Consider the following 285,956-nt stretch of genomic DNA (forward strand, 5'->3'; position numbering starts at 1 on the left):
TTGTATAGCATGATAGATAAATATCTGTCTGTATTTCTCAGCATTGAGGACACCAATTATTCCTGACCAAATCTCCAACTGCATTTGCAGAAATGTTGCCTTAAATTTGCAAGGAACCTCCACTATGCTTCACTGTTGCCTGCAGACACTCATTTTCTCTATCGCTCATTGACAGACGTAGTCTTCTTGATTCTCAAGAGCTGGGTTATGTTGTCTCCGCAGGAGTAGGACTAGGCAGAAAGACAAAACGTTCTGGCTCCACCTTAGGGGCAGTCCCTGAGGGTATATCCTCCCTCTCTCTGCTACAGGGAATCAGTTTTTTTCTGTCTAGTCAGGAGTAAGGACCTAAGTTCCTTGCTGGGATCTTTTTGGTCCTGGCAAGATTTTTTCTTTAGAAAAAATATTTTTTAGGTAGTTTTTCTCCAGTGTTTTTTTCCTGTGAGATCTTCAAGCAAGAACGCCGGACTGGGCGACACTAGTGGTCACCCCGGTTTCTGCCTACGAGCGCGTGCAGACCAGAGCTCCGCGCTGGGTCGGCCGCGACGGAGTCCCAGTGGAGGGACTGACCTTGCGAGTTAAAAGTCTCGCTTGGACGCCAGGAACCAGAGAGTCGAGGCGTCCGGAGTGGTCCACAACCCCCCACCCCGGTGGAGAGGGTATTGTGAAGAGAGGGTGCCTGTCGGTTCGGTATGGTGAGTAAACGTTCCCTTTTTTCTTTCCTCGTTATGAGGCAGTATGAATTATGGGCCCCTCCATACATGGTCAGTATTTATCTGACACTAAAAGTCCCCCTTGTAAATACAGTATGTGTTTGTGGGAAGTGGACTTGGTTTGAGAGCTAACACTCTACCCAGCAGACTGTAGCATTACAGCAGACATAGGAGGTATAATCCTACCTTATTTGTAGTGTATCTCCTGTAGATCAATAAATCGCCACTCAGCAGAGATGCAGGTGGATGTGCTGGGAAAAACGATTTCGGCGGTCCGCCGCCATTTTGCCGTAGACCAGGTGCATGTATGTCCTCAGGTCACGCCGGCCGCCATGTTTTTGGAGTCTAATGTCTCCTGTATGGGGGCGGCCATGTTTCATGAGCCCAGCTACCTCGTGGAGAGCTGGGAACGCCGGAAGGCGTACGCAGGGGGCGGAGCCACGTCCTTCTACCCGGGAAAAAGCAACAGCTCCTTCCAGTCTGTAAAAGACAGACGCTGACTGCAGTTGGTGGGAAACTTCACTGCATCGGTTGGTGAGCCTTGGGGGTCCCTCTCTCTCTCTGTGGGGATCGAGAAGCAGGTACTCTGAGGGGCGCTATTGCGCTAGGGGGAGACACATAAAAAAAAAAAAAAAAGTTTTTTTTGTGTTTTCTGGCAAAGGTGTCCTGAATTAACATGGACCCTGCCACTCATGTATCTCCTCCGGATCCCCTCGAGGGGTCTGCAGGATCCTCCAGCACCCCACTGACGATTGAATCATTGTCAGCTATTATGGAAACTTTTGTGTCCCGGGTGGAAGTGGCTTGTCAGGGACAGGGCGCAAGAAAGCGACCCCCGCCTAACCCCTTATTATCTGAAACCTCGGATTCAGACTCTGAGCCTATTTCTGCAGTTGCAGGTACTTCATCTGGGATTGGTGTCTCGTGTACTGTCTCTTCAGACAGTGAGGAGGATGTTTCGGCATCAGCCATAGCCAAAGAGGAAGCGTTGGTAAACGCACTCATTGTATCTGTTCAAGAAACCTTAAGATTACAGGGTATTCCGTCAGAAATAGCTGAAACTGAAATCCCTTTTGGGACTAAAAAACGCATCAAAGTGGCGAAGGTTTTTCCATTGCCCAAATGTTTTGGCAATCCAATCAAAGAAAAATGGAGTCTGCCAAAACGCACTTCTACTATTTCTAAACGCATTAACAGGCGTTATCCGTTTGAGGAAACCCTCATTAAGAAATGGACAGAACCACCTGTGGTGGATTCACCAATTGCTAGATTGAATAAAGCCACGGTTATTCCTCTAGAAGACGCTCCGTCTTTTAAAGATCCAGTGGATCGCAAGATAGAAGCTATGTCTCGCACCATGTTTACCTTGATTGGATCAGCTTTCAGACCAATAATTGCTATTGGTCTGGTTTCGCAGGCTGTAACTGAATGGACCAAGTGGTTACGCCGGGACTTAGAAGAGGTCCCTCAGGCGGTATCAGATTTGTTGGAACAAATGATACAGGGGTTACAGTTTGTGTGTGATGCGGCGTTAGACGCCACTCCATTATTGGCGCGAGCATCTGTCTCAGCGGTGGTTCTCAGGCGTACACTGTGGCTAAAAGGTTGGTTAGCCGACCAAGGTTCCAAAAAAGCATTGGCTAATATCCCCTTTTTAGGAGAGCGTCTATTTGGAGCCAACTTAGATGAGATCATTAAGGATCTCACGGGTGGGAAGAGCACCTTTTTACCGCAAAATGTTAAAGGTAAAGGAACTCGTCAAAAACGAGGGCCTTCTTTTTCTGCTCACAAGAGGTTTTTTCGTCCCGCGGGTGAAAAAATCAAGTCCTCCAAAGCTCCTTCAGGAGGCTTCAGGGGACGTTGGTCGGGCAAGCAAAAGCCCGCCCCCTCCAGACCTGAAGATAAATCGTCCAAAGCCTGAAGGTGCGCCCCCACCCATAACTGGGGTGGGGGGACGTCTTCGCCGGTTCCCGGATCCATGGCTTTCCAGAATCCCGGACAAGTGGGTTTGCGAAGTCATAAGGTCAGGGTACAAGATCGAGTTTCGATCTCTCCCACCGGCGCGATTCTTCCCTTCCAATATTCGACTATCCCCGGATCGTTTAGAAGATCTGCGGTGAGCAGTCACGGATTTACTACAACAAGGAGTGGTAGTCCACGTTCCTTGGACAGAACGTTTTCAGGGGTTTTATTCAAACCTATTTACAATACCCAGGAAAGAGGGCAAAGTGCGTCCAAATCTGGACTTAAGGGCACTCAATTCTTTTGTCAACATAAGAAAATTCAGAATGGAGTCCATTCGCACAGTAGCAGCCTTCCTGCATACAGGGGATGTCCTAGCGTCCATAGACATCAAGGACGCATATCTTCACATTCCCATTTTCGCAGGACATCAGCGGTTTCTACGCTTTTCCGTAGAAGAGAACCACTATCAGTTTGTGGCGTTACCTTTCGGTCTCGCCACGGCTCCTCGGGTCTTCACGAAGGTGTTGGCCCCAATGTTGGCACTACTGCGCCAAAGAGGCATATCGATTCTTGGTTACCTAGACGATCTTCTGCTTCATGCAGAGTCTCCTCAGACCTTGCTACAAAACATAGAAATTACTATGATTTCTTTACAGGAATTCGGGTGGCTGGTGAACCAGCAAAAGTCATTTCTGGTTCCCACCCAGAGGCTCGAATATCTGGGTCTAATTCTAGACACAGTCAGGACAAGAGTTTTTCTTCCGGTAGGGAAACTCCGGAAGATTCAATTAGCAGTCCAGTTGTTACTATCCAACAGCTGGTCTTCTCTTCGAACTTGCATGAGGGTTCTGGGGTTGATGGTGGCTTCCTTCGAAGCAGTCCCATTTGCCCAGTCCCATACCCGAATTCTTCAGCAAGAGATTCTTCTCAGATGGAATCGGAATCCGGAATCCCTGGACAATCAGATCCGATTGAGCAAACAGACCAGAGAGTCTCTGGTCTGGTGGCTTCGGTCTCCGATGCTCAGCCAGGGGAAGTCATTTCTGCCAATATATTGGACGATAGTGACCACGGATGCCAGTCTATCCGGATGGGGAAGAATTCTCGGTCAGTTATCTGTCCAGGGACTTTGGTCCCTGGAAGAATCCAGGTGGCCGATAAATGTATTGGAACTGAAAGCGATCAGACTTTGTCTGATTCACTGGACCGAGCAGCTCCAGGGCAGCCCGGTTCGGATCCAGTCGGACAATGCCACGGCCGTGGCTTATGTCAATCACCAGGGGGGCACCAAGAGTGTCCGAGCGGCCAAAGTAGTGGCTTGCATTCTTCGCTGGGCGGAACGATTTGTTCCAGCTATCTCTGCGGTGTTCATTCCGGGGGTGGAGAATTGGCATTCAGATTATCTCAGCCGTCAGACTCTGGATCAGGGGGAATGGTCCCTCCATCCAGAAGTTTTCCACCAGTTGTGCCTACGGTGGGGCACCCCGGATGTGGATCTGTTGGCATCACGATTCAACAGGAAAGTACAGAGATTCGTGGCTCGCTCCCGCGATCCTCTAGCAGAGACCGCAGACGCACTGATCGCCCCGTGGGGGCAATACCAGCTAATGTATGCCTTCCCTCCTCTCGGGTTACTGCCAAGACTTCTTCGCAGGATAGAGGAGGAAGGAATTCCAGTAATTCTGGTAGCTCCGGACTGGCCTCGTCGAGCTTGGTACGCCGACGTGGTCAGACTGGTGGCGGACGTCCCGTGGAGACTTCCTCTCAGGGAGGACCTACTGTCTCAGGGACCGATCTTCCATCCTGCTTTACGATCGCTGGCTTTAACGGCCTGGCTATTGAGACCCAGGTGCTGAAGGACAAAGGTTTGTCAGCTTCAGTTATTCCTACTCTAGTTGAAGCAAGGAAAGCGACTTCCAGAAAGATTTATCATCGCACATGGAAGTCCTACATTGCATGGTGTGAACCTCTGGGGTTCCGTCCACGGTCTTATTCGGTTAGTCGAATATTAGCTTTTCTGCAACAAGGGGTTGAGCAGAAACTGGCCTTGAGTACTATCAAGGGTCAGGTCTCAGCATTAGCTATCTTCTTTCAGAAGCCTTTGGCTACTCATTCCTTGGTGCGGAATTTCATCCAGGGGGTGCGACATCTGGCTCCGCCAGTGCGCGCGCCGTTACCACCCTGGGATCTTAATTTAGTATTGTCGGTTCTTCAGAAACCTCCCTTTGAAGATATTAGGGAGATTCCTCTACCTACGTTGTCCCAGAAGGTGGCCTTCTTGGTGGCTATTACTTCTGCACGCAGGGTGTCAGAACTGGCCGCATTATCTTGTCGTTCCCCATATCTGGTGGTTCATAGAGATAAGGTGGTTCTTCGTCCGAATCCATCCTTCCTACCAAAAGTGGTTTCAGAATTTCATCTGAATGAAGAAATTGTATTACCTTCCCTATGTCCTAAGCCCAGTCATCCTCGGGAGTTTGCTTTACACTCCTTGGATGTGGTCCGGGCGATCAGGGTATACTTAAAAACGACAGACTCGTTTCGCAAGACGGATTCACTTTTTGTGATCCCAGATGGACCCAAAAAGGGGTTGCCTGCATCTGCCGCGACCATTTCCAAATGGATCAGACAGACGGTGGTACAGGCTTATTCTATTAAGGGTCGGGAGCCCCCGTTCCCTGTTAAGGCGCACTCCACTCGGGCGCTTAGTGCGTCATGGGCCTTTCGCCATCAGGCGTCAGTGGTCCAGGTGTGCAAGGCGGCTACCTGGTCGTCGGTGCATACCTTTACAAAACATTATAAAGTTGATGTAATGGCATCATCTGATGCCGTGTTTGGCCGCAAGGTTTTGCAGGCCGCCATTTGAGGAGACCAGTGGTCTGCCTCGAGGGTTTTTTTCCGTTGGAAATTTTTCTTTGAGTCTCATTCTTTGTTTATAATGAGCCTTTAAAACTTCTAGTTTGGCACCGGTTGGGCCTTCTAGATTGGATTTTGATTTTTGTCAATCCCACCCCTCATTTGTGGCACTGCTTCTGGATGTCCCAGCTCTTGAGAATCAAGAAGACTACGTCTGTCAATGAGCGATAGAGAAAAACAGATTTTTGTAAGATCTTACCGTAAAATCCTTTTCTCTTAAGCTCATTGACAGACGTAGTACCCGCCCCTCTATCATTGAGTTGGGTTGGGTTAAATTCTCTGTTACTGCTTTAGAACAGAACTGATTCCCTGTAGCAGAGAGAGGGAGGATATACCCTCAGGGACTGCCCCTAAGGTGGAGCCAGAACGTTTTGTCTTTCTGCCTAGTCCTACTCCTGCGGAGACAACATAACCCAGCTCTTGAGAATCAAGAAGACTACGTCTGTCAATGAGCTTAAGAGAAAAGGATTTTACGGTAAGATCTTACAAAAATCCATTTATTGTACCGCTCCCCCAACCCTTCAGTGAACAAACTGCCTCCTGCTACAGCCAAATATTACACATTTTGACTCCTTAGTCCAGAGCACCTGCTGCCATTTTCCTCTGTTATCGTGCATAGGCCATGGAAGCAAGGCTAAGCAAAACTTTGCATGAAAAAAAAAAAAAAAAAAACGTTCTTTCAGAAAAATGACATCAGGTGCTCCGGACCAATGGGTCAATATTTGAAGTATTTGGCTGTAGCAAGAGGCAGTTTGTTCGCAAAGGGCTGGAGAGGGTTACAGGCAACATTAAATCATGGTGGAGATTCCTTGGAAGTGTGAGGCTGCATTTCTGCAAATGGAGTTTGAAATTTGGTCAGGATCAATGGTGTCCTCAATGCTGAGAAGTACGTGCAGATAATTATACTTCATGTCATATCATCAGGGATGGAGCAGGACAAGCATGTACCCAATACTGTTAAGAACTATCTTCGGTGTAAAGAAGAACAAGCAGTCCTGGAAGTGATGGTTTGGCCACCACAGAGACCTGATCTCAGCATCAACAAATCTGTCTGGGATTACATGAAGAGACAGAAGGATTTGACAGTCTACATCCCCAGAAGATCTGTGGTTATTTCTCCAAGATGTTTGGAACAACTACCTGTCGAGTTTCTTCAAAAGCTGTGTGCAAGTGTACCTAAAAGAATTGCTGTTTTGAAAGTAAAGGGTGGACACACCAAATATTGCTTTGATTTGGATTTCTCTTCTGTTCATTTACTTTCTATTTTGTTCATTGTTAAAAATAAACTATTAACACTTCTATTTCTAAAAGTATTATTTTCACACCCGCCTAAGACTTTTGCACAGGCTCTGCATAAGACCATAACCTCTTTCTTTGGTATAAGATACTACCTCATTTAACACGTTGATGGTGTTTGTATAGTTTTACAGTATTTTTAAGCAGATTCCTTTTAGGGTTTTGTATGAAAAAGAGAGAAGCTGTAAATAAAAGGCTGGCTGGTGAATTTGCTCTGTTTCCTTCATTTGCTTCTTTTTTAAATGGCAAAGCTTCTGCAACGTCTTTAGGAGCTTCTTACAATCCTTTAAAAACAACAGTTCTGTTTGTCCTGCAACGAGGCTCTCATTCATGTCTCTTTCATGTTTCTGCAATAGTATGGGAAGCATATGTAATCGCAAAGAAAATCTGGTTGCTAGAGGCAGCAAAAAAAAGAGTTCATCCTCAAGAAATTTTTGATCACGAGTCTCACATTTAGGTGGTATAAAATTGACACCACTTTGTGCTTACAAGTTTGTTTATACAGTATTTTTATATCTCCACTAGAAAAAACCCGGTACCCCCAGTGAGGACAACTTGAGCTCACGGAGTGCAGACGCTAGAGAAAACTGGAAACATGGCCAAGATGATAGTGTCCTTTACAGAAAACATCTCTTGCCACCCCGCCAGCAAAGCAGGGAAGAGGCATCTTTTAAAGACTGTGACAGACGCAGGTCAGAATTCCCCACATTTGTTGTTACTGGTGTTGGCAACCCTGAAACACAAGGACGCCCTACTTCTCTCTTTTGCCATCGGAAGGTAGAAAAAGGATACGTTGTTGGTATCCCTTATGATGAGCTTCCACAGAAGAGCCAGACTGGACAGGTGCAATGGGAAAAGGAGACCCAACTGCAAGATGTACAAAACAGGAACCCACCTTAATAATGCCTACATATGTCAGTGCTGTCTGCTTGCTTCCAACTCGAGGTTCAGGCATTCCAAAAGCTAGCAGAACAGCAAAACTGAAAACTTAATCGATTAAAATCAATTTAACTACTGAATCACTAAATGTCCTGCAATTTCATGCATCTCTGCCAACCATATCATGCAGGATTCTACATCTTTTCCTTTATTTAAGTTTTTTTTTTTTTTCTCATTTATGTATTTTAACATATCTAGGAAGAATTTTTAAAACAATGTACCTAAACTTGGCCAACAGGTGGTGGTTGTGAACATGGATGCAACTATCATTTAAAGTTTTCAGTCAAAGTCTGCTGTGTTTTTTTTTGCAAGCTAACCATTCTATGGTTATATTCAGTATTTGTTGAGCATTTGATGTGTTTTAAAGGCTTTTCCACTTAATTCAAATGAAACCTTTCAGACCCTAAATGTGCTAATGCAGACGGGTCAAGTTCACCCATAATCCTTGTGTAAGTGATAACTGGACCCTCAGTGCCACCATTGTTTTACAATACTAAGACAAACCCAGTATACTGACTAATGGTCCCGCTGCTATACCTGTTCTAAAAGATGTATAAGTGTTGGTCAAACATGCAGGGAGACCTCTTTGTGCATGGCACTTTCCCAAATTCAGGTAAAGCCGAGAAAACTTTGAGCTTCATTTTTATTTCCATGGTATTTATTCTATTGAAATGTGATTATGCTTTGATGCTCTCTGGAGCATTTTTTCTACAACCGTTTAACAACACTCTAACCCAAGTTTTGATTACCTATTGGACAATGTCAAAATTCTGAATATTTTTTTTATCTCATAAGCAGATTGTTTTTCATGTGATAATTAAAAGTCATTTACATAGAAACAGCTGCCCCTACAATCAAGGGCATTACCAAAGATTGTTATAGCCACAAAGTGTGCTGAAATGTTAATTTCCTAATATATTTCTCTGTGAAGACTTGCATTACAAGACATGAAAATTAACAATTATAGTTGACCTTACCGCCCGCTTTTTTTTTTTTTGTTAGAAAAATGTTGTTGTAGGCTTAGGGCTATGTGGTCTTTCCACAAATCTGAGCACGCCTGCATTTGGATTTATGAACCGGTACCAAGAATGAAAAAGTCAAAAATATCATTTTTTTTTCCGTTGTCCTAAATAATGCATTTATAATGTGGATTACTTCACATTTATTTGGAAGAATCTCTGTTTTGTATAATATTTTCAGTTCATGCCTTCATTTATTGGTGGCCGCCCCATATTGTGTTGCCATCTAAAAGTAGATGTACTATACTGTATGTATGGCATACTGTTAAAATACACCCGAAACTGTATGACGTTTAATTTGCTAAAGCATTGTGTATCATAAACAAATTGTTTTTTATCCTTTGTTGCAAATAAGAGCTGCTTTACCTCCTGCAGCCTCTTTGTAACCACTTTGTGTCTGTGCATGCATTCCAGTGATGGCTGCATGACATTTCCCCAGGTAGATTTTTGTTGGGGGCAACCTTGAATTATACCTGTGCAATTTAGTGAGTGTTGGCACAGGTGCTTTTAGCCTAAATTGGGGGAGAGATTGTTACACAGTGACAACACAGGAGAACAATTCGACAAGGGTAAAGCTTTTTCAGCATAAGGACCATACTATCGGAATCACCAGGTACTATTTTAATGAAAGCTGCAGATTTAAATATTTGGAAAATTATTTTTGAGGCTTTTTTGACTTGTTAAAGTTTATATGAGTGATTGGGTTTACATATAAGGTATTCAGTAGCCAGCTTTTAATTTGCCCAATTTATTTATATAGAAACTATCCACAAACCGATTTACAGTGCCTTTTTTCTATTTCTAATATTCACTAAAGTGGAATATATAATTCATTATGGCTGTTGCTAATCCCTATCTCCCTTGGTATATGGACAGTTTTTACGTTTTTTCAGCAGCTTGATGGCCAGAATAGCCTACTTCACAATGATTCTACTTGCCGGAATGTTACCTGGCATGAATTATTGGATCGAATTAGCGTTTGGTACATCATTGGATGGCCTTTTAGTGCAATATTGGCGCTTTTCCACTGCATGGAACCGTACCGGTTCGGCACGCTTTTGTGCTTTTCCACTGCTGGTACCGCATGGTATAGGATCGGAACGGTTCGGTACAGTACGGTATAGGTTTGCTTTTCCACTGCATGGAACCGAACGGTACGGTACGGCTCTGAAAAAAACAGTACCTACTCGATTGTGGTTCCAACAGGTACCAAACTGGTACCATATCCCACAATCCTTTGCATGCAGTCACTACTAGCCACTGATTGGTCAGAGAATCCCACCCACCCCGTTGTTATCCCACCCACTTAACTTTAGTACTACTTTAGTGGAAAAGCAAACCTATACCGTACCATACCGAACCGTTCCGACACTATACTATGCGGTACCAGCAGTGGAAAAGCAAACCGGGCCAAGCAGGGCCGAGTAGAGCCGAGCCGGTACTTGCAGTGGAAAAGTGCCATAAGTTACCACAACAGACAGACCAGACATGGAGGAAGTTATATCACAACAAAATCAATCATATTTTACTCTGTTTCTTAAAACTATGCAACATTAGATATTTATTTTATCAAATAACATTGTAGCATAAATGGTACGCTAAACACTTGAAACATTGTTAGTTATATCACAGTAGCCATTACTTTTTTTTTTTTTTCTGGATATAAATGGTACGGAAATTCTTTAATGTGCTTTAAAATGATTTGGAAAATATTTTATGGGACAGCTGTATATATTCAAAAAAATAACTACCTATAAATAGGTATTTGTAGCTTATATTCTGTAACGCTTGCAATGCCAGTCCACTGTGATATTATAAAGATTTACATATGCAGAAGATGTTTGGGAGATGAAAGCATGTATTTATTTGCATATCAGAGTCTGCTCCAGGCTGGAGTGTTTTCACACTAGGTATATCGGCATTCTGCATCTCAAAGGGAGGAAAAGTGGTGTGGGGAAACAGTAGGATGTTGGATAATTGTTAGGGAGATACTGAGTGTTGCAATTTTTAGTAGTATTTTTTTTTTTTTTTAACTTTTAATGAGGGAAAATCATATGCTCCAGTTTTGTTTGTTGTCTAAGTAGAAGCATTCTATGCTTTAAACCTATTTCTTTTCATATGGGACATTTGCACATCTTTCAATATTTAAAACCATTTTTGATCTGACCTAACCCTGCCCTCCGTGGCTTTAATTGTGCAAAACCACACCCACTCGGGGAGAACAATAGGATTGGTCTGCAAAACAAGGGACAGTTGGGAGTTCTATGACTGGCACATCGCTGTCACTATAGAAAAACCTACTATTGAATCCTTGATGACACTGTTACAATTTTATTAACTTATTTTTTGCAATGAAAAGTGAAATGTATTGAAAAAACCTGTGATGGTCTAGTTTTATAGATAAGAATGATCATTTTTGTTTAATGTGTTTGTAGCCTGAATATAATTTAAATGGCAAATATTTGATGATGGGTGCCACAAAATGTGGGAGTAGGCCGACTATTTTATAATCATTTGCACAGTAACTCACCGTTATGGTTGTATATACAATTCAGCCAAATTACATACACAACCACTTTGCTATTTTGGAGGCACCATGGTATGGAGGAATGTAAAATAGAAAGTGTTGAATATATCTGTATTTGTGGTGCAGGCTGATCAACAGGAAAGTGTCTGTGTTACCTAGGCAACCAGTCTGAGCCAGAAAAATGAAAGATGGAAGCTTATTGATTATTCTGGGCAACATGCTGAATTCTGTTTTGGAAGTTGTCCCCTTCGTTGTACAGAGTTAGTAACTTATTGTTGCCAAAAATCTCTTGTTTTATCTTGGGTAGTTTCAGTTCCAGATCCATTTCTTATTTTTTGTTATGTTTGTACAGCACACAAAATGTTACTCTTAATTATTGTAGTAAGACACTGTGGATCTGCTTTAGGCAGAATTATTTTGAAAGTACAAACAAAAAAAATGAGAACTGCCAAATTTATTCGGTACTATTTGCATAATACGTCTGGTCATGGCAAAGGTGACCAGAAGTCTCTTGTTAGGATAATTCTGTATCTTGTTTCCCTGTACATCTTGGTGTACACAGTAAAAACTTTTTCATTGTCTTTTTTTTTTTTTATAATTTGTTCTATAAGCAGATCGTATGAGATAAACCAATAAGTATCTTGATTACTTAGAAAAAATGGTAAACCCTGTATTAAAGCAGTTTTCTTACCTGCAAGGCAAAGACATAATGTACTGGCGTGCATCACATACTAGCACATCATGTGAAACTTACCTAAAATTGAAACCTTCCAGTGATGTGATTTCATCACTGGAGACCGCTTCCATCTTCACCTGTTTTGCTTCCAGGTTCGGGGCTTGGAGCCGCCAGTCACGGCACAGGGCTCTGGCTGTTCCTTCAGAGCGCATGCGCCAGTGATGTCACTGGCTACATGTACAGTAAATATCTCCTAAACGGTGCATGTTTAGGAGATATTTACCTATAGGTAGGCCTTATTATAGCCTTACCTATAGGTAAAATTTAAAGATGGAAGTTTACTAATCTAATATCAAATGAGGCCATCATCCACTTACAACCTCTTAACCGGACTTTAACCAGAACTTCATTGCATCTGAGCATCACAAACCAAAAAAACGCTACTTGATTCATTTTTAATTTTCAAAACAAACTCGCCCATCCATTTATGTAGCAATGCTTTATTGTGCTGAGAACTCACTTTGAAAAACACCCCTTATTATTTCTTGCCGTGGCCATTTTGTGTAAGGGCAGATGCTTTATGAAGCATTTAATTCCTGGAATCCATCGGGTCTTAACTCAGACATGCATGCAGTAGAGTGTGCTTAGCTGAGAAAACCCCTTCCTCCCTCCTGGAGACTCTTAGGATGTATGACATAATTTGCCTAGGCCTGCCTTCTGCTCTATATGAGGTAAAAATAAGCAAAAAGGGAATATAATATAACAAACTAGCTGGGCTTATTGTAAAGCAGCCTTCCTTAACTGTGTTAACACAGAGGACCTCCTAAAATAACGTTCCAGTCTCAGGGAATCCATGCCAATAACACTTTATCTGCAACTCACGGTACATTACAGGCAGTCCCCGGATTACAAACATCCTACTTACAAACGACTCCTACTTACAAATGGAGGGAGACAACAGGAAGTGAGAGGAAATCTCTCCTAGGAAGGGAAATTCACTCCTGCAAGAGTTCTCATGGGAAAAGGTGTCTCCACTGAAGCTTTATCATCCATCCTTGTTTCCACAACAACCCGAAATTTTCAAAATCCAATCGTCATAGGGACTGAAAGTAAGCTAAAATCTTCTGAACAGGCGCACAGACAGCAAAACAAATGTTACAGGGGTGTTAACCCTTCCCTATGCTATCCAAAAAACATAAAAAATATTATTTTGGCTGGAGCTACACTTACAAAATTTACCTGTTCCGACTTACAAAACAAATTCAATTTAAGAACTAACCTACAGACCCTATCTTGTTTGTAATCCGGGGGACGGCCTGTACTGTAATAGTCAATAGGAAGAATTCCCCTCTACAGATAGAAAATTCATTGCTTGACACTTACAGGGGTTGGGCAAAAGTATGGAAACACTGCTAAGGGTACGTGTTGCTTATTGCTCAAAGAACCCCTAGCAACACCTAGAAGAACCCTAGGGTTCCACAGAACCTTGTTTACAAAAGGCTACTGTAGAGGTTGGGGGTTCTCTGTTCAGTTGAAGAGATTCTTCCTCTGCCACATACAATAAGTGCTAACTTGTGTATTTTTGTATTAGTATAATATCTCTTTTTCTGATGCTGCCTATACAAAATTTCCACCAGTTTACCATGATGCTGCAGAAATGTATACATTGTGCATAAATTCCTGACTGGTGCTCCAAATTGGACACTCAGAACTTCAACACATCAGCAGCCTCATTTGTTTGCTTTCAGAAATGGTAAATATTCTTTCAACAGGATAGGTATATTGTCTGATTAGAACTGGGTATAGATGAAAAACCTAGCATTTTTGTGTGGAAAAAATCTCTCTGTCCTTAATCACATTACATCATTAGTGGAATCTGGAGCGGTGTTCTCTCTAACATGGGTGCAGGGTGGAAACTGGCTTAGTTTGTGTCCTCGTACCCTTTTCTTCATGAAAAAGGAAACATTCAGTATCTGCTTGCACAGATATTTTCAAGCGACTTCAAAAATCATGAGTGTTCATAACTGCCTTCTTTAGAAACTCTATTCAGCTTCAAAGATACTGGTCACTGAAAAAGAAGTTTGAATTTGGAGTAACATTTAAAACCATCAGACTGTGTGTGTATGGTCCATGAGAGAGCATTTGCATCTGTGCAGTGTGTTAATGCACATTGCCTTTTGGCAGCCTATTCATATGAATGGGCTGTCTAATGCTCCAACACACAGAAAAGGTGTGTGCACCATATTTAGCAAGGTAACACACCACAACATATGGTGGTGCACTACAACACAGTTACATTGGCGTTCAGTTCAGCACGAATGGCGCCACAAAACACTATCACACATTATATAAATATATAAAACACCCTGTCACAATTAATTTCACCCCTGGTGTTTGTGTTAGGGCTGGTTCACATTGCCACAGCTTGTTATGCAACCTTGTTGCCCCATTAACAGCAATGGAACCGTTCTAATTGGCACCACTCAAGTCGCTCCAACTTACAAAAAAGGTTCCTGCACAACTTTGGGGTGACTTTGTCATGACTTACATTGACTTCTGTTAAAGAAGCTGTTGATTTGTAGGCCACGCCGGTGTGAACCAACATTAACTCTAGTAGCTAATTAAGTTGTGTGTAGCCTTTTAGTGTTAATGGATGCCAAAATTATTTTCACAACCATCTTTAAAAAAAACAATACTATTTGTGTGTAGGAGTTTCAGAAATTATATGTGATAAGCCTCTGTTGTAATAGAGATTGTTATATAGCACTTGTCCTAGCCAGATTGCCAGATAATGAAAAAAAAAGTATGTTTACTTTTTTGAAGAAAATCCAAGTGGTGACTTGCTGCTATTTTTACTTTTAAATGGGGGTTGATTTACCAAAAAAGTAGATCTTCCCTCAGCTCAGTGAAGCTGTATTCACATCAGTAACCCTATCACGCAAAGGGAAGACCTGGTTTTCAGTTTTTCTGTACACAGTTGGCTCTTCAGAGTAAACTATGCACTTCTTTAGTAAATCACCGCCAATGACTTCTGTGCCATGAGCCATAGTCTGATTTATATTCCATCCTCTACTGCACTGTATGTTTGGAAAGTACTTGCAATCACTAAAAAGACCGAAGCCCATGTGTAAGCTTAGGTATGCCTTATCTATACCCCCAACCATGTGATTGCAGGCAATCAACTGTGTAAACAAACAATGCACCTCCAGTGAAATCATTGATTCATCATTGCTTTTAGAATACTTTCACACTACTCTGGTGCTGTTTCCCATAGCACATTATACTTGCTGTTTTTGTGCGGGCTACCCACACGTTCCTATATAATTCTATTTGATTGGGTGTCTTGGTGCATTTTCTGAAAGCACACCAAAAATGTCCAATCTAATAGAAATCTACAAGAAAGCATCGGTAGTCCGCACGAAAACTGCAAGCGCGCTGCACCGGAGCAATGTGAAGGCCCCCTTAGTCTTGCTGTGCAGAGATCCTCCTATGGCTATACTTCAAGTATAATGAAGACTGTTCAGTGTAACAAAGTAATGCTTATGCTGTTCCAGACCTGTATTGACAGCTGTTAGAACACAAAGAGGTAAGTAGTTATTTTTGCGACTTTGTTTAGAGCTCCTGGTTATGTTAAAAGAGAAAATGTGAAAATTCATGTATGAGACTGACTACAGTGTTTTCAGCAAATAATATATTACAGAGTAGTTATTTTTTTTTAGCAAAATTATTTTCTTACAATAAATATTGGTGATTGTTCTCTCTCATTTCTGCTTTTTTCAACTCATTGCCACAATTGTGAGATACAGTATACCCATTAACTGAATGTATGAAGGAGGAGTGTTGGGGTATTGGGTACATTCTCTTTGGCGTTCCTGGTGTTGTTTTCTTGCAGGACACTGAGAGTTCTAGTGGTCACCACACACCTGTTTAAAGTGGCGTGAGCTCTTATTAGTAAGATAGTTCCTTACAGCATTCAAAAATGAGAACTGCAAAAATGGCTGCCCTGTATATATTAAAATCCACAAACTGCACAGAGAAATGGTTGAAATATGGCCAGATTATTACAAAACTCTTCATTGCTTTGGTCACATTCACACATACATCTAAATTTCCTAAGACAGTAGATTCAATCATATTAATTGCTCATAAACCCCCAAGAGAGATTCACTGCTCTCTGGTATCTATATTTCTGGTAGAAGCATAGCGTTCTCCTCCATCTTCTCCTCTGTCTCTAATGTCATCTTCACATAGGAATATCCTGTATCCAGCACTCTAAAACCTGGAGGTATAGGAGGCTGGTGACTTACAGCTTGGTCCTGATTGGTTACTGCCAAAGTATGGAAATATGAACTATGACATATTGCTTGCTGGTTCACTGTCCAAATTTATCGCCAAACTAGGGGCGCGGCCAGGTGGTACTCCATGCAGCCCTGCTGCACTGCGCCATTTCCTATTTATTGCAAATTATAGTTGTAATATGTCTAAAAAATGGTAAAGCCTATGTATATCTATGCTAGATACAAGGCTCCAATGAAGTACTTATGTGATGTTATGTACAGTATGATGCAAAGGGTTGACTATTGTTAGCCATTACAGCCAGTTTTAACTTTCATCTGTTTACTGTGGTCAGGACAATGAAACCTGTTTTCTAATTTGATGACATAGGTTGTCTTCACATTTCTCACTGCACACACAATCGATGACATTGTTAATGTGCATAACCTTCTTATGTGGAGTCAGTTTTCTATTCTAAGATTACAGAATGATGCATTATAAACAACACAGTACTCTCTTCAAACAAAATAAGTAAAAGTAAAAAAAAATTGCTGTATTAAAAAAAAAAAATGTGTTTTTGTACCGTGTTGTCATTTTATGGTGGCTACATAAATATTCGCTATTGTGTTAAAGCATGGTATGCAGGTGATGCAAACCTTGCATTATCTTTATTCTACATTTATCAATATCAATAGGTCAATTATCAATTAGTCTACATTTATCAATAGGCTGAGTTCACAATGCATGAACTTGTGAGTTGTGTTTACACCATGCCTTGAGTGATAAGATGCAGTACACTCAATATGCAGCATGCAGTAGTTTAGTGGAAAAGGTCCCAACTGAAAACAATGGGGGTCATTTATCACCACAGTCATGTTAAAAGTGGTTGTAAAGGCTGAAGGATTTTTCTCTTCATCCATTCTATGCATGAAGGTGAAAGACCTTCAGAGTGCAGCACCCCTAATAATTACCTAAACCAGATCTCGATCTAGTGATGTACAAGAAAGCGGAGGCTCTCCCGGTTCTCTCCATCCTCATTGGCTGAAATGCAGCAGCAGGAGCCATTGGCTCCTGTTTCTGTCAATCACAGTTAATGAGGTGAGGATCGAGGCTGAGCCATGCTCCCTGTGTCTTATGGACAAAGAGAGTCGGCTTGGGAGCGAGCATGCATTCGGGAAGTGGGAGGGGCTCAGAGTACTGGGTGGGGACCCAAAGAAGAGGAGAGGAGCAGGTAAGAATTACAGGTTTGTTTTTTTCCTTTAAAAATGCTTTATTTCAACCACTAACCCATTACAATTCACCATTCTGGCTCAAAGCGCACCAAATTGAATCTACTGTTATTTGATTACATAAATCACTCCAGAAAGAAACTGTTGTAAATTACTATCGCACATTTTTAACAAGTACAATGACTGACCACTCCATCAGGCATTCCATCTTTTTGTTGCTCAAACACATCGAAAATTACATAGTGACCTATTTAAAGCAGACTTGCCTGCAGTTAACTGGTCTGGTATTTCTGGAGACATTTTTTACCACCAGGGAACGGGACAGGAGTAGCTTTTTAAGAGAGCGTTGGACATATCAAGGAGATAAAATGTATGACAAGGAGAGACTCAGTCATGGGAAAAGTTTTAGGAGGCTGTAGGAAAGAGCCAGGAGAGAAGATTTTATCAGAGGGGAACACCCAGCTGGGAATTTCCGATTTGTAGGAGTGAAGCAAGAGCACTTCTTAACATTGCAATAATTGTGTATAATTTTATATACAAAGCTCTGTCACAGGTTTAAAGATAGTAGGTAAATTTTGTGCCTTGTGGACATTTATACACAGCGGGTCGCAAGTAATAAACTGTTGTAGCAGTGTCTGAACCTTGACGCAGATGTGGTAAAAGTCAGTTGAATTCCAGCTGTTGGGGAACTACACATCCCATGAGGCATTGTAAAACTCTGACATTCACAGACATGACTAGGCATGCAGGGAATTGTCGTTTCTGAACAACTGGAGGGCCATAGTTTGGAGACCCCTGTCTTAAAGGATAGGTTAATCTTTAGTAACTTGCTACATGTTATGCAGCAATCCTCCCCCTCACCCCTCTTACAGTGGGAGGGGGTTCTTTTCCCGACATCTGCTGTCACGTTTTGAAATAGGTGGAGCTGTGCACGTCTCTGCCCGCACAGCCATGTTGTTCACAGAAAACTGTAAACTACAACTCCCAACCTCCACTGCTGCAGATGGACATCAATGAACTGTGAGTGTGCAGATCAGAATGCTCCTAGTTCATTCACACTGCTTACAGATGAGGTGCTATCTGCCCGTACAGAGGCATGGGCAGAGAGCTCTAGGCAGTGTGTAGGACCCTTACCCTGAACTCTATTTTTCTGAAAAAAGATGTGCATTTATTTATTAATTTATTTTTAGGAAGTTTGAACTTGGCCTTAAAATTGTGTTGGGACTTTGACAAAAATATAAAATTGAAAGTTTGATTGGTCTATCAAATTGCCATGTGTATGACCAGCATAAGTCCAAATAGACATCTACTTGGGCTTAATAGAAGACTATCAAGTGTCTCGTTCATATTTAACCCTAACATGCAGTGACGTCAGACCTAAGGGCCCTTTCACACTGATGAGCTTTTGATGCCTTTCCAGTGACTTTCAATGAAAGGTGCTTTTAAAAAACTGCACCAAAGATGCCACATGTGGGACTTCTTAAAGTGCAGTACACCTGCAGTGTGAAGAGTTCCATAGGAATTAAAGGGATAACATTTTTCTTCCATTTTTTAAACCCCAAAAGCACATTAAAAACTGATCAGTGTGAAAGGGCCTTAAAATGTCTTAATAATATAGCAGGTAGCTCACTGTCATTAAAATAAAGTGGTTGTACATTTCAAATACATTTGGAAAGATGTCAGGAACTCAGAATACATCATTTTTGTCCTCTGTAAATGAGTTTTCATAGCATTAACACTTGCCAAACACAAATATCTTTTGTGAATCTAACAGAAATATTTTTGGATGTTGGATCACCATATTATTATTATTTTGTGGGCTCTTGATTCTCATGTTCAGTATATATAACGATCTCAGAGCAGAATTTTTATTTTTCTTTTGGAGCATTTATTGGCAGACCTATATTTTTGTAGAACACCATCCAGTAAAAATGTTCGAATGAAGAGGTGTGCTTTGTTGTACATAGTGGACACACATTTGGAGATCAAGATTCTTGGTTATCAAATGTTTCTATTTGATATCACAAGATGTTCCAGGATTGTTGTCAGATTTGACTGTTAGATGCCAAAGTTTAATATTCTAATCATAGAGGCTGCAAAACAAGAACACCTTTAGTCCGGGTTCACACTGGGGCAACTTGTCAGGCGACTTAGCCGCCTGACAAGTTGCGCTCCATTCAGTGAAATGGAACCGTTCTAATTGGAGCAACTCAAGTCGCTCCGACTTAGAAAAAGATTCCTGCACTACTTTGGGGGCGACTTGCATTGACTTCTATTAGAGAAGTGTATGCAAGCCACGCTGAAGTCACGCTGCACGGATCGGCTTCGGAGTCGGGTGACTTTGAAGCCGCCCTAGTGTGAATCCAGGCTTAGGGCCCATTTACACTTATTACTAAACAATTGTAACAATGTGCCCTAAAACGTATGCATTTATATATGTTGCCACAACACATGGTAACACATCTGCTCTGTGTGGTGCTTTTGTGGTGACCTTATTTGTGAATTATGCCCAATGCATTGTACAGTAGAACAAAACTCACAGCACACAAAATGCATACATTTGTTGTGGTGTGCTGCTTTGTTTAAAAGGGGTAGTGCACATTTTTTTATCCGTTGTGGTGCATTTCAGCCTATTCAGTATAAATAGCCACCTTACCGCAATGCTCAGTTCAGTTCAGCTATAGGGTTGTATAGTTACCACTTACATAATATGGCCATAAATGCATATCATTGTTAATCACAAGATTAAATGTACAAAAATATGCAGGTCCTTAAAAATATAACACAGGTATGGTGTGAAAACTTCTCATGCTATTTAAAAATCTTCCCCGCAGAGAAATTATACAACCAATTTGACCAACTGTCTGCTGGAATAATTTCACTCATTCTAACGACACCTACCTTTTCATTTTCCAGCATAGGAGAGTATTGGGTTCTGTCGTGATAACTCTTGCAATTAAACATATCATAGTATAGCCAAAAAGTGCATATGCATTATTAAGTAATATCATTTTACAAAGAAGAAATATATGTATTTTGTCTTTTTTTGAGCCCTAATGATTTCAACAATACCACAAGAAATCTATTTAGGATGTCTTTTTTTTTTTTTTTACTAAATCCAATTGGCAGACACTGTGAGTTAGTTAAAGAATGGAGATTAGACTCATTTATCAAATGACATAAAACCTAAATACAGCAATTTACAAAATCTAAAAAACTAGCCCTCTTGCAGTATAAACAGGTGCCATTCAGTTGCTGGTCTTACCATTAACTGCTCTTGTCTGCTGCAGCCTTGCAGAGATCCTATGGTAATATCAACTTTTCACAAAATTCAGTACTTGCACACTATTAGCCTAACCCATTTGACAGAGCTCAGATCTGTTGATTGGTTATATAGGCACTCAGTGGGCACCTGAAGGGTCAGTGCCAATAAACACTTTCGTGAAAATTGCTTTGTATTGAACAATACTTTGTGCTTTAATGTTCATTCTGTCAAGGCAGCATGAATGGTATTATGAATGGGATGCCAATGTACCACAATAGAACAAAAACGCATTATAGGTTTTTTTGTTTCTTGCAGCACACCACAACACACTGTTAATTGTGTGTTGCCCTCTACTGTACAGTGCTTTAGGGTGGCATTCACAATGAATGGCAGTGCACCACATTGCACATAGTGCAGGTACGTTATTGTGCATTGTGGGAATGCTTGCTACTGCATGTGTTTTACCATGTGTTGCCACAAATGGACCCAGGGGCAGTAGCAGTAATCAAAGCACCAGAGTGTGCTGTACACCCATAAAGGAGAGGGAATAGGTTTGCTTTTAAGCAGAACTCCACTCAAACTCAAGCCCCCCCCCCCCCCCCTTTGACATTTGGCAATCTTTTTTTTTTTTTTTTTTTTTTTCGGGGAGTAGGTACCTGTTTTTGACAGGTACCCACCCCCATTTGTGCTTGGATCACCTAGACAATCCGAGCGGAAGTGCTTCTCCCCTCCTCCCTCTCCGCAGTCTTCTGGGACATGTCACAGGTCCCAGAAGACTGCGGTACCATTCACAATGCACAGCGCAGTGGGCCACAAGCCAGGTGTCTACAGTTAGGATCCGCCCCCTCATTGCTGGATCTTGGGACAGGTAGGCGTCTGTTTTTTAAAAGTCAGCAGCTACAGTTTTTGTACCTGCTGACTTTTGAGTTTCACAAAAACAACTGGAGCTCATCTTTAAGTACTCTGAAGCATTGTTCTAAGATGTAATATTTAAAGAAGACAAGAATCATAACGATTAAGAGGCCTCTTTAGCGTGTCTAACTTCTATCACAGCTCGATGGATTAAAACCATTGTCAGGTTTCTCAGGATAATGGACTTGTAGGGAATTAAGGGAACGTTTGCTTATTTTCTTTGTGTGTGTAGTTGAAGCTATGGAAAAATAGACTATATAGATATTTATGAACAAAGACTAGAAGAAAGATTATATGCAAAAATAACTAAAAGATTTATGTAAAGTAATACATACAGACTGGTAATATGTAGGTAACGGGATATCTCATTGATCCTTTGTAGCTATGTCAAGTTGGCTCTGCCCCAGAGAAAAAGGGATCAAGTGCTTGTTTCTCTAACTTGTTTGGTCAGTGAAAGATGTCACTTTAAATGCACATAACCTGGAAAGTTACTGTATTTATCGAAACTGCACTGTAATAAAGACATAATAATGCTGTAAATTCTCAGAGATGTTGTAAAATCTACCCACACTGTGTTGTATTAATAAAATAAAAATCTACTATAAAACCCTTTGATGTGGTAATTTTATTCATTACAAATGTGCAGATTATTCTTTGATTTTATCAGAATAAATTTGACCTACCTGTACACATACCCATTTCAGACTGAAATGAAAATCTAACCCAAAATATACTTGAGTCTCCGGTTTTTTGTTACCCCAGTTTAAAATTCACCCCATGCTTAGTCCCACTATGCCAGATAAAGTATAGCAGGAAACAAATAAAAGTAAATTATTTTGCACCATCTATATTAAAATAACAATGAATAAAGCAGGTACAGCTCTCGTACAAGTGTACAAAAACACCTACCAATGAGGTATAGTAACAAGAATCAAGTACAGCACACTGTCCCCTATTTATAAAAATGAATAGTGATTCTGAACACACATTGTTTAATTTACATTATCTCTTTTCTTTATGTATATGGATGATGGCACTGTATTTATTTTAATGGAAAAAAAATCATCTATATACAGCTGTCATATGACCTACCTCTTTTCCAAACTATCTGCAGGAAAACATCTGCCGGAGGAGCTTCTAGTCCTTTGTTGACGGTCACATGTTTAAAAAAAAAAAAAAAAAACAGCCTTCAGAATACAAAGGAAAAATACATAATATCAAATGTTATAAATTGTCATACAAATATGTATTTGAACTCAAACCTCTACCATTTGCAAAAACATGGTATGGGCTATCTAGGGGAGGTTCTGACAATTACAGCCTGTTTTAAGCCTGTTTTGTGCTTAGAAATACTTCTATTATCCCACATATATATATCCAGATATACATTATCTCACAAAAGTGAGTACACCCCTCACATTTTTTAAAATATTTTTATATATCTTTTAATGTGACAATACTAAAGAAATGAAACTTTGCTACAATGTAAAGTAGTGAGTGTACAGCTTGTATAACAGTGTACATTTGCTGTCCCTTCAAAATAACTCAACAAAAGTGAGTACTAATATATATATATATATATATATATATATATATATATATATATTGGGGATCAACCGATTATCGGAAATGCCGATATATTTGGGGCCAATATGCACTTTCCCCGATATATCGGGATCGTCCCCTGAGGTTACCGATATTTCGGGAAAGTGCTTGTACCGGAGTGATACCTGCAGCTAGAGGCATGACCCCGATACCGGCATCCACAGCTGAGAAGCTGCTCAGCTGTCATTACAAGGAGCAAGAGGGGACGCCCCCCCTCCCGCCGCCTTCCACGGCTCGCCCCCCCCCCACCCGTCCCACCGGGAGGCCCGGGCATCCTACCTGCATGGCCGCCAAAGAGAAGACCCGATCAAAGCCGCATTCTGCTCTGATCGGGTCTCCATGTAAAAAAAACGGACGTGATGTCATGACAGGTACTCTGCGGCAAATTTTAAAAAAATGTGAGCTTTTAAAACAGCCAAACATGGCGTTTTGAATGCTTTTAAGAGCAGAGGAGGGGTTTGGGGTCTTTTAGACCCCCAGATCCCTCTAGCAGAGTACCTGTGAAAAATAAAAAAAAAAACATTTCTTTAAATGTCCGAAAATATCGCCCGAAACTGATATCCAATGACCAAAATATCGGTATCGGTACTAAAAAAACGATATCAGTCAGTCACTATTATTATTTCACTGCAAGTATTGTTTATGTGGACAGTTAGCAGCTATTCAACTGACTATTAGTGTTTATATTCATACACCTAAGATATACTCATGCTATTTAAATGTGTATCACAGAAACACCATTGAGGGATAAAAAGTAAATATTGTGTAGTTCTATATTTCCATATTTCCATTTGCCCTTAATCCCACATTTTTCACTGGGGGCATTTCTTTGGATAATCAGCATTGCTGTTTACCACCAATAATCCTGTATTCTGAGCTCATTAAAGCACGGTTTTATTTTTCAGTCCTAGGTGTCAAGCATTTGAAATTCCACTTCCTGTTTTTTTTCACTGGATCAAGTTATTAATAAGTTATAAAAGTGTGTTTGCTCACTTTCCCTGAAATATGAAGTTATTAATTAAGACATTGAAATGCCATCATTCATAATTGATTTAGAAATATGATGTTATGTTTAGAAAAGTGTAAGGGTATTTGTGGGTATTAAGAGACCATGGTTCTAGTTGGTAATGGTCTAGCCTTTGCTAGACTTTTTAAACAGATGTGGCTGTGATTGCAGTGTCCCCATAATCAGAGTGATGACGAGGCATTAAATAAGCAAGATTATTTACAAGCATGAAGGGAATCAGAGGCTAATTTGATGTGGCAGGTCTTAGCAAATGTGAAATGAAGCCATGCCGGGAGTTGTAAAGTCAGTTCTACAGAGAGCCTTGTTATACTTGGGAAGATCTGGTGGCAATTTCACGTCAGTCAGAGAAAGGAAGAAAATCTCAACAGCAAGACATCAAATTCCCAGCGGCTGATATGGAGCAAGCAACAAACTATTCAATGTGTATGTGTACTGAGGTCTGTAACACACAGCTTTGCAATGCTTGCCTGGCCTTTGTGAATGGTTAAAAGTGGGATACCATCCATTATTTATGAACACACTAGAGAATCTATTGGTAATTTAAGTTGACTCTGGGTAGATCAGATTTCCATATTAAATCTATGTTCATATAATATTTATCTTTCTTTGCTAGTAAAATATGCCCACTTCTTAAGTCATGCATGTAACAAAGGGAATAAACCCAGGATCGGACAAGGCTATTGTTTTACTGAGTGAGCCACCATGGCCATTACTTATCATGCCCAGAAAATTTGGCTTTGTACTTCAGTGACCCAGTGAAGACTAACGGAAAGATATTTTCAGTTAAAACAAAACCATTTTACAGGTTACATCACCAAGACCCTGCCTGAGCATTTCAAGTAAATTCATATTTTGATCCATAGGGAAATCAACAAAATACTTGGGGGAGGAGCTAAGACCTGATAATTGCAGGACATTGGTTCTTCTGAGCAAGACACCATCAGAAAATGTTAGGTTTTGATGAAGGTTTTTAGCACTATTAATTTGATTCATAGTAAATGTGCCAAAGCTTGTATCATTTGACATGCTACATACTGGTTAACATAGTATCAATCATAGTATTATTGATGGCTTAGATAATATAAGTTTCCCCTGAAGTTTAGGGTTATTGTTAGGGGTTAGGTTAAACCTAGGGGTTAGAGGGTATCTCTAGGCAAAACCTTTTTTTTTTTTGGATGGTGTGAGGAAGGGTTAGAATTTCTTTCCAGTTTTTCATGCTTTTCCCACTGGGAATATTCATCCCTCTATTAGTACTGTTGTCCATTGTTCCTGAGAAAGAAATTGAAGGGAATTTCAAAATATTATATTTGTCCCCAGAGGGAAAGGGTAAATCTTCCAAAGGGGACACATGTTTCGGGACTAAAAAGAGAATTCTTCTTTCTTTGGGAGATTTCCTCTAAATTACTGTGTTGTCTCCGTGACAGGAAATAAAGGAAAATGTAACCAAATCTACAGAGACCGCAAAAAGTAAACTAAAAATGGACTTTAACCCTTCTCTACCCTATCCTAAACTGAAAAAAAAAAGTTTGAGTTATACATAGAGTTTAGAGGTTATTTTAACATGGATTTGCTCTTGACCAGAGTTCTTATATGGTGCCACATCCCTTTGTAATACAAATATTGGGAAATTCCCCTAGATTGGGACTTTTTAGGCACAAAAAATTGAATATGTAGAAAAATATAATTTTATTAAACAAGTATACAAAATAGTGAGATTAAAAAATATGGCAAGCAACAATCAATAACATAGTATTCAATCATATATTACAGAAACCAAATCCCAACGCGTTTCGAAGATTAGACTCTTCTTCCTCAGGAGTGGTTCTGAATAATGCTCTGTCAACACAGAAAAATAGTCACAGATTCGTACATTCAATGATATATGCATATAAAAATTAAATCATTTGGACAAAAGGCATCTTTTCAAAAGTATAAATGCTGGAGCACTTACAAGGTTGACTATGTATAGAATTCATGGCGCTTGCAGAGAACTTTTAAAATCAACAAGTTAGCCCCGGTCTACTTGGCAGTGTCCCACTTGTCATAAAGATAGAAATCGTCCGCCAAATGATGAAAATAAGTAAAAATAATAACGGACAGGACCAATTGCGTGTCTCCCAATGTGGGCAACCGAAGTCCAATGCTGGTGGACGCCAAAGCTGCACAATGGCCACAAAGATACTGGAGAGAAATGCAAGATGTGTAAGATAGAATGTTTCAACAGGCTGTGTTGGGACAATAAATTACATTGTATTTATCTTAATAGTTAAAATTCAACATTATATTGCCTCATTTAGAGGAGCAAGTTAAATGTAATTTATAAGATATAGCAATCTTCTAGAGAACTCATTTAGCTTTTAGATTTGACAGGCTATAAAAATGTGTGGGGGTAATAGGCATACTTTAACACTGTTGCCTAGTATATATAGAGAGATCCCCTTAGATAAAATAACACAGCCAGTTTGGAAACAGTCTTACCTTTACAGATGCAACGTTTTGGTAACCGACACCCTCATGGCTTCCGACAAGCAAAAAGTGTGCTGTGGAACGCCATGGGTCAGTTTAAATATTACCTTTGATTGAAGTAATTAGAAATATGGGCCATCAGCTGGCGTCCACTTTGGGCTTCCTGGATCGTAGGGGCCGGGTCCGCCCTCAACTTACTGCGCATGTCGAATGGCATGACGCAATGGGGGCGGAGCCGGCATCTGCGTTCCACCCGCACGGAAGGAAGTCCGGAAGCGTGAAACTCAGGCGGATCCCATTGGTCAATGCAACTCCCTACAGGCGGAAGTGTTGCATGAATGGAACAAATTAACCAATAGAGCACGCCGATGGGACACGGCGTCTCTCACCGTGCCGGGATGGCCACATTGGGGACACTAAGGACAAAGAGCATCCGATAAAAATTAAAAATATAAGGTTTTGTATAGAAAGTCATATAATAGAAGGGCAAAATAAAGACTGTCATCTCCATTTTCACTATAAATTTTTTGTATTTGATGCATCTTATTATGACATTACCAAGGACCGCGGCGTGCTTGTTGATCTGACAAATATATACAGAAACAAACATGGCATAGTACATACAAAGAAACATGACAATGACGAATACAAAAAATTATAGATATTACACTGATATTAGCATCACAACAAAAGGCCAATCATCCCAGTGCCAGATATAGTGAAAAACGTACAGACTGTATCAATTCCACTATTATATCTATGGAGATGACAAACAGACAGGGTAAACTAAGTTTAGAGGTTATTTTAAGGTTCAATCAGTAAGCACTTAATACTTTTTGGAGTGGTCGTTTGTTTTTCAGGCGTTATAAGGTCTAACACATGGGTTAAAAGCTTTTCGTGTTATAAATTTTGTGTTCTGGCTCCCAACTCCCCATGCCTAAACAACCAAAACATTTTTTAGAAGCTTTAACCACTTTATCACCGGAGGATTTTGCTGTCTTAAGTCTGGGCCACTTTTTGCAATTCGGCACTGTGCGACTTTAACTGACAATTGCGCAGTCGTGCGATGCTGTACCCAAACAAAATTTACGTCCTTTTTTTCCCACAAATAGAGCTTTCTTTTGGTGGTATTTGATCACCTGTGCGATTTTTAATTTTTGCGCTATAAACAAAAAAAGAGCGTAAATTTTGAAAAAATAACAATATTTTTCACATTTTTTTATATGAAATTTTTTACATTTTTGGCCAATTTGTTTTCTGCTACCTATGTTTGGTAAAAAAAAAAATGCAATAAGCGTATTTTGATTGGTTTACGCAAAAGTTATTGCGTTTACTAACTAAGGGAAAGATTTCTGTCATTTTTGGTGTTTTTTTTTTTAACGAGTAATGGCAATCTGCTTTTTTTTTTTTTACGGGACTGCGACATTGTGGCGGACAGATCGGACCCTTGACTGACATTTTTGACACTTTTGGGGGTACCAGTGACATTACTACAGTAATCAGTGCTATAAATATGCACTGTTACTGTAAAAATGACACTGGCAGGGAAGGGGTTAATTTTTATTGGTGATCAAGGGGTTAATGTATGCCTGGTGCTTAGACGTGTGTGGGGGGAGGGGACTATGTGACACAAGCACAGATCGCAGGTTCAGCTATGCTGAACCCTGCAATCTGACCCTGCCTGTCACTTAGGAGATCCGCCCGCTTGTGTTTACACAAGCAGGCGGATCTCCACACTCGATTCCCCGACGATCGGGGAAGAGCAGCGGCGATCGCCGCCGCTCCTCCCCTGGCCCGACTCCCGCTGTGACTGAATACAGCGGGAGCGAGCCTCTACGTCGCCAGACGTTATCAAGCCACTTTGCCGCAGTAGAGCTCTAGTGAGCAGCGGCAAAGTGGTTAAAGTAGAACTTTGGATCGAGTAAGGGAGGGTAAAACAGGAAGCAGAACTACACTGCACCTAAGCAAAACAAACCAAAAACACTATTTAAGTCATTTTTAATATTCAAAGCAAACTCACCCATCCATCCATGCTTTATTGTGCTGAGAAATCCCTTTGAAAAACACCCCTTAGCATCTCTGGCCGTGGCCATCTTGAGTAAGGGCAGACGATTTATGTAGCATTTACGCCCTGAAATCCATTTGCCCTTAGCTCATGCATGCAGGCGGGAGGGTGTGCTTGGCTGAGAAAACCCCCTCCTCCCCTCCCTAAGGGAACTGGGATGTATGATGTAATTTGCCTAGGGCTAGAAATCAGAAAGTAACTGAAGAAAACATTTTTAACACCAGTAAATATGATATGCTTCCGTATCTATTTACTAATGCTAACAGTATAAGGATTAAAAATAATCAATGTTGATTGAGAGAGTGAAGCTCCAATTTAAGGGAATCCATTGGGGCCCCAGGTCACCAGAGCTACTGTCCCTATTGGAAAATGTACCCTCTATTTTTTTTCTGCGGACAATCCAAAATTTGGGATTTCTTTCACTTTCAATGGTAAAGTGGTTCTAAAGCGTAAACCTTTTTTACCTTATAAATTATTTTGGGGCACTGGTGCGCTGCTACAGTGAGCTAGCTAGTGAAAAAACTTTCTTGCTAGAAGTGCATGTGAACTGCTGCTACCACTAAATCAAGCTCTCTGAATCTTTCTTGAAAAAAATACAACTATAAAACAGTGAAGTGGTGCGCTGTTCTAGTGAGTAAATATATATTGCAATATGCTCATATCAATAATGTGAAAAAAATATATATAAAACTTTCACCAAATGTGCATTCAGATATCAAAAATAGCTATTCAATAAGAAAAGTGGTTGCACAATCTTAAATAAACATACATAAAGTAAAATGCCAATAAGAAAAGTGAAAAAATGAGAAGCAAACAACCTTCTCCCGAATCAGAATAATTAATATAAAAGTCCATAAAACAACAGTGCATATGTGCTCCACAAAAACACTTAAAGACTTTTTCTTCAGTGACAAATAGTGATTCCTATTATGTGATCCAGCCACTTAGTATCCACCTCTAGGTGCAATGCGCGCTCACCTGAAACCAAATAGGTATCTCACCAATGTAATCAAAGCGCTCCTAACAGAAATCCAACTATCTTCCCTTTAGATCCTCTTCTATCCAGAGTAATTAGACTCCATGGGCACATTCAAATAAAACAAGATGGGTTCATCGTGCAGTACGTTTATTAAAAAATGTATTTGATAAAACAGCTTAATCCAATGCATTCACATTTACAGGGGCTTGTATTCCGCCTTAAAAGTATTCCAAACAAGAGACATAGACAGGTAATAGAAAGGCTCCAGCTCAGTGGTGGGATTCAAAAATTTTAGTAACCAGTTCCGACTTTCAAACATGGTGTAATTTTTTTTATCTAATGTCAGTTAGGGGTCCGATCTGTCCGCCGCAATGTTGCAGTCTCGCTAAAAATCGCAGATCGCCGCCAATACTAGTAATAAATAATCAAAAATTACATAAATCGTTCCAGTAGTTTGTAGATGCGATAACTTTTGCACAAACCAATCAAAATACGCTTACTGCGATTTTTTTTTTACCAAAAATATGTAGCAGAAAACAAATTGGCTTAAAACGATGAAAACAATTGATTTGTGTGAGTTTCACCACCTCAGGGGTCTCATCATCCCCGCCGGGCAGCAGTAGGGCCCCCGGGACTCCCTGTAGGGAAAGAGTTCCTGGTGGGAGATAGCCACAGAGAAACCTTAAGGGGAGAAGGGGTTCCTGTCCCCAGGAAAGAAGGGGTCCCTGTCCCCCAGGGGAGAAGGGGTCCCTGTCCCCCAGGAGAGAAGGGGTCCCTGTCCCCCAGGAGAGAAGGGGTCCCTGTCCCCAAGGGGAGAAGGGGTCCCTGTCCCCAGAAAAGGAGTCCCTGTCCCCAGAAAAGGAGTCCCTGTCCACATGGGAGAAGGGGTCCCTGTTCCCAGGGGAGAAGGGGTACCTGTCCCCAGAAAAGGAGTCCCTGTCCCCAGGGGAGAAGGGGTCCCTGTCTCCAGAAAAGGAGTCCCTGTCCCCAGAAAATAAGGGGTCCCTGTCCCCAAGGGGAGAAGGGGTCCCTGTCCCCAGGGGAGAAGGGGTCCCTGTTCCCAGGGGAGATAGAGTGGGGTGGGGGATGGGATGGAGTGTGGGGAATATGGGGTCATCTCACTCACCATTCCCAAGCTGCAGCGCACTCATCCTCAGTCACCTGGGCTCACTCCAGCAGCAGCATGGATGGCTGATCAGCATAGCTCAGACTCCGACCTATCTATGACAGGAGGGAGGAGGGGGGCTGGCCTTGCAGACAAGTCTGCTGTGTCATCCGGCTCTCCTAGGGCTTCTGTTGTGTTTTCCTCATACACAGCACCTGTGTGTATGTATCATTTGCACGGCAGCCGACTCGGGGGTGGGGGCGGGACTCTGGCTGGGGAGGAGACGTTGCTGAGCGCGCTGAATTGGAGAAGCCAGCTGAGCACAGGGGCGGGGAATTTCAAATTGCCGCTTGGATCTCCGGCTTGCACACTGGTTCTGCAAACTTGTTAAATATTAGTAACAGGTTCCACAGAACCGGTGCGAACCGGCTGAATCCCACCACTGCTCCAGCTCACCCACTCCCTAGCACGGGTCGTGGTGACACCGGATCTGATGTTGCAGGCTCCTCCTAACTGGTGGACGACTGGTGACGTAACGTGTAGGAGGAGCCTGATTGTAAATGTGATTGCATTGGATTACTAATTACTTATTTACAAAATTTACTGACAGAAACTCACCTCACCCCCCCCCCCTTTACTAACCCGAGCCCTCATTTATTCCAGCCCTGGGCATGTCAGCAAGCTCTTCTCTCTCCTCACTTCCGGGTCTCTCTGGCTTTGATGGGGCACCAGGAGCCATTGGCTCCCGACACTGTCAATCAAAGCCAGTGATGAGGGAGTTGGGGGCGGGGCCAAGTCTCATTGTCTGTGTCAATGGACTCAGGAGCGATCACAAATGGAAGCTGCTTCCCATGGGGGCACTGGACAGAGAGGAGGGGCCAGGAGTGCCAGCGGGGGACCAGAGAAAAGAGATTCACTGCTGCTCTGTGCAATTCTACTGCACAGAGCAGGTAAGTATAGACATGTTTGTTATTTAAAGAAAAATAACTACCTTTACAATTGCTTTAATAATAAACAGTACAAATCGAGCAGATGAATCTCCCTAAGGCTGCATTCACATGTCAGCGTTTGGATCGCGGGCAGAACCGCCGCGGTTCCGCCCACGATCCGGAGATTATTGCAAATCGCGGGACGCCTAGCGTTGCCCGTTGATTTGCAATAGCCTCCCAAACGCCGAGCGATGTTGCCGCGATTTCCGCCTGCCGAATCGCGGCAACATCGCGCAAACAAAATCGTGGGACGCAATACGCTCCAAAGAAGCTCTTGTACTGTGAATGCAGCCTAATGGGGGGGGGGGGGCACAGACAACAATAATCAAGCTAGTATGGCCTAGTGGCATATATGTGCTCCCCAATATGACAAATTGGCCAGAAACGAAATGCTATAAAATTTAAAGTTTCCACCTTCTCTGGGAAAAAAAATACTGGCATTGTAAAATGCTTCCTATTAATAAAATGTTTTTATTAAACAGGCTGGTAAATTTCCAACCACATACCAACCCTTTGTAGGATTTGTTACTTAGAAACCTGGTTATTAAGGCACATCATCTGTATCCACTCCCCAGTCAATAAAAGTGAAATCACACAAATTAAGATGAGGGACATGAATGCTGAAAAGGGCACTGCTACTGAAGTTTCCTAAAGCAGTATTTAACCCAGAAGCAAAAATGTAATATTGCAGCTTACAAATAATTAGATGTGGTGGCTGTATTTGTTTCCTTTTTTTAGGCTCTATTCCCCCTTTTCACCTAGTGATTTGGCCACTACACACTTCCTGTATTAGAGAGCCCCCGAAATAGGGAACCCCCAAACATAATTGTATTATAGGCATACCAGTAAGAACAGCATCTCAATAAACCATGGGCGAGGGCGGACCTAGAACCCGGACAGATTGGGAAGGTGAAAAGAGGAGTACCTGTCCCCCCCAATGGGAACACACTGTGAACAGGTAGTCCCCAGCGTCGCTTACTGGAGAAAGCGGGCTGCCACTGCCCGCCCCCTCACTCCGGGGTCCAGGCCGCCAGCGTGTGATGAGCCCATTAGAAAGCAAATTCAATGTAAAAGAAAAGCTCCCCTGAAAGGAAGGCAACGAGCTATCAACTAAATCTGTTATTTTGAAAAGCCAATATAAAGGAAAAATAGGGGTCAAAAAAGCACTCGTGTGGTTTATCCAATCATTTTCTGCATATTAGATCTTTGTGGTCAATGTAACCAGGATGTAGCAGTGACATGTCCTTTGCCTACATACTGTGTGCTCAAAGGTGTCCCTCTTTATCATTTCAGAAATTCGGGAGATATGAGAGAGCTATGGACTATTGATTAAATTCTTTCTCCTTAAATTCCTTAACTGTATGAGAAGCAACCGTTAATCATTGGTGTGGCTAACTCAGCCACTTATATACAGTGGGTACGGAAAGTATTCAGACCCCCTTAAATTTTTCACTCTTTGTTATATTGCAGCCATTTGCTAAAATCATTTAAGTTCATTCTTCTTCCTCATGAATGTACACATAGCACCCCATACTGACAGAAAAACACAGAATTGTTGACATTGTTGCAGATTTATTAAAAAAGAAAAACTGAAATATCACATGGTCCTAAGTATTCAGACCCTTTGCTCAGTATTTAGTAGAAGCCCCCTTTTGTTCTAATACAGCCAGGAGTCTTTTTGGGAAAGATGCAACAAGTCTTTCACACCTGGATTTGGGGATCCTCTGCCATTCCTCCTTGCAGATCCTCTCCAGTTCTGTCAGGTTGGATGGTAAACGTTGGTGGACAGCCATTTTTAGGTCTCTCCAGAGATGCTCAATTGGGTTTAAGTCAGGGCTCTGGCTGGGCCATTCAAGAACAGTCACGGAGTTGTTGTGAAGCCACTCCTTCGTTATTTTAGCTGTGTGCATAGGGTCATTGTCTTGTTGGAAGAGAAACCTTCGGCCCAGTCTGAGGTCCAGAGCACTCTGGAGAAAGTTTTTGTGCAGGATATCCCTGTACTTGGCCGCATTCATCTTTCCCTCGATTGCAACCAGTCGTCCTGTCCCTGCAGCTGAAAAACACCCCCACAGGATGATGCTGCCACCACCATGCTTCACTGTTGGGACTGTATTGGACAGGTAATGAGCAGTGCCTGGTTTTCTCCACACATACCACTTAGAATTAAGGCCAAAAAGTTCTATTTTGGTCTCACCAGACCAGAGAATCTTATTTCTCACCATCTTGGAGTCCTTCAGGTGTTTTTTAGCAAACTCCATGCAGGCTTTCATGTGTCTTACACTGAGGAGAGGCTTCCGTCGGGCCACTCTGCCATAAAGCCCCGACTGGTGGAGGGCTGCAGTGATGGTTGACTTTCTACAACTTTCTCCCATCTCCTGACTGCATCTCTGGAGCTCAGCCACAGTGATCTTTGGGTTCTTCTTTACCTCTCTCACCAAGGCTCTTCTCCCCCGATAGCTCAGTTTGGCCGGACGGCCAGCTCTAGGAAGGTTTCTGGTCATCCCAAACGTCTTCCATTTGAGGATTATGGAGGCCACTGTGCTCTTAGGAACCTTAAGTGCAGCAGAAATCTTTTTGTAACCTTGGCCAGATCTGTGCCTTGCCACAATTCTGTCTCTGAGCTCTTCAGGCAGTTCCTTTGACCTCATGATTCTCATTTGCTCTGACATGCATTGTGATCTGGAAGGTCTTATATAGACAGGTGTGTGGCTTTCCTAATCAAGTCCAATCAGTATAATCAAACCCAGCTGGATTTAAATGAAGGTGTAGAACCATCTCAAGGATGATCAGAAGAAATGGAAAGCACCTGAGTTAAATATATGAGTGTCACAGCAAAGGGTCTGAATACTTAGGACCGTGTGATATTTCAGTTTTTCTTTTTTAATAAATCTGCAACAATGTCAACAATTCTGTGTTTTTCTGTCAGTATGGGGTGCTATGTGTACATTCATGAGGAAGAAGAATGAACTTAAATTATTTTAGCAAATGGCTGCAATATAACAAAGAGTGAAAAATTTAAGGGGGTCTGAATACTTTCCGTACCCACTGTAACTGATAGATTTGTTATCTGAACATATCACCATTCCATCCAGGAAATATCTCATTAACGATGAATAATCAGAGTCTGGTAGGACCTAGACATCCAGGCATGACTCCAGCAATTCTTCCTTCATTTCCAGCACTGAAAGAGTTAGCTCTGGTTTAGAACTTTACAGCATCAGCGCCCATCCCATGAGCAGCTTACTAACGAATTTGGCATTTTCCACTAATTAGCAGCTTGCAATTCTGCCATTTGTCTTTCATGTGGTCTCTGGCCGTATGCTTTTCATGTCTCGCAGTAAAATGTCAATGCTTCTGTAATTGCTCTTGTTCCCTCTCCTCTAGTTATAGAAGTCCCTTCTTTTTGCCCATTGAATGCTGAACAAGTTGGAGACACGGGGCTGGCTGCAAATTTAAGAGGCCCATTATGAGATTTTTTTTTTTTTAATTACACACATATTTCAGTTACTTGTTTACAATGTTTTCATTTTTTCCAGGTATAAGGTAAAAACCTATATGTACAGTAGACATGCAAAGTGTAGAGATATTTGAATTCATATCTGAGCAAAGTTATACTTCTAAAGTATATAGTGAAGTGTGTTGCTTCCCGATCTTGTTTGTGACTAAATGCAAGTGACATTTTCTCTGCTCCATATTGTAGACAGAGAGCCAGAGGGGACACCACAGCTATGTTTGACCCTTAAAGATTTCCTGGCAGATTTCGAAATGCTGAATGGCATGTGTATTTCAGGTTTTTACATGCTTTTGTGTGGTTTGGATAGTCATAGGTGTAAACAGGGAAAGTGTGATACAGACAGCAGTTACAGGTCAACCTAAGTGCTATTACAATTCCAACAATGTGCCGAGGAAGCACAAAAGCACACAGAAAAATGGTTCTGCGGTTTCCTGTCTTTGAAATACATGCACAAAAACAGTGATCCTGTATTTGTGGGGAATCTATACTGCATTTTAGTACAGATTTTTAATGTTCTAGTGTGCCCAAACAAGGAACACTGCCAGCCAGAGCCGTAACTATATGAGAATTGGCCCCATAGCTAAACCATAAAGGAGACCCAGTCTATAACTAATTCTGGACTGGAAGTTTCCCCCCCTTAATGACCAGACCATTTTTTGCGATTCGGCACTGCGTTACTTTAACGGACAATTGCGCGATCGTGCAAAGCTGTACCCAAATAAAATTGATGTTTTTTTTTTCCCCACAAATAGAGCTTTCTTTTGGTGGTATTTGATCACCTGTGCAATTTTATTTTTTGCGCTATAAACAAAAAAATAGCGACTATTCTGAAAAAAAAAACAATATTTCAATATTTTTCACTTTCTGCTATAAAACATTGCCCCCAAAAAATGAAAAAATCTAATTTTTTCATCATTTTAGGCAAATTTGTATTCTGCTACATATTTTTGATAAAACAAAATCCCAATAAGAGTATTTTGATTGGTTAGCGCAAAAGTTATCGTGTCTACAAACTAGTGGAAAGATTTATGTCATTTTTATTTATTTATTTATTTTTTTACTAGTAATGGCGGCGATCTGCGATTTTTAGCATGACTGCGACATTGCAGCGGCCAGATCGGACCCCTAACTGACATTTTTGACACTTTTGGGGGGACCAATGACATTACTACAGTAGTCAGTGCTAACAATATGCACTGTTACTGTACTAATGACACTAACAGTGAAGGAATTAACCCAGGGGCGATGAAAGGGTTAAATGTGAGCCTAGGGAGTGTTTTCTAACTGTGGGGGGGGAGTGGGCTTGTGATATCATTACAGCGACCTGTGTTCCTAAATAGGAGAAAGATGGTCTGGTGTGTTTACAACAGCAGACCGCCATTCTTTCTTTACGGGGAGCAATCGCAGCCACTGGCCCTGTGGATTGGCTTCCCTGCTGGCACGTGCCCCCAGGATCACTCCCCTACCGGTACGGCATCTCGAGGGAACCTGCCGACCTGCTGCCGTATAACTTCAGCAGCTGGTCGGCAAGAGGTTAAAGTGATTGTAAAGTCTCGTTTTTTTTTTTTTTTAAATAACAAACATGTTATGCTTACCTGCTCTATGCAGTGGTTTTGCACAGAGCAGCCCAGATCCTCCTCTTCCCGGGTCCCACTTTGGCTCTCCTGGCCCCTCCCCCCTGTTGAGTGCCCCCACAGCAAGCAGCCTGCTATGGGGGCACCTGAGCCGAGTCACAACTCCCTGTGCCTTTACAATTCCTTTAATTTCCAAATCAAATTCCATTCCTCTAGGGATAAAGCAATACATGCCCATTCACATTTTAGCGCTGTAAGAGACCCTATTCAAAAATGTATTGCAATGTAATACAATGCAACCAAGATCAGCCATGTTTTTTTAATGCAGTGCATCACAACATATTGCAAATATGTTTTGGTTCACTGTAGTATGGCTGCATTGTGTTAGGCGCCATTTGAAATTAATGGCACCATAACACAATGCATATCATCATGGCACAATGCATATCATTATGGCCCATTTCTGTGGGTTTTACTGCATGTTACTGTAACACATAGATCAGAATAAGTCCCAATTGTTTTGCATTTGCACAAACTTTTATATACATTCATTGTATCCAGATATATTTGCCAAATGCTATTGCTTTTGTAAAAATCACTTAGAAGTCAGACAGTTTTTTTAGATGAACTACTATGGCTATAAGTACATCCTTGCTGCAACTCATTTGAAATGACTTCATTTAATAGATAAAAAACATTGCTTTCATGCACCATATTGTCAAAAGTATTGGGACACCTGCCTCTACACACACATAAACTTTAATGGCATCCCAATCTTGGTCCGGAGGGTTCAATATTGTGTTGGCCCACCCTGCAGCTATAACAGCTTCAACTCTTCTGGGAAGGTTGTCCACATGGTTTAGGAATGGGAATGTTTGACCATTCTTCCAGAAGAGCATTTGTGAGGTCAGGCACTGATGTTCGATAGAAGGCCTGGCTTGCAGTCTCCACTCTAATTCATCCCAAAGGTGTTCTATAGGGTTAAAGTCAGGACTCTGTGCAGGCCGGTCAAGTTCCTCCAATGTTCCCACAAAGTTTGGAGTATGAAATTGTCCAAAATGCCTTGGTATGCTGATGCCTTAAGAGTTCCCTTGACTGAAACTAAGTGGCCAAGCCTAAACCCTGAAAAACAATCCCACACCATAATCCCCCTCCACCAATAGATTTGGACCAGTGCACAAAGCAAGGTTCATAAATACATTGATGAGCAAACTTGGGGTGGAAAAACTTGACTTGCCTGACCTCCACCAGATAGAACAGCTTTGAGATGATTTAGAGTGGAGACTGCAAGCTAGGCCTTCATGTCCAACATCAGTGCCAGACCTCACAAATGCTCTTCTGGAAGAATGGTCAAACATTCCCATAGACACACTCCTAAACCTTGTTGACAGCCTTCGCAGAAGAGTTGAAGCTGTTATAGCTGCAAAGAGTGGGCCAACTCAATATTGAAACCTATGGACTAGGGCTGGGATGCACATGAAGTTCATGTATGTGTAAAGGCAGGCGTCCCAAAACTTTAACAATATAGTGTATTGAGTTGTGCATGATAAAGAATTTATACCATTCTGATGTCACCTATACGTGAAATTGATTTTAGTGAAAACTTTTAACCAAAGCAGAAACTTTACATCTTATCCATTGAGATTCTTGGGTGTAATTTGCTTGAAAAATCTACTGTGTTTTTATTCTTCAATTAGAACATCCATTCTCAACCAGGGTTCTGTAGAACCCTAGGGTTCCTCTAGAGGTTGCTAGGGGTATCTTGAGCTCTGGCTGATTGACCTTAAATTTGATGGTGACTATGTAGTTCCAAGGTCTGTACCAATTGTCAGAGCCAGCTACATGAACACAACAATCTTTTTAGTTGTCTATAAAGATGGCATTCTGACCACCACTGTTAAGGGGGACATGGTTCCTCTGGGGTAAAAAGGTTGAGAGAGATTGACTTAAGCCTCGTAGACACGATCAGATTATCGGACGATCTTTCATCCGTTTTTTTGTTGCATGCTAGTCTCATGTCGAAAGTGAAGAGTTTACTTTCATACGAAAATTCCCGTACAACAGAATTCTGCTTCAGAAGTGATGTCTTGTGTTGAATTGTTTTGTATGTGTTCTTTCATTTCTGAGCATGCCTAGTCTTGCTCTTACGATGTTTTTGGGACGAAAACTGTACAAATTAAACGAAAATAGGACGTTGTGTTGACATACGATAAAAATTTTATAGCCTGCACATCCAGTTTTTGTCGTCTGAAAATTCGAAATCGGCTGTCGAAAGCACTATACTAACAATCCGAAAATCGGCAAATCGTTCATCGGACGAAAATTTACTTCCGATTTTCGTATCGTGTGTACGTCCCTTAACAATGTGTTTTAAGTTTAGTCATGGTGGTTTCATCTGGTGTTCCTTGTAAATCTATTTAGCCTGCTACACATTTGCTCAAGTGTCAAATACTTTACATCCCCACTGTGAACTATAGTGCCTTTTGCTAGTCCCTTTATCCCCACCATGTCCAGTAGTGATGTTGGAACCACAGAATACAGATAAGCACACTAGAGCAAACAAACCAGAGACAGAGGGAAATCATAATGCAGACCAGGTGGCAAAGAATGCCATATTACAGCCCTGGACACTTGCAGGGTGTGTGCAACTCACAGATTCCATCTCTAGTTCTGGCCCAGTAGAGCTGAGATTATTAATTAAACTCCAGGAGCAAGTACCCCAAAATGAGAAGAACAACTGGTCCACAGCTGGAGCAGCTCTAGATTAAACAGGACTATAAAAAATGGCGAGTTTTTATGTCTTTAAGTCACTTTAGAAACATAGAAACATAGAATGTGTTGGCAGATAAGAACCATTTGGCCCATCTAGTCTGCCCAATATATCTGAATCCTATGAATAGTCCCTGGCCCTATCTTATATGAAGGATAGCCTTATGCCTATCCCATGCATGCTTAAACTCCTTCACTGTATTTGCAGCTACCACTTCTGCAGGAAGGTTATTCCATGCATCCACTACTCTCTCAGTAAAGTAATACTTCCTCATATTACTTTTAAACCTTTGCCCCTCTAATTTAAAACTGTGTCCTCTTGTGGTAGTTTTTCTTCTTTTAAATATGCTCTCCTCCTTTACTGAGTTGATTCCCTTTATGTATTTAAAAGTTTCTATCATATCCCCTCTGTCTCTTCTTTCTTCCAAGCTATACATGTTAAGGTCCTTTATCCTTTCCTGGTACGTTTTTTCCTGCAATCCATGTACTAGTTTAGTAGCTCTTCTCTGAACTCTCTCTAGAGTATCTATATCCTTCTGGAGATATGGCCTCCAGTACTGCGCACAATACTCCAAGTGAGGTCTCATCAGTGTTCTGTACAGCGGCATAAGCACTTCTCTCTTTCTACTGCTTATACCTCTCCCTATACATCCAAGCATCCTGCTGGCATTTCGTGCTGCTCTATTACATTGTCTTCCCACCTTTAAGTCTTCTGAAATAATTACTCCTAAATCCCTTTCCTCAGATACTGAGGTCAGGACTGTGTCAAATATTCTATATTCTGCCCTTGGGTTTTTACGCCCCAGGTGCATTATCTTGCACTTATCCACATTAGATTTCAGTTGACAGAGTTCTGACCATTCTTCTAGTTTTCCTAAATCCTTTTCCATTTGGCGTTTCCCTCCAGGAACATCAACCCTGTTACATATCTTTGTGTCATCAGCAAAAAGACAAACCTTACCATCGAGGCCTTTTGCAATATCACTTATGAAGATATTAAACAAAATTGGTCCCAGGACAGATCCCTGAGGTACCCCACTGGTAACATGACCTTGTTCTGAATGTTCTCCATTGACTACAACCCTCTGTTGTCTGTCACTCAGCCACTGCCTAATCCACTCAACAATATGGGAGTCCATGCTCAATGACTGCAGTTTATTGATAAGTCTTCTATGTGGGACAGTGTCGAAAAGCCTTACTAAAATCTAGATATGCAATGTCTACTGCACCTCCACCGTCTATTATTTTAGTCACCCAGTCAAAAAAATCTATAAGATTTGTTTGACATGATCTCCCTGAAGTAAACCCATGTTGTTTTTCATCTTGCAATCCATGGGATTTAAGATGTTCCACAATCCTATCCTTTAATAGGGTTTCCATTAATTTGCCTACTATTGATGTCAGACTCACTGGTCTATAGTTGCTCGATTCCTCCCTACTACCTTTCTTGTGAATGGGCACGACATTTGCCAATTTCCAATCTTCCGGGACGACTCCTGTTACTAATGATTGGTTAAATAGATCTGTTAATGGTTTTGCCAGCTCACCACTAAGCTCTTTTAATAATCTTGGGTGTATCCCATCAGGACCCTGTGACTTATTTGTCTTCACTTTAGACAGCAATCTTAGAACGTCTTCCGCTGTAAAGACACATGCATCAAATGATTCATTAGTCATCCTTTCAAGTGGAGGTCCTTCTCCTTCTTTTTCTTCTGTAAAAACTGAACAGAAGTATTCATTAAGGCAGTCGGCTAGCCCTTTATTCTCTTCTACATACCTTCCGTCCTTTGTTTTTAATTTAGTTATTCCTTGTTTTAATTTCCTTTTTTCATTTATATATCTGAAGAATGTCTTATCCCCCTTTTTCATAGACTGACCTAGTTTTTCTTCTGTCTGCGCTTTAGAAGTTCTTATAACTTGCTTGGCCTCTTTCTGCCTAATCTTGTAGATTTCCTTATCTTCATTGCTCTGGGTTTTTTTATAATTACAAAATGCTAGCTTTTTATTTTTAATGATTTGGGCCACTTCTGCTGAGTACCACAGTGGTCTCTTCCTTTTTTTGCTTTTACTGACAAGTCTAATGCAATTTTCTGTTGCCTTCAATAATGCACCTTTTAAGTAGTCCCATTTCTCCTGGACTCCATGTAATCCGTTCCAGTCTGATAAGGACTCATTTATGACTAATTTCATTTTTGAAAAGTCTGTTTTTCTAAAATCTAAAACTTTTGTTTTTGTGTGTTGTGACTCTTTCACAGTTCTTATATTAAACCACACTGACTGGTGATCACTAGATCCCAAGGTTTCGCCTACAATGACATCATATACCGAATCCCCATTTGTGAATACCAAATCCAAAATGGCCTCCCTCCGGGTTGGCTCCTCAACCACTTGTTGCAGAGACAACCCCAGTAGGGAATTTAGAATATCTGTACTCCTGGTAGAACTTGCTATTTTGGTTTTCCAGTTTATATCTGGAAGATTGAAATCTCCCATAATGATAACTTCTCCTTTCATTGTCATTTTAGCTATTTCTTCAACTAGTAGATCATCTAGTTCTTTAACTTGACCAGGTGGTCTATATATCACACCTACACGAGTTACTGCATGATTAGCAAACTGCAACGTAACCCAAACTGACTCTATGTTGGCCTCACCAACTTGTATTAGGTTATATTTAATGCTATCTTTCACATACAGGGCCACTCTTTCCTCCTTATTGTTCTCTCTTTTTACATTAATAAAAATATTTTCACCTCTAAGTCACTTTCCTCCCATTATGGCCAACTTGACACATGGACTGTGTAATTAAATAAAAGCAGTTAAGGCTGCCTTAGTAAATGAACATTGGATGTCACCAGTGTTCATCACATTTGTTTTAAAATATGCCTCTTCTTGTTTTACCTGTTACCAATGGTGTTATCAAAAGCGGAATATCACTTTCAGAGATTACAAATTGATATATCCAGATGCTAAAGTCAGAATTTTTTGAGTATGCACTTGTCTAAATGGCTAGGAGCTTGGCCAGTGGCAATTTTTTCAACACGACACAGCTACAGTTTATCTATGCAGCACATAATGTAGCAGATCTCTCTCAGCACAGTTTCCCCTGTAGCAGCCACGTGGCTCTCCTCCCTTGATCCCTGCAGCAGTGAGTCTTATATGCTGGCTTTCTGTTGCCCAGGTACAGCACTCAGTCCAGGCATCCCTAAGCCATGTCCTCAGGCTTCAGGTGGTCAAGAGCCACTGCTCTCAGCCCTGTCTCTGGACTGATGGGGCACACTGCACACACTCTCACTCCAGAGCCTTTTTTACCTGGGCTCACTGCAGCAAGCAGGAAAATAATTTGCTGGCCAGGCAGCAGCCAATGGCAAATCCTTCTAGCCCCATTACCAGGTACGGGTGTCCTCTTTAGCTGCAATGGCAGCCAATCAAAGTCCTCAGTTCATCCTATTTTCCCTGTGCTGTCCATCCCATGTAGGAGGGAGGAACGAGCTATGCTGCAAGGGAGCAATGTTCTGCCAATTGACCTAAAGATGTATTTAACAGCTAAGAAATAGATGATTGGAAATTTACACAACCAATTTTTGTTCAAGCAAAAATAAATTCCCCAAGAAATTCCCTTAATATGCAAGGATTTCCTCTCACTTCCTGTTTCGCTATGGGACAGGAAGTTAAGGTAAATCTCCCCAATGGGACAAAGATGGCAAAAAAAGAACCATACATGGATTTTAACCCTTTCTTGCTCTATCCAATATGAAAAAAAAAAAAAGTTTTGCTTATGGTTCTACTTTCATTGCAGGCAAGAGTAAGAGGTACTTTATATACTGCAAAAATGTTTGTTTATGCATCAGACTGAAAGTTATCTTTCAAAAATCCTGTAGCAACAAGTAAGACATACCCACATGCTAGCTGTCTCACATCAGTGAGGTCTTCATTCTCATTCAAAATCATTAAGGAGTATGGTTTCTTTAGAAATGGATAATGTTCTTTATAACGAAATTCAACCCTAAGTTGAACAAAATCAACTTTAGCCAACTTCACTACAGCTTGCAAAGCTTATGTTTTAATGTCTTTGATCTGACTAAGCTTTCTAAATATATATAAACATTAGTTCAAATCCCAGAATTACCAATCCAGAAAGGAGAGACTGACCACCAAATACATTTTACCATTCGTACTGTGCCCTAGAATATAGTTTTTGGTTGAGTTTTTTAGTCATTCAATTTTGATATTCTGAGAGTTTTTATTCCAGGGCGGTTGTTGATTGATAAATGACTTTGTAGACGGATTAGAAAGGGGTTTATTCTCTTAAAGGGTAACTCCACTTTCATGGGAAATAAAATAGCAAAAAAAAAAAAAAAACATATAGTATATTCAAATGTGACTCGAGTCATATTGTAATTGAAGGGTATTAAAAATTACCTTTCCTTTTTAATCTGAAGCTCTGTACTTTCCTGTAACATGCAATGCAATATGGCTACCTGGAGGTGATCTGTACACAGTATGTGTACAGAATGCCCCCCAGAAACATAATTTCCTGCTTGTGTGATTGGCTCATTGATTTTCCCAGGTTTGTTGGATGTGTGTGGGCGAGAATTCAGCTATAAATATGTGTCAGTGTGTTGTATCATCCTTGTTTCGAATATATAGCAAAAAAAGTAGGTGGTAGGATGTGTTGTGTGTTTTTATATATTTTATTAGTAAAAATAAAGTTTTGTCTTTTTTTTACATTGTTGTAGCTTAATGAATTTCCCAGGAGTCTACTCTAAGATACAAGTCAGAAATTAGGTATTTCCTGCAACAAAAATATCATTTTTTGTGAGATACTCCCAATAGGAAATTGTGTCTAAAGGGATACAGGCCCTAATTTCCTCATTAGGAAGTGCAGCAGCTAAATGATAATTATGAAACCACTCCCATTAGATTCACTTACCATATGGACAAACACACAGAGATTTCTTCAGAATAACAAAAGGTAGGAATTGTTAAAATCCTTGTAACAGATCACCCAGAGGGGAATGTTTTTTTCTCAACAAATGTGGAGTTACTCTTTAACAATACTCATGGTGATTTTGTGGCCCTTTTCTGAGGTAAATGGCTTTCATTACAGCAGTTCTGCTTGCATTTGTGATAAATGATTCCACCAGTGTAGTTTGGTTTGAAAATGAATCAACATGTTCCAATATCTACCCTGTTTCTGCATACAGATTTCCATTTGCAAATGCCTGATGTTGTTTAGATTCCTCTTGTTCCCTGACAAATGCATTTATTTATGTACTTTTTCAGATTTGCAAGCAGAAATGAACAGACTTTGCCTGTTAGTACTTAAAGCCAAACCAGTGGAGCAAACAATTCCTGGGTTTTTGCACAAAATAAAAAGTATTTTCCTAGAGTAGTGCAACCAGTAGGCACAAGGCAAAGCCTTGAAGTTAGACTTTATACCCTTGGAAAGGTCACACCTTAGTATTCTCTGATGGTAGCTTGATAGAGTGTTTTCATAAAATAAATTTTTGTACACAGGTGAGGTCTAAGTTGGGTACCTTGGACTAGGAAGAAATACTCGCATACGGTGTTTATGGCACTAATGTAATTTATATAACTCTTGGACATGGACAGTTGGTGTGCAGAAAAAAATAAACTGACCTTCAATACTGATATCAACAGTCCAGAGAGTATACAGACTCTTAGCAAATACAGTATATGTTATAAGAGGATGGCTTCCGTTATCATGGGTAGTGTCCTCTCTGGGCATAGACAAAGAATGTTGCTGTAGTCTGCAACGGCTTCATGTCTCCGCACTGCTTGTATAGTGAAGAAGAAGCCTTCCATAAGTTATCCCTCCTTGCCAGGAACCTGACCCTGAGCTAATAACTGACAAAATGACATGGGACCCCTTATGTATAAGGTTCTCTCACACAAGTTGGTCGCCTAAGGTCACCAGGGGTTGTAGCTTACAATCAGACAGCTGCTCTCTCTGGGACACTGACAGTCCATGGGGGGGGGGGCAATTTCCCCTAAGAAACTCCACCCCACCTGTAAAAATGGCACAACTCCACCTACTGGATGGAAGAAAACCTACACCTGCCTACAAGTAGTTGTACTAGACATCTGGTGCCACAAATGCCTAAAACCGGCCATACATGGATCGCAATTTGTTCAGTTCAGCAGAAACTGGACACATTTTTATCCATGTATGGGCCAGCTGGTTGGCTCAGTAAACAGTCGAGGGGTGTTTGTTTGTTACTTTATTGCTTGTAGAACTTGGGAGGGGATAAGGGAGTGATACAGGGTACTCCAAAATGGAACAGATTGCTAATGGTGGACACTTCTATCTTTCACTTCAATTCCCAAGGAAATGATCATTAGCTAGGACATATATATATATATATGTGCACAGCTAAGGACCATGCACCAAAAATGTAGCACAGATCATGGTAGACAGATTTACTTCATGTTTCACAGCCCGAGACCAAGAAAACTCTAGCTCAAAAGAGGAGGGTTTACTCAAGGGGTCCTAAAGGTACGACCTCAGTGGAGACGTCCAGTATCGAGCCCGGGAGTGCTCCCGGGCAAGCAGCCCCTGGAGCTTACAGATCAATTACCACATAGGAAAAAAGACCCTCTCCTCTGGACTCCAGCCTATTTAACAAAAACACATCTGCCATCTGGACACACCTCCCCATGGATTGGATAGGCCCTTCTAAATATTCAGGCTGGGTATTTGCATCCTTCTGCCCTAATCTCCAAAAGCTTCTCCCAGAGTCGGGGTGGGGGGGTTAATCAAACTCCCAGCCTGTAGAGTCCTGAGCAGACCAAACGAAACAATTAGAGCGCCTATGGCTACAGCAGAAGCCCAATACTAAATTTACATCACAGCTCAAGTAGGAGGGCGTTACACTAAACACAATTTGGTAGGAAATTACAAGACGACCCAACTGCACTATTCTTTCAAAGCAATGACTGCTCCCCAAATAAATTTTACAATTTATTCACAATAAAATTTGTTCTGTTTTAGTCAGTAAATTTTTGAGATTTTTTAGATTTTATTTTCACCAACTAAAGAAAATTCTTCAGATTACCCTGAGAAAAATCACATGACCAGTGACGCAACATGTCAGGGGGAGCCGGTGATGCCACTTCTGAGTGTCTCCGAGACCTGAAAGTTGCAGTGGAGAGGATTGCTGATGAATTTAAAACATTTTTAATGCTTTATCCAAGATATATCGCAATGTGAGTGCATTAAATATTTTTAATATATTTTCGCATACAAACGTATTGCACTATGAGTGGATATTTTTTATGTTTGAGCCATCCTCATGAAGTGAAGCAAGCTTTTTAAGAGAAACACATGTTTGAAGTCGATATAAAGAGCCAGATGGTGGATTAAAAAAGCCATTAATACTATCTGCGTTTACTGACCTTTATGGTCAGTGCTTAAGGTGAGTGAGCATTGCACCTAGAGGAGATTAAAGCACGTTTTGGATATTTACATTATTCATACGTATTTGAAGTGTGGACTTATTGGTATTTTATTATGGACACTTACTAATTTGAGAGCACTTTTGTTCACTGGATGAATTTTGAATCACAGATTTTTAATGTTTATCTATTATTAATTTTATGATTTATTGAGGTTGGATTTATTTATCACGTCTAATTATTTTATTTTGGTGCACATTATTGTGTATGTTTATTGGAACAGAGCACCATTTTTTTAGAATTTCATTTGTTTTAAATTGATTAAGTATACTTGGGGGTCCCAAGCATGCACACAAATATTTCCTTTTTAATTTAGCAGCACATGAGTATCATTATAATATCTAAATTAGAGCTTTCAAAGGAAAGGGGCCATCCAATTATTTCAGGGCCCATTGGAGGATACCTTCTGTGTGCTCCAGCGGTCCAGGTAAAATTAAACTAGTCCTTTACTTGACATTGTCACCCTTTTCTGGCATGTGAACAATATTGATTACAATCAGCTGTTCTATTGCCCAGTGCACTGACATGGTCCACTGTAGTCACAACACTAAAACTGTAACATTCATCTACCACTGGAGTGTAGGTAGGTGCCTGCTTTAATGAGTTTTGTTTCTGTATTATAGTTTTGTGACTTCTGGTTAGCACTGTAACGGGTTAAGGTTATATGTTAATTTCTTCCCCTGTTTCTGTGTCACTTCCCTTTTTGAGGGCATAAATAAAGAGTAGGAACAGCCTCCTGCCCGCTGTCTGGAAAGGGAAGGGTTGAGCGCACATGTCTGCATTATGTGATCACTTGCTTGGAGAGCTACAGCGGGACTCGTTCAAGGGTTCCACCAGCATAGACTTATGTCCTAAAAGGACTTTGCATATATTAAGGTATGGGGAGCACCATGAAAGGGGGCAGAGAGCAGACTGTAACAGTGTAGCAATTGTTCTATACCACAGGAAAGGATTTATGTTATCTAAAGATGTTATGCTGTTTATTTTGAAAATGTCTTAACGTATGAAGGGCCGGGTTACCAGATGAGCAATTATTTGCTCTATTCTGGCCTCGGCTTTATTCATGTGGCTCCCAGTTCAGGTGTCCCTGACATGCATTGGTTCCTTCCCTCTCTTTCTTTTAACCATCTACCAATGCTGCTTGTGGTGTCAAGGCATCTTTTTTGAGGGCTAGTCTTATGTAGGTATTTGGTGGAGATTACTTCTCCATCTTATTCATATACAGGCTTGTTCCATCTGCCGATTTCAACAAGATGGCACACTGGTTTTCAGTGCTGCTTATCCCTGCATTTCAGGCCACATTTCATAGCTGGAACTATTTTGCAGGAGTAACATGGAGATTGTCACATGCGTTTGATGTAGGAGCGCAGGAGCGCATGTGATGTCCCTCCAGAGACATCACAGGCTGGAGGGGTATATAAGGATGGAGTAAGGCCTTTATAGGTTGAAACGTGTTAGTGTTGGCTCTGTTTGGAATATGTGTACTCCTTGGACGATATAAAGAGACCTTTTATTCATCCTCACATGATTGCCGACATCCATGCCTACATGGAAACAGGCAGAGTGGAAACAGAGAGTTCTTGCCGGCCCTGAATGCATGATTGGGTTGCAGTGCCAATATCTTGCATGTGTGTTTGTATATAAGGATGTTTGTATATAAAGATGTGTATCCGGTGGCCATTTTCGTTGGAGCACATGGACCTGAAGCATTGCATCATGTGATTTTCTTAACATGTTCTATGTAAGCTACCTGAATCCATTACTGGCAGCATATTTGAAACCTTTTTCTATGACTTTTATGGATATTCATTTATTCATTTCTTTTCTTTATTTTGTCGGCTTACAAATATGAGAATCCTCTGCAATCTACTTTGAACTTTTGTGGGGTTTGAAGTAACCATTCTTTTGAGAGAAGGTTCCAACTTTGCCTCATTGGATATAGGACAATGCTCTATCAATCATTTGAAGAATCATCTATGGGGTATGTATTTACAGTCATTAGTGGTAAAAAAAAAGTTTATGAGGAACTATCCCAGTTATTTCTCATTGAGATATAATTTGCTTTTCATTTTAATACCTTTCAGTATCTTTTAGTCTTCTTTGTCCCTCACGCTCCTCCTGTGGCTTACCAAATACTCCCCCGGACCTGAGTAGGAGCATGTGGGATGAGCTCATTCAACGTACCTATGCAGGTCTTCAATCCAATTTCATATATTTTTCAGTGGTGAATTGCCTTACTGGATAAATGACTGTACAGAAATTCTATTGTCATACGTTATTTCTAATATGATTGTTTGCATTTTTTTTCTATCAGAATTTTTATGAAAAAAAGAATATACATATTTTATCATTTAAAATTTTGGACTATGGAAGTTTTCTTACCAAGCCAGAGACATGGTCCTATTACATTTAACCAGCACAAGGAGAAGAAACTGCCAGGGATCTGCAAACACCTTGCTTACAGAATAAATTCTCTGAGCAGTGGAGTCACTGGTATGCACACACACCTGAAATGTAGGAGGATCTTTTATTACCTTGAGACTGGGCTGACTAACCAACAAACCTTCGACAAAAGAAAGAAGTATATGGGACTTTAAAGGAGCTCTCTCACCCTCAGGAAAAAATTTTTTTTTATACACAGCTTTACATAAAACACATGATGTTTTTTTTTTTTTTTACAAATTATTCATTAAAAACAGGGATTATACCCATAAAAGTAAGTAAATGGACGATATCTACAATGCTCACTACAGGGAACCCCAAAACCTCCTCTTTTCGGGTCCCCCGACCAGTGCTCCTGGCCCCTGCCCTCTGTCCAGTGCCTCCATTGGAAGCCACTTCCCAAGGGGGGCACTGATGCGTGCTCACACCCAAGCCCCGCTGCTGCATCCATTGAGACAGACAGCGGGACTCGGCCCCTGTCTATTGTTCTTTTGGCACTGGCTTTGATTGACAGCACTGGGAGCCAATGGCTCCCGGCGCCCTAGCAAAGCCAGTGAAACTCGGAAGTGAGGGGAGAGAAGAGCTGCAGATGTGCACGGCACTGGATCGAATGAGGGCTCAGGAAAGTAAAAGGGGGGTAAGGGGGAATGCTGACACCTAAAACATTTTTTTCCTTAGTGCGATGAATTCATTAAGGTAAAAATGTTTATGCTTTACAACTACTTTAATCAAACTGTTAGCGGTGTTTGTAAGTCACTTATTGTAATAATTACTAGTTTATTTTGATAATCTGCAGTCTATACTCACACCAGTCTTATTGTGTTATTTCAATATTTCTGCTTGGCAAAATGAACTCAAAATATTTTATTATATCAGTTAAATTATTTTTATAAATTATTTTTACCAAGAAACAAAAATATAGAGAGCGCCCAGAACAGTTCAGCTGCTGGCATGAAAGGTGACTGTACAAAACCTTGTAAGCAAATCCAACCAATAAAAGTGCAGTGCTTCATTAAAATACAAATATGATATCCCAAATAAATATTAAATACAAGATTGGATAGTAAGTAATAGTCCAAACGATGACATGTTGAAACCAATTTGGAATGAAAAGTGTCAACTGTGTATGGAAAACGACCTCCAGTGTTTTGACTCTAGTGTACTATGCACTCACCAGAAATATAAAAAGCCAAAAGCAAAAACAACATCCAACAAACTCCACCAGATATTACATACAAAATCCAGTGCAAGTGAGCCTCCACCCAAGTATGCACTCATCAGAAGTAAAATATATGAGGGCTTCAATGTAATCGCTTTAGCAGGTATTCCTCCCTGCTTCCTCTTGTTAACAGTATGGAGTCCTCATCAGAAGAACCAATGAACTTCATGTAAAAAGCTCACTATCAGGAGCCCAGAGAGTGCTCATATAGTGTAGTATTTTATTGTCAACGTATTAACAGTAGTTTTTACATAAAAATGCTGCAGCGAAATAAAGCTACAGACTTATCATGGCGGCCACCGCTCCGAGGACGTGGCGGCGTGATGTCAGCACGTAGGCTTCTTTGGATGCCTTTCGTGCACATGCGCTTTCTTAAGGGATATGCCTCCAGCTGATGTCAACATGTCTCCTCCCTAAATAAGCAGCTCCGCCAGAAGAAATTGAAAATCAGTAAAACAAAAGTACCCATGCTGCTATTTTTAAAAAAGGGCCAAGCTTCTGGAAGTTCAATGTCGCCATTTTTTAGAAGACCAAGCTTCCTATTATCAAAAACCAAAGAAAAAACAGCGGAAATTCCAGTTTCACCATTTTAATGGAGACTGGAAGGCATAATGTTATCAAACAAATTGTAAAAAACATAATCAGAGGGAGAATGTAACAACATACGATTATTTTATGTATTATGACAATATTAAATAAAGGTGTGCTTTGCATTTCACCCTCCGTTCCCAGATTAGTCCTGTCTCTTCTCCTCCCCACTTCATGTCCTGCCACAATGATTCTAATATCTCTTTGTGCTCATTTGACATATTGTCAGTTCTTCTTTGAGCTGGGAGTAAAAGTTTCCACAAGCAATGAAGAGACTTTTGCTATATGTGGGTTGAATTGTTTTATGCAACCAGTATTCTGCTTAACTGTAGCTGAACAATTCCCTCCCACTTGTCAGCTATCCCCTCTCCATGATCTTAGGGCTCCCTGCTTCAATCAGGAGGTTGAGTGCAAAAACTGTGCTCAGAGATCTGTGCATGCGTATATTGCAGCATATGGCCCACAGCATAGGGTTGTGGTTGTGCATAAATTTATGCATAGTTGTGCACTTGCCAAGGAGCTTGCTCAAGCTTTCGAATAAACATGTTCATCCAGCATTAGCTCTGGCGCCAAGAGCCCTAATTAAACTGGCCTTTAAACTCCCCATTGATGCCCCTGACAGGCCATAAATTCTTTCCGCCGGGCCTTATGGATCAACAATTTAATCAATGGCTCCCACAATCCAATATGCTGCTCCACCAGGTCATTGAGGACCAAAACCTAAAACCCCTCCAAGCTTTTACAAAATCTTCTCAGCCTACTTTCATGGACCATTGGAGATATTTCCAACTCTCCAAATTCTGGAGAGGATCCCTGTGTTCATCACTGACAGAACAGTGGTCTGCCATGTTTACATCAGCAGACTGCTGTTCTGTCTCCATGGGGAGCAATCGTTAGTGCCCGGCGGCAGTGGTGTATTAGGCTTTGTGCTGCCCTAGGCCTGACTAAACTCGTGAACCCCCTAATTTAAATATGACCCACCCCTTTCTGTCAAAGCCACACCCATTCCTATTTAAGACTACCCTTGTCGTCTGCAAACCACACCCCTTCCTCTTAGGGTTTCACCAACGCAGCGGCTGGTGTGAATGGACTCTAAGTTGTGTTGAGAGGCTTTTGCTTGCTTCAAGTAGATTTTCCATACCTATGCAAGTGTATTGGAAGGCAAAATCTGCATTAAGCAAAGGCAAATGCAGGTCAGAAGGAGGTCAAGTGCAGCTGTCAATGAATTCTGAATGATCACTGAAACATCTCAAACTGATGTCAGAACAAATGCCAGGGCTAAGCAATAACAAAAGCACTTCCAGTGGTGGAAGTGCTCATATTCACCTGCTAAAATACCCCTAAATGAAATAACATTGGGCCAGCAGATAGAAATGGGCTAAATACATTTTGTGTGTAGCACCCTCCTAGGTAGGTGCTAGTGAGAGAGTATAGTTTTTGGCTCCGTCTGCCTATCAGAGGAGCAGCAGGAAAATCTATATTGCTTTCTGCCTATCAGAGAGCAGAACCTGTGAGTTAGGTCTGCTCAGTGTGTTCAGTGTGTGATTCATTGGGTCTAGGGAGTGTTTCACACTGGTCCAATAGGGAGGCATATTGGAGAGTGGAGGAAATCTGACCAATGGGTACACAGGCTTTGATACAGCCCCAGTGATTGGCACAGACTGCTTGTCTCGGTGCATTGTAGGATGTGGTATAAAAGCCAGGAGCATATGTGCTGCAAGGTCTTTGGTTGGTAAACAGAGTCCCGGAGGGAGGGTGGTGGCTGCCTCCTCCTCTGTAGCAGTGGCACGCAGTCACAGGGGGTCGGCCTGGGGACCAGAAGGAAGGAGCTGAACCCAGAGGTCCATGAGAACTGACTGAAGGGGTAGGGACACCGGAGACCCTTGAAAAACAGTATCGTGAGTACAGGGGATCGTGTCTAGGGGCCTGACCTGAGGGGGGGCCACCCTTGTGTAGGATAGTCAGAGGATGGGTGTCAGCAGGTAGAGTGAAAGGGGGTAATAGGTGTGTATCCCGAAGATGATTCATCCTAACAAGTCCTCTACAGAGAGACTTAATACTAAATTCATCAAAGTGGCAAGGTGAATCAGCAGCCTGGCTGCATCTTCAGACAGGAGTCCTCATCTACTGTGAATAGTTCAAGTTGGAGTATCCCACTCTTCCCTTTCGGCCATCCCTAATTTAAATAAAACCAAAAAACAACTTCATCCCCTAGACTGTTAATTGAGCCAGAGAGTAAAGAGTTAAATTGTGCTTGCTGCAGTTGCTAACAGTAACCCAGGGGGATCCCAAGGTGAACAATTCAGCAGTCCTCAAGTGGGCAGTGCTACACGTGGATTATTGGACATGCAATGCTGATCTGACAACTCAGGTACCGCTCTTGGCTGTCAGTGCCACTTATCCTGTGAGGAACACTGGAGATGGGGACCTGCCCAACTACAGTTCCATTTGAAGGTGGTCATGTGACATTCACAAACCTGTTTAATAGTCAAAGCATTAGGACTCAATCAGGCCAAAAATTACCCCAAAATATGTCAACACACAGACTGAAAGATCTTTTACCTGTGTATGTTTAATTACAATACATTTTGCTAAATAAAACAGGATTTACTGGCATTAAGATGTTTCTATAGAGAAAAACCTAAGACAAATCAAAAACCATGAGCAAAAAAGTATATGTTCCAGCTTTACTTCTCATCCAGAAGACTATAAAAGCCCGGTATGCCGCAGAGGAGGATAGGCAAAGCATTAGGCTGCTAAGACCTGCTGCCAGTGCCACACCTACTAGTATTGGCGGCTGCCAGTTGTATTAAGTCAGGCCAGTCATCGGCCGCTGGCCAGCATTATCAAACTGGCAGCAGTGCGGCCGATTTATGGGAGCACCAGACCAATTTGCCTCCTAGGCCCTTCCACTTGGCCCATTCTGGCCCATAAGGCTGGCGTTACACTAAAAGTGTAGCACAAGCAGTGGGGACTCTTTTTGTGCAGGAGCCGGGAGGAGGCTGTTTTTTTCACGCAGGGGGTGGCTTTTTGTCACTTTTTTTTTTTTTAAAAGTGCCACCCCAGGCCTGGGCCTTGTTGGCCTTGGGCAAGAAAAAGCGTTGCTCAGCAGACATCACGTTCACTGGACCCGCTGTTTGGCTCCCCCTTTAGCTAATTGGCACGTATGCGCCCCTCCTATCTGTTACACGAAGCGACATACAGGTACGTCATTTCCCATCCCAGAGCCGACCATCCGCAGTTAAACTACGACGGCTGGTTGGCAAGTGGTTAAAAATCATGGAATCACTGTGCTTGATTGGCCTGCAAACTCGCCTGATCTAAACCCATAGAGAATCTGTGGGGCATTGTTAAGAGGAAGAGAGACACCAGACCCAACAATGGAGACGAGCTGAAGGCCACTATAAAAAGCAACCTGGACTTTAATAACATCTCAGCAGTGACACAGGCTGTTCTCCTCCATACCACGCCGCATTGATGCAGTAATTCATGCAAAAGGAGCCTGACCAAGTATTGAGTGCATACTATACTGTACATGGACTTATTTTTCAGTAAGCCAAGATTTCATGGTCTTATGTAATATTCAAATTTTTTGAGATACTGAATTTTGGGTTTTTACTAGCTGTAAGCCATTATCATCAAAATAAAAAAAAAAAGAAATAGTTAAAATATATAACTCTGTGTGTTATGCATTTGTATAAAATATATAAGTTACACTTTAAAAATTGAATTACTGAAATAAATTAACATTTTGAGGATTTTCAAATTTTATGAGATGCACCTGTATATGATGGCCTGTAATCACAGGTATCTTTCTAAACCAATCCATTCACATTGTGCATACAAGTCAGCTTTGTTTTTGTATTTATGAAACAGACAAGGAACATATATATGCAGTTTAATTTTTTTAATTCACTAATTTATCTACAGAATTATGTATCTTTGCCTATAGTAAAAAACACATACAACATATTGGCACATAATAGGTACAAAGAATATAGGAAAGTAGATGCTTTGCAAATATCAAAGTGTATTTATAGCCTTTTTTATTTTACCTTTTGGGTGGAATGAAGAAGTAGACCTGTTCATGTTTCACTGCCATTGGAAGCTCTGTTGGAGAGATTCCTTCACTTCCTGTCTGGTAAAAAAAACTTGTTCCCAGGACAGGAAGTGAAGGCAAATCTCTTTAACAGCAACACAGACAAAAGTAAAAATACCTTTTTACATTAGGTAAGAGAATGCTAAAACCTCTGTCAGCTTTTTTTTATTGTCTGTTTTCCTACTGCAGATATTCCATCACTTTCTTTATAGTAAAATGTTTTCCCCAGAACAGAAAGTGGAAAATCTCCCTAACCTTTCCCAATACTGTACATAAATGAACAAAAAAAAGGTTTTGGCTTTAGATACACTTTAATGTCTGAAATAGGTAGTTACTGTTGTGAAATGATACACTATATTGTCAAAAGTATTGGGACACCTGCCTTTACATGCACATGAACTTTAATGGCATCCCAGTCTTAGTCTGCAGGGTTCAATATTGAGTTGGCCAACCCTTTGCAGCTATAACAGCTTCAACTCGTCTGGGAAGGCTGTCCGCATGGTTTAGGAGTGTGTCCATGGGAATATTTGACCATTCTTCCGGAAATGCATTTGTGAGGTCAGGCTGAGAAGGCCTGGCTCGCAGTCTGCGCTCCCATTCATCCCAAAGGTTTTCTTTCAGGTTGAGGTCAGGCAAGTCAAATTCCTCCACCCCAAACTCGCTCATCCATGTCTTTATGGACCTTGCTTTGTGCACTGGTGTGCAGTCATGTTGGAACAGGAAGGGGCCATCACCAAACTGTTCCCACAAAGTTAGAAGCATGATATTGTCCAAAATGTCTTGGTTGCTGTCACCCTAAGTGTTCCCTTCAGCCCAATACCTGAAAAACAACCCCACACTATAATCCCCCTTCACTAAATGATTTGGACCAGTGCACAAATCAAGGTCTATAAAGACACAAATGCACTTCTGCAAGAATGGTCAAACATTCCCAAAGAAATACTCATAAACCTTGTGGACAGCCTTCCCAGAAGAGTTATAGCTGCAAAGGGTGGGCCAAATCAATATTTAACCCTATGGACTAAGACTGGGATGCCATTAAAGTTCATGTACATGTAAAGGAAGGTGTCCCAATTATTTTGACAATATAGTGTATAAAAAAAAGCACAGATTAGCATTTAATCTAGAAACTTCCAAATCATTGGTTCAGTCTTTGGTGCATGATTATAATACATGTTATTGGCAATTAATGAAGTAAAAAAAAAAAAAAAAAAGTTATTTTGGCCATAAATGATTGGACCTCGAAGAAGGGGTACACCCTAAAAGCTTGCCCTGAAAATTTGGATGTTAGTGCAAATAAAAAAAAGTATTACAGACAGTACTCTGTTGTTTTTGTTGCAAATGCACTAATACACCTACATTCACCTCAGGTACTGTGGACCTATATGTTTTTGTAATTCTTGAATACTAAGTTACATAATACTTATTATCTCGAATAATCAAACCTGTCATAAGAGAATCACAACGGCTTCTATTGTTGACAACTCCTTATAAAATTGTGAGTTGTCTGGCTTTCATTCTAAACCTTTGGTATTAATAGTTATTCATGTCTTAAATCTCTCCACTTCCAAACTTTCAAATGTTCTCCTTCTGTTGTGGACATGGCAGTTGCTGGTCCCGAAGCCCGTTAACACTCTGTCTAAGCACTATATAGGGAACAAAGGGTCGCACGTTGTTAGTACATCTTGGAAACCTTCACCTGAAGGAATGCCCCTTCAATGCATTACACCCTTCTTCATAGAAAACGACTAAGTCCGGAAAACCTAGTACACATGGGTCAAATGTTGGGCAACATCAGCCAGTTTCTACTGAAGCTGTGTGTTCTGTGTGTCAGTCAGCTGGCTTCTGTCGAAGGCCTGCCGTTTGGCTCCCGATCAACACTCTCAGCCAATGGTTGGGAGCACTGACCGGGACATCTGTCAGAACATAATAACAAAGCAGGGAAGATCGCTGTACTAATATTTAGTACAGTGGCTTCTCCTGAGCTGTCAGGTTTTTTTCATTCAGCCTTGCTGGGGTGAGTGAAAAAAAAACTAGTAGTGTGTACTAGGCTTAAAAAAAATTTGTCAGCTCCGTTAGAGCCGCTGTACTAAAAATCTGAAGTTAGTAGAACGACCTCTCCCGCTGAGCTATTGTGTTTTTACAGGAAGACCGCCCCAGAACACTCTATTCAGCTCTCTCAGCCATTGTCTGAGAGTGCTGTTTAGGAGCCGGTCGGCTGCTAGTTTTCCAGCATGCACGTCCAACAGAAGCCGGCCAAACACGGGCCGAATTTCGGACGTTTTTTTTATTGAACTGGCTGATGTTGCCCTGCATTCGACCTGTGTGTGTGGGGCTTAAGGGTGAAATGTGTTAAAGGGCAGCCCTTCAAGTGGAGGAATGCAAGACATTCTGTTTGTGCCATAAAGATTGCTGAATGAAGTCATCCCGGGATTCAATATTTTAAATCACTGACCTGAAACAAGTAGTCGGATATGGACTTCCTCTGATTTTAAACTGCACACTTGTCAGGTCTGTGATTTAGGGGTGAACATAACAGCCAGGCATGTAGCCATTTTGGAAGGAGAGATGGCATCTCCCATATTTCTCTCTTGACAGGTTTTAAACACATTTCTAGGCAGGCTATAGTTACACTCTTGATTGTGTGGCTTATTATAGTCAGGTAATGTAACAGGCCAACCTAAGATTGGAAGGAATTCATAGAATATAACACACTTTTTGGAATTTCTTACAAAAAAACTTCTGCAAAATGTTATTTCAGATTTCTTTCCATGTACCTATACCAGTGTTGGGTGTAACTAGTTACAAAGTAACTAATTACAGTAACTAAATTACTTTTTTTGGTAACTAAGTAAAGTAACTAGTTACAATACTAATATTGGTAACTACACTACTTTACTAGGCTATAAGAAGTAACTACACTACTTTACTAGGCTATAGGAACGCGCTTTCCTGCGTTACCCAAGCCGTGCGATACAATCGTTATTTCGAAGAATAGAGAGGGATGAAGTTTATGACTTTTTGTTGCACTTTATGTTTTATTCTGTTTTTTCAGGTTTTGTTCTCATGTTTCCCAATGCCTGTGTTTATACAATAAACTCTATGCAGAAAGAGTGTCATGTATCTTCTTCTACACGGTCAATTAAGAAAGAGGAAAGTAAAGTAATAAGTAGTGAAGTTACTTTTCAAATGCAGTAACTAGTAAAGTAATCTCATTACAATTTACAGAAGTAACTAGTAACTAGTAACTAGTTACATTTTTTGAGTAACTACCCCAACACTGACCTATACATATAAACAGTTTACATATAACTATCATATATAGAAATTGTCTGATTTTGTAGAAAAGGCACCATTAGTCGTGTATAGGTAAAGGTGAAATTATAATCAGGCAAGCTTATATTTTAGATGCAGTTTGTGTAAAACTAGCCAGCTTTAAATTACATTTTACTGGCTGTAAGCATTCTTCAGCTGCTTTTTTTTGCCTAGGCCCACTTTTTTTGCCTGGGCCCTCTGTATGGTTGCAACGCTGTCACCATGTTGTAAGAGGCACAAGTTATCGCAGGGCAATATTACTGTTCCTAGAGCTGGCCTTGTAATGATCCCCTTAGTTACCAGTGATCAGTGGCAGAACTTGGCTAGGTATGGTTTTGTTTATGTGTAATTCCTAATAGGCACCTGGGAGGTTAGCAGAATGGAGGGTTCCTTGTCACATTTGTGCTTCTTTTAATAAGGAATTACATGTTAAAGATATACTTTTTTTTATTTATTGCTTTAACACATTAAATTGTGCTAATAAATCCATGTTAGCCTGCCCAACTGCCCACTTTCAACAGCCAATAATTGTATATAAAGCAGGACAGGGTTAGAAAATCTGTCAGGTTTGGATTGTCATCTATGCCCCTAGTGGAGAGATTTCCCCTCAGCTCCTGACAGGACACTTCAATGAGGACACAGACTACTGATAATCTTTGTTTAACTGCCCACGCCCTTCAGGCCTGGAGATAACTACACCCCCCTTTTTTTGTATGGGGTTCACAGTTGAAGGAAAATCTCCCCAGAGGGTTCACACAGAAAAAAAACAACATGACATATATGTGCAAGTACAATACAAGTATAGAAAAAAATTGCTTTAGTACTGTTAAATTCTTTGTTTGGAGTCTATTAAAAAACACAGTTATGGATACTAAAGGACCAAGGGTTATACTGCCACCCACAAGGGAAATGGACACAGAAACTGAAGGCCAGTCTTCTAGAAGCTCAAACCCCCCACACCTCACACCTTTTCAGTTGTAAAAAGCAGTCCAAAGAGGAAAGATAGCATATGAAGGATATAAAAAGGGTGTGCCTTTAATAGACACTGGGTAAAGGATTTTAGAGGGAGTACAATTCTATTTTCTCTATCGTGTTAAGGGACATCCCTTTATGAATAATGAACAAACAAGGGATGGTCAAAAGCAATTTAAACAGATGGAAAGGCTCACCAAAACAATACAGGTGAACCAGCTCAACAAGAAAAAAACTCATAACAAGTGAAAAACAATGGAATTATACAGATGCTTGCAGAATGTTTTAGGATGAAACTAGCACCTGAAGAGTCAGATGCACCGACTTTATAAATTATGAAAAGTCAGAGAAAAATTCATTATTTTAGTGAAGCGGGCTCTAAGACCGGGAGATCCAGACAATAGAAAGATATTTTCTTGGGCTGAACCAGTGCTAGACACAGATTTGGTAGGACTATATCTTCAGTAAGGTGAAAAGCAGAGTCACTTTAGGTAAAAGGTGTCCTTGGTGTCAAAACAACCTTGCATTTGCGTAAAATGAAATGAGCCCAATAGGACAATTCTGATAACTTGGAGACTCTTCTAGGAGAAGTGATGACCACAAGAAAGGCTACTGGTGTCAAGAAAATGTCCAAAATCAGTTCAAATGGGTATCTTTGTAACTTCAACAATACTAGGTTTAGATTTCACAGTTACAGTGAGTGCCGAAGGTATGGATTAGTAGCAAGTAAACAATGATATGGAACAGACAGGCCAGACACCTGTCCCTTGATGGTGCTAAGGGCTAAAGGTTGTTCTACCCCTAACTTAATTAAAAAGGGTTTACCCATCAAAAAGAAACCTCCAAAAAACAGCAAAAATAAACCTTCCACATACGATGATAAATCTTGCAGAAAGTAGATTTATGAGCTTTAAGCATGGTCAGGATAACAGAACCTGCAGTGACTTTGTCTCTCAGAAACTGGATTCCAACAGACAAGTCATTAAGGCCAGCAACCGAGAAGCAGTGTAGACGATCATTCCTCAGGACAACAGGTGTGGCCTATCTGATAAAGGCCACAGAATGTTGTCTAACGGATTAACAAGGTTGGTGTGCCATAATCTGCAAGACCAATGCAGAGTTATAAGAATGACTGGAATAACCTCATAATTAATCCTTTGAAGTAGATGAGGTAATAGCTTCAGCAGGAAATAGCTTTAGCTACTACATCATCCCCCACATCGGATGTTGGATTCCTTGTTTAGGAGACAAATCTGTCTAGCTTTTGGTTGAACTGAGATGCTAGTCAATCCACATCCAGCTTTCCCAAAAGCAGACAAATGCCTTTTTACTGTTGCTCTATTGAATAGCACTTAAACCAGATCACTCTGCAAATCAAAAACCGAAGAAAGGGATGCCCAAGACAAAACATGGTTAGGATCCAGCAGTGCACATAAAATTTGATGCAAAAGTCATTTGGTCAACATAGTCAATAAAGTAAGAAAATAACACCAGTAGGCAATGGATCTTTTACTTAGTGATTTAGTCCAGTCAGCTAATGCCTGGGAGGTTAGGAGGGGTTAAAGAGCCGCTCCCACTAAGAAGTAAATGGTCACAGCCTTGTAAAGGTGAGGCGACTCAGGAGGAGTAGTCCATTTTGTGACATAATTCTCAGTAAAAGGATCGAGCATCTGGAAACAAGTAAGGTCAAGGAATTGAACTGTGGGTATAGGATTGTGTATATGGAGGTTTTCTACATTTTTTTTTCTATTGGTTGAACTAGATGGACTTGTGTCTTTTTTCAACCTGTAAATATGTAATTGTTTGGGTGTTTCCAGTCTCTGTAGATCAATCCTAAAATAGGGAATAAAGAGGAAACAACTTGGTAGAACATTTAGGTCTATGAGAACCAGGGCCAGATACAGTGGTAGGTAAAGTAATGGTGGAATCCTCTCATTTTAAAGTTGAATAAATAGTCTCAATTAGAAAATAAACCTTTTTCCTTCTGTTTTTCATGATTGAAATTCAGCTAGGGAGGCCTCCTCCTCCAGGGAAGGGAGAGAATCAGCATCCAACAAAGAGCCCTAAGGGATCTCCAACAGTCTCAAAAAAGTTAGGGAACTCTGTCTCAAAATCCCTAGCGAACAGTAGTCCTCTTCTTTACAGTCTTTGGCTCTGAAAAAGAGGGATTGACCCTCGAAACATGTAAGCCTTTGGATGCTACGAAGGCTTCCCACACCACTCGCTGAGCACTGTGGATCTTGAGGTGGTCTCGTTTGCACCCCTTTGCTTGCTATGCGTTTGTAAAGGGAATACGTTTTATCTTTCAAAATAAAAATGGTTATGTTGATAATGCATTAGGCCGGTGCATGCTTTCTTTTGTTGTTGTTTCCAGTACCAGCAAGATGTACTAGTTGAGACAAAAAAACTTGCATGACAAAGAAAAAACACAATCTTGCTATGCCAATCTCTGCCTTGCGCACATTAAAATGAAGGTCAGGAGCAGAGGAATCGTTTCTTTGATTTTGTGTTGGACCAAACACAAAAAGGCTGGACATTTAAGAAAGTAGCTACCAATCCCCCACAATTGGGAGTGGCAAAATGGACAATTGCAAAGAGTGCAGGGAAGCAGCCTTCTATGTTGTCTCAGAGACTTCCTCAGTAATACCACAGAAATAGAAGAGCATGGAAAGGAAGCAGATGTTGTACGCATATGCAGTAACAGTAACTCTATTATCGGGCCCAGCCACAGGACAAAAGGCAGGAAAGTTAAAATCTCAGTTCCAGCCAAAACACGGCCCAGCTATCTAGTAAAGATAATCCCCCCCAAATGTCTAAGCAAATCCCAGCCAGTTTAGGCAGTACATAAATAACCCAGTGTCCCATTAGCTACATCCATTGGTACAATCATGGGAAAAATCCCCAACACAGTAACAGTAAAATTGCAGTCGCAAAATTGAGTTTTCAGAGACCTGGTAAGGCCACAGCTCTTGTTCTGACACTCAGCAAAGAGTGCCCAGATAACTGGCCAGAGCTAAATAGTGGAGTTCGCACCAACTGGAATCGAGACGGGATATCACTGTCGACTGATGGACTGTTACAAAGGGAACACTAGTACACAGAGTGAATCCACCAGCAGCTGTTGATAGTAGAAAATCTCCCAATGCAAGCAAAAATAATAGCAGAGAGGAAGGAGGTATCAATTCTTCTGTAGACACTAAGAGTAACTGGGCAGGTGTGAGGTGAGAAAGGTTAAAGCCTCTAAGAGTTTGGCTTTTAGTTTCTATCGTGTAGTGTCAGTTTTTCCTATATGCAACAGTATAACTCTTGGTTGCTTGAAAAGCTGTGTTCCTCAATGGAGGATAGAGAGGGAAAAAAATATAAATGAAGCACAGTGTTTAATTGCCATTCTGTCTGCAGCTATATCTTTCAAAACAACTTGGTTTACATTACACACTAGCCACACAGGTTACTGTATAGTTGTATTTTTATGCAATATATGGCCACCTTTGGATGTCTTCTGTGCCCACTTTTGTCCTAAAAAGCACCAGTTTGGCCACATTAGCTATCCTGTTTAGGCAATGGAGGAATGTTATGAGAAGAAGGCAGATTCACACAGTCTCAATGCTGAGTTATGTTGGGGAATGCAATATTTTATATATTCTCTGATCATATTTTTAAAAGTGGTTTCTTGCTGCTGCTATTTAAACATTTCATTATCTAACCACCAGATCAGGAGACTATTACCTAATGTTTATGGGAATCTCAAGCCTTTCAGCGCTGCCTATATCTAGGTATACCTATTTTAAACACAAAGAGGCTTAATATTTGCCCATAAAAGAATGGCAAGTATAGACAGTGATGTGTACCTGCCACTTTGTAATTGTTTTATTGCATTGCTTTCCAGGTAGATTTCACATCTTATCTGCGTTGTCCTTCTGTGAAAGGCTTGTATATGAAAGAATTGTTCCTGCTTTTTATGAGTACATTTCAGCTGACATCTCAGGCGTCAGGCCACAATGTCAAGCAAAAATGAATGATCTCTGTTATTGTTGCCACAGATTTGTTACCTCAAATATGCTATTAATAAGTAAGTAAAACTCAAAATAAACCATAGATACTTGAGAATGGATGGATTTGAAGACATAATCCAATCACCCTGCCACCTGTGTCTGTTTGGCATCCCTATGCAAAGGGGAGTTTCAGTTCATTACAGAAAAGCAATAGAGATTGCACATGGTTTTCATTCTATCTGATCTGATTTCCCCAGTTAGCTAATGGGAAAGTGAAGGAATCTCACACAACAGTCATTTAGGTCTATGCTTGAATCAATATTCCTTTGTTTTATATCTGATTTAGGAGTGCAATATTTGGTGGTAGGATGATGTCCACCATAGTAGAAAGTCTCAGTAATATCATTTTATGGAGTATTCTCCTGTTGGGCTGGTGGTCCTTCTAGAGCTGCACTGAGGATGCTGGTCATTATCAGATGAGTCTCTCCAGGGGCGGTGGTTGAACAATGTTCCACATCTCTACTCTTGATCCTTCTTTCTCCTGTCTGCTGGGGCTGTAGGTTCCTTGGTTTGATCTCAAGCTAGCCACAGCAATGAATATGCAAAGACCAGCACACACAGCGAAAAAGAGTGCCAGAACCACAGATGCCACAACAGTAAAAACTCCTGGAGGCATGAAATCTGACAACTGGAGGAGAAACACAAACAGTTAAAAGTAAAATCACCTTTTATTCTTGATGCTGAACATTTAGATTCCTGCCTAAGCCAAGTTATGATGGGGTCTTTTAAAAGTGTACTGTGTTCAAGCTGTGGTAGTAGTAAATGAGCTTTAAAGCATGGCTCCTAACTGTCCCTGATTTCTTGAGATTGTCCCTGACTTGGAACAAAGTCTCTCCATTATTTTGATCTGATCTATATAGTTGCATTGAAAATGCAGTTTTTTATCTTTTAAAAAGTGTTTCCCAGTGTTAAACCTTTCATCAAATATCTAAATTGTTGTATTTGTACATTTTGAAAGCCAATATAAAGGAATAGTAGTGGTAAAAAAAAAGAAGAACTGGTGGGTTTAACTAATCATTTTTTTGTATAATTCTCCTTTAAGGAGGCAAGGTCGGGGGGTGCCCTATGCCTACATACTTTTGCTAATAGGTGTCCCTTGTTCCCATCTCAAAAAGTTGGGAGGTATGTTTAAAGTGTATATAAACCCTAACAAAAATATTCTTATTTCCTCAATTTTGGTGTGTCAAAGGAAATTTGAAATCACAGCATTTTTTTTTTAACATCAGCATTGCAGTAACAATACAAACAATATTTATATTTTGCACACCAATGTAAGCTTACTTTAAAAGTCTCCTTTCATGTTGTGAGTTTTGCCTGCCTGTCAGTCAACTCAACTCGCTTCACAACTTCCTGGATTCCCTGCATGCTTTGCAGCTTCCCTTCTGCTGTTTACTCTCAATTTCTAAGAAAAAGAGAGCAGCGCTGTCCAGATATTGGTGCTATTGGAGTGCTTTAGTGAAATCCTCTTGTCAAATCTGTCATCAGCCAACCAAGCAGAGCTAGAGATCAATGTTGCCAAGATAAATGGGCAAATATTGTGCAGGATCCAGATGTTCAAAGATGGTAGAGACATAACATTTACAGCATGAGGTGGGGGAGCGATACCCCATCCAATTGATTGCTACCCCTAACTGTGGTCAGGCACCCATTGATGGATGCAAGTCTCCCAACATCTACAACTACCATCTTTGAACATCTGGATCCTGCAGAATTTTTGCCCATTTATCTTGGCAACATTGATCTCTAGCTCTTCTTGGCTGGCTGATGACAGATTTGACAAGAGGATTTCACTAAAGCACTCCAAGAATACCAATATCTGGACAGCGCTGCTATCTTTTTCTTGGTAACTTTCAGGATTGTTTACAGCATTCTATTTGCATCAGCACCAATTTGGTCTGGGACTTTTTACAGTACAGCTACCACAATGATAGCGCTGGAACTTTTGTTACAATTTCTCAATTTCTAAGGACTACATATCCCATGGTACAGTGCTGCCTGCAAGCAGTGATTCCTGTACTGACTCCGCCTCCTAAAACTCCTCCTCCCAGCACCTCTCTAGTTCAGAAGGCAGACTCTGTGAATTCTGTGACACAGCAATGCCTACTCACATGGCATAGTAAATAATTGTCACAGGATTCAAGGAATTCAATGTGTGAGATTCTTCACAAAGTAAGTTTACAAACTTCAAGATCATTCAGATTAGTTTGAGTAGACCTAGATAGAGTTAAATTCAATGTAAAAATAAATATATGATTTTGTATTTTGACCATAGATGCACTTAACTACATCAATAAATAGTTTCTTAAATCAGTTTGACAAATGCAAAACTGCTTTTTATTTTACAAATTGTCCTGTGTGCACTTTATGTGTGCTCTCAGTGAACCCGATTAGCCCTCCCATTTCTTAAACCCGTTTATGCCCTCCTCATCTTCCTATTCTTATTTTGGGACTTTTTTGTCGGGGAGGGGGGGAGGGGGGTGGGGGCACCTGGTGTTGACAGGTACCGTCTCCCACTTTTGGCCAGATGGCCTAGGCGATGCCACTAGAAGTTCTCCCCCCACCACCCTCCAACCTTCTGGGACACATCATAGGTCCCAGGAGCCTGCGAGACCATTTACAAAGTGCAGCAGGGCTCATACATGTGCAGTGGTAAGCCAGCTGTGAAGCCATGAGGAGTCACAGCTGGCTTCCCACACTAAACCTGCTGACACCAGGACCCCAAGACCGACAAAGAACCGGTGAATCCCTACACATTCACTATTTAACCACTTTAAGACCGGAAGATTTTGCTGCTCAATGACCAGGCCACTTTTTTCAACTTGGCACTGTGCGAATTTAACTGACAATTGCGCTGTCATGCAATGCTGTACCCAAACAAAATTTACGTCCTTTTTTTCCCCACAAACAGAGCTTTCTTTTGCTGGTATTTGATCACCTCTGTGCTTTTTATTTTTTGCGATATGAATAAGAAAATAGCAAACATTTTGCGAAAAATTGACATTTTCTACTTTGACTGTTAAAAAATATCCAATGTATTAAATTTTTGTCATATATTTAGGCCAAAATGTATTTAGCTACATGTCTTTGACAAAAAAATTCTCAATGAGTGTATTTTTATCCACTTTAGGACCGGAAGATTTTACCCCGTTCCTGACCAAGCCATATTTTGCGATTCGGCACTGCGTTACTTTAACGGACAATTGCACAGTTGTGCGACGCTGTACCCAAATGAAATTTATGTCATTTTTTTCCCCCCGTAAATAGAGCTTTATTTTGGTTGTATTTGATCACCTGTGCATTTTTTTATTTTTGCGCTATAAACAAAAAAAATTTTGAGAAAAAAAAACAATATTTTTCCCATTCTGCTATATAACATTCCCAAAAAAAAAATTTAAAAATCAAAATTTTTTAACATTTTAGGCCAATTTTTTTTCTGCTACATATTTGCAATAAGTGCATTTTGATTGGTTTGCGCAAAAGTTATCGCGTTTACTAACTACGGGAAAGATTTGTAATTTTTATTGTTTATTTTTTTTTTTACTAGTAATGGCATCGATCTGCAATTTTTTGCGGGACTGCGACATTGCGGCGGACAGATCAGACCCCTAACTGACATTTTTGACACTTTTGGGGGGACCAGTGACATTACTACAGTAATCAGGGCTAAAAATATGCACTGTTACTGTAATAATGACACTGGCAGGGAAGGGGTTAACACTGTTGGTGATCAAGGGGTTAAATGTATGCCTCATGCTTACTGAGGTGTGTGGGGGGAGGGGGGTTTTGTGACACACACAGAGATCGCAGGTTCAGCTATGCTGAATTCTGTGATCTCCTCCTGTCTGTCACAGAGAAGATCCGCCTGCTTTGTTTACACAAGTGGGCGGATCTTCTCACACTTTCCCCGATGATCGGGGAAGGGAGGCGGCGATCGCTGCCTCTCCTCCTCCGGCCCGACTCCCGCTGTGTCTAAACAGATAACTAGGAGTCCAGCGAAGTAGGTGTACGTCGCTGGACCCAGGGGAGCCGACCTGCCGCAGTAATATTACTGTGAGCGGTCGGCAAGTGGTTAAAGTAGTTGTAAACCTCAGACATGAGCTATGAACAAAGCATATCCCTCTATAATGTGTACTATAGTGTGTCTCAATTAAGAGCACTAAGTGTAATTTCTGTCTGATGCTTCAGTCCTCTGCTACAAACAAAAAAATTCCCAGCACACTTACCAGCTAGCGTGCAAAAAATACAAATTGGCCCTGTCTAAAAATTTATGTTAAAAACAAAGGGTTTTGTTTGCACACATTTTCAAATATATGCGTAAGCCGCAGTGCCTGTGTTTTACAGGCTGGCTGGTAAGTGTGCTGGAAAGTCTTTTGTTTGTTTGTGATGTGCATGGCCCTTCTATGTGCACCTTGCTGCAAAGGCCAGTTATAGTTTGGGGTAGTTGCCACTTTTGTATTTGTTCCTCTGCTATCAGCATGAATCATTTCTTACAAGTTTTACTGACACCAAAAGAAAAATGGTGACAGAGGAGGGACCTCCAGTTGATTGAGAAACAAACAGAGGGCGCACCAGTCTAGTGCATGAACTCAATTGGCTCTGAAGAAGAGGCGATACCTTGAAATGCGTCAGCCAGTCTTACTGTGGGACGATACATCTAGAACGTGTTACCATGTATGTATAGCTGCCTATGATTTGATATGTTGTTTTAAAGCACATGCTTGTGAGTATCTTCCTTTTATCCAATAAAGTAACTCATTGAGTATAATGCACTAGGCCGGTGCATCCTCTGTTTGTTTCTCAATTTCATTGCATTCAGACACCCCCAGTCTTGTTAGGGCAGCAAGGTGGCATTTACCCGGGTCTGTCAGTACAAGAGCCTGTTGTGGAAATTTTGATAGACATTTTATTTAGTTTAAATAGTCATAATGTCTCCCAGTGTCAAGTTTTACTGATAATCGCTATTTACAGTGATTGTCGCTTTAACTGTCATTGTAGGAAAGACTTGCTGGTGAAAATCTTCCAATGGATGAGATGGCACAATACTTGTAGCAAAGAGAGTCCATCGCATAGGTCTATGTCTGCGGTTCAGGGCCCTGCGCTGCTGAGATATGTCTGTGATATGGAAAACTCATATTTTACCAAGATTAATAGATGGCTCCTTATAGTCGCATTCAAACGGTGTGACTGGGGGGGGGGGGGGGGCTGCTGCTATTATCTTATGCAGATAAAACCTCATCAACTGGAACAAATAGAATGGTCACTATCAAAATGGTTTATATATATGATTCATGTTTGATGAAGACCCACCAACAAGTAATGGAGTACATGTTTATGGATTGACATGAATGAACAATGAAAAGCCATGTGCTTTCTGGCAGTTGAGCCTTTTGTTTATTCGTGTCCATCTATGGGCATGTACTCCACAGCTTCTATTGTGCTTTTTGAATGTATACGTATCTGTGATTGGTGGCCATGACGCCACTCCCTGTAACTCCCTTTCTGTAAATAAAACAAGCCTGCCCTGAGAGAGACAGAACACAGAAGAAGGCACACATACACACACACACATACACACACACACACACACACACACACACACTCACACACACACACAAGCTCACACAGCAGCTAAAAGACACATAAACTCTCACACACAAACACTTGCTCTTACACACACACACACACACATACATATCCAATGGAGAGATACCTGGCAGATGGCATCAAAATGACCCAGCGCGTCTGTTCCTTTCTTTATCGCCGAATGCTTGGTAAATCCTTATGCAAAAGAGCAGTGCATTTGTACTTTTCAGTACAAGCCCTATTTAATTTCCACGACAAGCCTAGAATGTGTGAAAGATTGTTGTGTTGTGTGAAAAGATGGTGTGTCTCTTCCCTCCAATCGACTCTCAGAGCTCTCCTCACTGTGCCCTGCAGAGTGTGCATTAACTTCAGCTCTTTGTCTCCTTTATCTGACAGCCCTGGCAAGTTTTATAAATTCTGGACTTTGAATGGATGAGATTAGAAGACTGCAGATAAACAGGTACACATTGTGTAGGAGGATTTGGTTCATCTCTGTGTATCACCTAAGGCCAGTCACTTCACTGGGTATATGTAAGGGTTTACAACTGCTTTAATGTCACTGTAATCTTTTTTTCCATGAAATTATTTCTTACTGTGTATTTCATTCGTCTGATAACATTTCTGGTGACTCCAGAACTTCTCCCTTTCCCCTAATCCTGTTTGGAAAGAGCAGTGCACATTAGTTATGGTCATGTACACTGCTCTAGCACATTACAAGTCCTATAGTCCATAGTCCATAGTCCCTAGCCCCTAGCCTATCTCAAGAATGACTTGAAGTCAGATCCAAACAACCAAAAAAGTAATCTGGATGAGACTTGGAGCAACTTAGGGTACTTTTTTGAGTTAAGAATACATACTTCAATAGACACAATTCAGTCTACAATAATGCTATGTGTTACCAACAACAGGACGTAAAAGATAAGGGTATTTTCACTGGATCAAAAGGTTTTTCTCTGAACTTGCAGGGTCTTTAAAGTAAAATTAAACCTACCCACTTAACTGTTTCCCAAGACAGTTTCATTCAAGGCATGTTTTGAGTTACTGGTGTGCTGTTATTAGTTCTTAACTGAACTGTCAAGTCATCAGATGACTGGTGTCAGAGATGGACATGTATGCAGTACTAGGGCAAATGCAGATCAGAGGCCAGGATGGTAGCTTCTTTGGCTGTAAAGCATAGGAGGGTTTAGTTTCACTTAAAGGCCAAATTTAAACTTGCAAATTGAGACTTTAGCGATGTGGGATACCCAGCAATTGTTCCCGGCACTTAGCTATGGACAGCATCCCCATTGAGAGACTGACAGCTAATCGCAGCCACTCGCATGTGATCGCTCAATTTTGAATGTCCATAGCTTGCCCACTGGTCATTTAGTCTCAGGCTACAAACATTTTCATTGAAAAGAGCAGGTTGAATGGGAAGGAAGAGCATAGTTAACCCACCAGTGCTTATCTTTACTACGTTCCTAAAAACACTGATCAGCCAAAGCAGCTGTCTGCAGTTCACATGCACACATCGACTTTCTAAAAGTTGATTCTTGCACAGGGCTAAGTGTGCCCCCCTGTTTCCCCCATTCCCACCCCCATATTTGAAATGAGGGTTTCTTCTACTTTGATCCTTAGCTGGCAATTGGGGAGCAGGGCACTGCTGTAGGTGACTCTAGATTCTGTGTGTTGTTCACAAAGCACTTTGACCCTTGGGGAAGTGGGACAGGAGCTTAAAAGTAGTATCCCAGTGTGCCTCGTACTTAGGCAATAATGTGCTTTTCTCTAGGCTCAAGTAGCAGATTGGTAAGGCAGAGTAGTGCAGGGAAGATAAACACAGGCACCTTATAGTGCTCACTGTGTCATACAGTATGCTTTTTCTTTCAAGGTTCTTTCGGCTTTTCTTTAGTATATCTAAAACCAAAATGTGTTTTTTACATTTTGCATAGAGCAAAAAAGATTGAAATCTCTAATAGGAGTTATAACAATTCCATTCTATATCAAAAACTATTTAAAAATATTTTTTACTTGAAATCTGGATTGTTATTATTATAAAGCATCAACTTTGTTACATCTTCCATTGTAGTTTTAATAGACTCCCTACATACGGTACAGTATTCAGGCACTGTATCATTGACTTTCACTTCTGTAATGTTGCCATCAGTTGTTATCTTGTATTCTAACACTAGAGGTCAGAAATGAGCAGTTTATATTTTCCACTATGCAAGAAAGTGAGAATATAAAAGTAGAATAATGTACATCTTTAAAGTGTAGGCATTTTTTTATGGTAAATCCATGCATGCCAAGTAGTGTGTAAGCACAACACTAACAAGCTTTTATTACCTGTCACAGAGATCACAGTACTAACCCGAACAATGCCTTCATCTGCTTTCCTTATTGGAAGAATGCAGACTCACCTTTGTTCAGCTACTCTTCAGGATCAGGACCAGCGTAGACTGAGATGTTATCTCAGAAACTATCATTTGAATCCTGGTCCCCATGCATTTCCTGGCAGTGTTTAGAAACATCTTACACAAACCAGCCTCTTGCTGAATACTATGATTCTCAGTCTGGTCACTTGGGTACAGGAGAATAGAGACATGCTTCCTCCTGCCTGCAGCAGACTGACATACTCCTAACCTGGGCAAAGTCATCTGGTTGATGATTAGGTACCACTTTCTAATGTGTATAAATGGCACCAATTTTTTTTTTTTTTTTTGGCATGGAGTAGGAAAGAGTAAAAACCTCAAAGTTTATTCTGTAAGTGTCTTGTTTAGGAGATTTCCCTTCACTTTCTGTCCCAGAGATGCAACAAGAAGTGAAAGATAATCTCTACAAATTCAGGAAAATGATTTCCCTAAAAAACTGTCACCAGAACACATGTCTCCTTTTCAAAGACATACTGCCACCACTTGTTCTGGTGACTAACACCATTTTTGGGTTCCCATTACTTATGTCAATGATCACTAGGACAAATACAAACGGTGAAACAAGCTTGCAGGGACAAGAACAGCAATAAAAACTTGCCAAGGACTCTGTTCCTACCCCAGAATTGAAAATGTTTTGGCTATGTTTAACCCTTTAATATAAATATACACTGTTGCTGTATATAGTAATGTGTCAGAAGTTAATTCTTGCAGACTGAAAGGTCCGCTCCTTTTGTAATTACTTTTAATTTATTTGAACCTAAATTTCTTATTTGCATATGCATGATATCCATTATGTAGGTTAGTCTGTAAATTAAAAACAAATGGCTCCATGCAGCACCCTAAGGTTAGCCAGGGAACCTAGTTGACCAAACTCCTACTGCTGTTAGCAGTTAAAGTGTATGTAAAATCTAACAATAAATGCTTTTTATTTTTTGCCTTTTTGTTTGTTAAATATTATATATTGAAAGAATTCTTTTTTTTTTTTTTAGAACTGTTCGATAAAAAGAAAAAAGTCTATAATCCTGCAAGAAATTCAGTGAGTTCATAATTCAATGTATAACACAGTGTCTGTGCTACATACGAGCTCTAACAAGGGTTCCATTTATTTCATCATAGAAGTTCAATAATCATCATTTAATGCATTTCAAAGCTATAACATTTCTCCTTCATCAGGAGGAATGGTAAAGCCTTCAAGTGCTGGTTTGAGTGATGGACTCTTACACAACCAGCTGTTGAAAAATACTTTTGATAGAGCAAAGCAGCAAGTCCTCTCCTAAATTTGAATCAACTTTCATTAACCCATAGAAGTCCAATTCCCTAGTCAAGCCAACACTTGAAGCTCCCAAGAAGGTGGGACAAAATACTAGTAGATAGCTTGTTATCTTTGTATTTCCATTATGACATAAATACTCTTGGATTCTTAAACCTTTAAAGGGGCACTCTTGTTTTCACTACACAAATGTAAGCATGGCATATACTTCATAAGAATTATGTGTCCAATTCTCTTTACTGTCTAAAAGGTACATCTGACTGTTTCTATGGGTTGTTGCTTTCTGCATTTTATCACTGCTATTTGCAATGTACTGCCTTTAAACATATACCCTATTTGTAAGGACTGAGAAAGCCAGGACCTTGCATTCACTATATCTGGTCTCCCACAGTACACAGAACATGGAAATGCAATTATATTAGTAAATATAAACTGCTAAATACATTTTCTAAACAGCAGTATATAGCAGTCTTGTTACTTCCATCAGTGTCTGGCTGAGCACTGGTTAAAGCTTGCAAGAGGAGTTTTTATTCTCCACCGACTGTCCTTTGAGGCTGCATGACCCTTGACCCTCTGTCTGGACAGTGCTGATTGGCCCTGTGCTGATCACATGCACCCTCCCAAAAAAACCCCCCAAAAACTCTATAGCAATACACACCAAACTGAGCATGTGCAGAGTGCTTCCAGGGCTCTGTTCTGTCAGCAGATGGATTGGGGACAGTAAAAGAAGGGGGAGGGGGCTTAGAGAAGACAATATCAAACAGCCTTTTTATACAATGTGAAGGATTAATCCCCTAGAGTCTACAGTGAGTATAACAAGCATGCTTTCTGCATATACAGATGATTTACTGTTACTGTTTAGTGGGTTTAGTAACACTTTAACAACAATACTGGTAGTGAGGATGAGGACAATGATGATGATGACAGTGGTAAAGGCGAATAGAGAAAACACCAGTTATTATGATGATGATGGTAATATTAGAAAGAACAAGGACCAACAAACATTCAAGATGAAAATGTATACATTTTAATGAAGACAGAAATACATAAAACACAAATACAATACAAGATAATACAAGTACAAAATGAAAAGAGATTAGTATGAACAGCAGTGTACTACAGTAATAATGGAAACTTTACATGGTAGTCTGTTTGAGTTATTAAAAATCAGGGTTTTGGGTTGGATTCCCTGCCCCGCAGCTGCATGTATACAAAGGGACAAAGGGGCGAGGATGCTCATGACATTTATGACCTAATTTGGCCAAATGAGAGATAATCTCTCCAATGAGAGCTTAAATCCCCTCCTGGTCTGTTACCAACACAGGTGTCCCCATTGGAAGATTTCTCCTCTTCTCCTGTTCTAGTGACGGCTGTTACATTTTGAAATTCCCATCCCATTCTGTCCCAATAACAATAGTCACCAAGACAGATACAGCTGCAAAATCTCCCAAGTGCAGACCAGATGACAGCAGTTCCAACCCTTCCCCATTCTATCCAAAAACAAAATAAAAAGGTTTTAGCTGTAGCTGTGTGCTGTGATGTCAGATAGCATGTCACCCACAGTTTCCTCCGCCTACCCCTATACCACTACTCTTTCCTGTAATGATGTGACAGGATGAACCACAGTGTGCAACAGTGAACAAACCGACACATCCAGAAGTGTCAGATAGCAAAGGCTGCCACCTGCTGGAGATTTAAGAATTCCTCCACTTCTTTTATAAGATTATTCTCCTGTAACACTAGCGACGGGGCCACTGCAATAATATGCTTGAAAAGTTCCTAAAGTTCTTCTGGTCACAGAGAAGAATGCTGTGATCTGTTTATCTACATGGTCCACTGCACTGCATCAAGACTATTGTTATGTATTACAGTCTGCATTTAGCATTCAGGTAAATGCAAGCTATAGACACAAGGATATGTGTATCTAACATTGTATTTAACCTATTATGGCACAGAACAGAAAGTTACATCTGCAGCGATGCATCAATACCGCTCATGTACAAGGGATGTCATAGAGCAAGTATTCATAGAATTTGTATGCGACCTTCTGCAATGTATTTACGCACCTAGGTACAGGTAATGCAGATACAATTAAATATCCCAAGAAAGCTATTGCACATAAATGATTCTGTACCTATCTCTGATGTATATAAACATATGTACAGGATGCCTTTTTTTGTTCTCCCTAAAAGTGGATTGTTGCAATCCTTAGTTCACATTTACAAAAAAAAACTGCCTCTACAGGTAAGGGATGTTTGTAGACTAAAACAAACTGTGCAGCTCTGACTAAAGATGAATAATTCCCTTGCTATAGGTGTAGGCCATTTACATACCTGATGCCGTAGCTCTGAGCTCAGTGCTTGAATGCTCACTCCTGTGATGGTGGAGGTGAGCTGTGATGACTAGGCCTCACTTAGTAAAGTCCTGAGAGTATTCCAGTCAAGCTTCATAAGGTATGTAAATGGCCTACACCTATAGCGAAGGCATTATTCAACTTTAGTCAGAGCTGCACAGTTTGTTTTTATCTACAGATGCCCCTTATCTGCATAGGTAGTTTTATGGTAAAGGTGAACTATCCCTTTAAGTGAAACCTAGAGGTAGCCATTGCTGTCTTCTCCATCTGAAAATGCTGGTTCTAGTTCATGCAGACCTAGTATGCCAAGTTCTTTTAGAGTCTCTGAATTAGAACAAGCAGGCAGATTAGGAGTTCTGATTTCAGTCTCACTTATTTGTGGCTTTCTGGTTCCAGGTCAGTGGCTTAGAATGTGTTGAAGCCAGAAATTTAGCATTATATCCAGGAAACTGGTATATTTTCAGCAATATCAGCCTCTGGGTTTCTTTTAGCACAGGTTTAATGGCATGTCTAGATGGCTTTATTACACTGTGCACTTATAATGGGAGGTCAGTATAATAATCTGCTGGTACTAGGCACATTGGTTGCTGCCTGCAGCAAAGCAGACAGTACACATATGGGTTATGTCCAACGTATGGGGAGCAGTAGCTCATAAACCCTCTGTACTACTTATTCTGAAAGCATTCCAATAGAAACGTACCTGTTGACTGAATGAGTTTTTTTTTATTTAAAGCAGAAGTAAACCCAACGATTTAACAGCTTAAAAAAACAGTTACATTCCCGGCATGTTACGGGAATGCTAACTGTCACATTAGTTGTGCTCCCACCATCCAATATCTGGTGTCATAATTCATCACATGTGCAACATCATGGCAGTTGAAGATTAAACAGAGACCAAGATGGCAGCTTCCTTGGCTGAAAACGAAAGGAGGGTTTACTTCCACTCAAAGCGGTGTTCCAGCCTCCCCCTGCAAAAAACTTAAAGTCAGCAGCTACACAAACTGTAGCTGCTGACTTTAAATATTAAGTCACTTACCTGTTCTGGAGTCCAGCGATGCCGGCACCGCAGCCAATGTTTCCATCAGCTGTTGGGTGCTGCCGCCGCCATTGCCGGTGAGGGAATCCGGCAGTGAAGCCTTACGGCTTCACGGGCAGGTCCCCAATGCGCATGCGCGGAGTGCGCTGCGCATTCGGATTGGCTCGGCAGCGGGGGAAGGAGGAGGGGGCCAAACTTCCGAGGGACAGCGCCGCGGCGCCATCTCCCGGAAGTGGGGAAGGGTACCTGTCAAAAACAGGTACCCATTCCCCCCTGAAAGGTACCGGAGGGGGGCAGAAAGCAAATGAGTGGAAGTTCCACTTTTGGGTGGAACTCCGCTTTAAGGCTTCTTTCACACATGCAGACCATTCATTTCATCAGTTAAGTTACGTCAAATTGGATTAAATATTCATCTGTTTTTCATCAGTGCTCATCAGTTTTTCATCAGTTTTTCATCGTTTTTTTTACATCTACTACCAATGCAAAAATGGATGAAAAATGGACAATTTGCCAGTTTACATCCGTTTTTCGTCTGATCCATTTTTTTTTTAACGGAAGAAAAAAAAAAGCTTTGCTCAGTTTAAAAAAATGGATGATGATGGATGAGGATATAAACTGATGTAAATGGAAGATTACCCATTTCATCTGTCGATGAATGCATGAAAAATGGACAAAACGGACAGCATGTGTGAAAGGGGCCTTAAACAAAACATTAACTGCTCATGCCACCCATAGCAACCAAACTGCCAGAGGAACCAAAAGCATTCTGTCTGATATTTTTCCTGAGAATACTAGAAAAAAGATGGCTGCTTAGTGCAACAAAGATGTCCCATTATAGACAAAATAAAATAAAAACAAAAGACCACGCTCACAACACCCCTAAAATGAAGGGGCTAAAGCAGCTAGCCTAGTGTTTGGGTATCACAAACAAACAAAATGTGCTAATAAAGGCAGCGCTACACACAAACAGTCCCATTGCCTGGTTGTTTAGAATGGGAAAGGGCTTGTGTAGGTCCTGGCTAGGGACGGGCTATTAATCATCTTCATCATACTCCTGATCCCCCCACTCTACTGCTGGCTCATCATCCATATGCAGTACCAGGTAAGAAAGCAGTTGGAAAAGGTTTTGCCACAGTAGCATGGACACGTAGAATGACAGGTCGCTTACATCGATCTCGCAGAGTTTCCCAGCATAATTCAAGTCACAGATGCAGTGGAATTCATTGGGCAGGTTCTGACACATTCCTCCATTGAGACAAGGATTCGACGCACATTCATCATAGTCAACCTCACACCTGTAAATCCACAAGAAACAGTCAAAAAAGGTTCTGTTTGGGACAAATCTGATTTTAACTCGTGAATTCTACAAAAGTCAATAATCGGCACTTATTTACTGCTGCTTAATGCAACCCATTGACGTGAATGGGGCCATGCTGCCACCACTTGTCATGCATGCGGCTGCAGCTTTTTTTCTGCACAATTTACAAGGTTACAACAGGAGGTGAGGAGGCAACCTATCACCTTCTCACCACCTGTCAAACACCACTGCTAACCATTTATCAGAGGAGTGGCAAGGGCTGCTGGGCGTAGCCTTACTGTTGGAGAGTTCTCCTTACTTCCTGTCTGGTTATCATAACAGGAAGAGAAGGAAATCTCTCTTGCTGACCTATTTCATTCAAAACTAGAAAACGCCATTTTTTTTTTTACGTACTGTATGCTGGATTTCTACTCTGTGCACTTGCAGTGAAAGAGTGGTTGCCGTTCTTATGGGGTAAATAAATTGATCTTTTAAACTTTTTTTGGGCTGTCTGTGTCTAGATGTGGAGATTTCCCCTCCTAACAGGAAGTAAATAATTTTTCAAATTAAACTTTTTATTAAAGTGTTACTAAATCCACAACAGTAAAATCAGTCTGTATATGCAGTAAAGCATGCTTGTTATACTCAATGTAGAACCTAAGGAGTTAATCCTTTGCATTGTGTATAAAGGCTGTTTTATCATGTCTCGCTGATCCTCCTCTTCTTTCACTGTCTCCAACAAATTACCTGAAATTTATAGAGCCAGGGGACAGGCTGCACATGCTCAGTTTGGTGTGTATTGCTAGAAAGTTTATTTTTTCTTGGGAGAGTGCATGTGATCAGCACAGGGCCAATCAGCACTGTCCAGACAGAGGATCAGGGGAGAATGAAAACTCCTGCTACAAGCCTTTACTAGGAAATGATACAAGTCACAAGGCTGCTATATACTGCTGATGAGAAAAGGTATTTATCAGTTTATATTTACTAAAATAATTGCATTTCTATGGTCTGTGTACCATGGGAGACCAGATATAGTGAATGCAGGTTCTGGGTTTAGTAACACTTTAAGGGTGTAAACATACAGATTAATAAAAACAAGTGTGATAGGCCAATAGGACAATATTAAAAAACGTTAATACAGTATCCCGTGACAATGGATACAAGTATCAACAAATATGACAAAATATCACTCAAGCGTGTATTATATAACAAATATAGAATCTCAATAACACATATAAAAAGGTATATTAATTATCATTTCTTACTACATATTAATGCATGAATACTGTGTACCAATAAAAAAAAAAGAGAGAGATAAATAAGTAAATAAAAAAAATAAAATAAAATGGGATATATTGGATATATATATGAAATTATAATGGAAAAGGAAAAAATAATATGTGCAGGAGGGTGATTGGAAAAAGCAAATGAAGTACAACCTATATTTGAATATTGAAAAAAGAGACATAACATTGAAAAGAGAGAGGAAAAAGAAAAAAGAAAAAAAATGAGAAGGTTGGTGGAGTAAGAGAAGAAGTATTGTTAGGAACGTGTGTAAAGCAGGGAAAGAACTAAAAAGTAAAAAAGGACAACATTTTAGATAAAGTTGAAAATTCCTTCCATGCGTTTCATTGTTAGTAAAAAGAAGCAAAATTATCTTTGGCCATGGCAATTAATTCCTCCATTCTCATGAGATGGTTCAGTTCAGTGGCAATTCTTACTGGAAAGTTCCCCCATTGAATGTTTTAATCTCACCTCCTTTTTCATGGACAACTGTAAATTTTTGGATTGCCTAAGACTTTTAGTGCCAGTGACAATGGTCAGCCGGATTAGTGGAAAGGGTGAATCTCCCCAGCGAGGACATCAATTTCAGTTGTGTTAGGCAGAAGTCATGCAATAATATGTAAGGCTAGGTTCACACTAGGGCGGTTTCCTTGTGGCCGCAGGGCCGCACGGGCACAGCAGCTGCTCCCAATTTGACATCTGGGTGGGGGCAAGTGCATGTCCCCAAATTCATACAGTCTGCATTCAGGGCCATGCACCCACACAAATGTCAAAATTGAAGCAATGGCTGTGTCTGTTCAGCCGCACCGTCCCAATTGACATCGATGGGACTGCCTGCATAAGGAACATCTGAGCATCCCTGTGCAAGTAAATACAGCTGTCCATGGGCGTACGCTTTAGTAGGCCCTGTGTGGACAAGGCCTTACACCTCACACAAGCACAGAGGGGTTTCAACATAGTAATTTCTTTGGAACACAGAAAATACAAAAATCAGACAAAAAATTACTTCATATTTGCAGATTATATTGTTGGGACATTATGTGGACACACAGAAAATCCCACAGCGTAAAAGGAGGTACAAAATAAATGTATGCAGCAGCTCACCCAAAGGCTCTGATCCTTCAAAGAGCAGCCACAAATATATAAAAAAAAATTAGAATGCGCTTGTATTAATTAAAAAAAAAAAAATGTTAGCATCATTCAACTAAAGTATAAAAATAATAACTGCCAAAATGCCATAAAACATGCTAAAAAAAATGATATGCGCCGTTAACATAGACTATTGCAACCGAGGCTGCAAGTGGAGTCAGCAGGATGGGGGAAGGAATGGGCTTAGTATCCGCTAGAATTCTGGCCGTTGAGGCTCCAATGGATAACCATGCTAGCAGCAGGCAACAAGAAGAGTCTCCCCTACCCAGGTAAGAGAAGATACAGAAATAGTCTATCCAACAAATTGCATCATGGGTGTATGGAACTTTCCCAGGACCAAATATAACTCAAAAACTGAAAATATATATTTGAAAAAATCAGTTTATTACAAATAAATAATAAACTGTTTTTATATTTATTTTATGTTTGTCAGGGTTATTTGGGGAGGTTAAATTTAATAAGAAGAAAATGAAATGTTATATTTTGTTCTGTATAGAATTATGAAGCAATGACATCCATTTTTGTCAGGTTACTAAAAGGTTAAATATCCTTTAACAGAAAAGTGCCTGTTCAGGAAATTCTTAAACAGGTTTAACCCAGACATGCTGTGTTGACCTAAGGTAATAAATAAATAGTCTGTTGACTTTCTTTAGACAAAGACTAGCTGACAATATAGCAAGGTAATCTTGTTTGTGTGGGATCATAAAACAAGTCAGTATTTTCTATGCTTAAACCCATTTAAAAATAGGATTTACAGATACGTTATATCTTATATGTAAAGGAATATTAACAATGAAATATATATATATAACTAGCATACATAGATATGTAGAAAATTGTTATATATTATAATTGTTTCATATTTTGCTAAATTCTAACTTTACTGATTTTGATGACTCATCACTGCATGTTTAGTAAGGCTTCAGTAAATAAGCTCTTGTAAGTTGTAGAAAGCATCATAAAATTTTGTTTGACCTTGCTAGAGTCTAGGAGCGCTGAATTGTAAGCTCTTTGTCAATATAAGGTGCAAAGTTTATTTGAAGATAAATAATGCTGCTATATTGCTATGTACTGAACCTAAAGAGCAATGCAATACTGCCATCACTGGTCACTGAATGCTACTACGGTAATTGAAGTCTTGGGTTAAAAAGTAAAATCCAATATATTTTAAATAAGATATATTAAATATTAAGATGGTGTTACAAGATTAATTCTTTATTCAGATACCTGGTGGATATTAAATGGACATGTAATAGATGAGAGCATGGATACTTTTTATGTTATTTTATGATACTCTTAAATATGGAGCTATCATCATTTAATTTTAATATTCTGGTTGACCAAGAGGTGTCACCCTATGACATCACCAGTTAATGAATAAGATGTTCCAACCAATGGGGATCATGTTACTCCCTCTGGGTTTAACTTATGGTAATTGTTCTATACCATATAAAAAGGCAATCCCAGATGAGAGAGACACACATGACACTTGCCCAATATACATCACACATACAACATACACACTACTACAGCTATGCATAGACTCATCTACACAGACTCCATTTTGATCCATCATGTATCTGAACCTTTGAGGGACACCAAACAAAACTCCTCCCTAATTGGCCACCATCTTGGAAATGCAGCCATCTTAAAGACTCTGGTAACTACCATTCTAAGCTAGCAGCCATATTAAATATGGTAAATATGCCTTGCTAATTATTTGATTATTATTCAATATTGTTTATGTACTGCCTTTAAATGTTTTACATTGCATATTTAACAGTAACGAGAGTACAATCCCAGCCGTATAAACCATATGTATATTTTTCTCTAAAGAGATGATTTTTGTTTTTATAACATTTTTATTAAATATCAGATTTAGCGCATACTGGCGTATTAGTCTCACGTTTTGCATAGACTATTCTCGCTTCATCTGCAGTGGAGTGACAATTGTGGTCTGATTATATAGAACATTTAAATATGGTTTCTACTATACCTGGAGAAAACATAATCTTGCTTTATTTTCACTTTCATTATTGAGCTACCAATCACATTGCATTTATTGTTTGAAGTTCATATTTTTGTGAAGTTATCTTTTTGTGTCATCTCAAGTTTGATCAGTTATCGTGATAACATGTCTCGTGAATAAATATTCTTATATATATTCCATACTGTAGACTGTTTTCACTAAGATTGGTATATGCTTTTAAAAAGAAATTAATCAATAAAAAGAATTTGCTACATATTGATTTATGGACATATGTGAAGATTCTCCTTCCTCATAGATCTTTGCTTATTATTAACCATAAATAGACACTGTTATATTCAGAGCAGTATAAACATTCTGACATAATGGAGGCACAGCGAGATATTATTAATTTATTATTAATTAATTCTGACATGTTTTTTAAATATATTTGACCCATAATACAATTTGTTGGATCCCCTACACATGTAACATCACCTCTGGCTGTAAACCTGAAGCATTTCAATTCAGACCACTGATCTTTTATAAGGAAAGCGGTGGTTATGAGCATAACTCCTTTTAAGCACCTAACCCTGGCTCGCCAAAATCCACTGAATAGACAAGCAAAGGAGTATTGTTGGATGAATAAAATCATATGTGTTAAGGATATAAAACCATATGCATTGTTTAATAAACCTCCTAAATACTAAAAAAATGATTTATTTAACTGTAAGCTAAAAAAATAAAAAATGATAATCACAAACATGCTAAAATTGCATAAAAGCTACAAGATAACAGCCAGAGTTCTCCTGCTCACTCAAGCAAAGAGCTTTATGTCAATATTCAGTCCCACTGGAGGTTTGGTGTTCAACTCAAAGATCTTTTCTGTATGGCACAGATCATTGTAATTAGTACATTTTATGGCATTTTGGCAATTTGCTTTATTTGAATGCTACTGTCATTTTTATTGCTTGGAATTATTGCATTCATGGCCTAACTTCGTTTTGATTTCTTTGAACAAATTTTTGGTTAAGTGTTAAGATAATGTTTTGATTTGTTCATGTGTTTTATCTGTTTACTTTTTATATCTTATGTATTTTGTTACACATGCAGCTACAGCAGCAATTGATTGAGTACACCTTTTTTCGGCAAAGGGTACCGCAAATTATTATATTTAAGCTTTAACCTGTGCAGTGCCACTCCACATGTCTCATATTTGAAAACAAACAGAAATTTCTGACACATGGATGTAAAGATTTCCTAAAGGCTGTGTGTACAGGGCAGCAAATGACACCATAAATCTACATGATCAGTGCACATAAACACAAGGTGCAGGTAGGAAGGATTATAATGCCTTAAAGCGGTAGTAAACACTGCTTGCTCACTTGTACCTACAGTTAAGCTTATAATAAATCTTACCTGTAGGTACAAGGAATATCTCCGAAACATGCACTGGTTAGGAGATATTTACTACTTCTACAGCTGGTGATGTCACCAGTGAATGCACACTGCGCTCTGAAGAGATGGCATACCATCCCTTCAGAGCACTGTGCCACGGCAGTAGCTGCCGTGCACAGGCGCAGGTGTGACGTCTGAAATTTTCACTATATTCACTCTCGTGCACTGTGAGATAAGTATCAAGGTGGTGTCAAACTCCTATCTTGACGTATTACTACATGTGGATAATGTGCTCCTCGCTGCCCTCAAAAGACTGGAGACGCCTGATATGACTGTAAATATAGGAAACAAAGAAGGCGCGTGGGACTAGCGCATTATCCTCAAAACATGTTTTAATAAATGGAATAAAACAGGGGCGAATATACTCACAAACCAATGCTTGCATCATAGTTTAGACATAACATCATCTGCTTAAGTTCATACACGTATTTTCACAATGCTCATAGACACATCTGCTAACGTATTTCGAGGTTACCCTTATATTCAGAGCCTTGTCTGGATGACTACTGGTATAGCTGAAGGACTTTATGGTCCAATTCAGTTCCTCTCAGCCTGGTGCTGACACTTTGCAGATCCTCCTCTCATGTCTGAGTCAGATGATGCAAGCATAGGTTTGTGAGTACATTCACCTCCGTTTTATACCATTTAATAAAGCCTGTTTTGAGGATAATGAGCTAGGCCCACGTACCTTCTTTGTTTCCTATACTTACATTTATAGCGAGTGTAACGTCATTGCAACAGCCATTTAAACAGCTGGAACTGCGAACCCAGAAGGAAGACCAGATGAGGAAGGAAGCCCTGTCAGCAGTGACAGCGCACTGCTAGAGGGCTTCATTTAAGGGTAAGTCTCTCATATTGTGCCAGTATGCATATTAGCACATTCTGATATTACCTTTCAGGGGGAAAAATTTAAATTTTTGAGGGAGAAAGCTTACTACCGCTTTAAAGAAGTGTTAGAGTTCTAATCAGTGAGAAATAACAAACCTTTTATTGCTTTAAACACTTCCCGAGCCCGCTATAGCCAAAAGACGGCTAAATCGCGGTTGTCCAGTTCTAGGAGGGCATCCATAGATGTCCTCCCAGACCCTTGCCCCCTACACGCCTCCTGTGCTGCACATCCTTCGGACACAGCTGATCACAGATTGGGGTAAAGGGTCAATCACAGCGGCCCTTTACCATGGGATTAGCTGTGTCCAATCACAGCTGGTCAAATGCAAACAGACTTGCCGTTTATTGGCAGTCCTTACCTCCTACGCTGTGTCTGTGGAAGGAAAGGAGAGTCGTTAACTTAGCAAGCCTGTCAGAACATCATTTACACTGATAATCAGGGCACTGATCATCAGTGCAGCCCCATCAGCGCCTTTCAGTGTTGCCTCATCAGTGCCACCTATCCTTGCCACCTATTAGTGCAGCCTCATCAGTGCCCATCACTGCAGCCTCATCAGCACACATCAGTGAAGAAGAAAAATTACCTATTTGTAAAATTGTATAACATAAACTAAGAAAATCAATTTTTTTCTGCCTTTTTTCATTTGTTTAGTAAAAAAAAAAAAAAAAAACTGTGGTGATTAAATATGTCCAAAAGAAAGCTCTATCTTTCTAAAATAAATGATAAAAATGTAATATGGGTACAGTGTTGCATGACCACACAATTGTCATTCAAACTGCAATAGCACTAAAACCTGAAAACTGGCCTGGACAGGAAGAGGGTGAAAGTATCTGGTATTGAAGTGGTTACCTATCATAATCACTCATGCACATTACTAGTAGGGATGATCGAACTTTTGAAAAGTTCGGTTCGGCCAGAACATCCGAACTACCCGAAAGTTCGGCCCGGATTTCAGAACCCCATTGAAATCAATGGGACCCTTCGGTAATCAAAAAACACAATTTTTAAGCCCTAAAACCCAATAAATGCCCCTAAAAAGTCCCTAGGGTTCTGGGTCATGCCCCATTAACTATTAATCACACAAAAAAAATCTTAAAAATTGTCATTTTTGATAAAAAAGCCAATTATTGAAAAAAAAGAAAAAAAAAAAAGAGATTTTTTTATTTTGATTTAGTATCTGGGGGGTCTAAAAAGTGTACATGTGAAGTTTCAGCTCTGTAGCATGTCCAGAACCATGAAAAAAAAAAAGATAATTTTTCAGTAGAACAGGGATGTGGGACCCTCCTTTTACACCTATATGATCTTTTTTTCTGGTTCTGGACATGCTACAGAGCTGAAACTTCACAGGTACACCTTTTAGACCCCCCAGACACAAAATCACACAAAAAAAGTTCTTAAAAATTGTCATTTTTGATAAAAAAGCCAATTATTGAAAAATTAAAAAAAGAAAAAAAAGAGATTTTTTGATTTTTACTTTGGATTTCATATCTGGGGGGTCTAAAAAGTGTACATGTGAAGTTTCAGCTCTGTATGTCCAGAACCATAAAAAAAAAAGATCGTTTGTATTAGACACTTTCAGCTCAGGGGGTTAGCTTCTCTTCTCGGTTTTCACACCTTGCCGGTTTCAAAGCAGGCATTTTTTTGGGTTCTTTGCAGTCAGGAAAAACATCTGAACTTGTGTATAGTGGTACTGTGCACAAGTTCTGATGTTTTGCCTGCCTCCAAAAACCCCCAAAAAATGCCAGCAAAAACACACCTGGGCATTTTTTTTTTTTTGACGCTAGCGTTTTTTTTGGCATTTTTTGGGGTTCTTTTGAGGCAGGCAAAACATCTGAACTTGTGTATAGTGGTATATATACACACATAATTATATGTATATAGACACCTAGCCATATATAGGTGTGATAGTAGCAGAAATATATTACTGTAAATGATTTCATTAGCGCAAGCATATATTTCTGCTACTATCACACCTATATATGTCTAGGTGTGTATATAAATATATGTATGTGTGTATATAAACCACTATACACAAGTTCAGATGTTTTGCCTGCCTCCAAAACCCCCCCAAAAAATGCCAGCAAAAACACACCTGGGCATTTTTTTTTTGACGCTAGCGTTTTCTTGGCATTTTTTTGGGTTCTTTTGAGGCAGGCAAAACATCTGAACTTGTGTATAGTGGTATATATACACACATAATTATATGTATATAGACACCTAGCCATATATAGGTGTGATAGTAGCAGAAATATATTACTGTAAATGATTTCATTAGCGCAAGCATATATTTCTGCTACTATCACACCTATATATGTCTAGGGGTATATATACAGACATATATGTGTATATATACCCCCTATACACATGTTCAGATGTCATGTCTGACATCAAACATGTCCTCAAAAAAGCACTGGCAGTGGCAGCCCCTGCAGCATGAAAAATGCTTGGCTGGTGAGAAGCCATATGCCTGTCCCGAAGCAACTCAGAGAAATGATCATTTCTCTATAGCGGTCACCCTGCTATGGAAGGGTTTTGTCACCCTTCCATAGCAGTCACTGTCAGTTAACCCTACACTACACTATGGTCCCTTTACACTTAACATTTTCCCTACAGAAACTAAATTTTTGAAGCTAACTTAAGTGTAAAGGAGCACTCTAACTACACTAGATATCCCTTTCCTCACACTAAAAATAGCTAAATGACACTTTGTAACACATTAGAACAGAACCGCATTCCACTCTCTTCCATGTCCCGTACAAGAATGCTAGGAATTTGGCGGGGGTGATCTTATATACTGGGGGGCGTATTCACTAATGATTGGTCTAGGGACCCCCTAGTCACTCCAATCACATTCCTAGCATTCTCCTGCCCCCTCAATTGGCTTTTGCTAATGGTTCTGGACCAATCACGGGCTTTTAAAGCCCATTTCCTGAAGCATTGCATTTTGGTCGGTTCTGGTTGCCGAATTCCGAACTTTTTGGGCAAAAAGTTCTAAATTCGGCCGAACCTCGAACACCCAAAGTTCGGGCCAAACCGATGGTGGACCCGAACCGTTCGATCATCCCTAATTACTAGATTAGTGCACACGTAAATAGGAACAATGTTTAACTGAAATGTGTTTTTCAGGCTTTCATTAATTTTCAGTCATTGTCTATAAACAATATTCTAGTGTCTTCTGAATATACAAACTCTATCCTAGTGAAAACCTTCAGACCTCCGCCATTTTAAAATACTAATCAGTACTGCAGTGCACTGTTCTACACACTACACTCTCCCCCATCCCTGGTCCCTGCAGCACTTGCCTCCCTGGGTAATTAGCTGTTACTGCCCACACAGCTGGCGCAGGAGTCTGGAGAATTGAAAACCTCGCTCTTCTTCCCCATCTTCCTTATGGCTTCAAGGATGGATCAGAGCAAATCTGATTGGACTTGTGCTTGCACGTGACCACTTTGGCAACAAGGAAGGTCAGTGGTTTGGATGGACAGAGAGGTTAGTTTAACCACTTGCCGACCGCTCACTGAGCTGGTACTGTGGCAAAGTGGCTCGTTATCATCTGGCGACGTAGACCAACGTCACCAGACTCTCCCCTCTCTCGGGGGGGGGGGGGGGCGCGCGCCGCCGGAGGCTCGCTCCGGCTGTATTCAGACACAGCGGGAGTCGAGCCCGGGGAGGAGAAGCGGTGATCACCGCCGCTCTTCCTCGATCGTCAGGGATCGAGTGAGGAAATCCGCCCGCTTGTGTAAACAAAGCGGGCGGATCTCCTATGGGACAGGCATAGCTGAACCTGCGATCTGTGTCTGTGTCACACAACCCCCTCCCCCCACACATGTCAGTAAGCATGAGGCATACATTTAACCCCTTGATCACCAATAAAGTTAACCCCTTCTCTGCCAGTGTCATTATTACAGTAACCGTGCATATTTATAGCACTGATTACTGTAGTAATGTCACTGGTACCCCCAAAAGTGTCAAAAATGTCAGTTAGGGGTCCGATCTGTCCGCCGCAATGTCGCAGTCCCGCAAAAAAAAAATCACAGATCGCCGCCATTAAATATATGACAAAAATTGAATATATTGGATATTTTTTAACTGTCAAAGTAGAAAATGTAAATTTTTTCGCAAAATGTTCGCTTTTTTTATTAATATCACAAAAAATTAAAAGTGCAGAGGTGATCAAATACCACCAAAAGGAAGCTCTGTTTGTTGGAAAAAAAGGACGTAAATTTTGTTTGAGTACAGGGTTGCATGCCCGCGCAATTGTCAGTTAAAGTTGCGCAGTGCCAAGTTGCAAAAAGTGGCCTGGACGTTAAGCAGGAAAATCCTCTGGTGGTAAAGTGGTTAATGTTTCTTCTTTATACAGGGGTAAGTTTGAAGCCTAGTACACATGGGCCGAATGTCAACCGGCATCGGTCAGTTCAATAGAAACCGGCTGACATTCCCCCCCACCCCCCCCTGTGTTTGGAAGCCGTTTGGCTGGCTTTGTTGAAGAGCTTTCTTTTGATCATTTAATCACCACTGGGTTATTTGATTTTTTTTATTATATAAACATAAAGACCAACAGTTTTGAAAAAAAAAAAAAAAAAGAAAACAATATTTAATGCTGTCTGTTATAAAATGTATCCCATAAAAAAATAAAAAAATCGAATCCCATAATAAAATGCACACCCAAAAAAATCCCAATAATTGTATATTGATTTGTTTGCCTGAAGGTTATAGCTTCTACAAACTATGGGATATATACTGGAATTTTTTTTATACTAGTAATGGTGATCAGCGACTTATAACAGGACTGTGACAGTGCGGGAAATCTGACGCTAACTTATGCAGTTACGCTTACCTGAGCCCAATCTCGATCCAGCAATGTTCATGAGACCAGTGGATCTCCCAGGTCACTTCCTCCTCATTGGCTGAGGCAGCAGCAGGTGCCCTTAGCTTCCACTACTGTCAATCCAAGCCAGTGTGCCAATGAGGAGAGAGCAGGGCTAAGCTGCACTCCCATAGCAGGCTGTTTGCTATAAGTCCACTCGGCAGGAGGGAGGGTCCAGGAATGCTGACAGGGGACCCGAGAAGAGGAGGGTCGGAGCTGCTACACAGAGCAGGAAAGTATGACATGTTTGTTATTTTGCCTTTATTATCACTTTAAATATGACTTCTAGGTGAGGCAAAAATGTAAATGTTATTAATTTATTATTTATTTGTGTGTCTGTTCTGAGAATATCAAAGTTTTAGGACTGTTTCTATTTTTTTTTTTTTTTAATGCTGTCCTGCATTAGTTTGTACATACATTTACTAATTTGCACTGTGATGAATCTCTTTTTTTGCAAATGTCCCAGTCAAAGTGGTTATGCTGTTTGAGACAGATGTAACAGATGGACAGCAGTGGGTGTCTGATGAAAAAAAGATTTCTGAATAGATGTGTGTAGAAAGGTGGCTTTAAAAGAAGGCTTTTCATCATACTGTTGACGTAAAATGAAAATACGTAACGATCTGTAGAATTGTTTGAAAGAGAGGCTGAACACAAAAGGAACCTATTGTATGAAAGCATCATATTAAGGGATTGTTATGTTCAACTGAATAAACGGTTTTACTTTGCAACAACCTGTCTATTAAAAAATGTTAGACCAATTCTGCTTCAAAAATGTTATCTAACTCTTCCTGGCTTTGTATATATATAGTACCTTGCGAAAGAATCAACAACAAGTGGGACACAATCATGAAGTGGAACGAAATTTATTGGATATTTCAAACTTTTTTAACAAATAAAAAACTAAAAAATTGGGCGTGCAAAATTATTCAGCCCCTTTAGCGCCACCTTTTGCTGCGATTACAGCTGTAAGTCGCTTGGGGTATGTCTCTAACAGTTTTGCACATCGAGAGACTGAAATGTTTGCCCATTCCTCCTTGCAAAACAGCTTGAGCTCAGTGAGGTTGGATGGAGAGCGTTTGTGAACAGCAGTTTTCAGTTCTTTCCACAGATTCTCGATTGGATTCTGGTCTGGACTTTGACTTGGCCATTCTAACACCTGGATATGTTTATTTGCGAACCATTCCATTGTAGATTTTGCTTTATGTTTTGGATCATTGTCTTGTTGGAAGACAAATCTTCGTTCCAGTCTCAGGTCTTTTGCAGACTCCATCAGGTTTTCTTCCAGAATGGTCCTGTATTTGGCTCCATCCATCTTCCCATCAATTTTAACCATCTTTCCTGTCCCTGCTGAAGAAAGGCAGGCCCAAACCATGATGCTGCCACCACCATGTTTGACAGTGGGGATGGTGTGTTCAGGGTGATGAGCTGTGTTGCTTTTACGCCAAACATAACGTTTTGCATTGTTTCCAAAATGTTCGATTTTGGTTTCATCTGACCAGAGCACCTTCTTCCACATGTTTGGTGTTTCTCCCAGGTGGCTTGTGGCAAACTTTAAACAACACATTTTATGGATATCTTTAAGAAATGGCTTTCTTCTTGCCACTCTTCCATAAAGGCCAGATTTGTGCAGTATACGACTGATTGTTGTCCTATGGACAGAGTCTCCCACCTCAGCTGTAGATCTCTGCAGTTAATCCAGAGTGATCATGGGTCTCTTGGCTGCATCTCTGATCAGTCTTCTCCTTGTATGAGCTGAAAGTTTAGAGGGACGGCCAGGTCTTTGTAGATTTGCAGTGGTCTGATACTCATTCCATTTCAACATTATCGCTTGCACAGTGCTCCTTGGGATGTTTAAAGCTTGGGAAATCTTTTTGTATCCAAATCCGGCTTTAAACTTCTCCACAACAGTATCTCGGACCTGCCTGGTGTGTTCCTTGTTCTTCATGATGCTCTCTGCGCTTTAAATGGACCTCTGAGACTATCACAGTGCAGGTGCATTTATACGGAGACTTGATTACACACAGGTGGATTATATTTATCATCATTAATCATTTGGGTCAACATTGGATCATTCAGAGATCCTCACTGAACTTCTGGAGAGAGTTTGCTGCACTGAAAGTAAAGGGGCTGAATAATTTTGCAAGCCCAATTTTTCAGTTTTTTATTTGTTAACAAAGTTTGAAATATCCAATAAATTTTGTTCCACTTCATGATTGTGTCCCACTTGTTGTTGATTTTTCACAAAAAATTACAGTTTTATATCTTTATGTTTGAAGCCTGAAATGTGGCAAAAGGTCGAAAAGTTCAAGGGGCCTGAATACTTTTGCAAGGCACTGTATATATATATATATATATATATATATATATATATATATATATATATATATATATATATATATATTTAATGCTGTATATATAGTGTACTAAGGCACAAAATAAACAAAATCAATTAAAAACATAAGTATGTTTGAGTTAGAACTCTAGAAAAGCAACAGGAAATAAACTGGTTTAAAAGTCTAGAAATAAACTGGCTAACTGACCAGAAACCTAGCAAGTTCAGTAAAAAGATGTTTATTAAAGTAGTTAAGGCTTGAAAAAACACTTGAAAATATTAATCACTTTAAACAACAGCCACCCTAATAAAGTATTTTTTTGATTGTACAGTGCTTTGCGAAAGTATTCGGCCCCCTTGAACTTTTCGACCTTTTGCCACATTTCAGGCTTCAAACATAAAGATATAAAACTGTAATTTTTTGTGAAGAATCGACAACAAGTGGGACACAATCATGAAGTAGAACGAAATTTATTGGATATTTCAAACTTTTTAACAAATAAAAAACTGAAAAATTGGGCGTGCAAAATTATTCAGCCCCCTTAAGTTAATACTTTGTAGCGCCACCTTTTGCTGCGATTACAGCTGTAAGTCGCTTGGGGTATGTCTCTATCAGTTTTGCACATCGAGGGACTGAAATTTTTGCCCATGCCTCCATGCAAAACAGCTCGAGCTCAGTGAGGTTGGAAGGAGAGCGTTTGTGAACAGCAGTTTTCAGTTCTTTCCACAGATTTTCGATTGGATTCAGGTCTGGACTTTGACTTGGCCATTCTAACACCTGGATATGTTTATTTGTAAACCATTCCATTGTAGATTTTGCTTTATGTTTTGGATCATTGTCTTGTTGGAAGACAAATCTCCGTCCCAGTCCCAGGTCTTTTGCAGACTCCATCAGGTTTTCTTCCAGAATGGTCCTGTATTTGGCTCCATCCATCTTCCCATCAATTTTAACCATCTTCCCTGTCCCTGCTGAAGAAAAGCAGGCCCAAACCATGATGCTGCCACCACCATGTTTGACAGTGGGGATGGTGTGTTCAGGGTGATGAGCTGTGTTGCTTTTACGCCAAACATAACGTTTTGCATTGTTTCCAAAAAGTTCAATTTTGGTTTCATCTGACCAGAGCACCTTCTTCCACATGTTTGGTGTGTCTCCCAGGTGGCTTGTGGCAAACTTTAAATGACACTTTTTATGGATATCTATAAGAAATGGCTTTCTTCTTGTCACTCTTCCATAAAGGCCAGATTTGTGCAGTATACGACTGATTGTTGTCCTATGGACAGAGTCTCCCACCTCAGCTGTAGATCTCTGCAGTTCATCCAGAGTGATCATGGGTCTCTTGGCTGCATCTCTGATCAGTCTTCTCCTTGTATGAGCTGAAAGTTTAGAGGGACGGCCAGGTCTTTGTAGATTTGCAGTGGTCTGATACTCCTTCCATTTCAATATTATGGCTTGCACAGTGCTCCTTGGGACGTTTAAAGCTTGGGAAATCTTTTTGTATCCAAATCCAGCTTTAAACTTCTCCACAACAGTATCTCGGACCTGCCTGGTGTGTTCCTTGTTCTTCATGATGCTCTCTGCGCTTTAAACGGACCTCTGAGACTATCACAGTGCAGGTGCATTTATACGGAGACTTGATTACACACAGGTGGATTCTATTTATCATCATTAGTCATTTAGGTCAACATTGGATCATTCAGAGATCCTGACTGAACTTCTGGAAAGAGTTTGCTGCACTAAAAGTAAAGGGGCTGAATAATTTTGCACGCCCAATTTTTCAGTTTTTTATTTGTTAACAAAGTTTGAAATATCCAATAAATTTCGTTCCACTTCATGATTGTGTCCCACTTGTTGTTGATTCTTCACAAAAAAATTACAGTTTTATATATTTATGTTTGAAGCCTGAAATGTGGCAAAAGGTCGCAAAGTTCAAGGGGGCCGAATATTTTCGCAAGGTACTGTATGTGCTGGAGTGATGGGCATCCATTCATATGGCGTTACAGTCAAAATGGTGGGAGCCATACAGAGTGATGCATCTGACATTGTATGTGGATAATGGGTGTACTATAAATGATATGATGCCCTTTGTCTTTCTTGTATTAACAAGAAGAAGAACCTTAAATACTGGCATTCCCCAAAACACCTTTGATTGAAAAGAGTTTTACAGTGCATACTAGAAGCTTCAGCAAACCATCTAGGGCCTACAAAATATAATTGAGTAGCTGAATCTATATATGAAGAGTGTAATCATTAAGTCATTGAAATGTTGAGAGACTGTAAGATACAATGATAGTATAATTAGGAAGCTGCATAGTCCTTTTTTTTTTTTTATGTTTTGTGATTTGTCTACGCAATTTTAAATGTTTAGTGGTGCATGTATGATACGTATTAGTTTGATTGTTACATGTAAACATTTTTTTTTTCAATAAAAAAGTATCTGATTCTATTGGTTGAGCCAGATGGACTTGTGTCTTTTTTCAACCTGACTAACTATGTAACTATGATTTAAAAAAAGAGGTCATTAAGGATCATCTACCCTTTCCTCTCCATGCCTCTTTCATTCCTTGGATTTCAGTTCAATCATGGAAGCTTAACATTACACGTGGGCTAGGACAGTCTGCATGCAAATACAGCCTGCCAAGGAATGCCTACTTCCACAGACTGACATCCACTCATTAGGGAATTTTTATATTTACAGAACTCCACCCCAAAAAGGACTTTTGAATGGAGTACTGATATGCTATGTACAGCACCCTGCTGACCCCACATAAACAGTAGAAACTTGAGCTTCAAACATAAGCACTATGCTAAGTTTACACATGAGACACATGCTGTAACTAACCTTTTCCCCACAAATCCTGGTAGACAGGAGCATCCCAGCACCCCATTCACCTCAGTGCAGTTACTGTAGTTATAGCAGGTGATATTTTTCTTCTCATCTCCACAAAAAACTGATGGCATTCTGTTAAATCTGCAATTAAAGAAACAGAGGCTATGAAGCACAGAAATTGTAAACTTAGCTGCTGATACCAAAAAATAATACATTTTTGTACATCACTACTGCCTTTGCCAAATAGTGGTAGTCTATCTGCTGTGTAGGTTAAGGTGTTCTATTTTTGGGGTCCTAAGTTGACTGGGTGCATTTGCGAGTAAATTTTTATTACAATGATTTTTCTTTGATAGTGTTTATACAGAAAATGTATAAATACCCCGAAAGCATTTGCTCTCGATTTAGTACAAATATGTTTACAGATATTCATTACATTAATGCAAATTAAGATTGCAATTGCGATCAAAGTTCCAATTTTTCCAACATATCTTCTTTCTGGTACAATTATTTTTATTCAGTTTAAAGGAATACCAATAAAGCGTCCAGTTTACCCATGCAAGGGGCTTGGGATGACAACATAGATCAGTATAAGGCTTTATACAGTGTCAAACAAAAATAAAACAGTAGCAATAGTTAAATCTAAAGCATATGAACAAATGAAAAACAAGGTCGAGGAAAGATCCACATAGATAACAATGTCAAGCCTGGACAAGCTAATTCCCTGATAATGGTGCAGTGGGGCATCCCAAAGAGTACAGAGTAACCAAGAAGAAAGAGAGAGGGGCCAGAAGCCTCAGAAGGAAGAAAAAAAAGAAATACCAATAAAGCGTCCAGTTTACCCATGCAAGGGGCTTGGGATGACAACATAGATCAGTATAAGGCTTTATACAGTGTCAAACAAAAATAAAACAGTAGCAATAGTTAAATCTAAAGCATATGAACAAATGAAAAACAAGGTCGAGGAAAGATCCACATAGATAACAATGTCAAGCCTGGACAAGCTAATTCCCTGATAATGGTGCAGTGGGGCATCCCAAAGAGTACAGAGTAACCAAGAAGAAAGAGAGAGGGGCCAGAAGCCTCAGAAGGAAGAAAAAAAGAAAGCATTCAAAAAAAAGGTGAGGGGGGGGGGGCAGTAGAGGAAGGGAGAGAGGGAGGAAGGGTAATAGGGATATGGATTCGGTGTAGTAAGGCGGGTTAGTCATAGGCGTCCAACACTATCTGGAGAAGGAGGGGGAGGGGAAGGCATATTGAAGCCAAGGTTCCCAAATCTTATGAAATTTAGTGTGAGAGTCCTTAAGAATGCTATACATCTGTTCATTAAGCATCAGAACAGGCATATGGTCTCTAATGCCCTGAAAGTGGACTGTAGGTTGTAGGCAACTGTTCTTTTTGCTGACAAAAATAAGTAGGTTGTCAAATTTTTCTGGTAAGGCCAGAGATAGGGCAGTGCAATAGGGCCAATTTAGCATCCTTTTGCATAGTTAAGTTGAACAGAGTGTATAGCAGGCCAAAGACTCGGGACCAAAAGCCTATCAGTTGCGGACAAGTCCATCATGCATAGAAGACATACCCGCGATGGCCACAGCCCCGGAAGCAGCTGTCACTAGAACTAGGGTTGGCTTGGGCAATTCAAGCTGGAACCCAATACCACCACAGGAGCACTTTGTATGTCTCTTCTAGGGTAGCAGTGTTAAATGAGCCTTTTCCTACAGAAGACCAGGTCTTGCTCCAGTCGGTCAGGTCTGTCTCAGACTCCAAGTCCCGTTCCCACTGAGACACATATTAGAGAGAAGCAGGGGATGGTATATAATTCAGAGATGTGTAAAGGGTGGAGATGAGGCCAGGCAATCCCATTGGCATGTGTGTTCAAAGGTCGTTTTCAGAAAGGGTAAGGAGGGACGATATCCAATGTTGAAGTTGAAGGTAGCGGAAAAATTCAGATTGTGGGACCTCATGTGTTTTTGGGAGAGAGGCCCATGTCGGAAAAGACAGAGAGGACAGGAAAGGTTGCACTTGCATTAAACCATTAAAGGTCCACTAGGAGAATGCCTAAAGGCTGATCCATACCCGAGGGAAATAGAGGATTGTGAAGGATAGGCAGAGGAGGCAAGAAGGGAGACATGAGATTGCCCTAAAATCTGACAGATTCCCACATTTTCAGGCTGTTTTGCATGGGAGGGCTAAGAGTGGGTGAGCGTAGTTTATGAGGATCCCAAAGGAGTTCCTGAAGGGGAAGGGGTGCACAATTAGGAAGCTTCAAAAGCGCCAACAGGGTCGATGTCACTGGAAGGGTCATTAACTATTTTCTGTTGGGGGGGGGGCATCATATACACTCCTATTTCCAAAGTAACACTAATAATTACAACAACAATTATTAGTCATCACTCATATTTTTACAACTTATTAGTGCCGTAACCTGGTATATTTACAACAGCAACCAGCACACAGATTGTTCAGGTATGTGCAAAGCTTTTATTAGAGACATGCAGGGTGACCATTTGGACATATCTGGCTGTGCCCAAGGGCCCAGGGCCAGTAGGGGGCCCCATGAGAGGCTCCTTGGAGGACGCAGCAGGATGGAGCAAGCAGGTTCCAGGCCTGGTCCTGAGAAGAGAGAAAGAAAGCTCTGACAGACACCAAGAGAGCGAGAGGAGAAGGAGAACACTTCCCGAACCAGTGAGGGGGTAGGCATCAGTTCAACAGCACCGCCAGCAAATAGGCTGCATGTGTGACTTGCTCACATTATACTGTATCTCTGCTCGTGTCCCTTGTGTCAGTGAGAACAGCACTGCCAAAGCCTCTCCTTCACTGCATACATACATAGTCCCATCTCCTAGCAGGACAGCAGTATGTCTGGCTGCTGACTCACCAGAATGCAGCTGGAAGATGATTGCTATGCTGCATCTGCCTCCTCCTTAATCCAGGCTGTGCTTCCCGCACAGTATGCATCCTGGAGAATGAAATGTCTGCTGGAGCAAGAGTGGTAAGAGACAGTGGCCTCTCTTGTCATAGCTGTACACAATGGTGAACGTGTGCAGGGGGGGGGGGTAAAGCAATAGAACATATGGGGGGCTGTGTGTGTGGGGCGAGCACTGTTGTTCATATAATGGGGGCCCTTGTGTGCCATTAGCAGGGACAGTGTAACTAACTCCTTGTATTGAGAGACCCCTGTGTGTCCTAAGGTTGGGGGGCACTGACCTTATAATGGGGACCCTCTGTGTGTCCTGAGGATGGGGGGCACTGAACTTATAATGGGGACCCCGTGTGACCCCAGGATGGGGAGCTCAGTACATATTATAATGGGAGACCCCTTGTATGACCTGAGGATAGAGGCTTTATACACCTTGTATTGAGGGGCAGGCATTGTGACCTGAGAATTAAGGTTTTTTATTTGGGGATCCTCTTTCTGCCCTGATTAAGGGGATCTGTGTGGCTTATAATGAGAGATCCACTCTGTGACCAGAGGATGATTACGTACTTTGCACTTTATAATGGAGAGCACCCTGTGCGAGCCTATGATGGGGGCGCTGTATGTCTTATAATATGGGATCCCCTGTGTGTCCCAAGGTTGGGGGCACTCTGTGCCTTTTAATGGAAACCCCCTGTGTGCCCTGAGGATGAGGGGGCACTGTACATCTTATATTGGAAACCCCCTGAGGATGAGGGGGCAATGTACGTCTTATAATGGAAACCCCCTGTGTGCCCTGAGGATGAGGGGGCACTGTACGTCTTATAATGGAAACCTCCTGTGTGCCCTGAGGATGAGAGGGGGCACTGTACGTCTTATAATGGAAACCCCCTGTGTGCCCTGAAGATGGGGGGGGGGCACTGTAAGTCTTATAATGGAAACCCCCTGTGTGCCCTGAGGATGAGGGGGCACTGTACATCTTATAATGGAAACCCCCTGTGTGCCCTGGGTATGGCGGGGGGTACTATACATCTTATAATGGAAACCCCCTGTGTGCCCTGAGGATGAGAGGGGGCACTGTATGTCTTATAATGGAAACCCACTGTGTGCCCTGAGGATGAGCGGGCACTATACGTCTTATAATGGAAACCCCCTGTGTGCCCTGATGATGAGGGGGGGGGGCACTGTACCTCTTATAATGGAAACCCCGTGTGTGCTCTGAGGATGGGCGGGCGGCACTGTACATTATATAATGGAAACCCCTGTGTGCCCTGAGGATGGGGGGGGGGGGTACTGTACATCTTATAATGGAAACCCCCTGTGTGCCCTGAGGATGGGGGGGCACTGTACGTCTTATAATGGAAACCCCCTGTGTGCCCTGAGGATGGGGGGGGCACTGTACATCTTATAATGGAAACCCCCTGTGTGCCCTGAGGATGAGGGGGCACTGTACGTCTTATAATGGAAACCCCCTGTGTGCCCTGAGGATGAGAGGGGGCACTGTATGTCTTATAATGGAAACCCCCTGTGTGCCCTGAAGATGGGGGGCACTGCAAGTCTTATAATGGAAACCCCCTGTGTGCCCCGAGGATGAGGGGGCACTGTACATCTTATAATGGAAACCCCCTGTGTGCCCTGGGTATGGGGGGGGGGGTACTATACATCTTATAATGGAAACCCCCTGTGTGCCCTGAGGATTAGAGGGGGCACTGTACATATTATAATGGAAACCCCCTGTGTGCCCTGAGGATGAGCGGGCACTATACGTCTTATAATGGAAACCCCCTGTATGCCCTGATGATGAGGGGGGGCACTGTACCTCTTATAATGGAAACCCCCTGTGTGCTCTGAGGATGGGCGGGCAGCACTGTACATTATATAATGGAAACCCATGTGTGCCCTGAGGATGGGGGGGGGGACACTGTACGTCTTATAATGGAAACCCCCTGTGTGCCCTGAGGATGGGGGGGGGCACTGTACGTCTTATAATGGAAACCCCCTGTGTGCCCTGAGGATGGGGGGGCACTGTACGTCTTATAATGGAAACCCCCTTTGTGCCCTGAGGATGAGGGGGGGACACCGTATGTCTTATAATCAAAACCCCCTGTATGCCCTGAGTGTCCCCCTCCCTCTCTTCCTCCCCCCCTCTCTCTCTCACTTCTCCTCTGTCTCACCCCCTTATTCTTTTTGTCTCACCTCCTTCTCTCACACCCCTCTTTTTCTCACTTTTATCTCTCTCTCGCTCTCACTTCTCTCTCTCCCCTCCCTCTTTCACCACTCTCTATTTCAGCCCCCCTCACGCTCAAACCCCTCCTCTCTCTCACCCCATCTCTCACTCTCCCACCCTCCCCTTTTTCCCACCCCCCTCACCTCCCTCTCTCTCTCCTCCCTCTCTCTCTCTCATGCTCTTTCTCTCACACCTCTCGCACTCTCCTCCCTCTTTCTCACCCCCTTTCGCCCCCTTCCCTCTTATCTCTCTCTCACCCCCCTCCTTTCTCACCTCCCACTCTCTCCTTCCTCCTTCTCTCCCCTTCCTTTCGATCTCCCTCATTTCTCTCTCTCTCCCTCCTATTCTTATCTCTCCTTACTCTCCTTTCACCTCTCTTCTCCTCATGTGCCACACTTCTTTCTCTGGCATTGGGGCCCAAATTTTGATCTTGTGCTCAGACCCACTGCTTTCAAAAAAAACACCCCTGGTTGCATCATAAAAATAGCTGCCATGCATTGGCCATCTTTACACCTGGAACCTTCTATGGAAAAAAGCCAAGAACTTACATGCAGTCTATGCTACAGTAGATATTTAAATGCCCCCTCTATTCAGTTGAGCTTCAATATGTAGGTGGGGCTTTGTGTGGGTGTGGCTTGAGTGTGGGTGGGGACACAGGGGGCCCCATGATCTCCTGTTGCCCGGGGGCCCCATGGGTTGTCAGTCCACCCCTGGAGACATGACTATAGTTCATGGTTCCACCCCGTGGATAGAGGATATCTCTGTCCAAAAGTAACAAGTGCTTCACCTAGGAGACAGGTGGGAGCCAGTGCAGCAAGGAGCTGCTAGATGTATGTGCAAAGCTTGATTTTGAAGATTGTCAAGAGGATGGAGACAAATGCCCTGAAGTGAGGCCAGATCAGCAGAACTGCAAGTGTAAGCCAGGAGGCTTATACATGTGGATTTATTAGGTGATAGTTAAATGCTTAGAAAAAAACCCTGCGAGGAAAACCCATATGATTTTCCTGAACTTTGTTTTAATAAAAGTGGGCAAGAAAAGCCCTAACAAGAAGATTAAAGCAAATGTCCCCAATGTGCTACCATTTGAAGCTGGTTTCCACAGTATATTTTATATAAAGGGTCAACTCATCATGATAGTTCTAATTTCTTGTGTAGTCAGTTAAATGGAAATTACTGAAATATCCATGTTTGGAAATTCCTAGGAGTGCCTAGGAGATTTTCTAATAGTATTGTTATATATTTCGTTTTGGGTGTAGTCCCCAGGGGTCCCTGGCATATGTGATATTTGTGTGTTTCTCCACCTTAACAGATAATGTATCCTACCCATGTTTACCAAGAACCATCTGGTATGGGTTGTCTTTTATTCCTTTCTATACATTCTTATTCATTTTCAAGATAATTAATATGGCAATGATAAGTAACTAACAACGCATCCCACTGCACACAGTATTAGTAGAATTCACTTCTGGTAAATTACAAATATCATTGGGTAGCATACCACAAGTAAGGAAAAGATCACAAACAGAAATCACTATCTTGTTACTACAAAGAGTACGGTGCCAAAATAAAACAAAATTATTCTACTAAAGCACATGGGTTATATCTAAAATCCTGAGACTCCAAACATATTATCTTTCATCTTCCCTAGAACTCTTAGATCCTCCAACCTTTATCAAGAATTGAAAGAAAGTGTCTATTCCGTGCTTCTACTCCCTAATTATGTAAAAAAAAATTCAAAATGATAGCTCATCTTCAAATAAAAAAAAACGTAAAAGCACTTACTTGCATTTGTATAAATATTTTTCAGAGCCATGAGAGATATGTGGATGGCTACTGATTGCCTCTTCTAAAAATGCTAGTTTTGTAGCTGTTGTACTGATTAACATGCTTTATTACTTTGAACTGACTGGCTCTTAATGAACGTGCAGATCAGTTGTTTAGACTGCCTTGTTGGATACCTGTTCTAGCTTAGCGACTTGGAAATGACTGAACCCTAGGCCAGGCAAATGGAAATTTTAAGTAAGAGTAGCACTGTCCCTGTAGGGCTTGCTAAGTGATGACGTCTTGGGTCTCTCTCTGACTACCTGCAGTCAGTTGCTGGAGATTTTTCACACATTCATCCTTACTCCCAGTTGCTCGTTATTCAATAAACAGTCCAGGGGATTTGGTTTTATATTTATTGTGGAACTTGGATGGAAGAATGGAATAATGGGATACTCCAACTTGAACTACTCACAGTAGATAAGGACAACTCTCACTTGGCCTCATCGGGTTATTTGTGAAAGCAGACATGCTGCTTTAACCATACTGCCACTTGTATGGAAGAATTAAGTCCTTTTGTTCTCCGTAGCAATAGACTTGATGAAATAACTGCAACAGACTTGATGCAGGATACCCTCTAGCATCCCCTTGACTGACTCTCCTGGCAGAAGGGATGGCCCTCCCAAGACAGGCCCCACAACACTGATCTGTATTCACTATAAGCAGAATCAGATCCTCTCCAGTGTCTCCCTCCCAGTCAGCTCTGTAGGACGTCTGGGTTCAGCTCCTCTCTGATTCCCAGGCCCTTAGGGTCGACCACCTGAGGCCGCATGACAGCTTCTTACAGAGGAAGGGCAGCTGCCCCCTCCCTTCTGGAACCCCGCTCTCCAGGCTAAAAAACCCTGAGCACATGTGCCCTTGGCATTTAAACAGTATTCCAGCATGCAACAAGGCACTTTTCTCTGCCAATCACCAGGGCTGTAACAGATGCCTGTGCACTCACTTGTCAGGTTTCCTCTCACTGTCCAATATGCCTCCCTTTTGGACCAATGTGAAATATTTCAGACAAGATGAGCTGCACCTGAGCACTATGAGCAGACCTCACTAATGGATCCTGTTTTCTGGCAGACAGACAGCAACAAATATTCACTTGGCAATCTCTCTGGTAAGCAGAAAGACCCAAAAACTATACTCTATCTCTAGCATCTACCGAGGAGGGTGCTACATAAGTAATGAGAGTCCATACATAAATAACTTGTAAAGTTCACAGAAGTACCCCCTGAAATTGTCATTCTACCAGCTTAGATCATTAGCGCTAGAAAGTAAACATCAAATTACTTTACCAAAAGATAAAACTCATAGCATACCACCCAGCCTTTTGTGATGGTGAATGAAGGACACCTGTTAGCAAAAGTATGTAGGCATAGGGCACACCCCCTGTCCTGCCCCCTACAAAAACTAATTAGTTAAACCCACAAATACTTTTTTTACCACTACTATTCAGATATATTGGCTTCCGCTATTCACAAATGCAGCAATTTAGAAATTGGATGAAAGGTTTAGTGCTGGGAAACACTTTTTCAAAGATAAATAGTACATTTTATATACAACTATATAGATCAGACCAAAATGAGGGACAAATGAGGAGGAAAGAGTAAAAGAGGGACTTTGTTCCAAATCAGGGACAGTCCCTCAAAATTAGGGCCAGTTGGGAGCTATGTCAAAGCACCAGTTTATCTCTACTTAGTTGTGGAAATCATCAGAAATCAGTCAACCTGATCAAACAATGGCCTGAATGTTGGTAATCTCAGTCTAACATGATTCTTCCCACAAAAAGGTCACACATTTATATCAGAAAAAAAAAATTTCAATATTTAGCGCAAAATCCACACTAAAAATCAAACTAAAACATAAAAGCTGAACACTAAAGATCAAGCCTAAACCTCAAAAGTGAATATTAATAAAACAGTGCAGCGCTTAAATAAATAAGTAAATAATCAAATTCTTAAGTGACAAAACAAATAAAATATATATGAATATATCCGGTTAACAAAGGGTTCTATAGGATGATCAACAGCGAATATAAGTCCATAAGTATTATAGAAATACGGCATCTTGTGACTCTAAATGACATGCAGTAGTGTGTAATGCAAGATAACCCATCCACCATGGCAAACATTGCCTCTCACCTCCAATATTCGACCCTAAGAAGGATTACATAGCCAAACAACTCCAAAAGATCAGATATCACACTCCAGGTTGGAAAATCCTAAATGGGGAAGGGATCTCCGTATGGGATCTGTCTCTTTCCTTCTATACTTACGGAGCCATATGAGGATCCCTTCCCCATTTAATATTTTCCACCTGGAGTGTGATATCTGATCCTTTGGAGTTGTTTGGCTATGTGATCCTTCTTAGGGTCGAATATTGGAGGTGAGAGGCAGTGTTTGCCATGGTGGATGGGCTATCTTCCATTACAATCTACTGCATGTCATTTGGAGTCACAAGATGCCGTGTATTTCTATAATACTTATGGACTTTATTGGTTGTTGATCATCCTATATCACCCTTTGTTCCCCGGGGTGTATTCATATATATTTTATTTGTTTTGTCACTTAAGAATTTAATTATTCGCTTATTTATGTATGCACTGCATTGTTTGATTAATAATGACTGAAATTCACTGGGGAGAGGTTGTTGATTTCCTATGTCCAGGCTATGCACATAAAACTATTTGCATATAATTAACAATCAAAAAAAGAATGTTAAAACAAGCCATTCTAGTTCCTTTAATATGAAGTTATTCCTTCTCAAAGACACCCAAAGATCACAACAACTCTAGAGAGGGGGCTCATTTGGTATCTAAGGCTTGGTTCACACTAGTGTACATTGTGTTCAATTAAGTTGATTTACATCAATGCAACATCAAGCAGCACCTTTTTGGAAAAGGATTTTGTACCACTTTGGTGCAATTCCAGCGTGATTTTGGCCCCAAAAAACTTGAAAACCAAATCCAAAATGCATAATCTACATAAACACATTGAAAATCAAATCAAATTGCAGCTGCAGTAGTGTGAACCTAACCCAACAGTTTATAATACCTTCTGATTGTTTACATTAGGCCTAGAAGCCTGCCAAGATTATGGTGCAATAGAAGAAGGGAAAGATCTAAGATCCATTGGCCTTTGTTGTGAAATTTGTAAGTTAATTTCTCCACAATGATTATTGATGCAGAGATGAACAAGGGCTTGTTTAAAATGTCTTCACTGCTTGTTTGGAATATCTAAAAACTTTAGTGGGCATTATTTGGACACATGTTCACTTTAGGTGAGTAAATAACAAAAATGTGATTAGAAGCAGAGGCATAATTATAGGGGTAACAGGAGTGGCAATTGTGAACTGCCCCATGCTGCAGGTGGGCCCGTGCGGCTCCCCTTTAATTTTTGGTTCTACACCTGGATAGGAGGGGTGGCAGGGGCACCATATAGAGAAACTGATGCCATCAATTTTCTTCCTGCAGCTTCTGAGAGCCAGCTTCTCCTCCTCTCGCTCCCGCCGGCATTCAGTGGATGCAGGAGGAAAATGGAGGACATTGGTTCCTCTATATGCTGACCCCACCTTAATTTCAGGCTGTAAAGCAACAAAATGTGATTATTTTAAAGGGGTGGCGGTGATTCTTTTCTATACCCACTGTATGTAGTGAGAAATGACCATGCAGGTAGTGTCTGCTCCCCCATCCGAACAAACCTAAAGTGGATGCAAACCCTCACATATACCCAGTGAAGTGAACAGCCTCAGATGATGCACAGAGATGAAACAAATCCCCCTACATAGGTTTTATTTGTATATCTGCTGTCTTCAGCTTCCTACACTGTTTAGAAAGTGCACATTGTATTAGAATTTTTCTTCCTGTTCCATCACTGGGTGTGGAGTCCTGGCATACACTGTGTGACAGCTGATTGGAGGAAAGGCTCATCCCCCCCCTTCCAAAGAGGCAGAGGAAGGAAGAAACCTGCAGAGCTGTGCTGTGAATTGACCAGCTCTCTGCTAATCTATCTCTATGCACCCACCCTGACACAGATTTCCAGCTGCTTTTATCTCCTGTGTCAGAGAACTTCTCAGAAGCTATCATGCTGATAACAAAGGAACGGAGCAGCAGAAAGACATGGGAGTTAGGGCTTTGGAGAGAGATAAGTAAACACTACAGATATATGTGCCCAGGTCAGATTTCATGAATGGGGTTTACATCCACTTTAAGAAAACCATAATTCTATAGAAAACCAAAAATCAACAAATACAAAGAGATAAATTGTGTTAAATATTATATTGGTGATACATGGGCTTCTAGTGAGATTACTTTTAGATTGATATTACGGTTTTTTGAAACATCCTTGTATCCTAATATAGTGATCTGCTTCTGATAAATACAAAAATACTGCTGGATGAGAAAAGGTTTATAGCAGTTTATATTTACTAAAAACATTGCATTTCCATGTTCTGTGTACTGTGACCAGATATAATGAATGCAGGGTCCTAGGTTTAGTAACACTTTAACCTTTTATGGTCATTGTTGGAAAGGTAGCCTTATGCAAAGTGAAACTCTACCCAATTATTGGGACTTACAGCAAGCCAAGCCAGCTACAAATGCAAGGGATGGCAGTGAAGAATCTAATGCAGCTAAGTTGCACAATATACACACATGTGATGTTTTAGGAGGATACATACATTCTTACCAAACTGACTGCGGATGTTTCAGATTGTGAGAACACACTGTGAAGAGTGAAGGTACAGCTGTGTTAATATATACAGATGAAATTGCATTTTCAAAACACTATAAAAGTAAGAAGGACCAAGGAGGTGTAACCACATGGAGGTTATATCATGCTTCTAAACAAAGTGTCAGAGGTCCCTGTATATTTTTCTCACCTGCAGTTTGATCCTGTAAAGTTTGCTGGGCAGAGGCAAAAGTATCCTGCTGTTCTTGGAATGCAGGTGGCACCACTTCTACACAGATGGTTATGGCAGCTATTGATGTCACAGTTATTTCCGGAGTAACCATCCTCACACTCACACTTATAGCCATTGTGGACAACACTGCAGTTGCCATGCACACAGGGGTTGGAAAGGCACTCAGTGATGTTGGCTTCACAGAATGCTCCGGTCTTCCATACAGGACAAGTGCATACTGGATGGGTGAAGACATCATTACAGCTGCCTCCATACATGCAGGGTTGAGAGGCACAGGGGTCAGACTGTAGACATCCTATGACAACACTCTCAGGAGAGATTTTCACAAACTGTTCCCTTTGTGGTTTATTTACCAAGTAATCTGAATCTGCAAAGTATGGCAGATGTATTCCTTCTATTAATACTGTGCCCAGACATCCAGTAAAATTCCTGTTTGAGCCATTGTTGATGACACCCATGTAAATCTCTGTGCCCTCCTTTAGAAAGTTTAGATTTCCTGTGGCATGTGAACTGATCATCTCTGGCTTTCCATCTATTTCCATCTGCCATATGGAGGACTGTAATCTGGGAGCAAGCATTGACAAGGAGACACTGTGCCACTGGCTGTCACTCACTGATCCCACACTCATCAAACTTACTGCGCTAAGGCCATTTCCGCTTTGAAGGTAGAAATGTAGCTTTCTGTCCTGGATACTAATTGTGATTCTTTCTGGCTCTCTGTTTGCATGCAGCAGCACAGAGTCAGACTTCAGAGTGCGGAAGCCAATTGTCAGGTTGGTGAGGTCCCTTGTAATCTTCCCATTACTCCTAAATGCCACGCCATTGCCTTCCCCATTGAGAAATGCACTGGAAATGCCTGTTATAAAACATAAAATTAAATGGACTAATCATACCACAAAACAGTTTCATAAACCACAAAGATCAACAAAGGTTGGTCAGGTCATTTACATTTGCATTTAAGGATTCCTGCACTTCTTTTGAAAGTCAGGAAGGAAAATAAAACATATTTGTCCCTGAATCTCAATTTCTAGCACACACCAGAGACACCACAAATTTGTCTAGGTCAGAGGTGTCAAACTAGATTTCATTGCGGGCCACATCGGTCTTATGGTTGCCGGCAAAGGGTCTGTTATATCTGTAACTAGATGTCCAGGAGAGCTCCCCCACCTTCAGAAGTCAAGTGTCTTCCACTCTCCCTTACATCACTGTGCACCCCCTTATCTTGTGCTGCTGGCAGGAAGAAGCTTGGGGTGGAGCTGGCAAGCAAAAAGTGCGGGGACTGGAGGAGGACCAGAGGAGGGCTAGAGTCAGCTGCCAGAGTCTGCTGAATGCTGAGACCAAGGGAGGAGGAGATGAGGGGTTGCTGGATCTGTAGGAGGAGTCCTGTCCTCCTCTCTGCTGCAAAGTGCTGAGATGGGGGAAGGGGGCAAAGACAAGCCTTTTCACAGCTGCATGAAGAAGCACAGGATCTGACAGAGGAGATCTGTCCTCCCCTTTCCTGCTGATTGCTGACACAAGGTGGGGCTGGAGATGAGGCGGGTGCTGCAGCTGCAGGGCCACATGATGAGGCCTGGAGGGCCAGATTTGGCACTCCAGATCTGACCTGGAGGACCAGGTGTGTCAAACACAAGGGGCCTTGTGTTTGACACATGTGGTCTAGGTCTTTCTAACAGGCACCTTTTCCTACCCTGGGGCAGTAGCAATCTGGAAATGCATGCCATTTCCTGGTGGAGCACTCACTAGGTCTTTAAGAGAGTAATCCCAGTGATGAGAAGTTACGCAGTGAATTATATCCCTTTATACGACCTCTTCAGTAAAAAATAAGGCAAAAAATAATTCAATGCTGGGAAATTCATGTGCCAACTTCAGGTAGTTCTAAAATGCACCACTTTTACATTGTGGCGCAATGCCTGCACCAAATTCAATGGTACCATCAGTTCATATCTTATGAAAGGTGAGCTAAATAAGACCATTTCTCTGCTGGAATACAAATTTTGTGAAAGTGTCCCACATGCGTTCTAAAAGTGGTGCATTGTGCACCAAATCCATGTACAAAGACACGTACGTACGTAGACATGTACATAAATTTGGTGCACGCTGCACCTTTTTTAGTACGCATTTTTTTTTTACATAATATTGGATTTATGTTTTGCAATATAAGTTTTAACATAACTGTTATATTCCTTAAAAATATTTTCTATTATGTTGGGATATACAACATTGTCGATCCTTACTATTTAAACTCTTTCTTTTTTAGGCAGCTCAAGGGGAGTTTATTAAAGTTTAAAACGATTTTTCAGTATGGGAAAAGGTATTAAAAGTGAGCAGCTACAAATACTGTAGCTACTGACTTTAAATAAAAGAAACGTACCTGTCCAGGGATCCAGCACCATACTCGCCCAGGCTAATTCTTCACTAGCCTTCTGTTTCCCGACACCGGCATCCTAACTGTGGGCTGCCCACTACGCATGAGAGAGCCCGGCTGTGCTTTGTGAATGGTCCCACAGTCTGCTGGGACCTGTGACATGTCCCAGAAGACTACGGTGAGGGGGGGATAGGTAGGAGAAGTTCCGATCAGATCACCTAGGCGAGCCAAGCGGACGTGGGAGTGGATACCTGTCAAAACTAGTTACACTCCCTGCACCCCCCCCCCAAAAAAAAATGACATTCTAAATATGGGGGAAGAGTGGGGGAGAAGGAATTAAGGGGGAACTTCCCCTTTTGGGTGAAAAAAGCATTTAATTGGTGAATGTGGTAATTTGAAAACCTAATTTTTGCCAACTGCATTAATAGGCAATGTAAAAATACCAGTAAAAAATAGTAAAGAAACCAAACAGAATATTAAGCCCCTTTCTCCGTGGTACACTGCTACTGTGATCGACAAAGGCTGCCCTGAAATGTTTGGTTTCTTTGCTACTTTTGTACACAACATTTCATGAAATTATTATTCCTTTTGAATAATAATAATTATTCAAAAATATTATTTTAAATAATAAGTATTATTCTTTTTGAAAACACAATAAGTCCCAGAAAACTTTCATGCCCACCACAGCAAAAGAGTTTAAATTCACCTGTGCCCAGTCTTTGGACAGTCTATGTACATTATATCATTTTATTATACTTAACAAGCCAAAATAAAAAAATATTTTTCAGTTTACTAGTCCCTAATAAATGTAGTGGCTGTGTTAGTTTTCTTTTTTTTCCCTTTATTTTCACCTGGTGAATAAGCCAGTAACACACTTCCTGCCTTAGGGTGTCTCCACTGTATGGAGGACAGATACAGATACACTGTATGGAACTTACACATACATTCACCTTTGCGTGATCACAGTGAGACGATGGCGCTTTACATTTTTTTATTCTAATTTTTGATTTTAACACTGTCTCTTTACTTTTTTTGATCACTTTTATTGCTATCACAAGGAATGTAAACATCCCTTGTGATAGCAATAAAGAATGACAGGTCCTTTTTACTGAGACATCTGCAGTCTATTAGACCCCAGATCTCTCATCTTCCCCTAAAAGCATCCAATCAAACCAAGATCAGTTTGAACAGATGCTTTCCTAAATCAAAAATTGATTGTTTACATTCTGCCCAAACTGGAAGGGATGTAATGCTTGATGCTTTCGGTCTCTTAGAAGATAGAGATGATCGGGGATGTTCCGGTCCCTTTATGATTAGCCGAGAAGCTGCTGGCTTCAGCCCTGGGCATCTCAATGGGGGGCAGGGGATGGGGGGAGAACCCAGAGAGGCACTGTAGGTTACCTGCCTTCCCATTGCCTGTAAAAGCAATCCAGCGGCTAGTTAGCTGCCAGGATTTATTTTAGAAATGTAGAGCATCGCCGACTCTAAAAAAAAAATCAGCCATGACCCTGATTTAACCACTCAAACTTCTATCTATCTATATACACTGCTCAAAAAAATTAAAGAAACACTTTTTAATCAGAGTATGGCATCAGGCCAATTAAACTCCTGGGATATTGATTGTGTCAATTAAGTAGCAGAGGGAGTTGTTAATCAGTTTCAGCTGCTTTGGTGTTAATGAAATTAACAACAGGTATACTAGATAGACAACAATGACACAACCTTCAAAACAGGAATGGTTTTACAGGTGGAGGCCACTGACCTTTTTTTTTTTTCCTACTCCTCTTCTCTGACTGTTTTTGCATTTGGCTAGGATCAGTGTCACTACTGGTAGCATGAGGTGATAACTGGACCCTATAGAGGTTTCACATGCAGTCCAACCTCTCCAGGATGGCACATCAATATGTGCCATTGCCAGAAGGTTTACTTTGTCTCCCAGCACAGTCTCAAGAGCATGGAGGTGATTCCATAAGACAGGCAGTCACTCTAGGAGAGCTGAACAGGGCTGTAAAAGGTCCCTCACCCATCAGCAGGACTGGTATCTGCTCCCTTGTGCCAGGAGGAACAGGGTGAGCACTGCCAAAGCCCTACAAAATGACCTCTTGCAGGCCCCTAGTGTGAATGTCTCTGATCTAACAATCAGAAACAGGCTTCATGAGGGTGGCCCGAGGGCCCAATATCCTCTATTGGGTCCTGTGCTCACTGCCCACCACCATGGAGTTTGATTGGCCTTTTCCATTTAACACCAGAATTGGCAGGTCCGCCACTGGTGCCCTGTGCTTTTCACAGATGAAAGCAGGTTCACCCTGATAACATATGACGCATGTGAAAGGGTCTGGAGAAGCTGTGGAGAAATTGTATGCTGCCTGTAACATCGTTCAGTATGACTGGTTTTGGTGGAGGGTCTTTGATGGTCTGGGGAGGCATATCCATGGAGGGACGCACAGACATCTACAGGCTAGACAATCGCACCCTGACTGCCATTAGGCATGACATCCTTGGACCCATTCTCAGACCCTACACTGGTGCAGTGGGTCCTGGGTTCTTCCTGGTGCATGACAATGCCTGGCCTCATGTGGCGAGAGTATGCAGCCAGTTTCTAAGGATGAAGAAATTGATATCATTGAATGGCCACCTGCTCACCTGACCTAAATCCAATGGAACACCTCTGGGACATTATGTTTCGGTCCATCCGATGCCGCCAGGTTGCACCTCAGTCTGTTCAGGAGATAAGTGATGCCCTGGTCCAGATCTGGGAGGAAATACCCTGGGACACTATCCAACGTCTCACTAGCAGCATGCCCCAACATCGTCAGGCATGCATACAAGCAAGTGGGGGCCCATACAAACTACTAAGTACGATTTTCAGTTGCTGCAATGAAATTTCAGCAAAATGGACTAGCCTGCTGTATCATTTTTTTCACTTTAATTTTCAGGGTGTCTTTGAATTCAGCCCTCTGTAGATTGATAGTTTTCATTTCCATCAAATGATGTGGCATCCTTTCGTTCCTAACACATTACCCACTCCATATCAAGATAGATATCCAGCATGATATTTTTCTCTGTTAAGATCTGATGTGTTTTCAAAGTGTTCCTTTCATTTTTTTTTGAGCAGTGTATCTCATTTGAATGATCCTTAAAACCCTGGAGGACATGCTAAGGTTTCTAAGTGGGACGATGACCTTAAAAACACTGAAGCGAGGGAATTATAGATGCAAATCTTGACCATGATAGCCTTTTGCTCTATCAATACACTCACACTTGAATTGGGTTTTAAATCTATCTCTAGGCAGTATATCATCCCAACTCGCTTGGCACAGCTTTGTCTGAGAACCTGCTGTACTTGTATTTGGATATGCTCCCTCCCAGGGGATGTACTGGATGTGGTGGTAGTACTTAATGCTTTCCAGATTCTGGAAGGTCCTTAAACGATTACAAATGTTCCTAGCCTGCCCCTTCCCGAGGGACCCTTGGCACATTCTATTACATTTGAAGCCTCTATGTCTCATGAGATTCCAGTTCAATATGGCATTGGCAACATATGTTTTATTACCAGCTAATTAAACTATTGCAAAACTTAGAAACAACAGTTAATTTCCTTTTCAGAAGCCCGTCGCTGCATAGACACCTTCTTTATCAATGAAAAGCTTATTAGTATTCTCCTGCATACACATAATAAATTCCTGAAAAACCTGGGTCCCATGGATACAATATGCCTACCCTTCCATGTCCCCAGCTAGTTTACACTGCTATAGCATTGAAGTCCTAGATTTCTGGTTGGAGAGTCCCTGATGCCCTCCTCTTGTTCTCTTCTTCACTTTTCTATCCTGTTCTACTTTTTTCACTTTCCTTTTTCTTCCCCCCAGCTTGGGAAGCCTTTATTAATACGTACCTTGGCTTTCCTTTGTACAGTAGATCCAACCCTTACATTCAATCCACAAATGTTATCCAGCATTTTGGTTAACACATGTTTGACCTCCCCCCTTTTTCTTGTTGTTTATACAAAATGAATCATTACTGTAAAGTTAGTTTGAAATTTGCATCACTCATTGACCTACATTTTATTTTTTTTATTTGTCTCTTGCTACTGATAGATGCACTCTGGAATTCTTCAACATGTTGGTTTCTTTGGCTCCATCCATAAAAAAAATGTGGAGATAAAAGATAGATATGAACCAACAGGAAGTATGCCATTTACATGATTTCTGTGTATATATTACGAAAGAAAAGGCTTAAGGAAAAACAAATATATCCACTACATCCAAGGACTGGTAAGTTGCATTATATGGCATTTTTGTTTCTGGGTTTAGTGACGCTTTAACTGTAACCTGGTAATGTGATACCTATCTGAACTTAGGGAGGCTCAAAGACATCACTGAGCATGGAAAAGGTTTAGGAAATATCAGGTAGGTATAGAAGTTTCAGGACTTCATAAAAATACACAGAAGTGATACTGCTTGCTTACACTCATATCCACTTGGCAGAGGCTGGCACACAGATCCAAGAGGACACTGGGTAAGCTGGCACCAATCCTGCTCACATCTTTCTCTTGCTGCAGTGCAATTGTTTTTACACCCCTTTGTCACATTGTTAAGAAATGGGTTTTCATATGATTTAGAACTAGGGAAGAACTCCAGAGGTGTGTCATCAATCCTCAGATCTTGAATACAGCCTTTAAAGTATCCTCCATTTAGAATAGTTTCTAGAGGGTCCACCAGTCCTCCCACACAAAGTGTACTTATGGCCTGTTGTCTTTTAATGGTCATAGATATTTGAGCTAGTGATCTTGATGAAGTATAAACTTCAAGATTGTCTTTTGTTAGCTTCAAAGAAACCAAGTGAAAATGGAAGTCATTGATATGAATTTCTCCTTTTGAAATAATACCATTTCCAGCTTTTACTTTTAATTTACCATCTTCAACAAACACTGTGATGTCATAAGATGTGGAATTTCCAAAAGCAAACAACAAACCAGAATCGTGTTCTGCTCTCACAAACGCTGATAAGATGATGTCATCCATATGTGTATTTAGAGAATGGAAAAAGGCATATGAGGATACCTTTCCATGTCCAAACTCCGCAGCTTCATATTCTGAAAGAATGCAAAACAGATTTAACAAATACAAAATTCTGAAGGAAATACTAAATATTGCATTATATATATTCATATATTCATAACAGAAAGCAGCTTGTGCCCATCACAAGGGGATTTCCAGTATTGTAATTAAAAAAAAGATATGCAGCTCCTGATGCTTTGATAACTCAGTGCTAAGAATCTTTCAAAAGAATACAAATCCCCAGTATATTGGGAGTCAGTCTGATGAACACAGTGCTAGATGGTTAGCAGCGGATACATTTTTATAAAAAAATTCCTGAGCAAATCAAATGTGATATATTTTATATGCATACATTGATATAGTGCTCAATCTGCTCAAACAGCATAAGAGCATCTGTTGTTTCAGGGTAGAAATCTTTAAAAAAATAGATATTCTAAAATACCATCTAATGTGAAATGTGTTCTTATAAACAGGTGTTCTTCATGGTGTTAAAACTGTTTTTTTAGTGAGGAAATTTTTATCGTCCGCTTTTTTGAGTTTCATGTTTATGAGTTTGTTAAACTCTTGTTGGGGCTTGTTCAGTATATTCATAATACAGTGCCTTGAAAAAGTATTCATATCCCTTGAAAGTTTCCACATTTTGTCATGTTAGAACCAAAAAAGTAAATGTATTTTTGGGGGATTTTATGTGATAGACCAACACAACGTGGCACATAATTGTGAAGTGAAAGATAAATGTTAAATGTTTTTTTTTTTACAAATATCTGAAAAGTGTGGCGTGTATTTGTATTCAGCTCCCTTTACTCTGATACCCCTAACTAAAATCTAGTGGAACCAATTGTCTTCTGAAGTCACCTAACTAGTAAATAATGTGTAATTTAATCTCAGTATAAATTCAGCTGTTCTGTGAAGCCCTCAGATGTTTGTTAGAGAACCTTAGTAAATGAACAGCACCATAAAGGCCAAGGAACACACCAGACAGGTCAGGGTAAAGTTGTGGAGAACTTTAAAGCAAGGTTAGGTTATAAAAAAAATATCCCAAACTTTGCAATTTAATGGAGCACAGTTCAATTCATCATGGTACAACTGCAAACCTACTAAGACTTGGCCATCCACTTAAAGTGACAGGCGGGCAAGGAGAGCATTAATCAGAGAAGCAGCCAAGAGGCCCATGGTAACTCTGGAGGAGCTGCAGAGATGCGCAGCTCAGGTAGGAGAATCTGTCCACAGTACAACTATTAGTCGTGCACTCCACAAATCTGGGCTTCATGGAACAGTGGCAAGATGAAACAAAGCCATAAGAAGTCCTGTATGCAGTTTGCGGGAAGCCATGTGGGGGACACAGCAAACATGTGGAAGAAGATGCTCTGGTCAGATAAGACCAAAATTTAACTTTTTGGCCTAAAAAAAAACACCATGTGTGCTGAAAACTAACACTGCACATCACCCTAAACATACCAAACATCCCCACTGTAAAACATGGTGGTGGCAGCACAATGTTGTGGGGATGATTTTCTTCATGAGGGACAGGGAAGCTGGTAAAAGTTGATGGGAAGATGGATGGAGCCCAATACAGGGCAATCTTTAAAGAAAACCTGTTAGAGTCTGCAAAAAGCCTAGGACTGGGGTGGAGGTTTACCTTCCAGCAGGAAAACGACCCTAAACGTACAGCCAAAGCTACAATGGAATGGATTAGATCAAAGCATATTCACGTATTAGAATGGCCCAGGCAAAGTCCAGATGTAAATCCAATTAAATCTGTGGCAAGACATGAAAATTGCTGTTGAAAGATGCTATCAGTCCAATCTGTCAGAGCTTGAGCTATTTTGCAAAGAAGAATGGGCAAAATGTCACCCTCCAGAGCTGGTAGAGGCATACCCAAAAAGACTTGCAGAGGTAACTGCTGCAAAAGGTGGTTCTACAAAGTATTGACTCAGGGAGGCTGAATATAAATGCACACCACACTTTTCAGATATTTATTTGTAAACAATTTTTGAAAATAATTTATCATTTTCCTTCCACTTCACAACTGTGTGCCACTTTGTGTTGGTCTATCACAAAAAATTCCAATAAACAACATTTATGTTTTGGTTGTAACATGACAAAATGTTTGAAAATTTCAAAGGGAATGAATACTTTTCCAAGGCACTGTATATTGGTACAAAATTACACAAGGTCAATAAAACCCAACTCTTAGCTGGGAATATTCTTCCCTAATTCCTTCCCTGACAAGGGGAGGTAGAGGGATCATCTTACCTTCCAGGGCACAATGTTCTAAATCTTTGTATTCTACTAAAAAAAAGATCTCAAATTATTTTCTGTGTCTCCATTGGAGGGATTATGTCTAAGTTTAATTTCTGATAATCAGAAAGTGAACGGTAATCTGGGACCCACACACCAAGAAAAACATGACAAAGATTTACATCCTTCCACAATCTTTCTAAATATAAAATAAAGGTTGAGGTTGGAGTTTCACCTACACTCACAAAGAAGAAGATTGAATTGCATCATTTGCCGCTGAAAATAAAATAATTTACTTCCTAAATATCCCCACTCAAAGTCATGGTATGACAAAACGTGTGGGGCGGAGCGACGTGCTGATGTCATTGCGGTCCACGAGTCCCGAAAGGACAGGTTGTTGCTGATTTTCCAGCCGGATAATTTGTTTTAAAAGGCAAATTTTACTTCTACTACTGTAAGTGCATGCAATTTGAAAGCTTTTGAAATGAAAGTTTTATGGATTTTACACATGTGGAGCCTACTGTATTTTGGATTTACGGTACCACTTGCCGGACGCTAGGTCGGATTTTACGAAAGATCCCTCTGATGATATCAAAGGCCCAGGCTGGGTATATAGCCGCAAGTGTCACTGACCTTCCATAATAGGAGGTCTGTGTGAGCTGGTAAGGGAGCACTTTTATTTAAGTTGGTGGTGCTTCAAGAGGTCACATATTCCAGATGGTGGTTGGTGACGAGAATTAAGAAGTTTTTTTACACTTCTATATATTCTTGGACTTTTGTCATTGATGGTCTGTTCATTAAAATAGCACAACTTTAAAATTGTTTACATCCTAATTAGTATTTATTGATATTTAATTAGGGATTTGAATATGTTATATTGACTGCTATGACTAAGCCCTGACGGCAAACCAAAATGCATCAGGGTACGTGGCCTGGGAGGAGACTTGGCTGAATGAGATTTTCATTCTTACCTAAGATCAGGCTACTCGGTGCGTGGCGTCTCCATATTGTCTATACACATGACTTCTGGATGAGTTTTCTGGGCGCCAGCACCCGCACGAGTTAAGGATCACTGGAACAGGGATCTCTGCACTTACAGCGGCACTCCAAGATATTCGATACTTACTTCATCCACCACACACACTGGTTTTCCTCTCACTAACTTGAATGTTAGGAACCACTCCATGTGGTAGGGGGAGCAGGTATTTGACCTACCTGCAGCGACCAGGAAGTAGAGAACTGATGTTTCATGACATAGACCACCAGAAAGGAATAGTTTAGATGAGTAGATGGAAAGTATAGGTGATCTACACAATGCCCCTTTTTTTTATAAGTAATCATGTGGTGACACTTTAATGTATATAGGCAGGGTGCTCTAAATAACATCCCTTTTTCAAAAACTCCAACTCTCAGGCATTTCAATACATTTGACTTTCCAGATGGACTTATTTAATTGTTCAGATATAGTCCTGTCCTTTTTACATACAGAATCAAATGGAATCTTTCGGCATCTATATTTAAATTGAGATTCATCTTTTTCATGCTAAAAAAAGTAAAAAAGATCACAAATATCAGCCCATCTACTTTTTGCCTATATACTTTAAAACTGTTTTACTCTTTATTAAACATTTTGTTTAACACTAAGATTTATAGTAGCAATAGTAATTATAATTTTAAACAATTTCTGTTCTTACCTGTGGAGCAGTTATTCCCTCTATAAGGCCTATAGCAATCGCAGTAGTAGTTGATCCATAGATTAATGCATTTCCCCCTGTTTTCACAAGGTTGGTTCTCACAGTGGTCTCGTCGCTTGCAGCCAACTTCAACACCAACAGATTTTCCAACTTCTTCTGTAATAACAGTGGAACCTACTTTGATATCCCTTAAGCAGCCCACAAGCCAGGGCAGTGTTTCGAAATTATCACTATGATGTTCATCTTTGGTCTTCATTGGTTGTATACCTCCTATTGACATTCCCTGGAACTCAATGTTGGTTGGACCATCATAGCTGGACTGGGTTACACACGTAATATCACAAGAGGGGTCAAGTAGTCTAAACTGGATATTGTCTGAGATTATAATTTCAACAGTATGCCAAAGATTATCACTAATATTGCGAGACAAATGTAGAAGTGTGCTCCATTGAGTATTATTGAGAAAATCCAAGAATAAAAAGCTCTTTTCTATATACAGTGACAGGGAAGCTGGCTTGGTCCCAAAGTTAAAAATAACAGCAGTCGTCTGGACCGTGGAGAAGCTCAGAGATATACTGGAAAGTGAACCCCTCTGGGGCTGAAAAGTAATATTCCTAATAGGAAGAATTGTTTTACCATTAAAGGAGAAAGTTGTCTGTGCCTGACAGTCAGGGCCTACAAATCCTGCAGGACAAAGGCAGTTGTGATAGTGTTTGCCATCCTTTATATATGGTACACATGAACCACCACTGTGGCATGTCTGTTTTTCACAGCCACGGAGCATCTCTGTGCAATCTGATCCTCCATAATAATGCCCTCTTTGATCCTTTATTGTAGCACAATGACAAGTGTAGGTGCCTTGATGATTTTCACATGTGCCTCCATTCTGACAAGGATTTGACTCGCACTCATTAATGTCTTGATCACAATGGACACCTATATTGAATAAAAAGAAGAAGAAAACATTGTTCTCTAAGTAACAACAAAAACTTTGGCTAAATTATATATATATATATATATATATATATATATATATATATATATATACATATATATATATACACTATATTGCCAAAAGTATTGGGATGCCTGCCTTCACATACACATTAACTTTAAAGGCACCCCAATGTAGTCCTTAGGGTTCAATATTGAGAAGGCCCACCCTTTGTAGCTATACCAGCTTCAACTCTTCTAGGAAGGCTGTCCACAAGGTTTAGGAGTGTATCTATGGGACTGTTTGACCATTCTTCCAGAAGTGCATTTGTAAGGTCAGGCACTGATTTTGGACGAGAAGGCCTGGCTTGCAATCGCTACTCTTATTTATCCTAAAGGTGTTCTATCGGGTAGAGGCAGGCCAGTCAAGTTCCTTCACCCCAAACCTGATAGAACATCGGTGGGATGAATTAGAGCGGGGACTGCGAACCACATCTTCTAGTCAAGAATTAAGTTCCTGACCTCACAAATGCTGGAGGAATGGTCAAACATTCTCATCGACACGCTCCTAAACCTTGTGGACAGCCTTCCCAGAAGAATTGAAGCTGTTATAGCTGCAAAGGGTGGGCCAATTCAATATTGTACCCTACGGACTAAGGATGGGATGCCATTAAAGTTCATGTGTTCATGCATGTAAAGGCAGGCGTTCCAATACTTATGACAATATAGTGTGTGTATATATATATATATATATATATATATATATATATATATATAAGACAGTGGTCCATATCAGCAGTGTCAAAGTCCCACTAAAAACAGACTTTATATATTAAAATAATTGCTTACCTAAATATATGAGAAGTGAGGAGAGATATACCCATAGAGCTGGACAAAGCATTCTCAGGGCTGGCCACTGAACAGATTAGCTGTATCTATGTGCATCCTATTACCTGTATTCCGTCACTGGATTACTCCTCTGCACAGACTGCTTTTTCAATCTCATAAGAACAGCTTAGTCTAATTCTGTTACCAGTACTTATTCAATGAGCAGCACAAAAGATCTGAATAGTTGGACACTTTTCTCAGTATGCAGAAAAGAAATCAAAAATCATCACAGATAAAATCCTCGTATCCTGTTTTTTTTAATCTTATGCAAAAATTCAAAGAGGTAGTATGAATAGCTATATACTAAAAGCAACAAAGTGGTTAAACTTCTAAGGGGATCACAGTGATGCTGTTGGATAAGTGTGTTAGATGCTGTCACTGGCAGGCATTCTGATGTAAAAGGGTTTTCTGAGGACTCTAAGGCTGGAGGGGATATTCTAGAATCTAGGCTACAGAGGGAAGCTGGAACATAAATGTCTTTGCATGTTGTCAGTAATGAGTGACAATTAGATTGTATAATTCTAACAAACTAGAAGTGACCATGATGGTTAGCTTGTTTAAAGCCCAACTTCTTTTTTCAATCCTTATATCTATTGTTTTTCTTCAATAGGCAAAAATTCACATACAAAAATAGTAACAAACATACAACAATCTCTTTTAACCCCCACCCTCCCCACAACCCACTTAAAGTTATGTTATTCAATCAAACATTTTAAATATTCACTATCTCGAGTATCAGGCCAGGAGTTTCTATCCATGCTTGCCATATTTTTTCAAACCTTTTTTTGCTTCCTTTTCTTATATAAGCCACTTTTTCTCTAATTATTATATTATTAACTTTTCTCAACCAATCTGTTCAGGTTTTATCCATTTCCCTGTTATGACTTTTCTAGCTTGATATAAGCATCTTCGCTTTGTCCCATACCCCACTCTCTGCTCCATGTGCCCCAGTATACATAGTACCGGATCTAATCGTCAATTTATTTCAAATACTGAGTTTATTCTATCCAACACCTCCTTCCAGTGTCTGTGTAGCTTGGGGCACCTCCATAGCATGTGAAACAAATCTCCAACTACCGCTTTACATGTAGGATACATCCGATCTTCCTCCAAATGAAAACAATTTTTTTGGGCATATAAAATGCTCTGTCAAGTATATAAAACCGTGTGATCTTTTGGGTTGCTGAAAGGGATAGTGTATCTATTGAGGTTACTATACCATTCCATTGTACATTTGTTAATTTCCCTACATCCTTCTCCCATTTTATTCTACTTGACAGCTGAGAATCTTTATCCAGGACCCTTACTTGTATATTTCTATATAGTTCTGCAATCAACCCTTTTAAAGATGTAGCCTCTATCAAATTCTTCAACAAAGGGATTCTACACCATTCGAATCCTCCGTCCTTAAATTGTGTTGCCAGCGCATGCCGCAGTTGAATTACTGTTCAACAGCTCAAATTCTTCTTTCAGTTCTTGGAATGTCTTCAGTATCCCTGCTTTATATATTTGCGATAATCTTATCACTCACTTTTGTTTTCAGTTACTAAAATTTTCTAGTCTCATAAATTCAATAACATTTTTGTTATCCCAAATAGGTGTATATTCTGTAAATCCTGAGTACCCAAATATTGATCTTGTTATATTCCATACCTTCCCCAGTAGCTTTACTGATAACCCCCCCCCCCCCCCCCATCCCATGAGTTCTTCTCTAATGCCTCTATAAACTTACCAACCCCCTATTTGTTGTAACTGGGTTGCCAAGAGGTAGCTCCATGGATGGGGAACAGCCAAACCCACCCCCCCTTCTTTGGTAACTGTAGTATTCACAGGCGAACTCTAGCCTGTCTCTTCCTCCAAATCAATTTCCTAAAAAGCCCCTCTAATTTCTTAAACCAAACTCCAGGGATCCATGTTGGGGAATTATGCAGAATATACAGCAGTTGAGGCAGCCAGATCATTTTAATCCGGCTGCAACAACCTTCTACTGATATGGGAAGGCGGCTCCACATATCGCACTTTGTTCCAAATATTTTTATTAGGAGCTCTAGGTTTTCCAATATGTACAACCCAGGGTCAACTGTTATAACTATTCCCAGATATTTAAATCTCTTTACTACTTGCAGATGTTTAGCGCTCTCTGGTAGCTCTCACTGAAACCCATCAAATGGGAGAAGAACCGATTTCTCCCAGTTGATGAAGAGTCCAGAGAACAAACCAAATCTTTTACAATATCCATTACTGCAATCAATGAGTGGTTCACATCCTCTAAAAAAAGAAGGACATCATCCGCATATAGCAAATTTTTTTCCTCCTCTTTCCCTCATCTAAAACCTCTTATACCCTCTGCTGTTCTAATGGTTACGGGCAAAGGGTCCATCGCCATAGCAAAAAGTAGGGGTGACAATGGGCACCCCTGCCTCCTCCCACCAAAAAACTGAAAGTATTCTGAAGATCTTCCACCAATGTTCACTTTTGCCCTTGGACGGCCATACAGCAATTTAACCCAGTTTGTAAAAATGAGACCAACATTAAATAGCGACAGAGCCTGCCACAGATAATTCCACTCAATGCTGTCAAATGCTTTGACAGCATTGAGGGACAATATGGCTCGGGATCCCTACTTTTCTGATGTGATTTGTAAATTTAGGAATATTCTCCTGACATTTAACGTTGTTGATCTACAGTACTTGGAATAAATCCACATTGATCAGATTGAATTATAGTATGGATTATTTTACCTAGTCTAATTGCTAACTCTTTTGCCAATATTTTAACATCTGTGCAGAGCAAAGATATTGGCTTATATGATGCGGGTTGAGTTAGCTCTTTCCCTTCTTTTGGTATTACTATAATTATATATAATTACTATAATTGTAGCCTCTGTCATTGACACTGGTAATCTTCCTTTTTCCAATTCCAACGCCTCATTCAGCACTTGGCAACATTATTTCTCCATACTACCTATATATCTCATTTGGCAATCTATCCAGCCCTGGTGCTTTGTAGTTTGCTAGTTCCTTTACTGCTTCTCGCAGCTCATCAATAGTAACAGGCATTTCCAATAATGCCCTATCCATCTCTGAAATCTGCGGGATAAGCAGACCCTGTATGAAGTCTCCCATTTCTCTATTTCCCTCCTCTACGTTAGATCTATATAAATCTGAATAATAATCCTTAAAAACATTCACTACTTCTTCTGGACACATGGTCAGCCTTCCAGATTGTGTTTCTACAGACATTGCGGTAGACATGCCCACATTCTGAGACCTTGCTAAGAGGGCCAGCATGTGTCCAGTATTTTCTCCCTCTTCATAATGGGCCTGCTTTAAAAAAAAACCTTCTATTCTCAGCCTTCTTCAAGGACAGTGCTTGATATAACTGCTGTACCTCTGTCCATTTAGCTAAATTGTCTGGTGATGGATCCTCTACGTATATTTTTTCCATCTCTGTCACTTTTCCCATTATATTTAGCGCCTAATCCCTTTCTTTCATTTAGATATTTGTTGAATTATAATTCCCCTCAAATAGGCTTTAAGGGTATCCCACACTATACCATGTGTTGCTGTTAATCTATTCTACTCCAGGAACTCCCGAAGTAGTTCTATCATATGATCTTTAGGGGAAATTAACTGTAGCCAATAAGGATTGGCTTTCCACTCCCCCTCTCCCCATGCTTCCCCAACCTCAATGTCAGGACCAAAGGTGAGTGGTCTGACAATCCCCTAGCCTCATATCTAATATTTGTTACCAAAGGGGCAAGAGTATAATTTCCTATTGCCATGTCTATTTTGGAAAGTGATGAGTGGGCACCAGAGTAACATGAATAATATCCCTCAGTTCCACCTCCTTGAGTATCCTGTACAATGGTGTATAGGGGCTCTGTCCTGGTCTCCTTCCTAAAGGGAATCTATCAACTTGAGTAGTTAACACTATGTTCAGATCTCCGACCATTAAGGCTGGCAACCCTGGTTTATCGACTATCAATTCTAACAGATGATTATTTACTTCTGTTTTAAAAGGGATGGGATGTACACACCTGCAAGCACACATGGCCTCTCGACCAGTAAGCAATATATGAATATGTACCGTCCTCCCTCATCTATTTTGATTTGTCTACAGGAAAATCCCACTGACCTGTGTATTAAAATACTCGTTCCTCTTGAATATGATGTATACATTTTGGTACTGATTTTGGAATCCTCTATGCTTTAAATGTGTTACTGTTTCTTTAATTAAATGTGTCTCCTGCAGACAAAGTACCGATACCCTTGAGGGTTTAGGCAGTCTTAAAAAGAGCTATTTTTTTAGCGAATCTTCCAATCCCCTTACATTCCATGAGCAGACCATTACTTCACCACCCATTTTATTTCTAAATAATAGAAAAAGAAAAGACAATTTTTTGTGTATGTGACTTTTGTACCCTCCCATATAATGACCACTCTTAAACAAATTTCTAAACATACTCTCATGGAAAAACTTAAATGTGCCTGGCTTATACCCATTTTCCTTTCTATCCCAAGTAAGTGCACCTACTCTTTCTGTCCTAGTAATAAATAAAAAAAAACACCCCCCAACCCCCCTCCCCTGCAAAACCCCTCGGGGGTTTGGTTGTGGTTCCATACTCCACTTGTGTAAATACCAGGATTCCTTCTTATAAAAATACTTGTGTCAGTGTAAAAAAAAAAACACCTGTGACTCTCTAAACAACTTCACTCTTAAATCATAACTCCACTCCTATGCTCTTAAAAAGAAACAATTACTAAACCAATATAATGACTCTTGCGTCCCCATTTTAAGATTTGCACCTCTTAGCTCAGAATTTATGTAGACCGCTCATTCTTTTCTAACCAAGCTGTGGCTGCAGCAGGTGTATCAAAAAACGCAACCACTCCTTGTGCAGCGACTCTCAGTCGCACCGGATATAACATAGCATTTTGAATATTTAACTGCTGCAGCCGCCTCTTGATATCTATAAATCTCATCCTTCTTCTCTGTACCTCCGCAGAGAAATCTGGGAAGAATGAGATTTTTGCCCCTTAAACCTAATTTCCTTCATTTCTCTTGCTTTTCTCAATATTATTTTTCTGTCTTAAAAAAAAGGAGCTTCATGATCAGTGGTACAATTAGGTAGTGGAAAGAAAAGACAACAAAAAAGGAAAAGTAAATTTTTACTGTTTCTGTTTGAATTCAAATGCCAGTCCAGGAATCCAGATGGTCCAAGAATCCATTAACCAGGGAAGCTTTCTACTAACCAGAGTTGGGCTAACAGAGGGTTAATAGTGGTTTCAATACATACCTTAAATGTCATCTCCTGGGAATCGCAGAAAACTCCTTCTGAAGAAACAGAGGGACAGTTAGGACAGTTGAGGTAGCCAGAGAGCAGGGGGGGACAGAGGGAGGCCGAGAAGAGCCAAAGCAAATCGGATAAAGCTGACAGGAGACAAAGGCTGATAAGGACTGAAAAGGACCCAGAGACTGCACTCGTTCTCCTCAATGCAGTGCCATCTACTTCTTTCCACGACCAAACGGTCTCCCCCTCCAGGTAACACAGCACTCCCAAAGGCCGCCTTAACTGCTGCCGCCAACGCTGCCAGGATGGATCACACCAGGAGACCTATCTCTCTCCGCCAGCACCCGCACCTGGGTCACCGCTAATCCACTCGCTCTCCCACCTCTCGAGTCTCTTCCCACCCCCAGCATACGCCGGTCGATCCAACAGGATGTTGGAGCTTAGGCAGGGCCGCTGATGGGTGGGACCACCAGTGCTCTTGTAGGGGGCCCTAGCAAACAGGGGGGTCCACACAGGGAGGGGGATTAGAGATGAACGACATTTACAGAAATCTTCCTTCAGCACCTGAAAGCTGATCTCTCCCACTCTCTCTGCTGCCAGCTTTTATCTGCTGAGAAAGAGAAAGTTGTCCCTCACTAATCCCCCTCCCAGTTTTGCCCCTCCTCCCATCCCTGGCTCTAGTGTTAGCTCTGCTCCTGAGTTTATCTCTGTAACTTTGCTTCTCTCCCTGCAGTTCTTTCTATACTCCTTGTCCCAGCCTGTATATTTTTTTTCATCTCGCTCTCTCCCCCATTGCTCTGCCTTCCTGACACTGTCACAGCTGATCAGCTGCATTCATTCCCATGAGGTGAAGAATTTACTGTTACACCGGTTCCATAGTTGCCTGTTTTCTTGTCCCAGTGCAGTTTAGTGTGCTTTATGTGCCTGGGCTTCCCACTCCTCTCCCCCAGACTGCTTCCTGATCTATGCAACTTTGCTTCTTCTCCCCTACACTGTCAGTTCCTTCTACATCCATGTATCAACTCCTTATATTTAACCATTTACTAACTGGTCTTGCAGGTTTTTTATCTTGTATCTACAGGTAGGTGCAGTGAATATCTCCTAAATGTAGCAGCCGGTGATAGCACCAGTGCATGTGCACTGTGCTCTCAATGGATGACATATCATCCACTGAGAGAGGTGCTGTGACCATGACACCCGCGTGCGCATGCATGTAAGTTACATCATCACAGTTTGGCCAAATGACTGGAGCCCAAGAAACCTGAGAGAAGACCATATGAAGATGGAATCACTCTTAGTAGTGACAGCACATCACTGAAGAGATCTGTTTTTTAGGTTAGAAAAATATATTTAGGGGCTCATTCACACTGGCTGTGTGAAGGAGGGGTTTGGGCTGGAGCCATCTGTCATTCTATGGGGATGCAGAGCCTGTACGAACACAGCTGCAGGCTGTTTGGAAGGTGAGCGGTTCCCAAATGCACACTGTCTGTGTTCGGTCTGTACAACTGCATCCCCACGCCTGTCAAATTAGGACCTGTAGCTGTGTTCGTACAGCTCCAGGTGGCTCAAGCCACATAAAGGAACCACTGATTTACACTGTACAGACCACAGCACCCATGTGCATGAGCCCCAAGACCTCATTCACACACTGAGATTTATTTATCAACTCAATAAAAAATTGTGATAATACAATAAATATAAAATCACACCCAGCGCCACCAGTAACTCTATTAACTAAAACCAATAGCTGCCACTATCAAACCACATCAATTAAAACCAACAAGTTAGTGAAAAAAATAATCAATAAAAAATATTGACCATAATTTGCTCCAACATTAGTAGCGCTAAAGTTCATGCATCCAACAGGATGTAAAGATGAAAGCATAAAAAGTTCACTTAAAAGTCCACCAAGTGTTAAAATATTAGTGATGAGATAATGACACCGCTATGTTGTCTGGAAGTTTTCAAGCTGTTATAGATGAGTGACACTTTCACCACACCACGTGACTTTCTCTCCCCATCGGCAAACAAACTCACCAGATAGTAATAAATATGAGCCTTGAGTACAAAGCATGGATTCCACTTCTTCAACTCCAACACTTGATCAATGCTCATATAAAAAATAAAAAGCAACACATATCACAATCCTGTTTACAGAATTTATTAGTCAACATCCCACTTGAAATAAAACTCAAATGGTAAACAATCAAAATCGCATAATTAAAATCACATCAGGATCTTCGGTCATTCGGTATCTCTCACCAACTCTCGAAACCTTGAGCCGAGTGATTCCCGGGTGATACCAAACAATCCGACATCTGCTTACTGGGGTCGCATGGTCACGCCCTGGACTCGTTTCGTCATTCCGTATTCTTCAGCGGGTGTGGCCACGCAACCCGACCTCTCGCATTTATACAAAAACAAGCCGGAGTGTTACCTACTTCCGCCCACAAGTCACTATGATGTGCTGCTTGGATCCAAATGCCTGTACATCAATCTCTCATGCGGAAGAGCCGGTAGATATTGCAATCAACCAGCGGAAGCCACATTCTGACTTAGCACTGGCATATAATAAAATTCAATCAATTGCCTTCAGAAGTCACCTATTTAGTAAATAGAGTCCACCTGTGTGTAATCTAATCTCAGTATACATACAGCTGTTCTGTGAAGCCCTCAGAGGTTTGTTAGAGAACCTAAGTGAACAAACAGCATAATAAAGGCCAAGGAACACACCAGACAGGTCAGGGATAATGTTGTGGAGAAGGTTAAAGCAGGATTAGGTTATAAAAAAAAAATATTTCAAGCTTTGAACATCTCGTGGAGCACTGTTCAATCCATCATGTGAAAATGGAAAGAGTATGGCACAACTGCAAACCTACCAAGACATCACCGACCACTTAAACTGACAGGCAGGGCAAGGAGAGCATTAATAAGAGAAGCAGCCAAGAGATCCATAGTAACTCCGGAGGAGCTGCAGAGATCCACAGCTCAGGTGGGAGAATCTGTTCACAGGACAACTATTAGTAGTACACTCCACAAATCTGGCCTTTATAAAAGAGTGGCAAGAAGAAAGCCTTTGTTGAAAGTAAGCCCTAAGAAGTCCTGTATGCAGTTTGCGAGAAGCTATGTGGGGGACACAGCAAACATGTGGAGGAAGGTGCTCTGGTCAGATGAGACCAAAATTGAACTTTTTGGCCTAAAAGCAAAACACTATGTGTGGCAGAAAACTAACATTGCACATCACCCTGAACACACCATCCCCACCGGGAAACATAGTGGTGGCAGCATCATGTTGTGGGGATGCTTTTCTTCAGCATGGACTAGGATGCTGGTCAGAGTTGATGGGAAGATGGATGGCGGCAATCTTAGAGGAAAACCTGTTCGAGTCTGCAAAAGACACGAGACTGTAGGAGAGGTTTCCCTTCCAGCAGGACAACGACTCTAAACCAGAGCTACAATGGAATGGTTTCGATCAAAGCATATTCATGTGTTAGAATGGCCCAGTCAAAATCCAGACCTAAATCCAATTGAGAATCTGTGGCAAGACTTGAAAATTGCTGTTCACAGACACTCTCCGTCCAGTCTGACAGAGCTTGAGCAATTTTGCAAAGAAGACTCAGCAGACAATTTCACTGTCTAGATGTGTAAAGCTGGTAGAGACTTGCCCAAAAAGACTTGCAGATGTAATTACAGCAAAAGGTGGTTCTACAAAGTATTGACACAGGGGGCTGAATACAAATGCATGCCACACCTTTCACATATTTATTTGTAAAATTCTGAAAACCATTATATATATATATATATATATATATATATATATATATATATATATATATAAATAAGGCTTCCAGCAGCACACAAGCACAAAAATACAGAACAAAGTCCGCTTATCTTCAGCACAAAGTAAGAACAAAAAACACACACAGTTTGTAGTTGGGTCTTCACCCCAAGGTTTAACAGTCCTTGTTAAGTTTCTTGCAGCCTCCAGCCAAACTCACAGCTCTCCAACACAGGTGCATACACCAACTCCTCCTCACCACCACACCTATCACTACTTCCTGTCTTTTAAGAGCTGTTTCCTGGAGGTTCTTAACGCTGTGTGTGCTGGAATCCTCATAGTCAGAGGTGGAGACCCCTTCCCATCTGAATATCGCTTCAGGGTCTCCGAAATCCCGTGTCCCAAATATTTCTCTATTAAACCAGAGAGAACTGCAAGTCAGTCCTCTCCTGTTTCAGGCTATTCCCGGTAATTCCTCACCCATCCTGAATGACCCCCTGAGTACTTCCACACTTCCCTTAAAGGCACCATAACCCAAAAATCGGTGCTATATACCTTGGCGTCCTGTACACCCCCCCCCCCCTCTGCCTCAACACGGAGGTGTTGGAGGCACCATTTGACACCATGCAATGGACTCGGGAGAAGGCATCAGCATTTTGATGTTGTCTCCCGGGTCTGTGCTCTACTACAAAATTGAACTCCTGTAGAGAAAGAAACCATCTTGTCACCCTGGCATTGGCGTGTTTGTTCTGCCTCATCCAGGTTAGCGGAGCATGGTCTGACACCAAGCGGAACTTTCTGCCCAGGAGAAAATACCATAGAGAGTCCAAGGCCCACTTACTGGCCAGACACTCCCGCTCCACCACAGCGTAGTTTTTCTCCGCTGGCGTCAGCTTCCTACTCAGGAAAACTACGGGGTGCTCTTCCCCATTGATCTCTTGAGAAAGGACTGCCCCCAACCCTTCACTTGAAGCATTTGTCTGCACTATGAAATCCCTAGCAAAGGCCGGAGGTACAAGTACCGGATGTTGGCACAACGCAGTTTTAAGCTTCCGAAAAGGCTTCTTCGGCCTCAGAATTCCATTTTATCATGACTGATTTTTGCCTTTGGTCAAGTCAGTCAACGGTGCAGCCACGGTGGCAAAGTTGGGCACAAACCTCGGGTAGTAACCAACTATGCCCAAAAATGCTCTGACTTGTTTTTTGATTAAGGGACGGGGCCAGTATGGCTTGTACCTTACTCCTTTGAGGCTTCACCAGCCCTCTACCCACAATGTACCCTAGGTACTTGGTTTCCTATATCCCGATTGCACACTTCTCTGGGTTGATGGTGAACCCTGCTCTTCTCAAGGAGTCTACCACTGCCTGAACCTAGGGAAGATGAGACTCCCAATCTGTACTGAAGATGACTATGTCATCTAGATAGACGGAAGTATATCGTAGATGTGGGCGCAAAGTTTTATCCATGGCCCGTTGGAATGTGGCGGGGGCTGAGTGAAGACCAAATGGCACCCTCTTGTACTGGAAGTGGCCTTCTGGAGTAGAAAAGGCTGTTTTCTCCCTGGCCTCCATGGTTAGAGGAATCTGCCAGTACCCTTTTGTAAGGTCCAGCATGGTGATATACCTGGCTGGGCCCAATCGCTCAATTAACTCGTCCACCCGGGGCATAGGATAACCATCGAACTTGGAGACTTCATTAAGTTTCCTAAAGTCATTACAGAAGCGAAGCGTGCCGTTGGGTTTAGGTACCAACACGATTGGACTCGACCACTCGCTCTGCGACTCTTCAATGACCCCAAGTTCAAGCATCCTTTTCACCTCCTCTGATACTGCCACCCTGTGAGCTTCTGGAATACGATAAGGCTTTAACCGGATTTTTACCTTGGGCTCAGTTACAATGTCATGCTCGATGACGTTGGTGAGACCAGGCAACCCTGAAAACATGTCCCTATTTCTTTGCAGAAACTCTTTTGCTTGTTGGGATTGGGTCCCCGACAGGGTAGCAGCAACCTGCACCAGGTCACGGGGCCACCCCTCTCTCTCTGCTATCCTCTCAAAGGTGGTGAGAAAAGCCTCCACATCATCGCTTGGTGTCAGTTTTTGCAAAAAATGGCTGGCTTTCACAGACACCTGGTTGCCAGCAGCGACGACCGGTTGCTCACGTCCCTGAGCCAGACGTTGTACTGCCTCCTGCAAGGCCACCGCTTGTGCTTGCGTGAACTCCTGCTGGGCAGTAAACTGGGCAGCTAACAACCGTGTGCTTTCCTGTTGTGCAGCTACAGCCTGTTCCAGGGCCTGCTGCTTCTGGGCCATCACTTCCTCATGGCGACGGTTTTCCTCTGCTGAGGGTTGCTGCTGGGTCACGGTGGCTTGCGCCAAAGCTTTGATGACCTCCTCCATGCTTTTTCCTGCTGTTTGCAGTGTCTGAGCTGATTTCACCCAAGACATGCCATAAGTCTCTTTAAATGTCAGTTTTAAGTTTTAAACGGCTTTTGTGGCTGCAAGTGCACTCTGCCCGCATCCGAAACACCAGTTGTAATGTTTGGGGGGATTTTGGCTCCACAGGACCGAGTGCAAAACCGTTAAACTTTAAACAAAAAGGCTTTTATTCAGCAGGTAACACAAAAATATGGCTTCCAGCAGCACACAAGCAAAAAAATACAAAACAAAGTCCGCTTATCTTCAGCACAAACTAAGAACAAAAAACACATACAGTTTGTAGTTGGGTCTTCGCCCCAAGGTGTAACAGTCCTTGTTAAGTCCTGTTTCTTGCAGCCTCCAGCCAAACTCACAGCTCTCCAACACAGGTGCATACACCAACTCCTCCTCACCACCACATCTATCACTACTTCCTGTCTTTTAAGAGCTGCTTCCTGGAGGTATTGTGCCTCCTTCCCTTTGCGTCTGGGGACCTGCAGGGTAGGTTGGACCTACCTATTTGAGCATACCCACCCTGAAGCAATGCATCTTGTTCTTACTAGATTTACAACACCATATATCCTGGGGTAAGCTTAAGACATAATATATATGTCTTTGTTATATACTTTCTTTTTCCTTTAAAAAATGTTCTACCCTTATGAGCTCCAAAAAACTTGCTGCTCTTTTTCTTTTTTCTTTTTACCATAGCTATATTCCTAAATAGTAAACATTAGGGAGCCAATTTGGTATTCACCAACAGTATCCGATTACCAGCCATTGCGGCTGAATCTTGGAAATACCATATTCCTGTCCCAAACTTTGCATCACAAGGAAGCCTGGGTAACTAAAACCTTTTTGCGATTTAATCCAAGTAGTGTATAGAGACTTACATAAAGAATACCCCATTTAATGAATTATAGTATATACTACATATGTTAAAATACAGGTTACACTTTATGAGTTCACAATGTCCATCTAAGGCATCCTACTCCTTACCTGTCCCCTGTGTCTGCCTGAAAGCCATTTGTTGCCATACGCATATCAGAGAAGGTTGGTTCACTTTACTGACACATAGGTATATATATAGTAGATATTGAATCACTTGTGCTAGGATATCTCCTTGTATAATGGTCTGAACTTGATTGCTAATTTTTGTTTTTTTATCTTAAGAATTGTCTTGATTAATAATGGTCCTGACGAAGCTTACCGCGAAACGTGTCGACCTCTAATCAAATGTACTCTTCAAAGTCAAGTATAAATTTTTGACCTGTAATCTGATAAATCCTCAAATTTATACAAGTGTACAATTGTGTATTCATATGGCTTGTGGCCTCTTTTTTTATTTTTATTTATTTCTTCATGTATTGAATTTTGTTTAGTGTTGAGGTTTTTACCTCTTACCGATTTTTAACATTGTGTTTAATAAAAGTATTCTTTTTTAAGAATCTGAGTTGCATGTATCTATCTTATGATGTGCCTCCTAAAGTCCAGTACTTTTTGTCATGTCTAGTTGGTTCACCAACTGACATTTCCTTTTCTCTTGTGAGTCAATTTGGATGACGGCACCCGGTCGGTAGCTCAACCTCATTTTGCCAACCATGAATACGCTGCCATGGATATGCACCAGGAAAGAACAATTATGGAAAGGTAAGTATTTAATTCACTGCAACTACAATTACATTGCTTTGAAAAAGTATTGATATCCCTTGAAATTTTCACATTTTGTCATGTTACAACCAAAAAGTAAATGTATTTCATTGGGATTTTATGTGATAGACCAACACAAAGTTGCACATAATTGTGAAGTGGAAGGAAAATGATAAATCGTTTTTTACTAATAATATATTGAATATAATTATGCAACCTCTTTTACTCTGATACCCCTAACTAAAATCTAGTGGAACCATTTGCCTTCAGTATTTACCTAATTAGTAAATAGAGTCCACCAGTATGTAATTTAATCTCAGTATAAATACAGTTGTTCTTTGAAGCCCTCAGAGATTTGTTAGAGAACCTTAGAGAACAAACAGGTTAAATCACACACAGGTGGACTCTATTTACTAATTAGGTAAGTACTAAAGGCAATTGGTTCCACTAGATTTTAGTTAGGGGTATCAGAGTGAAAGGGGCTGAATACAAATACACGCCACACTTTTCAGATATTTATTTGTAAAAAAAATTGAAAATCATTTATCATTTTCCTTCCAATTCACAATTATGTGCCACTTTGTGTTGGTTTATCACATAAAATCCCAATAAAATACATTTACTTTTTTGGTTGTAACATGACAAAATGTGTAAAATTTCAAGGGGTATGAATACTTTTTCAAGGCACAGTATATATCCTTTAAGTTTCTCATACCAGACCCAGCATTTTGTCTGATCCACACTAAATTCTATCAGTCAGTAACTGTTCATTGTTGAATGGTGAGAAAACAAGACAATTCTGATGCTGCTCTATAGGATTAGAGGCTCCAGCCAGTTGCTGTTGTGACCAGAATAGACTGTCCTTCCTCTTATACCAATGATGGTGACACATCAAAGTATCAAAGTGTTTCTTTTTTTTTTTTTTTCTGCTTAATGCTTTTGCCATTGTGATGTGGTTACTAGAGCCATACATGTGCAAACTTGTGGCTACTCTTGTGCTACTCTTTTACAAACAAACATGAAAACAAAGGTGAAGGCTCCTTTTAAAGTATCAAATATGAATTTTTTCCCTTAAATTATAAATATTTCTTTCTGTTCTAAAAGTACCAACATGTCAAAACCTCCACTCAGCAGTATAAAATAGACAAATACAGAACAGAAAAAAGTGCAGGTTTGCTGTGAAAAAAATGACTACCTATTTTAGCTTTTAAAACCCCAAGGAGATATATCCCATAACAGTATATTAAGTGGGAAAATAAACTTTAAAAAGATAATAGAGCTAAAATATAATAATAATCATAAAAAAAAAAAAAGTGAGAACTTTGTTGGGATGGGAATATAAGATATACGATGACATGTTTGTTTCCATTATCCCCAAAGTGGTTCCTAATTTGTATATGCATAGTACATATTTTACATTTAATTGAAATGACAAAAACACAACTGTAGTTTTCAATTATGCAATATATATCACTGTAACAGTTACAATATTATCTTTTGAAGAAACCAACACAGACATGACTCTACAACACAGATATCTTTTTCAATTGATTCACAAGAATGTTGCTTGCCTACAAGCTAAGGTATTAAAGTGCATTTAAATAATATATAATATAGTTTGTCAATCCTTGATGGGCTGGCATTCACAGACAGCTGTCTAAAAATCATCTTGCCACAAGATGGCAGTAATCTTACACCAAGCTTGTATACATTGCATAATGCAAAGTCCAATGGTGCGCAGCATTCCTTAATCATAAATAGGGCCACATAACCACACCTCTAAGTGCCTGCTTTTATTCCTTTAGTCATTTTCAGAACTTTTTTTGAAACCTATTCAGAAACTGACCCTAAGGTTACTTTGAACATGCTCTGAAACAATTAACAACATAACTACTGACCACAGCACAAATAACAAAAAATACGGTAATAATAATAAAATTTTTTACCCCACTACAGAAAAACATTGTGTCCACAAAAGACAGTGGATTCAGATCACAGAACCAGATTGCAGGCAGTATTTAGCGATCCTAAAAATGTCAATTCACTATTGCTTTACATACTATTTACTGCCTAAAGCAAAAACACTTTGTAAATTCTGCATGACACAAGAATGAAAGTCAATTCACAAAATGAAAAAGAAAATGCATGCGGTAAATAAGTAGTGGTCCCGGCATGTGATATTTAAGGAACCGACAGACGACAGTATCCATGACAACCAGTAAAAAACCTGGTTGTTAAAGCGGAGTTCCATCCATATTTAAAACTTTGCCCCATCCAGTTCTTTGTTGCAGGTTAAAAACACATTGGCACTTTATTTATTTTTTTCGATTTATCTCTATTTTAATGGCATATTTGGTCTATTCCTGTGTACCTCACCACGGCAGGTACTGTATTTTCTGGCGTATAAGACTACTTTTGAACCTCAAAAAAATCCCCCAAAAATGGGAGGTCGTCTTATACGCCGAGTATAATATCTCCAAGGTAACCTAAGTATAAGTATTACCGGTAGATCATGTAATAGGGGGGTCGTCTTATACGCCCAGTCGTCTTATACGCCGGAAAACACGGTACATCATTTCCGGCTGTGCATTGGCTCCTGGGAGACTAGTGTCATCAATCCCAGAAGTCAATGGGCATCCGTCGCTTATAGAATCACAATGAGTGCGCCGAGTGCGCCATATGCGTAAGAACGAGAGGCGCATCCTGGCTAGCCAGCAGCGCTGTATCCCGGAGAGAGGAACAAGTGGGTTTCAGATGCCCACACTAAAGATGGGAGCGCACTCCCTGGGAGCTACAAAGTTCGTTTATTTGAAAAGAACATGATTTAGAATACCTACATTTTATACACATTCCATTATAAATAGCATTAGGTGCGAACATCTCAGGGGTTATTTAAAAAAACAAAAAACAAGCTGGAACTCTGCTTTAAGGAGCAGGCAGCTGGCGCATCATTAACCACTTAAGCCCCGGAAGATTTTACCCCCTTCCTGACCAGGGCCTATTTTGCGATTCGACTTTAACGGACAATTGCGCGGTCGTGCGACGCTGTACCTAAACGAATTTGACATCTTTTTTTCCCACAAACAGAGCGGTGGTATTTGATCACCTGTGTGATTTTTTGATCATGCGCTATAAACAAAAAAAGAGCGTAAATTTAGCAAAAATAACAATATTTTTCACATTTTTTTATATGAAATTCCCCCCAAAAAGTAAAAATCTATTTTTTTTTAACATTTTCGGCCAATTTGTTTTATGCTACATATGTTTGGTAAAAAAAAATCGCAAAAAGCGTATTTTGATTGGTTTGCGCAAAAGTTATCGCGTTTACTAACAAAGGGAAAGATTTTTGTCATTTTTGTTGTTTTTTTTTTAATGCGTAATGGCGGCGATCTGCGATTTTTTTTGCGGAACTGCGACATTGCGGCGGACAGATCGGACCCTTGACTGACATTTCTGACACTTTTGGGGTTACCAGTGACATTACTACAGTAATCAGTGCTATAAATATGCACTGTTACTGTAAAATGACACTGGCAGTGAAGGGGTTAACTTTTTTGAGAGGGAGGGGTTATGTGTATCCCTAGGGGCGTGATTCTAACTGTGATTGGCTGTGGCTTGAGGTGTAGGAACAGTGATCAACGGTCCTACATAGTAGAGCCGTATGATCACTATTCCTACACAGGGGAGAATGACAGGCGGCTTGTTTACATTAGCCGCCTGCCTTTCTCCTGCTCTAACGGACGATCGCGAGTGATCGGCGGACATCGGGTCCGCCGGTCACGCATGCGTGGGGGTCCGTGACTGCGCGGGGGCGCGCCTCCGGCGGCGCGCGCTCGCTCCCTAGACCCTCACAGGCTAGCGACGTAGTACTACGTCGCTTTGCCTGTGAGGGGCTGACCGCCGCAGTAAATAGTCGTGCGGTGGTCGGCAAGCGGTTAACAACCGATGAGTCATCAGCTGTCAGCGCAGTTCTCTGCTGACAGCTAAATGTAAAATAAAATGCTGGCAAAGAAAAATTAAGAAAAAAAATAGCGTGAAGTCCCCCCCAGATCCATACCAGAACCTTACATGAGTATGCAGCCCAGCAGGTAAGAAAAGGGAGGGGACAAGCAAGCAACCCCCCCCCCTCCTCCTGAACCATACCAGGCCACATGCCCTCAACATGGGGGGAGGTTTCTGCTTTGGGGCAGGGGAGAAGAGCTCCACCCTCCAAAGCACCTTTTCCCCATAATGATGGGGACAAGGGCCTCTTCCCTACAACCCTGGCCGGTGGTTGTGGGGGACTGCAGGTGGACAACTTATTGGAATCTGAAAGCCTCCCCCCATGTGAATGAGTATGGGATACATAGTACACCTAGTCATTCACCAAAAAAAGGTGTAGTATAAAAAAAAGACAGTAAGCAGCTTTTGACAAGTTCTTTATTTAAAAAACACAAATAAAAAAAAGGTCACCTGGTGTAGATCCATCGTCAATCACAACACCAGACGCCACTGTGAACCCGAAAAAAAAAAAAAAGAAGAAAGGTCAGCTTCTGCCGTCTAACAGTCCCTCGCCCCTTAGTTATTTAAGAACTGTCAGAACTGTGGCCCTAGGCTTCGTGGTTGATGATGGATCTACACTGGGTAAAATTTTTTGTTTGTTTGTTTTTTAAATAAAGGACTTGTCAAAAACTGCCTCCTGTCTTTTTTTACACAACACTAGGGTTGAGCGGACACTTAGATGTCCGTGTTCGACGGGTTCGGCCGAACTTTAAAAAAAAAGTCCGGGTCCGTGTCCCGGACTTTTACCGAACTTTTCCCGGACACCGAACCCCATTGAAGTCAATGGGGACCCGAACTTTAAGGCACTAAAATGGCTCTAAAACACCAAAGGAAAGGGCTAGAGTGCTGCAAATGGCAGCAAAACGTAATTAAGAGCATGGCAAGTGCTCTGCAAACAAATGTGGATAGGGAAATGACTTAAAACAACAAAAAAAAAACAGAAAAATAAAACAATGTTCTTCTTCATCTCTGAAGGACGAGGCCCATATGGAGTAGGAGGGAGGTTGAGGTGGTGGTGGATGTGGCGGTGACATAGGCATGCGCACAGGGTGTGCCGGGTGTGCCTGGGCACACCCTAATCACCTAGGGCACATAGCATTGCCAGTGAGGAGATGGGAAAGATCTCCCTCGGACCTGCTCTGCTCTATTTCTCTTTGCCTACAGGTACATGGCCCCGATACATTACTCTCCCTGCTGGCAAACACATGCATGTGTATTTCAACTTTGGGGTGCACACCTTAATGCAATAGGCTGCGCACACCTATGGGCGGTGTAGGTGGAAGCGGCGGTGGAGGAGGACCAGGGCCGGAGCCTTAAGGGCCGTGCCTTGCCATGCACCCAGAGGAGGAAGGGTGCAGCCATGCATGCCTAATTCAACATGGGATGCTGTCTCTGAAGCCCATAAACACATCGGCAACTGTCCCTCCTTGTCCGGCCTTCGCGCTGTGTGGGGAGGTTCTGAGGGTGCTGCCTGGGGAAGCGAGCATAGAAGCCAGACTTCTGTGTTTACAAGTGACAGAAGAGCGGTAACAGTGAATATGGCCAACCCGGGGCCTATATAAAAGGTAGGGGCCTGGAGCTGCAGCTCCAATAGCCCCTACGTTAATCTGGCCCTGAGGAGGAGGACGAGGTAGCCAACACTGCTTCTTTTCACAAATTTTAAATGAGGGTACACCCCAAAAGAGTGAGAAAGAGCAAAAATGGAACAATGGGTGGGTAAGGTCGGTATCCATTGCTATTCTGCATAAGGTACGGAAAAGTCCCGTGGGATCCATGAGAGTGGCTCTGAGGAAGAGGCTAGGCCTCGAAACGCGTCAGTCATCTCATCGGTCATGGGCGATCATATGGACTAAACACGGACAATTGAGCAAATCAGCTTGACACGCCTTATGTTTATCTACGTCTGTGAGTAGCCATTTTTTAATGTTACATAAATAAAGCCTTTTATTGAGGATAATGTGCTAGGTCGGTGCGCCCTTTCTTTGTTCTTTTTGCTTGTAGTACCGGTGGACGACCCCAGTCCGTTAAGGGCAGCAAGACCGTAGCCATCTGAGAAGCCATTTGTCAGTCCCGTGAGGAGTGTGGTTGAGGGGCTTGGATACCAAGCGCAGGAGAAGGGTGGTTTCACCTTATTGTTTTTTGAAACTCCACTATGGCCTGCTGCTGCTCACACAGTCTTTCCAGCATGTGCAAGGTGGAGTTCCACCTTGTGGGCACGTTACATATGAGGCGGTGAGCGGGAAGGCCGAAGTTACGCTGCAGCGCTGCCAGGTGAGCAGCAGCAGGGTGAGAACGCCTAAAGTGCGCACAAACGACCCGCACTTTCTGCAGCAGCTCTGACATATCGGGGTAGTTTTTAAGGAACCTCTGCACCACCAAATTCAGCACATGCGCCAGGCAAGGGATGTGCGTCAAACCGGCTAGGCCCAGAGCTGCTATGAGATTTCGCCCAGGCCGGGCTTGAGGCTCGCTGGCAGCAACCACTCATTTGTCTGCTGTTCCATGCTCCTCCACAACTCCTGCGCGGTGTGTGGTTTGTCCCCCAAACAGGCAAGTTGTAAAACTTCCTGCTGTCGTTTACCCCTGGCCGTGCTGAAGTTGGTGGTGAAGGTGTTACGCTGTCCGGATGAGGAGGCGGTAGAGGATGAGGAAGCGGAGTAGGAGGAGTTAGGAACAGGAGGCAAACTGAAGCGCCCTGCAATCCTCGGTGGTGGAAGGACATGCGCCAAATTGCTATCCGCCTCAGGCCCATCCGCCACTGCATTTACCCAGTGTGCCGTTAGGGAGATATAACGCCCCTGACCGTGCTTACTGGTCCACGTATCGGTAGTTAGGTGGACCTTGGCACAGATGGCGTTGCGCAGTGCACACCTGATTTTTTCCCCCACTTGGTTGTGCAGGGAAGGGATGGCTTGCCTGGAAAAGTAGTGGCGGCTGGGCACGACGTACTGTGGGACAGCCACCGACATAAGGTTTTTAAAACTGTGCGTCTCCACCAGACGGAATGACAGCATTTCAAAGGCCAATAATTTTGAAATGCTGGCATTCAGGGCCAGGGATTGCGGGTGGGTAGGGGGGTACTTCCTCTTCCTCTCAAGTGTTTGGGAGATGGAAAGCTGAACGCTTCCACGGGACATTGTGGAGATGGTTGTTGGTGACCCAGGTGGTGGTGTTGCTGACAGATCATCTGTTTGCGGGGTGGCAGGTGCCGGTATCACTACAGATGTGGCTGGAGCGGCCGAGACTGCAGCAGAAGAGGAAGCAGGATGAGCCAGAGACGTTTCTTGGTTTTGAAGGTGTGTACTCCACTGCAGCTCGTGCTTTACACTTAGATGCCTGATCATGCAGGTTGTGCTCAGGTTGAGAAGGTTTATGCCTCGCTTCAAGCTCTGATTGCACAGGTGTAACGCTCCTGCGTTTCTTATATGGTGTGGATTTTCAGCTGCAGAAATAAATCCACGTCAGTAGTCATGTAAGAGATATGCTGAGATACCATTCCCAACCTCAATGACTCATCATGTGTGGAAGGTCTTATTTCAGCCAGTAAATACACACAGTTAGCAAGCTGGTTCCTAGAATGACTTTATGTATGTGGTAACACAATGATGAAGGTTGAGGGATAGGTTGAGTGGAGGTGATAGGTGATAGACACTTGAAGGTGAGACAGTAGCAGATGGATGCAGGAAGGTTTAGCAATGTTGTATGATAGCAGATGATAGAATAGCAGGTGGACATACAAAAGAGATCAACCCAGTGCAGAAAAGTAGCAGTAGTCTCAAGAGCTAGCAATCTAGTTTATGCAGATGTAATAAACAGTCTTTACTATGCAGAGCTAGATAGTGTAAGCTTAGTATAAGTTTATAGAGAATTCCCCTGCGGGGTACTTAGCACTATTAGCGATACAGCCGAAGGGTGGTTCAGGAGAGGCGGATGATCCAGTAGCGGGATAAAGGGATCAGCGCAGCGAGGTTCCGTCAGCGAAGTAAGCTTGCAAGCATGGAAGCTTCAAGCAAGGTTAGCATCCAAGTAAGGGTGTTTGAACGAACACATGTGAGTGAGAACCGACGCCCTAAATAGCCATCTAGTCCGGCGCTGGGTGATGACAGCTCCAGTCTTAAAGGTGTATGCGCACCTTTCCAAAAGTAAATGGTGGGGCGCATACACTTGTGGAAAGTGTAATTTAGGGTACCAAAGGTACCGGAACATTACAACAGGGTGCAAACCACTCGTGTCCTGTCATCAGCACATTTTCTAAAGAACTTCCACGCTAGAGAACTCCTTTGAGCTGACTTTGGTGCGCTCGTTCCCTTGCTGCGTTGGGCAGTAGCGGGCGTAGTGTCTAGGGCACGGCCGCTCCGCTTCTGCACCCTGCTCCCTCTTCTGCTGTGCTGGTGGCTCTGTGCGACCACCGCCTCTTCCTCCAAACTACTCAGGTCACCTGCATGACGTTCATTCCATGTGGGGTCGAGGACCTCATCGTCCTCCACATCATCTTCCACCCAGTCTTCACCCCTGCCCTCCTTGTCGGTCTCCACAATGCTGAACGCCGCAGCAGTTGGCACCTGCGTTTCGTCATCATCGGAGACGTGCTGCGATGATCCTTGCATGTACTCATCTTGAGAAATAAGTGGTTGGGCATCGCTGCACTCAATCTCTTCCACTTCTGGGGCAGGGCTAGGTGGATGGCCCTGGGAAACCCTGCTGACAGAGTCATCAAAAAGAAGAAGAGACTGCTGTATGGCTTGGGGCTCAGACTGCTTGCCTGATTTGCAAGGGGGTGAGGTGAAAGACGGTTGGACATCGGCTGCAGGTGCCAACTGTGACCTTTCTGCAGTAGACTGGGTGGGAGACAATGTGAAGGAACTGGAGGCACTGTCAGCAGCAAACCAATCTACTATCGCCTCCACTTGTTCTGGCCTCATCACTTCTAGGGGCGTATGATGCCCTACCAAATACTGATGCAGGTTCTGTCGCCTACTCACACTTGAGGAAGGTGTTTCACTTGTGCGTGTAGCTGGCACAGATCGACCACGTCCTCTCCTTGCAACAGGAGCTCTACCAGCAGCACCACGACCCAGGCCACGGCCCTTATTTGACGGTCTCCTCATATTTCTGTAATTTAAGATCTTGCCCTAGAAAGGTTTTTATTGAATAGCGGAATAGGAAATATGATCCAAAAAAGTGTATGTATCTTGCACGTACAAAACCACACTAGGCCCCAATTACTATTGTTTCTACCCCTAAAAGGATGGTTGAGCAGTAGGAGGAGGAGTATGGAACAGGCAGCACCCTCAAATCTTCAGAAGTATGAGATGAACCCCAAAAACTTGGAAAGGTGGATCTCACACGTACCGACACAGACTATCACGCAATTTAATTGATCCCCAAAGGTTTTAATTGAATAGCGGAATAGAAAATATGATCAAAAAGAAAGTGTATGTATCTCACACGTACACCACCACACTAGGCCCCAATTACTATTGTTTGTACCCCTAAAAGGATGGTTGAGCAGCAGGAGGAGGAGTATGGAACAGGCAGCACCCTCAAATCTTCAGAAGTATGAGATGAACCCCAAAAACTTGGAAAGGTGGATCTCACACGTACCGACACAGACTATCACGCAATTTAATTGATCCCCAAAGGATTTAATTGAATAGCGGAATAGAAAATATGATCAAAAAGAAAGTGTATGTATCTCACACGTACACCACCACACTAGGCCCCAATTACTATTGTTTGTACCCCTAAAAGGATGGTTGAGCAGTAGGAGGAGGAGTATGGAACAGGCAGCACCCTCAAATCTTCAGAAGTATGAGATGAACCCCAAAAACTTGGAAAGGTGGATCTCACACGTACCGACACAGACTATCACGCAATTTAATTGATCCCCAAAGGTTTTAATTGAATAGCGGAATAGAAAATATGATCAAAAAGAAAGTGTATGTATCTCACACGTACACCACCACACTAGGCCCCAATTACTATTGTTTGTACCCCTAAAAGGATGGTTGAGCAGCAGGAGGAGGAGTATGGAACAGGCAGCACCCTCAAATCTTCAGAAGTATGAGATGAACCCCAAAAACTTGGAAAGGTGGATCTCACACGTACCGACACAGACTATCACGCAATTTAATTGATCCCCAAAGGATTTAATTGAATAGCGGAATAGAAAATATGATCAAAAAGAAAGTGTATGTATCTCACACGTACACCACCACACTAGGCCCCAATTACTATTGTTTGTACCCCTAAAAGGATGGTTGAGCAGTAGGAGGAGGAGTATGGAACAGGCAGCACCCTCAAATCTTCAGAAGTATGAGATGAACCCCAAAAACTTGGAAAGGTGGATCTCACACGTACCGACACAGACTATCACGCAATTTAATTGATCCCCAAAGGTTTTAATTGAATAGCGGAATAGAAAATATGATCAAAAAGAAAGTGTATGTATCTCACACGTACACCACCACACTAGGCCCCAATTACTATTGTTTGTACCCCTAAAAGGATGGTTGAGCAGTAGGAGGAGGAGTATGGAACAGGCAGCACCCTCAAATCTTCAGAAGTATGAGATGAACCCCAAAAACTTGGAAAGGTGGATCTCACACGTACCGACACAGACTATCACGCAATTTAATTGATCCCCAAAGGTTTTAATTGAATAGCGGAATAGAAAATATGATCAAAAAGAAAGTGTATGTATCTCACACGTACACCACCACACTAGGCCCCAATTACTATTGTTTGTACCCCTAAAAGGATGGTTGAGCAGTAGGAGGAGGAGTATGGAACAGGCAGCACCCTCAAATCTTCAGAAGTATGAGATGAACCCCAAAAACTTGGAAAGGTGGATCTCACACGTACCGACACAGACTATCACGCAATTTAATTGATCCCCAAAGGATTTAATTGAATAGCGGAATAGAAAATATGATCAAAAAGAAAGTGTATGTATCTCACACGTACACCACCACACTAGGCCCCAATTACTATTGTTTGTACCCCTAAAAGGATGGTTGAGCAGTAGGAGGAGGAGTATGGAACAGGCAGCACCCTCAAATCTTCAGAAGTATGAGATGAACCCCAAAAACTTGGAAAGGTGGATCTCACACGTACCGACACAGACTATCACGCAATTTAATTGATCCCCAAAGGTTTTAATTGAATAGCGGAATAGAAAATATGATCAAAAAGAAAGTGTATGTATCTCACACGTACACCACCACACTAGGCCCCAATTACTATTGTTTGTACCCCTAAAAGGATGGTTGAGCAGTAGGAGGAGGAGTATGGAACAGGCAGCACCCTCAAATCTTCAGAAGTATGAGATGAACCCCAAAAACTTGGAAAGGTGGATCTCACACGTACCGACACAGACTATCACGCAATTTAATTGATCCCCAAAGGTTTTAATTGAATAGCGGAATAGAAAATATGATCAAAAAGAAAGTGTATGTATCTCACACGTACACCACCACACTAGGCCCCAATTACTATTGTTTGTATCCCTAAAAGGATGGTTGAGCAGTAGGAGGAGGAGTATGGAACAGGCAGCACCCTCAAATCTTCAGAAGTATGAGATGAACCCCAAAAACTTGGAAAGGTGGATCTCACACGTACCGACACAGACTATCACGCAATTTAATTGATCCCCAAAGGATTTAATTGAATAGCGGAATAGAAAATATGATCAAAAAGAAAGTGTATGTATCTCACACGTACACCACCACACTAGGCCCCAATTACTATTGTTTGTACCCCTAAAAGGATGGTTGAGCAGTAGGAGGAGGAGTATGGAACAGGCAGCACCCTCAAATCTTCAGAAGTATGAGATGAACCCCAAAAACTTGGAAAGGTGGATCTCACACGTACCGACACAGACTATCACGCAATTTAATTGATCCCCAAAGGTTTTAATTGAATAGCGGAATAGAAAATATGATCAAAAAGAAAGTGTATGTATCTCACACGTACACCACCACACTAGGCCCCAATTACTATTATTTGTACCCCTAAAAGGATGGTTGAGCAGTAGGAGGAGGAGTATGGAACAGGCAGCACCCTCAAATCTTCAGAAGTATGAGATGAACCCCAAAAACTTGGAAAGGTGGATCTCACACGTACCGACACAGACTATCACGCAATTTAATTGATCCCCAAAGGTTTTAATTGAATAGCGGAATAGAAAATATGATCAAAAAGAAAGTGTATGTATCTCACACGTACACCACCACACTAGGCCCCAATTACTATTGTTTGTATCCCTAAAAGGATGGTTGAGCAGTAGGAGGAGGAGTATGGAACAGGCAGCACCCTCAAATGTTCAGAAGTATGAGATTGTGTTCACTGTACCCCACAAAGATTGTGTTCACTGCACCCCACAAAGATTGTGTTCACTGCACCTCAAAAAGGATTTTGTTCACTGCACCCCACAAAGATTGTGTTCACTGCACCCTAAAAGGATTTTGTTCACTGCACCCCAAAAAGATTGTGTTCACTGTACCCCCCAAAGATTGTGTTCACTACACCCCACAAAGATTCTGTTCCCTGTACCCCACAAAGATTGTGTTCACTGCACCCCACAAAGGATTTTGTTCACTGCACCCCAAAAAGATTGTGTTCACTGCACCCCAAAAAGGATGTTGTTCACTGCACCCCAAAAAGATTGTGTTCACTGCACCCCACAAAGATTGTGTTCACTGCACCCCACAAAGGATTTTGTTCACTGCACCCCAAAAAGATTGTGTTCACTGTACCCCCCAAAGATTGTGTTCACTGCACCCCACAAAGGATTTTGTTCACTGCACCCCAAAAAGATTGTGTTCACTGTACCCCCCAAAGATTGTGTTCACTGCACCCCACAAAGATTCTGTTCACTGTACCCCACAAAGATTGTGTTCACTGCACCCCACAAAGGATTTTGTTCACTGCACCCCAAAAAGATTGTGTCCACTGCACCCCAAAAAGGATTTTGTTCACTGCACCCCAAAAAGGATGTTGTTCACTGCACCCCAAAAAGATTGTGTTCACTGCACCCCACAAAGATTTTGTTCACTGCACCCCACAAAGATTGTGTTCACTGCACCCCAAAAAGGATTTTGTTCACTGCACCCCAAAAAGATTGTGTTCACTGCACCCCACAAAGATTGTGTTCACTGCACCCCACAAAGGATTTTGTTCACTGCACCCCAAAAAGATTGTGTTCACTGCACCCCACAAAGATTGTGTTCACTGCACCCCACAAAGGATTTTGTTCACTGCACCCCAAAAAGATTGTGTTCACTGTACCCCCCAAAGATTGTGTTCACTGCACCCCACAAAGATTCTGTTCACTGTACCCCACAAAGATTGTGTTCACTGCACCCTAAAAGGATTTTGTTCACTGCACCCCAAAAAGGATGTTGTTCACTGCACCCCAAAAATGATTTTGTTCACTGCACCCCAAAAAGGATGTTGTTCACTGCACCCCAAAAAGGATTTTGTTCACTGCACCCCAAAAAGATTGTGTTCACTGCACCCCACAAAGATTGTGTTCACTGCACCCCACAAAGGATTTTGTTCACTGCACCCCAAAAAGATTGTGTTCACTACACCCCAAAAAGGATTTTGTTCACTGCACCCCAAAAAGGATGTTGTTCACTGCACCCCAAAAGATTGTGTTCACTGCACCCCACAAAGGATTTTGTTCACTGCACCCCAAAAAGATTGTGTTCACTGCACCCCAAAAAGGATGTTGTTCACTGCACCCCAAAAAGGATTTTGTTCACTGCACCCCAAAAAGATTTTGTTCACTGCACCCCAAAAAGGACGTTGTTTACTGCACCCCAAAAAGATTGTGTTCACTGCAGCCCAAAAAGATTGTGTTCACTGCAGCTCACACACAGAAAAATGGATGTGGATCACTGACACCTGCCTATCTCCTATCCCACACCACACAGCAATATCGATTGTAGTTTGTAGAACACAGTTTCCCTAAAATTCAGCAGCAGCCTCTCCCTAACAGGATTGAGAAGAGATCGTAGATCAGGATTGAGTGCAGAGTCACCCCACCCCCCACACAGCAATATCGATTGTACTTTGTAGAAGACACTGACCTTATAATTCAGCAGACTCTATCCCTAAAATGCCTACAACTCGCCCTGCCTAAACACTCCGACCTGTCCCTCAATTCTATCCGGACACAAATGTTTTTTTCCTGCCTGTCTTTCCCTAATCAGCAGCCAGCACGTTGATGTGTGCTCTGTCCCTGATCTAAGCAGCAGAATGAAGACGCTGCGGCTGCCTGGAACTTATAAAGACTTGGTCACATGCTTCAGACGGCCAATCACAGCTACTGAGACATTTGTAGGCATGGCTGGGATGGCTTAAGGCACACCAGTTAAACGATTGTTGATTGGCTGTTGAAAGCCCGCCATGAAAAGAGCGCCAAAGCATGCAAAACCCGGAAATAAAACGACCGAACACGGATTTTTACCCGAACATACAGTAAAGTGTCCGTGTCCGTGTTCGGGTACAAAAAATCCAATTATTCGGTACGAACACGAATAATACAGTCCGTGTTCGCTCAACACTACACAACACCTTTTATTTTTGTTGATTGAGTATCCCATACTCAAAACATTCTGGTATGGATTCTGGGGAAGACCCCACAGCGTTTGTTTTCTTTGTTTTCTTAATATATCATTGACGGCATTTTTTTACATTCACCTGATGACTCATCGGTTGTTAAGGACGAGGAGGCTGCCTGCTCCTTAACAACCATGACAGTTACTGATTGCTAAGGACACCGGGTCCCCTCACTCCTTAACAATTAGCCATTAACAGCCTGTGGTAAGGACGCCAGCTACCGCCGGCTGTAATTTGCTGCAGGTTTTCACAAAAAAAATACCACATGACTTCAAAAAATACCTTGTGGTATTTTAGTAGCATTTTTTAGTGAATGCTAAAAAACGATTTGAAAAACGCTGTGTGGTATCTTACTGCATACTCGGATGCGGTTATATACCGCTTTGTGAAGGTAGCCCAGAATAACACCAATAACCATGCAGTATCCACCAGTGAAAATTAACTACTTACTGATGTGTTAGCAAGACAGTGAGTTGCAACTACTAGCAAAAAAGAAAGGGACATGGCTATCAAATTTCCAGGGAGGTTGAAGGATGGGGCCCCAATACCACCTGTATAAGTAATCTTAGGAATGACCTGGCTCTAATCTAACCACTAACAACAAATCTTTTTAGGGTTAGGAGTGCAGATATGTAAGAATGAAATATTTTGTCTGCCTCTTAAGGTATGTATGTAAATAATGGTTAGGAGTCTTGTTATGTAGTGCTTGGTTCATTCCACCAGGGAAATACAACTTCCAGGTATGTTATTTGGCTTTCACCAGACATTATTAGTGTCTGTGTGTGTCTGTATACCTGTCGGAGAAACATTAAATGTAAGCTATTTTGGGGGCACAGACCATTGTGGATGATCTGTATACATTGTAATGCACTGAAAAAAATACAGAACAACATGGGTTGGAAAATTATAACAGGACCCAGTCATTTAGACCTAGAGTTACTGGCAAAAGTATAGTCCACACCTTGAAACTTACAGAGCAACTCTTTTGGGAATTATATGATGCCTTATTAGAACACATATAGATACAGTATATATCAGCAGTCAGCAACAGTGTAGTCACTGCTCTGACACATTAATTTGTATGTGTAAATTTCAACTTAAGCTCTTGAGTTCTGTACTGTAGCACCCTCCTAGATAGGGGCTAGATTAGATTTACTGCTGGCTCACTGTGTTCAGTGGAGCTGCATGTGTTTCCGTAAATTTACCTTGCCCCACTTTAATCAGTGTGGCTGTAGTTATTCTGTTAGGTAAATTTGTTTCTGCTCACCGTGACCAGTGCGAATGATTAATAGGTCTGAATGGATTGTTTTTGCGCTACCAGGCCGCAGTAAACTTGGGCGCAATAAAAATTTATAAGTGCCACATCCCGATGAGTATAGGAGATTGGAGGAGACAATATTGGACTTTATAGGCACTTGTAGTTAAAATAATGTTCTTTATTAGAAGATGATCAATAGTTGAACAGAGAACGGAAACAAGAAAAAGGTGGTAGAAGACCTTAATACAGGAGGCGTTTGGCCTTAAATACATAAACATACATAGTCACACATATAGTATGTTACATGCAAGTATTAAGAACAATAGCGACATAATGCATCATATATTGATAGGGCTCAAAAGACGATTTGCAGTAGAGATTGCTGAACCGCCCCTGAGTTCCACCTATATGAGCGTTGATAGATAGGCGCTTAGATATGAGCAGGTTGCCCTACATGTTTCGGTTATAGATATAAGCTTCCTCTGGAGCTACTGGTACAGGAGTAGTCTGAATGAGAGTCAGGTAATGGGGAGATACAATGTAGGTAGGATGACCCTTGGAGGGTGTAGCAAATAACAAGGGGATTCTCTGCTTGTCCATATGTTTGTTATATCATTAGGAGACCAAATGTGTGTCTCATTTAACCAAAACTGTAATGCCAGTCAACGATACAATATAGGGAGCCTTGCAGAGAATGACAATCCAAGAGTAAAGAGCGCCTATAAATGGAGCGGTAGCTCCGAGGCTATCCAGGCAGGAGATGTTATGAGGCAAGGGTTGACTCCAGCACAGAGAATTTGTCCCCCCCGGATAGGGAATGTCGCGACTATGTATGTTTATGTATTTGAGGCCAAACGCCTCCTGTATTAAGGTCTTCTACCTCCTTTTTCTTGTTTCTGTTCTCTGTTCAACTTTTTATCATCTTCTAATAAAGAACATTATTTTAACTACAAGTGCCTATAAAGTCCAATATTTTATCCTCCAATCTCTGATTATTAGGTCAGTTCAGTGTTCTCAGCTACTGCCAGTCTGATAGCTCCCCCTGCTTTCCAGAGAGTTGTGAAAATTCTCTGGACATAGGTTCGGAGCTATGCAGATGGCAGTATTAATAATTGTGCAGCCATGGCCATTCCCAGGGAGGATGGCCCTATAGGCCGCTGGGAGTCTGTATAAATTCTCTTGAGACACTTAGTTTCTGGGTCTTTTCCTGCAAAGTATCATTCCAGTCTGGAGGGTAACACTGCCATGTTCTTGCTGTTTGTGAGGTGCCCAACCTGAGGGCCTGGTTGCTGAAGCTACAGAAAGCTGACTGAGGGGTTATGTGCTAAAGATTCAGTCTTATATCACTGGAGAAATGTGTTGTTTGGAAGTTGGAAGGAGACAACCATCTGTCCCTGGACATTTTGTGAGTATAGACTGCTGTGAGAGATCTTATAGACTTTTGGGTTGCTGCCACCCCTCGTGTGCTAGAGTCAGCTGTGTGTTTGTCTAAAGGGGACATCGGCTGATTTCCTGAATCTGATTTCTTGTGAAGAGACTACTCTTGTGGCTCTAAAGAAATGAGTTTGCATTTAACTGTTTCCACTATAACGCCAAGTCCACAATTTGCTATAAGCAAGTACTTTTTTGTAAAAAGGAGTTAGTTGTCCTCAAGTTGTACATAGTTCTGTTTTTTGGAGCATCCCGATTAATTTCCTCAATCCTATCCAAGTTCTTCAAAAATAAAAAACAACAAAAACAACACCACTAAATTGGTTATTGAGTAAAGGTATGGCTTTGATCGTGTGCCTGGTTGCCGGGCAATCCACTAGGGAAGAACCTGGGCAAATTTCCAGCAGCTCCTACAGTACACATAAAGCTTTTTACAGCAAAGCAGAATATTATACCCTATAACACATGTACTATACCATGTGGTATGAAAAGAAAATAACTTTCTTTGAGCATTTGAGCCACCTGTAGTCTCTAATGGGTAAATTATGTTTCAGCTTTGCACAGTGTTTTTCTGTTCTTTGCACAGAAAAAAACTTTGACCCATTTTGAGGCATAATTGCTTCAGATTGTTTAGACTAGTCAGCTGATACTTGTCAACTGCAATTTTTAAAAAGCACCACAAAAACACATGCATAAAACAATATAGAAAATATCTGAGTGGCTGGATATTCCAGTGAGTACTGTTGGATAAATTATTGGTTAGAGAAAGCTACATTTAACTACCCAAATTCTTACTAAAAAAGGTCAGCTTTTCATAACTCTTTACCCCCATGGAGTTTTTAGTGTTAGGTCCCTATTACAGGCATGCACACATTATGACCGATATGGGTGAGAGCCAATTAACCTACTGTATCAACATTTTAGGATTGTGGGTGAAAACTGGAGCGCCAGTAGGAAACTAAAAAAAAAAAAAATACCAATTATACATTACTCTGTTTTTCTGTAATAGTACATACCAGATAATCCCCTTCCACACTTGCACATATAACCAGAAAACTGTTCTTCCTCTGTGGTAACAGATCCATTGAACCATGGCAGCTCCACACACTCCATTCCGAATTTACAAGGCTGGCTTTTGCACATGTGCATATCTGTCTCACACAGAGAACCTGTGTATCCTGTAACAAGATTTTTTTTTTTTTTTTAGGATTAGTTGTTATAATCACATTTGCCCACTGAAATGTTCTAAAAATATGATATATTTTCTAGTTCCTAATGTGATGTTTTCAGTTTCTGAGAATTGCTTAAATAACTATAAAATTCACACTTGGGTAAAGACTCCGTCTTGAGCACCTCTAGGTTCAGAGTCACTGTGGCACCAGGTGCCTGGTGGACAAGGAGACTGAGGACACTGTCTATTCTGACCATCTGCAGCTTACAGTGAAGAGACACAAGGAGTTTATAAAGAAGTCCTAGAAAAGGTTGTGGAACACCAGCACATCATGTGCTTTTTCAAACTTATTTATTAATCATTTAAATACACAATGCTCTTAATGGTGCCCCTTTTTTGGGCAACAGTGACTAATTAAAAAGCTTGAAGGATGTGCTGTTGATCCGTTGACTTTGCAACTGCGTCTGTTTCTTTTGTGCTTCTTCAAAAGAGCTTGCACAGCACATATTGAAACCACAGTCTGCTTTGAAATCTTTACCAGTGAGAGACCTTGCTGATGCAGTATAACTACCTTGTGTCTTATTGGGTACTCCATCTTGCCATGGTGTATGACCTGTGACATAAACTCTCTTCCACAACCTCACCTTAGTAGCAGAGTTTGATTGTTCCTCACCCAGTTTTAAACCTCTTATACAGCTATTTCAGTTAAGACTATGTTTCAACCTACATATGAAATTGAACACCATTAGCACCCACTTGGTATAATTGGTTAATCATACACGTGACTCTAATCCTACAAAATCTCTGACTTTGTCCAAGTGTACAAATTGTGCGAGTGTAAGAATTGAGGCATGTTTGAAGTCAAAAGGTAGTGATACCAAATATTGATTTGATTTAGATTTTTCTTCTGTTCACTCACTTTGCATTTTGTAAAATGATAAAAAAAACGGTTAAAATGTATATATTTTTGAAACATTCTTACTTCACAGCATCTCTTCACCTGCCTAAAACTTTTGCACAGTACTGTACGTCTCTGCCCTTTTGCCTCACCTCCTAATAGGCACCCCTGTCTGATTTATCAATCCACCCCTCTCTCCCAATGACAGATTCATGTACTGTGTGCCACATATCACTGCTCCGAGTCTGTACCATACACTGCCCAGGGCTCGCTATCCACACTCAACCGTTTTTCTATCATCCGTAATGATGCGTGGCAGATTTTCTCAAACTTGACCATCATATACTAGTTCTCTCCTGCTGCACATACTACCCCTCTCATACCCTTCTGCATGTATAGTCCCCTGATATACCCTCTAAATTTCTCCACTGCACATACTGCCCACTGTCATACCCTCTGAACTCCTACATTGTACATACTTCCCACAATCATACCCTCTGAACTCATCTATTGACATGTATTTCTAACTGTCATACCCTCTGAACTCATCTATTGACATGTTCTGGTTGATTTATGGCCTCAGTCGAGGCCACTCTGTAGCGACCCAGCTATTGTGAGAACTCCTTAATTGTACATACTGCCCGCCCTCGATCCCTCTGCACTTTTTCAACACTAACATTTATTTTTCTGACAATAATTTAATAAATTTAATTAAAAAAATAATTTTAAATTTAATAAAAAAAACTTTTGAACTCTACAAATGACCAGAACTGGCAAGAAATAGGCTTCAATGAAGATTGCCCCCCAGTTTGCAAACTATAAATTCTAAGCAAGATGAAAATGTTTGCTAACTAAACCTGGATAAATTCATTTATTCCTAGTTATAGCTAGACAGACCCTGCTTTCTGATAAGCCACAAAGACATCTAAGTAAAACATTTTTTTTTTTAAGATAACATTTCAGAGATATTAGAATTTTCATATCCTACATTCCTTTTGCATGCAAATGTATTATGCAAATGTATTATAACTGGACCCCCCGCCACAGTATTCTATTCAATACATAAACAAGAAAAGACTACAAAATGTAAGGGTCACCAAATGTTACCTGGCCAGCAGAGACATTTGAAGCTCACAGAATCCTCTATACATGTGGCATTATTTTGACAGGGCAGTGATGAGCACAGGGATGCAGGGACTTCACATTTCGTACCAGTGTATCCTACCGTGCAGTTACATTGATACCTATAAAATGCCATACAATAATGAACTGGACACATGCTGTCAATTCTTCAGAGCTAAGATGTTTTGTACATTGCATATGTAATGAAATACGTTACTCACCCGTTATTCCTATCGACACACAGCCCACCATTAAGGCATGGAAAACTCTCACACTCGTTTATGCTAATGTCACAGAGATCTCCTGAGAAGCCAGGAGGGCATGTACATGAAAAAGATCCCGGCAGGTCATGGCAGGTAGCTCCATTCAGACAGGGGCCTGATGAACACTCATCAAACTTCACCTCACAATCGCTGCCTTAAAAAAAACAAGATTTATTTAGTGTACATGAGGGTAAAATGTACATTTTTCTTTGTTTAAAGCACCCACAATCTAACACCAGCCAAAGCAATTTTTCATTTGAGACAGGACAGGGTTGGAAATCTGGTCAGCTTTTACTCGCTAACTGTGTCCTCAATAAAGTGTAACTAAGGGAAAAGCTTGTTTTCATTTTGGATAGAGTAATGGAGGGTTATAACCCCTGTCATTTTTTTCCCACCTGTGTCTCATAAGGGAGATTTCCCTTCACTTCCTGTCCCATAGCCAAAACAGGAAGTGAGGAAATCCCTCCAGAGTGAGGGAATCCCTGAGTGTCATCAGGGTCACCAGAACTAGTTTCTCCATTGGAAGATTTCCCCTCTATTACTGTCTTGGTGTCAACCCAATTTGGGATTTTACTTTAACTTTCAATGAAAACAATAAACAGGACAAATAGGAAGGTAGGAATCTCAATAATGGGGGCACAGACAGCAGTAAATTCTGACAGGTGTTCTAATCCCTCTCTATTTATAACTTAGTAAAAAAAAAGTGTTGCCTTTAGTTACACTTAAAGGAGATTTTGAATCACATCTTGTCTGTTTGTTGGGTGTTGGACAGTACAGAAAGTCAGGAGAAATCTCCCCACTATAGACACAAACCATATATCAAATTTGAAAGAGGTTTTAACACTTCCTCGCTATTTCCAAACCAAATTAAAAATGTTGGGTGGAGTTGGATTTTGAATAATCCAAATCACTTCTGGTGTAGCCCCATATAGTAGAGTTACTAGATGCTCTATTTTATAACAGGTTGACCAGACATCCTTGGTTTCTGATGACAGTCCCCACCTTCAACAAGTTGTTTCCAGATAAAAAGTGTCCTCAACTGTGTCCCTGGTTAAAAAGTCCCTACTGGATGGTCAACTGCCCAATAAATTACGAACAGTTTGTAAAAAATTGCCATATTTCTCCCCCTTGTTATCATCCATGGGAAGGGAGCAAGTAACCATTAAAATCTTCCCCCGACGGCTGGTTGATTTATAGCAGTCGAGGCCACTCTCTAGTGTCCCAGCTATTGTGAGAAGATAGGAAATGCTTTGTGAAGCACCTGCTCCACCCTCCACCGCCTCTGCTGCTGATGCCAAATGCACAGCCATCCTGTAACCCTAACCTCCTTCCTTCACCCCTACATTTGACTCTAGTCCTGGCAGGAAAAATTAATGTAAAAAAGGGCTGATATCAGAGCTTTGCAGGTCTAGGAAACAGCCATTATTTGTAAATAAGGTAATGTAGAGGAGGCTGGAGCTGGATTAAGAAGCTTGCAACTCTTATGCAGTATTGGAGGTTTTTTACATATATTTTTCATATGTTTTTTGTGCCTCAATATGCACTATAAAAGTGTAATAATGTTTTAATGTTTTATCATTATTGAATTGAATTTGTACGAGAGTTCAGTGATTTATAGTGGAAGTAGTGGTGGCATGCTTGATGACCGATATTCCTTTAAGGTCGGGATATAGCATGCAGCGGGTACGTTGTCTTCAGTTTTGCCCTTTGTGATAATGAAGCAGAGGTGCCCGTTGGGATGCTCGTCTCAAGCATTCCAGTTGGCTTCCATTGAGGGCGGAAGTGCTTCACCGCGCTTTCTGCAAAAGACAACGCCTAGTGGTAGGACGAAACGCGTCAGTCCCGCCAGCCCCCATGCAGATACGCTTATAGCCGCGGCAAACATTTTCTACATGCCTGTATCACACAGCTGACATGTGAGTGTTTTACCTTTGTTTTATCCAATAAATTGTACATACTTCACCATGTGAGCCCCACTTGTTTTTTTGGAGGAACATCAATGTCCATCATTTGGGGTTTATGAAGTTTGCAAAGTTGTACTGTCCTGTATGAACATTCCGTGGTGGATTGGATGCTGATTTGGAGTGGACCCTTCACTGGTGATCGTTTTTATACCTCATGCTTGGTGGACCTTCCGTAACAGGGGGTCTATAATTCTGGTAAGGAGACTACCTTATTTATGCACGTGGTGATCGTCAGGATTGTGTCTGCACTAACGGTGTTGGAATTTATCTGTATTCGTTTCTGCACCTCAGCACTAGTTTCAGACGGACTTCATGGACTTTGTTCATTCAACCATTTAGGGTCCTATATTAATGTGGCGCTGTACACAATTGCTTTATGGTTTGATAATACTTTTGTACTGGCAGCCTTTTACTCTTGCTAGTGTATTGAGCGCAGCTTTCTCTTTTCTTTGTTGGATTAAGAAGACATAGGAATCACATTCAGTGTAGGAACATGCAATGTAAAAGGCTGCCAAGCATTAAAGAGGTGTTTCAGAGTCCCAGACATCTTCTGTTCATAAATTCTGCCTGTAGGAGACAAATTATTACTCTCACCAACTCTCACCAACCACCTAAGTTTGGAATTTCTCTATCTCAATGACCCCCCCCCCCGACGCTGGGCATTTATTACTCCCACTGACCACCGATGAGGGGATCTCCCTTCGAAACGTAACAGACATCTGGAAGGTTCTCCAACGTGCTGGACAGGGTCCCGGTGACCTGGTCGCTTTGTGTCCATTTTGAACTTTGAAATGTTTTTATTACCTACTTGTATGTGAGTATATTTCTTTTCTTTTTATACCAATAAACACCACTTGGTTAATGCGCAGGGTTGGTGCACCCTCCTTTTGTTTTTTCTACAGTGGTCCTATTTGGTGTCCCTCGACCCTTGGAGGGCAGCAAGGTCTGTGCATTTACAATGTCTGTTTCTGGGTTTAGGGCAAGCATTTTTTTGGGTTTAGGGTGCTGATCTTTAGTAAGAATAAGCACACATTACACATTGTTAGGCACACATTGATCAACCTAGATCAGTGATGGCCAACCTTGGCACCCCAGATGTTTTGGAACTACATTTCTTATGATGCTCATGCACTCTGCCGTGTAGAGGAGCATTATGGGAAATGTAGTTCCAAAACATCTGGGGTGCCAAGGTTCGCCATCACTGCCCTAGATATTAACCGCTTCCCAGCCAGTGTAATTAGAACAGTGACAGTGCAGAGTATAAGCACTGATCACTGTATTGGTGAGACTGGTGATGTAAGTAGCAGTTAGACAGTTCCCACTCAGTGTCAGTTATTGTCAGATTTCCCACTGCATTATCATAGTACCATAAGTTTACAGCATTAGTAGTATAAACAAAAACAATACAAATTCCAGTATATACCATAGTTTGTAGATGCTATAACTTTCACGCAAACCAACCAATATGCACTTATTGGGATTTTTTTTTTTGCCAAAGACATGTAGAAGAATATATTTTGGCCTAAATTTTTAAAATAAAAACCAGTGGTGATCAAATACTACCAAAAAGAAGCTCTATTTGTGTGAAAAAGTTTTTTTGGGTACAGTGTTGCACTACTGCACAATTACCAGTTAAAGTAGCTTAGTACTAAATATCAAAAAATTACCTGGTCATGAAGGCGGTAAAACCTTCCAGAGCTGAGGTGGATATAGTTTTTAACTGTTTTTTATCAATTTAGTTAGAACAGATTTAGACAAACTATGGAATAGATTTAGATAGACTAAAGACTTTTTTTTTCTTCTGTGCACAGAAAAACAAATGGAAAAGTGTTTTTTTTTTTTTTTTTTTTTATTCTCTGTTTTGAGATTTATGTGCATCTTTGATACTTTCACTTGTGTCACAGTAATCAGCAGAATATTGTGGATGCATGAACTGTAGCATACAGTATGTGTGAATTGCAATGCATGGTGATGATATTTGAAAATGTATTTAAATAAAAATCTGTATTTTTTATGCAGTCCTACAAAAGTGAACAACATGTACAAACAACATACACTGAACAAAATTATAAACGCAACACTTTCGCTTTTGGCCCCATTTTTCATGAGCTGAACTCAAACATCTAAGACTTTTTCTAGCACAATGCCACAGATGTCGCAAGTTTTGAGGAAGTGTGCAATTGGCATGCTGAGACTGCAGGAATGTCCACCAGAGCTGTTGCCCGTGAATTGAATGTTTATTTCTCTACCATAAGCTGTCTTCAAAAGCCTTTCAGAGAATTTGGCAGTACATCCAACTGGCCTCACAACTGCATACCACGTGTAACCACACCAGCCCAGGACCTCCACATCCATCATCTTCACCTCCAAGATCGTCTGATACCAGCCACCAGGACAGCTGCTGCAACAATCCGTTTGCATAACCCAAGAATTTCTGCACAAACTGTCAGAAACCATCTCAGGGAAGCTCATCTGCATGCTAGTCGTCCTCATGGGGGTCTCGACCTGACTGCAGTTTGTCATCGTAACCGACTTTAAGTGGGCAAATGCTCACATTGATGGCGTCTGGCACTTAGGAGAGGTGTTCTTTTCATGGATGAATCCCGGTTTTCACTGTACAGGACAGATGGCAGACAGCGTGTATGGCGTCCTGCAGATGAGCGGTTTGCTGATGTCAACGTTTCTGATCGAGTGGCCCATGGTGGCGGTGGGATTATGGTTTGGGCAGGCGTATGTTATGGACAATGAACACAGGTGCATTTTATTGATGGCATTTTGAATGCACAGAGATACCATGACGAGATCCTGAGGCACATTGTTGTGCCATTCATCCACGACCATCACCTCATGTTGCAGCATGATAATGCATGGCCCCATGTTGCAAGGATCTGTACACAACTCCTGGAAGCTGAAATCATCCCAGTTCTTGCATGACCAGCATACACACTGGACATGTCACCCGTTGAGCGTTTTTGGGATGCTCTGGATCGGCGTATACAACAGCGTGTTCCAGGTCCTGCCAATATCCAGCAACTTCACACAGCCATTGAAGAGGAGTGGACCAACATTCCACAGGCCTCAATCAACAACCTGATCAACTCTATGCGAAGGAGATGTGTTGCACTGCATGAGGCAAATCGTGGTCACTCCAGATACTGACTGGTTTTCAGACCCCCCCCCCTCCCCCAGACCCCCACAATACAGTAAAACTGCACATTTTATAGTGGCCTTTATTGTGGCTAGCCTAAAACATGCTTGTGCAATAATCATGCTGTCTAATCAGCATCTTGATATGCCACACCTGTGAGGTGGATGGATTATCTCTGCAAAGGAGAAGTGCTCACTAACACAGATTTAGACAGATTTGTGAACAATATTTGAGAGAAATAGGCCTTTTGTGTAAAAAAAAGTCTTCGATCTTTGAGTTCAGCTAATGAAAAATGGTAGAAAAAACAAAAGTGTTGCGTTTTTAATTTTGTTCAGTGTATGAATGGAATTCACAAAAGGTTAAAAGGGGCTAAAATCGTGTGTGTGTGTGGGGGGGGGGGGGGGGGGAAACGACACAACTAACTTGTTTTACAAATTGCAAGTTTCCTTTATATAGGAGCCACTGTTCTGATACAGGAGAGTGGGACCTGTTTGCCACAATGGTATGCCAGGAAAGCTGCTTTCCCTGTATAATCTGTGGGGATCAGCTGTTATTTGACAGCTAGTGCATTTCTGTGTATCAGGAGTGATAACAGTGTTTCTACTCTGCAGCGGTCAGTTTCTATAGGCTTTTTTAAATATTTCTTAGATCAGGATACGTTTTATAGATTATTTTTCAATGTGTATGAATATTATCTAAACCTTGTTTTTATGCGTGGTCTGTAAATACATATGTACAGGAGGTCAGTTGTATTAGCCCATGATACATGCAGGCTCTGCTTTAGAGCTTATTATATTCAATGCTACCAGACTCAGGCCACAGATGACAAGTGTCATATATGTATATATCAAAAACTGTGGGGGTGAGCAAAATTAGCATCATGATTTTATGCTTCAGAATGCTGATCTGTTGCATGCATAATATGAAATGCAGACAGCAAGACACACTGATTTAGACTCCCTAGGCTTCATGTCATATAGGAACAGAGATTTTTTTTAATTGAGGCAAAAGCACATTGCTTCTTTCTCAAGACAATGCGGGTAATGCTAAGTCCAATTTAGGTGATCCTTTAAGAAACAGATTTATTAGGAAGTACAGTATAATGTATGCACTATGTTTTGCTTCTTTTCAGGGTGATGGCAGGTAACTTTTTTAAAGCGTGAAAACTGCAATGTTGCTTCTCCCACTGAGCTGATGGGTTCTGTAGCATAGAGCAGAGAAGGGCACAAGTAGATTGCAGCAATTTATTATGCACAGCACTGTGAGACATCTGACAGTGACAAAGTAGCAGGAGGGATTTAAATGTTCACGCTATGGATTTCACAATGTTTTTGAGACTGTTATGCAAAAGCCAAGTGCAGGTTACTCTAATACCCATCCAATCGTTCAGTAAAAAGCATAAAACAAAGAAACGTCTTATTGATGTATTGGTGAAGATTATCTGCAAGTAACGTTTACTTAATTTGCTATGTGGCTGCAAGCAGTCAGACATATGAATAAAGTCGTCTTTCAATATGCTGGACTGGTCAGTCTCTTGGAAGCAGAAAGGCACAGACAATACCTGCAGAGAGTGAACTTAGAAGCTGGCTCGATCAGGCGACTAAAGGTGATCAATGGCTAAGATACAATGGGATATCCCTTCTTCAGAAAGGTGTTAATTTTGCCCCTAGTACTGAGCCCAACTTCTTTGAACTTTTTAGGGATTTGCAGAAATTCTTTAGAATCCTGACAATCAAAAGATTCTACTGCATTTAAGAGGAAAGAAGAAATGTTGATTGTAAGAAAGTTAAGTTACTATTTAATAGGGATTTGAGATATAGTTTGAGGACACCAATGACCAAATAGCAATAGAAGCTCTCAGTGCACTTCTGGAATAAGAATTTGATTAATTAGTCAAGCACATGAATATTTTATGCACACATACTGCACACCTTTTTTTCCACGATCTGTTTTTTACTCACTACGTGTTAAGATTGAGTTTTTTAAAACATCTTACAGTATGGCTTATGCAGGTTTCACATTAAAAACAACAGCAAAAAAAAAACACTCTTGGCCAGAATCTGACCAGGAAAGCGTACAAAGCACTTAAAGCATAAAAGGCAGTCCTCAACTCATCACTCCTACAGCTGACAAGGGTGGGGGCATGGTCATTCGAAACAGTAAGGACTATGTTGCAGAAGTGGTAAGTTCGTTATCAGATACCAATATATATGGAAATGAAGAAAGGATCCCATACCACTATACAAACCCTAATTACATACTTATATCGAAAATGCATATAAATTGAGTTTTATAAACAAAGCAGAGTGGGCCTTTCTTATAAAGAACTTTTACAATACAGCTTATTTTTTATCATATTCAAAAGTGCATAAAAATCAGGAATACTAATGGGAACAACCCATTATTGAAAACATGGATGGATTCATGAATAGAATTCCCCAGTGCATTGATTTATTTTTTTCAGCCACTAGTGACTTTATTACCTGCTTGTATTAAAAGAGAAGTATGGAATTTGAAATAAAATAAAAAAAGTATTCCCACCCAGGTGAATACGGCATCAATCTGATGCCGCATCTGTCCCCTGCTAGTTCTGCGCTGAGAACTGAGCAATCAAAGACCGCTGATCGTTCATTCTCCACATTCTGTTAGCAGAGAGCCAGGGACTGTCAGTCTTCAGCTCTCTGCGCTATCATTTGCCCCCCCCCACACTTACTTGGAGCGCTGGAGTGTTGAAGGGGCAGACACAGGCTCTCAGCGGATCACCAGCTGTCGGTCCAGGCTTCTAGGTGGATATGGTTGGGATCTCTTCAGAGACTGACTGGCTCTGTGATGTCAGCTGAAAGCAGGCTTCAGTCCGCTGTCAGCTGAAAGCAGAGCCCAGGAGTGCAGAACAAACCGCACTCCTGAGATCCATAGGATAAGTATAGCCAAAATAGTTTTGGTTATACTTCTCCTTTAAGGATTCCTCTCATTTACGTTTAGAGTGCGTTTGCGCTCTGAACCGTTTCTAGAGGTCAAAAAATCATTCCCCTTTAAAATGGAAAAACACGAGCGCTAAACGCGGGTGATCGCGTTCGGTCGCGTTTGAAACGCAGGTAAACACACGTTCTGAACATCCTGAACGCAAATAATTGCTTTCCAAAAAACGACACTGAACTCAACTGCCTCTTAATGACTGTAAACGACCCAGTGTACATGGACAGATAAGGCTACATGTACACGGGACGTTGTAAAAAGTCCTTTGAACGCTGGAATTTAAAGGACATTTAAAACGTCCATTGTGTCGCATGTGCAGCCGCGTTTAGCGGACGTTTAGCGGGCGTTTGCGCTCAGAACCGTTTGTAGAGGTCAAAAAATCATTCCCCTTTAAAATGGAAAAACGCGAGCGCTAAACGTGGGTGATCGCGTTCGATCCCAGTGTACATGGACAGATAAGATAACATTGAGGTGGGTTCAGGGGCTTCTGAAAAAAACGCCCAACTGCTCAAAAACATCCGTTTACAAGTTGCAGTGTACATGAGGCCTTAGTATAGCCAAAATAGTTTTGGTTATACTTCTCCTTTAAGGATTCCTCTCATTTACTAGACACAATCTTACAGTTGGGCTGCTGGATACATCTGGCTATCACTTGTTGTTAGTTCTCTTTATACTTCTATCCCTCATGTAGCTGCATTCGATTATTCCTGGTCAATTAATGCCAATATGAACCCCCTACAATCCTACTTAACCAGTTCCGCACTGCCCACCACATATATCCTGTGGCAGAGTCACCAGGCTGCGCAAAATCACGTACAGGTACGTGATGCGTGCACGCCCGCCATCTCCGCAGCAATCTTATTCGGTTCAGAATCGATCAGTTATCAGGTCTAGGCCAATGAATTATTGCCTAGACCTGGTGATTGGTTCTGACCAATGGAAGAACCTACTTTGCCTGTGTAATGTACACACAGGCACAGGAACTGATGCAATCTCCTGTCCCGGAGTCCTTTTCGGTTCCAGCAGGAAGAGAGAGCATCAACAGTGAGTACACAGGCACTACACTGACACCAGTACACATAGGCACATTTTTCATCCCCTGATCACCCTCCAGTTAACCCTTTCACTCCCTGTCACAGTGTCACTAAATACAGTATATAGATAGTTTACTGATCACTATATTTGCTGTCACTGGATAAAGCCAGTTAGTGCCAGCCGAAGTTACTAATTGTCATAATCGGTACTAATCGTCAGTCCCAGATAGGTTTAGCGTACCTGCCATATATTCCCTAATAAAGGTTTAATCCCTTGATCACCCCAATTAACCATTTCACTCCCTTTCACAGTTTCATTAGCACAGTGTACATATTTTTTTTCTGATCACGGTTTTAGTGTCACAGGTAATGCTAGTTAGCTAGTAAGCATCAGTGTCAGTCTTAGTATAGCGTCAGGGTCCTGCCACATATTTTGTAATAAGGTTTAAACCCCCCCAATCACCACCCAGTTAACCCTTTCACTCCCTGTCACAGTGTCACTAGTAAAGTGTACAGATCTTTTTTTCTGTTCACTATATTAGTGTCACGGGTGACACCAGTTAGCATCAGCATCAGCGTCAGTTAGGGTCAATCCCAGACAGTGTCAGATTTTAGCCCTTTGATTGTCAGTAACACTAAATTACACACATAGTATATATCTCGATTACTAGTATAGTGTCTGAACAGTTTAATATCTTTGATCTGATCAGAACTATACTAGAATCCCCAATAGTTTAGTGTTCCCGAAAACACGGCGTTAGCAGGATCAGCCCTAACACCTGCCAGCAGCTGCGTTTAGCCCCTCTGCCCAGCCCTCAAGAAGTGCAGTATCAAAAGATCACTGTCACTTCCAATACACAGCACACGAAACCGCAGCATTAGCAGAGTCAGGCCTGATCTCTGCTAGCACTAGCAGCTAATTTTTATTGTAGCGGTTTAAACAGTCCTCGACAACCTTTTTTACCTGTAAATCACACTAGGTACCAGTCAATTTAGTGGCCAAAATGTCAAATGAAAGGTACACCAGTGAAGAGGCCTACAGGATACTGAGCATGACAAATGAAAGTGATGGGGAGTCCTCATTGTCAGAATCTGGCTCAGTATACGAATCTGTAGAGAGCAGCGGCACCCTGACAGATAGCTCTTACAGAGTAGAGGTCCCTGACCCTCGTACCCGACCCCACTGTTCTGTTGCTGAGGTGCAACAACCGCATGATTCTCTTATGCAGCAGAGTGTCGGTACTAGTGTTGCTCAACCTTCTGATGAACTGGCAAGCACCAGCGGCCTGGTAGCTTAGAGTCCCATAAGTGCAGTTCAAGCTGGTGCAGTGGCTAGCACAAGTAGTGGCCTGCAGCCACTAAGAATTTGAATGTAGGCCCGTAGAGCCCTTAGTGCCCTTCCTTATGTACTTGCAAATCCCAATTGGCAGCCCACAGATTCTGCAGAGCCCGTACTTCCCCCATTCACTGGCCAACCCAGAATTCAGGTGGAAACAGCCAACTTTACTCCCCTTGATTTTTTTTTAGCTGTTTTTCATTGAAGATTTGTACAGATCTATTGTGGACCAAAGCAATTTGTATGCTAACTAAACCCAAATTTGACCCTTGCCAGACAATTTTGCTGGAAACCTATAACGGTTCCCAAATTTAAGACCATTCTGGGCCTATCCCTCAACACGGACATTACTAAAAAGAGTGAGTTGTGGTCATATTGGTCCACTGACCCCATTCATCATATGCCTGTGTTCTCTGCTGTCATTACCAGGGCTAGATACAAGCAAATATTGTGGTTCATGCACTTCAACGACAATGAACTCTGTTGCCCTCGGGATGAATATGACCGGTTCTACAAAATTCGGCCCTTCGTAAACAACTTCAACCAAAAATTTGCAGCCTTGTTTATCCTCCAAAAAGATTTCTGCGTTGACAAGATTATGTTTTCTGGGCGCCTTGCTTTCAAACAGTTTCTCCCCAGCAAGCGTGCCAGATATGGGGTCAAGATGTATAAGCTCTGAGACAGGGCAACAGGCTATAGTTTCCTGGTTTACGAGAAAAAAGATAGCAAAAAAAAAAAAGTTTTTTTTATTGAGTTAATGTTTTATTGATACTGTGTTTTATCAATAACCGTTGTTTCACGATACGTAAATCTGTGACTCCAGTGCTGTAGGAGGTGATTTCACCACCGCAGTTAAGAAAAAAGCATATATGGTGATGGGGTGGACACAGAGGGTGAATCTCCCCTATGCTTCGGCATATATTTTAATTCATTTTTCTTGGCAGAGATCTCTTCATCCACATCGATCGATGCCAATGGAGGAATCTGTTAGGTTCTTTTTTTTTTCGTTTAGCCCAGTGCATGTATGTCCATCATTAGAAGTGGGTGGATGCAGGGCGGTATTCTAATAGTGGGCATATCACCGATCGATCTATGTGAATGGAGGAATCTGTTAGGTTCTCTTTTTTTCGTTCAGCCCACAGTCTGCACAAACAAAAGAACATTACAATATATGTCCAACAAGGACCAGCAACGTTCTGGTATGTTACTGGAATTTGAGTGGTTATACCGGAATGATGCCTGCAGGTTCAGGCATCATCATGGTATCATTTTTTTCAGCCAGCGGTTGGCTTTCATGTTAAGGCAATCCCAGTGGTTAATTAGCTGCTAGACTGCTTTTACAAGCAGTGGGACGTCCCACCCTCCCCCGCCTTCCATGGTTTTCTCTGGCTCTCCTGTCCCACCAGGAAACCCGAGAATGCAGCCGGTGTTTCCGCCAGCTGACCATAGAGCTGATTGGAGACCAGAATGGCTCCAATCATCTCTATGGCCTTGGTGTGGTCAGATGCTTTAAGGGCAAAGGAGAGATCTAGAGTCTGATAGACCCCAAATTTTTCAAAAAAGAGTACCTGTCACTACCTATTGCTATCATAGGGGATGTTTACATTCCCTGTGATAACAATAAAAAATGATAAAAAAAATAAAGGGACAGTGTAAAAATAAAATAAAAAAGCAAAATAAATGATTAAAAAAAAAAAAAAAAGTAAACCACTCATGTCCCCCCGTGCTCGCTCGCAAAGGCGAACGCAAGTGTGTCATATGTAAACAACAATTGCACCATGCATGTGAGGTATTACCATGAACGTCAGATCGAGGGGCAGTAATTCTAGCAGTAGACCTCCTCTGTAAATCTAAAGTGGTAAGGTGGTGAGGAGTGAAATCAACAATTTTCACCCTTAGAAAGCCTGAGGGCGGTGATTGGTTTTCGGGGTCCTGTATGTGGCTAGGCTCCCAAAAAGCCTCACACATGTGGCATCCCCATACTCAGGAGAAGCAGCAGAATGTATTTTTGGGTGCAATTTCACATATACTCATGGCATGTGTGAGCAATATATAATTTCAGTGATAAATGTTTTTTTTTTGTCATTTTTCAATCACTTGTGACAAAAAAATGAAACACTCAATGGGCTCAACATGCCTCTCAGAAAATTTCTTGGGGTGTCTACTTTCCAAAAAGGAGTAATATAAAGGGGGGGGGGGTACTGTGCTGCCCTGCCATTTTAGCACTTCAAGAAATGAGATAGGTATAGACTAAAAGCTGCGTAAATTCAAGTAAATGTACCATAGTTTGTAGACGCTTTAATGTTTGCGCAAACCAATAAATATACACTTATTGAATTTCATTTTACCCAAGACATGTGGCTGAATACATTTTGGCCTAAATGCGTGACAACAATTGAGTTTATTGGATTTTTTTAATAGGAAAATATAATTTTTTTTTTTTTCGTTTATATCGCAAAAAAAAAGATCACACTGGTGATCAAATACCACCAAAATAAGCTTTGTCAGCTCTCTCTGGCTATATTTCTGAGACTCTGCAGCCTACTCACATACCCATTATATATTCCTTAGCGCGGAGTTCAACACCTTTAAATACCACCAAAAGAAAGCTCTATTTGTGGGGGAAAAAAAGGATGCAAATGGGTACAGCGTTGCATGACCACGCAATTACCAGTTAAAGTAGCGCAGTACCAAATTGGAAAAGGTGCTCTTGTCAGCATTGGCGTAAAACCTTCCTGAGCTGAAGTGGTTAATATATAATTGCACCTATTTTGCCTTAAATCACAATAATTTTCAGTTTTTAGATGCCTACTAATTTCCAAAAATTGGCATAGATAATTTTTCACTTAGCTATGCCGATTTACTTATGGAATTCCAGGAAATCAGAAGAAATAGACACCTTTGTCAGAAGAAATAGACACCTTTGTACAGTATTGTAACAATAATCCATACAATATCTCTTTTGCACATGTAGCAGATCCTCATTACTTGGTGTTTTTGAACTTGGTATATTCCTCTGATGTTGTGGGAATATAATTTCCTTTATCAATAATAAAACAGCTGGCAACTCTTATTTGCATCAAAAAGTTGCCATCATCCACAGCAGACAATAAATATCCTATTTAGTCAGTTTCAGACTAGAAATTTGCACTAAAGACCAGGATTACTTAAAACAAAGTACTATACTTAAAACATTTTTTTTTAAAAAAGGATGTAAAGAAGACTACACTTATGAAGTCTTTGAAAGATATCTGAACCTCCCAAAAAACGACTTCTCTGAAGTAATGAGTAGAGACTGAGATAGCATCTCTTTTATCACTAAATATAATGACCAGAATTGGACAATCAACAAAACAAGCAAACAAACAAAAAACAAAAACAGTGTTTAGGAGAGCCAGGAACACTAGGAATCTCTTTCCCCAAGTAAATTAAAAGGGTTTAGAAAATTGATGAGAGATATACCAACCTTTCTGAATATACACAAGGAACATATTGTTGAAAAAAAAGGAAGTACTTAGTTTGTCATTTTATTTTCTATGGGCAAAATAGTTTCCTGGACACTGAGGGGAAAGAAGAAAATATTCAACAATTTATTAATAGTTCCACACAACTTGTTTTATATGGCCTGAGGTCCCACGTGGTCGAATATATGAAGGGTGTAGAATCAGGCCCATTTGCGCAAGGTTAAGAGAACAGAGGATTGATTGAAAAAGGTAGCCCGGATTAGGCCTCTTGCACAGTGCAGCTTGAAAAAACTCAGTACAGCAGGTGTAAATTGATCTAAAATGCTACTCATTGTTTACATTGTGCCTGTACACACAGGCGAGTAAACAAGCGCTGCGTATTCTTGAGTAAAAAATAAAATTCCGTGTTCTCGGTCAGTATTTTGCACCGGTGTGCACATACAAACATAAATATGAATTCATAAATGCACACATATTCACGCAAAACAAATGCCTGAAATTACGTCCAAAAAAGCAGAAGCTCAAACATCAGTACTGTGTGCAAGAGGCCTAATAGTAAAGGTCTGACCCTGTTAGGCATTGAGGCCATTCTTACATATCTAAGAATAAGAATGCTTCTCAAAATTTTGTCAAAGGTAACCTAAAAAAAAAGAGAATCTTTGTTTTGAATGGCATGCCCCTGAGAGGTTTGAGTAAAGAACTTGCGATTAGCTCTAATTTGTAACGTGTAGAATATAACTAGTGTAGCACCCTCCTAGGTAGGTGCTAGGTAAAATATATGTATGGCTCTGTTCTGCTTATCAGAAGAGCCTGATCTGTGAGTTAGCCTGTCACATGCTTCCAGGTGTGACTTATTGAGTCTGGGGAGTCTCCCCACTGTATCCAATGAGGGATCTTGTTGGACAGTGGAGGAAACCTAGCCAATAGCACACCAGGGTTTATGACTGTCCTAGTGGGTGGGCATTGCTGCAATGCATCCTGGGATTGGGAATAAATCCAAAGGGGGCATGTGACAGGGAATCTTTTGGCGGGAGCAAAGTCTCAGGGGGAGGTGGATGGCTCCTCCTGCAGAGTGAGGAAGGTGGTCCAGGCGGTCGGCCTAGGGACCAGGAGGGGAGCTGGGTTGCAGAGGATCCAGTGGAGCTGTTGGGCACGGGCAGAGGACTTTGGGAAAAACAGTATCGTGAGTACCAATGGATCTGCCTAGGGGTCTGCCTAAGAGAGGGGACCACTCCAGAGAAGTCAGGGGATCAAGGAGCCAGCTCACTCAGATTGTTACAGTAAAGGGGGTGCCGTGTAGTGAACCCTGAAGATTAGGAACAAAGGGGGTGCCAGGAAGGGCCCTGAAGTTGTTCAGCAGTACAGTACAGATTGCTTCAGAGTACAGATTGCTTCAGAGTACAGATTACCTCAGAGAATTACTTCAGTTCTGTGTCACAGCTAGTGACAGACTGAAACCAGTGGCCTAGCCATGACTAGCTCAATTTCAGTGTTACTCAGCGTTAACCAGCATTAACCGGCATTTACTCAAGTCGTTCCTGCCTATTGTGCATAGTTTTGTTCAGTTGGAGTATCTCACTCATTCCTTCTTCTATCCAAGTTCCTAATAAAACATAAAAACCAAAGAAACTGGACTGATTCTTGTCTGAGGTTAAAACAATTGGAAAATGCCAGATTGTTCTACTGTTGCTAATGGTAACCCAGGGGGACCCGTAACCAGCAGCTCCCTTGGGAGTAGTGCTACACTAGTAACAATTAGAAAAAATTAAATATAAAGTATTTCTCCTCCTTCTTGACTGGGATCATAGCATATCCAATAACTTGACGTCATCTATGATCTGTATTATGAATCTCCATTATTTGTTAGTCCCCATTATACTGTTGGTAAGAGATGGTAATTAATGTTTCATTCATTTAACAAGAACAACAATTGATTGTGTGTCTTTTGCATTCCTCTGGGTTTGTAATGAAATCCAGAACTAGTGAAGTTCAATTTTTTTGTTTTTTATATACAATACATTTTTCAAATACAATCAATTTTTATGTTCCTATTTTCCTGTCTTATGAGATACTTCAACTTATATAAATATATAATTGAATTAATCATACTTAATAATTTGTAGAACTGAAGGAATTGAAATACGTTTTATAAGCTTTTCTGTACCCTTTGCTACCCTATCTTCATTGTTACATGTCAGATGATAAAGTGGAGTTCCACCAAAAAGTAGAATCTCTGCTTATCTGATTCCTCCCCCCTGAAAGGTGCCACATTTGGCACCTTTTGGGGGAGGAGGAGGGAGCGGGTACCTGTTTTTGACAGGTACCTGTCCCTACTTCCTTCAGACCTCGCAGGGAGAGTCAGACCTGTCAGAGGTTTGGCCCCCATCTCCTCCCCCAACCTCTTGGCCATTCAGAAAGTGCTACGTGCTTTGGGCATGCACAGAAGGGAACTGGCTGTGAAACCGCAAGGCTTCACTCCCGTTTTCCCTCACCATGAATAGTGGCGGCAGCACCCAAGAGCCGATGGAAACATTGGCTGGGGTGTCAACATAGCTGAATTCTAGGACAGGTGTAGCTGCTGTCTTTTATTTATTTTTATTTTTTTTTGGGGGGGGGGGCTCCACTTTAATAAACTGAACTGAATTAGTAGCTCCAATATTTGGAGTGGAAAGAGGTTGCCACCATCCCTATAATCATTATAAATCCATATAAAAAACCTCTTATGAGACTTTGAAGGCAGCAACTTCAATTGTATAAAAATCTTTACAGTAAAAATATATAAAATTTGCTAAATGTAGCAATAAAAACCATAATAAATTATACAGGGCAATCTCCCCAAACATGACTGCTCCAAACCTCCAATATTAGGATGTTCCATCCCTTGGTGCTGTCAGGCTTAAGAAAGGAGGACCAAGGTTACTCTTCCCAAACGCCAGAGGCAGTGGATTGTACATGCTTCCAATCAGTTAGCTGTTAGTTCTAGTGTGGAGTCCTGTTCAGTTGTGGGATTGTGCCATCTTTCCTCAGCCTGACAGATACCTGAAAGTGTCTCAGGAAGAATATTTGTCATTATCACTGCACAGCTGGCCCCAATGCAAGTGCCAATGCCAGTGCTCCCCATCACCAAGGTGTACATAGCCCTCTGCTCCCCAGGAATATTTGAGTGCAGTAAACATTTGTAAACAAGCGTATTATTGCAGCAGATCAATGCTCTTGCTGTCACATTTTGCTTTTCAGGTTCTGTGCATTACCTTGTGCTGTTGGAGGATAGCTGGTGGAGATGATCTGGATTTTAAAGACTGTGTGCAAGGACTTTAACATTGCATTGCATGTGCCAAGGGCTACTGTTGCTGCAGAAAGAAGTTGTTTTATTCTCACATTGTTACAGAATGTTGATATATTTACCTGTAAACTCTAATGGACAAACACAAGTATATCTTCCAATCTGATTGAGGCATGTACCTCCATGCTGGCAGGGATTAGAAATACATTCATCCACTTCAATATTACACAATACTCCTTGAAATCCAGGAACACAGTAACATGCTTGTCCGTTTCCTCTTTCCCTGCATACTGCCCCATTCTGGCAGGGGTTCCAAAGGCACTCATCTTCTGGGGTTTCACAGAATGTCCCCTTATAACCTATATCACAAAAGCAGGTGGAACCTCTTTCTGTCACATAGCACTGTCCTCCATGTCTGCAAAGGTTCCTGTGGCATCTCCTCATTCGAATTTCACAATTTTTTCCCTTAAATCCTGCTTGACAGCGGCATTCATAAGTTCCTGTATTAAGGGTAACCTGGCATGTGGCATTCTTTGGGCAAGGGTTTGAGAGGCAAGGATCAGATGAGTCTGCACAACCTACAACAGATGTGCAGGGCTCGTCATATTTACATGGAGCAGAAGAGCAGGGTGTTGGGTCTTCTTCACAGACAGTACCTAGGAAATAAAAAAAAGACTTTAAATACATCGGTAAAAAAATGGCATTCATGGATCAAGGTGGATCACCAATAAACTCATAATCTTACGAAATAAGAACTCCATTGAACTCTAATTGAACCAAATGGTTCATGTGCATTTCAAGATATTAATATGGTTCAATGCTTTCAGGTATTAGCATTCGCATTTAAAAGAGAAGTGCGGAATTGTAAAAAAAAAAAAAAAAAAAACTACATACCTACCTTATGCAGCATCAGTGTGATGCTATATGCTGTTAGCTATAGATGCTAAAGCTCCCCCACCACCTTTAAGCCCAAGAACGGAGAGATCAGCTGAACACTGATCGCTCAGTTCTCAGTCAGCTGAGAGCAGTGATTGTCAATTACCACTCTCTGCTCTGCTCCTCCAGTGCTCACTGGAGAGCTAGGCCAGGAGTGGGGGGAGGGGGGGGGGGGGCTGAGCCAGCTGCTGGTAAGGAATCTTGATGGATCCTGGCATTAATTCTGGCATCCTCTCACCTCAGTGGGTCTGTGACATCACCTGACAGCCGCTGTCGACTGATTCTGAGTCACAGGAATGCACAAGTAAGTGCACTCCTGTGATCCACTCTAACGCTCCTGCGTTTTTATATGGTGTGGATTTTCAGCTGCAGAAATAGTTCCACGTCAGCAGTCATGTAAGAGATATGCTGAGATACCATTCCCAACCTCAATGACTCATCATGTGTGGAAGGTCTTATTTCAGCCAGTAAATACACACAATTAGCAAGCTGGTTCCTAGAGTGACTTTATGCATGTGGTAACACAATGATGAAGGTTGAGGGATAGGTTGAGTGGAGGTGGTAGGTGATAGACACTTGAAGGTGAGACAGTAGCAGATGGATGCAGGAAGGTTTAGCAATGTTGTATGATAGCAGATGATAGAATAGCAGGTGGACATACAAAAGAGATCAACCCAGTGCAGAAAAGTAGCAGTAGTCTCAAGAGCTAGCAATCTAGTTTATGCAGATGTGATAAACAGTCTCTACTATGCAGAGCTAGATAGTGTAAGCTTAGTATAAGTTTATAGAGAATTCCCCTGCGGGTTATTAGCACTATTAGTGATACAGCCGAAGGGTGGTTCAGGAGAGGCGGATGATCCAGTAGCGGGATACAGGGATCAGCGCAGCGAGGTTCCGTCAGCGAAGTAAGCTTGCAAGCATGGAAGCTTCAAGCAAGGTTAGCATCCAGATAAGGGTGTTTAAAAGAACACATGTGAGTGAGAACCGACGCCTTAAATTGCCATCTAGTCCGGCGCTGAGTGATGACAGCTCCAGTCTTAAAGGTGTATGCGCACCTTTCCAAAAGTAAATGGTAGGGCGCATACACTTGTGGAAAGTGTAATTTAGGGTACCAAAGGTACCGGAACATTACAATACCCCCCCCTTAAGGCCTGCTCCTGAAGGCCTCTGGAGCTGGTTTGTCTGGGTATCTCGCATGAAAATTGCGGATTAATCTAGGGGCATGTATGTCAGAGGTGTTTAGCCAGGTGTCGTCTTGGGGCCCATAGTTCTTCCATCTAACCAAGTACTGAAGTCTTCTTCTGTAGATACGAGAATCCAGAATTTCTTTTATCTCGTATTCTTCTCCACCTTCAACTTGTACAGGAGGGGGAGGTGGAATATTAGGCCTTATTCCTTGGTCCGGAACATGGGGTTTTAGTAGCGACACATGGAAAATGGGATGCATTTTTAGGTCCATTGGCAATGTAAGCTGCACTGCAGCTTTTCCAATAAGTTTCTTGATTGGGAAAGGTCCCAAGAACAGAGGTCCAAGCTTTTTGCTAGGGATCTTCAGTCTCAAGTTTTTTGTTGAGAGCCAAACGAGGTCCCCGATAGTAGACTGTGGAGAAGGTCTTCTACGAAGATCATAGTACTTCTTTTGTTGACTGTGAGCGTGTGCAATGGTAGTATTTAGTAAACCCAGAGAATCCTTTATTTGGGAAAGATAGTCTGAGGCTACTGGGTTATTTGAAGGAAGGATGCGTGGAGGGAGAATAGAGGGATGGAACCCATAGTTCAAGTAGAACGGACTCTGCTTGGTTGTACTGTGAGTTGCGTTGTTGTAGGCAAATTCTGCCAGGGGGAGAAGATCCAACCAATCATCCTGTTGGTAAGAAGTGTAACAACGTAAATACTGCTCGATGCATTGGTTGACTCTTTCAGTCTGTCCGTTGGTCTGCGGATGGTAAGGAGAAGTGAGCTTCCGCTCAATCCGTAGTATGTGACATAGTTCTTGCCAGAATTTAGAAATAAATTGGGATCCACGGTCAGACAAAAGAGTTTTTGGGATACCATGTAATCTGAAGACATGTTTCATCAGGAGTTCTGCCGTTTGTTTGGACGAAGGTAGTCTGCGAATAGCAATGAAATGTGCCATTTTTGTCAGATGGTCCACTGACACCAAGATGGTATTAAATCCTTTGGAAGGAGGCAATTCTACGATGAAGTCCAATGACAGAACCTCCCATGGAGTTTGGGGTATTGGTAGACTGCATAGTAGACCGGATGGTCTCGTAGTGTCAATTTTGGACCTGGCACAGACATTGCATGAAGAGACGAATTTTTGTATAGATGTTTTCATGTCAGGCCACCAGAATTGCCGAGAAATCAAATTGAAAGTCTTTGTCATACCCATATGTCCTGCCATAGGCACATCATGCGATAATTCCAAGATCTTGGTGCGTAGGGTAGGTGGTATGTAAAGTTTGTCGTTGTAGTAGAGGAAGCCTTCTGCATCGGTAGTTAGTTGTGGTGGGGGTGAATCCAACCTTATACCATGCAGAACCTCTTCCTTCAAGGAACGGACAACTCCAATAATGCGTTTGTGAGGTATTATAGGAACGGAAGGAATTTCAAAGTAGTTTTCTTCAGTTAGTGGTGATAGTGCATCCGCCTTTTTGTTCTTATCTGCAGGTGTGTAGGTCACTAGGAAGTTAAACCTTAGAAAGAATAGTGACCATCGTACCTGTCGATGCGAGAGAGTTTTACTAGTCTGAAGATATTGGAGGTTTTTATGGTCCGTGTATATAATTATTGGTAATTGGGTGCCTTCGAGTAAATGTCGCCAATTCTCCAGAGCCAATTTTATAGCAAGCAGTTCCTTCTCACCCACGGGGTAATTTATCTCGGGACTGCTCAGGGATTTAGAAAAAAAGGCGACTGGATGAAGTGGTGAAGTGGGGGTAGGTCATTGGGAGAGTATTGCTCCTACTGCCAGGTTTGACACATCTACCTCCAGAATGTATTGGAGGGATGGGTCTGGATGGCGTAATATGGGAGCGGAAGTAAACCTTGTCTTTAACAAGTGGAAAGCCTTATTTGCTTCTTCTGACCATTTAAATGGTATTTTTATGCTAGTGAGCTGTGTGAGGGGTCTCACAATAGCAGAAAAGTTTTTTATGAACTTCCAGTAGAAATTTGAAAATCCCAGAAATCGCTGTAGCGCCTTGCGTGTAGTTGGTGTAGGCCAATCCTGAATGCAGGATATTTTACTCATGTCCATCTCGATTCCCATTTTGGATATGATGTAGCCTAGAAAGAGTACCTCATCTTTATGGAACAAGCATTTCTTCAGCTTCACATAAAGATTATGTGCAAGCAATCTCGATAATACAAGTCTTACATGTCTTATGTGTTCAGACAGGATCCGTGAATATATAAGTATATCGTCCAGATATACCACAACACAGACATCTAGTAAGTCTTTAAAAATATCGTTTATAAATCGTTGGAAAACTGCAGGGGCATTGCATAGGCCGAATGGCATCACAAGATATTCGAACAATCCGTATCTAGTTCTGAACGCAGTCTTCCACTCGTGTCCATCACGGATTCGAATGAGATTGTATGCTCCTTTCAGGTCTAATTTTGAAAAATAGGTAGCTCCATGCACCTGCTCAATGAGCTCAGGGATAAGCGGTAGAGGATAGCGATCTTTTGTTGTGATAGCATTCAATTTCCTGTAGTCGATGATAGGTCTGAGACTTGAATCTTTATTGCGAACAAAAAAGAGTCCTGCTGCTGTGGAAGAAGTGGAAGGTCTAATAAAACCTTTTTCCAAGTTCTCATCCAAATAGATTTTGAGATGGGCAAGTTCATCCTGTGAAAGAGGATAAACATGACCGAACGGCAATTTGCTATTTGGGAGTAGATCAATGCTACAATCATAGTCTCGATGAGGAGGTAATGCTTGAGAATTTTTCTCAAGAAAAACCTCAGAAAGATCCTGATAACATAGTGGTGCAATCTCATCTGTCACCACAGACAGAATCTTCCCGGAAAACGGGAGGTTACACGTTTCCTCGCAATAACAAGAAGGGAAGGTCAAGGACCGTTTCTTCCAATCTATGGTTGGTTGGTGTGTGTGCAACCAGGGAAGTCCCAACACAATGGGAAAGTGGGGTAATGGTATTAAATCGAAGGTAGAAGTCTCCCTATGAGACTCGTTAATAGTGACTAGAAGTGCTTGTGTCTGATCGGTGATCGGACCAGAGGATAACGGAACACCGGTAATAAGACTTACTGAGACAGGTTTGAGTTTAGAAATAATAGGAATTTTATTTAAAGCAGCAAAACATATATCCATATAATTTCCACAAGATCCTGTGTCAATCATGGCCTTAGTAGTAATCCTGTTCTGGTCCCACTGTAATGTCAAAAAAACAGAAATGTAGGGGTTAGTGAATGAAGTTGTCAATCCTCCTAGAGAGACATGTGAACACTCACCCTTCTTTTTGTTGACTAGGGGACAGACGTTTATCTTGTGATCCGGGGATGCACAGTACAAGCAGAGATTTTCATTTCGTCTTTTGGCTTTTTCCATAGTTGATAGCGGTGGGCGTATGGTTCCTACCTCCATAGGAACGGCCAGACTCCGAGAGGAAACGGATAATGGCATTCCCATCTTTTCAGCCTTTCTTTCTCGTAGTCTTCTATCTATGGTAATACTGAGTTGTATTAATGCATCCAGGGTTTTTGGCAGATCCGCTCGGGCGAGCTCGTCCTTAACGGCTTCTGATAGGCCAAGCCTAAATTGGGTTTTCAGAGATGCATCATTCCATTCTGAATCAAGGGTCCATCTCTTGAACTCTGCGACAAAGTCTTCCACAGGCCTCCTTCCTTGTTTCAAGGATCTTAACTGAAGATCAGCAGTACTCTGCCTATTGGGGTCATCATATAGGCTAGTGAGCTCTGCCAGGAACAAGGCATAGGAGTTGAGAAGCTGGTCGTTTTTCTCAAAAAGAGAATCTGCCCAGGCTCGAGGATCGCTTGATAGGTAAGAAATAATAGTACAAACCTTAATGTGATCAGTAAGGTAGGTACGAGGTTTTAGCAAAAAAAGTAACTCACATGCGTTTTTAAATTCACGAAATTTTTTGCGATCGCCTGTAAATACCAAAGGGGGATTTATCTTGGGTTCAGGGGACTGAGCAGAGGTAAGTTGTGTCAGTCTAATTACCTGCTGCGACAGAGCCTGATTGTCTTCTTTTAATTCAGCAAGTGCGTGTATTAACGCAGATACTTGCTGTTTTAATTGTGTCACCTGAGTGGTTATTTCTGGAACTATTTCTGCTGAATCCATTTTTAGGTTCGTTCAATCTCTAACGCTCCTGCGTTTTTATATGGTGTGGATTTTCAGCTGCAGAAATAGTTCCACGTCAGCAGTCATGTAAGAGATATGCTGAGATACCATTCCCAACCTCAATGACTCATCATGTGTGGAAGGTCTTATTTCAGCCAGTAAATACACACAATTAGCAAGCTGGTTCCTAGAGTGACTTTATGCATGTGGTAACACAATGATGAAGGTTGAGGGATAGGTTGAGTGGAGGTGGTAGGTGATAGACACTTGAAGGTGAGACAGTAGCAGATGGATGCAGGAAGGTTTAGCAATGTTGTATGATAGCAGATGATAGAATAGCAGGTGGACATACAAAAGAGATCAACCCAGTGCAGAAAAGTAGCAGTAGTCTCAAGAGCTAGCAATCTAGTTTATGCAGATGTGATAAACAGTCTCTACTATGCAGAGCTAGATAGTGTAAGCTTAGTATAAGTTTATAGAGAATTCCCCTGCGGGGTACTTAGCACTATTAGCGATACAGCCGAAGGGTGGTTCAGGAGAGGCGGATGATCCAGTAGCGGGATACAGGGATCAGCGCAGCGAGGTTCCGTCAGCGAAGTAAGCTTGCAAGCATGGAAGCTTCAAGCAAGGTTAGCATCCAGATAAGGGTGTTTGAACGAACACATGTGAGTGAGAACCGACGCCTTAAATAGCCATCTAGTCCGGCGCTGAGTGATGACAGCTCCAGTCTTAAAGGTGTATGCGCACCTTTCCAAAAGTAAATGGTAGGGCGCATACACTTGTGGAAAGTGTAATTTAGGGTACCAAAGATACCGGAACATTACATCCACATGGGAAGGATGGCCAAACAAGCTTTGGCCAATATTTTCTTTTAAGAGATCACCCGCCTCATCATTTTATACATTTCTGCAAAACCGTACTGAAATACACCATAGCAAAATCCACCATTATAAAATCCCCATCTCTCTGCTCCTTTACTAGTACACTTCATGTCAGCGTTTTGCTTTGCTAAATCAGATGCTGCTTGACATTAATCCTGCTCCTGATCTTGCCCTTGCTTTGTATCCTGTACCCTGCACCCTGTTGCCCTATACTGTATCCATTGTTCCTGATCCCAGTTCTAGTTCCTCCCTTCCTTGCATCTCTGTTATTCCCTGTGACAATTGTTCCTCATTTTCTATTTTTTGTGTTATACTTTGTAGTTAGGTGGTTAGGTATTTGTCAGTCACTTATTTGTTTATTTATATCTTTTTTTTTTATAATTCTTTTTATTAAAGGTTTTATGAACATAAACATCACCCGCAGGGGTAACTCTATACAGACCGCCAGTGCCTTCCATGGCCATCAATAACAAAAAACAAAGAGCATACAAAACAACACAAGGTGTGTGTGTGTGTATGGCCCTCCCCAAAACATTACATGTAAGTAGAATGGAAAAACTCCCCAAAAGGCTGGCACGGCCCTGTACACCCTCACACCAAAATAGAGCTGTTGAGTAGAACAATATACCTGTAAATTAACCCTTACAGTGGAACCTCAGACACAATTGCTGTAGAGTTATCTTTAGCCATTTACCCCAAACTTTATTAAACTTCTTTGGGCATCCTCTATTATATTAGGTATCCTTATAGAGGGGAATGGCATGGTTGACCAGATTCATCAAGGCTGATACTGTTGGAAGAGTAGGATTTTTTCAGACTAGAGTTTTTGCCTTCATTAAATAGAATAGAAGGAGTCCCAGCAGCGTCCGTTCCGCCACTGTAGGGCAAGTTCTTTAACCAGTCCCAGTAAGCAGACTCACAAGGAGAGAGAGAGGTTCTGAGCGGGGACCCTTTATATGACATGAACCACTGCCTCCCAGTATTTTGTGATGGCTGGACAAGACCAAAAAATGTGAATGAAGTCTCCTCTAAAGTGAGAGCATCCCCAACAATCTGGTGACATGACAGAAACCATTTTTTGCACTCTGTATGGGATATAGTATGCTCGGTGTATTATTTAAAATTGAATAAGACGGTCTCTGAGAGACACGAGGTGCTTAAATGAGAAGTCCCAAATATCAGACCATTCGTCCCCATTAAGGTCCGGAATGTCTACTAGCCATTTGTTCCAGAGAGCTGACATCTCCATGAGGGTAACAAAGCATAGGTGACTATAGAAGACCGACATAGGTTTTTTTGAACAGTCAGACTGCACAGTCTCCTCAAGAGATTACATGGTGAGGCTCACTGAAGAATCAGGAAATTGGCTGATTAAGGCATGGGAGAGTTGCCAATATCTGAAGTAATAAGAGAGTGAGACATTGTATCTCAAGCACATAATAAGTAAAGAAATTACATTAATTTACCTTGGTCCACAATATGTGATAATGCTTTTTTATGGAATTTCGTCCAGGCTTGAGGATCTGGGATAGAGTATAAATATGGTAGATTTGGATTGTAGTATGAGGGGAAAACTGCATGGACCTACCCTGTTCGAAGCTCAAGCCCACCCTCCAAGCTTTGAGGGTGGTAAGCATAGATGGCGCCAAATGGTATGAGGCCTTACCCCCGCTAATTTATATCTTTATGTTAGTTATTTGCATGTCATTTGTTTTACTAATAATAAATTCACTTAAATATATTTATGCTTTGGTCTCAGTTTCTAAGTGTAGCCACACAGATCTGGCCATTCTTGCTGTTAATTCCTGTCTGCCTTTGCAGCTGAGATTGTAAGTTATAGCTATCTCAGCACAACTGGATCAGTTATAGAGAACACACATGCAATGCATAGATTGGGGAAGCAGAACAGTCAAAAGTTAGCTCTAGTCAAAAAATCTTTTATAGCTCCAGCCAAAACATTTTTATAGTTCCAGTAAAAAAAAATCTATAGCCCTGGAATATACTGTGAAATGTAATATGGACTCTAGGTATATAGCAGTTTCGGACAGTATAGCCATTGTCATATAGCTCAGCATCAACAAGACTGCTCCAGATCCACCATGTCTTACAATCAAGATCTTCTACTCTCAGCCAACAACCTATTAAAGCCTATGCCAACACTGAAGCTTCTAAAATTCAGGCAGCCTTTGCCCAGAGATGGAAGCAGAGGCTACATACAAGAAAGCAGAGATGGAAGCAGAAGCTGCATGCAAGGAAGCAGAGATGAAAGCAGAAGCTGCATGCAAGAAAGCAGAGATGGGTGTATAGGCTACACAAAAAAAGCAGAGATGGAAGTGTTGGAGAAACAACAGCCATGGCAAAGTTTTAGAGCAAGCTGCTAGCTAACTTGAATGATGTAACAGCAGCAGACACTCAGTTGCATCGTATGCATAATAGTCCTCACACTCAGGGGCGTAACTACAGGGGATGCAGGGGTTGCAATCGCTACCGGGCCCCATGCTCCAGGGGGCCCGGTAGCAAACCAGTGGGTGAACTTCCAGGATCGCAAAGGTCACACTTGCGACCGGACCCTGGCATTGCACCACTGTGGGGAGGCCCCAAGATTGCAGGAAAGGGGCCCACAAGATTGCAGGAAGGGGGCCCACTGCAGAACCTGTGAAAGAATCCTGCTGCGGGACCGTAATAAAAGGCCATGCAACGAGTGTAAAGAGCCCCAGGATTAGTGGGAAGAGCCCTGGGCTTGAAGGTAAGGGCCCCGGCCAGGGGTCTGGGGGGCCCTTCATGGTTTCTTGCATCAGGGCCCTGAAGGTTCTAGTTACGCCTCTGCTCACACTCTCTCCTACAACTTCAGCTCCCAGCCATTTGATATGTCTCAACCAAGGTCAGTACGCTGTACCTACCATCAGTTAGGAAAATCTGCCTGCTCATCCCTCAATACATCAGACTTTTGCACTGCAGCAAACTGTAGACACCATTTTGCAGATAATAATTAAGCAACTTTGGAAGGTATAGTGCTGCATAGCTGCAACCCAACACGGCAATCAACTCAAAGCTAGTGTCTGGTATGAACACTTTTGCACCACTATAACTTCCAAAGTTGCTTAATTTCAACACACCAGTCAGTCAATGTAACTAACTTTGTTTCACATGCAGCTGTGTATCCAAAGTCTAAAAACACAGACGTCACTCAATACATGCTTCGCAAAGTGCTCCCTAAGACCGGTCTCACTAAGTTCAATGCAAACCTGAAAAATACAGAGACTGGAAATCCACCTTCAAAGTCACAATCAGTGAAATAGATCTCACAACTACAGAAGAGCTAGATCTGCTTATCAGGTGGCTAGGTCCTCAATCTGCTGAATGTATCGAAAGGCTTAAAGCTGTTCACATTGACAATTCTGCTGCTTGGGATAGACTTGAGTATAACTTTGGTAGCCCAGAAGCCATTGGGGATGCTTTGTTTAAAAGGTTGCAAAGCTTCCCAAATATATCTAGTAGAGACTAAAGTTTCAAAAGCTCAGTGACCTTCTGTTGGAGCTTCAGCTTGCCAAAGCTAATACCCACCAACCCTATAGTCCCCAAGTTACTTTATGGTATACAGAAAAATTGGCATCACTTTAACCAAGGCACAAGGAAGAAAATAATGGAAGAAGACTCCTACTTCTGTGAGTTCATTAGGAGAATTGCAAATACCAAGAACATAGGCGGGCGCACATGGTGTGCTGGATGTACCTGGGCACACCCTAATCCCCCGTGCGGTGCTGATTAATCCTGCTTCCTGGTGTCCCCATTACCCCCTGTAGTGCTGCCAGCTTCCCTCCTCTCTTCTCCCGCTGACACAGAGCACGCACAGCACAGAGCACTTCCTATTTGTTCACTGTCCAGTGCAGTTGAGGTTACAGAGAAAAGAACTGGGGAATCTGTCCTCAGTCCCTTTCAAAAGTGAGACATCAGGGGTCTGTTTAGACCCTTGAAATTTCACCAAAGCCCCCCAATGGAGCTCCTAAAAAAGTTATAATAAAAATAATAAAAAATATTGTAAAAAAGAATTTAAAAAAATAATAAAATTGTAAAAAATAATAAAAAAAAAAAAAACTACTGACACTGTCCACTGCCCTACTGACACCAATCTCTGCTCTACTGACTTCATCCACTGCTCTGATTATATACACATGTATTTTTGTGTTCTGCTGTGCACAGTCTAATGCAATAGGCTGCGCACTCAAATGACTAAGAATGATCCAAGTTTCCCCTTTCAGGAGGTTAACCCTCTCAGTTCACCTTCTCCAAGGCCTGCAGGCTCACGCATTTCACATCGAGACTGCCAAGGTCCAGTGTCTGTGAAAAGGACTGGTATTCTATCTGCACCTATAGACATGTGTACTCATATTCAGGCAAGGTGAATGTAAATGCAAGCTGATATATTTCCAATATATATATGTATGTATTTATCTCTTTCTTATGCATTAGTATATACAATGTAACACGGTTTATTTTCTCATCTATGAGGTGAGGCCTGTTGTTTTTTATACCTACCCCTATGTGTCCTAAAGAAGTTGACCAGCGAAATCCATTGACTCACAGGGGCTCACTCACCTGAGATTATGTAACAAAAATTTTAGTTTGGAAGACTGATCAGGGCAAGAAAACTGAGAACCCAAATCGCCAATATCCCATACTGTGCATAGGAACTGTGTTGGCTTTAGACAGAATGCAAAGAGCTTTTAAATAAATTTGAGGTTTGCTTCAAATGCTGTGCTTCTACAGAACATCTTACTATAAGGGTATAATTAGATGAACAGAATATGACAGTGATGTTCAGACGCAAACGCTTCATCCATTTGAATACAGTCTCACGCTGGCGATAGGTAAACCTCCCGAGGTAAAGATTTGTGGGGGGTGCACAGACCAAACAGTGCCTTATACATATATATGTTTTTTCTACATGTACATATGTCTGTGGAGAAGGACTTTGTGACACTCCTGTGTCAAAATACGCTTAATTTGTATATACCCCAAGGGTCAACCTGAAAAACCTTTGAGACTATAAACTGTTCCAGATGATCAGAGTAACAGATCTCTTTCAAGATAAAAGCTTTTTTTGACCTGTTAAATAACAGGAGATGCCTTACCATACACCTTAGGCAACTCTGCTACCATTATAGAATTTTAAGGCAAGAGAGCCACTGGTCTTGTAGTAGCTCCCCTGATTGGCAGTGTAGAAATACCATCGCCCACTTTCTTTGAGTGAAACCAGATTCTAATCAACAGAGAGGTAATCCCTACTCCTGCAGTTACCTCTCACCTCTCTCATTTGAGAGGCATAGCTGAGCATATACAGTACCAGCTCTTAAAAGAAATGTCAATATTCTTCTACTTCTTGGTAGAGACATCCCAAGAGTACACAAGGCTAATAAAAAAATCAACGGGCCACAGGATGCACTATATGCCCAACGCCTGGACCTATGCTGGGCAATCATAGGCAACATCTGTATGCGTAATGTCGGAAGGCCTTCCACAGTTTCTTCTTTGAAGACATGTGTCCTGCCAGATGGTCACTTAGCTTGTTTAGAGCAGTGCCAACATCACTACCATGTCAAAAAAAGACTTTGCATTAAGGGAATGCAACACTTTTTCACACAAGAAGATAACAAGATCAACACAATACAACTGTGTTTAATGAAACAACTAAAGACAATGAACTGGCAATCACCGTGGAAGTTGAGGAGTTTCTAAAAACTATGAATAAGAAATTATATCAGGACAATTGCACCAGCTGGGTGGCACCACTACCATTTTATGCCTTAAGAAAGAAACTACCAAAAAATGTTCAGAATGCAGAAGCATGATTTACTTCCTTACAATACACCCTGAACTAAAAACTTGAAATGATAAAAACACTGTATTTAGTTTATGCAGAAGGTGTTTGAGAGATAACATGCTGAGTCTGCTCCATCTCTCAAGGAAGAAAAGGAACGTTGGTATCTTGCATGCTTTGGCATGTAGCTATCTTGCAAGCCAGATTAGATCAAGTGCTTGATACGAAGGTGTTTCCCTCAATGATGTCCTTCACATCGGACCTAATCGGAACAACAACCTTATAGGAGTTTTGCCTAATTTCAGACAAGAACCAGTTGCTATCATGGCTGACATTCAGCAGATATTCCACTGTTTTATAGTTTGAGAAGTGAATAAAAACTTCCTCAGGTTCCGATATTACCGCAGTTTCAATGACCCTATCACAATTCACACTGATATTTCATTTGAACTGGTTAAACTAGAGTCTGATAATGAAATCAGAGCTAATACTGTTACACTTAACAATTTTGGGAATTTGAAGGTGAAGATGAGTTCTCACCATTTTGAACGCTTTTCAAACTGCCCTTTTGTTGCAAGAGCTATTGCACAACATGTTGCTCATCAATTTGCAACCAATACTAAGGACTAGGGTTGAGCGAACACCTAGATGTCCGTGTTCGACGGGTTCGGCCGAACTTTAAAAAAAAGTCCGGGTCCGTGTCCCGGACTTTTACCGAACTTTTCCCGGACACCGAACCCCATTGAAGTCAATGGGGACCCGAACTTTAAGGCACTAAAATGGCTCTAAAACACCAAAGGAAAGGGCTAGAGTGCTGCAAATGGCAGCAAAACGTAATTAAGAGCATGGCAAGTGCTCTGCAAACAAATGTGGATAGGGAAATAACTTAAAACAACAAAAAAAAAACAGAAAAATAAAACAATCTTCTTCTTCATCTCTGAAGGACGAGGCCCATATGGAGTAGGAGGGAGGTTGAGGTGGTGGTGGATGTGGCGGTGACATAGGCGTGCGCACAGGGTGTGCTGGGTGTGCCTGGGCACACCCTAATCACCTAGGGCACATAGCATTGCCAGTGAGGAGATGGGAAAGATCTCCCTGGGACCTGCTCTGCTCTATTTCTCCTTGCCTACAGGTACATGGCCCCGATACATTACTCTCCCTGCTGGCAAACACATGCATGTGTATTTCAACTTTGGGGTGCACACCTTAATGCAATAGGCTGCGCACACCTATGGGCGGTGTAGGTGGAAGCGGCGGTGGAGGAGGACCAGGGCCGGATTAACAGCATCATGGGCTTGGTGCTGAGGATTTTGAAGGGCCTTAAGGGCCGTGCCTTGCCATGCACCCAGAGGAGGAAGGGTGCAGCCATGCATGCCTAATTCAACATGGGATGCTGTCTCTGAAGCCCATAAACACATCCATGCATCGCCAACTGTCCCTCCTTGTCCGGCCTTCACGCTGTGTGGGGAGGTTCTGAGGGTGCTGCCTGGGGAAGCGAGCATAGAAGCCAGACTTCTGTGTTTACAAGTGACAGAAGAGCGGTAACAGTGAATATGGCCAACCCGGGGCCTATATAAAAGGTAGGGGCCTGGAGCTGCAGCTCCAATAGCCCCTACATTAATCTGGCCCTGAGGAGGAGGACGAGGTAGCCAACACTGCTTCTTTTCAAAAATTTTAAATGAGGGTACACCCCAAAAGAGTGAGAAAGAGCAAAAATGGAACAATGGGTGGGTAAGGTCGGTATCCATTGCTATTCTGCATAAGGTACGGAAAAGTCCCGTGGGATCCATGCCTGGTTCATTTTAATGAACGTGAGCTTGTCCACATTGTCTCTGGACAGGCGGCTGCGCTTGTCTGTTATAACGCCCCCAGCCGTGCTAAATACCCGTTCAGATAATACACTGGCTGCAGGGCACGCCAGCACCTCCAAGGCGTAAAGGGCAAGCTCAAGCCATGTGCCCAATTTGGAGACCCAGAAGTTGAAGGGGGCAGACCCGTCATTCACTACATGTAGGCGTGTGCACACATACTGCTCCACCATGTTGGTAAAATGCTGCCTCCTGCTAAGACGTTCCATCTGAGCTGCTGGTGCTGCTGTTTGTTGTGGCGTGCTGACAAAGCTTTTCCACATTTCGGCCATGCTAACCCTGCCTTCTGAGGTGCTGGCGGTGCCCTGGTTGCGTTGGCGACCTCCTCCTCCTCCTCCTCTGCCTTGTGCTTCCACTGTGGCCCCGCTGTCAGATGGGAATGCCAGCAGCATGGCGTCTACCAGCGTGCGCTTGTACTCGCGCATCTTGCGATCGCGCTCCAGTGAGTGAATTAAGGACGGTACGTTGTCCTTGTAACGGGGATCCAGCAGCGTGGCCACCCAGTAATCAGCACAAGTTAGAATGTGGGCAACTCGGCGGTCGTTGTGGAGACACTGCAGCATGTAATCGCTCATGTGTGCCAGGCTGCCCAGAGGCAACGAAAGGCTGTCCTCTGTGGGAGGTGTATCGTCCGTGTCCTCTGTATCCCCCCAGCCACGCACCAGTGATGGCCATGAGCTGGCCTGGGTGCCACCCTGCTGTGAACATGGTTCCATCTCCTCCTCCAGCTCCTCCTCCTCCTCATCCTCCTCATCCTCCAGAACTGTGCCCCTGCTGGACAATTGCGTCCCTGGCGTTTGCGTGTGCAGGAACCCACCCTCGGAGCCCCTTGCGAATGACTGCCCTGAAAGCCTTGGAAATGTTACCTCTTCATCCTCCTCCTCCTCCTCATCCTGTGCCACATCCTCTTCCATCATCGCCCGAATTGTTTTTTCAAGGAGGCATAGAAGTGGGATAGTTAAGCTGAGAACGGCGTCATTGCCACTGGCCATGTTGGTGGAGTACTCAAAACAGCGCAACAAGGCACACAGGTCTCGCATGGAGGCCCAGTTAAATTAAATAGCGGAATAGAAAATATGATCCAAAAAAAGTGTATGTATATCACACGTACACAACCACACTGGGCCCCAATTACTATTGTTTGTACCCCTAAAAGGCTAGATGAGGAGTAGGGGGAGTATGGAACAGGCAGCACCCTCAAACCTTCAGAAGTATGAGATGAACCCCAACAACTTGGAAAGGTGGATCTCTCTCACACGTACCGACACAGACTATCCCGCAATTCAATTGATCCTCAAAGGTTTTTATTGAATAGCGGAATAGGAAATATGATCAAAAAAAGTGTATGTATCTCGCACGTACACAACCACACTAGGCCCCAATTACTATTGTTTGTACCCCTAAAAGGCTAGATGAGGAGTAGGGGGGGTATGGAACAGGCAGCACCCTCAAACCTTCAGAAGTATGAGATGAACCCCAACAACTTGGAAAGGTGGATCTCTCTCACACGTACCGACACAGACTATCCCCCAATTTAACTGATCCCCAAAGGTTTTTGATTAAATAGCGGAATAGAAAATATGATCCAAAAAAAGTGTATGTATATCACACGTACACAACCACACTAGGCCCCAATTACTATTGTTTGTACCCCTAAAAGGCTAGATGAGGAGTAGGGGGGGTATGGAACAGGCAGCACCCTCAAACCTTCAGAAGTATGAGATGAACCCCAACAACTTGGAAAGGTGGATCTCTCTCACACGTACCGACACAGACTATCCCCCAATTTAACTGATCCCCAAAGGTTTTTGATTAAATAGCGGAATAGAAAATATGATCCCAAAAAAGTGTATGTATATCACACGTACACAACCACACTGGGCCCCAATTACTATTGTTTGTACCCCTAAAAGGCTAGATGAGGAGTAGGGGGAGTATGGAACAGGCAGCACCCTCAAACCTTCAGAAGTATGAGATGAACCCCAACAACTTGGAAAGGTGGATCTCTCTCACACGTACCAACACAGACTATCCCCCAATTTAACTGATCCCCAAAGGTTTTTGATTAAATAGCGGAATAGAAAATATGATCCAAAAAAAGTGTATGTATATCACACGTACACAACCACACTAGGCCCCAATTACTATTGTTTGTACCCCTAAAAGGCTAGATGAGGAGTAGGGGGGGTATGGAACAGGCAGCACCCTCAAACCTTCAGAAGTATGAGATGAACCCCAACAACTTGGAAAGGTGGATCTCTCTCACACGTACCGACACAGACTATCCCCCAATTTAACTGATCCCCAAAGGTTTTTGATTAAATAGCGGAATAGAAAATATGATCCCAAAAAAGTGTATGTATATCACACGTACACAACCACACTGGGCCCCAATTACTATTGTTTGTACCCCTAAAAGGCTAGATGAGGAGTAGGGGGAGTATGGAACAGGCAGCACCCTCAAACCTTCAGAAGTATGAGATGAACCCCAACAACTTGGAAAGGTGGATCTCTCTCACACGTACCAACACAGACTATCCCCCAATTTAACTGATCCCCAAAGGTTTTTGATTAAATAGCGGAATAGAAAATATGATCCAAAAAAAGTGTATGTATATCACACGTACACAACCACACTAGGCCCCAATTACTATTGTTTGTACCCCTAAAAGGCTAGATGAGGAGTAGGGGGAGTATGGAACAGGCAGCACCCTCAAACCTTCAGAAGTATGAGATGAACCCCAACAACTTGGAAAGGTGGATCTCTCTCACACGTACCGACACAGACTATCCCGCAATTCAATTGATCCTCAAAGGTTTTTATTGAATAGCGGAATAGGAAATATGATCAAAAAAAGTGTATGTATCTCGCACGTACACAACCACACTAGGCCCCAATTACTATTGTTTGTACCCCTAAAAGGCTAGATGAGGAGTAGGGGGGGTATGGAACAGGCAGCACCCTCAAACCTTCAGAAGTATGAGATGAACCCCAACAACTTGGAAAGGTGGATCTCTCTCACACGTACCGACACAGACTATCCCCCAATTTAACTGATCCCCAAAGGTTTTTGATTAAATAGCGGAATAGAAAATATGATCCCAAAAAAGTGTATGTATATCACACGTACACAACCACACTGGGCCCCAATTACTATTGTTTGTACCCCTAAAAGGCTAGATGAGGAGTAGGGGGAGTATGGAACAGGCAGCACCCTCAAACCTTCAGAAGTATGAGATGAACCCCAACAACTTGGAAAGGTGGATCTCTCTCACACGTACCAACACAGACTATCCCCCAATTTAACTGATCCCCAAAGGTTTTTGATTAAATAGCGGAATAGAAAATATGATCCAAAAAAAGTGTATGTATATCACACGTACACAACCACACTAGGCCCCAATTACTATTGTTTGTACCCCTAAAAGGCTAGATGAGGAGTAGGGGGAGTATGGAACAGGCAGCACCCTCAAACCTTCAGAAGTATGAGATGAACCCCAACAACTTGGAAAGGTGGATCTCTCTCACACGTACCGACACAGACTATCCCGCAATTCAATTGATCCTCAAAGGTTTTTATTGAATAGCGGAATAGGAAATATGATCAAAAAAAGTGTATGTATCTCGCACGTACACAACCACACTAGGCCCCAATTACTATTGTTTGTACCCCTAAAAGGCTAGATGAGGAGTAGGGGGGGTATGGAACAGGCAGCACCCTCAAACCTTCAGAAGTATGAGATGAACCCCAACAACTTGGAAAGGTGGATCTCTCTCACACGTACCGACACAGACTATCCCCCAATTTAACTGATCCCCAAAGGTTTTTGATTAAATAGCGGAATAGAAAATATGATCCCAAAAAAGTGTATGTATATCACACGTACACAACCACACTGGGCCCCAATTACTATTGTTTGTACCCCTAAAAGGCTAGATGAGGAGTAGGGGGAGTATGGAACAGGCAGCACCCTCAAACCTTCAGAAGTATGAGATGAACCCCAACAACTTGGAAAGGTGGATCTCTCTCACACGTACCGACACAGACTATCCCGCAATTCAATTGATCCTCAAAGGTTTTTATTGAATAGCGGAATAGGAAATATGATCAAAAAAAGTGTATGTATCTCGCACGTACACAACCACACTAGGCCCCAATTACTATTGTTTGTACCCCTAAAAGGCTAGATGAGGAGTAGGGGGGGTATGGAACAGGCAGCACCCTCAAACCTTCAGAAGTATGAGATGAACCCCAACAACTTGGAAAGGTGGATCTCTCTCACACGTACCGACACAGACTATCCCCCAATTTAACTGATCCCCAAAGGTTTTTGATTAAATAGCGGAATAGAAAATATGATCCCAAAAAAGTGTATGTATATCACACGTACACAACCACACTGGGCCCCAATTACTATTGTTTGTACCCCTAAAAGGCTAGATGAGGAGTAGGGGGAGTATGGAACAGGCAGCACCCTCAAACCTTCAGAAGTATGAGATGAACCCCAACAACTTGGAAAGGTGGATCTCTCTCACACGTACCAACACAGACTATCCCCCAATTTAACTGATCCCCAAAGGTTTTTGATTAAATAGCGGAATAGAAAATATGATCCAAAAAAAGTGTATGTATATCACACGTACACAACCACACTAGGCCCCAATTACTATTGTTTGTACCCCTAAAAGGCTAGATGAGGAGTAGGGGGAGTATGGAACAGGCAGCACCCTCAAACCTTCAGAAGTATGAGATGAACCCCAACAACTTGGAAAGGTGGATCTCTCTCACACGTACCGACACAGACTATCCCGCAATTCAATTGATCCTCAAAGGTTTTTATTGAATAGCGGAATAGGAAATATGATCAAAAAAAGTGTATGTATCTCGCACGTACACAACCACACTGGGCCCCAATTACTATTGTTTGTACCCCTAAAAGGCTAGATGAGGAGTAGGGGGAGTATGGAACAGGCAGCACCCTCAAACCTTCAGAAGTATGAGATGAACCCCAACAACTTGGAAAGGTGGATCTCTCTCACACGTACCAACACAGACTATCCCCCAATTTAACTGATCCCCAAAGGTTTTTGATTAAATAGCGGAATAGAAAATATGATCCAAAAAAAGTGTATGTATATCACACGTACACAACCACACTAGGCCCCAATTACTATTGTTTGTACCCCTAAAAGGCTAGGAGTAGGGGGAGTATGGAACAGGCAGCACCCTCAAACCTTCAGAAGTATGAGATGAACCCCAACAACTTGGAAAGGTGGATCTCTCTCACACGTACCAACACAGACTATCCCCCAATTTAACTGATCCCCAAAGGTTTTTGATTAAATAGCGGAATAGAAAATATGATCCCAAAAAAGTGTATGTATATCACACGTACACAACCACACTAGGCCCCAATTACTATTGTTTGTACCCCTAAAAGGCTAGGAGTAGGGGGAGTATGGAACAGGCAGCACCCTCAAACCTTCAGAAGTATGAGATGAACCCCAACAACTTGGAAAGGTGGATCTCTCTCACACGTACCAACACAGACTATCCCCCAATTTAACTGATCCCCAAAGGTTTTTGATTAAATAGCGGAATAGAAAATATGATCCCAAAAAAGTGTATGTATATCACACGTACACAACCACACTAGGCCCCAATTACTATTGTTTGTACCCCTAAAAGGCTAGGAGTAGGGGGAGTATGGAACAGGCAGCACCCTCAAACCTTCAGAAGTATGAGATGAACCCCAACAACTTGGAAAGGTGGATCTCTCTCACACGTACCAACACAGACTATCCCCCAATTTAACTGATCCCCAAAGGTTTTTGATTAAATAGCGGAATAGAAAATATGATCCCAAAAAAGTGTATGTATATCACACGTACACAACCACACTAGGCCCCAATTACTATTGTTTGTACCCCTAAAAGGCTAGGAGTAGGGGGAGTATGGAACAGGCAGCACCCTCAAACCTTCAGAAGTATGAGATGAACCCCAACAACTTGGAAAGGTGGATCTCTCTCACACGTACCAACACAGACTATCCCCCAATTTAACTGATCCCCAAAGGTTTTTGATTAAATAGCGGAATAGAAAATATGATCCCAAAAAAGTGTATGTATATCACACGTACACAACCACACTAGGCCCCAATTACTATTGTTTGTACCCCTAAAAGGCTAGGAGTAGGGGGAGTATGGAACAGGCAGCACCCTCAAACCTTCAGAAGTATGAGATGAACCCCAACAACTTGGAAAGGTGGATCTCTCTCACACGTACCAACACAGACTATCCCCCAATTTAACTGATCCCCAAAGGTTTTTGATTAAATAGCGGAATAGAAAATATGATCCAAAAAAAGTGTATGTATATCACACGTACACAACCACACTAGGCCCCAATTACTATTGTTTGTACCCCTAAAAGGCTAGGAGTAGGGGGAGTATGGAACAGGCAGCACCCTCAAACCTTCAGAAGTATGAGATGAACCCCAACAACTTGGAAAGGTGGATCTCTCTCACACGTACCAACACAGACTATCCCCCAATTTAACTGATCCCCAAAGGTTTTTGATTAAATAGCGGAATAGAAAATATGATCCCAAAAAAGTGTATGTATATCACACGTACACAACCACACTAGGCCCCAATTACTATTGTTTGTACCCCTAAAAGGCTAGATGAGGAGTAGGGGGAGTATGGAACAGGCAGCACCCTCAAACCTTCAGAAGTATGAGATTGTGTTCACTGTACCCCACAAAGATTGAGTTCACTGCACCCCACAATGATTGTGTTCACTGCACCCCACAAAGATTGTGTTCACTGCACCTCACAAAGATTGTGTTCACTGTACCCCCCAAAGATTGTGTTCACTGCACCCCACAAAGATTCTGTTCACTGTACCCCACAAAGATTGTGTTCACTGCACCCCAAAAAGATTGTGTTCACTGCACCCCAAAAAGGATGTTGTTCACTGCACCCCAAAAAGGATGTTGTTCACTCCACCCCAAAAAGATTGTGTTCACTGCACCCCACAAAGATTGTGTTCACTGCACCCCAAAAAGATTGTTTTCACTGCACCCCAAAAATGATTTTGTTCACTGCACCCCAAAAAGGATTTTGTTCACTGCACCCCAAAAAGGATGTTGTTCACTCCACCCCAAAAAGATTGTGTTCACTGCACCCCACAAAGGATTTTGTTCACTGCACCCCAAAAAGATTGTGTTCACTGCACCCCAAAAAGGATGTTGTTCACTGCACCCCAAAAAGGATTTTGTTCACTGCACCCCAAAAAGATTGTGTTCACTGCACCCCACAAAGGATTTTGTTCACTGCACCCCACAAAGATTGTGTTCACTGCACACCAAAAAGGATTGTGTTCACTGCACCCCAAAAAGATTTTGTTCACTGCACCCCAAAAAGATTGTGTTCACTGCAGCCCAAAAAGATTGTGTTCACTGCAGCCCAAAAAGATTGTGTTCACTGCAGCCCAAAAAGATTGTGTTCACTGCAGCTCACACACAGAAAAATGGATGTGGATCACTGACACCTGCCTATCTCCAATCCCACACCACACAGCAATATCGATTGTAGTTTGTAGAACACAGTTTCCCTAAAATTCAGCAGACTCTGTCCCTAACAGGATTGAGAAGAGATCGTAGATCAGGATTGAGTGCAGATTCACCCCACCCCCCACACAGCAATATCGATTGTAGTTTGTAGAAGACACTGACCCTATAATTCAGCAGACTCTATCCCTAAAATGCCTACAACTCGCCCTGCCTAAACACCCCGACCTGTCCCTCAATTCTATCCGGACACAAATGGTTTTTTCCTGCCTATCTTTCCCTAATCAGCAGCCAGCACGTTGATGTGTGCTCTGTCCCTGAATCTAAGCAGCATAATGACGCCGCTGCGGCTGCCTCGAACTTATAAAGACTTGGTCACATGCTTCAGACGGCCAATCACAGCTACTGAGACATTTGCAGGCATGGCTGGGATGGCTTAAGGCACACCAGTTAAACGATTGTTGATTGGCTGTTGAAAGCCCGCCATGAAAAGAGCGCCAAAGCATGCAAAACCCGGAAATAAAACGACCGAACACGGATTTTTACCCGAACATACAGTAAAGTGTCCGTGTCCGTGTTCGGGTACAAAAAATCCAATTATTCGGTACGAACACGAATAATACAGTCCGTGTTCGCTCAACACTACTAAGGACCATAAAGAGTGTTACAGATGGCACATCTGCAAAGGGCCTCCTACCATCAAGGAAATTTCACAAGCAGAAAAGGTCATCATTCCATGTGTTCAACATGAAGTGTACTCACAGGAGACTGATAACGTATCAAAGGGACTCAACCTTTCTAAGGATAGCCCACTCTACAAATTTAATCTAATGATTGATCATGACAAGGTACTTCGATTGGAGTTCACATAGAGAAGTCAAGTCTGTTCAATGAGGAACAAAATCCACTGATTATTCCAGGTTGACATAACATCACAGTGCTGCTGGTTTGACATCACCACAAGCAAGTTCAGCACCTTGCCATTGTCTACTGAGTCGTTGGAAAAGGTACCTTTATAATCTTTAAGGTTGTAGCAATTGGCAAACTGGCAAACCCAGCCAACAAGTGCCTGACATGGTCCTCTTGAAAGAAAAGATTGCCCAGAAGAACCATTAGCCTGTAGGTCTTTTTACAAAGTCATGAAGAAAAGGTTCGGAAAATAGAAGTCTAGGTAACTAAAGCAGTATTAAACCCAAAAGGAAACGTTTATTATATTGCCGCTTATCAATTCTTAGATGTAATGGCTGCATTCGTTTTTTAGGCTTTCTTTCTTCTATTTTCATCTTGTGAGCCAGCCAGTAAATCTGTTGGTTTTTATTTTTTTTATAAGATTTCTTCCAGATGTAGCAGTTTACAGGGATGAGACAAACCATTTAACACTGACATGTTTGATCAGCTTTTATTTATTCATGAAAAATCTTTATCCCCCCAAAAAAGTGTTTGCTGTAACTGATCATAAAGTGTGAGATGGAGTTCAGCTTCAGTTTGTTTGTACACTTAAATCTGCTAACACATTTAACACTGGTACTTCTTTTGCCAATTGAAGAGAATTCATCTAAACCAACAACTTGATTCAAGGGCAGGTAAGAAGGACTGGTCCATGCTGCTGCCTTCCCCTCCAAAGATACATTCATAAACTTTCTTCTTTACTTTCTTCTTTACCGGTGCCATCTTAAAGACACCGGTAATGACTTACATGTTTTACAGTATGACTGTAATGTTTGCATTGTTCTTCCATTGATTCCCGCTTTCTTGTTTTTCAGATTGTGACGGTGCTAACCGTCACTATGTGTGACGGATCACCCTGTCCCTGGATTGTAAACCCCTTTGTGTCATTTTCCTATGAGTTTGGGACATTGCACTTTTATTGCATTTTATTTCCTCTTTATTCATCCTCTGAACAAAGGAAGATGGCAGGACTCATGCCATTGAGTTAATGTAATGTAATGTTACAGCCCATCCCCCCCCCCCCACCCCTCCTCCTGTTCCTGTGTCTAAGTGTGTGAATTCATGATACAGACAATAGCCTGAGCTGGGCTGGAGACATCTCTCCGCAGGGGGTGTGTATTAAGACTTGCAGTTTCAAATGTACAAATGTTCAGTTCTCATTGGTTGTTGGTTGGTCCTTGTCTCATCCCCCCCTGCAAGGCTAAGGGGAGTGCCCCTTAGCTGTGTGTAACTGTCTGTCTTGGAATGTAATAAACAGTTCCTGTTTTTACCCTCAACTTGGAGCTTTGTCTAGTTTTTGGAGGGGGATTTATTATACAGAAAGCCGTTCGATTGTTTGGGGCTTTCTTTGGATGATTATTCGTATGCTGGCGTGCTACAGGGGTAATTCGTACATGCTGCAAAGGTGGTACATCCACTAAACGGCGGTTTCATTCCTTTTTACGCTGAGGTTCGTAACAATTGGTGGCAAGCGACGAGTCCCACCGCCCAGAACAGCTACTGATGCAGTATGAGGAGCTGAAACGGATTACCCTCAAAAAGTTATTGCAACGTAGAGGACGACCAGCAGGTAATTTAAAGAAACGAGAGATTATTGCTCAATTGTTGGAGATGGATGCAGCACAAGAAAGGGAGAGAGCTAATGTGACCGGCATCTTGGATTTAACACCCGAAGAAATACAATTTAACCGGGCAGTGTAAATAAGGCTGGCACATTTTAGCCCCAACCCTACAGCTGATATTGTGGAACGAGTGCAAGCAGCGGTAACAGCCCAACTGCAAGGAAGAGGAGCTGCAGCAGCGGAGGCACCCCATAATAATGTGGGAAGAAAGAAGGTACCTTTTGCTGCATTTAAAACTTTTGTGGAATCTGAGGGGGAGATTGATGGATTTTTGGCAGACTTTGAAAGGCAGTGTACCTTACACAGGGTGCCCACGGACGAATGGGTCACCATCCTCTCTGGGAAATTGTCCGGCCGGGCCAGCGATGCTTTTCGGGCCATCCCAGAGGAGGACATTATAGATTACCAGGCCGTTAAAGATGCCCTGTTGGCCAGGTATGCAGTAACGCCAGAAGTATACCGGCGGAGGTTCAGAGAGACCCCCAAGCAAGCCAGTGACTCCTATATGGAGTGGGCATGCAGAGTACACCGTGCAGCAACCCACTGGATGGCAGGATGCCAAGCTGTATCTGGGGAGGAGATCTTACAAGTGTTTATGTTGGAACATTGCTTCAACAAGTTACCTGCCGGGGTCAGAGAATGGGTCCGGGACCGTAAACCCTACACTTTCCCGGAAGCCGCTCGATTGGCAGATGAATATACAGACGCTCGTAAGCTGTATGATAATGTGCCCAAAGCTCCTGCCAGGGTGGAATACCGACAAGCAGCACCCACCAATACTACTATTTACCAGGCTCCAGCACACCGCACCCCGGCTTTGCCTGAAACCGACAGCTATGCCCAGCCACCCCGTTTTAACTCCAGGGATTATTCGCAACCCATCCGGTGCTTTGGATGCAAATAGCTTGGGCACAAAAGGCCGGAGTGCCCGTTGAACACAGCCAACCAGGCGCAGTCATGGAGACGGCCAGCCGGCGGAAATCTACGCAACTACCAGCCTGCTGCTCACTGCATTGAGCAGGAGGAATGTCGGGGCGTCCTCCATGAAGCAGACCCGGTCCAAGCCGTCCACTATTACCATGGCCACAGGCAGCAACAACCTAGCCTCAGACCAATGCTCAAGCCCCGGATTACCAATCTTGGACCACCCCTACCACAGAGAGGGGGGGACTCCTCCAACTCGCAGGCACGCAGATACCAATCCCGCAGTGGGGTACAGTGCTACAGGTGCAAGCAGGTTGGGCACTACCAACGAGACTGTACCCAGAGCAGGAACCAAGCTGCATGGATCCGACCAGGGTCACCCCCTCCAGTAAAGACAACGGTCCCCTACTATCACGCAGAGGCTCCCCCAGTCATACCAATATTCAAACCCACCGAGATGCAATTGGGTACCCTTCACGAAGCTGACCCAGTGAAAGCCGCTACAGAGAACCGCCAGCACCATTGCCAATCTGTCCAGGTAAATGGAAAGCCTGTGCGAGGTCTCCGAGACACGGGAGCCACTCTCACTTTGGTCAAGCGACATTTGGTCCCAGATGCCGCCCGAACTGGAGGTTCAGTAGTGGTACGGGTAGCAGGGGGAGGGGTGCACCAGATACCCACTGCGAGGGTCCACTTGAATTGGGGTGCTGGGTCAGGTATGATTGATGTGGGGTTGATACAGGAGCTCCCCACTGATGTCTTACTGGGGAACGACCTAGGCCACTTGACCTCAGCGTTCCTACCGGTCCAAATCCTGGGCCCACATCACGGAGACCTACTTACATTCTGAGGTCCAGATGCTTGAATGTTTGGATGGAGTGCGGTCATATGGGATAGGTTTTGGTTTGGGAGGGGAGGGCCATGGCAGATTTACTTGGAACTCCCTGGATTGACTCTTTGGGACTTGTTCCCCGACTAATTCAGGCACAGACCAGTTGGAGGTCTGGTACCTGGAATTAGTCTACCTTTGGGGGGAAGAGATGTGACGGTGCTAACCGTCACTATGTGTGACGGATCACCCTGTCCCTGGATTGTAAACCCCTTTGTGTCATTTTCCTATGAGTTTGGGACATTGCACTTTTATTGCATTTTATTTCCTCTTTATTCATCCTCTGAACAAAGGAAGATGGCAGGACTCATGCCATTGAGTTAATGTAATGTAATGTTACAGCCCATCCCCCCCCATCCCTCCTCCTGTTCCTGTGTCTAAGTGTGTGAATTCATGATACAGACAATAGCCTGAGCTGGGCTGGAGACATCTCTCCGCAGGGGGTGTGTATTAAGACTTGCAGTTTCAAATGTACAAATGTTCAGTTCTCATTGGTTGTTGGTTGGTCCTTGTCTCATCCCCCCCCCCCCCTGCAAGGCTAAGGGGAGTGCCCCTTAGCTGTGTGTAACTGTCTGTCTTGGAATGTAATAAACAGTTCCTGTTTTTACCCTCAACTTGGAGCTTTGTCTAGTTTTTGGAGGGGGATTTATTATACAGAAAGCCGTTCGATTGTTTGGGGCTTTCTTTGGATGATTATTCGTATGCTGGCATGCTACAGGGGTAATTCGTACATGCTGCAAAGGTGGTACATCCACTAAACAGCGGTTTCATTCCTTTTTACGCTGAGGTTCGTAACACAGATGTTCCAGAAATATTCTTTTATTGCAATGTTTAGACTTGATTCTAAATTGTTTAATAATTGAAATCATAAATTTTGATGGGGAGTATCATCTTACACTGCATTGTAGATTATCTGTATAGCTAGTCCCACCCTCTTTTTAGCTTGTTTTTTGAGCACATGGAAGCTGGAGCTAGACATACTAAGATTTTTTAGACTTAGCTGATATTCATCCTTGAAAAAGTACACAAAGTTTAGATTAAAGCATTTTATGATCTGCAAAGGTGTCCTTTGGATTGAGTCACTGTCTGCTAATTCCACTGAGACTGTAAGTTACAGCTATCCTGCCACGACTGGATCAGTTATACAGCTCACACTTTGAGCAGAACAGCATCCATATTGGAAATTAAGTCAATACACAGTTGCTTCAGGTAGGGTTGTCTAATAACCTTTCTTATCACGAATCTCTTATTTTCTGTAAACATTTAATGCCATCTCCAAATACCTTAAAACACCAGTCTTACTCTTATTAAACATATAATAATTACATTTTCCTCTTTTTTAGGAGCCTGGGACCCATCAAATGTCCAAGTTTATATAACATATTCAAATCCATACTTTTAAATACCAATAAATACTGTTTAGGAGGTATTATATTTTATTTTCAGTGGCAAATGAAACAATTAGAGCTTCTTGTCCTTTGTGTTTGTAAGTGAAACTCCAACCTAAATCTTTGTAAACACACATGTATACTGAGTGCTGGAGGCACAAATCACGACATGGATTGGTGGGGAGTTCGGTACTGGCCTGTGCAGCTGTCAAAGTGCACTTTGGATAGTGCAAGGTGCAAGGTCAAAGCGTGCTCAAAACAAAAGACTGCATTTGGCATCCACAATGCTCACTATAACAAGAGTGGTATGCAGGACTGTAAAATATCAACTGAGCCTATGAAAGGTAAAAGTGCCATAACAGTTTATGGTGACAAGGTAGTTAACAAAACAAGTAATTTGATTAAAACAGCCAACGATACCAACGATATTTCCCCAGCGCAACAACCTCTTTTATAATTTACCAAAAAAGGGTCATATATTATATTTGTTTACCCTTTAGTTTAAACTTTAGTGTATTCTTTCCTGAAAGTTTGCGCTTGATAAACTGTTGTGCACATAAAACATTCAAAATATAACATAAAAAATCTGAACTGAATAACTTCTCCAAATAAGAAGCTGTGACCTGTTATACTATGGTATATGTTATTACCGCCTGTCACATTCTTATACATTTGAGACAAGACTCTGTGAGGTTGAATTTAAAATGTATTGTTCTATATATATATATATATTGTATGTATACAATACCAAGCCATATTCGGCTATGACTGTTGAAAGCTTTCTAATAAAAATACATTTCAAATGAAAATTGGAACTACCACTATTGTATTCTTCACGGTCTCTCCTTTAGGCAACAATATACTGTGTGGGGGTTTTAACATGATGCTAAACACACAATGTTTAATTTACATTGTCTCCTCTATTTCTGTATATGGGTGATGGAACTGTAATTATTTTAATTAAAAAAAACATCTAATATATACAGTTGTCACATGAGCCAGATCTTTCCCAGCCTGTCTGCAGGGAAAAAAAGCAGGAGGAGCTTCTAGTCCTCTGCTGCTGGTCACACATTCAAAATTTGAAAAAAAAAAACAAAGCAAAAAATAATAAATCATTAATATCAATAAACTGTTTTACATTGTTATACAAATATATATTTGAAATCAAGTCTATTATTTTTTCCCCCTCTCCCGAATCCACTCAATAATAGCAAGTTCCAATTCTCATTTTCTATTAGTAGTAGTAGTAGTAGTAGTATTAGTATTAGTAGTATTAGATTTAAGCAGAATTAACATTGTTTTGTTTATTTTGCACAAAATGATTGGATTTCATTTTTGTAATGAGTGGTTGCTACTTTTTGCATGAAAAGAAGTACATTTTTTAATAGGATTGTTTACTTTATTCAAATTTTGTGTATGTCATATATGTACAAGCCCATCAAATTTCAATAAAATAAAGTACATGTATTCATTATATTCAAAGTTTTGCTTGTGTGAATATTTCTGGGTAGGGGGTCCATAGCTTTCATTAGATTTTTAAAGGGGTCAGTGATTTAAAAAAGTTTAACAACCACTACTCTTGGTCTTTTAAGGGAAGTTGAAAAGTAACAAACTTACTAACTGGATCACCAATTGAAAATTAAGGGTAAAAAAAGTCTACAAAAAGAAAACAAATGACACCATGGCATCTAAGAATAAGTAAGCTGCAATATAATATATATATATATATATATATATATATATATATATATATATATATATATATATATATATATATATATAAACATTTTTATATTTGTTCTTTCTCTGAATGGTGAACCATAGAAAAATGAAAGCTAAAAAAATAATATACGTATGAATAGAATAGCTGTATCCTTTAAATTATTAATCAACACAAAACTGTTTTACATACACCTTTAGACGTGCATAAAAACTGAAAATCTGTCTTACTCTGCACCAGGACGGCAATGTTGTTAACAGCTATTCAATTAGTTGCTATGGAAACCAGTTGATACCCATCAAAAGCATTGCCATAGTAACTAGAGAAACAAAAGATGAATCTTATTATTGGGTACCAATTTTCTATGTCATGCAAGATGAACGAACCAAAAGCTGGTGTCTTACATGGATTAATGATTTGTAATTGTCTTGTTAATGACATTCAGTGAAGGAATCAGTGGTAATATAAAGAATTAGATGGATGATAAAGATGTAATTCCATCTATTCATGTGAATAATAAAATCTGTATTATGTATATGTAGTCTGCTACATATTTTTGGTAAAAAAAAATTGTTTTTCGTGATAATACAAGGACAGGTACTGCATTTCGATAACAAGGATAAATTGGCACTGTTTTATCACTAATGTTCCAGAGCCGTGACATGGAAAGAACAAGTTTAGGGATTAATTTTTGGCATCCTGTGAATTTCTACCACACAGCAGGAGATGCCAGATCTCACAGACAAGCAATCAGAATGTGAATTGACGTGGCAGAAAATTCAGTTGCTCAAGCAGAATTTAAGAAGCAAAACAAATTAGCAGAAATTAAAGCAAATGAAGTCTTTAATTGAAGTCATCAAGCATACATGTAGTTAGACAACTTCTGGTTGCACACTGCATTACCATTATTTAATTTTTGTATTAAAGCAAATACTTTTTGCCTACAGTATAACGAAAGGCAAAACTTTTTTTTTTTTTATATAGATTTGAGAAGGGTTAGAACCCCTGTCAGGTTTTAATTGCTGTATGTGCCTCCATGGGAATGCAAGCCCCACAATTTCCTTCTCCTGAATACACCAATGATTAGTTAATTAAATAAATAACAACACACAACAAATTGATGGCATAAAATTGGCGGCGGCACGTTTTATTATTTAAATAAATCAATAAATACCAGCATATTAATAATTTATTAATTAATGAAGTCCTTACATTTCATAACAAATAAACTTCAATACAGCTCACTGCGTTACTTTAATTGACAATTGCGCGGTCTTGCAACGCTGTACCCAAAATAAAATTGAAGATCTTTTTTTCCCACAAATAGAGCTTTCTTTTGGTGCTATTTTTTTTCTTTTTTTTTTGCACAATAAACAAAAAAAAAGAGCGACAATTTTGAAAAAAACAAAAAAAAACAAACAATATTTTGTACATTCTGCTCTAAAACACATCCAATAAAAACATTCAAAAAATCAAATTTCTTCATCAACTTAGGCCAATATGTATACTGCTATATATTTTTGGTAAAAAAAAAAAATCCCAATAAGCGTATATTAATAATAATAAAAGTTATTGCATCTGCAAACTATGGGATATCTTTTATGCCATTTTTTTTCCTAGTAATGGTGGCGACCAGCGATTTTTAGCGGGACTGCGACATTAGAGCGGACATATCAGACACCTAACTGACACTTTTGACACTTTTTGGGGATCAGTGACATTACTACAGAGATCAGTGCTAAAAAATATGCACTAGTACTGTACTAATGACACTGGCAGGGAAGGGGCTAACATAAGGGCGATCAAAGGGTTAAATGTGTCGTTAGGGGGTGCTTGCTAACTGTAGGGGTTGCTCTGACTGGGGGAAGACAGAGATCCATGTTCCTGCTTAGCAGGAAGACAAGATCTTCATCTTCTCCCATCAGAACGGTGATCTGCATGGTTTACAAAAGCAGACCGCCGTTCTGCCTCTCGGGAACGATCGTAGGTGGGTCTACTGTACCCGCTGATTGGCACCTCCTATGTCCAATCAGAGCAGGGTCATGCCTTCGGCAGTGTGCGCGTGCCCCCTAGTGGCTATTGTACAAAATGATGTACAGGTATGTGATTTTGCACAACAGAACCTACCTGCCACAGTACATTATGCAGTCGGCAAGTGATTAAAGGACTAAAGCACCACTAAATAAATATAAATACAAGTCCCCCTTTAGATATAAATGGTGACAGTACCACATACCGTGCTTTGCGACAAGGAAGGGAGGGTGAGGAGGAACTAGTTGTGCCGACACTGACCAGCTGGCAATATTCCCTCAACGGGGCCCCTTTATATAATGAGTCCCACTGTTTTGGAACCTTCCACTAGATCATGTGACATTTCAGAAATTTCCCCAATGTCATGTGATTGCTGTTTTCCCGCCTATTCTCAATTTAAAAAGTGTAAAGGAGTTTTACCTCTATTTTTTAGGAATACATTTTTTTGTTTGTATTTTAACACTCCAGAGGCGGTTGCATGCCCATGTTGTCGGACCCAAAATTTTGAGCCCTCCTATCTCAATATCTTTGAAAGTGAAAGTAAGAAAATACCAAATTTTGGGTTGTCCCCAGAACAGTAGCAGAGGGGGAAATCTTCCAATGGTGTCACTAGTTCTGGTGACCTGGGGGGGGGGGGGATTCCCTTAATTTGCAGACTTTCTTCTCACTTCCTGTTTTGGTTATGGGCCAGGGAGTGAAGGTAATTCTCCCCAAAAACATGACAAGGTAACCCTCCCTTACTCTATCCAAAATGAAAACAAAAGTTTAACCTATAGTTCTACCTTAAAGAGTAACTCCTCTTTTGTTAAGAAAAAAAAATTCCTCTCTGGGTGATTTTTTACTAGCTTTGTAGCAGATTCCTACCTTTTGTTATTCTGAAGAAATCCCTGTGTATTTGTGTTCATTTGGAAAGTGAATCTAATGGGCATAGTTTCATAATTATCAGCAAACAGCTGCTTCGCCTGCAGGGCTCTAATGAGAACAATTGAAGGGTCTGCATCCCATCAACCCTTTTTCACAATGAACACGGCTTTAAAATTCATATTTCATCTGAACTCCATTTCAAAGCCGCATTTCAGTCTGACTTCGGGTACGACTTGAAAGACATTTGTGCGGGTTCATGCACAGATGTCTATAGAAATCGCCCCCCAAGTCGCCAAAAGTAATGCAGGAACTACTTTTGAAAATCGGTGCCAACGCTGCACCTATTGGGATGCTCTCACTGTCGGCAATAGACTGTGATTTGACATCCGATTTGACCTGTCAAATCGCATATTAAATCGTGCTAATGTGAACGGGGGCTTAGATGTGATTTCCTACTGGGAGTATTCCACCAAAAGTGACATTTGTGTTGCAGGGGATGCCTGATGTCTGACTTGTATCTTAATGCAGACGTCTGGGAAAAATCAATGAGCTAATCACATAAGCAGAAAATTGTGTTTTTGGGGGGTGTTCAGTACACATTCTGTGTACAGAACACCTCCAGGTAGCCATATTGCACTGCATTTTACAGACAATTACAGCAGCTGCAGAAAAGGAAAGGTCATTTTTAATAACATTCAATTACAATATGTGTCGCAATTGCATATGCTTTATTATTTTTCTGTATTTGCTATTTATTTCCCACGAAAGTGGAGTTACCCTTTAACCACTTCCTGACCGCCCGCCGCCTATTTACTGCGGCAGGGTGGCTCTCCTGCGTAAACCAACGTAGGTCTACGTCGGTCGCATGCAGGAAGCTAGGGGGCGGGCACATGCCGCTGGCGGTGCGCTTTCGCCCCCACTCGGCAGCGGGAAACCGATGCTTGGGTCAGGCAGCTCCGATTGATGTCTGACACCCGCGATCGTTCCCCGGCCCCCGCTGAGGGAGAAGGACGGTCGGCTGTTGTAACACAGCCGACTGCTCTTCTCCCTGAAATGATCATAGAGCTCATGTGATCCTTCTATATAGGATCAGATGTTTCTATGGTCATTTCACAAGCCACGCCCCCCCCACAGTTAGAATCACTCCCCTAGGCTCACATTTAACCTATAGATCACCCACAGGGTTAACCCCTTCCCTGCCAGTGTCATTATTACAGTAACAGTGCATATTTTTAGCAATGATTACTGTAGTAATGTCACTGGTACCCCTAAAAGTGTCAAAAAATGTCAGTTAGGGGTCCGATTTGTCTGCCGCAATGTTGCAGTCACGCAAAAAAATCGCAAATCCCCGTCATTACTAGTAAAAAAAAACAAATAAAATAAAAATGACATAAATCTTTCCCGTAGTTAGTAGACGCGATAACTTTTGCGCAGACCAATCAAAATACGCTTATTGCAATTTTTTTTTACCAAAAATATGTAGCAGAAAAGAAATTGGCCTAAAATGTTAAAAGATTTAGATTTTTACATTTTTTTTGAAAATATCATATAGCAGAATGTGAAAAAAAAAATTTTTCTCAAAATTGTCGCTTTTTTTTTGTTTATAGCGCAAAAAATAAAAATCACACAGGTAATCAAATACCACTAAAAGGAAGCTCTATTTGTGGGAAAAAAAGGACGTCAACTTTTTTTGGGTACAGCGTTGCACAATTGTCCGTTAAAATAACGCAGTGCTGAATCGCAAAATAAGGCCTGGTCATTAAGGGGGCAAATCCTTCTGGTCTTAAAGTGGCTAAATATATATATAGACTTACTATTCAATATTTTTTCAGAACATTTATCTGTTAGTGTTTCTCAGCAGTTATTCATAAACGCATGATATTTATACTCCAGGAAAGACACGCTTCACTACAGTCCTCATCTGGATGTGGTTAAGGAGAACGTTAGGCAAAGTATGAAAAAAGCAGTAAGCCATAGGAACAGCAGCTTACCTGTGTCTGCTTTCCTGTTTCTGAATACACTCACAGCAAAAAAGCTTATGATCCACATAGGATTTTGGCCTGCTACAACTCCAAAACTCCGATAGCAAAACAAGATTTCTGTATATTTATAGCATTCAATAATTGGGGACATACACAGACTGCTTGATCTGTACAGAAATACCCTCCCCACCCAAATGCAATAGGGATAATTATTATAATAGCTAGAGATGCTGGAGTTCTAGACTTTCGTACCTATTGGGGCTTCCATTTAGGGTCTATTCACACTTTATTGCCGCATTCAGTTATTTTGAAAGAGCTGCCAATGCATCACAATGCAGACAAAATGGCACATGACACCACAATACATGATATGTGTGTTGTGGTGCACTGCAGTGCGGGTGTGTTGAAAATAAATGGCACCACAAAGCATCACCTTATGCAGGTTATGCAAGTTGCCGTAATGAAGGATAAAATGTGAATGTATGCAACACATAAATGTGAAAGTACCCCTGAGACAGAGTATTATGGATTAGCTAGATGGAAGAGACAGCACAGCATTAGCTGCCTGCCTGGAGGCACACTTTGTCCCCTGGAAACCTCGATGGGAGCCCTGAAAAAGGGTCATTGTGATAAATCATTAATGTTGTATATCAATTGTAACTTGAGCTATAGATCTATGTGAACAAAGGGCTGTTTTCATCAAAAGGGCTATTGTTTGTCTCTAAACATATTAAATAGAGTCAAGAACTCATTATTTACCTGAAATAAAAAACTATTTTTTTAAAATAGCTGATCAAAGTAAGGGTCATTTCACACGTGCGCACTGCCCGACGGAGTCCGTTCTGCTCAGCGGGGGGATCGTCCTGCCGATCCCTGCTGAGCAGCCGGATGACAGCTCCGTCTCTGCTCTGTGTGCAGAGACGGAGCTGTCAGATCTCCGCTGTCCTCTATGGGGATATCGGATGAGAATGGACCGCCTGTTCGTTCTCATCTGATCCGATTCTCCAGACGGATGGAAAATAGGGTTTCCATCCGTCCAGATTTCACGGACAGGATCGGAATCGGATAGCAACGGGTGTCAGTGGAGATGTCTCCGTTGACACCCGCTGTCCCATAGGGATGCTTGGAGCATCTGATCAGGTCCGCCTGAATAACTGACAGGCGGATCGGATTGCCCATGTGAAAGGGGCCAAGTTAGAAGACAAAAATTCTCTGGTCCATGGGGATGTACAGGTGTGACAGCTGAACTAGTTAAGAAAAATTGGGGGAGATTCACTATAAGGCCTCTTTCACACGGAGCAGACAGTATTGCGATCCGCTCCGGCACTTTTTTTTTTTACGGACACGGATGACACTTGTGTCATCCGGTCCATATGTCTGCATATCATCCCATCCGTTTGCAGATGATATACGGACATAATGTATGTCAATGGGATTGCGGATGTCAGCGGATGACACCGCTGACATCCGATTTTGTGCCCTTTCCATTTTTTAAATGGAAGAAAAAAACTGAACAAAACTGAAAGGACGCAAATCGGATGTCAGCGGATGGTCATCCGCTGACATCCGCAATCCCATTGACATGCATTATGTCCGTATATCATCTGCAAACGGATGGGGTGATATACGGACATATAATAGGAGGAGGGGGGTAATTTTTGAAAAAAAATATATATATATATATATTGTGGGAGATTAGCTCGGTGGTCGGCGTGGATGACCCCTTGGGGGGGTTCGTTACACAGGGAGACAGCCGAGAAGTGGTTGCAAACAACACTTTGGTTTATTCATGCAATTTTCTTCAAACAAGTGCATGCAGCAAAAACATCCAAAATAAAAATAAAACACAAAATAAATCCTTGCCACTGTGGGCGGCTACCTTCTCACATACAGGTCTCCAACCTACTGTTGGGCAAACTTTGCTGATCCTACAGCAGACACTCAATAGTCCATGTTTTTTCTTCACACAACAAATGTCCATTGATCATGTCCCTTTTCCTCTTCACATTGAACACAGTGCATTTATTTCTTTCCACATAGAAATAGTCCAAGACCTCACCTTGAGTAGTCTTCACACTTGTTACCCTCCTCAGCTTCACATCACTTCAGGAGGTCTTCCCCATGCTCACACAGCTTTCAGGGGGCACACATCTGACTGTCCTCCTATCCCCATGCCCACACAGCGGCAGGAGGCAGCAATCCTTAGACTTCCTTTGGACAAATTATAGAGGCCTTCATTTCCTCATTCTGAACAGCTGAATGGTTTTCAACTTCCTGCTGGCTATCTCTGCAGCCGACACCCTATAGTAATTGGTGAACTTTCCAAACCAGGTGGAAATGTATCTCCTGTCTGTGACTACATTCGCAGATTTACCTGACTTCCTGTCACAATATATATACAGTATATTTATATATCTCATTATAATATATATATGTAACAGGTTTTCCAGGCCTGTGGCCTGATGTGGGTCTGCCATTGTTACCGGTTACCTTTTCAGCCCATGTGAGCTGGGGCCCTGGATGTAGAGACTGAGACAAGGACAACTCCGGCATCTTTGTTTTGTTGTTTTATTGTAGATAAAGAGGATGGGAGAAGGGAATGAGTGGGATGTTTCTTTAGGCTTCAACTATATACACTTGGGACTTGGTTCCTGAAAAAATGCCTGTTGGCACTTACTTAACGGCAGCCGGCGCCAGCCAACGCTCACTAACTCTGAGGATGCTCCATAGCTTAATAGAAGTGCTGAATCCTTGACTTAAAGTCCAGAAGATCCAGGACTGTGAAATTGTAGAACCACCGACACGGTTACACTGCAACAAGTCACTGAATACTTCCCTCCTGCCTTGCTCTGGCTTGAGGGAGTATGTTATAGAACTGTAAATCCCAACTGGCACACTCTGTACAATTCAGGGCCCAATAGTAGGTGCCCCCGTTAATCTTGAATTCTTCGGGGTTCACTGTCTATGCACCCCCCTCTGTAACTTCAGGGTCCTCAACCTAGGTACCCCCTTTCAGCTAGCTGGCACTGGATCCCAGAACCTCTTCTGGAGTGGTCCCCTTTAACTCTGGCAGACCCCCAGGGGCAATCCTCAGTACTCACGACCTGTGTAGGCTTTCCTGGGACTGAACCCCTCTTTCTCTCTCCGCAGGTTATCGGCATGTCATATCCCCTCAACTCAACTCAGCGCTCTCTGGATTCTCAGGCGACACCTTGAGACATCCTCTTTCCTCAGACAGGAGGAGAGACAGACGCACTCTCCATTCTGGGACTCTACTCCCGCCAAAGACATTGTGTCATGTGCCATTCCCAAACTTATATAGTGAAAAAACTATCAGCGCAAGACTAAGTGAAATTCAAATGTGTATAAAATGTGCTAGAATAAATCAATATATAAATCCGGCTGCATACACAAATTGTGTCCACACCTCACAACAAAAACATAAAAATCAAAAAACGTGCTGCGCCAGAAGTGCACAAAAATAATTAGTGATTACATGAATCAACAAGTGTTATCAACAAAATATGGTGTCCATCATATGTGCTCTGATGAAACATAAATGTTCATATAAAGTGCTTCAAAGTAATGATTAGTATATCCAGGTGATGACAGGACAGCCTCAATCCCCAAACGTATACCCACTCCCAGAATCCTTTGCCGCACAATCTGCCTTCTGAGGTAGTTACAAGTCTGGATGTGTCCCCTGATTGGGCTTCCTTCACTACCCTATGAGAAGCGTCTCATAGGAGCCAATGGGGAGACTCCCCTTTCAGCAGGCACACCATGACACCCTATATATTTTTTTTTTTCAAGGATTACCCCCCCTCTTCCTCCCCTTTTCTGTCATAGATTACCCCCTCAGGTGATGGAAAGATAGCTCACATGTGGCATGGCATGATGAATGAAGAGAGGGATGGAGTGCAGTGTCCCTGTGGCCTCTGAAGATACGCGGTACCGCCCATCAGTGGATGCAGTGGTATCACATTGTCTCTCACTGCTGATGTCAGTTCCTATATCGGCGGCGGCACCATTTGCGTTTCAGGCTGGCTCCGCCAAGGCCGATGGCTTCCCCTGCCGCCACTCAGAATCGCCGAAATTCGAGTTTGAGATCGCATAACGGTGTGAATTGAGATTGCAATTCTCAAACAATTAATCGTGCAACTCTAATATGCTGTAAAGCATGCTTGTTATACTCATTGTGGAACCTAAGGGTTTAATCCTCTGCATTGTGTATAGAGGATGTTTGATTATGTCTCTCTGATCCTTCTCTTCCTTCACGGTCTCCAAAAAATAACCTGATATTTACAGAGCCAGGGGACGGATTGCACATGCTCAGTTTGGTGTGTATTGCCAGAGAGATTTTTTTTTTCTTGGGAGAGTGCATGTGATCAGCACAGGGCCAATCAGCACTGTCCAAACATGTCCAGACAGAGGATCAGGGGAGAATGAAATCTCCTCCCACAAGGTTTACTAGGAACTGATACAAGTCACAAGGTTGCTATATAGTGCTGATGAGAAAAGGTATTTATCTGTTTATATTTACTAAAATAATTGCATTTCCATGTTCTGTGTACTGTGGGAGACCAAATGTAGTAAATGCAGGTTCTGGGTTTGGTAACACTTTAAGCTTTGAAAATAAAACCTGGAAGCTGACTGGTCTCTATGCTGAGCTGCAACAGATTTTGCACTCCCCAGTTTTAGTAAATCTCCCCCAATATTACTTAACCAATTCAGCTCTCGCACCTGTACATCCCCATAGACCAGAGAATCTTTTTCTTTTTTTCTTTCTTATGTTGATCAACTATTTGCAAAAATAATTTTCTGGTAATTGTACATTTTATATTATATTTTTTCTATTTAAAAATACACTAAAATAATGATTTTGGTTAAAAGCTTTGCAAAGTTATTTACAAACCAGGTTAAGGCTTTTTTTTAACAAGCAAAATTAATAAAAACTAAAAGATGGTTAATAAATATATACAGTAAGTAAACAAAAAAAATATTTATCAGGAAAATAATAGTTAAGTAGATGAGGCGTTTATTAGAACTAATTAGGGTAAACTAAAGGTTAAGGGTTTAAGTAGGAACGCATTTTATTAAAAAGAATTGCTGTAGGTTGCTTCAAATGATATCATATCAGGTTACTTTATATCTACTATAGGTCTGAATAGTATTTAAAAAAACTATCAGGCAGTCTTTTGATGGCAGCAGCTTCTACGGCTGTATGTATACAGTCATTTCCGGCTGTCATTTTGACATTTGAAAATTTCGAGCAAGTAAATAAATTAAAAAAAAACCTAACTACAAAACAACAAAACAAATGCAGATGAATTGAACATGACATTTCTGATGAGGCAGAATGCTCCACTTAGAATAACATATTTAGTTTGGAATTGAGCTCTTCTTCAATATACAGTATGTTTAAATTAACTTGGTTGGTACACCTAAAATTGACTGTCCAATGGGCCTGAATCTGTAACAACTGTATTTTTTATCTCTTAGGAACACTGACCTCAGGTCTCTGTGCTTGAGTTCCCAGGTAAACTTTGGCCATTATGAGGTGGTTGATACAAATAATGCCTCGTACACACGCAACGATAGTTGGCCGTGAATAATCGGCCAACGTCCGATCGGCCGATTTTCGGCTTGTTAGTATGATGCTTCCGACAACCGACTCCGACTTTTCGGCCGAACAAAATCTGGTGTGCATGCTATAAAATGTTTGTTGGCCGTCAACACAATGGCCGATTTTTCGTCAGTCAGTACAGATTTCGGCAGACAAAAATCTGATGAGCAAGACTGGGCATGCTCAGAGAAGAAAAAACACATGAAAAGTAAACCAGAACATGACATCACTTCTGAAGTTGGTTGTTGTTGGCCGATAAAATTCGTGTGCAGTCTAGAGCACATTTCAACCAACACAACAACACTGGACAAAAGACGGCCGATTGGTCGGCCGATAATCGTTGTGTGTGTACGAGGCATTAGACTCTGTGAGGCAGAGTTAGGAACTTTATTGGGATATTATGCTTCTGGAGCAGAAGCATCCAAGCTACTACCTCTTGTATAATACCTGGTCAACCTCAAGAACACAGCACTCAGCCTGGGAAGTCCCTGCAAATCTCCTTGTGTAATCCGTGCAAAAAAGGGAGAAACACTGTTTCCATGGAAGTCGGCTAAAACATTGTTTTATTAATGCAGATGAATAGGAGTCAAAACAGCCAACGCATTTCGGCTATCAGACATTAATCATGGCTCAGCCATTTGCCATTTTGTTATGGGAGTGCGAAGGGTCAGCATCATCGGGAGTGGGACATTGTTTCGGCAGGTAAGCATTGTAAGGTGGCTGGGTTTACATCAAGGAAAATTTTTTTTCCGTGCAAAGACTTTGTCACATTGTTTATGTTTCCATTTAACTTTTTTTGTGGGTACAAATACTGTAGAACTTTTTTCTCTGGGTGGGTGACAGTGTGCCTAGCAAGGAAGAAGGGGCTTACTAAGGGGTTGTAAGGGTGGACTTATTGAAATCTGGATGCCCCCTTTATAATAAAGGGGCCCCCAGATATTCGCACCCCCACTTCGCAAGAGTAATGAGTACATGGGTACATTAGTACTTCTTACCCATCTCCACAAAGAGCTAAATGCAAATAGGCACGTCACACACCACAAAGCCCTTTATTAAAAACATGAAAAAAATTAAAATAAAGTCCCACAATAAAAATTAAGCATCAGTCTCACCATCCAGTGAAAAAGATCCAGTGGCAATAATGACGACCTGCAGCCCAAAAATGCTGCCACTAGGACATATTGCCCAAAATTGTGGGAGCTCGCCATCTTCAAAGATGGAAGAGAATTTGTGGTTTGGGAATGTGACAACAACTTGTTAAAGGCAGCACTGAAACTGCATGTGACAAAGAGGGACAGAGTATTATCACCACATAACAGCAACAGGGACCTTAAGCCTGGGTTCACACATATGCAACGTCAGACATCGCATGTGATCGCATTTCTGTGCAGATCACATGTCTGTGCAAGGTGCAGGAACCTTTTTTTCCCCTGCACTGGATTTGGATCACATTGGTGTTCACCCTTGTAAATTCGGACAGGAATTGAATCGCATTGGTGTGAAAACCCATGCAATCCGAATCCAGTGCGTCCAAGAAAAAAGTTCCTGCACCTTTTTTGTGCAAATCCAATGCAAATTCAGCCGTATAACTGTATGGCTGAATTCGTATTGTCACAGACATCCCATGTGATCTGTACAGCAATGTGCGAATCACCTGCGATGACTGACATTGCATCTGTGTGAACCCAGGCTTATGGAGGAATCACCAAGTATTATTTAAATGAAAACTGCAAATTTACAAAATCGCTTTTTAAATTTTATATGGATTGTTTATTGGGTTTACATACATTGTGTAGACTGTGCGATATGCAGTATCTAACGAAAGTGAGTACACCCCTCACATTTTTGTAAATATTTTATTCTATCTTTTCATGTGACAACACTGAAGAAATGACACTTTGCTACAATGTAAAGTAGTGAGTGTACAGCTTGTATAACAGTGTAAATTTGCTGTCCCCTCAAAATAACTCAACACACAGCCATTAATGTCTAAACTGCTGGCAACAAAAGTGAGTACACCCCTAAGTGAAAATGTCCAAATTGGGCCCAAAGTGTCAATATTTTGTGTGGCCACCATTAATTTCCAGCACTGCCTTAACCCTCTTGGGCATGGAGTTCACCAGAGCTTCACAGCTTGCCACTGGAGTCCTCTTCCACTCCTCCATGATGACATCACGGAGCTGGTAGATGTTAGAGACCTTGCGCTTATCCACCTTCTGTTTAAAGATGTCCTACAGATGCTCAGTAGGGTTTAGGTTTGGAAACATGCTTGGCCAGTCCATCACCTTTACCCTCAGCTTCTTTAGCAAGGCAGTGGTTGTCTTAGAGGTGTGTTTGGGGTTGAATACTGCCCTGCAGCCAGTCTTCAAAGAGAGGGGATCATGCTCTGCTTCAGAATGTCACAGTACATGTTGGCATTCAAGCTCCCAGTGCCGGCAGCACTCATGCAGTCCCAGACCATGACACTCCCACAACCATGCTTGACTGTAGGCAAGACGCTCTTGTCTTTGTACTCCTCACCTGGTTGCCGCCACACACGCTTGACACCATCTGAACCAAATAAGTTTATCTTGGTCTCATCAGACCACAGGATATGGCTCCATGTCCTTAGTCTGCTGGTCTTCAGCAAACTGTTTGCAGGCTTTCTACTGTAGTGCATCATCTTTAGAAGAGGCTTCCTTCTGGGATGACAGCCATGCGGACCAATATGATGCAGTGTGCAGCGTATGGTCTGAGCACTGACAGGCTGACCCCCCACCCCTTCAACCTCTGCAGCAATGCTGGCAACAATCATACATCTATTTCCCAAAGACAACCTCTGAATATGACGCTGAGCACGTGCACTCAACTTCTTTGGTCGACCATGGCGAGGCCTGTTCTAAGTGTTCTGAGTGGAACCTGTCTGGTTAAACTGCTGTATGGTCTGTGCCACCATGCTGCAGCTCAGTTTCAGGGTCTTGGCAATCTTCTTATAGCCTAGGTCATCTTTATGTAGAGCAACATTACTTTTTTTCAGATCCTCAGGGAGTTCTTTGCTATGAGGTGCCATGTTGAACTTCCAGTGACCAGTATGAGAGACTGAGAGCGATAATACCCAATTTAACACACCTGCTCCCCATTCACACCTGAAACTTTGTAACACTAACCAGTCACATGACACGGGGGAGGAAAAATGGTTAATTGGGCCTAATTTGGACATTTTCACTTAGGGGTGTACTCACTTTTGTTGCCAGCAGTTAAGACATTAATGGCTGTGTGTTGAATTATTTTGAGGAGACAGCAAATTTACACTGTTATACAAGCTGTACACTCACTACTTTACATTGTAGCAAAGTGTCATTTCTTCAGTGTTGTCACATGAAAAGATAGAATAAAATATTTAAGATACAATAAAAATATGAGGGGTGTACGTAACTGTTTTTAATAGATGAGACTGTAAAGTAAACTTGTTAATTTACCTAGTAAAAAATGTTAAACAATCAATTAAAGTTTTCTGAAGATAAAAAGCCAGTGAAATCTATTTGTCACTGAGGGTATTGGTAGAAAAAAACATATTATATTGTTGCTGTTTCTATTGCAGAAATTCTTAATAGATCTCTGCACTCATATTTTATTTATTATTTTAATGCATAATTTCTGTTAATTGGAGTAACTGTGCTATCCCTTCATTTTTCTTTGTTGTTTTACACTCAATCCATAAACAACAAAGATTCACCACTTAGCCAAAGTTGATCAGTCTGAGCTTTTTCTGATCACTTTTACATTGTACTTTTCTGCAATATAAGCTTGTTACATTTGTTTTTAAAATATATGAAAAAGATGAATCTATATTATAATAAAATATTAGAATATTGTTACAACAGATTGATTTGGAGCTCATCACCTTTGTACATTTATTAATTGCTTCCACTATTATTTGGGCCTCTCATAAAATCTAAGTCTGTAGCTTTGAAAGAGTGACAGACGGTGACCTAGATTATCAGAGCCCCTTTCAGTGCTTCTTTGTTATGTTCTTAACCCTTTGTCTGTCTGAGCATCCATGTATTTTCCTTCAATATAGAACGTGTTATCGTATACACACAGGTGGATCCAGGACTTTTGTATCTGGACCGTTAGATTAACACATGTCTATTTTTAATACCCTTTTAAAGAAATGGCACATGTATTTTAATATGATTGAAGATCAGTATACCTAACAAAAGATAATATGTTTTATCGTCATGTAAAAAAACTCTTAACCACTTAAGCCCCAGAAGATTTTACCCCCTTCCTGACCAGGGGGTATTTTGCGATACGGCACTACGTGACTTTAACGGACAATTGCGCGGTCGTGCGACGCTGTACCTAAACTAATTTGACGTCCTTTTTTTCTCACAAATAGAGGTTTCTTTTGGTGGTATTTGATCACCTATGCGATTTTTTGATCATGCGCTATAATCAAAAAAAGAGCAACAATTTTGCAAAAATAACAATATTTTTCACATTTTTTATATGAAATTCCCCCAAAAAAATGTAAAAATCAAAATTTTTTTACATTTTTGGCCAATTTGTTTTCTGCTACCTATGTTTGGTAAAAAAAATTACAATAAGTGTATTTTGATTGGTTTACGCAAAAGTTATTGCGTTTACTAACTAAGGGAAAGATTTTTGTCATTTTTGGTGTTTTTTTTTTAACGAGTAATGGCGGCGATCTGCGATTTTTTTTGCGGTACTGCGACATTGCGGCGGACAGATCGGACCCTTGACTGACATTTTTGACACTTTTGGGGGTACCAGTGACATTACTACTGTAATCAGTGCTATACATATGCACTGTTACTGTAAAAATGACACTGGCAGGGAAGGGGTTAACTTTATTAGAGATGCAGTGACTATGTGTGTCCCTAGGGGCGTGCTTCTTACTGTGCAGGGATGTGGCTGTGTGTAAAAGCACAGATCAACGGTCCTACATAGCAGGACCGTTAGATCAGTGCTTTTACACAGGGAAGAATGACAGGCGGCTTTGTTTACATTAGCCGCCTGCCCTCCACAGCGGATGATCGCGATTGACCGGCGGAAATCGGGTCACACGCACGGAGGTGTCCGTGAACGAGCCTCCGGCGGCATGCGCCCGCCCGCTATTGGCTCCCAGGCTAGTGACGTATATATACGTCACTTTGCCTGGACAAGGCTGACAATAGCAGTAAATAGTCGTGCGGCGGTTGGCAACCGGTTAAAGCAGACCTTCACTCTTCTTTACATATTATTATATAGGTGCTCCTTCCCCCTCCTACGAAATAAAAAAAAAAAAATATATATATATATATATATATATATATATATATATATATATATATATAATACTGGGGTTGTTTAGCTTACTGGTAAAATCATTCCTAGTGAGTCCATGCCCACTTTTTTAAACAAAATTAAAGTTCAACACACAGTTGCCCATGCATGAGATTTTCACCATCGAAGCAGGTAAGTGAAAAATCCCAGGAATCTCTCCTCCACCGTTGAGTGCTGTCTCTTGGGTGAAGCACACCTGTTTCCTAATGGGAGCTCTGAGCTATGCCCAAGTCCTTCAAAGGAAGGGTGCACCTGCATGCACAGCCTGTTGGTCTCCTGCAAGACCTGGGCACTGGGTTGGAGATTTCTTTCCTTTCAAAACTCTTTTAAATCTCCACTGTCACAATATATACTATATACTGTATATATATTTTTTTGTTTTCCTCCTACACTCAAAAGACATGCTGATAGGTTGGTTGGCTCCTGTCTAAATTGTCCCTAGTATGTATGAATGTGAGTTAGGAACCTTAGGCTATAAGCTCCTGGAGGGCAGGGACTTATGTGAATGTGCAATACAGTATATACGTATAGCACTGCGTAAATTGTTGGTGCTATATAAGTACCTGAAATAAATTATATATACTATATATACAGTATATATATATATTTTTTTTTTCTTTTTTTTTCTAACAACTGCAGGTTTTACCATACTTGTTTACTTGCTTAGGCTAACATGACATAACCCCAGCTGCCCGCAATCTCCTGGAATTTTCATGTCACACTTCCCAGGAGGCTTTGGGGCAGTTTACATACCACCTGAGCAATCCACAACACACTGCACATGAACCACGGTGCATCATCAAGGAGCCAGCTGCATTAACCTGGAGGAGACTGCTGGTGCCCTTATGATGTAAGAAGTTAATGAGAGATCTGGAGTGCAGAAGAGTATTGTTTATACCAAACAACACTGGATTCCCTGGTGTACGAGTATACTTTTTGGGAACAACCCCACATGTAGGCAGGTGCAGCCTATGTTCTCCACAACAGGTGATGCTTGTCCACAGATACAATAAAGGTGGAGGAGGAAGTCGAGAGTAAAATGATTCCTCTATGGTTTCCTCGTCACAGGAATGCAGCTGTTCGATTGGATACTGGCACTCCATGTGACTTTGGCAGCCATCTTGGGTTAGGCAAAGTCTATTTAAGACCCTGGCTCCCCGGTTTATCGAACAAAAAGCCGGCACTTCAGTGCTTCTTCTTAAAAGATCCTTCATTGATATTTGTATTGACATTGTATTTGCTGTTGTGATCCTTTATTGATGCACAACAGCAAGTATGATGTCCATTGCTGCTAATGTGTTTCGACCTCAGCCTTCCTCATAGTGTGGCCTTCCTCATAGTATATAGTGGACTGGTTGGCCTGAGCACCGGCACTCTGTCTTCACATCATTTATATGGCAGTAGAGCTTTGGTAAGTTTTGTATATGGCTCCCTGGTTTGGTGCACATTTTTTGAGTGGCCAGAAAAGAGACAGGTATCGCATCTGTCAAAGACAATGATTAACTTCAGGGAAAGGTTCTGGAGGAGTAGGTAAAGTTCAGGGACACGCCATCCTTCCTTGAAGCCTCCCTATTTGGGTGCAGACCGGCCAGGCCACATTCAGTTCCTCGTGACAGACAGTACAGAACCTCTAATCCACCACTCTACTGCTGCTTTGATGTTACAACTTGTAGGGTTGTTTCCCGGCGGATCTGCCTTGTATTGCTGGGCTTCTGTTACAAAATATTGGTGATAATCAAAAGGCAACTATCAGATAAATATAAAAAGTCCACATGTGAAATATAAAACTAGAATGTCCCAAAAAGTTGTGAAAGAGTGACCACATCCATTAACATGAACAGCTAGAAGATGGGGGTATCTTGTAGAAAGTTGAGAGATCATTCACCAGGTAACACCATGCAAGGCTTACCAGATAGTTATGACCTTCTAATTAAAGTTATGACCTTCAAATAAAGAAAAATGCACCTTAATCACAGAGCATCATAGGGGTTTAGTGTACTCCAACCATCCCAAGAGGTGCAATAAAGCAACTTCTCAATCATGCATCCAAGTATTTTCAAATTTGCTGGAAGCTTCTGTATGGTAAATAGGTTTCCTTGTTGGTCTGTGCTGTACTGTTATTTATGTACATCACGTCCTGTCTCAGCGGGTTGTTGGGTAAAAAACCAGAGAAGGAGGAAGTGGAGAGAGACTGAGAAAGACTAAGACACATGTCCTGTTAATAGGAGAGTTGTGCTAAAGCCACACCAGAATACAGGGATTACTAAGCAAGTGTTCCTATGTTTAAAGTGATACTGCTGTTAAATTTACATTTCCATTTCTGTATATTGGTGATGGTGTTGTAATTATTTTAATGAAAAAAAAAAAATCTAAGTACCGTTTCTAATTGATATACAGCTGTCATGTGACCCAGATCTTTCCCAGCCTGTCTGCAGGGAAATATAAGCAGGAGAAGCTTCTAGTCCTCTGCTGCTGGTCAAATGTTCAAAATAAACAAAACAAGCTTTGGGATACAAAGTAAAAATAAATCAATAATATCAATATACTTTTTTAAACTGTCAAACAAATATATATTTGAAATCAAATCTCCAGCCTGTGTCTTAGAATAAGAGGGAGGTGAAGACTCCATAAATCTACATGTATTATCCCACCCCCAATTGTGTTTAGCTGGTTAGGGGGCATGGAGGAGGGAGGTAGTGGGCTGCCATTTACCATGTGTATACACCCACATGTGTTACAGTCACATGGGCTGCTCAGATGTGATAGAAAGGAAATGCTCAGCATAGAAACTCACTGAAAACTGAGCATCTGCAGAGCTGCCAACACTGCTCTTCAAAATTTCTAGCTGGATCGGGGACTTGGACAGAAGGTAGAGATAGAGCATAGAAGGTTTACCAGTTTTTTTTTTTTTTTTTGGGGAAAACAGAAAACGAATCTCATAGTGACTGAGTGAGTATGAACAGCATATAATACAGCATTTATTGATAGTTTTTTATTATGTGGGTTTAGTGACACTTTAATAGTTTAATATTGTTGCCCATAGCTTCTGCTACTATATACAGATATATATATATATATAAAGACTAGTGACAGAAGCATTTCTGTCCTATTGTTATTCTGTGCTACTGTATGTACATTGTATGTAGTGGACATCTTCCAGCATATTAAAGCGGTTGCATACTGCCGGGAAAAAAAAATAAAAAAACAAACACTGCAAGACAAAGGCATAATAAGCTAGTATGCATCGCATACTAGCTCATTATGAAATACTTACCTTAAAACAAAGCCCCGACACGGACCCTGGACACCGCTGTGGGAGCTGACATGCTCCCTCTGCGTCTCTTCCCGGGTTCGGCGGCTCCGGCACTGTGAGTGGCTGGAGCCGCGACGACGTCACTCCCGCACATGTTTGTCTATTGCAGTCAAGTTTCTATATGCTGCATTATCCCTTTTTTCTGTTTGTTATTTCCTTGTAAAATAAATAAAGATTTATTGCATTAAAAAAAAAACACTAGAATTTCTGGATGTGGCCATCTTGAGTAAGGGCAAATGATTTATGTAGCATTTACTCCCTGGAATACAACTGTCCTTAGCTTAGAAAGCATGCATGCAGGAGGGCGTGCTTAGCTGAGAAAACCCCTCCCCCTTGGAGGACATCATTTTCCTAGGTTTGAAAACCAGGAAGTAACTGAAGAAATGTAAAAAAAAAGGTTAAAACAAGTAAATATAATATACGTTCCTAGTGTATCTCTTTACTATTGCTAATATCATAAATATTAAAAATAGTCAGTGTTGATTGAGAGAGTGAAGTTCTGCCTAAACCCTGTCCCTTTTGGTCTGTGACTCTATAGTTAATTTTAGCTAAAGGCCCGTACACACGTACCGATCGTCGGCATACAAACGTCGGTGGACGAAGGATCTGCCGATTGTACGTGTGTTAGTATGGTGCCTCCGACAGATGTCTGCGCACAATCCGCGGACAAAAGTCTTTCGTGCAAACATGAAAATATTTGTATGCCGACACCAGAACGGACGATTGTTCGCCTGTCAGTACACAATTCGGCCGACAGACCGCAGATTTGCAAGACTGGGCATGCTCAGAAAATAGAAAACACAGGGAAAGTTAACCATTACATGACATCACTTCTGCAGTCGGCGGACAAAATTCTTGTGCTGTCCTTGTGCTGTCTTTGCACTTTTCAGCAGACACCGACATCCCGGGGAGAAAAGAGGAACATTTGTAAGCCGACCATCGGTACGTGTGTACGGGGCTTTAGGGTTTGATAACCACCATAGGCAAACTAGAGCCAGGTTAGGCATCCAATGGTCACTTCTGGTAATTAGAGGTTCATTTGCAAGACAGATTAGAAACTACTTGAGATTAAGATGCAGGTTGTAGACAGGTTGTAGGTAGGTTGGGCCAGTGGCTCCTGCTGCTGCCTCAGTCCCTGTGAATAGAGGGAGAGGGGACAGAAGAGATACGGCTGTGTACAATGCTAGATCAATTGAGGACACAGGTAAGTGGGAGGTGGGAGAGCACAGCAATTTGTAAAACGTTTTTTATCTTAATGCAGGGAGTGTATTAGGGCAGGGGAGTCAAACTCAACTTCATCAAAGGCCACGTTAGCATTATGATTGCCCTCAAGGGGCTGGTTGTATCTGTAATACTAGATGTCCAGAGTATCTCATCCACCTTACATCAGATGTCAAGAGTACCCCCACCCTCCCTACCTCAAAGTGCACCCCCGTACCTTGTGTTGCTGTTGGGAAGAAGCTGGGGGCTGAGGTGAGAAGCAGAAAGTGCAGGGTCTGGAGGAGGCCAAAAGAAAGGCTGGATCTATATTGCAGCTCTAGGAGAGGTGCAAGGACCACATGAAATGGCCTGAAGGGCCGGTTTTGTCCCTGGGCCTTGTGTTTGACGTATGTGTATTGGGGAAAAAATATTTTAGCTTTAGAACCACTTAAAGTTCACTTAAAAACAAAAACATAATAATAAATGCATATTTTTTGCAGGTAAAAAAATGTGCATTTATTTTTAAATTTTCTTTGAGTCTGTAAAGCTTCGCACCAATGATTAGCAGATCGCTGGTGCCATGCAGGTCCCCTGCAGATCTGTCAGTATATTTGTGTGCCCATACATCAAGTACGGGCAAGTAGATACACTGACAGGAAGAATCAATAAACTACCATGGCGCTCCACAGCGCTGATTTAAAAAAGTGACAGCTAGTACAGGGAACTTCTTTCTGTACTGCTCTTACAGGGGGGGAATCGATCAGCGGCTGCAGCATTGGGAACATGTTACATGTTCCACCCTAGGAAATGGGTGGAACATGTAACATGTTCCCAAAGGTGAACTTACACTTTAAGCAATTGATACATTTCTCAGTCTCCCAAGTAACTCTTTCCTTTTCAACACAATGTCTCAACAAAGCAACATTTTCCATGGAAGCTGAAACACAACAAGAACCAGCATTCCTTCCAAATCAGGAAATAAGCAGACAAGGTAAAATCTTGGTTAAACTAATGTAACACGCTTTAGTATTTCTGGCAAGGAATGACCTGAGTAAGTGAATTGGGTCAGGGTTACTAGAGGCCAGGGTTGGATTAGTCATTCTGGCAGCTATCTGGTGCCTTACCCTGGTGTCTGGAAGGTTGGAGAATCTTCTAGAACTAGAGGGCGAGGGGCAGTAGGAGCTGCCATGAATATGTATGTCGGGTGGAAGATAGAGAAGCAGTGCTGAGGGAGGCTGTCTGTGATCCTTGAGGGACCCCTTACTGGGGGTTGCCTCAGACCAGGTGCTCAGGAAAGCTGGCCTGGAAGGATCCAAACATAGGAGGCGGTGGAAGGATTCATGCCAGAGAAGAAGCTGGAAGGAGCAAGGAGAGACAGTAAATAGCTTAGCACGGTGCAAGGAAAGACATGGTGCAGGGAGAGACTGCCATCTGTAACAGGTCTCTCTTGAAGACCTTGTAGTGGCAAGTCTTCATCTAACCTTGCCCTGGGAGGTCTCCATGAGTGTGTGCCAGTCCGGCAGGACTGAGGCAAAAAGTCAGTCAGGAGGACTGGGAGGAAGATTAGTTCTCTTCCTAAGTGTTTCTGCCTCTAATAGGCCTTTGTTGAACTAGCAACATCCTGCTAGTTCCAATAGGAGTGAGCAGCAGGTGCTGTACAGTGAAAACTAAGTTTGTGCAAGTGGAAGGAAGAAGAAGACTTTTTGTACAAAGGGAGGAAGTTGTCCCTGGTTCAGTGATTGTTTGAACATTCTCAAGTTGGGCATCCCATAATTCCCTATCCCATCCAAGTTATCAACCCCTAAAAAAAAAACATCAAAACAAGCCAAGGACTGTTTTTTGTGTTGGAATGTATGAAGGAAATGCTATGTGGCTGTGCAGCAGTGGGGACCCGGGACATTAGGGACTCCTACGGGGTAGAGCTACACTAACTTGGAAAGTTCAACAGAATGATGAATCTGATGAAGAAGAACCTTCTAGTAAATTTCAATCAGTTATGGTCTAAGACTGGTAATTGCATGCCTTCCTTATCTTAACCTTTTCATGAGGTACTGGAACTAGAGTTATTAAAGCAGAAGTAAACCCATCAATTTATTAGTTTCAAGAAACATTCCCGGCATGCTGCAAATGCTAACTGTCACATTGGTTGTGTTCTCAACCAAACTGTCAAACCATCCAATGGCTGACATGATAACTGATCACTTGTGCAGCATCATGGCAGTTGAAGATTAAACAGAGGCCAAGATGGCAGCTTCATTGGCTAAAACAATTAGGAGAGTTTACTTCCACTTTAAAGACTGTGCTTCAAAAATACTGACCTCTTAAAGCAGTAGAACTCTGAACAGTCATAGAAAGAATTAGAGGGAGTTGATGAGCTTAAAGCGGAGTTCCAGCCTAAACACACACTCACCTGTCCAACGGTCCAGCGATGCGGCCGCCCGAAGCCTCGCTCTTCTCCCTCTCTGTCTGCGGTGCTGACATCACTGGTGTGGGCACCCGGCTGTGACAGTTTTCGTCTTCACAGCCGGGTACGCACTGCGCATGCGCGAGTTGCGCTACGCGTCGTGATTGGCCGGCAATCTTCTGGGACCTCTGACATGTCCCAGAAGATTGCAGGGAGGGAGGGGGAGAGGAGAACTTTCGCTCAGGGCGCTGCGGCGCTCCGAGCGGAAGTGGGAGCTGGTACCTGTCAAAACTAGGTACCCGCTCCCCCCCCCCCCAAAAAAAAATGACATACCAAATGTGGCATGTCAGGGGGTTAGAACTGCCTAAAGCGGAAGTTCCACTTTTGGGTGGAACTCCGCTTTAATCTAGATAGAGAGAGTTTAGTGCTACAAACAAAGATAAAGGCAGAGGTGAGAATCACACAACTTCATAAATTTAAAGTGATTCTAAAGTAAAGATTTAAGAAAAAAATAACAAACATTTTATACGTATCTGCTCAGTGAAATGGTTTTGCACAAAGTGCCTTGATTCTTCTTTTTGGGTCTCCCGCAAGCGGTCCTGGCACCTACCCCCTGCCGAATGTCCCCAATAGCAAGTTGCTTGTTATGGGGGAACTCGAACAGGCTCAGCCCTTCCCCTCTCTCCTCATTGGCTCACTGACTTTAATTGACAGCAGCAGGAGCCACTGCCTCCCGCTGCTGTGTGAGCCAATGAGGAAAGAGAGACCCGGGAGAGCCACTGCTCTCATACACATCGCTGGATAGAGATGGGGCTCAGGTAAGTATAAGGGAGGCTGGGGGGAGGGAGTTGCACCCAGAAGGTTTTAAACCTTAATGCATTTAAGATACCTTGAGCCTTTAGAACCACTTTAAATCTCATCGCTCTGCATCTATGAGCCACTCCTCAAGATCCGCCAAGTCTCACAATCAAGATCTTCCACTGTCAACCAATAACTTATTAGTGCCTGTGCCAATGTTAACATTTGAGCACCTTTGCCCAAAGGAAAGCAGAGATTGAATCAGAAGCCACAGAAGCTGCACACAAGAAAGCAGAGATGGAAGCAGAAGCTGCATGCAAGAGAGCAGAGATGGTAGCTTTGGAGAAACAATCTGAGCATGCCACAGCCATGGCAATGTTAAAGAATTTAGAGCAAGCTGTTAGCAAAAGTTAAGGAGTTAACAGCAGCAGAAACTCAGTTGCATAGTATGCATCGTATTTCTCATACTTCTCCCAAAACTTCACAGTAACTGTATCCCTCAACCAAGGTCACCTACCACCTCTCAAGATAATCTACCTACTCCTCCCCTAATACACCTTGTAAGGGGGCTAGTCAAAAATCTGACAGGGGTTATAACCTTAACTTGCTCTATCCAAAATGAAAAAAAAAAAAGGTTTTGCCTATAGTTCTATATTAACCACTTGCCGACCGCTTACTATATATATATATACGGCAGCAGAGTGGCTCCTATAGGCAAAAGCACATATCGGTACGTTGTTCGACTGGTGGCAGCTAGAAGGCAAGTGCGCGCCGCTGGCTGCGCGCTTCCGCCCCCTATCCTCAGCGGGGAAGCCGATGCGTGTGTCAGACGGCTCCAATTGCCACCTGACACCCGCGATCACTTCCCGCAGAAAGAGAAGGACGGTCGGCTGTTGAAAACACAGCCGACCGTCCTTCTCCCTGAAATGATCACAGAGCTCATGTGATCCTACTATATGGGATCACATGGCTCTATGGTCATCTCAGAAGCCACGCCCCCCCACAGTTAGAATCACTCCCCTCGGGTCACATTTAACCCCTTGATCACCTATACTTTTAACCCCTTTCCTGCCAATGTCATTATTACAGTAACAGTGTATAGTTTTAGCACTGATTACTGTAGTAATGTCACTGTTACCCCCAAAAGAGTAAAAAATGTCAGTTAGGGGTTCAATCTGTCCACCGCAATGTCGCAGTCCCGAAGAAAATCGCAGATCGCCACCATTACCAGTAAAAAAAAAAAAAACAATAAAAATGACAAATCTTTCCCATGGTTAGTAGATGCGATAACTTTTGCGCAAACCAATCAAAATACACTTATTGCGATTTTTTTTACCAAAAATATGTAGAAGAAAACAAATTGGCCTAAAATGTTAAAAAATTTGGATTTTTACATTTTTTTTTTGAGAATGTCATATAGCAGAATGTGAAAAATATTGTTTTTTTTTTTTTTTTTCAAAATTGTCGCTCTTTTTTTGTTTATAGCGCAAAAAATAAAAATCGCACAGGTGATCAAATACCATCAATGTTATTTGGGTGCAGTGTTGCACGACCGTGCAATTGTCCATTAAAATAAGGCAGTTCCAAATCGCAAAATAGGGCCTGGTCATTAAGGGGGCAAATCCTTCCGGTCTTAAAGTGGTTAAGATCTGCACAAGTTTTTGAATTAAACTTTTCTACAGTCTGCAAGATGTCATTTGGATGGAATCACTGTCTGCCAACTCTGCTGAGGTTGTGAGTTATTGCTATCTCACCACAAGTTGATAAAGTATAGAGATCCCACTTTCAGTGCTTACACTGGAGAGGCAGAACACTTTATAGAAGGGGGGGGGGGAGGAACCAGGGAAGGCATAATAAGTGAATAAACTACAACTTTAAAATATAATTCCCCACCTAAATGTAGCATTTAATTACAAAAACTTTCCACATAGGTAGAAGTTAATTATCCTCCACCCAAGCAGCAGTGGACTATATTAATCCCTACTAGGACACAATCATTTATAATAATCCAACAGTAACAAAGAATAATCCTCGAAACAAACAATAAATTATAATACTCCCTCCGAGCCTTAAACTGAGATTACACACATAGCTTCCTATGCTCCTGCTTAATGTGCTGCCTCTTGTCGCTGTTTTAAGAAGTCCAGTACCAACTTTGTACTGTCCACTGTGCCACAGAGATTTTTAGGTACAAGTTTACTCCATTTACATGCATATCTGCCCTACTGTAACTAACCCTGTTATCAGGTTTCCCCATCCAACTGAGTTTTAGCAGCTATTGGGCAGTGTTTGAGTAACTTCCACTAGTTGTAGAAGGGGATGTAACATTTACCAAACAATCACTGCAGGTATTATGAATACTTATAGCAGAACTAAATGCCATCAATCAACATTAACTATTTGTATTCCTTATGCTGCTAGTCTTAATAAATGGATAGGAAAGTACAGTATATAGTATTATATTTACTTATTTTAAACTTTTGCATTTCAGTAGTTGCTTACTGGTTCCTGGCCTAGGCCAAAATCAAGTCATACATCACATGAGTCTTTATGGACATTTTTTTTTCTTTCATATGGAGAAGCTGAGCACATAATCAAGGGACATTTGTGGGCAGGATTAACTAGACGGCAGTAGTTTAAAGTGACCAGTTGAGACTTAGTAGTCTTTTAGGACATTTCTTGATCATCCAATGAATAGTAAATTAATAAAGCATTTTGGTAGTTATCCCAAAGTAACCGTAAGCATTTTCACAGCTCTGTAACAAGGTAGATCAAGTAGGCAAACTTACATGCAGCGATATGCTGTAGGTTCCCCCAGACTGGCACATTGGGCTTCGAAGGTAGGGTTCTGCACTTGCAACATGGGGTACAAGGATGCGCCAAACTAGATACAGGCTGGCAGAAAGTTTTTTTTCTAAACCAGGTTCTTTTCAGGGGTACAAAAGCAGCCCTAAGCTAATCCTCCTCTACTTTTACCTTTCCTACCTCTCCATAGCCAGCAGGTATCTGTCCCTAACTCACACTGCCCACATAGCTGTCCTCACAAAAATGACCCAGCAGGGTCTATATAAAATCTCTCTGGGTCCAAAAGGGCCGCCCAAGTCTCAAAAGAGCTCCTTGTCCAGTCAGATACAGGCTCTCCCAAGATGGCCAATGGAAGCTCAGTGCAGAGGGCAAGTAATTCCTCTGAAGGTTTCACCTAGCACCAGTAGGCAGCAATCACGTGATCACTGTGTTTACTTCTGGCAGCTAACCAAGAAGTGATTGTGTGATCTATGAATCTCCATCTCACCTTCTGTGCTGACACTTACTTGAGTGGTAACAGTGCGGGGCAGTAGTGGCTGCATCAACACCCTCCTACACACTGGTGTAAAATAAAAAGGAGATAAATCTAAGAGAGGCAAACCAGATGAGAGAGGGAGAACAAAAAACAGACACCAGCCCTGTTCGCTGTGACACTCGGCAACTTTTTATCCTGGGTATTCCCAGGATCTTTTTTGGGCCCTAATAACATCCCTGCATGAAATGTTTACCCTCCATAAATAAGCAACTGTCTGACTTTGGTATTTAGGCAAAGATCACAGTGGAAAGTGAAATAGCCATTTTAGCTAGCTATGTTATTTCTTCCTATACTTATTGTAAAAGTAGAATACAGAAGAATAATTGCATATTCAAACTAATAATATGGCAAAGCTCCCTAAAGTTAGTGATTGTGTCCTGCATTTTCACCTTACTCCCAATGACCTGTGTACAAGGGCCATTCCCTGCAAAGGCTCCCCCCTTTTATACTGTACCCACAGCTAATTCATATGTAATTGGTGACGCGTTTCGAGGTCGTGCCTCTTCCTCAGAGCCTCTGAGGAAGAGGCACGGCCTCGAAACGCATAAGACCTCCGTCTACAGGAGACATTGGACTTTTTTTGAAGCTGAATTTAGGAATTGATATGCTGTTCTACCACGCATGTTTGTGAGTAGCTGATTTTAATCTTTATTATCAATAAAGCCCGCTGAGGATAAAGTGCTAGGCTGGTGCGCCCCTTCTTTGTGTTTGTTTTTACAGTGTGTTCGACCACCCCAGTCTCAGTGGGCAGCAAGGCTTAGCCATCTGGGATGCCAAGTGTGGGTTCCAAGATTGAAATAGCCTGAGGATCTGGTTCTGAGCGCAGGAGCAGGGTGTTTAGCTTCACTCTTCTTGTTTCTGAAGCTTACAACTGGGGCCTGAAGCTCCTCTGAGAGGAAGCATCACTGTACCGGGTGCATGGATGGAGGAAGACTGAAGGAGCCAGGAATAAGGTAAGTCTTTCACCCTATCCCCTTCACCCTAAATCAGCATTTAACTCTTGTAGTGCAGGGAGAGAAGGGGATAGGTTACTGCAAAAGTAGATTTTGTCTAATTCCTGAAGTTCAACTTGAAATTATGTAAATTATATTTTTATGAGTACCTTATTAATGGTACTTAAAGCTTAACATGTGCTGAAATAACATCTTTCTTATGCACAATAACATTTCTTGTTTGCAAATATATATTAAAATTGACAACAGGTATAGTAATAATGTGACTTTTGAATAATATTCTACAATAAAGTTTGATGGGACATGCACACAACAAAAACATTATAGCAAGTTTACATTTTAAGCAATTAAAGAGATCTCTTTTGTCAGCAATCTATGAAATCAATAGAACTTACAGGGGACTTGAAGAAGCATCAAGACAGCCAAACTGAGACAGCAAGTCAAAGGGATGTTGTTCTGTTCCATCATCCAGTGCTGCTCTATAGTTGTGTCCACATTATTCCTTTCAGATGATATACGCCGCAAACCATGCCTTGTAAATATGGGTAAAGCATCTGTCTCTCAGCATGTACACAGCGGCACAGACACACCATGCACCCTGCTCTCATTGACACAGCAGCTGGGATGCTGGTACAAGTGGTCTGGGTGGTGTGCAAAATCCGGTGTAGATGATTGCAGATGCATGGAGTGGATTAAAGGGAGGGAAGATGTGAGACTACAGACAATATGCTTAACAATCATGACCATCCTGCCTGTAATCTGCCTTCAGGTCCTCTTTTCTCTTCTAGTTCTTGTTATATAAAACAGGTATTCAGACCAGTATTCCTGACAAAAGATCTATGATTACAGAAAGCAATTGCCTCAATAAGAAATTATTTTACGCTTACAATGTATACACAATAGCGTGTCTTCTTTTGCACACATTTCAATCTTTACTTTTTTTTAAGCATGCCATATCCCATGACATGTCAATTGCCCCGGCAATCCTCTCTTGGCCCAACTTGGCAAATATTTCATCTCATGAGGATAGATGCAGGCAGATGCTCACCTTTCAACTGATCTTGCAAAACAACCTACACTTTCTAGTTTAAAAAAAAATGAATCATTATGATTGCAAATCCCCCCTTCCCCCCAAAAAAAACGATGCTAGAAGTATGTACATGGTCTGGTCTACCATGTTTCTGGTGTGGTGACTGATATGGAGATGTGGAGATCATCTTTGTATGCCAATCCACGACTATGTTGTGTAATACTTTTAGAATAAGAATGTAATCTGTATTATGTCATATAATGTATAGACTGGCTCTAAGTGAACCTCAGTTTATGTTGTCATTTTTTCTACATAGAGCAATGAACTTAAACTCCAGACGAAGCGTAATACGCGAAACATGTTGAGTGTATTAGCTCCGATTCTATGAAGTATATGTACCTGTAATGACCACATGCAGTGATCCTCTCGGAGGACAGCTCCTACTATCTGTTCCCTCTGATGGAATCGTCCGCTGTGGTTTGAATTATAGATATTAGATACCTTTTATTTTTTATTATGTATCTTTCTATGTATTTTGTGTTATGCCCTTGTTGTGTACTTTACCCATTACATAACCTCTGGCATTCTTTGGCCTTATAATTGCGATATGTGTGTGTTTTTAAAATGCAAAACTAATAAACAGAACCTTTTATGATACTTTTGTGCCTACAAAGTCCATGTAATTTTTTCCAATTTCCAATGCTAGAGTATGTTCTTGCTTCCCCCACCTCTCTGCAATGAGTTGGCGCCAACACTTAAAGTGTTACTAAACCTACAACAGTAAAATCAGTCTGTATATGCAGTAAAGCATGCTTGTTATACTCACTGCAGAACCTAAGGGGTTAATCCTTTGCATTGTGTAAAAAGGCTGTTTCTTCCTTCTTCCACAGTCCCCAGTCCACCTGCTGATAGAACAGAGCCTTGGGGGCAAGCTGCACATGCTCAGTTTGGTATGTATTGCTAGAGGGATTTTTTTTCCTTGGGAGAGTACATGTGATCAGCACAGGGTCAATCAGCACTGTCCAGACAGAGGGTCAGGGGTCATGCAGCCTCATAGGACAATCAGGGGAGAATGAAAATTCCTCCTAGAAGCTTTAACCAGACACTAATAGAAGTCACAAGACTGTTCTAACCGCTGATGAGAAAAATGTATTTAGCAGTTTACATTTAATAAAATAATTGAATTTCCATGTTCTATGTACTGTGGGAGACCAGATATAGTGAATGCAGGGCCCTGGGTTTAGTAACATTTTAAGCCTTGTACAAATAATGAGAATAATGGAGGAATGATCATTCATTTTTTTTTTTCCTTGCATGCTAGTCTCATATCGAAAATAAAGAGGTTACTAAAGTTAGGAAAATTCTCGTATGACAGAATACAACTTCGAAAGTGATGTGGGTGGGGATGGGGAAGACCCAGCTGTAATGGTACACGTGGGTACCAATGACATAGGCAGAAGGAGATGGAGAGTCCTAAAAAACGATTTCAGGGATTTAGGAGCTAAGTTGAGGAGTTGGACCTCCAAGGTAGTATTTTCAGAAATACTACCTGTACCTCGAGCCACACCAGAGAGGCAGCGGGAGATTAGGGAAGTTAACAAGTGGCTAAGGAGCTGGTGTAATAAGGAGGGTTTCGGGTTCCTGGAGAACTGGGCCAACTTCTCAGTCGGCTACCGGCTCTTTAGTAGGGACGGATTGCACCTAAATGGGAAGGATGCAACCATACTGGGTGAGAAGATGGCCAACAAGTTAGAGGGACTTTTAAATTAGGTGATGGGGGGAGGGTACAGATGTAGAATTAGCTAGTGGGGAGCAAGGTTCAGCGGGCACAAATGGGGACATTAGAGGTAGGGTGTTCAGAGTTCCTAAATCCAAGGTGGGTAAGGGGAAAGATCACAAGAGCAGCCTAAAAACAACATCAAACGAGGATATCGTTTGCATCTGGTCAAAATTACGAGGTTTGTATACCAATGCTAGAAACTGTAAATACAAAACAAAGAAAGGGCGCACCAGCCTAGCGCATTATCCTCAGCGAGTTTATTGATAAAAAAAACGGGTAAAAATCAGCTACTCACAAACATACGTGAAAGTCAAGCATTTCAATTCCATAAAGCAGCATCTTTACAGGAGTCCAATATCTCGTAAAAGCGGAGGGCTGACGTGTTTCGAGGCCGTGCCTCTTCCTCAGAGCCTGAGGCTCCAGATAATTTAGCATGAACTGTCCTGATCGGCTCTCGAAAACTGTGTACTAATGATAAGATTATCATGCAATCGCTTCAAAAGCAGTATTTTTCGTCCGATTTTCTGATTGTGTGTACTAGGCATTAACCTGTCTGAACATTTGTGTCTGTGGCAGTGTCTACTGGACAAGGTAAAAGAGAGCAGCTGGATCAACTTTGCACTACTGACCACCCTCCTATATCTTTAGAGTGGCACTAAACAATATCCTTATTCTCTAAAAATAATCCATACACATCTCACCTACAATCCCTCTGGTAAGCAGAAAGGATTCAAAACTATACTCTCTCTCTCTAGCACCTACCTAGGAGGGTGCTACATATAGAGCTACCAAACTGCAGAATGATAGTTAGGAAAATATACAGTGGGTATAGACAGTGCCATCTTAAGAGCCTTATAGGCCCCTGGGCAATGCAGTGCACTGGGGCCCCCTGCGGAGCAACGATAGCCCGGCGGCCAATGGGAGGGGCGCCTGGAGGGAGAAGGCGGGGTGGAGAGGAGTCCGGAGGAGGTGAGCGAGGACATGCATTCATCATGGCAAGAGAGCACAACTACCTGGAGTATATTATGTAGAAATGTGGAGCCGCACACAGATGAATGAAATCAAAAAAAGGTTTCTTTTTTCTTCAAAGTCATCCAAGACAAACAGACAGTGTGAGGAACAGAATATGTCCAAGGTAGACGCGTTTCACGGCACAAACGGCCGCTTACTCATTATCACCGTGGTAATGAGTAAGCGGCCGTTCGTGCCGTGAAACGCGTCTACCTTGGACATATTCTGTTCCTCACACTGTCTGTTTGTCTTGGATGACTTTGAAGAATAAAGAAACCTTTTTTTGATTTCATTCATCTGTGTGCGGCTCCACATTTCTACATAATCTTTCCGGACGGCGGATCCAGCCAGCACCAGATTGGACATACACCTGAGCGGCATTCCCAGCCCCTTCCCCCTTCATATACCTGGAGTATATACCTTACTATATACATATTACAGGGAACACTATATACTACAAGAGAGTACAACTACCTGTAATATATACCTTACTATATACATATTACAGGGAACACTATATACTACAAGAGTCTCTTGTAGTATATAGTGTTCCATGTAATATGTATATAGTTAGTAAGGTATATACTCCAGGTAGTTGCCTCTTGTCTTGTAGTATATATTGGTCCCTGTAATATGTATATAGTAAGGTATATATTATCCTCCAGGTAGTAGTTGTACTCTCTTGTAGTATATAGTGTTCCCTGTAATATGTATATAGACTATATAGACTATATACACATTACAGCGAACACTATATACTACAAGAGAGTACAACTACTTACCTGGAGGATAATATATACCTTACTATATACACATAGGCCAGGGACCAATATATAGTAGGTAGTATATCCTCCTCCAGCCAGGACAGGTAGTAGGACATTTACTGTGACATAACCAGGACAATGAACCCAATGCAACACCAGCGTTGGTCTCTATGCAGAGTTTTAGATGACCAGCAACAAAAGTAAAGCACTTTTTTTTTTCTATTCTAACTATCTAATTCTTCAATTTGGCTACTTGTACACATTTGGTAGGCTCCTATACAATGCCATCATCATTATGACTTCACATCATGCCATTGAGAATGACTGAGTTAAAAAAACTGGCAGACTTACCCTTACACTGCTGAGCCTGCACATGGCATGGGAGGAGGTGGAGGCGGAGCCAGTCTTCTTCCAGGATCGACTCGATGGACGGAGGCGGAGGAGAGGAGAGTGAGGACTGGAGGAGAGCCGACGAGGAGGAGGATCCTCCTCCGAGTCCTCCGCTGCGTGCGGCGGCGGCGCTGTGCATCCTGGGTCTGCTCTGCTGTCACGTCACTGGTTGCTAGATGCCAAGCGGGCTGGCCTTAGCAACCAGTGTGTGCAGGGCAGACTCGAGCCACCCACGGCCGCCGCCGGACTCCGGACCGGAGGCAACAAGGGGGGGGGGGACGCCCGGCGGACAACGGAAAGGGGGGGCCCTAGACCACCAGGGAGTGGGACATCACATGCCACCAATCCATCGATCGATGTGGGGCCCCTTGGCAAGTGGGGCCCCCGGGCAACCGCCGGGTATGCCCAATGGAAAAGACGGCCCTGGGTATAGAAAAGAATCACCTCCCTTATAAATAATCAAATTGTGTTGCTTTGCAGCCTGAAATGAAGACAGACACATTTTTGTTTTATCCAGCTGTATTTACTAGTGTAACTTATAACATCCAAGTGAATGATAAAACACCAACATGTCAGAAAAAAATTTTAAATGTTCAAGAACAGAATCACTGAACTGGAAAAAGGATCACCCTTCTTAAGTCAGTATTTTGTTGGACCATATTTTGCTTTTAATTACAGCCTTTAGTTTGTTGCAATATGTCTGTACTAACTTTGCACATCTAGACTCTGCAATATTTGCCCACTCTTCTTCGCAGAACTGGTCATGTTCAGTTCAATTTGACGGTGGCTGTTAAAGGAATTTAGTCCTCAAGTCAGTCCACAGATTTTCTGTGGGATTTAGGTCTGGGCTCTGACTAGGCCATGCAAGGACATTCAAATTTTTCTCCTTCAACCGCTGTGTGATTATTTTTGCTGTTTGCTTTGGGTCATTTGAAGGTAAACTTTCTTCCCATTGAGAACTTTCTGTCAGAGGACAGTAAATTTACTCATGGTATTTTGCCCCATCCATTTTTCTTCTATTCTGACAAGTGCTGCAGTCCCTGCTGCAGAGAACCCCCCCCCCCCCCCATAACAGGACATTACCACCTCCATACTTTACTGTAGGACTGGTGTTATTTGAATGGTGAGCTTTATTGGATTTCCGACAGACATTGTTTGGTGTTGAAGTCTAATAATTAAATTTTAGTCTTATCTGACCACCTTAAATGCACCTTGAAGATTCTGAGGCCACATGGAAAAAGGTGTTATGGTCACATGAGACTAAAACTGAATTATTTAGACTCAACACCAAATGATATGTCTGGCGGTAATCAAATACAGCTCACCACCAGTTTTGGATACAATGTTTACGTGTCACATCTATCCTGCAATTGGGGTATATCTTTATGAGAATTAATAAGGGTTAATTCCTTGTGGTGACCAAACTTTTGTACCACCATCTTTATATGACTGGTCACTTTATTGTGCCTAATGCCTATAGCTGAGTGCTGTCTGCCTGGGTGTGTGGCTGGGAGTCCAGACTATCTCCTTCTTGACCATGTGTCAATATTTTAATGGTGTAACTTGGAGGTTTATTTCTCAGTTTTGATATGTCATTATATTTGTAATGATAAAGTGTATCTTTGGGTTACACTGCATATGTCCTCACTTGAAACCCCTGTTTTGGTGGGCTTCTAATGCCCTAACCTTCCACGTGAAAGACCTTGACGCTTAGATTAGTGACTACTACCACACACAGTTAAAAAAAATTCATAAATGATCCTTTTCATTGTTGGACTCCGTGGCTGAAACAACTGGAAGTCAGATTTATTTTTTGTGTTTTTTTTTTATGTAGCCAGGTGCTGGCATAAAGTTCCTTGAGTAAAGACTAACTGTTTGCATCAACTATTGTGGGACAGTAAGTACCTGCTTATTAGGTTACTATTGACTTTCTTTGTCCTGATTGTTACTGATTGTCTCAAACCAGGTGCCAGGGGGAAAAGTGTATTTATGGATATGGATATGAAGTTCCATCACCTTCAGGTGGGGCTGCTCTCTGTTGGAAAATAAACTATAACTCCTAGGGGTCTCTGGAGTTGAAGAGGAGAGGATAGAGAGAACTTTTACAAAGCTGCCCTGGAAAACCAGGGGCATTTGGCACTACATCAGGGAAGGAAATGGAGGTGGGGACAGAGTGCTGGGCTTGTAGCACCTGAATGCCCGCACGGCTTATCCTCAACGGTTCAGAGACACTGAGCAGAATCGCCATCTTGCTTTCATCTATGTCCGAGCCACCAGTTTAACTTCAGCTACTGTATCTCAGAGGCCCAAAGACACACCGCTGGCCTATCTTCCAGGATTCCGGAGACACAGAACTGGGTGTGGGTCTGCCCCCAGCTGTGCAGAAGAATCAGGCGGGCTAGCCTGAAATCATCACATCAATGCATGGGGGGCCCCTTTAACTGCAAGGACCTTCCACTGACAGGCTGGAGTTGGTGGGAGGGTTGCAATCCCTTCCTTTCCATTATTTATCAGATAGTGGCATATTAGTTCACCACAATTTGCTTCTACCATCCTGTCAAGACCCCATTCAGTCAACCAGACCACTTGCAGAAACTTACATGAACTCAACTTTGTGAGTTCACCACCTGAACCTTCATATCATTACACAGATAATTTCCACCTCCTTGTTCTTTCTGTTACATTGAACTTGAAAATCTACTGAAACTGACTTCGGTGATCTGCAAAAGCACCCAATAGTTTAATCTGTTTATTGGCCTGCTAACTTTGACTAGGGGGAGAACCAGTGAACTCCATCAGACATGCACCACTGTAAGGGCCCCAACCAAGCTGGCAAATGTATTTTTGTTCTCCTCTGTAACAATAGTTTTGTTTTACTTGACTAATTTGAGGACACCGTTTTGGTCTTCTTATACGGAGAATCTGTCATCAGTTGCATATAACCACTGTGCTGTCAGCATCCCTGCTACAGTTTAGGCTGACTTACTGATAAGTATCAGTAGCCGGGCCTGGTTGTCTATTGTCTTTCCTGGCACCATTAGCACTATGCCTACTACAGGTCTCTGTATAGAGTTAGGGTTTGTAATTCTGCCATTTCATGCTGGATTGTTATCCTGCTGTAAGCTCTCTTTTGTGAATATAATTACAGATTCATTTAAATTGGTGTTGTTATTTCCTTGTCAGGGGTGTCAACGCAGTAACATTGGGTGTTTGGGCCCTAGATTATATGGGGTGTGCTACATAAAGCTTTTAACATTTGTCTCCCTCTTAGTCTAAGGCCTTGTACACACCATACGTGCATAAAAACTGATGGAAAAAGTACACAGATTTGATCTGCATAGAGTATTTTGGTCTTGTACACACAATGTGCAGAGGCGTGAGTTTTTTACTTTTGTGTTCGGTTTTTATATGGAAGTCTCTGCAAGGACACAAAGAAAATAATTGTTCTCTATGCACCCTGTTCCCACCATAACAATGCTGTCACATGATTTTTTCTGCACAGAAATATGTAATAAAAAATTCTCTGCAAGGGCACGAAAAAAAAAATTGTTCACACCACATTCTTGATTTTCACTTGAGTTTTTTTTCTGCACAGAAGAAATCTGCACATGATACTAGTGTTGTGGAGGGAACAGGGCACATAGGGAACAATTGTTTTCTTTGTGTCCTTGCAGAAACTGGTGCAGTAAAACTCATGTCTTCTTGCCCCCCAATGCTAAATTGTCCTACCAATTAGCATGGGAAAGACCTTAATCTAAACCCTGATGAAGTGGACTGGCCAACTTGAAACACTCATATTCATAAGGGTATTTTGAATGTCGCCTTGGTAGAAGCATGCTTTAAGGTTTATTCCAGATGGTACCTAGAACGCCTCTGAAAAATGTTCCCAGGGGTCTCACCCTTATGCTTTCAGGGTTGTGGGCAGGTGGGGACATCCTTCCATATCTGGTGGACATGCCCTAAGGTTAGACGGTTTTGGGGACATGTTCACTCCTTGATATATTCAGTCACAATGGTAATAATCTTAGGGATACTCAGATTGCGCTGTTGAACATGCCAATAGACAACATCCCATGACATATGCAAACCCTAAATCACTTTATATTTTTAGCGCCTATGATAGCTGTTGCAGCGGCCTGGAAGGGTCCAGTAATAGACTTGGCCCTGCTGAAACGCACGTTGACCTGGATTATGCTCAATGAGAAACTTGTGAGTGTCTTGTGGGATAGACAAACACTTTTGGAAAGGATATGGAAACCCTGGCTCACTTATTTACAAGTACTAGATGTCCAATGGAAATAAGACATGTGATCAGTGAGGTGCTTCTGGATAGGCAGGACTTATCTCCTTTTCTCTTTCATCTCCCTTTTTTTATTTTCTTTCCCTCTTTTCCTTCCTTTTTTCCCCCTCTTCCTTCTCCCCTCCTCTTTTTCTTCCTTCTTATTTGACAACAATGCTGCTTATTAAGATTCGTACCTTTATGAGGGATAAACATCCCCACCTAACATATTTTTGTTCTAGTTCTATTACCATTGTCATGGAATGTGTTGGAGGTATAATGGCATTGTAATTGGTCTTCTATTTTGTGCTTCTTAAAGATGTTCTTTTCTTTATTGTGAAAAATCAATAAAAACGATTGAAACAGAAAAACTCACGTCTCTGCACATGGTGTGCAGGAGGCCTAAGATGTCAGTTGCACTGATACTGATAAGTATGACTTAGCATGACACACAACTAATAAATCATAGCTGGCAACTAAACAAACAGGTAATATAAAATGATGAAGTACAGCATAGTCTTCAGATTACAGAAAAAAGGTTTAGGCTGGATGTGTTCTTATTAGTTGTAATAATGAGAATGCAAACCCGCTATAATTGTAATGCATACTAAGCAGTTCATTAGTAATTATCCCTCATTGGTTGTTTTTAATACACATGACAAAGTAGTAAGAACATTCTCAAGCTTTCTCATGTATTTGTAAAGAATTTGCTGATAAAATAGTTTTTAAAGCGTAACTCCACTTTCGTGGGGGAAAAAAAAAATAGCAAAACAAGAATAAAGATAAAATGGGCTCAATAGCCCATTTTGTTTATGGGGCTGTGGCAGGTGGAGGGTTAAAGCAGTCAGGGTTTTAGCCTTAGCTTGTTGTTAGGCAGTTTTGAAGAATAGATATGATTTTAAAATGATTGGCTATTAACCATAACATTATATGTCACAGTATCTGGGGAGAATATCCCCTTTACTTGTTTAAACCGGTTTCTCCCACTGGGAGGTCAGGATTTTGATTGGCCGGGGGTCTCCAGCCAGGTCATTTAAGGAGTCTCCTCAGGAACAGATCTTCACACACCGTCTACAGAAGAGGAAAAGAAGACTTCTAAACGGTTTCCGAGAGGACAACGGTATCGGTCAAGCCTGTGGGATCCCGGTCTACACTGACAGCGGTATCGGTCAAGCCACTCGGTCCCCGGTCGGGTCAGCGGTGTCGGTCAAGCCTCCCCCTTTCTGTTTCTGGTCGTCGGCATCGAAAATCTGAAGTCGGGTGGATCTGCGGCATCGGTCAAGACACAAATTCTTCTGGAAGACTGAAGATCTTACCTGTTCGGCGTGCGAAGATGAGCCTCCTCAGAAGATTGATTGAAGCGGGAAGTGAGGAGTGGCTCCGGAGGTGCCTCGAGCTGCCGCTCGCCGCGGAGGACGGAGGATCGTCGGGCGGAGACCGGACCGGGATGGCATCGCGCGAAGAGGCCGGCGGAAGCGGAGGACGCGGACCGGGTGACGCTGCGGTTGGAGCCAGAAGTTCGTCATCGGCTGCGGGACCGGAGAACGTCAGCGGACGGGGTGTGCGCACGCGCGTCACACCCGGAAGAGCCGGTACGGACACAAGACCGGCGAAGAGGAGGCGCACTCCGCGCCGTCGTTTCTCGCCCCCGGCGGACACCGGGCGCACCGGGAGAACTAATGTCGCCCCCGCAACGAATCGTGCGGCCAGGAGGCCGGCACCAGCAGCTGCATCCAGGTCGCAGGCGGCGACCGATCCCAGCGATCGGAGGATTCCGGACCAGAGGGCCCAGGAGACAGGTGAGAGAGATGTGTGTCACCCTGTCCCGGCCCATACAGTTCTTATTCAGCCTTCTGTAACCTCCCTAGGGGGGCCCCCTCTAATTCAGGATCTAGCTTTTGATGGTGGGCAGCCAGCTGAGAGCTCCCAAAGGGGGGATTCCTTATTTACTATCCAGCCTACTGAGATCCCCCAAAGGGGGCCCCCTATTTTCATTGATCAGGACAATGAGCAAAGATTGAGTGGCACAGCTGTCGCTGAGGCTGCACTCCAGCCATTAGCTGGATTGCTTCATGGTTTTATGAATGAATTTAAATCCTTGTTCGATAAACACGCTGTTGCTGGAGGATTCGAGGCTCCCTCCAGTTACCAGCTGTTACCAAACCCCCATAACCCTCTCCCACCTACCCTGATTTCATCCCAACCCTGCCTTCCCAGCCCCCTCTCCCCACTCGGCCCCTGGCATATCACATTAAGTGTTATACCTTTGTTTTGGTTGAGGCCCCTTCTATGAGGGGGCCCATTTACGCATTGTGACCTCGGTCACACCTTGAATTTGTACGTGCCATTACTGCTTCTCAGTCGGGATGCCAGGTCGATCTCTTATGCGTATCACATTGTTACCTATTCCTTGAATGTTATATGCTGTAGTTCTATATTTACTGTGACTTGTTATATCACGGCATGTACCTAAGCTTTCTACTGCATGTTACTGTACCATGTTTCTTTTGCCTTCAATAAAAACCGTTTAAAAAGAAAACACGCTGTTGCTACTCAACCTGCTCCTTCACCTGATGTATGTACCAATGTTAATAATACTGCTATACATCTTTCTCCTTCTCCAAGAGATGTGTGGGCCCCCACTGTTGATGTTTTGGATGTTCAAAACCCCACTAGGCCTCAGAGTTTACATTCCGAGGGGTCCAATGCTTACCTGTTGGCGAAATCGCAGAATCTTCCTGAAACTTCTTTGCAGGAGGCGATTGCTTGTGAAGTCTCCCCTTTGGGGTTTCATTTGTCTGAGTCCGTCAAAGAAAGGATTTGGCAGGGCAATTTCGTTGACCTATTGTCTCTTTTGCCCTCTGCCAAGGACTTTATGGCCAAGTCAGACAAAAAGGATGAAGATGAGAGGAGACGCCCTATCTCCAGATCAATTAACAATTGGCTTCAGGGATTTTTCATTTTTGCTTCTGTGCTTTGTGAGAGATTCCCTGAGAGAAGCATTGGGCTTTTCAGACATGCTGATATGATTCTGGAGGCTTATAAGAATTTTGGGGGGACCGCTTGGTTCCAATATGACGTGGCTTTCCGCCAGAAGCTGGCAGTTCAGCCAGCGTTGAAGTGGGGAGTGAAGGATGTCGGCCTTTGGTTAGATCTTTTTCTTCCTCAAAGGTCGATATTCTCCAAACAGCCCTTTTCCAGTCAGCAGTCCCAGCAGTCATCCACCACAGGCTTTCCACTTCGCAAGGGCGTCTGTTTTAACTACAACGAATCCGTGTGTAGGTGGCCTGGGTCGTGCAAATATAGGCACGAATGCGCCTTTTGCTCTGGGTTTCACCCCATTGCAAAATGTTTCAAAAGGCAAGGGAACTTGCCTACGGGTGCTGTGCAAAAAAGCGGTAACCCCAGTGAAGCTCACCGCCATGCTCCCGTGGCTTCAACGTTATCCAGACAGGGTGAAGGCCACCCTCCTAATTGAGGGTTTTAGGGATGGCTTTCCTTTGCCTAGATTTTGCGGCCAGGGTTGCACATTGGTTGATAATTTGAAGTCGGTTTATGGCCTTGAATCGGTAGTGGCGGAAAAGGTGAGTAAGGAGCTGGAATTAGGAAGGTTTGCAGGCCCTTTTGATTTTCCACATTTTTGTAACTTTAGGATCTCTCCTTTGGGCATTGTCCAAAAGAAGGAGCCTAATACTTACAGGCTCATCCATCATTTGTCGTTCCCTTTCGGGGAGTCGCTGAATGATGAGATTATTCATGATTTGGCCACCGTCCAGTATTCTTCGTTCGATGATGCTTTGGGTAGGTTACGGAAGCTCGGTAAGGGAGTCCTGATGGCCAAGACCGACGTAAAATCTGCTTTCCGTTTGTTGCCAGTGCATCCGGACGCGTTCAATTCCCTTGGATTTGTATTCGCAGGTAAGTTTTACTTTGACAGATGCCTCCCTATGGGCTGCTCTCTGTCATGTTTTTATTTTGAGTGTTTTGCCACTTTTTTAGAATGGGTCATCTCAGATTGTTGTACCTCTAATGACATTGTCCATTATTTGGACGACTTCTTATTCCTAGGTACGGCCGATTCCCCGGACTGTTTGCACCTTTTGAGAAGTTTTCTCACGATGTGCAAAGAGTTTGGTATCCCTTTAGCGCAGGAAAAGACGGTTTTTCCATCTACTTGCGTCCAATTTCTAGGTATCACGATTGATTCTGCAGCAATGGAGTTCAGACTTCCCATGGAGAAGATTTCCAAGCTTACGGTATGTCTTTTGAACTTGATTCGTAAACGTAAGGTTACCTTGAGGGAGATGCAATCTCTGCTAGGTTTGCTGGCATTTGCTTCCAGGGTCATACCTCTGGGAAAGCTATTTTCCAGGAAACTATATGCAGCTATTTCAGGCCTTAAATCTCCCACTTCCCATGTCCGTTTGACTGCCGAAATCAGGGAAGATATGTTGGTGTGGTACCAATTCTTACTTGATTTCAATGGGAGAAGTATTTGGCAGGAGGAATTCGTCCTGGACGAAGATTTCTGTCTTTTTACAGATTCGGCTGGTTCAGTCGGCTTCGCGGCTATCTGGCGCACACATTGGTGTGCAGATCGTTGGTGCCAGCGTTGGGTGGAGTTGGGCTACACGCGCAATAGCGTGTTGCTTGAGCTGTTTCCCATAGTTCTGGCACTGGAGATCTGGGGGGACTGCTTCCGGAACAAGCGTTTGATGGTTAGAACAGATAACAAAGGGGTTCTTTTTGCGATTAATTGCCTGTCGTCAAAGTCCCCCCCTGTTATCGCTTTGCTGAGATATTTGGTATCTAAGTGTTTGTCACTGAACATTTGGATAAAAGCGTCTTTCGTCCCTGGCAGAGATAATGTATTGGCCGATGCTTTGTCTCGCTTGCAGATGGAGCGCTTTTTCGCGTTGTTCCCGGAGGCAGACGTGTCGAGCTGGCCGTATCCGGCCCATCTGTGGACCATTGCTTAGACTTGGTCGCAAGGAATATCGTTAATTCTTTAGCTCCATCGACCATGGCAGGATACCAATCGGCGTGGTCGCTTTGGTTAGCGCACCTACAATATTTAGGCGAACCTGCGGATATTTTTTCCGAAGATTTGGTATTATCTTTTTTAAATTATTTATTTCAGAAGTATGCTTGGACGCACATTAACAAGATTCTAGTGGGTGTGTCCTTTTTTGTCAAATTAAAAAATTTTCCTTCTTGTCTGTCATTTTTCACGGAACGCCAAGCTTTGAAAGGTTACCGGAAAACCACCTTTCGCACAGATTCGAGGAAACCCATTACGATTTCTATTTTGACCAGGTTGTGTGCTGTTACAGTTTCAGTGTGTTTTTCGGTTTATGAGTCCATTCTTTTTAAAGCAGCTTTTTCGCTAATGTTTTTTGCGGCGCTGCGAATTTCCGAGTTAGTTCCTTCGAGTAGATCGTCAACCTCGGGTTTAATTTTTTCGGACGTCATTTTATCGGCTGAGAGCTGCAGTGTGCTGATTCGTTTTTCTAAGACGGATCAGCTGGGCGCGGGGAAGCGTCTTCGTTTATACAGGTTCCGGAGCTCGGCGGTTTGTCCAGTTCGCCTGTTGAACGATTTCTTGTCCATTCGCTCAGCTGGCTCCGACTTCTTGTTCACTCACAACGATGGTAGGCCATTGACTGGCTATCAGTTTACTGCCGTGTTTAAAAAATGCCTGATTAAATTGGACCTTGCTGAAAAGAAATTTACGTCTCATTCATTTCGAATCGGCGCCGCTACTGAAGCGGCAAGGTTGGGATTGAATGACCAGGTGCTTAAAAGGATTGGTAGGTGGAAGTCAGGGGCTTTTCAGTCCTATATTCGTCCTCATTTTGTTTGTTGATATTTTTAGGACGGAAACTGGACACTTGGATCATCGGGCATTCCTTCGTGCACTGGTTTCGTGCACGCGCCAGGAGAAGACCTTATGGTGAAAATGTTGGCCTGAATCCTGCTCACTTTAGTGTCCAGTGGTTTAGCAAAAGAGGGATGCTCTGGTCCGAGTTCCGCCCTGAGGTGTTTAGGTTGTTGCAGTTTCTCCCCCCCCCAGATGTACTAGTCGTCCATCTTGGGGGGAATGATGTGGGTAGGGCAAAAACGCTCGATCTCATTTTCGCAATTCGGGACGATTTGCAGCTGTTGAAGTTATCTTATCCACATATGATAGTGGTTTTTTCGGAGATAATTCCCAGGCTTGCCTGGTTCAAGCACTGTTTTTTAAAGCCATTGGAAAGAATCCGTAAAAGAGTTAACAGGGCTCTGGCGAAACTGCTGCACTCGGCGGGTGTTCTCTCGTTTAGGCATAGAGAGTTAGAAGGTGGTACCAGAGGTTTGTACCGTTTTGATGACACCCATTTGTCCGACATTGGACTGGACATTTTCAATGTTAATCTGGGGACCTGTGTGGAAGAGGCCATGTGTGCCAGGCGGGCGTGAGCCGCCTGCCTTTTGGATGATTTATTTCAATATTGAATTCTGATATGACAACCTGGGTCGTGCTGACCGGGTTGTTTTTTGTGGTTTTTACGATGTTATTAAAGTTTAAAGAGTTTTATTTTTATGATTGTTAAATAATAAACGGCCGCGGCCTCTTTCATTCCAAAATTATACAAATGGGTGGTCTCAGTTCTTTATAGTTAAGTAAGGTTAAGGCGGAACAATCCTGCCTACTGCCCCATAAAGATAAAATGGGCTCAATAGCCCATTTTGTTTATGGGGCTGTGGCAGGTGGAGGGTTAAAGCAGTCAGGGTTTTAGCCTTAGCTTGTTGTTAGGCAGTTTTGAAGAATAGATATGATTTTAAAATGATTGGCTATTAACCATAACATTATATGTCACAGTATCTGGGGAGAATATCCCCTTTACTTGTTTAAACCGGTTTCTCCCGCTGGGAGGTCAGGATTTTGATTGGCCGGGGGTCTCCAGCCAGGTCATTTAAGGAGTCTCCTCAGGAACAGATCTTCACACACCGTCTACAGAAGAGGAAAAGAAGACTTCTCAACGGTTCCCCCCCCCCCTTCCCATGTTTATTGTCGCGGTCAGTTTATTATTTTAGGGTCCCCTTCTTTTGAAGGGGGACGTTTATGTTGATAAAGTTTGGATGATTTATTTCAATATTGAATTCTGATATGACAACCTGGGTCGTGCTGACCGGGTTGTTTTTTGTGGTTTTTACGATGTTATTAAAGTTTAAAGAGTTTTATTTTTATGATTGTTAAATAATAAACGGCCGCGGCCTCATTCATTCCAAAATTATACAAATGGGTGGTCTCAGTTCTTTATAGTTAAGTAAGGTTAAGGCGGAACAATCCTGCCTACTGCCCCTAAAATAATATAGCATATACAATTGCGACACAAGTCAAATTGTACACTGAACAAAATTATAAACGCAACACTTTTGTTTTTGCCCCCATTTTTCATGAGCTGAACTCAAAGATCTAAGACTTTTTCTATGTACACAAAAGGCCTATTTCTCTCAAATATTGTTCACAAATCTGTCTAAATCTGTGTTAGTGAGCACTTCTCCTCTGCCGAGATAATCCATTCACCTCACAGGTGTGGCATGTCAAGATGATGATTAGACAGCATGATTATTGCACAGGTAGTGGCCACAATAAAGGGCACTCTAAAATTTGAAGTTTTGGAGGGTCCGGGGGTCTAAAAACCAGTCAGTATCTGGTGTGACCACCATTTGCCTCACACAGTGCAACACATCTCCTTGGCATAGAGTTGATCAGGTTGTTGATTGAGGCCTGTGGAATGTTGGTCCACTCCTCTTTAATGGCTGTGCGAAGTTGCTGGATATTGGCAGGACCTGGAATACGCCGATCCAGAGCATCCCACACATGCTCAATGGGCAATGCCGCTGATAGGGGGGGACCACCAGCCCTCTTGTAGGGGGCCCCGAGCACACAGGGGGGCCCACACAGAGAGGGGGATTAGTGATGGACAACAAATACAGAAATCTTCCTCCAGCACCTGAATCTGATCTGTCCCTCTCCCTGCTATCAACTTTTATCTGTTGAGAAAGAGACAGTTGTCCCTCACTAATCCCCCTCCCTTGTGTGGGCCCCCCTCCCAACCAGCACTTATTTTTGCTCAGGAGTTTATTTGTAAATTGTAACTTTGTTTCTCTCTCTCTGTCTCTCTGATCACTGAGCTACAACTGCCCAGCCTGTATATTTTTCTCATCTCATCTTCTTTATTTAACATAGTTTTTATTTTAGATTTAGCAGGAATTATGCGAGTTATGTTATATTTGTGTCTGATCATAGTGATTTTGTTGTAATTTTAGCTAAATATATATTTAATATTTTCTTGGGGGGGCCCTGCCAGGTAGTCTGTACAGGGCCTGCGTTTTCTAACAGCAGCCCTGTCAATGGGTGACATGTCCAGTGAGTATGCTGGCATGCAAGAACTGGTATGTTTTCAGCTTCCAGGATTTGTGTAAAGATCTTTGCAACATGGGGCCGTGCATTATCATGCTGCAACATGAGGTGATGGTCGTGGATGAATGGCACAACATGGTCCTCAGGATCTCGTCATGGTATCTCTGTGCATTCAAAATGCTATCAATAAAATGCACCTGTGTTCGTTGTACATAACATACGCCTACTCATACCATAAACCCACCAGCACCATGGGCCACTCGATCCACAACGTTGACATCAGCAAACCGCACACCCACACGACGGCATACATGCTGTCTGCCATCTGCCCTGTACAGTGAAAACCGTGATTCATCCGTGAGGAGAACACCTCTCCAAAGTGTCAGATGCTATTGAATGTGAGCATTTGCCCACTCAAGTGAGTTATGACAACGATCTTCAGTCAGGTCAAGACCCCGATGAAGATGACAAGCATGCAGATGAGCTTACCTGAGACGGTTTCTGACAGTTTGACCAGAAATTCTTTGGTTATGAAAACCGATTGTTACAGCAGCTGTCCGGGTGGCTGGTCTCAGGCGATCTTGGAGGTGAAGATGATGGATGTGGAGGTCCTGGGCTGATGTGGTTACACGTGGTCTGCAGTTGTGAGGCTGGTTGGATATACTGCCAAATTCTCTGAAACGCCTTTGGAGATGGCTTATGGTAGAGAAATTAACATTCAATTCATGGGTAACAGTTCTGGTGGAGATTTCTGCAGTCAGCATGCCAATTGCACGCTCCCTCAAAACTTGTGACATCTGTGGCATTGTGCTGTGTGATAAAACATTTTAGAGTGGCCTTTTATTGTGGCCAGCCTAAGGAACACCTGTGCAATAATCATGCTGTCTAATCAGCATCTTGATATGCCACACTTGTGAGGTGGATGGATTATCTCGGCAAAGGAGAAGTGCTTACTAACACAGATTTGTGAATATTTGAGAGAAATAGGCCTTTTGTGTACGTAGAAAAAGTCTTAGATCTTTGAGTTCAGCTCATGAAAATGGGGGCAAAAACAAAAGTGTTGCGTTTATAATTTTGTTTAGTGTAATTGAATGTTATTAAAAATTAAACTTTCCTTTTCAATCTGCAGCCACAATTTTCTGAAAATTCAATGCAATATGGCTATCTGGAGGTGTTCTGTACACAAAATGTGTACAGACGCCTCCCAGAGACATAATTTTCTGCTTGTGTGATTGACTCATCGATTTTCCCAGAAGTCTGCACTAAGATACAGGTCAGATTTCAGGCATCCCCTACAACAAAAATGTCATTTTTGGGAGATACTCCCAATAGGAACACGAAGGGATGCAGGCCCATCAGATTTCCTCATTAGTGCTATGCAGCTGAACAGCTGACCGATAATTATGAAACCACTCCCATTAGACCCACTCAGCACAGGGGCACAGAGGAACAAGCAGGAATTTCTTCAGAATAACAAACAAATAATAATATATGTCCTAGTTGGCTGAAAGGTTGTTATAATCCTTGTAATGTACATAGATTACCCGGAGGGGAATGTTTTTTTCTCAAGAAAAGTGGAGTTACGCTTTAAGAATTTCTAAAAAGCTGTATCTAGAGGGACAGCGCTTTTTCTTAACAAGCAAGTGATTTCCTTATGAAGAGAGCTATAGCAATCCCACTACTCTTTATTAAGAAGTCCTAATGAGCTACTTCCATGTTAGAGGGCACTTGAGCTGGCAGCACATTTAAGATTATTAATACTGTCATTTGACAGATTATATATATAGGGAAGCATTATCATATAATTTGCTAAAAGTCTGTATTAGGGGTGATACATTTAGAGCACGTGCCGTGTTGTGAACAATTTAATCAGATCTAAAGTATGCTAGATGGATAATATACTGTAAAGCTCCATAAGCTTATTGGTAGAGGCGGGGGCATACATTTTGAAGAATCCAACACATCTTTCAACTTCTCCTGATCCAGGATTTATGCTATTTATTGTATATTTTTGCTAGAATAGGGTGGAAAAAGGGGACAGAATGCCAAAATTAGCTGGATAAGATGCAAAGGTTATTACATAGATGTACTGAGGTGTAAGAGGATAAAGAAGATGAAAATGCTAATGAAATGTATAATCCTTTATCTGCCTAGTCAAAAAAAAAAAAACACGGTTTCAAAATGTATTACAGATTTGAAGAGGTACCATTTACTATAGATTTTCTATTCAAAGAATGGCAGCCAGCTCACACTACACCTTATAACAAAAACAGCTAACAAAACAGTGCAGCGCTACCAATGCAAATAAATCTATGATATAAAATTGTAAACACATATAAAGTGCAAACACTTTGTGATAGACAAATGTACATAAAGTGCAATAAATATAAGATGTGAAAGTCCAAATTTAGAATGGAGTGGTAACGAATACACCAAATAGTAAACAGTCCCAATGTAAAGTGCAAGCAGTGATGACTCACTCCTCCACTGATCCCACTCTCATAAAGTGCAATCTTCACCTGTGGCAATCCAAACTGCCCACCTATAAGCCTGGTATATACGGGCCAAAATCACCTGCTATTGGCTGGTTCAAAAGATCAGCCTGCGCCTTTGAGAAAGCCTGAGGGGCACAACATGTTAGGTGGGCGATGACGGTATCACACTAGGCGAAGCTGAGAACGCTGTGTCTCGATACTTTACTAACATGCTGTTTTGATACTGATGACATGCGAGTCTGTTTTTACTTCAATAAATGTATATCTTGAGTAATCTACACAATTAGATGTTCCTATGCTGTTTCCCTGGGCTGAGGAGTTGAAGACTTGAGCTGCAGGAGTAGGGCCCCTTTCACACCATCAGACCAATCACGTCCGCCTGTCCGTTTTTCAGGCAGGCCTGATCAGGCCACCCATTCTCCTTCATGGAGAGGCGGATGTCAGCGGAGATGTGTCCACTGACACACGCCTGTCATCCGATCCGACAAGATCTGCTTAACCACTTAAGCCCCGGAAGATTTTACCCCCTTCCTGACCAGGGCCTATTTTGCGATTCGGCACTGCGTTATTTTAACGGACAATTGCGCGGTCGTGCGACGCTGTACCTAAACGAATTTGATGTCCTTTTTTTCCCACAAACAGAGCTTTCTTTTGGGGGTATTTGATCACCTGTGCGATTTTTTGATCACGCGCTATAAATAAAAAAAGAGCGTCAATTTTGCAAAAATAACAATATTTTTCAAATTTTTTTTATATGAAATCCCCCCCCAAAAAATGTAAAAATCAAAATTTTTTAACATTTTAGGCCAATTTGTTTTAGGCTACATATGTTTGGTAAAAAAAAATCGCAAAAAGCGTATTTTGATTGGTTTGTGCAAAAGTTATTGCCTTTACTAACTAAGGGAAAGATTTTTGCCATTGTTGTTGTTTTTTTTTTTAACGAGTAATTGCGGCGATCTGCGACTTTTTTTGCGGGACTGCGACATTGCGGCGGACAGATCGCACCCTTGACTGACATTTTTGACACTTTTTGGGTTACCAGTAACATTACTACAGTAATCAGTGCTATACATATGCACTGTTACTGTAAAAATGACACTGGCAGTGAAGGGGTTAACTTTTTTTTGAGAGGGAGGGGCTAAGTGTGTCCCTAGGGGCGTGCTTTTAACTGTGATTGGATGTGGCTACTGGTGTAAGAACAGAGATCAACGGTCCTACATAGCAGAACCGTATGATCTCCATTCTTACACAGGGGAGAATGACAGGCGGCTGTGTTTACATTAGCCGCCTGCCTTTCTCCCGCTGTAACGGACAATCGCGAGTGCCCGGCGGACATCGGGTCCGCCGGGCACACGCACGGGGGGGGTCCGTGAGCGAGCGGGGCTGACTGTCGACGTGAATCGGCGTTAGGCAGTCGGCAAGTGGTTAAAACAGACGTATGGTGATACGTTCGCCATCCCTCCAGCGGGTTGAATCAGATGGGATCAGAAGAAAACAGACATGCTGTCCTTTTTCATCCGATCTCCCCATAGAGGAGAGTGGGACTCTGACAGGTGAGCACAGTGAGCAGAGATGGGCCTGTCATCCGCCTGCTCAGCGGGGATCAATGGAGCGATCCCCGCTGAGCTAGCGGAGTCCACCAAGCTGATCTGCCCTATGTGAAAGGGGCCTAAAAGAAGAGTGCTGATTGATCCTCACATAAAAGGCTTATATGCGCTTACCTATTGGGTGAGGTCCATTCTAACAGGTGAGACGCTACCCAAAAGGGGGACTGTCGAGAACTGAGGTGGATTATTGAAGAGGCTGGTGTGGTGTCTGGAATTATACACACAACTACCATTTCTGATGAACCAACTGGGAATTTAAATTAACGCACCCTATATATATTTTGCATGAACTGGACTGTAGATGAATGCACTTTATATTTTCTTTGCATGAATTGGACTTTATTTTTATCTCTCTCTCTTCCTCTCTCTCTCTCTCTGTATATATAGATATATATATATATATATATATATATATTCTGATCTTGCACTGGATTGCTTATATATAATGTTTACCTATTTGCTTTGTTGCACATATTATTTGTTTACATATTTGCACAAATTGATACACCGGGGTTATGTTTTCATAATTAGGCCTCTTGCACATGATGCTGCTGTTTGAGTATCTACTTTTTCAAATGTTTTTTTCCGTAAGTATTTGTGCGTATTTTCACGCATATGCGGTCGTACTATTTCGCAAATGCACAAAAAACGTATTCTTCCGTTCTTTTTTTGAATATGTATATGGCCATTTGCGCATATTTGTGCACAACTGTGCATTTGCGTGCATGAGCCATAAATTACTGACCAAAAATGCAGGGTTTTTTTTTTTTTTTTTCTACTGAAGAATGCATGGCGCTTGTTTACGCGCCTGTGTGCATAGGCACAATACAATTATTAGGCTGTATTTTAGCTTAGTACAAAAAAAATAAGCTGTACTGAGCTTTTTCAAGCTGCAGTGTGCAAGAGGCCTAAGTGATAGATGTGGGTTATGCACTAGTTTTAATGCATTTGAAGATTTTTGATTAATGTACTTTAATAATAGGTAGCTCTTTACTTGTTTTTGGTATATTCCACAGACAGCAATGTATATGTTTCAGGTAATTGCACATAACTAGCCTAATTAATCAAGGAGCAGCATCAGTCTCAACTACCCTAAACCACTTTCAATTTATGCCACTTAATAGATTGCTTTATCACTTTTTATTTCACTCCCTTATACATTAATAGACCATAAGCTTTTCAAACTTGAATATCTCTCTCTTATATTCTGATATAAGAATGGTAAAATTAATGCAGAGACTTGGGAAAAGGAAAGTAATGCCCCACTCTGGTTTACTGTAAAATTTACCAATGCAGTGGGCATACACACATAGTGCATGGGTTAAATGCTAATTTTGTCTGGGGGATATCGAATAAAGTGATTTACTTCGTTATCTTATTACACTGTCGCACAGGCTTCCCGTACTGTATGACTGCTTCCCTAAAGCCTCTTCTTTTTTCACTACCTGTCAGCTGCAAGGTCACCAATGTCATCATGTACAGTGCAAGACCAGAATTCCTACATTGTATTTGAGGACACCAAGGGCTGCCCACATCCCAGGACCTTTGTAAAGAAGAGAAGAGCGTTGGCTAACCAAAATCAGTTCTAGACATTTTTAGGGCTAATAGGCAAGCTATTGTCAAAAAAGTATATGTACCAATGGCAATTAAAAAAAAATACCATGCAGTTGGGTGCGAGGGTGATATGGAAAATACATATATCTTTAAAAGCTATCTTAAGCATGGTGTTATGGAACAGTGCAACATTTATGGAGAGCCTTAGCAATACAGTAGCACAGTGTGGCAACACATATTTGTCTTTAGAATTTTTTTATTTTTTTTTTACAATTCGTTTGGCTAACTTACAACAACAGCGCCCCAGTTTGATTAATTTCAGTTAAAAAAAGGCTTTTTTTCAGGTGGTTAATGCAGCAACACATGCTTTTTTTATCATGCGATAATAGGATTGCTTTGTATGATGAAAAGAGGTTGGCTAGGGATGTGCCTGTTTTCACTGATGCATAACCGGCTTTCCACTGGCCAATTTCAATCAAACTCTCATTAAAAATATAGGGACAGGGCAGATGGTGAAGAAGTTGGCCAGGAGAAGGCAAAAAAAGGTGTTTTCTTTCAAACATTTAGACGTTAAACCAAAGAGAATATTGGCCAGTGGCAGGGTGGTTTAATTGAGCAAGGCTAGGCCATAATGTACTGTAGTCAAAGAAGACACAAAGAGGACACGAAAGTTCTTTTAATCAGAAATTAGGAGACCCCACATAACAATGCAGTGTAAAAACTGGCCAGCGGTAGGGCAGTTTTATTAAGAACGACCAGACTGTAATGTGCAACAGACACAAAGTACAGTGGTTGTTTTAATACAAGAATTAATAGTATCACCCTGCAGATGTTAGAGCTGTATAAAACTGGCCGGTGGAAGGTCCGTTTTAATCAGGAGGAATAGGCAAAACCGATGTATGCCTAACTTCTATTTTTACTAGGAGGAGAGGGTGCACGGTGCAGTAAATGTGATTTTTATAATGTGAGGTAGGTTAGATGCACCCTGTTTATTGCACGATTTTTTTTTTTTCAAATGATGCAGCAACGTGCTGTGAACAAAAGACAGAATCAGGAACTGATGGTCAGCAACAAGTGAATTGTATACTTTGAGTCCCCCAAACTCAAATGTCTGCCCTCAAATCATCCACACAAACTAAAATTAAAGATAAATAATAGACCAAAAAAAGGTCAGCAAAGGTGGTGAGTTAGCAATAAAACTTGTTGCTAACAAAAAGAGTAGCCCTAACAATCCTTTGGGTTAAATGAAGAACTGTGAACATGGGAGACAAAAGGGTAGTACATGAAACCCAACCACTGCAATTTACATATATAAAGTACTACAGTACTAACTAACCATAATCTCCCCCTATGCTGTTTGTCAGCTCTTCTCTCCTCCTTCTACAGCAGCTTCCAATACACTGACACTATGGGTGCTCAGAGCACTTCCTTATTGACCCATCCAAGCCTGCTAGCCAGGGCTGCTGTTAAAAAATGATCCTTCTACCCCACCATCGACCCCACCCCTGACCCAACCTCAAAACAAAATGCAGGTTTGACACCGTTTACATATGCATGCGGGACCAACGTGCACGTTCCCAATTGCGCACGAGAAGGGGGGGCTTTAAAAAGGTTTTACATTTTATTTTTATTATTTATTTTATTACATTTTTTACACTGTATCTATACATCTTTTTTTTATCTCTTTTAATGCTATCAGAAAGGATGAACAACATCCATTGTGATAGCATGGGCCATGGCAGGTCCTCTTTATGGAGAGATCTGGGCTCTATTAGACCCCATGTTTCCCCTTTGGCTTCAAAAGCACCCGATCAAACCAAGATCAGTTTGATCAGGTGCTTGGACAGGAGGCGGGAGCTGAGTGGAGCATCATTGTATACACCTTGCCAGGCAGGGCTGGCCCAAGACAATGTGCTGCCAGGGTCCAAGAATGAAATGCTATCCCCCCCAAAAAAAAACATGCATACCAAAGGGCCCCCACATCTATTATTTTATATCATGATAATTAAAACTAAAATTAAATTAATCAGGAAGTCAGATTTACATGCAACAGCACCTTGTCTATATGCAAAATTATAAGACATACCACCATGTTACCTCTCCCTCATCTTGGTACCCTAGGACATCCATGGGTGCAGTGTGTGTCAGCACCCCTCAGAGCCCGTGTGCAGTGAACATGTTGCACCCATGGATGATATGCCACTGGGCTAGGGGAGTGTAGGGACAGGCTAGATTAGTAGATAGACAGGCTAGAGTAGTAAATGGAGAAGCTAGGGCAGTATCGGGACAGGCTAGGGTAGTGAATAAACTTGCTAGGATAGTACATGGACAGGCTAGGGTAGTATATAGACAGGCTAGGGCAGTATATGGGTGAGCTTGGGTAGTCTAGGGGCAGCTTCGTGTAGTATAATGGCAAGCTAGGGCTGTATAGTGATTTTTGAGCATGCAACATTTGGCCATCTCGTAGATCAGCAGCCACTACAAGAAAAAATGATGGACACCCTTTGTGTCTTGTCACACAGAACTAACTTATATTACCTCTCTGTTGCTCTCTCCCAGTGCTCCCACAGTCTTCTGTACCTAGCCTCATGCATGCACCAGAGCAGAAGAAGGCGGGCTGGGCACAAGGCTGGCCGCACCTCCTCCTCCTGTTCCACCCAATAGAAATGCAAGCCTCGCAAGCTGCACCTGAACATTGGCTGCAGGCGGATCCGGTGGGAAAGGGATCTTTGCTCTCTGTCTCTTGTGGGTACCCTGCCCTCCGCATCACACACCTGAGCTCTTCATGTGTGTCCAGGTGTTAAACAGCAGAGATGTATAGTAACTAAGTAGAACTACTTCACTACTGTATTTAAGTACCGAAAGGCGGTATCTGTACTTTCCTAGAGTAGAATTTTTTTCTCCTACTTACACTTTTACTTCACTACATTTTGTCAATGATTTCAATACTTCTACTCCGATATTTTTTTTTTGTGCTGCATAGTTACTAGTTACAATTATAAAAATTACCACTGCCAGAACAGTAGATGGCAGGTTTCATGAAGCTCAAAACATGTGTATTATCAGCGCATACGAAAATAAAAGCTACTGTATGTATAAATAAAAGCTGCATTTGAAATAATAAAAAACAATATGATGTTCAAACTTTTGACTTCTTTCTTTAATAACTACATAACACAGTACTTGTACTTTTACTTTCAGTACTTGAGTAGCAATTTTTTTTTCAAAACTACTGGAACTTTTACTTTCAGTACTTGAGTAGCAACATTTTTAAAAAAACTACTTGCAATACTTAAGTAGAAAAAATTTTGAATACTTTAGTACTTCTACTCAAGTCACTTTTTGATCGAGCACTTACAATTCTACTCAAGTCACTTTTTGATCGAGCACTTGTACTTTTACTCAAGTATGGGTTTTCGAGTACTTCGTAGATGGTTTTCAGTTTTTTGTCTCTTTTTCTCCAAAAAAGTCAAGCAGCTCCCTTGGGACTCATCAAAGTTATTACATCATGACCATAATAAAAGAAATGGCCCCACATAGTATAAAAAAGTAAACAAATTCCTCAGTTTTATTTATAAAATTATACTCACAAATAAAGAGATTCACAAGCATTAATAATGGAATTACATATGCGCTGCCTGGCTTGTGTGCGTTGTGACATCAGTTTGCTTGCACCGGCTGATACGTTTCATCACCTTTGACATCATCAAGGGACAGGAACACACAGTCCAACAACACCAAAGCTGGTTATAAACATCTGGACAAGGCTGTTTAGGAAGCAAGGAAGCAGTCATTGTCATTTGTTATCTTATACATTTTTAATTTATATTTTATTTTTTGTCAGGCTTGTACTGTGGCCAACATTAACTTTCATTGGGCCACTAGAGGGAGCCCTGATAGTGATAAAGGCCAATTGAAAAAAATAATCAGATGTATTTTGCATTGGTATGTGTTATAACTTTAAAGTATTCTCGCTGCTAATTAAAAAGCCCAAGTTTTTTTTGAGCTAGCAAGGGAAGTGGCTTTGCCATTGTTGTATCTTATTTTGCTGTTCCCTGCTGATGTTATTTGTGAAGAAATGCATCGGCTGGAGCAAAAAAGTCACAACACGCAGATGTGCTACTATGTTTTATGCTTGTGATGTTCTATATAATTTTATAAATAAAATGGAGGAAATATTTTACTGGATTACATTATGTGGGGCCCCTTAATTTAATATGATCATAATATAACTACTACACGGGTTCCATCTCAGAATTAAAGGAGTGTGGTCAGAGGGACTTATTACCATGTTAATTGTCCAACTGAGGTGGGGAAGCGCATTTGACCTCCTATACTTTAGGGGTTCTGTCATCTAGTAAGAGGCCTGTTGTTCATGTTGTGGAAGAAAGTTACACTGGCTGCACTATTTACTGCGTTTCTTGATCTTGCACCATATACTATATCAGTTAATGCTGGCTTCTGGTTTTTTAAACTCGAAATCAACTTTTACACTTCACATGAACTTTTACTTTTTTAAATTTCTTTACCGTTATGAAGCAAATTTTTAAAGAATTTTTTTAACCTGACTATGTGACTATATAAGATATTGTATTTATGTTTGCACATATCACTTTTTGCACTGGTGTTTTCAAAATTTAAATTTGTTTTGTGGTAGTGAACTACATGTTTGTGATGGATATTTTGAGACTGTACATTTAAAGGGCTAGCGCAACACTGTTGTTCTTTTATGATTAAAATACTGTTCACCCAATGGAGCTAAATCTTAATGTTGACCTGAATTTGTTCTTAATTTTATTTATTATTTTTGATGTTATTATTATTATTGTAATGTATTTATTTGTGAGGCATTTCATTTATTTTGTAATTTGTTTTTATGTTTGGCAAATAAACACTGAAGTCTCCCAGGATGTGTGATATGGCATACTCCTGCCTCACCATTGGATAATTAATTGTAATAGATGATTAGGATAATACTGTATGTTAAGTGCCGGTTCACACTTATGCGATGCGGGAAGGCTGCGAATTCGCAGCCTGTTCCCGCATCGCACACGCACCCCCGGCAGTTCACACTGCCATATGCGATACGCTGGGGGTGTCAATGTAATCTTAACGACACCCCCAGTTTGATCGCATATCGCAGTGCGATCGTGCAGTTCGCACAGGATCGGATCGCACAAGTGTGAACCGCTGTGCGATCTGATCCTGATGCGGCTGCAAAAATGCCTCCTGTGCGTGTTTGCTGCGGGTGCAATGCGAATTTAGCCATACAAACTGTATGGCTAAACTCGCACCGCACAGCCGATCGCATGTAATGTCGGAGCAGTGCGCTCCGATATTACATGCGAACCCGGCACTCGCACAAGTGTGAACCGGCACTAAGGGTATAATGGGCATGAAAGATTAATGAGTAAATAGCTTTAAAGTGATTTTAGATGTTAAGTGTTTATATAGATCTGGGACTTAATTAATGGATTGCTTTATTTTGTTGACCTGAAGAAGCGTGGTGTAATGTTGTCTTAAACTTTTGCCAATTGTAATATGTTTGATGAAGAAATTGAGTGCTGCCATCGTATATATACAACCTACACATATATATATATATATATATATATATATATATATATATATATATATATACATACATATATATATATATATATACATACATATATATATATATATATATATATATATATATATATATATATATATATATATACACATGCACTATATTACCAAAAGTATTGGGACGATTGCCTTTACACCCAAATGATGTTTAATGGCATCCTAGTCATCCTAGTTATTCAGCATGGAGCTGGTGCTGGTGGCATTAGTGTCAGATGTTTGTATATATATATACATATATATATATATATATATATATATATAGCTGTTTGTGTACAAAGTGTATATATATATATATATGTATATATACAGTGTTTTGCGAAAGTATTCGGCCCCCTTGAACTTTTCGACCTTTTGCCACATTTCAGGCTTCAAACATAAAGATATAAAACTGTAATTTTTTGTGAAGAATCAACAACAAGTGGGACACAATCATGAAGTGGAAATTTATTGGATATTTCAAACTTTTTTAACAAATAAAAAACTGAAAAATTGGGCGTGCAAAATTATTCAGCCCCCTTAAGTTAATACTTTGTAGCGCCACCTTTTGCTGCGATTACAGCTGTAAGTCGCTTGGGGTATGTCTCTATCAGTTTTGCACATGGAGAGACTGAAATTTCTGCCCATTCCTCCTTGCAAAACAGCTCGAGCTCAGTGAAGTTGGATGGAGAGCGTTTGTGAACAGCAGTTTTCAGTTCTTTCCACAGATTCTCGATTGGATTCAGGTCTGGACTTTGACTTGGCCATTCTAACACCTGGATATGTTTATTTGTGAACCATTCCATTGTAGATTTTGCTTTATGTTTTGGATCATTGTCTTGTTGGAAGACAAATCTCTGTCCCAGTCTCAGGTCTTTTGCAGACTCCATCAGGTTTTCTTCCAGAATGGTCCTGTATTTGGCTCCATCCATCTTCCCATCAATTTTAACCATCTTCCGTGTCCCTGCTGAAGAAAAGCAGGCCCAAACCATGATGCTGCCACCGCCATGTTTGACAGTGGGGATGGTGTGTTCAGGGTGATGAGCTGTGTTGCTTTTACGCCAAACATTTAACGTTTTGCATTGTTGCCAAAAAGTTCGAATTTGGTTTCATCTGATCAGAGCACCTTCTTCCACATGTTTGATGTGTCTCCCAGGTGGCTTGTGGCAAACTTTAAACTACACTTTTTATGGATATCTGTAAGAAATGGCTTTCTTCTTGCCACTCTTCCATAAAGGCCAGATTTGTGCAGTATACAACTGATTGTTGTCCTATAGACAGAGTCTCCCACCTCAGCTGTAGATCTCTGCAGTTCATCCAGAGTGATCATGGGCCTCTTGGCTGCATCTCTGATCAGTCTTCTCCTTGTATGAGCTGAAAGTTTAGAGGGACGGCCAGGTCTTTGTAGATTTGCAGTGGTCTGATACTCCTTCCATTTCAATATTATCGCTTGCACAGTGCTCCTTGGGATGTTTAAAGCTTGGGAAATCTTTTTGTATCCAAATCCGGCTTTAAACTTCTCCACAACAGTATCTCGGACCTGCCTGGTGTGTTCCTTGTTCTTCATGATGCTCTCTGCGCTTTAAACGGACATCTGAGACTATCTCAGCGCAGGTGCATTTATACGGAGACTTGATTACACACAGGTGGATTCTGTTTATCATCATTAGTCATTTAGGTCAACATTGGATCATTCAGAGATCCTCACTGAACTTTTGGAGAGAGTTTGCTGCACTGAAAGTAAAGGAATCATTTTGCACGCCCAATTTTTCCGTTTTTTATTTGTTAACAAAGTTTGAAATATCCAATAAATTTTGTTCCACTTCATGATTGTGTCCCACTTGTTGTTGATTCTTCACAAAAAATTACAGTTTTATATCTTTATGTTTGAAGCCTGAAATGTGGCAAAAGGTCGCAAAGTTCAAGGGGGCCGAATACTTTCGCAAGGCACTGTATGTATATATATATATATATATATATATATATATATATATATATATATATATATATATACAGTGTATATATATATATATATATCCACTATATTACCAAAAGTATTGGGACACCTGACTTAACACTCACATGAACTTTAATGGCATTCCAGTCTTAGTCTGTAGGGTTCAATATTGGTTTGGCCCACCCTTTTTAGTCTATAACAACTTCAACTTTTCTGGGAAGGCTGTCCGCAAGGTTTAGGATTGTGTCTATTAGAATGTTTGACAATTCTTCCAGAAGCGCATTTGTGAGGTCAGGCACTGATGTTGGAGAGAAGGCCTGGCTTGCTGTCTGCACTCTAATTATTCCCAATGGTGTTCTATCGAGGTCAGGACTGTGTGCAGGCCAGTCAAGTTCCTCCACCCCAAACTCGCTCATCCATGTCTTTATGGACCTTGCTTTGTGCACTGGTACACAGTCATGTTGGAACAGGGAGGGGCCATCCCCAAACTGTTCCTACAAAGTTGGGAGCATGAAATTGTTCAAAATGTCTTGGTATGCTGATGCCCTCAAGAGGTCCCTTTACTGAAACTAAGGGGCAAAGCCCAACCCCGGAAAAATGACCCCATACCATAATCCCCCCTCCACCAAATGATTTAGACCAGTGCACAAAGCAAAGTCCATAAAGACATGGATAAGTGAGTTTGGGGTGGAGGAACTTGACTGGCCTGCACAGAGTCCTGACCTCAACCTGATAGAACACCTTTGAGATTAATTAGAGTGCAGACTGCAAGCCAGGCCTTCTCGTCCAACATCAGTGCCTGACCTCCCAAATGCGTTTCTGGAAGAATGGTCAAACATTCCTATAGACACACTTCTAAACCTTGTAGACAGCCTTCCCAGAAGAGTTAAAGCTATTAAAGTTCATGTGCATGTAAAGACGGGTGTCCCAATACTTTTGGTAAAATAGTGGATATAGATATATATATATCTATATATATAGATATATATAATGGGGAGAGACCTATATCGGCAAGGCCAATATGCACTTTCCCCGATATATCGGCCCCGGAACTGGCCGATATTTTTGTAACGTCATTCTGCCTTCTAAGGCTGCCTCCCTCGCTTGGACAGCCTCGTCTGGAGTCGGGACTAGTCTCGCGGGAGTGTATCACAGCCACACACTCACCCACAGCAGCCTGGTGCCAGCCAGCCACCCACATCCACAGGCTCTGTACCAGCCAGCCAGCCACAGGCACTGTACCAGCAAGCCAGCCAGCCACCCACAGGCCCTGTACCAGCCAGCCAGCCACCCACAGGCCCTGTACCAGCCAGCCACAGGCCCTGTACCAGCCAGCCTTCCACTGGCCCTGTACCAGCCAGCCGCCCACAGGCCCTGTACCAGCCAACCACCCACAGCCTTCTTTCTACATCTCTCCATCTTGTTCCTCTCCTTCTCCCTTTTTGATTCTTCTTTCTTTCTGTGGCTCCAATCCCTACCAACTGTGGATGGTTTTCCTCTTTCTTTTTTCTTTTATTTCGTCTTTTGGAATACCCCTAGCTGTAGTGGTACTTCTATTCTATCCCCTTTTTTGACTTTTTGTCCATACGATTTATAATATATATATATATATATATATATATATATATACACACACACACACACAGCTTTATATATACACACACATCTGACACTAATGCCACCAACACCATGCTGAATAAGAAGTCACCGTGTGCTGCAACAAATCATTTTTTAATTCTTTAATTTCAAACAATAATAGATTTTCTAGCAGTAATAATGAAAATTTTCTGTCTGTGGTTCAGCAGATGCAGATGAAGAGAAGTGTAAAATTCCAGATTACTATAAAAATACCCTGTACAATATATTCCTGATTTGTCTGGCAATGAATGGATTAAAATATTACTCTGCAGTGTAACCATAGAGATGTCCCTCTTTATGTCACAGTGCTTATGCCACTTGAATTCTGAATTATCTCAAGGTCTTTCTCTGTGATGTTTTTGGCATTCTTTGTTCTTTCAGTAATAGGCGTAACAACCGTGTGAGAAATCCATCCACGGCTTTTCAAGGTAAATGGATGTGTGGTGCAGACCTGATTTACTATACCTGGAAAACACAAAAGTGAATTTGGCCTCATTGATTTGTAGAATCAGAATATGCACTACTGTATTTTAGAATGGTCTCTGTTTTTTACTTCATTTAGAGCCGGTTCACATTTGTGCGGCTCCGGCGTTCGCATGTAATGTCGGAGCGCACTGCTCCTTCATTACATGCGATCGGCTGTGCGGTGCGAGTTTAGCCATACAGTTTGTATGGCTAAATTCGCACCACACCCGCAGCAAACACGCACAGGACCCTTTTTGGCAGCCGCATCAGGATCGGATCGCACAGCGGTTCACACTTGTGCGATCCGATCCTGTGCGAACTGCAAGATCGCACTGCGCTATGCGATCAAACTGGGGGTGTCGTTAAGATTACATTGACACCCCCAGCGTATCGCATATGGCAGTGTGAACTGCCAGGGGTGCGTTTGCGGTGCGGGAACAGGCTGCGGATTCGCAGCCTTCCCGCATCGCATAAGTGTGAACCGGGGCTCAAAGACAATTTAGTTGGAGATTCTTTTACCAGAATTGTAAAAAAAGATCAATATTTATGGTGTAATACCAGCCTGATATATTTGTAATTAAAGCACCATGAGTATCGTGTGCAATGAAGAAAATAGCGATGCTTTTAAAACCTGCCTATTTTAAGTGCATATCTTTCCAAAAAAAAAATTCTTAGCTTTGGATAGTGTAGGGAAAGATTCAAGCTCATGCTAGGTATTTTAAAGCTATCTGGGGCTCTAGAATAGAATTTTACCCTGATGAAGACACCTGACCCTACGATACGCGTAGGGGAGGGGCAAGGACAGTGACGGCACTCGGCGGCGAGGTAGAACCAGCTTCCATGAGTGTGGACTGACAGCTTGCAGGCACGAATGAAACCGCTGATAGAGGATATTTTGTATGATTAGTCTGGTGCGCTGGAAGCACCAGCAAAATGTGAGTACCCACATGTAGCAATGTCTCCAAGCCTTGGTCCTGAGGAGGGTCTGCCATTAGCACCGGTAACATTCCCAACACTTTTAAGTTGTGAACCCAGGTGTGAGAACTGAGACAATGACCATTCCGGCATCTTTGGTTTGTTTTGTTTATTGTATATTGGGGATGGGAGAAAGGAATGAGTGGGATACTCCTCTGGCTCTTCTAGGTTTAACTGAGACTTTGTACAAAAATGCTCACTAGCGCTGTTATCACGTACCTGGTAGAGATCGAGCTGTAGAGGGGGCTTCTCTTGCACCTCCTGTCCAACACCCCTGGTAGAGATGACAGGAGGTGTAGGACACAGAGTGGCTCGAGGGCCGGTATAGCAGGTGGTGCCTTGACAGGAGACTGATGGCTGTGGATCACCGGATGAGCACCTGGAACTGGAACTCGGTGATGCTGGATGAGAAGGCAGGAACAAAGCCGGAACACAAGCCAAGGAGTCGTCAACAGCCGGGCAGCGCGGATACAGGAACGTGAGACAGAAGCGGAGTCAGGATACAAGCCGAAGTTGGTACACAGTCAGTCTGGCAGCGAGGTACAAAGGCATAAAGACAGGAGCAGGGTAAATAACAGGCCGGGGTCACAGGTAGGCAGGCAGGAATCCAAAGGAGAGTCAAGGGCAAGCCGGGTCAGTACGGGTAATCCAGAAGCAGGTCAGGGCACAGGTAAACAGGAACAAGCTGAAAGAACACTGAGCAATGTGCTCCTGTCACTGCTCAGTTTAAATAGGCCATTTGGCACCAAATGCATACGCACATTTCTTCCTGTATACCCAGTAATGTACCTGGGCATGCGCACCAACGCCTGTTTGGGTCCAGCTGAGCGTCTCTTACAGCTGTCTTGACGCCAGCTGAATGCCGACCAGCGATTCCTGACACTTGCAAATACTGCTTGGCTGAATTAGTGCTGGAACCTTGACTTTAACTTGTTTGTTAACTCAGAAGATCCAGGACTGTAGAACTCTTGACTCCTGACACTCGATTTAGCTCAAAAGTCACCGAACAGCTCCCTCCAACCCTTCACTGGCTGAGGTAGCTCCTTGTCACTGCTTGTGCTGCTGCAACTCTTAACTCTGTACACTGCACACTGTACACTGACTCTTCAGGGCCCAACCACTGGTGCCCCCTTTACATTTCAGGGTCCTCTGACTAGGAACCCCCTCTAACACTTCAGGGTCCTCTGACTAGGCACCCCCTTTACAGCTAGCTGACTCCCGGATCCCTGGAACCTTCTCTGGAGTGGTCCCCTCTACACTTGGCAGACCCCTAGGGGCAGTTCACAGTACTCACGACCTTGGCAGGCTTTCCTGGAACTGAACCCCTCTTCCTCAACTGGTCCTCGGCACACCGGATCCTCTCTGCAGCTCAACTCAACATTCTCTGGATTCCCAGGCAGCCACCCAGAACAACCGATCCTTCTGACAGGAGGAAAGACAGCCGTACTCTCCCTCCTGGGACTCTGCTTCCCGCCAAAGACGCTGCATCATGCGTTCCCTCAAAACTTATACCCACTCCCAGAACCCTCTGCGGCAGAATCTGCCTTCTGGGGTAGATACAGGCCTGAGTGTGTCTCTGATTGGGTTTCCTCCACTGCCCAATGAGAACCCTCTTATGGAGCCAGTGGGGAGACTCCCCTCTCAGCAGACACACCTGGGAGACATGAACCCAGCTGAAATCATGGCCCAGCTGTTAGGCTGCCAAGGCCTACTATGCTTTTACCTAGCACCTACCTGTAGGGTGCTACATACACTACTGTTTTTAATAAAGTTATGCTTTTAAGGGTATAAGCACTATTAAATTCTTTCTTCATGTGTGACATTGCAACAGTACTGTGGAGGAGTGGAGTGAGGACACAAGCAATACGTGTTAGGGGCTAACCGGATACTCATCCGCAGGCCGGGGAGAGGTAAAAAGGCATTCTTAGACCGAGCTTAGGTGCCAGGTCACATCATTTGATGTGAGAACCCAACTATAAGGGGGGGAGCACTCATCGTGGTGGCACATGGCTCTGTTCATTTGACTGCAGGAAAGGAGAAGGAAGAGTTAGCACCCTGTACAACAAGGATGTCAGTGGCGGGGAGGATTATCACAATATATTTACATAAAATTGCATAGTTGTGGACTACAACTTTATATTTTTTAAAAGAAAAATTTGATTATATCACAAGTATTATTAATTCACACTGAGGTTCTAACAGCTGTTATAGTTTATTTATATATTTCTTTGCTTTTTTAATATGATATTATTTAGCACAGCAAGGTTTGTTCTATTACATATGGGGCTCTGTTAGAGACATTTGCCCTTACTTCCTGTACTGCTTACACCATTTTGCCAGAGAGGAAGTGAAGGGTATTCTCCCACAGGAACACAGATAGAACTAAAAATGATTCTCTTTGGTGGCGTAGTGCAGGGCTTGAACCCCTGTAAGGTTTTTATTTCTGTTAAAAAGAAATATGTAAGGAATATGACCACGGAACTCCTAACATTTACACAAACTTCTCTTTTACATTACTGGGCATGTAACTTTGATTTATGTGTATCCTATCCTGTACTTACCATAACTAGAGTACTCAAAGCACAAAAAGTTAAATTGTTTCATAGATAGTCTGGTTGAAGTTCATCCAGTTCAACCAACTGAGAAAAAAAATCCCACAAACAAATTGAAAACCTCCATATACACTATCCTATACCCCCAGTTGCTCCAGAGGGAGGCATACTGAGTGATATGGGCAAGATTTTCAGATTAAAGACCCATTCATTGGGAGCCAAAAAAAACACCTGGTGCAACAAACCCTTTTGGCATCCTGGGCGCCCAGAAAGTACACCGCCCATAGTCCCACTTCTATTGGGACCTGCCGATGGTTCTCCTTTGTTTTTGAACGTATGCTTCTATGTTGACCTCATGAAGAATAACCAGTTGAGCCCAAATGCGCACATAGTGTTATCCCAGCTACTCCAATTTTCTGCACATTGAGGATTACCCCATCTGAAGGGAAACTTCACCTGTCTTGCGTTCTGAAATGACTACAAGTCGTAATCCACCCTGTAGCACTGGCATCATTTGTGACAATGGTCCGGGTAAAGAACTGGACAGCATCGAGTGAGGGTCCCCTGACATACCCATCACCAGTGGTGGCTCCTGCGTATCTGAGGAGAGGCACTTTGAATCTGCTCAAGTGCTGCCTTCTGCTTTCCAAAAAGGAAATTCTTTGGAACATACAGAGAATCAAGTGTGCCCAGGGTAGCATAGGGATGCAAGACATCATCGTTTCCAGGAGACCCCTGCGTTGGGAAGATGACAACTGCTTGGCCCATTCTGAGAAGGAGGAGAAAATTACTCGCTTGAGCACTGAACTGGGCCTGCGTATCAATGTCTAATCAGGTCTGCTCCAGCTGTCTTGACACCTCCTTTCCAGCCAAAACTTCTCAGGCTGGCCAAAAGAATCCCTTTTTGAACTAGTAGGTCATCTGGACTTTAAGCCAGCAGTAGATTATCCAATTAATGATGGATTTGAAGCACCCACGTTCCCTCAGAGGGGCTCCACAGAGAATTGGACTCCATAAAGGTCATGGGTGAGGTGGAAAACATTGCATGGAAGACACACAAACTGAAAATGTCAATCTCCCACAGAGATTCAGGTTCTCTAAATTCAACACCGATCTCCACAGAGACACAGAGGGGGAAAAAACCTGTAAACCTCTCTGAGGGAGAACTTAGATTCATTCCCTATTGCAGTCGTATAATATTGATGTGCTGAGAGAGGACATCCACATTCTGATTGGAATGTGCTATTCCAGCCAGGATGCAGAAATGTTCTGGAGGGTGATGTCTGAACCACCAAAAGTAACACATTTTTTACCGTAGAAGGCCCCCACGGATCCACAACCACTAGCCTGGGGGGGAGGGAGGCAAACTAGCAGGGAGAACTCACTGGAACTTCCACCTCTTATAAGGGGAAAGGCCAGACTAACTACTGATTGCACTTGGAATAGTGCTTAGCGTTGGGATGTACATGTAACTTTTAATCATGGCCAATAAAGAGTGTCCGACATCCCAACGTTGTGTGCCGCTCTGTGAAACTTAAACACTGTTATACGACAATCAAGAGCCGACTGCGAGCGCCAATTATCTGTGCTGCAAACTGTGGACATCCAGGGTTAAGCAGTGGTGAGTCTCTTGGAATAGTCACAACTTCTGGTCAGAGGGAAAACTTGTCATCCATGACACGTCGTGGTTTCTTAGCTCAATGGTAGTGCCAAAACAGTGTTTACTCCATGCCAAGTATCCTGGCGTGGAGTTTACTCCATGCCAAGAGCTGTAGTACCCAGAGTAATGTGCAGAGTCCAGGGAGAGGAGAACAGAGCCGTGGGAAAAGTGCAGAGCAGTGCAGAGGTGACACAGACAATCACTTACTACTGCACTACTGATCCCTCAACTCTGTCTAACTTAGTACGGTCCTCTGAAGTCTGTAGCAAATGACGCAGAGCTCAGAAGTGATTTAGAGGTAGGTAGTGAGTGAGGAAGAGTTCAAAGGTCCGTAGTAATTGGCAGAGAGTTCACGGGTCAGTAGTAATAAATAGTCAGCTTGATTTTGAGACCAACGCAGTACAGTTTTCCCGCACCATGGGTGCGGCACAGTGTTCACACGGTTTTCCTGTGGGTTAGCTGCACTTTACCATAGACTTCTAATATGTTCCACAGGCTTGATGTGCTTTTTGAAAGTGCACCAAAACCACACTTTCAGTTTTTGGTTTCAGAAAGCACACCAAAACTGCGGGACATAATAGAAATCTATGGCAAAACACAGCTAACCCAGACAAAACAGCACAGGTACACAGTTTTGTACCCATGGTGCGAGAAAACCAGCACCCTACTGGGGGAGAGAGGACCAAAAGCATTTCTTTTTTGGTACAGGAAGGCTTTTGTTTTTTAGCCATGCCCCTTTTAAGCCCCTCCCAATGCAAAAACAATTTGGCCACACCCACCATTCACTGTGGCTTTGGGCTTTGACCTTTGGTGTGAACGTCCTAATGCAATAGGCTGCGCACATTTATGCCAAACAGTGTGCTATCAGCCCTGCCTTCCTGTTCTTCCAAAATGGACTACAGAACACCTCTCATTTGTGTTCTGAAGATAAGGAGGGAGGAAGGTGTAGTTCATTTGGGAAGGACAGGAAGGGTTATTAACACACTGTTTGGTATGTCACTCTGCGGGGAGCGCAGAGGAAGTTAGAAGCTCTCAGAATTTCTATCATGATCGATAGGTATTTTTCTCCACTTTCAGTGTATTTAAAGAGATATATAATAGGGGAATATTGCAATGAATTGCAGAGATATACTGAATATGTTTTTTTTCCCCCCAGACACTAACTTTGAAGGAGATATATAATCATAGAGCACACTTTAATTTTAGAACAGCAGCATTGTAATAGCCATACAAACAATAGTTTTATTTGACCATCCAGTATAAGCTTACTTGAAAAATCTCTGTTCATGTTGTGAGTGTTGCCTGTCTGCTGCCCATCTCTTTCCACAACTTTTTGGATTCCTTGCATGCTTTGCAGGTTCTCCTCTGCAAAATAATTTTGTTTACTTTCAAATACTAAGGACTATATTTCTTTTTGTTAGGAGTGTAAGTCAGTTTCACGTTTCTACTTCCATCACCGATGCTCTCAGCTGTGCTCGTGTCCTCACTGTGGGGCAAAAAGTACAGCACCAACTCTGCGCTGATTGGCTAGTGGTGGCAGGGCTGACCTGGGCATCCTCCTTGCTAGGCAGGGATCATTCTATCCGCCTAGGCTTCCTAGCTTGCATAGCCAGACCGACACACAAACCCTGCCTCTGTCTGCTCTGCCCCGATTGGCTGCACTTCTCTGGAGCTTAATTTTTTTTTTAGCAAAACAAGCCCAGGGCTCTGGACCTGTGATAGCGTTCGTGCTTTTTGGCTCCCTACCTGTAGTCCTGCTGTTTCCTGAACTGTCTAAACTACAAAACAACAAGAAGGGTGCACCAGGCTGTCATTTAGACAAAAAAATCAACCCAAGCAGCAAAATGGGGAAATGGGAAAGGGGACTGGTTCCCCACTGCAACAGTCCCGGGAAAAGGGGAACAGGGATAAGGGAAATAGGGGACTTTCACGGTACCATTTTATACGTGATTTATCACATTAAAGCAATTTTTTTTTTAATAATTTTTTATTCAAGACAAAAAAAAACATAATTATTAAAAGGACAAAAGTCCAACAGTAATTACGATATTTAAAGAACAGGAATTGGCTGATCAGAAGCCGAATGTACAGTAAGAGATTCAAGCGTGCTTTCCTCTACATGTTTCACGGATTAACCGCTTTTTCAGGAGGATAGATACGCACTCTGAATGATGATAACAATATGACAAGGTAAATATTATATATGGTACAAAAAGACAGGCAATAATTAAAAAGTGCAGAAATACAATGTGTGTTGTACATAGGTGAAGGGAGAGGAGTTTGGGCTCACCTAAAGATGGCACGAATCACTGACCATTCAGATCAGTCAGCCACCAGAAACTCTCACCGGTGAACATAGGAGACATTAATAATGAATAGATAGCAGTGAAATATTTCCAGTGATCAAAAATAATATTCATGACAGGAATTCAAACAAAAAGGGGTGAAAAATAGGATCTATCATCTGTTGCCCAACCTGACATAGAAACCATCTTTAACCATCTTCTGAATTATGCTTGCCTGCGTCTTTCCCTGATCTCCGCGCTGGTTTGCTGTATCATGCTTTTCCACCGCTTGCCCTGACCTTGGACTATCACACGGACGCTCTCCTGCAGTGCCACGGGCCTGGCCCCCCCTTTCCTGGTATCCTTGCCCAGGCCCAGAGTTGTATGGTAAGGAAATATAACATTGTGTGCTAAGACCTGGGGGCAACCTAGTACCAGTAGGTCTTAAAGTGTTACTAAACCCAGGACCCTGCATTCACTATATCTGGTCTCCCACAGTACACAGAAAATGAATCTTCACCTCCAAAATCGTCTGAGACCAGCCACCTGGACAGCTACTGCAACTATCGGTTTGCATAACCAAAGAATTTCTGCATAAACTGTCAGAAACCGTCTCAGCATGCTCATCTGCATGCTCGTCGTCCTCATCAGGCTCTCGACCTGACTGCAGTTGGCTGTCATAACCGACTTGAGAGGGCAAATGCTCACATTCGATGGTGTCTGGCACTTTGGAGAGGTGTTCTCTTTATGGATGAATCCCAGTTTTCACTGTACAGGGCAGATGGTAGACAGCGTGTATGGCGTCGTGTGGATGAGCAGTTTGCTGATGTCAACATTGTGGATCGAGTGGCCCATAGTGGCAGTGGGGTTATGGTATGGGCAGACGTATGTTATGTACAACGAACACAGGTGCATTTTATTGATAGCATTCTGAATGCACAGAGATACTGTGATGAGATCCTGAGGCACATTGTTGTGCCATTCATCCACGACCATCACCTCATGTTGCAGCATGATAATTCACGGCCCCATGTTGCAAGGATCTGTACACAATTCCTGGAAGCTGAAAACATCCCAGTTCTTGCATGGCCAGCATACACACCGGACATGTCACCCATTGAGCATGTGTGGGATGCTCTGGATCGGCGTATATGACAGCGTGTTCCAGGTCCTGCCAATATCCAGCAACTTCACACAGCCATTGAAGAGCAGTGGACAAACACAGGTCACAGTCAACAACCTGATCAACTATGCGATGTGTGAGGCAAATGGTGGTCACACCAGATACTGACTGGTTTTTGGACCCCCCCGAACCCACCCAATACAGTAAAACTGCACATTTTAGAGTGTCCTTTTATTGTGGCCAGCCTCAGGCACACCTGTGCAATAATCATGCTGTCTAATATCAACATCTTGATATGCCAGGTGAATGGTTTATCTCGGCAAAAGAGAAGTGCTCACTAACACAGATTTAGACAGATTTGTGAACAATATTTGAGAGAAATAGGCCTTTTGTGTACAAGAAAAAGTCTTAGATCTTTGAGTTCAGCTCATGAAAAATAGGGGCAAAAATAAAAGTGTTGCGTTTATAATTTTGTTCAGTGTATATAATGCTAAATACATTTTCTCATCAGCAGTATATAGCAGTATTGGGACTTCTATCAGTGTCTGGTTAAAGCTTGAAGGAGGAGTTTTATTTCTATTCTGACTGTCCTATGAGGCTGTGAGAACCCTGACCATCTGTCTGAACAGTGCTGATTGGCCCTGTGCTGCTGAGCATGTGCAGAGTGACTCTAAAGCAGGGGTGTCTACCTCGATATCACCATGGGGCGCATCAGCAATATGGCTGCCGTTAAAAGGTTGGTTGTATCTGTAAGACTATATAAATATCTCCCTTGTGCTGCTGCCGGAAAGAAGCAGGGGCAAAGCTGGTAAGCAGAAAGTGCAGGGTCTGGAGGAGAACCACAGAAGGGCTGGATTCAGCCGACTGCTGAGACCAGGGAAGGCGAAGACAAGGGGGTTCTGCAGCTGCACAGAATCTGTAAGAGGAGTTCTGTCCTCCTCTCTGCTGCTGACTGCTGAGACAGGGAGGTGGGGGCAGAGATGAGCCTCTCTACAGCTGCACACAGAAGTGCCATATCTGGTGGAGAAGTTCTGGCTTCTTCTCTGCTGCCAACTGTTGAGACAAGGTGGGGGTCGGAGATGAGGGGGGTTCTGCAGCTGCAGGAGTGGTGCAAGGGCCACATGAAATGTTCTGGAGGGCCGGATTCAGCCCGCAGGCCTTGTGTTTGGCACATCTGCTGTAAAGGCTCTGTCTTATCAGGAGATAGATTGGGGACAGTAAAAGAAGGGAAGGATCAGAAAAGACAGGGTCAAACAGCCTTTTTACACAATGCACGGGATTAACCCCTTAGGTTCCACAGCGAGTATAACAAGCATGCTTTACTGCATATACACACTGATTTTACTGTTGTGGGTTTAGTAACACTTTACGGGAACAGGGGCTGCTGAAGGCAGAAGAAACATGCATTAGCTATATTTTATGACCTAGGTATCAGGTTGAGCTTTCCACTCATGGTACCTTGCTGCCTGCAAGCATTGAATTATGTAGTGCACCTCCTAAAACTGATCCTCTCAGCACCTCTATGGTTCACAGGGCAGGTTCTGTGAAATGTGTGACACAGCAGTGTATTCCCAATGGACATAGTGAATATGTGTTACAGAAAGTAAATACGTGGGGATCTTTACAAAGTAAGGAAGGCACGGAGCTATGAGGAACAAATAAGCGTAGGGCTGGCATGACAGGGTGGAAGGGGAACCAGACAGCATAGAGTTAATGTGTTTAAGAGAAGAGATATGAGCTTGTCTATAGGGCACGGGTGGCATGGAAGGGGAACCAGCCAGCATAGAGTTAACGTGTTTAAGAGAAGAGATATGAGGTTTACTTACGTGATTGGTGGAGTAGATGGGGTGATGGGGAGCAGCGTAGGAGAATAGACTGTAGGAAGGGGTGGGATATTACCAATCGGAATTGGGAAGCCACCGGATGAACGTCCCCGCCACCCCTCCCTGAGTTAAGGTGAGTGGGTTGGAGGATGTACTGTAGGTGTTGAGATGGCGGTTGGGAACCCTTGGATGGGGTTAAAATCTGTTGGTGGGAATGCAAGTGGGGAACCATCGTTGGTATGGTATCATCGGGTTGGGTGTGATCCAATAAGAGGGACCAGGTAGTGGTAGACCTGCAAGGTCTGTGGGCAAGTGGTAATGTCCCCATGTCAGTGTTTTGCGGCCAGCGACATCTATCTTTGGTTAGTGTCATTGTTATGTATTTGTTATTTATTACTTATTTGTTTAATAAAAGGCCTGACGGCCATTTAACTCCACCTTGTGTCAAGTGTTTTATTGGTGGGTAAAAGGGGGGTGGAGTTTCATAAAAGGGGTGAAGTAGGAGTTTGGTGGTGACCTCTGAGCTACCCAGTCAAGTTTACAGACCCCCAAATTGTTCAGATTAATAGGAGTGTGCTTGAAATTATTGAGATTTAATGTGGGAATGAATATATTCTTTTCTGACCATAGGTACACTTTAAATGTCCCATTGCAGTTTTTGGCACTCTATCCCCCTCCTCTCCACTTCTCACTGTTCGATATAATGGCCCTGGTAGTGGACATGGAAATCAAATACAGAAATCCTGCTTCCAAAGTCTATTAGAGACAGATGAAGCTGGTGAATGCTCCATCCCGCTAAGTCAGTATCTGGACGTTTCACGTTAAATTCACATTAAATATGTTATTCTTGAGTCTATGTCATTAGTTGAAGTGAAAAATGGTTAACTTTAAAGTATGCTCTTATAAAACTCATGCTGTGTTAGACTGCCAGGCTCTGCAGCATTACGGTGTTATTTCAGCATATAATAAGATATCAGCGTGAGTACTCTTAATAACAGCATGCTGTGTTCAGTGTAAAAATCAATATGACATATCACATGTTCTTGGATAGACACATGACTATTGTTAACTAAAAAAGCCTTAAGGAAATAACTCCAGCCGTTTAATATGGATATGATAATGAAGGACTGCGGTGCTTTGTATTTTTAAAGGTATATCTATATAGGAGGAGAATACACCTCCCAGATCTAATTTTTCATTTTTTTGGAATGAGAAAAAATAGTGTATTTTCAGTGGGCACATATTTTGATTGAATATTGTGTACCTTAAAGGAAAACCTTTATTTAAAGTGTACCTATCCCAAAAACAAAAAAGAATAAAAAAATTGCAGCTTTTTCCACATCTTTAATGACATGGATACATTGGTTTTCTTTTTTTGAGCTCCGTTTTCTTTTTTTTTTTTTTTTTCACCTAAAGATCCTACCAGTAACAAACATCCTGTCCTGGAATGACAATGCTTACCCACTCCTCTACATCTATGGAGGCAGCCATGGTTGCCACTTGGGCGTCAACTAACGATTATTTTCATAATCGATTAGTACCCTGAATATTGTTTCGATTAATCAATTAATCAGATAAGAACCTCAACAAAAAGTGTATAATTTAGTTAATATGTAAAGTTTAAAAAAAGACAATGTATTCTTGAATATCTATATGTTGTAGTAAATATAAATAACCAGCTATATGGTTAGGGGAAAAAATATTTGATCCAATTTGAGAATAACAGGCAGAGGGGATATATACAGTATATATATATATATATATATATATATATTGATATGTAATCCAAGGGATGAGGTGCACAGCGATAATAGAAGTACTGTATGTGCAAGCAATCAGGCCTTCCCACAGGCCATATAGCACAAAAGACTAACTTTAATCCAAGTTTAAAATGACATAATATCGACAGTATTCATGGTAACAGGGCTTGTATCAATAGCAAACACAAAAAATATGGATTGAAGCTCAACCCTCACATGTGCATTCCCAAATACATTTTTTGCACAAATAAATATCATGACATCAAATATGTATAACGAAAAAACTATATGCAATTGAATCAAGGCCACATGTGTGAGTAATGAACCTTTAATTGCGTATGAATAAAATTACATAAAAAAACAACCACATACTGGACATATATAAAAACTTGAATGCCTGTCACTGGCTTATCCCTGAAGTAGAAATACAAAAAATATAATAAATCTGAAATATTGGGTATATCAAAAAATATAATGAATGAGGAAAAAATGTAACCACAAAATTGTAGCATTTATACAGTGCAGTTTGCGCCCTTCTTCAAACCGAATACATACAACTGTGATTATACAAGACATAGCATATATATATATATATATATATATATACATCAATTAGAACACATGGAGCCAATCTCACTAATTCTTCAATTACTACCAAAATAATTTATACATTTGTCCTCAACATGTGAGTGAAATGAAAAATGTCATCATGGAGTAGTGGAAGAGGACTCCAGTGGCAGCCTGTGAAGCTCTGGTGAACTCCATGCCCAAGAGGGTTAAGGCAGTGCTGGAAAATAATGGTTGCCACACAAAATATTGACACTTTGGGCCCAATTTGGATGCTATCACATGAATGCCTGTGTGTGCTGAGTTATTTTGAGGGAACAGCAAATGTACACTGTTATACTGTACAAGCTGTACACTCACTACTTTACATTGTAGCAAAGTGTCATTTCTTCAGCGTTGTCACGTGAAAAGATATAATAAAAAATTTACAAAAATGTGAGGGGCGTACTCACTTTTGTGAGATACTGTATATATATATATATATATATATATATATATATATATATATATATATAGAGAGAGAGAGAGAGAGAGAGAGAGAGAGAGAGAGAGAGAGCAATAATACCAAATTTAACACACCTGCTCCCCACTCACACCTGAGACCTTGTAACACTAACGAGTCACATGACACCGGGGAGGGAAAATGGATAATTGGGCCCAATTTGGACATTTTCACTTAGGGGTGTACTCAATTTGTTGTTTAGTTTTTTTATTGTACAGATTTTTTCGTTCTGTACTAACCATAGCTCTAGGGTACCCTTGTTGTTGGAGTCTATCCTCCATCTCATCCATTCTCACTCTGCATGTCTCAGGGTAAATGACAATTCTCAAGGCGCATGTAAAAAAGGGATCGACTTAAAGACCCCTGGGGGATGAAAGCTTTTATAGTGTAATAGTTGATTTCAATCGGTAGGTTTCCTATATAGATCGTTCACAATCTGTCTGTTGTGTATGGATAAACATGTATCCAAAAACGTGATCTTGGTTTCATTCATACAAATATTGAATTTGAGACCCGTAACCAAGTGATTACAGTATATATTAAATAGCATTAGCATAGTCCATGAAGCCAAACCATAAAGTAAAGGGATCATCAATAAAGATGTACCAACAGGCACAGTTACTGGTAAATAAATCACAACTATAAAGAATTGCATTTTAAATCATATTCATGAATGCATTGGCATATGGGGGGGGGGGGGGCAACTTTAGAACCCATTGCTGCTCCGGCCAGCTGTAAGTAATAAGAGTCTTTAAAGAGAAAGAAATTTTCTTCCAAGATTATACTCAATAAATCCAACAAAAAAAGCAATTTGGTTTATGCTGTATTTTTTTTAATTATTGGCAAGCCTCTATTCCCAGTTCATGGCAAATGGCTGTATAAAGGTATGCTTGTTCCCAGGAAATCAGAAATGAACCTGGAGCTCAATCCATAGATTTAATCTTTTCCAAAAAATCTTAAGTGTCTCATATATATGAATGAGTTTGTGTGAAATTGTTAATTTAGTGTTAATGGAGTTAGACACTTATCTAAAAATTTGGCATTAGGCATTATGGCTTACTACGTGCTGGATACAATGGGATGCCTGGGGGGGGGGTTTAATGGATCATTGTGTATTTTAGGTAATACATATATGATAGGGGTCACCGGAAACTCAGGAACAAGAAAGGTTTGTGTGGCACTATATATACATATTTATATATACAGTATATATACTGTGTTTACCTGAAAATAAGCCCTACCCCGAAAATAAGACCTAGCGTGATTTTCGGGGAGGGCTGCAATATAAGCCCTACCCCGAAAATACCTTATTTACAGCGCCACTAGGTGCTCACGTGACCTGCCAGAGATCTTCTCCTCTCCAACCAGCTGACATCAATGGCCCCTTCCTCTTTCCACAAAAAAAGTTACAGATGGAGACACACTGGACATTATATAATCTTTTAACAAAACAGATGACATGTTTTTACAATTAGTTTAAATAAGGGTTATTTTTGGGATTAAGAGGTTGTAAATCTCCCCAAAAAAAATGTTTAAAAATAAAAACCTGAAAGGCAAAGGCATAATGAGCTAGAATGCATCGCATACTAGCTCACTATGAAATACTTACCTTAAAAAGAAGCCCTCGCATCCTCGACACTTACACAACACTTACACGGCCAACATGTTAACCTGTCTTCCTTCTGGGTTCGTGTCCCCGGCCCTCTGATTGGCCGGAGCCGGAATGATGTAATTCCCGCACATGCGCATGGGAGCCGCCGTTCATGGCACGGCAAGGAACGACATGGGCAGGCGTTCCTTCAGTGCGCATGCGCCAGTGATGTCACTGGCTGTATGCAAACTAAATATCTTCTAAACGGTGCATGTTTAGGAGATATTTACAGTACCTATAGGTAAGCCTTATCATAAGCTTACCTATAGGTACAAGTTGCAGCGGAAGCTTTACTTCCTCTTTAAAGATGTCATAATGATGACTCCTGAGCTGACGGGGGGAGAGAGGGAGAGAAGACCGAGGACATAGACAAGACATCCCCTGAAAATAAGCCCTAGTGTGTTTTTTGTAGCCAAAACTAATATAAGACCCGGTCTTATTTTCGGGGAAACACGTTATGTACCCAGAAGTCAGACATAAAGCTATATTAAAGTTGGAGGGAAGGGGGGATAAAATGTTTTATGATAAAGTAGTACTAAAGGCCAAGACTTTTTTTCATGGGTATAAAAGTTGTAACCCCTTTGCACCGTTGCCTCCCGGACCTCTTAGGAGGTTTCAGATGCCAGGAGGTGGGGCGGGGTTTATGATCATGAGACTTGATTGTCTATCATGGCGATCATATGATCAGAAATTTCCCAATCCCAAGATTGGGAAGTTTTCCTTTAGCTGCCAGTAACTGTGGCGGGATCGTTCAGCTCTCGGCACAGCTGAGTTGGCTAATTGGCATGCATATGTAACGCTCCTGCGTTTTTGTAGTAGGCTGGATTTGCAGCTGCAGAATCTCCACTCAGTAGTCATGTAGAGATGTGTTGAATAACCAGATCCAACTCTCCAGACTCATCACTGTGGGCCCGTCAGCTTCAGCATACAGATATACACACACTCAATAAGATGTTCCTGGAGTGATAGGATGTATATGATAGTATGAAGGTGATGTGCTGAAGGGACAGGTGTGAACAGTGACAGAGATGGTAAGCACTTGATAGAAATGTTCAGGAGAGTATTAGATGGTATTTAGGTAGAATGCAGATAGGTTAGTAATCGAGTATGGTAACAGGTGGTAAGGACAGCAGATGACAAATACAGGATAGGCTAACCCAGTGCAAGGATAGATGGTAGTAGAATCAAGAGCTAGCAATCTATGTAACAGTGCAGATGATAGAATTAGTATGCATAGATAGTAACAATCCTTAATGTGCAGAGGTAGGTAGTGTAAGTTAGGTTATGGAGGATTCCCCTGTGGGGTACTTATCACTAGTAAGGTTAGTAGTAGAGGGGTCCAGTAGTGAGGGAGTGATCCGGTAGCGAGATACAGGGATCAGTAGCGAGGTTCCGGTCTGTTCCAGGTAAAAGCAAATAGCTGGAGGTTCCGGCAGCGAGACAAGCTTGTAAGCATGTAGACACACAGGCACATAAGCACAGGCACAGGCACATTGAACGAACAACGTGAGAGAGAACGCCGGCGGTTGAAATAGCCGCTCAGAGCGGCGCTCGGCGATGACGTCATCCGTCTTAAAGGTGTATGCGTACCACCTAATTAGAAAGGTGGGACGCATATTGAAAGGAAATGGAAATTAAGGGTACCAGAGGTACCAGAATCTTACAGCATATTGGCGGCTGCTCGGAGCCAAGGCCCACCCATCGAGAAGCCACATATTTGTGTACTGTAAGCACTTAGGGGTTAAATATAATACACAATACTGGTAAATGTTTACTTTAAATTTAGTTGTAATGCCTTATATTACCTCCAGTCTATTAGCCTCCAGCTTCTCTGGGTTCAGATGGTGATCCTTTCTGCATAGGGCCCTTAAAGTGATTGTTTCTACACAAAAATAGAACCAGTAATGGGTGGACATATATCATTATTATTATTATTATTATTAATATAATGGATTTATATAGCACCAACAGTTTGCGCAGCGCTTTACAACATGAGGGCAAACAATACATTTACAATACAATTCAATACAGGAGAATATGAATACAAAGTATGAAATGCTGCCATTAGGGATGTGCAGACTGCAATCTTGCCTGGCTACCAGTGTACAGCAGAATATAGAAGATGTAGTCTCCAAAAACACTTGCCAAGGAATAGGAGGTTTATTTGTAAATCAGGCTCACATCATCATATGGCCTCACATGAAGATTTACATGTGTTTCACACTTAGGCTGGGCTCACACTGCCTTGACTTCAAAGTCGCGTGACTTTTGCGTGTCTTTGAATCCAACATCCCTGTGCGACTTAATCGCGGCTTGCATATGACCGCTTTAAAAGAAGTAAGTGCAAGTCGTATTTAAGTCGTACCAAAAGTAGTGCAGGAACCTTTTTCTAAGTCGGAGCGATTTGAGTTGCACCGATTACACCGATTCCATTGCAGTTAATGGGGTGCGATTTGTCATGCGACTTTGAACTCTCAAGTCGCATGACAAGTCGTGGTATTGTGAACTGGGGCTAAGCATATAGGGCCTTATGATTAAAGTGTATCCAAAGCTAATATTTTTTTTTTTTACATTTTGGATGGAATCTCTTACTTTGGGACATGGCCTGTTCTCCAGGACAGACAGGGAAGTGAAATCTTCTTTATGGGCACACAAAGCAAAGGAAAAAACTGACAACAGTTTTAACTATTTTCTACTTTTGCATCTGTTCTTTAAAATTCTTTATTTAAAGGTATGCCATGAACAATAAGGAATAACAATGCTACAAACATTTGCATGATAGTAGTAGAAATGTGGACTACGTTGTACAGGGAACAACCTCGTGTAAAACATACTATCACAAAGCATAAACATATAGTGTAACCTGGGTTCGTATGTTGTCTTATCTTTCATACTTATTCATTCATGTGCAGCGTTGCTGTAAACAAGAGTTTGTGTGGAGGAAAGTCCAGCGTTACCCGGCATCTGTTCTTTAAATCTTTAAACCACCAGTTTGTATTCCCCTGAACTCTGATCCCACCTTTTCCAAGGCCTGAATTCAAGAAGGGAAGATAAACACTGAAACTTTCCATACAGAAACTGTAATGGCTTTGTCCTAACTGAGAGTTGCCACCACTAAGTGTTGATTAGAGGAATTCCAAAAGGGCTGTGTATGAGGTACAGGAGGAATTTCTCTAATATCACATTTTAACCTCCTTCCGCCCGCGCTATAGCTGAAAGACGGCTACAGCGCAGGCTCTAATTTCCAGGAGGCCGTCTTTAAACGGCCTCCCAGCAACAGGCTCCCCGCGCGCTCCCGCGAGCGTGCATCGGGGAAAATCTGTGTCGGCCGTGTCCCTTGGACACAGCCAATCACAGATCGTGGTGAATGGCCAATCACAGCGGCCATTTACCACGTGATCGGAACATCCAATGAGAGATGATCTCAAATGTAAACATATGAGATCATCTCTCATTGCCAACTCTCTTCCTAACACAGAGACTGCAGTGTGAGGAAGAGGAGAGCCGATCAGACACAGAGAAATGTAATCAGGGCACTGATCACCAGTGCCCTGATTACACAAGAGGTAAATAAAATGCCATCAGTGCCCACAGTGCCCGCCATCAGTGTCCCCCATCAGTGCCCATAGTGCTGACAGTCAGTGCCCATCAGTGCCTGCTCATCTAGGCACTGATGGGCACTGACTAGCAGTACTATGGGCACTGAGTGTGGGCACTGATGGTGCTGCCCATCAGTGCCGCCCAACAGTGCTCATCAGTGCCACCTGTCAGTGTCCATCAGTGCCACCCATCAGTGTCCATCAGTGCCGCCTCTAAGTGCCCATCAGTGCCCAGCAGTGCCACCTCTCAGTGCCCAGCAGTGCCACCTATCAGTGCTCATCAGTGTCGCCTATCAGTGCTCATCAGTGCCGCCTATCAGTGCCACCTATCAGTGCTTATCAGTGCGCATATTAGTACCTCCTCATCAGTGCCACCTCATCAGTGCCCATAAGTGCCACCTCATCAGTGCCCATCAGTGCAGCCTATCAGTGCCCATCAGTGCTGCCTCATCAGCGCACATCAGTGAAGGAGAAAAATGTATTTATTTTCAAAATTTACTCACAGAAAATCAGAAAAACTTTTTTTTTTTTCAAAATTTTCTGTATTTTTTCTTTTTTTTTTGTAAGAAATAAAAAACCCAGAGGTGATTAAATGCCACCAAAAGAAAGCTCTATTTGTGTAATAAAAATTATAAAAATTTCATATGGGTACAGTGTAGCATGACCGTGCAATTGTCATTCAAAGCGTGAGAGCGCTGAAAGCTGAAAATTGGCCTGGGCAGGAAGGGGGTGAAAGTGCCCAGTAGGCAAGTGGTTAAAGGACAACTGTAGTCATATTTTTTCTTTCTTTGATTTGTTTTCCCACCCTTCTGAGTGCTGCCCCCTAGTCCTTACATTTACCTTCAGCCTCTATCCAGTGATCTTCACTGTACAACCCACTTGAGCCGCACAGCCTTCCATACGCCAAGCAACCACTCAAGGCTCATAGGAATACACGAGGCTACAGCAGACAGGGGCAGTAAGAGGCTGCTGTTTTTGGAGGAAATTCTGGGTGGTTTAGAGTAGGGCCACATGGTGAAGATCGCTGGATCAGGGGTATATGTATTATCTAGTGAACAGCACTCAGGGGATAGGGGGAACTAATTAAAGAAAGAGAACTATAGTCATCTTTACTTCCATGGTCAGTGAAAAGGACTTTCAAGATGCTGCTTAATATAATATGTTTGTGTGCCATAAAATAAACTTTAGAATATTTTTACTGGAAAGATGCATTATACTGTACTAACAGTTGTGTTATATCGCGTGACATAAAAAAAATGCATTTACCATCATTTTATTCTTCAGGATCCCTACTTTCAGATAATGTTTGGGGGTTTTACAGGCCTTAAATGTGCATTTTAAAGAGTGTGCAAAAAATACAAAAATATTTATGGCTGCAAAAGGGTTAAAAGACATTTTGCCAAAACAACTGCAAAGGCTCCAACACCTGGGATGTGTGTACAGAGTTTACAGTATTGGAAGGAATTATAAACCTTCCTGCATGCAACTTGTGTTTTTCCCCTGCATAAGTTGTGCACTGATCATGTAGTTTTTGATGGTCAATTGTTGAACTGTACACATAGCCTATAGTAGAGTAAATCTTTACATTCCTGTGTCAGCATTTTCTATTTTTGTAGAAACTTGAGGCTTTTGGCATGGCTTTGCATGGGTTAATGCATGACCTCTGTCTGTAGTGTGAGACCTCACACATCCTGTGAGGAAATGATTTTTACCGCAATCTACTGCTCTGCGGGTGAAAGCCACACAGTAATTAGTTCTGGAACAGACACAAGCAGGCATTGCAACTTCCAACAGCAATTTTACTGCTTGAGCAGGCACTGCGAGATACCCGTACGTCATCTGACACATGTGCCCTGGCGCACCCCCTGGCACTTGTAGCAAACTGCAACCGATGTGTCCATGGAAACAGCGGATTAAGGTGCTTGGTATTGGGCCGCTGTGAGCAGTCCAAATACTACATGATTGCTGTGCAATCACATAACACCTAGTAAACAAAAATCATGGATGGAATCCATTCACGACATCATTGTTTACTACAGTGTGTGATCTGTGATTGGTCACCAGTGATCACATGGTACCTGGGCTAATCACAATACCCTGTACCATGCGATAGTTGTGGCTGAAACATTTTTATAACAGAAACTAAAAAAAACCTTTTTGTTTTGTCAAAATTTTGGTTATTTTTCCATTTATATAGTAAAAAATAAAAAACCCAGAGGTGTTTAAATACAACCAAAAGAAAGCTCTATTTGTGTGAAAAAATGCTTAAAATGTAATTTGTTAATGTGTGTACACTGTTGCACGACAGAGCAATTGCCAGTTAAAGTAACACAGTGCTGAATAGGGAAAAATGCCCTGCTCATGAAGGAGGTAAAACCTCCCGGAGCTCAAGTGATAAACAGTCAGGGAGCTCACACATGCTGCAAGAGATGTGTTTTCATCACATTAGTACTCCCACATGATGTAAGACAGAAGAAATGGTGAGGCATGGATTAGACACTGTGTGACCTGAAACATGAAGTTGCCTGCCCCTTTAGTGAATAGGGACAAGCTAGCTGAATGAATACATGGACATAGGGAAACCAATCAGCCATGACACTACAATCATTACAAGGTAGGGAAAGCAAACAGCACTGGGAATATAACTACACTAAGCCTGGGTTCACATTTATGCGAATTGGATGCATTATACACCGCATCCAATTTGCATAACATGTGAGTGTGACCGGTTTTCAATGCAGTCTGTTCACACATGTCTGGGGCAGCTGCGGTGCGAATGTGAAAAGGGTCCTGTGCATTTTTGGTCCGGTTCAGGTGTGAATTTAGGGAAAAATTTGCACTTGAACCGTTGAACACAAATGCACAGGACACAGGACTGCAAACTACAGCTGGACCTGTGTGAACCCAGCCTCATACTTAAAGTGGTTCTAAAGCCTTAGGCTCGGTTCACACTTGAGCGTTCTGGAATCGTGAGCGGAGTTGCGTGATTCTGCCCATGAATCCAGAATTGTGGCAAAACACGGGACAAGCTTGCAATGCCATTATTTCTTGATGGCACACCTAACACATGGCCAAGCGTCATAACGCGCTAAAATCACGGCAAAAACAGCAACGCCAAACGCTCCTGGCTTTGTGTCAAGATTTGCTACATAAGCTTCTTTGGAGCAGAGGAAGACATATTCAAATGAATGGTGCCAAAAAAAAAAAATTAAAAAAAGCTTAAAAAAATGTGGTGCAGCAGCTGTCGCTGCACTACGCTCAGATGTGAACGGATCCTTAAGGTTTTTCACCTTAATGCACTTTATGCATTAAGGTGAAAATCCTTCTGTGCTGCAGCTCCCCCAAAGACCCCTCTCCTTTTTTTATACCCTAGCCCGATCCGATCCAGCGATGTGCCTGAGCGCAGCGGCTCCAGCTGTTGTCTCTATCCTCATTGGACATATTGATAGCAACTGGAGACATTGGCTCCTGCTGCTGTTAATCAAATCCTGTGAAATGGGAGTGGGGGGTGGGGCTCGGGACTGAGCACACACAGGTGCCCCCATGGAAAGCGGCTTACTGTGGGGACACACAATGAAGAGGAGGGACCTGGAGCTCTGGGTGGGGACCCCAGAAGAAGAGGATTGGGGCTGCTGTGTGCAAAAGCATTGCACAGAGCAGGTAGGTATAACATGTTTATTATTTTAATTAAAAAAAAAAAAAGCTTTAAAGCCATTTTAAAACAGCAAAATCTTTTCAAAGTGTACACACATTAGAGTCTTAGGGTCCATGTACACGGGACGCTGGAAATGGTCGTTTAGGAGCAGTTGGGCGTTTTTTTCAGAAGCCCCTGAACCCATCTACATTTTATCTTATCTGTCCATGTACACCAGGTCGTTTACAGTCATTTGCAGGCAGTTGCGTTCAGGGACTTTTTTTAGAACGCAATTATTTGCGTTCGAACGTGTGTTTCCCGGCGTTTCAAACGCACAAACGCGTCCGAACGCGTCTAAACCCGCGTTTAGCGTTCGCGTTTTTCCATTTTAAAGGGGAATAATTTTTTTGACCTCCTAGGAACGCTTCTAAACGCAAACGCCCCCAAACGCCGCTAAACGCGGGTACAAACACGACCGAACGGACGTTTCAAACGTCCTAAAAATTCAAGCATTCAAAGGGACTTTTAACAACGTCCCGTGTACATGGAGCCTTAGACTTAGAAGAAATGTGAAGGAAATGGTGAAGGAGAAGAAGAAGAGGCATGGCTTATTTGAATGGGCTGCTGTACTTCCTTAAAAGCAGGCATTTCAGACATCGCAGCCCCCCCCCCCCCCCGGAAACTGCAAGTGTAGTGAGGTTCCCAGTGCAGGTGTGTTTTCCAGTGCATGCGGAGTGCCATCAGGATTATTGGCACCTGCACGCTTTCAGCGCGTTTTTCTGTGTGGGTGGTTGTGGCTACAGGAACAAGTTCGAACCTGCAGCGGGAACCACCTGCACACAGATGTGAACCTAGCCTAATGCCCCGTACACACGTGCAGATTATCTGCAGACTTTTGTCTGCAGACTTACCAAACCCATATAATATGAGGTCAAACCTAAACACTTTCAATTTGTATGCAATCCGGCAGGCCCTTGCACTACATAGAAAAGGTAAATCTGAAGACAAAAGTCTGCAGATAATCTGCACGTGTGTATGGGGCATTAAACTGAGCACAATGAGATGAGCATCATCCCAGCAGTCCCTTCCCATGAAGAAGTAGTAGAAGAAGGAGTTTAAGTCCTCGTTCACACTATTGCGATGCGGGAACACGCATTCGCAGAGCAGGCAGTTCACACTGCCATATGCGATACGCTGGGGGTGTTAATTCACAGTTAACGACACCCCCAGATCAGATCGCATATCGTAGTGCGATCTGACAGTTCGCACATGAACCGGATCGCACTGGTGTGAACCACCATGCGATCTGATTCTGCTGCGGACCAAAAAAAGGGTCCTGTGCAAGTTCACTGCGATTGCGGTGCGAATTCAGCCATACAAACTGTATAGCTGAATTTGCACCGCACAGACATCGCATGTGATTTTAGGAGCAGTGCACTCCGAACAGACTTGTATAAAGTACTCGAAATTTCTACTTGAGTAAAAGTACAAGTGCTCGATCAAAAAGTGACTTGAGTAGAAGTGGAAGTGCTCACAGAAAAAGTTACTTAAGTAGAAGTACTAAAGTATTCAACATTTTTTTTACTTAAGTATTGCAAGTAGTTTTTTCAAAAAATTTGCTACTTAAGTACTAAAAGTAAAAAGTACCAGTAGTTTTGAAAAAAAAATTCTACTCAAGTACTGAAAGTAGAAGTACAAGTACTGTGTTATGTAGTTATTAAAGAAAGAAGTCAAAAGTTTGAACATCATATTGTTTTTTATTATTTCAAATGATTTATTCAAATGATTAACCTGTGTTTGTTAGTAGTTTCTTGATGCACTTTAAGCGCTGTAGCACCATTTATTTGTTTGTTTCATATTTTCTTTTTATTGGAAAGATTTGGTATAGCAGCTTTTATTATACACAGCCTTTATTTTCGTATGCGCTGATTTACAAATGACATTATACACATTTTTTTGAGCTTTATGCAACCTGCCATCTACTGTTCTGGCAGTGGTAATTTTTTTAATAGTAACGAGTAACTATGCAGCACAAAAAAAAAAATACTTGAGTAGAAGTATCGAAATCATCGAAAAAATGTAGTGAAGTAAAAGTGGAAGTAGGAGAAAAAGATTCTACTCTAGGAAAGTACAGATACCGCCTTTCGGTACTTAAGTACAGTACTTAAGTAGTTCTACTTTGTTA

At 41.8% G+C, this 285,956-nt stretch overlaps 2 protein-coding genes across 5 annotated transcripts in view; one reads left to right on the plus strand and one right to left on the minus strand.

Moving 5' to 3' along the window:
- The window catches only part of DENND1B (DENN domain containing 1B), a 383,468-nt gene extending 375,601 nt beyond the window's left edge, over positions 1 to 7,867 (plus strand). For all 4 annotated transcript variants that reach the window (XM_082265591.1, XM_082265593.1, XM_082265592.1 and 1 more), the window contains one exon: positions 7,413 to 7,867. In XM_082265591.1, coding sequence (XP_082121717.1) covers positions 7,413 to 7,787 — 375 coding nt within the window. In that variant the 3' untranslated portion in view covers positions 7,788 to 7,867. The remainder of the gene's footprint in view (positions 1 to 7,412) is intronic.
- A 56,533-nt stretch (positions 7,868 to 64,400) lies between these two features.
- Positions 64,401 to 229,276, minus strand: CRB1 (crumbs cell polarity complex component 1; the record flags this gene model as incomplete). The annotated part of the gene is made up of 12 exons (XM_082265223.1): positions 229,049 to 229,276; positions 171,027 to 171,560; positions 153,658 to 153,853; positions 153,422 to 153,558; positions 151,262 to 151,423; positions 117,933 to 118,868; positions 113,406 to 114,032; positions 106,534 to 107,431; positions 106,333 to 106,377; positions 94,721 to 94,849; positions 77,807 to 77,933; positions 64,401 to 64,616 (listed from the first exon to the last, which is right to left on the minus strand). Exons 1-12 carry the CDS (start codon positions 229,119 to 229,121, stop codon positions 64,401 to 64,403), a joined length of 4,080 nt encoding a protein of 1,359 aa, XP_082121349.1. The 5' UTR covers positions 229,122 to 229,276.
- Between the last annotated feature and the right edge of the window lie 56,680 nt (positions 229,277 to 285,956).

This window comes from Pelophylax lessonae (assembly GCF_965119305.1).
Source record: "Pelophylax lessonae genome assembly, chromosome: 8".
Classification (NCBI taxonomy): domain Eukaryota; kingdom Metazoa; phylum Chordata; class Amphibia; order Anura; family Ranidae; genus Pelophylax; species Pelophylax lessonae.